The 288358-nt window shown below is 43.2% G+C and overlaps 1 protein-coding gene across 1 annotated transcript; it reads left to right on the top strand.

Moving 5' to 3' along the window:
* The first annotated feature begins 118590 nt into the window (after nt 1-118590).
* LOC124803193 (protein CBFA2T1-like) lies at nt 118591-264813 on the top strand. Its single transcript, XM_047264375.1, has 5 exons — nt 118591-118624; nt 123495-123622; nt 130743-130889; nt 255410-255552; nt 264636-264813. The coding sequence occupies exons 1-5, from the start codon at nt 118591-118593 to the stop codon at nt 264811-264813; spliced, it is 630 nt and encodes a 209-aa protein (XP_047120331.1).
* Nucleotides 264814-288358: the final 23545 nt, after the last annotated feature.

Below are 288358 nucleotides of genomic sequence, written 5' to 3'. Positions count from 1 at the left end.
CTACGCAGTACGCAGACAGCATTACAGAATTTAAAGCATTGCTCAGTCCAACTGACACAGGGTACACAGTGTTGCACGAAACATTGCCACAAGAAACTCGAACACTCGTAAAACGAATCACTGATGAAAAACTAGAACAAATCACCGGCGGACACACACACAAACCCGAAAGACGGTCGGTGACGAAACACACGTCGTCTGACCAAACGACCGACCAACAACCAACCAAGGTCGTTGGCACTCAAACCATGTGTGTCCACTGTCCGTCGGGAACTGGGTGACACGGCGATCCGGGCACACTGGCTCGGACCCAATCATACTGAGGTAACTCTTGCCTATTGGCCACGACGTCTCCGCACAAGAAGGAACCGAGCCACGTCCAGCAGGATGACCCAGTTGCGAGGCCCAGAATCGGTCAAAAGACCAAACACACGTCGTCCAAAGAGGCGACCAACTGAACGACCGACCAACGATAGATCCCGCTGCCATCTCCGTCCATTAGACAGTTCATCCTGTGTCGTGAGCGGTCGGCGAGTACTGGCTGTCCGCACCTCCCTAGACTCCGTCCCCGACTGCACTTCTGCCGCGTTCCAACTCCACGACTCCAGGTCCGATCTCCCACTCCACAACACACGACGACCGCGATGTAATAGTCGTTCACCAAAGATAATACGGCAGGGCTAATATCGATAAGCGCTGCTACTGCCACTCACAGGCAGGCGAGACAGCAGTTCAGTTACACCAGTAATTGAAATTAAAATGACGAGGCGGCTGTACGGTAAAAACAAGATGTTAAATAATAGATGGCACGAACATGAGCCACACATGGCTCAGTAATTATTAATTCATCCAGTGAGGTATATGGTCTGCTGAGTCTTGTGTTCACATATCCTACCCACATACTAACCCGGTGTGTTGCTTTCTTGATCAGTTGAGGATGTACATCTGACCACATGTGGTTGTTGTTACAATTTATCATACAGTCTCATCCTATATAAGTGTAGTGGATGGGTGACAGGAGGTGCCGTATTAAAACTCGGCCGAGCCTTTCAAATGATTTATTCGTTTCCACTACGGTGCTTCGTTGACCTCGGTCCGCATCACAGGCCCTGGAATGCTGAGGCGGCTGCCCCAGCGACCTGTGCAACGCAACGCTGTGTCGTGCCAGCCTTGTTCGACAGCTGTAGAGTTCCGATTACATCAGGCTGGCTGTGCCAGCAGCCGACTCAGCGGCCACCGTCCCCATTGACTCCGCGCTGCTCCGCCGCCTGGAGCCATAGGCCAGCCCCGCTGCTGCTTCTTCCCTGCTGGCGTAGCTGGGAACGCGGTAGCAACGACCGCCCGCGATCCGGCGTCGGAATCTGCGGCCCCACGCCACAAAAGTCTCCGGCGTGTGTCGGGAGCCGAGACGACTGCCTGTGGTAGCGAGCCGAGGAGTAGCCTGCCTTGGCTAGCTGCGGACCCCGCGTCGGCCTCAGGCGGTCGAACCAACGACCCACCGTGGGCTGGGACGCTGTCGCCCCATATGTCGTTGCGTGTAGCCCAGCAGAGTGACATGCCCCGCCGCCCAGGAGAGCTGCCACATTTGAATGAATCTCGTTAGAAAACAACACCTATTTATACTCAGCTGCACGTGTCTTTTTCGCTAACGCATCGCTCCGAGTCACGTACGCCCCACACTCTGGTTGCGCCAGTGGGCCCCTTCTGCCTATAGCTTGCGACATGTGAACCGCTGCGTTTACTCTTTTCAACGGTTCGACGGCCCTGTGGCCTCCATTCCGCTTGGCAACCGCTGGCCAGTGTAACTTGCTGCAATCCGGCTCACACCTGGCTGTAACTTGTGCTCAGAATATCGCACAAAACTGACTGTCCCTATACAAACGGTGGTGCCGCTACATAAGATTCAAGCTGCGATCTTCGGCGCCCCGTCTTGAAATCCTTTGGCCTGATATCTCATTGACTGGAATAGAATTTTCTTCAGCGATGGTTCCCACTTCCAATTGAGCCCCGATAATCAGTGAAGAGTTTCTAGAGATTCCACTGACAGGGGTGGGATACCAACGTCATTGTCGCCAGTCATACGGCCAGACAAGTAGGATGATGGTCTGGTGTTCCATTTCTTTTCATAGCGAGATCCGTTTGGTTATCATCTGAGGCATCCTTACAGCACAGCGGTACGTCGACGATATTCTACGCCCCGTTTCGTTGCCCTCCATGGCAAGCCGTCCTGGGATTACAGGTCAGCAAGATTACGCGTTCCCACCCACAATGAGACTTTGTACTGCTTGTTCAAATGGTTTAAATGGCTCTGAGCACTATGGGACTTATCATCTGAGGTAATCAGTCCCCTAGAACTTAGAACTACTTAAACCTAACTAAGCGGAGAACATCACACACATCCATCCCCGAGGCAGGATTCGAACCTGCGAACGTAGCGGTCACGCTGTTCCAGACTGAAGCGCCTAGAACCGCTCGGTCACCGCGGCCGGCTGTACAGCTTGTCTTCGTGCTTGCCAGATCCTACCTTGGCCACCAAGATCGCCAAATCTCTCCCTAATTTAGGACTTTTGGACCATTATGGACACAGCCCTTCAACCATCTCGAGATTTTAACAACCTAACGTTCCAGTCTGACAGAATTTGGCACAATATCCCTCAGCAGGAAGTCCAATAACTCTATTAACTCCAAGCCGAATAACTGCTTGTATAAGGGCCAGAGGTGGACCAACGCTGTTGTTGAACTGCTCAGTTTGTGAAGCTCTTTCTCTTGAATAAATCATCGAATTTTTCTACAATTATAATGGTTTGTTTGCCTGCACATGTACATAACATCAACTGATTTCCGTCAGATTTTAATCTCCATCTACATGGATACTCTGCAAATCACATTTAAGTGCCTGGCAAAGGGTTCATCGAACCACCTTCACAGTTCTCTGTTATTCCAGTCTCTTATAGCGAACGGAAAGAATGAACACCTATATCTTTCCGCACGAGCTCTGATTTCCTTTATTTTATCGTGGTGATCGTTCCGCACTATGTAGGTCGGTGTCAACAAAATATTTTCGCATTCGGAGGAGAAAGTTGGTGATTGGAATTTCGTGAGAAGATTCCGTCGCAACGAAAAACGCCTTTTTTTAAAATGATTACCAGCCCAAATCCTGTATCATTTCTGTGACACTCTCTCCCAAATTCCGCGATAATACAAAATATGCTGCTTTTTTTTTGAACTTTTTCGATGTACTTCGTCAGTCCTATCTGCTAAGGATCCCACACCGCGCAGTAGTATTCTAAAAGAGGACGGACAAGCGTAGTGTAGGGAGTCTCCTTAGTAGATCTGTTACATTTTCTAAGTGTTCTTCCAATAAAACGCAGCCTTTGGTTAGCCTTTCCCAAAACATTTTCTAGGTGTTCCTTCCAACTTAAGTTGTTCGTAATTGTAATACCTAGGTATTTAGTTGAATTTACGACTTTTAGATTAGACTGATTTATCGTGTAATCGAAGTTTGAGTTCCTTTTAATACTCATCTGGATGACCTCACCTCACACTTTTCGTTATTTAGGGTCAACTGCCACTTATCGCACCATTCAGATATTTTTTGCAAATCGTTTTGCAGTTTGTTTTGATCTTCTGATGACTTTATTAGTCGATAAACGACAGCGTCGTCTGCAAACAACCGATGACGGCTGCTCAGATTATCTCCCAAATCGTTTATATAGATAAGGAACAGCAAAGGGCCTATAACACTACCTCGGGAACGCCTGAAATCACTTCTGTTTTACTCGATGACATTCCATCAGTTACTACGAACTGTGACCTCTCTGACAGGAAATCGCAAATCCAGTCACATAACTGAGACGATATTCCATAAGCACGCAATTTTACTACGAGCCGCTTGTGTGGTACAGTGTCAAAAGCCTTCCGGAAAACCAGGAATACGGAATCGATCTGAAATACCTTGTCAGTAGCACTCAGCACTTCATGTCAATAAAGAGCTAGTTGTGTTTCAAAGGAACGATGTTTCCTAAACCCATGTTGACTATGTGTCAATAGACCGTTTCCTTCGAGGTAAACCATAATGTTCGAACACAATATATGTTCCAAAATCCTGCTGCATATCGACGTTAACGATATGGGCCTGTAATTTAGTGGATTATTCCTACTACCTTTCTTAATAATTCCTTCGTGGTGCGCGTCGGACTCTTTTTTTTCCAATTGTGTATAGTTACAAAATGTTAAGAATCTGCAGGATCGCTTTTCTCGATTCGTGACAATGTGAGGCATTACTAATGTCTATAACGTATAAAAAAACAGTTACTCGCATCATGGTGAACTGACTTGATTTTCGTGAAAGGGGAGCACTGTACCAGCTGTAAACGATCGCCGCCCCACTTTATCACCCACGGCCTTCTATGCATCCAGACCATCGTCTGCAGTACTTTCCTCAAAGTTTCGAAAGCTTCTCGCTAGACAGTTGCTCTAGACAGATATGGGGCATACGCTCCAACGCTCAAAACTGCGTACCAGTTTAACGGGAATTACGTGTTTCGCCGACACGCAGCGCGCGGAGAGGGCAGTCGGCTCGGCCTGGGACGCGCGCTAGCCGTGTTAATCGCCGCTCGCCCCTGCTGCAGCGCGTCCGCCAATGTCAGTGATGAATCGCCCTCCCCGGCCGTTGCCGCTTACGCCTCATTGCGCGCCGGACGCGTCTAGCGCCTTCCCGAACGCAGGCGAAAAACTCCGCCCCTTTGCACGTGATTGGCACTTCCGGGGCTGATAACCTTTTTCACAGTTTCCTATCCTCTCAGCAAGGTCATCGACCTTTTGTTTGATGTTAGTTAGGCACAAAAAAATCCCCAGGTGGCCACACGATGAGCTACGGAGATGTACCAAAGAGTTTTACCTTCGTGTAACATCTTCCCCAACTATCCGAATAGGCGCAGTGGTTAGACACTAGACTCGCATTCGGGAGGACGACGGTTCAATCCCGCGTCCGGCCATCCTGATTTAGGTTTTCCGTGATTTCCCTAAATCACTCCAGGCAAATGCCGGGATGGTTCCTCTGAAAGGGCACGGCCGACTTCCTTCCTTCCCCGTCCTTCCCGAATCCGATGAGACCGATGACCTCGCTGTCTGGTCTCCTTCCCCAAACAACCCAACCCAACCCAACTATCCGAATAACTTGACACGCGCAGCAGTGGTCACCACACTGTCGTATCTTCACCCACTTTTCCTGAATATGGGACTCAATGGCTAAGACGCTACACTGGCATCCTCTAATTGGTTTCAAGGAATCCAGTTTCTTCACAGGGCCGCAGGTTTCACAAACCCTGACTCACGTAGGAAAGCCCATGAACATACCGAGAAGCTAAAACAAACCTTTGATGCCCGTCACTCAATATTTGGCCTAGAGTGTGGCCCCAGCAGTCTCAAATCCAGACGCCGTTTCCTAAGTTGCGCCTTAGATGAGCCCCCCATCTACTGTCTACTAAGAGAGGACCCACCAAGCGGCGTTTCTGGTGATTGGAAAACCTGGAGAATTCTTAACCGCATCAGAACTGGGGTGGCTCCTGTGAAATCTAATCTGATGAAATGGGGTTTGTTGGACGAAAATGACGACAAATGCGACTGCGGTACTCGACAGGACATGGAACATCTTGTACAATGCCCTGCCTGCCCCCACAGATGCACCCTCGACGATCTATGGCTGGCTAAAGAAGAAGCATTGGACATGGCCCAACACTGGGCAAACAAATTGTAGTTTCCGGACACGAAAAAGTAAAGTAAGTTCAAGCGATCCGCCATAACTTCCTCTCCTGTGCCAAACTTTCGGGTTATGATTTCTTGAATATGTTCCAATATTCTAAAATCTTTCCCGAATCGTTTATACCCTCTGCGGCTCCCTCCAAATCACAAATGTTACACCCCACCTCTTAGCACGTGTCTCATTATCCTGTCCTTTCTTCCTCAACGATTCTGCCGACAAGCTCATCCCTTATATTATTAATCAATTTCCAGCATCCTACTATTGTACCACATAACAAACGATTCGATTCTACTCCTTTCTAGTATTCGCACAGTCTGTGACTCATTTCCATTCAATACTGTACTCAAGACGTACACTATTAGAAATTTCTTCCTCAAATTAATGCCTATATTCCATACTACTTAAACATTTTTTTGTGGAATGCCCTCTTTACCTGTGCTGGTGTGCTTCTTATATCCTCCTTGCTTCGTTATTTTGTTTCCAAGGTAGCAGAGCTCCTTAACTTCGTCTACTTCCTGATCTCCAATTCTGACGTTTCTCACTTTTCTCATTTCTACTACTTCTCTTTACTTTCGTCTTTCATCGATTTACTTTAAATCTATATTCTGTACTCATTGTATTGTTCATTCCATCCAAAAAGTCTCGTAATTATTTTTCACTCTGATTATAGCAATGTCATCACGGAATCTTATCACTGATAACCTTTCACACTCAGTTTTAATCCCACTCTTGAACATTTCCTTTACTTCTTTCATTACCTCTTGGATGGTTTGTGGGATTGAAGGGACGAGACTGCTAGGGCCATCGGTCCCTCATTGCTTCTTCACTGTACATATTGAACAATAGGGGCAGAAGACTGTACCCCTATCCTCTACCGTTTCTAGTTCGAGCTCTTCATCCTTGGTCTTCCGGTCTTATTGTGCTTTTTGTGTATTGTACATTTTGTATATTACCCGTCTTTCTCTATAGCTTACTCCTATTTTTTTCAGAATTTCGAACATCTTGCTACATTTTATATTGTCGAGAGCTATTTTTGAGGTCGAAAAATCCTATGAACGTGTCTTGATTTTTCCTTAGGCTTGGTTCCACTATCAGCCGCAACGTTGAAACTGCCTCTCTGGTGCCTTTACCTTTTCTAAAGCCAAACATACCGTCATCTAACAGATCCTCAACTTTCTTTTCCAGTCTTCTGTATATTATGTCAGTAACTTGACTTCATGATCACTTCAACAGACAGAGCGATAGTTTTCTCACTTATCAGCTTTTGCTATTTTCTGATTTGTGTGTTGATGTCTTTCTGAAAGTCCTTAGATTCTACACATCAGCACGAATTTCTTAAAGCTTATACCTATTTTTCTGAGATGTTTGTGCCATTTTATTATCTTCTAAGAAAGTGTCAATTTTTCTTAAATTTTGTTGGATAATCACAGTAAACGGCAAAACTCCCTCTCCGGTACCTCTATTTCTTTTAAAGCTAAACTAATTGTCATCTGATTTTCTTTTCTATCCTCTTGCATATTTGTATCAGTATCTTGAATGCGTGAGCTGTTAAGCTTATTGTGGAATACTTCTCTCTCTTATCTGCCTTTGCTGTTTCCGCGATTGTGTGCAAGATTTTTTGCGGAAGTTCGATGATATACCCCAAGTGTCATAATTCCACACTTTAACGTCAATAATACCCTGTTTCCCACTTACCCCAACGATTTTAGAAATTCTAAATGAATGTATTCTATGCTTCCTACCTTCCAAAGCCTATATTTACTCTAAAAATCATTTTGTTCTTCCCAGTTGCCTAATTCAAGTTTTTTCTCCGTCTGTAATGGCTTCATCGACAGGGACGTTCATTTTTTCTCGACCGGTCGTTGCCTACTAGTGTATTAGTATCTGCGTGTAGATCTTAAACTATCGAGCAACGTCTGATAAATTAGAGTGGAATATTTGCATTGTTATGATAAGACAATTCTTTTGTCTGAATGTGGTAGCTAATGATCTGTTTCATAGATTTTTGATAACAATTCAGATATCGGCAAAACTCTAGTTCCTACACTTCTCATTATGTGTCCCAGTCGGACCTCAGCGCCCAGGCACGGCAGTGACCATGTGTGTGTGTGTGTGTGTGTGTGTGTGTGTGTGTGTGTTGTGCATATATGAACGTGCGTGTGTTTCTGTGTCTCTCGAAAGACTTTGTCTGATAGATTATACAACAGTCTATTTCTAACTGTGCCTTACTGCTGCTCAACACCTCTTCTATGATTAAGTAGAAATCATTCCTAATTTATTATTATTGCTCCACGCCTCTGAATTGATTCGATATCTTCCTGTAATGTGACCTATTGGGGATCCCAACATTCGAGCAGTACTCAAGAATGGGCCGCACAAGTGTTCCATATCCGATCGATCTCCTACACAGATGAGTTCCACTCGCGTAGAATTCTCCAAATAAGCCGAAATCGTCCATTCATTTTCCTTACTACAGTCTTCACGTGCTCGTTCCATTCCATATAGCTTTGCAGTGTTACGCCTTGATCTTCATTAGACGTGACTGTGTGTCGAGCGTGTCAAGAGACACACCACTTATATCCAGACATCACAGAATTATTTTTCTACTTATTTACATTAATCTTTCTACATTTAGAGCAAGCTGCCATTCACACCAAATACACATTCTGTCTTAACCATCCACGTACACTACAGCGCCATCAGCAAAGTGTCGCAGATCGCCGCCCAACTGTATCTATCTGATAGTCTAGTTGATGGATACAGGAAACAAGAGCAGTTCTGCCACACTTCCACGGGGCACTCCCGACAACGCCGCCATCTTTGATGAACACTCGCCGTCCTGGCCAACGTACTGGACTCTGTTACTTAAGGAATCTTCCAGCCACTCACAAATCTGAGAACCTTCTCTGGAAGCTTGATCTTTCGTTAACAGCCTGCAGTGAGACACTTAGGTTAAACGCTTTCCGGAAACGTAGCAACATGGCACCTTCCCGTTCTCCTTCATCCATGGTTCGCAGGATGTCGTGTGACAAAATAGCAAGCTGAGTTTATTAAGAGCAATGCTTTCTAAACATGTGCTGTTGTCTCGCAGGGAAATCGTCCAGCAAGACATTTCGAAACCAACCATGAAATTTTTTATAAAAGAAGAATACAACAAAAGAAAAGCACGGTGACAATTTCAGCTGATAAGGGGCAATCCAAGAATTTTTAAAATTCTTGAACTACTCGTTTTTGTCGCTCATGACAGCGGACTATACAGCCCGTCCTGCCTAGTGTGCGATCGGACATAACAAGAGAACATAGCGACGAGTAGTACAAACATCCAGAGTGACAAAAGCGAATCTGAAGCACCTAAACCACACCAAAAAATGTCTCACATCATCAGTGTTTTGAATAAGAGGCAGTTCGTATCGATAGTTAAACTGTTACATATGTAATTCACATAAGCGTGACTAGCAGAGGAAAATAAATCAAGGCAGCATTTCATTTTACATTATAGACGACTTCCCTCAATAGTGACAACAGTGACTTCCATTTATGAAATAAAATACACTTATACAGGCATGCGTATTCAAATACAGAGATACGTACGTAAACAGACAGAATACGGCGCCACGGTCGGCAACGTCTATATAAGACAAGTGCCTGCGCAGTTGTTAGATCGGTTACTACTGCTGCAATGGCAGGTTATTAAAATCTAAGTGAGTTTCAACGTGGTGCTATAGTCGGCGCACGAGCGATGGGACACAACAAAATGGTTCAAATGGCTCTGAGCACTATGGGACGTAACTGCTGAGGTCATCAGTACCCTAGAACTTAGAACTACTTAAACCTAACTAACCTAAGGACATCACACACATCCATGCCCGAGGCAGGATTCGAACCTGCGACCGTAGCTGTCGCGCGGTTCCAGACTGTAGCGCCCAGAACTGCTCGGCCACTCCGGCCGGTGGGACACAGCATTTCCGAGGTAGCGAAGAAATACGGGTTTTGCCGTACGACAATTTCACGAGTGTACTTTGAATATCACTAATCCGCTAAAACATCAAGTCTCCGACTTCGCTACGGCGAGAAAAATATCCTGCAAGAACGGGTCCAACGACGACTGAAGAGAACCATTCAACGTGACAGACGTGCAACCGTTCCGCAAATTGCTACAGATTTCAATGCTGGGCCATGAACTAGTTTCAGCATGCAAACCATTCAACGAAACATCATCGATATGGGCCGATTGCTCACTCACGTATCATTGATGACAGTACGACACAAAGATTTACGCCTTGCCTGGGTCCGTCTACACCGACATTGGACTCTTGATGGCTGGAAACATGTTGCCTGGTCTCGTTTCAAATTATATCGAGCGGATGGACGTGTACGGGTATTGAGACAACCTCAAGAATATATGGATCCAGTATGTCAGGGTGGTGGAGGCTTTGTACTGGTGTGGAGAGTGTGTAACTGGACTGATGTGGAACCCCTGACACGTTTTGATACTACTCTGATAGTGTGACACGTACGGAAGCATCGTTTTTGTTCACCTGCATCTATTCGTGTACATTGACCTTCCGAGGGACCTGGGAAATTCCAGCAGGACAATGCGACACCCCATACATCTAGAATTGCTGCAGAGTGGCTCCACGAACACTCTCAGAGCTTAAAAACTTCCGCTGACTGCCAGACTCCCTAGACATGAACATTATAGAGCGTATCTGGGATGCCTTGCAACGTGCTGTTCAGAAGAAATCTCCCCCTCATACTCCTTCGGATTTATGAACAGCGCTGCAGGATTCATGATGTCAGTTCGCTCCAGCACTACTTCAGACATTAGTCGAGTCCAGGCCACGTCGTATTGCGGAACATCTGTGTGCTCGCTGGGGCCTACACGATATTAGCCACGTGTACCAATCTTTGGCTCTTCAGTGTATTTCATACACATAAATTATTTTCTGACAATTCCTGTAGCATAGTTTATGTGATAATTTTTGAATAATCTTTATTTCAGTAACAATGAAAAAGTTCCTGCTGCTGTGGCCGAGCGGTTCTAGGCGCTTTAGTTAGGAACCGCGCTGCTGCTACGGTCGCAGGTTCGAATCCTGCCTCGGGCATGCATGTGTATGTTGTCCTTAGGTTAGTTAGGTTTTAAGTAGTTCTAAGTTCTAGGGGACTGATGACCACAGATGTTAAGTCCCATAGCGCTCAGAGCCATTCGAACCATTTTTGACTTAACATCTGAGGTCATCAGTCCCCTAGAACTTTGAACTACTTAAACCTAACTAACCTAAGGACTTCACACACATCCATGCCCGAGGCAGGATTCGAACCTGCGACCGTAGCGGTTGCGCGCTTCCAGACTGAAGCGCCTAGAACCGCTCGGCCCCACTGTCCGGCCCATAATTACTGTTTATTTGCAGACAAAATTGCAGTGGAGTAAGAAACGGTCCTGGCTATTGCTCTGCTTATCGTGCCAAAGCTAAATGCTCTGATGCAGACTGATAATAGACAAATGACTGAAATACAAGAAACTGTTGGTTTACTCATACTGAGTAACCTGTGAATTTGGCGTTTGTATAACGGGTTGTAGCACCTTTTGTAATGTTTTACAGATCTGATGATGGTAACATAGTTTTGCCGAAACCGGTCAACCGCCTTACAGTGTTTTATTGCGATCTCGGCTAAGAAGTTGTTCTTCTCCTAAGTAAGAATACTGTTCTTCTGATACGAGGGTAATCCCAAAAGTAAGATCTCCTATTTTTTTATAAATACGTAGACCTGTTTATTTCTACAATGGTTTACATCGGTTTACAGCTTGAACATTTAGCTATTTTTCTACATAATCATCGTTTCTGTCGATGTATTTCTGTAGACACTATGGCAGTTTTTGTATGCCCATGTCATTCCAGCTCGCCGTCATGCTATTCTGAAAGTTCACCTCGTCGTCAGAGCTGAATCGCTTTCCGGCCAAATGTTCTTTTAACCTAGGGAACAGGTGATAGTCAATGGGCGCCAAGTCAGGACTATAGGGTGGGTGGGTGATTATGTTGCACTGAAACTGTTGCAGGAGAGCAACGGTTTGCTGAGCGATGTGTGGGCGATCAATGTCTTGGAGAATGTGTACGCCCTTGCTCAACATTCCTCTTCTCCGGTTCTGAATTGTCTGTTCGAGTTTTTTCCGAATCTGACGCGTTAATTGTGGTCCCAGCGATTCAGGTCCGACGACGAGGTGAAAAAAGAGGTTCATAACTTTCTAAACAGCATGGCGGCGAGCTGGTATGACATGGGCATACAAAAACTGCCACAGCGTCTACAAAAATGCATCGAGAGAAATGTTGATTAAGTCGAAAAAGAGCTAAATGTTCAAGCTGTAAACTGAAGTAAAGCGTCGGGCGGTTCTAGGCTCTTCAGTCTGGAACCACGAGACCGCTACGGTCGCAGGTTCGAATCCTGCCTCGGGCATGGATGTGTGTGATGTCCATAGGTTAGTAAGGTTTAAGTAGTTCTAAATTCTATGGAACTGATGACCACAGGTGTTAAGTCCCATAGTGCTCAGAGCCATTTGAACCATTTTTTTTATGTAAACCATTGTAGAAATAAACAGATCTATGTACTTATAAAAAAAACAGGAGAACTTACTTTTGGGATTACCCTCGTAAACCTCAAATGACATGGGGCTATTGTAAAATATATTATCCGACTATTTAATTAAAATATTTTTAACAGTCGAAAATATTGAGGGTCACATTGGTTGTTGCGGGTGGAACCTGAACTACATCAACAGTCTTTTCATAGTCCTCCTGAAAGACCGGTAAGCAACTAATTCGAATGAAATGTTAAAAATTATTCTGTCCTATTTTTGCAGTTTTTGATAGGTCAATTCTATGATTTATATCAGTAAAAAGTCTTTTTTATTTTCAGTGTTAATGTGCCGTCAGGTCCCGTAACACAGATCTAAAGCTGCACAAACAGGAATCCGCGCTTACTTATACCGTCATTGTTGCATCTACATGTGTCATGGCATTTATTGACTGCACAACAGACTGTCGTTTTTGCTTCGGAATGTTAAAGTGCTGTTTGCTCGCAATTCTTCCACAAAACCTGACTGATCAGCGCTAGACACAGCCGATGTGAGGATGACAGCAAACTTTGTCTTCATATCAGCTATGAATTAATGGCATCTCCTCTACAGTTTTACTTGTTTTGCAGCTTCCTATACTGTATGATTTCTTGCGTCTGTTTAACCAGCTCAAAGAAGACTTGAAATCGGCAGTGTTCATCGCAGTTGCATTCATAGGGCCCAGTCTCATAGATCACCGATAATGGCGCACTGCTTTTCACTGTTCGTGTCACAAGAGAACTCCTCTAAATGATTGTTTTTCATGTTATTTATCCAGGTTTTCTGGTTTATCTTGGTTATGAAAGGGAGGAGTCTTAGTGGCTACGCCGTACATTAAATCTTTCGGATGTTTTTCTTCCACAGTTCTGCAAGTTTCATTTTGGTGCATATTTATTAGTTTATGTAAGTGTTTCTCCCGTTTGAATAGTTCACGGTCATATTTTATGAGTAAAAGCGGGTTATCACACTGCTAAGCATTAAGAGTTAAAGACTATGAATATTAATTCAGTTTTATCTTCATTGTTAACATTTACATTATGGCAAAAGCAACTGGTAGTTGTTATACATGTTAAGTGAGCTGCAAATTTAAGTGAACAGAAATTGGGGACAATCCTTTCAGAGAAAGTATCGACGAAAACTGAAATTCACGTAACAAATTACGATCTCGCCAAGCCGTGTTATCTGTTTGCCGATGCGCCGTCAGTCAAGACTGCCTGCCTGCCGTGGTGCGCATGCGTAGGCCACTACAGCTTTAAGGCTGTACATGTCTCCAGCCGTCTGTGGAGCTAGGACTTTGGCAGTTTTCAACATTTTTTAAAATATAAGAACGTAGGCTTCCGCGGCCGGTGTCATAGTGATTAAAATTCTTCTGGGTATTATGCCGCGTCATTGCTAAAAACTAACAACAAAACTAAAATTTTGACAGGATCTTTCTTTCGGTTTATTCTTCGTCTATCAAAAATTTTGGGGTACGTTTACATGTCGGATTGGACCGTTCTCTTCTCACGACGGGAGGCGACGACGTTAGGATCACGGATTTACTTCAAACTTCGTACACCTTTAGCTGGACATTAAAACAACATAATGTGCAGTTAATGCACTACTCTGGCAATTCCGAGAAAATCGCAAGAAAAGTTTGACGTGTCTATTATGTAACTGATGTGCCTGTGACTAGGTGGCGGACGTTAGAGTTCAGGGTAGTCAAGGTCAGCGTTTGAGCCGAGCGGGGTGGCCGAGTGGTTCGAGGGGCCATGCACGGTTTGCATGGCCCCTCCTGCCGGAGATTCGAGTACTCCCTCGGGCATGGGTGCGTTTCTTGTTCTTAGCATCAGTTAGTTTAAGCAGTGTGTAAGTCTAGGGACCGATGACCTCAGCAGTTTGGTCCCTTAGGAATTCACACACATTTGAACATTTTTTGTTAGCGTTTGAGCTTCGTAGGAAGAACGTGTATGAGGCGACGGTTACATCCCCGTTCAAACTTTCAGGTTTGTAGTACAAGTTTAAATTCTGTGATATTCGTTCTTACTACATCAGCAACGTCTCAGCGCTACGCATGTTAATTGCCAAATGGGGCCTGCCTGTGTGTCTGTAGCTCGAAGCGTCGAGGTGTAAAGTAGTTCCGGGTGCCTTACCAGATAGAAGGGATTTCGCAAATCATGACAGTCATACGTTTTCTGGAAAACTTGGTTCAAATGGCTCTGAGCACTATGGGACTTAACATCTGAGGTCATCTGTCCCCTAGACTTAGAACTACTTAAACCTAACTAACCTAAGGACATCACACAGATCCATGCCCGAGGCAGGATTCGAACCTGCGACCGTAGCGGTCGCGCGCTTCCAGACTGAAGCGCCTAGAACCGCTTGGCCACACCGGCTGGCTCTGGAAAACTCTACGCGTTTCTTCATTTACTTTATGATAGTTATAAATATCCAAAGTTATTTATAATCCGTCTTGATTGCAAAAAACGTTTATTCACATGACCGGTTTCGGTTCCTTTAGAACCATCTTCAGACCTGTAACGATAATGATACTAACTTACTATTTCACAAATCCAAACCTTTTTCATTCTATCCAGTCAACATCAAATGTACCAGAACGTACTTGCAATTTCGGTTACAGGAGTAGCCCGTCCATACACAGCAACCTTCACATGCTGCGTCACATAAAATTGGTTGGCAGAATGCACGTTATTTATATTAATTATAAAACTATTACCGAGAGGTGCGTCTGGTACATTTGTTATATTACATATGCACATACTGTATTAAGTAGAGTTTTGTAATTTACTTTTATCTCTAAAAATACTTAATTAAAATCTGTAGATGTCAAGGTTAAAATCTGTGCTTCTCAATAGTAAAATTCACAGTACAATTATCATTTTTATACGATCTAAAAACAAAGGGCGATTTCTGTATCCATGGCGCTGGTGTACTGTTTTCCTCCGTGGTCTGCTTCCGCAGTTCCCACCTTACATATGTTTGTTCTAATAATCAGATTTAATTAAAAATAGTAAATTGACAAATAACATGAAATTCTCTAAAATTTCATACAAATACGCGTGGTTTTTTTAAATTATATTACCTCTCAATGTAATATAAATTAAACAATATGGCCAGTGATGAAAAAGTTATGGATTAGAAATAAAGTTCGAGCAGGACTAGAACCATCGCCTCATACACGTTCGTCTTACAAAATTCGAATGCTAACCACTTAACTACCAAGAACTCCAACATGCGGTACCTACTCGCATATACATCAGTTACATGATAGACGCGTAAAACTTCTTTTGCTATCGTCTCTGAATAGACAGTAAGTGCGGCCTTGAGCCTGCCCTGCCCCACAGCTACACCGCCGCCTCAGCCCCGTGCTCCTGCTGTGATGTATCGTCGCTGACACCTGTGCCTCTCACCCCACACACGCAGACCAGCTCTGCCGCCCTGCCGTGGCTCCCATCTGGCACCTTCCTTCCTTCCCTCCCTTATCCTACGCCATTCCTCACAACACCAGCCACGTTTTGCCACCGTCTGTTTCAATCGTTTACTTCAGCCTCAGGAGTGGACACTACAGTTTCAGTCAGCAGTCGCGGTTTTATTCTGTCAAATGACGGTTTTAGTTTTAGGGCTATTAGTTTTATGGCATCTATCAGCTCACTTTTTAGCACTATACTGAAAAACAAGTTGGAGAACGAGGCAGAGGCAAAGATGCAAAGCGAACAGGCAGATTTTACATTTGGCTGATCCTGTATGAACCATATTTGTAAGCTTAGACGTACTGATATTCCATGGCAAACAAATATCAAACATTTAGGTTTAAAAGTCAACAAAGTACTCCGTCGTCAGGCCGCGAGTAGCCTACCGGGACCATTCGACCACCGTTTCATCCTCGGTGGAGGATGCGGATAGGAGGAGCGTGGGGTCAGCACACCGCTCTCCCGGTCGTAAGATGGTATTCCTGACCGAAGCCGCTACTATTCGGTCGAGTAGTTCCTCAGTTGGCATCACGAGGCTGAGTGCACCCCGAAAAATGGCAACAGCGCATGCCGGCCCGGATGGTCACCCATCCAAGTGCCGGCCACGCCCGACTGCGCTTAACTTCGGTGATCTCACGGGAACCGGTGGAGCCACCGCGGCAAGGCCGTTTAAAAGTCAACAAGCGATTAAATTTTAAGAAGCATTTGGAAAACTTGTGCAATAGAAGGTATATAGAAAATGTACCCTTTCATTGGCAATGGCCTTCCGATCAAGATGAAGATGAGACTGTCCCACACGATCCCCCTACCAGTCACGACCTACGGATCCCAAATCTGAGCACTGGCAGAGGACACAAACATTAATAAGGTTCGGATGCTGCAGAATATATTCTTTCTCATAGCCAAATCATCAATGAACTTAATATTCCGAAAATACCAAAAATAACTCAACACAAAAAGTTTCGATCTAATACATCAGAACAAGTCAGGGGTCAGGGATTTTCTCTGCCTCGTGATGACTGGGTGTTGTGTGATGTCCTTAGGTTAGTTAGGTTTAAGTAGTTCTAAGTTCTAGGGGACTGATGACCATAGCTGTTAAGTCCCATAGTGCTCAGAGCCATTTGAACCATTTTACAATTTAAAAAACCACGCGTATTTGTATGAAATTTTAGAGAATTTCATTTTATTCCTCATTTATCAATTAAGTTGGGTGATGCTGAGGGAATTAGATTAGGAAATGAGACACTTGAAGTGGTAAAGGAGTTTTGCTATTTGGGGAGCAAAATAACTGATGATGGTCGAAGTAGAGAGGATATAAAATGTAGACTGGCAATGGCAAGGAAAGCATTTCTGAAGAAGAGAAATTTGTTAACATCGAGTATAGATTTAAGTGTCAGGAAGTCATTTCTGAAAGTATTTGTATGGAGTGTAGCCATGTATGGAAGTGAAACATGGACGATAAATAGTTTGGACAAGAAGAGAATAGAAGCTTTCGAAATGTGGCGCTACAGAAGAATGCTGAAGATTAGATGGGTAGATCACATAACTAATGAGGAAGTATTGAATAGGATTGGGGAGAAGAGAAGTTTGTGGCACAACTTGACCAGAAGAAGGGATCGGTTGGTAGGACATGTTCTGAAGCATCAAGGGATCTCCAGTTTAGTACTGGAGGGCAGCGTGGAGGGTAAAAATCGTAGAGGGAGACCAAGAGATGAATACACTAAGCAGATTCAGAAGGATGTTGGTTGCAGTAGGTACTGGGAGATGAAGAAGCTTGCACAGGATAGAGTAGCATGGAGAGCTGCATCAAACCAGTCTCAGGACTGAAGACCACAACAACAACAACATCAGAACAGCAACTGACTTGGTTGCTGTTGTGATGGCCATTTATAGCCCTTGCACGGTTTGTGTTTGGTCGGCGTACGTCATCATTACGTCATGCCCCAATATACTATGTCAACAGGTGCGCAGCTGGCGCCACCGCTCCCGTAGATGCGTAAACCATTCGTTGAATACCCATGTATCTTCTCGGCAATGAGAGCTCGCTTTCACACACCACTAAGAATTTTTTTGTATGTCCATCCTTTTGGCAGGACGTCTTTGGGACGACGACCGTTTACTATTGTGGCAAAATAAAACACCTACAGCCGTCCTTCTGATTTTTATTTTATTTTGTTGCAACCAGTTTCAACGCTGCACTGCGCTATCTTCAGGCTGTTGTTGATGCGGTACGGGTAGATATGATCCCTGTATATATATCACATCAGTTGCCAGCATAATTGGATACGCAGATAATGTATCTCCAATCATCAACTACCAGTTGGTGTGTCAGCATTCGATGATTCTTAGTGGTGCCAAAATAAAACACCTACAGCCATACTTATGAGTTTATTTTTGTTTTGTTTTGTTGCAACCAGTTTCAACGCTTCGATGCGCCATCTTCAGGCTGTTGTTGATGCGGTAGGGGTAGATGTTGCCAGCATAACTAGATACGCAGATAATTTGTCAGCACTCCAACCACCAAGTACCAATTGGAGTGTCAGCACTCCAACTATCAACTACCAATTGGAGTGCTGACATTATCTGCGTATCCAGTTATGCTGGTAACTGATGTTATATACATAGGGATCATATCTACCGTACCGCATCAACAACAGCCAGAAGATGGCGCATCGATGCGTTTAAACTGGTTGCAACGAAACAAAATGAAAATAAGATTATAAGGACGGCTGTAGGTCTTTTATTTTGCCACCACTAAAGATCATCCTGTGTCTCTTTCTAAGTGCTTCTCGCGCATTCCAATTTTTACAGCTTCTTTAATAGCAGAGTTCCAGAATATAAAAGTACTACGTCACACCTCCTCCTCTTATGACCAACTACTGAACTTTACACATCTTCTGTCCCATCAACTTAACAACGGAAAATCCGGTGTCTTCATGTCCCTTGACCTCGAAAAGGCTATGGCTGTGTATGGCTCCCCAGTCTCCTTCCATGTTCCAGACTTCAGCACTTCCAATCAAATACGCCTTTTTCAGTATTAACAATATCAATTGCTTTTTCTATCTGGCTGAAAGTGTTCCCCTGGGTTCTGACCTGTTTTCTCTCCTTTATATCCTGTACACTGATGGTGTGCTTGAACCACCCCCTCCAGTCCACCTCATGCAGTAAACTAAAGATGCTGCTTTCCTGGTCCTCTACCTAACACATAAATCATAGATCTTCCACCACCATGTCAACCAGTTATGCTCCTGGTGCAACCAGTGACGCATGAAGATCAAAACTCAGGCAATAATAACAGCACAAACCACCAGCAATTTCTATATCTGTGACTTTTTCGTAACCGTTTACAACCATCCTATCCAGTTAACTAATACTTTAAAATATCTTGGATTAACATTCGACCAGTAACTAAAATGGAAACTTCGGCTACTAACCATCCAACACAAGCCCACAATGCACTGAAGCTACTAACCGGCCAAACATGGGGATTCCATTATACTTCACACCTACGAAGCATTGATCTGTGCTATCCTCTCCCGCGACAATGCTACCTGAATATCCGCTCCACCAGTTTTCGACCACTCCATCGAAATCATTGACTGTAATTTACTCAGTCTTGCTTTACGCATCCGACCCCTCCTCACCCACACTATCCGCAAACCAGATCCAGCGACCCCACTGGTTACCCTTTGGCGTCCAATCCTAGAATGTTACAGTGCCAACACCAACATATCTCACTGTCTCTGCAGCTATCCCTATCCCAGCGTACGGCCGCGCGGGGTTGCCGCGCGGTCTAGGGTGCCTTGTCACACAGTCATGCCATGCGACTCGCGACTCCTCCCCCCCCCCCCAAACCCCCCGCCGTTGGAGGTTCGAGTCCTTCCTCGGGCTTGTAACTCAGCAGTTTGGTCCCCTAAGACTTTACTACAGATTTCCAATTTTTCCCAACGCAACGTTAACTGACTCCCCTTCCCAGACAACAAATTCCGCCCCTTTAGTCAACTATAAGTTGCTCAACCATTCTATCCAACATCATAGCCTCCTCCCTCCGTTGAGATTGTGCCCGGGCCTTTCCTTTTCACTTCACTGCCCGGCTCTCACTCCAATCTCATACTTATGTGCCTCGCAGCTTCTCTCACCTTTAAATTACTCCCCATCTAACACCTATTGTTTATACCCAGACCCTAAGATCCTAAAATCCCTTTGGCCATATATCTCCTAACACTATCCGTTCGAAACTTCTGTTTGGTGAATGAGCGGTACTTCTTAAAAAAAAAAAAAAAAAAAAAAAAAAAAAAAAAAAAAAAAAAAAAAAAAAAAAAACAATAAAATGGAAAGCGTCCACGTTACTAAGCCAAGGTTTTATATATAATACAGAGTGGTAAATAAACAAGGTGAATATTTTGAGAGGTGGTGGTAATCACCAGAAAAAGAAAAAAGTCCAATAAACATGAGCTAGAATGCATACCTTAAGAGCTATGAGCACCTGTTCGTCTGAAATATATCTTCTATTACAAGCTGTTTGCTTTCCGTATTTTGAGAGGAGGTAGTATGGACAAAAACAAGAAAAAAATTCAGTAAGCATAGGCTCTGAAACGCATACCTTAAAACCTAGGAGTACTTGTCCATCTTCGCTACTATGGAGCACATTTCTTCTATTGAACAAGTGCTCACACCTCTTAAGGTATGCGTCTTATAGCCGATGTTTATTAGAATTTTTTGATACTTTTTAACACCCTGTCTATACTGTGTGTGTTTGTGTGTGTGTGTGTGTGTGTGTGTGTGTGTGTTCGTATGTGTGCGTGTGTATTTCAATCGGTTTCAACAAGATTTACCATGAGCTGGTTTCGACACTGACTTCTTCAGAAGTAACCAGAAACAATTACCTATATAATGATAAAAAAATCATCAATATAGAGGTACTATTTGTCAGTGCAGGATTATTTGCGAAAAATATGGAAATAAATTTTGATGTCAACTATGGTTAATGTCGTATCAAAATCATTTAACTGAGGGGATTCGTTTTCGAGCTCACATGTGAAAATGATTTTTTTCGCGAGCTTCATTATAAATTTTTTTAAAGAGATGATTTGTTGGGTTATTAGGCTGTGTGAAAATAGCACCATCCCGTTCAACATACTCTCGTTCTTTATTCTTCCACTCACGGAGCTGTTTCCACCCCTTTATCTCATGGAAATCTCGATGCTAAAATTAATTTGATTACAGCTATGGCAGTCAATAATAGATATGAATTAATCACACTGCACAATATTTTCAATAATAAAACCGCCACTCTTGGCACGTCTCCTAATAACGAACGTAAGAAAAAGAAAAAAATTTTATACAGTTTTTAGGGCCGGTATCTTACAGGATTCAGCGTCTCCTCCAAAAAAAGTACTATTCTAGATTAGCATTTTCAACTAACAATATTTTGAAAAATAATCTTATTTATAATTTTAAACTACTGCATTCCCCCTTAAAAAACTCAGTTGTCTATGAAATTAGCAGTGACACATGTCCAGCCTATTGCAGAGCACAGACAGGACGAGCAATAGCTGTTAGATTTAAAGAACATCTCCTAGGAGGAAAAGGTACAAACGTGTATAATTCGTCCTTTGCTAATCATTTATTAATCGCAGCCCATAAGCCTAAAGAGGTTCATGACGTCGGTATCCTGCACACAGAAAAGAAAGGCTTCATACTTGATGTTCTTAAAGAATGAGACATTTTCAAAATGCCTATCTCCAAACAACGGTTTCAAGCTGAATGAACAACTGCAGCTACATAATAAAAATTTCTCTAATGGTGTAAAGCCCTTACTTAGAAACGCCTAGAATGGACTCCTCATATTTCTGAGAGTAGCCGCTAAAATATCGTCTTCTTCTCTCCTTTTCATTTATTACACTGTGATTCGCTTTCACACGAAATATATAGAACATGTGCTATAGCATTATCCTATATAGCTTTTTTGCGTAATACTGGCTGTTGACTTGTAAGATGAACACTTACATACTATTTCCAATATTTCTGTTCATGTAAGCAGCTGATTTCTTCGATTGTAAATAGGTGACGCGACTTTCTTCATGTCCACGTTGTGACAACTTCGTCGTGTCAGCCGCTTAGTCCAATATCAATTCCAGTGCCTGTTTCGTCGACAAACCTTAGCAGCGTACAGTGTGCTGCGTCATATAGCTATAATTTTTTCTGACAAGCACCATTGTTATGCAAGTTCCAGAATCTATTATTTTTATACTGTTTTAAATATAATTTTAAGAAGGTATTTTATATGACGAGAGCATTTTACTCGTAAATCAGTTTTCAGCTGACACTACGTTTGAGTAATAGTCACCTCATAAATTTGTTCAGTAAAATAACCACCTAATCTTAGATTTTCCTCTATACCATTTTTACGGCATGTATATTACAGGTTTCAGCGTTTCTACATTTTCTCATAAAGACACCCGTAGTCGGTGTCGAAACAAAGTCAAGTAAAATCTTGTTGCATCCGGTTGGCTATATTATACAAATCATATTCTTGTTCGGTTACCTGGTCACAGCCTTGTTTAAAATTGTTATATTCTTTCCTTTAATTAAATAAATAAAAATATGGCAAACTTTTAAACCCTTTCGCCATAAATAAAACACTTTTAATGTATCGAAATCAACATGTAATTCGTTCCTCTTTAAATTTTATTACACAGTTTTCGTGTATCTTAAAACACGCTTGGTTAAAGAGGTAAGTATTATTGATACCACAGCCTGCCCGCCAATTCTCCCCGCAAATAAAGGGCGACGGTGAAAACAGAACAATAAATAGGAGCATGGACAAGACTCTAGTTTCTCTAGGTGTCACCGGATTCCCCGTACGTCGCAAATCGCCCACGTGCCCGCCGTATGACAGTGTAGATTGGGGCCGCGACTGTACCCCGGGATCTGCTCGCCGCTGCGCTGGAGCCCTGAGCGATGGCCGGCCATTACTAGCTGGAACCTGGAGCCGCAGCAGCAGGCAGCGGGCTGCGCCTGTTAAGAGATGTGATTATGCAGCCCGCTCGGCACCTGCGCCTCGCGCCCTGAGCCGCGGCGCAAACAAATCTTTTTTCAAGTCGGCGCCGTTTGTCAGGCGTTCGCGCCGATAGCGCTGCGGCTGCCGGTCGTGGTCGTACGAGGGTGGTCGTGGCCGTGGGCCGCGCCGATGGGTCGTGCGGCGACACCGCCCCACCGTTCCTCACGCGCCAAATGGCCACCCGCCGAGGCCCCAGGCGCTGTGCCGTAACTCCCCCAGAACAATAGCCCTGCCGCCACTGTCGCGCTGCGCCGACAGAAGGATAAAGCCTTGAATGTAAATAAGGATGTCTACACGTCATAGGTTCTTCGTGACGGTCGTTGAAATCTGCAAGCGACTTCAGTCATGTGTAAGAGTACCACTCCACACAGATACGCTTTTTAAAATTTGTGCCTATTTTCTGCAAGCATTGTGTCACATCTCCAAACCACCAAAATCTACAACATTTTTTTTTTTTTTTAAATCAGTTCCGAGACTGAACTTTTCACGTGATACCAATGTCGCAATATTACACTGGTGCATTACAGTTTTTGTTTTGCATGTTGGGTTATTTATCGATTGCCAATTTTTATTTGTAGATTACTATAGCTATTTGAGTTTCCATATTTGGAGGTAGTGAGTAGAGATGGGCAAAGTCATTCATCCTTGGCAACTAGTTCACTGGTGATCGCTCTTTTTTGGGAACCGTTCATTTTTACTCGTTCACCTTTCATTGTGCTTGATACAAGGTTCTTTAAAAATTTGAAAATTAGTATCATAGGTGACTCAAGATGGAAGGCGACAAGAGAGGGCACTTATCTCACCCATGTAGTACAGAATTTTTATTCGTAACAGAATCCTCACACACTTGTAATTTTCGTGATTTTACAAAACATCTCATTTAGCCAACTGTAGCGTTATGTGACTGATCGCAGTTAAATAATATAAGGTGGCGCACGAAAAACCGACCCCGAGTACAGACTGATCGCCAGTTACGAACAAATTTTTGACCGCTACCAGCAGAATAGATAAAGATGTAAAATCGGGCAGTGAAGAAATAACAGATAAGCTAATGCAACAACTTCGAAACAACAGAAGACGACTGCTAAGCGACAATGAGCAGTCTAGTACTCGGGGCCGATTTTTCGTGCGCCACCCTGTACCACGGAAATAATATTGTAGGAGATATCATATTCTCTTTACAAAATGTGACACCATACACTCGATTACGAAGCGTGGGCTCATTCGGTTGTAAGTCGGTCTGCCCTCCATAACAATGAACATGCTCTTTTGCCCTGGATCAAAAAAAGATATAAAATGGCCACTCGTGTGTGCCGTGCCGACGTCCTCTGCGTGTGTGATAACAACACGTCTTGCCTTGTTACATGCATTTCTTCTGCTGTTTATCGAAAGAGTGAAGTAAGCTTATGCGCCGTTTTGTTATGAAAAGATGTATGTATTACATACCACTTAATTTTTATGTAATTTACGTAATTATAAAATATATTTTAATTACCGGTCTTGGACGTTCTACATCTACATCTACATACATACTCCGCAATCCACCATACAGTGCGTGGCGGAGGACACCTCATACCATAACTAGCATCTTCTCTCCCTGTTCCACTCCCAAACAGAACGAGGGAAAAATGACTGCCTATATGCCTCTGTACGAGCCCTAATCTCTCTTATGTTGGTGGTCTTTCCGTGAAATGTAAGTTGGCGGCAGTAAAATTGTACTGCAGTCAGCCTCAAATACTGGTTCTCTAAATTTCCTCAGTAGTGATTCACGAAAACAACGCCTCCTTTCCTCCAGAGACTCCCACCCGAGTTCCTGAAGCATTTCCGTAACACTCGCGTGATGATCAAACCTACCAGTAACAAATCTAGCAGTCCGCCTCTGAATTGCTTCTATGTCCTCCCTCAATCCGACCTGATAGAGATCCCAAACGCTCGAGCAGTACAAAGGAATAGGTCGTATTAGTGTTTCCTTTACAGATGAACCGCATCTTCCCAAAATTCTACCAATGAACCGAAGACGACTATCCGCCTTCCCCACAACTGCCATTACATGCTTGTCCCACTTCATATCGCTCTGAAATGTTACGCCCAAATATTTAATCGACGTGACTGTGTCAAGCGCTACACTACTAATGGAGTATTCAAACATTACAGGAGTCTTTTTCCTATTCATCTACATTAATTTACATTTATCTATATTTAGAGTTAGCTGCCATTCTTTACACCAATCAGAAATCCTGTCCAAGTCATCTTGTATCCTCCTACAGTCACTCAACGACGACACCTTCCCGTACACCACAGCATCATCAGCAAACAGTCGCACATATCTATCCACCCTATCCAAAAGATCATTTATGTAGATAGAAAACAACAGCGGACCTACCACACTTCCCTGGGGCACTCCAAATGATACCCTCGCCTCCGATGAACACTCACCATCGAGGACAACGTATTGGGTTCTATCACTTAAGAAGTCGTTGAATAGAATAGGAAAAGAATCAGAAGTTCAGAGTTCAAAAGAGGTTTGAAACAGATCTAGAATGGGCGTGCGAGGCGAAGGAAACGAACAACAACAAATCGATACTGAACTAATTATGAGCATTCGGCAGTGGAACTGCTACGAACTGTGACGAGTGGCCACGCTAAGAAGGACGAATCCGGCCGAGCGAGACCGAGACCGAGATAGACGGGAACGGGACCGAAGCTGGAACGAGACCGGCCGACGTGCCGTTCGGGAACGAGACCGACCGTTTCCCATTCCCGGTAACTCTAAGTAGAAAGCCGCGACCGAGGTGAACTATGAAAGACCGTTCCTTAGAATTCGTTTCTCACCCGTTCCGTTCACCTTCCTTTGGACCCGTTAGTTCGCGAACGACCATCTCTAGAAGTGACTGGAGCTCTGGACGCTAGAAAATGGAGTGCCAAGTGGAGAAATTGATATATTCTTCTGTCTGTGTCCAGGAGAGGGCTGACAGTAGTAGACGTAAGGTAGCCAGAAACATTTGCTTCATGTGTGGGGATAGTGCCATTGGACAGAGCACAGCATTTCTCGTTTTAAGGAGGATCGTTTTGACATACTAATTATCCACGTTCAGGAAGATCTTTGGGGTTCGATAATACCGTTTCAGGGCATTAATCCACAATTTATCCGCATCAGCACTCGAGAACTGCGATGAACTGTCATCATTCCAGCATCCTGCGACATTTGCATGCTATGGAGAAGGTTCAAAAATCGGTGTATGTCCTCTGCACGCTCTAAGCTAAAATCACAAGAATCAGGGGGTGGCTTTATGTGCATCTCTACTTACTCGTCATCAATTGGCTCGTGCACAATCCCATCCTCTGCCATTACCGGTGACGAGAAATGGTGTCTTTGTAGTGACGTAAGGAAAAGAAAGGGATGGTAGAGCCCAAACAAAGAAGCAACTCCCCGAGGTGAAACCATCACTGCTGACATTCATTTTGAACAACTGAGGACATTCATTTTGAACAACTGAGACGTCTTCGGATGCAGTCCAAACACGACGACCAGGAAGATAGCGTGAAGTGATGCTACTCCACCACAACACCCGCCCGTATTCTGCTAGAGCAACAAATAACACTATATTTGAGCCCTCAGATTTTCACCTTTCCCGCTCTTTATCGGACAACCTTCAAGGAAATTTGTGGAAAGTTCCTGTGTGATCAAGCTTCAGACGTCACCGGTCCCTAAGCTTACACGTTACATAATCTAACTCGAGCAAACTTACGCTAAGGACAAAACACACACACACACACATATACACACATGCCCGAGGGAGGACTCGAACCTCCGTCGGGGAGCGGGGGGGGGGGGGGGGGGGGGGGAGAGCGGCGCTAACCATACCACCTCAGATCACAAATCGCGGGGCTACCCCGCACGGCTAAGGAATGTCCTTTCTGGATGAAAATGCGCTCCGAAAATGGCTCGACGTGTTCTTCGCCTCGAAACCACATGATTTCTGCAGTCGGGAAATCGGTAAGTTACCCAAGACTTGGCAGAGTGATGTAAATAGTGAGGGAGACTATATTATTGATGACAAGAGTCTCTGTTACGTGTATCTGTTGTGTTTATTAAACTTAAGAAAAAAACGTGTCAATATATATATCTATATATATATATATATGTGTGTGTGTGTGTGTGTGTGTGTGTGTGTTCCTGAAAAAGGAATGTAAAGACCAAGAGCAAATATGGATATTGAAAAGTATGCCAACATACACTGCAGCGCCAAAGAAACTGGTGTAGGCGTGCGTATTCGAATATAGAGATATATAAACAGGCAGAACGGCGCTGCAGTCGGAAACGCCTGTATAAGACAACACGTGTCTGGCGCAATTGTTAGATCGGTTACTGCTGCTACAATGACAGGTTATCAAGATTTAAAGTGAGTTTGAACGTGGTGCTATAGTCGGCGCACGAGCGATTGGCCGCAGCATCTCCGAGGTAGCGATGAAGTGGGGATATTCCCGTACGACCATTTCACAAGTGTACCGTGAATGTCAGGAATCCGGTAAAACATCAAATCTCCGACGCCGCTGCGGCCGGGAAAAGATCCTGCAAGAACGGGACCAACGACGAGTGAAGAGAATCACCTCACACAACCAGAAATGCTGCAGGGTGGCTTCCGCTGGCCACCAAACTCCCCAGACATGAACATCATTGAGGATATCTGGGATGCGTTGCAACGTGCTGTTCAGAACAGATATCCGCCCCTTGCTACTCTTACTCATTTATGGACAGCGCTGCAGGATTCATGGTGTCAATTCCGTCCAGCACTACTTCAGACATTAGTCGAGTCCACGGCACCTGATGTTGCGGCATTTCTGCGCGCTTTCGGGCCCCTGCACGAACTAGGCAGGTGTAACACTTTTGAGAAAATGACTCATGCCTGCAGAGTGACCGATGGTCTGAAGCGGATTCAGTTGCCGGCCGCTGTGGAAGACCGGATCTAGGCGCTTCAGTCCAGAACCGCGCTGCTGCTACGGTCGCAGGTTCGAATCCTGCCTTGGGCATTTACGTGTGTGATGTCCTTAGGTTAGTTAGGTTTAAGTAGTTCTAAGTCTAGGGGACTGTTGACGTCAGATGTTAAGTCCCATAGTGCTTAGAGCCATTTTAACCATTCGGATTCAGTCGAGTATGTAGTTCTAAATTTCGTCCACCAGAGTACAGTAGCCGACAGAGACATACACGAAACAGGTCAAGAGAATAGTGATTAAAATTCTTCTGGGTATTATGCCGCGTCATTGCTAAAAACTAACAACAATAATAGACTAAAACCGACGTTCCGGCCGAATTGCAACGGCCTTCCTCAGGGCACGACTGGTTTTGCATGGGGATAGGTGCTTCTATTTATTACAGACTATCGATGTCTGACGTCACTGTTGTAAAACTTTTAATTGGCCCTCTAATATGACTGGCCAGTCATGACGTAAGGGAAGATGGAAAGAAAGAGGCTATTCGTGGATGTCCATGTCGTCAACGATTGGTAGCTGTCCGCCAATCAGCGTTCGGCTTCTGGTCGGCAAGTTTTACTTCTGGTGTGCACGGAAGTGGACTGACATGGAAGTATCTGCACAAACAGCTGTAGAGCAACTGTCGTTCACCTTTGGTGTTTCTGTAGGGGTCGCTAACCAGCGCTCGGTAGATGCAAATTGTTGTTATACCAGTTCTTCTGGCGGAAGGTGATGTCTTGTTCCAACAGACAGTGCTCGCCCTCACACTGCCCGTGAAACTCAACGTTCTCTGCAAGACGTGCAACAATTTCCCCGGCCAGCAAGATCTCCGAACTTGTCTCCAAAGAAGCACACGTGGGACGTTCGCTTTATTCAATGATTTTACTTTTCGTTTCTAAGGTCATTTTTTTCTCTCTTTATCTTCGGCTTTATCTTCGGGGACATTTCTACGAAGGTTATTAAAATGTGTACACAAAAGAAAACACTGTGTGAACACAATTTAGAAAACGTGTGCTCGCAAGCTGCACTAAGGTGGTAGCAGAAAGAGCGCTAAAACCAGACTGCAGTACGTACTAAAGACAATGTTCATGTGTCGCTGCCGACAGTGAAAGGTGTTCATATTGTCCAAAGGTTCCGCCGCCGCGCGCGAACAGCTGGTGACGTCACACTAAAACGTCGTCAATCGTATGCGAAACATTGACCGGAAAGCGAGTCATTTATTTTTCTTTGTTCTGCTAGTTGTGCGAATTACGCGTTATGGGAGGTACTCCTTAAGCGAGGTTCCACTCTATTCGTAGGCGCAAAGCGACGTTCCAGTGTAACAGTGGAAAACCAGAAACCCGCCCATACAGAGCCTCACACGAACAAGTCATTTCGTTTGATGTACCGACTCTGGCCGTAACTTGTTCGTTATTTCTCAGAACGGCGCTCGTTTTTCGCGGCGTGGTAGAGCATTGAAAAATCACCATAAACATCAAGTTTTCAGCTAACATTACAATAATCAATCTATACCAATTAATACAATCTCGTTGTTGATCGGACATAACAAGGTTTTCCGATAAGCGTGTAATAGGATTAATATTATGCTTCAGTTTTTAAGTACAGAGCAGCTGTGGATATTCGCAGATAACGCGCTGGTATCCACAACCCCTCACACTTTTACCACTTTTACCTTACACTAATGAGCCAAAACATAATGACCACTTGCTTAATAGTTCGTTTGTCCGTCTTCGGAACGAAATACATCACTGATTCTGCGTATCAGGGATCCGACTGTTTGTTCGTAGGTTCGTGGATGTATAGGGCATTAGATGTCCACGCACAGGCCATGTAATTCTCGTAAATAACGGGCCGCTCATCTGCGTAAGCAGTGATGGCGTCCGTTAGTGACGCAGATGGGTTCTACAGGATTTACAGTAGGCAAGCTCGGTCGCCAGACATCGTCAGTTCATTATAATGGTCCTCAAACCATTGTAGCATATTTTTGGCTCCGAGACACGGACAGTTATACCGCTGAAAGATGTCATCGGGAGAGAGGAAGACAAGCATGAAGGGATGCAGCTGTCACCATCTCTTCGACTACTACCACAGGTACCATGTAAGTGCAGCAGAATGTCTTCCATAGCATAACACTGCTCCCACCAGCTGCATCCGTGGCGCGTTGCACGTTTCGAGCCGCCGTTCACCTACATGACGGCGTTTCTGCTGGGGACACCATTGACCTAGTGTAGCAAAAATGTGATACACTCGAAGAACCGATACGTTTCCACTGAGTGACGTTCAAATTCCGAGGGTCTTGTGCCCACTGCAACCGTAAATGACGATGTCTTTGGGTCAACGTGCGAACACGTAAGAGTGGTGTGACGCAAATCTCCATGTTCAGCAATGTACGATGAACAGTGTGCTCCGAAACACTTGAGCGTGCACCAGCATTGTGCTATTTCCGTAGAAATGCCACAGATCACTATCTACCCTACTTTAAGGTGCAGACAAGCCTATAAACCCCACGTTCTGTGAATACTCGTAGACGTCCAACCATTTATCGATTAGTGGCAGTTTCACTGTCCTCCCACCTCTTTTCGTAGATGCTCACGAGAATAGCACGTGAACAATCGACCAACTACGCCGTTTTCGAGATACTCGTTCACAGACTCTGCTTGCCCTATGTCAAAGTTGCTTACTTTAATTGATTTCCTCATTTTCAGTCCATGTTCTCGCTAGGCTCATTCCCCATCGGTTTCTGCCCGCCTTACGTACTTTTGTTACCGCGTCACGTTCCCACAGTGCCACCAGGAGTCATCCAACGTCGCAGTGGGCAGTGGTCATAATGTTTTGGTTTATCAGCGTATGTATCGTGTTCTTCTTGTTCTTCTTGCTCTTTTCTTGTTCTTCCTATCCAGTATACGGACTAGTGAAACTTTACGGTTCATATAAAAAAAAATTTAAAGAATAAAAAATTAAAACGTTTAGAGAGAGGAGAGGAGAGGGGAGGAAAGGGGACGAGAGGGGAGGAGGGGAGGAAATGGAGAGTGAAAAGACAACAAAAAAATAGACAACATATGAGAGAAAGTAAATGAATGAAAAATCGAAGTAAATGGAGATTGATGAAAAATTAGGGCAAAAAAATTGACAACAAAAATGGGCAACTTATGTGAAAGAATGTAAATGAATGAAAAATCGAAGTAAATGGAGACTGTTGAAAAAACTAGGTAAAAAATAACTTACTAAAAATCTGTAGTAATAAATGGAAGAAGACAGAAACGGTAAAACAATAGATCCATTTTACAAGAATATAATGCATTACCAGGATACGAGAGAAAAATTAAATAGTTTATTAGACAAAGAATACCAAGTAGAATGTTTGGATTTCATTTTCCTTAAAGATGGTTGTGTAAAAATTACTCTTTATTTTAAAGAAAGATACATTTGTAGAATTAAGACTTATAAAAACGTAATTGAGAGAAATATATAAAAAAAGATTCTTAAGGCACTTAACAAATGCTATATAGATGTAATACAACCACCCATTGGGACCCTATATCCTATTCCAATCTGATCTCCACTCTCCTGAAGAGGTCATATACATAATATTAGTATCTTGTGCTAATCTAAAATGTTGCCTTGACATTGGTTACATTGTGTTTCACCGGCAAATGGAATGAAGGAAACATGATGGATTAAAAATCAGTGTACCATCGTAATTTACATGCAATACAACCTTCATTCACATGGTAGGAATGATTCCCATATTGTAATTATAGAGTAATTAACGATTACAGTTCCGATATTTCCGAGTCATAGACAGAATGCTATTTTTATGTTTTGAAGCCAGAAATTGTTTGAATCCATAATAAAAATATGACACGGTGATTTTTCAGTCAGATCAATCATGTTGTTGTGGTCTTCAGTCCTGAGACTGGTTTGATGCAGCTCTCCATGCTACTCTATCCTGTGCAAGCTTCTTCATCTCCCAGTACCTACTGCAACCTACATCCTTCTGAATCTGCTTAGTGTATTCATCTCTTGGTCTCCCTCTACGATTTTTACCCTCCATGCTGCCCTCCAATGCTAAATTTGTGAGCCCTTGATGCCTCAAAACATGTCCTACCAACCGATCCCTTCTTCTAGTCAAACTGTGCCACAAACTTCTCTTCTCCCCAATCCTATTCAATACCTCCTCATTAGTTACGTGATCTACCCACCTTATCTTCAGCATTCTTCTGTAGCACCACATTTCGAAAGCTTCTATTCTCTTCTTGTCCAAACTAGGTATCGTCCATGCTTCACTTCCATACATGGCTACACTCCATACAAATACTTTCAGAAACGACTTCCTGACACTTAAATCTATATTCGATGTTAACAAATTTCTCTTCTTCAGAAACGATTTCCTTGCCATTGCCAGTCTACATTTTATATCCTCTCTACTTCGACCATCATCAGTTATTTTACTCCCTAAATAGCAAAACTCCTTTACTACTTTAAGTGTCTCATTTCCTAATCTAATTCCCTCAGCATCACCCGATTTAATTTGACTACATTCCATTATCCTCGTTTTGCTTTTGTTGATGTTCATCTTATATCCTCCTTTCAAGACACTGTCCATTCCGTTCAACTGCTGTTCCAAGTCCTTTGCTGTCTCTGACAGAATTACAATGTCATCGGCGAACCTCAAAGTTTTTATTTCTTCTCCATGGATTTTAATACCTACTCCGAATTTTTCTTTTGTTTCCTTTACTGCTTGCTCAATATACAGATTGAATAACATTGGGGAGAGGCTACAACCCTGTCTCACTCCTTTCCCAACCACTGCTTCCCTTTCATGCCCCTCGACTCTTATAACTGCCATCTGATTTCTGTACAAATTGTAAATAGCCTTTCGCTTCCTGTATTTTATACCTGCCACCTTCAGAATTTGAAAGAGAGTATTCCAGTTAACATTGTCAAAAGCTTTCTCTAAGTCTACAAATGCTAGAAACGTAGGTTTGCCTTTTCTTAATCTTTCTTCTAAGATAAGTCGTAAGGTTAGTATTGCCTCACGTGTTCCAACATTTCTACGGAATCCAAACTGATCTTCCCAGAGGTCCATTTCTACCACTTTTTCCATTCGTCTGTAAAGAATTCGCGGTAGTATTTTGCATCTGTGACTTATTAAACTGATAGTTCAGTAATTTTCACATTTGTCAACACCTGCTTTCTTTGGGATTGGAATTATTAGATTCTTCTTGAAGTCTGAGGGTATTTCACCTGTCTCATACATCTTGCTCACCAGATGGTAGAGTTTTGTCATGACTGGCTCTCCCAAGGCCATCAGTAGTTCTAATGGAATGTTGTCTACACCCGGGGCCTTGTTTCGACTCAGGTCTTTCAGTGCTCTGTCAAACTCTTCACGCAGTATCTTATCTCCCATTTCACCTTCATCTACATCCTCTTCCATTTCCATAATATTGTCCTCAAGTACATCGCCCTTGTATAAACCCCCTATATACTCCTTCCACCTTTCTGCTTTCCCTTCTTTGCTTAGAACTGGGTTGCCATCTGAGCTCTTGATATTCATACAAGTGGTTCTCTTCTCTCCAAAGGTCTCTTTAATTTTCCTGTAGGCAGTATCTATCTTACCCCTAGTGAGACAAGCCTCTACATCCTTACATTTGTCCTCTAGCCATCCCTGCTTAGCCATTTTGCACTTCCTGTCGATCTCATTTTTGAGACGTTTGTATTCCTTTTTGCCTGCTTCATTTACTGCATTTTTATATTTTCTCCTTTCATCAATTAAATTCAATATTTCTTCTGTTACCCAAGGATTTCTATTCGCCCTCGCCTTTTTACCTACTTGATCGTCTGCTGCCTTCACTACTTCATCTCTCAGAGCTACCCATTCTTCTTCTACTGTGTTTATCAATCATATTCATCTTTTAATTGGTGTTAGTTAATTAGTAATAACTAGAAATGTAATTATGAGCATATAGAAATCTAAATTTTACTCTTACAAAAATTAATTAGCTGCATCTAGGCCTTTCATTCGATAAAACTAATCACCCTGTGGACCTGAAAATGTTATCATCAAGTTTCTTTGAGTCAATTAATTACTATATGCAAATACATTGTTGCAATGATAAAACATGTAATTTATAATCTTAATAGAAACAGATTCTTTCCTGTCTTTGTATGCAATTATTCACTTTTATTCTATGTAAATTTCTATGTAATTTGGGAAGATATATGTAAAAACTTTAATTGTTATTATGTAAAATTCAGTATGCAACAGTGATAGTAATTGTTTAAAACTATATAAATAGAGGCGATTTATACACCGCTACATTTAAGTCTTACGCCGAATTTTGTGTCAACAACATGTAGTCAGACTTTGTTTTGTCTCAGTGTAAGCTGTTTTGTAACTGGAAGAAGTAAATTCTACGATGTAAAACACGTTCGCCGCCGAACATCTAGCGTACGAAATAAAAACTTTTGTAAACATGAAAATATTCTACTAAAACGTATTTCGACCATTTCATAATATCCATGTGACGATGCAGTAACGTCAGAGTGAACCTACAGCAGCATCAAGAAGCAGTACCCCAGATTACACAAGATACGTGTAATTATTTGCAAAACTTATACCAGCCTAATCGAACTTTATTTAACTTCCGATATTTTGCCGTTAAATCGGTAAAAAAACAATATACAAACTGGCAATGTGTTGTAAAACGTACTGTGAAATAATGAAATAGTGACTGAACATTGTTTTTCTTGTATTAAACTACGATACACATCCCAAACTTCATATAAGTATTTTCGCCACGTTTTATTACATGGAAGAAACGATTCGGATTCTAGCGAAGAAAGTTAAACACACAAGAAGAAACAGTAAAAGACCAAAATGGCGGACGAATTAATAGAATAAAGATTTAATTTTTCTTTATTGCTACTTTGTAATTCTATCAATTTTTTTGTAGTGGTCAGAAAAATTGACCGCTAAAAAAAAACTCTAAATGAAGATAGACTGATGAAGGTTACATTTCCCTTGTTGGAATAGAGACGAAATTAATTAACTTTAAAAATGGAGATAAATGAATTAAACTCGAAACGGAGATACAATTAACAAATATTTTCCTTTTGAACGATGATCAATTGAATTCGGAACGATGATAAAACAATAAAACAACCAACCAAACATAAACGAACGTTAGACGTTAAATTTAAACATAAAAACGTTAACATCTAACGATGAATTTAATCGATATTCGTTCAACAGAAAAATATTTGGTAATAGTATCTCCGTTTCGAGTTTAATTAATTTATCTCCGTTTTCAAAGTTGATTAATTTCGTCTCTATTCCAGTAAGAGAAATTTAACATTCATTAGTCTATCTTCGTTTCGAGATTATTTTTTACAGGTAAATTTTTCTGACCACTAGAAACATTGAACGATTGTGGTTTTTTACAGTTCTTTCTTGTGGAAATGGGTATGGGTCTTTATAATATTTAGCACTATCTGTTTCACTTCCTCCGCTAGAATCCGAATCGTTTTCTTTCATATAACATTTGTTAATTGCCTGAAGTATCTTTTTCGTATATTTCTCTCTACTACGTTATTTTTAAGTCTTAATTCTACAAATGTATCTTTTTCTTTATCATAAACAGTAATTATATACAACCATCTTTAAGTAAAATAAAATCCAAACATTCTACTTGGTATTCTTCTTCTAATAAACTGTTTAATTTATCTCTCGTATCCTGGTAATGTGCATTTTATTCTTGTAAAATAGCTCTATAATTTTAGTGTTTCTCTCTTCTTCCATTTATAACTACAGATTTTTAGTAAGTAATTTTTTGTTTACCTCATTTTTCATTAATCTCCATTTACTTTGATTCTTCATCCATTACTTCCTGTCACATATGTTGTCCATTTTGTGTTGTCCTTCTCTCGTCTTTTCTCTCCTCTCTTCTCTCTCCTCTCTCTCTCTTCTCTTCTTCTCTCTTTTCTCTCTTCTCTTCTTCCTCTTCTTTTCTTCTCTCCTTTCTCTCTTTTCTTCCCTAAACGTTTTAATATTTTGTCCATTAAATTTTTTCTATATAAATAAAAATGAACGTAAGTAGTAGTATTGAAAATCTATTAACTGAACTTAACAATTATAGTAATGGTTGTTCAGAAATGTTAACAAAATTATAAGACCTTAAAAAACATAAATCTTACATAATTTCAGAAGCTGAAATTTTACGAATTAAATTTGGGGACAAAGTTTTATTATTTTTAGATGATTGAAACCTTCCCGTCTCGTCTATATCTCTTGATAACCTTCCCTTTTACAACAAACTATATAACCTTTTCTTAGGATTTCTATCTCTTGCTTAATAATAACAAATGAAATCTTCCCTTCGAAATTTATTCTCTTTCTCTATCTTCGCATACAAATTTAATTGCTGCTTATTAAAAGTGATTTTCTGATTATTTCGACGAAACATAGAATGTGTCGTCGTCGTGGCCCTCAGTCGTTATCTGCAATAACCCAAAACTGTTCCTTACCTTTTTTACTGTTACTGTATCGCCATCTAACTGCTACCCGTAAATCTGACGATATTCTTTAATTAATTTGACTGAAGTTACGTAATTCATAGTTAAACTTTTTCTTGACAACAATAAAATTTTGCAAAGTTTTACGTTGATGGTTTTAGGGATGGATTATAATTATAAATGCAACATTGCTGGCAAAAGTTAATTATATTCTGAATGAAATGATTTTACAAACGTTCAAATGGGACTTATTTTTTACAATAATCTTACAACTAGCAATGCGCAAACATACCTTCAGTAGTCTTGAGTTTCTCAGAAAAATTAATTCAATAATATTAGTTTCTCTTATTATAATAGTTAGCTGATGTCTCTGTACATCCGTTTATAATCTCTTGTAAATCATGCTAGTGGGTGGCAGGCACACCGCTCCTCTCAACCTCTCACTTCAGACCTGCTACCGACTCTCTTCACTTCTCGTTTACTACTGACTTCCTACGAACGCTAAAGTGCCGTCTCTCCTGCCAACAATGCTTTCTGGTGCAGACAATCCCTGCTACCATTACAAAATGTATCAATGCGCGGTCTTTCCCCCTCTTTTATTAAAATGTATCCATACGCGGTCTCTCCCGCCCTTTTTAAAATTATATCGATTTGCGGTCTCTCTTGTCAACGATACTTTGGTGCAGACATTCCCTGCTACCACAATTATTTCCAACATGACAAATATTAATTATTCCAACTTAATCCTATTAATAAAATATAATCATTTTTTCATAAATTGTGATTTGACAATAAACAATAGAAATATACACGTCTTACATGATAAATCTAAAAATACTTTTCCACATCGATGTCCTAAAGTCTTTACAAAGAGTGATGATAAATTAGATAAAATTGTAGGATTACAATTTATTTATTGAGTTGAAAAAAGTAAAGATCGTTCAATTCGTGTTATTAATTTTGAGTAAATTTTAAAAATCTTTGTATTTTTCTTTTCATTAAATTTAAATATCCTTTACTATAATTTTCTATGTTTTAAAACAACTCAACTTTGTAGATCATTTTCTTTTCGTTTATTTATGTAGAATTTGGTTGCTGAAAACTGCGAAATTAAATTCTGCGTTTTCGGTCTGAAAATTTTACCAGACAAATTCTCTTTGGTCCAGAATTGGCATGAACGTACTACTAATGTGAAATATAAAACCAAGTCGTACACAGTGGCATTGCATTGTCCTTTAAATGCAGAGTGTTGCTATTTTCCCCACCTCTTGCTCAGACAGCTGTGCATGGTGATGGGGGAAATCTGCCAGGCAGGCTGTGCGTTGCATGGCAATCGTGCCAGGGCACGGTCCATGAGCCGAATTCTTGGGCACCCATGCTACAGGGAAAGATAGACATTACCCAACATATGCAAAAACCAAAGGGGTACAAAAAAATGAAATGGTCGTATGTCATTGTTTCCCGGGAGGCTCCATCCGGGGAAGTCCGGCCGCCGAGTGTGAGTCTTATGCAGTCAACGCCACATTGGGCGAGTCGCGTGCCGGTGATAAGGATGAACACCCAGTCTATGAGGAGAGAAAGTCTCCAACCCCTCTGGGAATCGCACCCGGGCCCGCGGCATGGGACACAAGCACGTTACCATCCTACTAAACAGGCAGACAAAAGGGTACAGTAAGAATGGAAGACTAAGATGCACGTGTTCGGATTAAGAAGGGTGTAAGACAGGGATGCAGTCTTTCGCCCTGACTGTTCAATCCGTACAATGAAGAAGCGACAACGGATATAGAAAAATGATTCAGGATTGGCAGTATTATTCAGGGTGGAAAGATATCAGTGATAAGATTCGCTGATTTCATTGCTATCCTCAGTGTGAAAGTGAAGAAGAATCAGAGGATCTATTGAAAGGAATGGGCAGTCTAATTAGTACAGAATATGGGTTGAGAGTAAACTGGAAGACGACAAAAGTAATGAGAAGTAGCAGAAATGAGATTTGCGACAAACTCATCAAAACTGGTGATCACAAAGTAACGAATTTAAGGAATTCTACCTGGGAGCAAAATAACACATGTCGCACGAAGTGAGGAGGAGAAAAAAAAGGGAAGATCAGCACGGAGAAAGAGTGCGTTCTTAGAAAAGAGAAATCTACTCATATCAGACAAAGGCCTATATTTGAGGACTAAATTTCTGAGAATAAACCTTTGTAACACAGCACTGCATGGCTCTGAATCGTGGTCATTGGGAAAACCGGAACAGAAGAGAATAGAAACGTTTCAGATGTGGTGCTATAGAAGGCTGTGGAAAAATTTGATGGACTGATAAGAAATGAGGAAGTTGAAGTGAAACATGCACTGTATCGTTGGGACGTAGAGAGACGATCGAGTGTACATGGGAGTACCCCAGTTCACTGCTACTAGCGCACATCATGCCTGAGCGTAGCATGCAAAGTATTACACCATAATCTAAGACTTAAATTAAAAATTAAAATAAGTTTTCCACACTTTGTTAGGGTATGCTTCAGTATATTAATGATAAAACTGTTAAACCTCAGATTGTTCAAATGAGTAAGTTTTACTGAAATATATTATTTTAAGAAAAAAAAGTGGCACTAAATAATGAACCTAGAAAGAAAAAAAATGTTCAGAATGGGCAAACATATGTCGCAATCCTAAGTTACAAGTCTCAACTTGATCGGTGCAATATTTTGGTCAAAATCGTCGTTTTTGCGAAAATTTGAAGGTGTAAATGTTTGGCTCAGATTTGTAGCCTCCGTGTGATATAAAAACATTAACTATGTGACGCCATTAAGTTACCTCTATTAGTTTTCAATTTATTTACTAAAAACTAAATTTGGAACAAAAACGTCCTTGTTCGTAATATATTAAGTATCATTTGTGTTAATTATAGAAAATTCTAATTAAAGCACTTGATTACTTTCATTAAATAATGCAGTTGTACCAAGTTTCAAGCCTTTGATATAAATAACAATCAATACAAGGACACTGAAAGAAGTAGTTCAGGGGTCATCTTCCATTGTAGGTTCGGTTCTAAAAGTTCTAGACGGCAAAGTTTAAATGCAGTCGAGCTAAAACTCTTTTAGTGACTAAAGCAAACTTAACTTTAATTATGTAAGATTATGAAGACTGTAAATTATTACACAACAGAGGTATTAATTAATACGTGTACGAGATAGGGGCCATTTAGATGCTGCTACCTCGGCCTACACCATTTGATACCGGATCAGTTAGGCGCCGCTGCGCAAATAAATAAATGAGACTAGAGAGGCAGCGAGAGAGACACTTTGAACCGAGCTATCAATCTGTGCACGTCAGTCAAACGCCGCCATATGCTCTGCGTCGGATGACTAGGCACATACCAAATGCATATTTTCGGTAGAAGTACGAAGTGAACTCGCGAGGACAGTACACCGTCCTGAATCGTTTATTTCACAGAGAGACACTTCGCACCGAGCTACCAATCTGTACGCGCCACTCAAATGCCCGTATATGCTCTGGCTCGGATGACGTCAGAGTTACGCACCTATTAAAAGCGTTTTCGTTAAAAAAAGGAAGTCAACTCGAGAGGACTGTACACCGTCCTGGGTCGCGTAGATTTCACGGAACTGCTGAGATAATTTTCCATTTTCGTGGCGAGCAATTAACTTCGATGATCAGAAGTCAGGGTGATAGACCATTTTACTTGGAACCTACCGTAAAGGTCACCTCTGAACTACGAACGGTGCCGTTTCTGACAGGGATGTTATTATTAATATCAGGAATATTAATATGTTTGTGCGTGTGAACTTTTACTGGATATATTAATCTGCTGGAAATCAAAAGTTTTATTCATATTCATTGTTCCTGTTCCCGCTGAGTAAATTGCAAATAGGAACATTTTCTTTCGGTGAGCACAAGAATAATGTGGACTTACAGACTGGAAATTATGGTCAGTATGTTCTCCATCGTTTTCTGGCTGACCGCAAAAATAGTTTTCAGGCTTTTATAAACGACGGCGAATCTAATTGTAAATTTATCCGTGTTATATGGATGTTGTTTCAGGTCTGTGACTGTATTATAAGATTATGTGGAATAATTTATACTGCTGCAGTCACTTTTTACTAATATTTTATTAGCACAATGCATTTCGGCAGCATGCTGCCATCATCAGGTGCATTGTACAGTTACTTATACATCGCTGATAGGTTATGCACATTATCTGTGTGTGCATTGGGATTAAGAATCGAAAAATAAACCTGTGTGGAAGGATAAATCCCTTACATTGTGTACATTATGTGAATAGTATGATTAGATAATATACTAATACGTTTACTTACATTTCTGTTCGCGATTTCATTTTCTGGCACACAGAACTCAGTAAGAGGTAAATCACAACTTAGTATTTTCACGAAATTCTGTTTACATCCTTCCAAAGAATTTTAAAATCTAAGATATACTACTCACAATTTCAAAGACTGTTAACATCTTTCCAGAGAGTTATCAAATCTAAGCTAAACTACTTACAATTTCAAACACAGTTATATATATCTGTAGCGAAGATGAGGACTTGTATCTAGATATATTGGCAATATGGGCAATGTTACATGGATACTTAATGAAAACTATTCTGTCAATGAAATAAACATTTAATGTTGGAGACGTTTTTGAAGAACTTAACATTATTACTTTCATGCTTATCGTTTAATAATACATTTCCATGTGCTGCGCCATGAATGAAGATTTCCAGTTCTTCATGTAAGTCCATTTGGTGTCCCTTATTCTTTTTATATAATGTATGAAAATCATTCGCAATATCATGGAATGAGTGGCCTGTGTCTTTTATGTGGGTGGCTGTTGCTCATCTATTGTAATTGTTAATGTGGCAAGCATTTATGTGTTCATTATATCTTGTTTGAAAATCTCTTCCAGTTTGGCCTATGTAGAGGGATCTGCAGGTAGATGCCTGATTGTGAATGTATATCAGTCTGTGTGTGTTGAAGTTTGTTTTCCCCGCCACCCCACAAGGTTCTTCGCATAATCGGTGGGTCGGTAAAGAGAGGAATATCTGGAAAACTTTGACCTGAATAATGGAGAGGATGATAGGACACATGTTAAGGCAAGGAGGAATAACTTCAATGTTAAATGAGGGAGATGTAAAACGTAAAAATTGAAGGGGAAAGAGATTGGTCTATATCGAAGAAGTTATAATACCAGTCCGAAGACCGGAGAAGAAATAAAAACACGAACAGTGGAACCAACGCAACAACAAATTGAAACATCTCTCCTAGTTAAGCCTGACGCAGCAGTAGCGTGTGTTCTGCTCCCGTGTCAGGTGAATTTGTGCTAAAGAGAAGGGTCGTGTTTAAGAACGAATAGTCTAGATCTTCTTCAATCAATAGCTACCACACATAGCCCATCACGGCTTTTGTAGTTTAACGACGTAAGTTTTGTATAAATGATTTTCTTTTGACATATGACAATGTGCAGACTTCCTTACCTACGTCAGTTACAAAACACTTCAAAATTATTTAAATTCTTTTTAAAGTTGTCTCTGAATGGTTCTTGAACGAAACTGTAATTAAAACAAAATCATATGAGTCGTATGCGCAGAATTACGTCACTCAGTCCAATTGGTTTGCGCAACCTTTTTTCAATTTAGATGTCGTTTGTTTCTTCTCAGAAATTATATTAATGCAAGTTATCTGCTTTAATAAATATTAAAACCACATTGATTAAACTTTTAAGACTCAAACTCGCGATGAACGTTGTGAAAAATCAGTGTGCGATTTGCGCTTTTACCAGTGGGGGGGGATGTCTTAGGGGGTTAGTATAATTACATATGTTACTAGCTTGGACAGTGGCGTTACCCATGGTTAAACAGTTATTTATATATAGATGTTAATGCCGAAACTCACTATTCACGCGTATGCACTATCAGAAAAGCCATCCCTTGTTATATCTTTAAAAGTACATTATAGGTAAAGCTTATTTACAAAATCATCTACATACAGGTATACGACGGGAATTCAAAAGGTAAAGGCACATGTGTGAAAAGCTGTACTTATTCTGATGATGGAAAACTGAAACATGCGTTATTTTTCTACGTAACCTCCCTGCACTTCAATGCAGTTTTCCCGACGTTTTACGAGTTTTTTTAATTTCATCAAAAAATACGTTTTTCATTGGCATCTGTAACCAATTTTGCACCGCAGCAACGACGTCTTCATTACTTTCAAATCTTCTTCCCTGTAGTGCTTCCGTTAACGGTCCAAACATGTGAAAATCACTTGGAGCCAGGTCTGTACTGTATGGTGGATGTTCCAGCACCTCGAATCTCCTGTATTCCGTCGGCTGTCCGTGAACGTGAGCGACCGTTATCTTGCTGCAGGATGACACCTCTTCACAGTTTTCCACGACGTTTGGATCTGATTGCAGGTTTTAGTTTCGTACGCAACACATCACATCCAGCATACAATACAGACATGTCTCTAAAGCCTCGTTTACGCTGGGGCGACGTCTTGCAACATTGTGACATGTTACGGAAATGTGGCGTGCGTCGTCTTGTAGCATGGTACAACAGGCAACATCTTGCGGCGTATGTTTCATGCGGCAGGTTAATTTTTACCAAAGCAACAGAATTTGTGCCACACATGTGTCGGTCTTGTAGTATAAAGGATGATACAGTATCGCAGCGGCGGCCTGCTTGGTACTTGGACATGCAGCTAACAACGGAAATGAAAACCAAAGGAAAAGAAAACGTTGGTGGAGGAGAAGGGTATTTAAAGAAGGTCCACGAAATAGTATCCTAGGAACTAGAAGCAGACGATGGTGCGTTATTTAGTAATGTGTGCTTTCGTCCCAGGCGCGTTAGTCCGTGCCATACCGTTGCCAAAAGGTGCCTAACGGTAAATGTTCGCACAGATACCGGGCCGGTCACCACCCTGTGTCAGGGCCCGGGGTGGGAATTTCAGCCCCCAGCTCACCCAACTCTGCGGTACGACTGCTGCGGAAGGACTGCCACACTACTTCCCTCGCAAGCTCGCAAGTAAACGGATAACGCACCTTAGACGAAAGCAACAATTACAACATGAGAATGATGATTTAGTTCTAATTGTTTTGAAATGCTTAACTAATACATAACACTTTTTCAAAATTAATAAGCAAACATATTAATAGTATTAATAGTAAGACTTTTTAAAAACTTTCAGTGTTCGTCTCTACAAATTTAAATTATATGTAAAGTTTTACTCCAGTGCGTGGGAAATAAACATCCCAGGTTGGGATGCGTAAACTAAAGCCAGAGGAGGGGATGGTCTGATGCAGAGGGGGAAAATACCCCCCATCCCCCCCTGAAAATCGCACACTGTCAAAAATTAATAATCTTGTCAAATAAATCAGTAATACTTCTTCCTTAATACAATTCTTCATAAACAAATTCTCGGAAGACGTATTTAAACTTTCGTAGTATACACTAGTTTATTATCTTCATATATACTACATATAGACGTGAACATGACCTTGACAAGATAGGACTGAACATTTACAACATGATTAAACTTTCTATGATGTCATTGTTGCAGAAACATTACAAATTCTTATTTTTTTCAGTTTTTAGAAGCACGACGCAACAACTCGGTTTCAGGATCTTCTGTTGCTCTTTGGCGGTCGACCCGCGACGTATAGTGGCCAGCAATTTTCTCTCTGGTCCCGGCAGTGAAGATGCTGTCTCCGTTCGTTGCGCCGCCCTCTCCGTACATGAAACATAAAAAACAAACATACAAAACTTAAGATAATTCACAAACATTACAAATATTACAAAATACATAAACAAAACACTAAATTAAACTTATATTTACCTGCAAACTGGGCTGACGCTGGTGGATGGGTGACACTTCAATTTCGCGTCCCACTACACTTACCAACGGCAGCAGGGCCTTCCATAAAAACGGCGGTTTGGTTATTGGTGCGGTAAACTGCCGTACTAATGACGTAAATTAAAGAACACTGTATTTAGTCTTCGTAGCTTTCTGTGCGACTTTCCGTAAAGTTTCAAACAAATGAAATGAATGATCGTATGGCATTGTTGGCCGGGAGGCCCCATGCGGGGAAGTTCGGCCGCCGTGTTGCAAGTCCTTTTTAGTTGACGCCACTTCGGCGACTTGCGAGTCAATGATGATGAATTGATGATGATGATGATGAACATTTATTCCTTACAGTTTTCGGGCCAGGAAAGGATTCTCTGCCCCACACTAGTTGGACAATGTGTAAACACTGCGGGAAATGCATGCTTGAACGTAAACCTAGATGCCAGCCAAACCTGCAGGTTGTGCTATTGTATTTGGTCTAGAATGGCACCTGTACAACGTCCTCAATACGTTGCGAGTGTCAATCGTGGTCAGAGAAATGGTTCTGTGTAGTTGTCATGCATTACGTCGGAGTTAAGTGGCCGGCCGCTGTGGCCGAGCGGTTCTAGGCGCTTCAGTCTGGAACTGCGCTACCGCTACGGTCGCAGGTTCGAATCCTGCCTCGGGTATGAATGTGTATTATGTCCTTATGTTAGTTAGGTTTAAGTAGTTCTAAGTTATAGGGGACTGATGACCTCAGATGTTAAGTCCCATAGTGCTCAGAGCCACTTGAACCTTTTTTTTTTTTTTTTTGAGTTAAGTGATTTCGAAAGTGGGCAGACTGTTGGTGCTCTTATGGTGGGTGCTCCCGTAACCAAATTGGACATTTGAAGTGGCATCGTACCGAGGGTTAACGCAGCATTCAGAGAAAATGGCAAAGGACCATCCGCTACGTCACAACGCGGAGGAAAGTATGTGTTCATAGATCGTGACAGACGGTCATTGAATAGGATTTTGACGAAAAATAAGAAGATGGGAGCTAGGAAAGTAACGGTAGAACTGAATGTCGCATTCGCGAATCCTGTCAGCACCAAAACAATACGAAGGGATCTCCATAAGCTGGGAATTGCAGGGCGTGCTCCATTCATCAGCGTTGCAAATACGTGCGACAGGAAAACGTGGCGCCAAAACCATAAAATCTGGACTCTGGAGAAATGTAAAAAAAGTTATTTGGTCGGATAAGTCTTACTTCACACTGTTTGCAACTTCTGGTCGAGTTTACACTACAAGAGAGAAACATGGCGGGGGTTCGACGATGAATTGAACCCCATGGATCGTCTGTGGAGTCGCATTACTGGCAAGGATTATACGTCTATTTTGACTGATGTTCCATCCCATGGTACCATATTTGTTCCCCAGTGGGGATGCTGTGTTCCAAGACCACAGGGCCCCTTTTCAGACAGCTCGCAGCGTACAGGACTGTTTTTGGAAACAAAAGGATGAATTATCGCATCTTACCTAGCCACCAGTCAACAGACCTTAGTATTAATCAGGATGTGTGGTCTGCTCTAAAGAGAAGGGTGCCTGATCGCTATCCGTCCATCTCTGTTACCTGAACTTGCTACCATTTTGCAGAAATATGGAACGATACAAGATTCCGTTGAAAAACATTTTTATAGTACCTGTATTTATCCATTCTGGCACGCCTTGAAGCTGATTTGAATGCCAACGGTTTTCCGACGCCGTAATAGGCATGGTAGTTTGATGTGTTTCTGGTGATCCGATATTTTTGTCCACCGCCTGTTACTGGTGCCAAGCTGATTTATTGTAAAATATTGAATGCATCCCCTCACTTCCCATTAGCTTCACCCATGGCCGAATATGGGTAACCGATGTATCATTGTTTGTCAGAAACTTGCAGCAGGGCTTAAATAAAATTTTGTATATGTAAAAGTAAAGTCTTTGGCACAAGCCCCTGATCGGGCTGGCAAAGCTATTGTCCCGACCGCTCTTTGCACCCAGCAAAGATCCCGGAAGATCAGTGTGATAGCGGCGTGAGTGGAGTCGGTCCATCCTGGAGGGATTGGAATGAAGATAAATGCCCGCTTGTACCCGGGACTGAAGACGGGAGCTCCAGCCAAATCTAGTACTTTATGCGCTAGACCACCACGGCGACTTATTTTCGAATTTGTATTGTAACTGCAGTTCGTTTTGAGTCATCACTCTTCTGACTGGTTTGAGGCAACCCGCCATGAACAGCACAAGCAACTTACGTCCTCAATTATTTGCTTGATGTATTCCAATCTCTGTCTTCGTCTACAATTCTTTGCCCTCTATACCTCTCTCTAGTACTATGGAAGTTATTCCCTGGCATCTCACGATCTACCATCCTGTCCCTTGCTCTTGTCATTGTTTTCCATGAATTCAAAAATGTTCAAATATGTGTGAAATCTTAACTGGTAAGGTCATCAGTCCCTAAGCTTACACACTACTTAACCTAAATTATCCTAAGGACAAACACACACACCCATCCCCGAGGGAGGACTCGAACCTACGCCGGGACCAGCCGCACAGCCCAATACTGCAGCGCTTCAGACCGCGCGGCTAATCCCGCGCTGCTCCATGAATTCCTTTCCCCGCCGATTCTGCGGAAAACCTCCTCATTTCTAACCTCATCAGTCCACCTAATTTTCAACATTCTTCTGTAACACCATATCTCAAAAGGTCCGATTCTCTTCTGTTCCGGTTTTCTTCCAGTCCAAGTGTCTTTACCATACAATGCTGTGTTCCAGACGTACATTCTCAGAAATTTCTTCTTGAAAGTAAGGTCTTGTGTTTGATACTAGCTAGACTTCTCCTGGTCAGAAATACACTTTTTACCTGAGCTAGTCTGTTTTTGAGTCCTCCTTTCTTCGTTCATCATGAGTTATTTTACTTCCAATGTAGCAGAATTCCTTAACATCGACTATTTAGTGATGACCAATTACGATGTTAAGTTTCTCGCTGTTCTGATTTCTGCTGCTTCTCATTACTTTCGCCTTTCTTTGATTTACTCTTAAATCATATTCTCCACTCGTTAGACATCATTCCCTTCAATAGCTCCTGTGATTCTGCTTCACCTTCACTGAGGATAGTTGTCAGTGCCGAATTTTAACACCACAGTTGAACATTTCTTTTATTTCCGACATTGCTCCTTTGATGCATAGATTGAAATGTAGGGGCGAAGACTGCACCCCCGTCTGGCACTCTTTTTAATCCGAGCGTTTCGTTCTTGATCTTCCAGTCTTATTATTCCCTCTTGGTTCATGTACATATTGTACATTACCCATCTTTCCCTACAGCTTACCACCATTTTTCACAGACGTTTGTACATTTTGCACCATTTTTCATTGTCTAACGCTTTTTACAGGTCGAAAGATGCTATGAACGTTCCTTGCTTCCATTGTCAAGCACAACGTCCTAACTGCCCCTTAAGTGCCTTTACCCTTTCTAAAACCAAACTGATCATCAAACATACCCTCAATTTTCTTTTCCATTCTTTTGTATACTTTTCTTGTGAGCAACTTGGTTGCATGAGCTCTTGAGCTATTGTGCGATAATTCTCTCACTTGTCAGCTCTTGCAGTCTTCGTAATTGTGTGGATGATATTTTTCCGAAAGTCAAATGGTATGTCGCCAGACTCATACATTCTACACACCAACGTGAATAGTCGTTTTGTTGCCACTTCCTCGAATGACTTTGTAAATTCTGATGGAATGCTGCCTATGCCTTCTGTCTTATTTGATCTTAAGTCGTCCAAAGTTCTTTTAATATCTGATTCTAATACTGGGTCCCCAGTCTCCGTCCTGTTGATTCCTGTTTCCTCTTCTAATGCGTCATCACACAAGTTGTCCCCCGGTAAATCCTCTTGTTCGTTAATGTGATATTATATAAGTTGCTTTAAAATCAATGATAGTGTACAGAATTACACGTGGTATGTAGTTTTTATTTGTCCACTGCATACACCGCTTGCTATATTCGTAATTATAGCTTCAGATAAATATTTTTAAAAACATTATGTAATTCGGATTTTCAGTAATTCTGACTGGGACTAGTCCCATTTGATCTGATTGAATAAGGTTTCACTGTATTAATCTTCCATTGTCGGGTGCTAGGCCTCCTCTACCTTCAGCTTTCCGCATCCAAGTTTGTCGTCAATCCATCTCTGAGTAAGTCCTCCTATAAGGTTCTTATCGCAAGGAATTGGATACAGATACTCGTCAGTCCATCTCCCACAATTTTGTCTCACTACATCCCCCGCCCATCATCGTTACAATTTCGTAACAGTCATTATCACGCAGTAAACTCCTGCCTATTCTGTTATCCATTTGTTTCTTTTCTGTAGCCTATTGTTACGCTCAACATCCATTTTAAATGGGTAACACTCTATTTTTTTAATTGTTTGTGTATCTAAATTCCATATTTCACTTCCACAAATTAGTGGAAGGGGATGAAGGATATCAGATGGATGTCATATTCCTTGACTTCCAGAAAGCGTTTGACTCCGTGCCCCACTGCAGACTCCTAACTAAGGGGCGAGCATATGGGATTGGTTCCCAAGTATGTGAGTGGTTCTAAGGCTTCTTAAGTAATAGAACCCAGTACGTTGTCGTCGATGGTGAGTGTTCATCGGAGGTGAGCGTATCATCTGGAGTGCCCCAGGGAAGTGTGGTAGGTCCGCTGTTTTCTATCTACATAGATGATCTTTTGGATAGGGTGGATACCAATGTGCGGCTGTTTGATGATGATGCTGTGGTGTACGGGAAGGTGTCGTCGTTGAGTGACTATAGGAGGATACAAGATGACTTGGACAGGATTTGTGATTGGTGTAAAGAATGGCAGCTAACTCTAAATATAGATAAATGTAAATTAATGCAGATGAATAGGAAAAAGAATCCTGTAATTTTTGAACACTCCATTAGTAGTGAAGCGCTTGTCACAGTCACGTCGATTAAATATTTGGGCGTAACACTGCAGAGAAATATGAAGTGGGACAAGCATGTAATGGCAGTTGTGGGGAAGGCGGATAGTCGTCTTCGGTCCATTGGTAGACTTTTGGGAAGATGTGGTTCATCTGTAAAGGGGACAGCTTATAAAACACTAATACGACCTATTCTTGAGTACTGCTCGAGCGTTTGGGATCCCTATCAGGTCGGATTGAGGGAGGACATAGAAGCAATTCAGAGGCAGGCTGCTAGATTTGTTACTGGTAGGTTTGATCATCACGCGAGTGTTACGGAAATACTTCAGGAACTCGGGTGGGAGTCTCTGGAGGAAAGAAGGCGTTGTTTTCGTGAATCACTATTGAGGAAATTTAGAGAACCAGCATTTGAGGCTGACTGCAGTACAATTTTACTGCCGCCAACTTACATTTCACAGAAAGACCACCAAGATAAGATAAGAGAGATTAGGGCTCGTACAGAGGCATATAGGCGGTCATTTTTCCCTCGTTCTGTTTGGGAGTGGAACAGGGAGAGCAGATGCTAGTTATGGTACGAGGTACCCTCCGCCGCGCACCATATGGTGGATTGCGGAGTATGTATGCAGATGTAGATGTAGTACTGTTATTGTAAACGAATACCTTGGAGTTGTCCGCCCCCGGTAGCTGAGTGGTTTAGTGAATCTTACAAAAACACATGCAAATAAACAAATAACAACGCCTTCCACTACTGTTGATTCCTGTGTCTCCCATTTCCCTAAGCACCACAGGCTCGGTGGTGGTGAGGAGGACACTGTGGCCAGGCCTCGGGTTTCGACCCCTGCCCACTTTGTCCCCCGAGCCCCCACCGGTCCACTACATTAAAAAAAAGGAATAATAAAAAAAATGAAAAAATAGAAAATTTTTTAAAAAAATAAAAAATAAAGAAAAAACAGAAAAACAAAAAAGTGGTCAGCGCGACAGACTGTTAATCCAAAGGGCCTGGGTTCGATTCCCGGCTTGGTCGGAGATTTTCTCCGCTCAGGGACTGGGTGTTGTGTTGTCCTAATCATCATCATTTCATCCCCACCGACGGGCAAGTTGCCGAAGTGGCGTCAAATCGAAAGACTTGCACCAGGCGAACGGTCTACCCGACGGGAGGCCCTCGTCACACGACATTTCATTTTACCTTGGAGTTGCAACCTTAGACGCAAGTAGATATTTTGACAACCTGTGAGCGGCAAACATGTGTCTGTCTGATAATGTTTGCCGTTTTGCACTGTCCCCAAATATCAACAACGTCTTGCTAGTCAGATGGCATCAAATCCCAGCTGTGTGCAGCGAGGGTGAGATATGTGTGGGAACTTGGCAGGGGACGTGGCCGCGCGGCTGTGCAGTTCTCAGGGAACGGGCCCAGCTGCAGCGCGAGCCGCGGTAATCCCACACGAGCGGGCTGTGATTTATCTCTCCCGTCTCTGGCGCACTTTCATCTGCACAGCCAAAGTTACAGGCTGCGGGTGAGTATTTTAAATCAGGCTGAAATGCCGAATTTCCGGAGATAATGTATCTAAGTCGTTATCACTACCTTACTGACTTGATACTGCTTCACAAATATGTGCTTGTAGCCTTTTTTTATCAGTCTTCCAGCAATTAAAATTTTCTGGGCATTTAGCGGCATCTGTCACTAAATCTGTTTTAACTGAATATTTCAGTTTCTTCCTCTGCTCTCTTCTTCTGGAGCCGGGAGGACGACGGTTCAATCCCGTCTCCGGCCATCCTGATTTAGGTTTTCCGTGATTTCCCTAAATCGTTTCAGGCAAATGCCGGGATGGTTCCTTTGAAAGGGCACGGCCGATTTCCTTCCCAATCCTTCCCTAACCCGAGCTTGCACTCCGTCTCTAATGACCTCGCTGCCGACGGGACGTTAAACACTAACCACCACCACCTTCTTCTGGAGCGCTCTACAAACGTGTTAAACAGTGAAGATCTTTATAGTGGGACCGCACCGTTGCCGTGAAGAAAGAACATTCGAAGAATAATGCGACCTAACAGCTTTTAAATATTTTACATTCAATGATGTATACGACTCACAAAAACTCGCTACTGCATTTTAACCCGTACACTTTCAAATAAATTTGACGCGAAGTTTACAGTAATAAACCGAGTTGTATTCATTCCTGACGTCGCCAAAATGGGGACCATCTGTAGTAAAATGAACTTTGGAAAAATCAAAGTCTGTATTCAGCGGTGGTATGAGCATAAACACCGGCATTCGGCTCATTAATCTTATGTTTTGTATATGGGGAGTTAGGATATTCTGTTTACAAATTTCTGGAACATGTATATTTCTTTACCTATGTATTCGCAATATGTTACATTTATTTACGTTCAGCGTCAACTGCCAGAGCCTGCACCATTCATCAATTCTCTGTAGGTTATCCTGCAAATCGATACTGTCTTCTGGTGTTGCTACTTGGTTACACACAACCGCCCCATCTGCGAATAGTCTTAAAGAGCAGCCGAAGCTTTTTACTAGATCATTTATACCGGGTGTTAGGAAATGCTGATGTCAAACTTCCAGAAATAGTGCAGGGAAGTGAGCACATAACATTTTGAACAGGAACCCATGTCCGGAGACATACCTTTCCATTCTACGACGGTTTCAATTCAGATACGTAACTCATCCACTTCTGCTTGAAGAAATGAATCAGGCGTGACGCAGTACAACAATTTGGTAACTATTCGAAAGGAGACGTAATTAAACGTCCATTTATCACTTAAGTTCATTTGTTTGTGTTAACACTTAAACATTACGTGTTTACATTGTTTCAAAACAAAAAAGAACCCAGCATACTACGTACAGAACAGTACTGATGCATTAAAATAGGGGTTCGATGTGACGACCACCAATATTGTTACAGACATACTAATTACGAAGCGCATTCTGGTACACACTCTCCATCCCGCCTGAAGTCTCTTCAATCGATAGTGTAGCGGCCAGAACTCGTGCCTACAGATCTTCCTGTGTCTCTCCAGGAAACTCGTAAATTAAACTTTGCATAGATCCCCACTAGAAGTAGTCCGTAGGAGTTAATTCCGGCGACTGTGGCAAGCACCCATCTTGCACCATATCATCTGTTGAGATGTCTCCTAACCGCACGTGACAAGCGAGGTGTTTCACCATCATGCTGAAACCATATTTCCTGACGGAAATCCAGTGGCACAGCTTCCGAAAAGAGAACCAGTACGTTTTGTACGAAGATCAAGTATGCGGGACCAGTTTGAGTGGAAAGAGGTATGCCCCGATCGCACGACGGCCCAGCAGGAAGGCAGACGTTAAGTGACATCAGCTGACCGTCTGACGTAGTACACATCGTTATGCATAGCCTATTGCATACCAGGACAGGCAAATCAGAGACTTTTGTCTTTCCCTCAGCAGACATAGACGCGTTACACATCTGAATTGAGACCGTCGTAGAACGGAGACGATACGTTTCTGGGCATGGGTTCCTGTTCAGAATATTATGTAATCATTCCGCCCTAGACCTAGAATTTTGTAACGGAAACTTGCAAACACTCTGTATACTGTTACTTTAATTATGACATGCCGACATCAATTGTGTTCCACTACCAGTGCACTTACGTCTGTGACTTGACACAATACAAAGGGCAGATGGCGAAGATTGTATTAATTGTAAAGTTGAAGATCCGAAGATGGTATCGAGGTCTTTCCGAAACTCATCTAAATGACCACTCTACTAACGACCTTGGCTGTCTGGAGTTTTTCCGGAGTTTATAAAACAAGCGGTGCAGACATGTTCCCAGACTCAGCTGAACGCGAGACCTTCAGAGATCACTTGGCGATAGGTCTTGAAGCCAATAATTGTTGCTTTCTGCAATCTTTTATGATTACAGCGAACATAAAAATCTACCTTAAAATTTACGATTTTACTAAATGGGGACAAATTCCTGGAAACTATCCCTGAAAGGATAAGGAGCCAAAAATGTCATATGGACATATGGCCGGAAATGTTTTATGAGGGATGTACACCCACATGAAGGTGGAGACAAGACGCTGGGTCCGATTCAGCACCATGTGGGTGGCTTCAGCCACACGACCGCGTGGAACATTCTTCGCAACTGTCATTATATGCATTACTTAAGCGTGCTAGCCGTATTGTCTACAGACTTGCCTCTACGACGATGTTGCTGGGGTTTCTGTCATCCCTCCTTTTGACAGATTAAAAACCTCTACGAGCTGCGATGTCGTCAACTTTCACAACACCCTCGTGTTGGCTGCAGACAATTCCCATGCTATCAGTCATTCTTCGACATCTCAAAAGCGACGAATATCTGCAGTTGCTGCCTATATCCTGCCTGCCCTCCTGGAAAACGTTCCTTTGGTGTTACATCTACATCTACATCCATACTCCGCAAGCCACCTGACGGTGTGTGGCGGAGGGTACCTTGAGTTCCTCTATCGGTTCTCCCTTCTATTCCAGTCTCGTATTGTTCGTGGAAAGAAGGATTGTCATTATGCCTCTGTGTGGGCTCTAATCTCTCTGATTTTATCCTCATGGTCTCTTCGCGAGATATACGTAGGAGGGAGCAATATACTGCTTGACTCCTCGGTGAAGGTATGTTCTCGAAACTTCAACAAAAGCCCGTACCGAGCTACTGAGCGTCTCTCCTGCAGAGTCTTCCACTGGAGTTTATCTATCATTTCCGTAACGCTTTCGCGATTAGTAAATGATCCTGTAACGAAGCCCGCTGCTCTCCGTTGGATCTTCTCTATCTCTTCTATCAACCCTATCTGGTACGGATCCTACACTGCTGAGCAGTATTCAAGCAGTGGGCGAACAAGCGTACTGTAACCTACTTCCTTTGTTTTCGGATTGCATTTCCTTAGGATTCTTCCAATGAATCTCAGTCTGGCATCTGCTTTACCGACGATCAACTTTATATGATCTGTCCATTTTAAATCACTCCTAATGCGTATTCCCAGATAATTTATGGTATTAACTGCTTCCAGTTGCTGACTTGCTATATTGTAACTAAATGATAAGGGATTTTTCTTTCTATATATTCGCAGCACATTACACTTGTCTACATTGAGATTCAATTGCCATTCCCTGCAGCACGCGTCAATTCTCTGCAGATCCTCCTGCATTACAGTACAATTTTCCATTGTTATAACCTCTCGATATACCGCAGCATCATCCGCAAAAAGCCTCAGTGAACTTCCGATGTCATCCACAAGATCATTTATGTATGTTGTGAATAGCAACGGTCCTACGACACTCCCCTGTGGCACACCTGAAATCGCTCTTACTTCGGAAGACTTCTCTCTATTGAGAATGACATGCTGCGTTACGAAGGTTAATGCGGCTCAAGCTCCCTGCCCTATCGAGTGTGGAGCTAAAATCTAACACAGAACATTTCCGCTTGGATATGCTCCCGTGGCCAACGGCCTTCCCGCAGTGGCAACACAAGTGCCCGTCAGATCACGGAAGTCGGCCTTGGCTAGCGCTTGAATGGGTGACCGTCCGTATCTGCCGAGTGCTGTTGGCAAGTGGGGTGCACTCAGTCCTGGTGAGGCAAATTGAGGAGCTACTTGACTGAGGAGTAGTGGCACCGGTCGCGATAACTGATAACCGCTGGGAAAGCGGCGTGCTGACCACATGCCTCTCTGTATCCACATCTGGTGATGGATGACACGGCACCCGGTCGGTACCGTTTGGGTCTTCAAGGCCTGTTCGGACGATATTTATTTTGCGATTGCAGTCATTGAAATCTACACTATCAAATAGCTGTACAACAATACGAGAATTGAAAAACCAATGATTCACAGATGAAATTATATTAGATAAAGGAAGTAGACAAGCACATCTTTATAATGAACTCCATCATTGACTGCCTAAGAAAGAAACTGGGGTATAAAATGCGAAATAAAGTGGTAAGTATTATATGTTATGCTGATGATGCCGTACTGATAGCAAATAATGAGGATAATTTACAAAGATTACTCCACCAATTCGATAAAACAACTAAGCAACATAACATGGAAATGTCATCTACAAAATCTGAGAATATGGTAATATCAAAAGCACCTCTACGATGTAAATAAGAAGTAGGTGGTCTATCAACTGAACAAGTTGTGAGTTTTAATTATCTAGATATTGTTATCACCAGCTATAAACACGTAACCATGGAAGTGAAAAATCAAGTGACAAAGACAGTTAGGGTAGCTGGAGACCTGCAAAATGTTGTCTGGAGATACAAATTTTTGACAACTGAGAGGAAAATAAAAATACATACATATATAAATACATCAGTATAATACATAATGATGCGTCCTGTTTTGACATATGAAGCAGACGCTGGAGCAGAAACGAGAAAACGAAAATTAACGGCGGTGGAAATGAAGGTAGAAAGACAGATCCGAGGAATAGCCATTTGGGACAGAAGAACAAATGTGTCGATAAGGAAACAGTGTGGAATTCAACATATAAAAAATCGATGGAAGACAAGAAAAAGAAATTGGAAGGATCATGCGGAAAGGATGGACCCCAAATGACAAGCTAAAAATTTTAAACGTGGTCGACCGCAAGGGAAAAGACTAACCAGTCGACCACTGAAGAGATGAGAGAGCAATTATTCCAGTACATCCACTGAATGACGCAGACAAACAGGAGCTGCCCTAGTCAACAGCAGCAGAAGAAGAAGAATACTGTCATCAAAGATAATTTTTAACTCCACTTTCAAGTCCATATGTCCATTTGACTTTCTTTGCTCCTTATCTTCTCAAGGATGATTTCTTTGCAGTTTGTCTCTATTTAGCTAAATTATCTTCCAAGGAGAATAAGACTCACCCTATCATGCTTTCCTAGGAAACTCCTGACGGTAACCATGTCTCTGACGATCGCTGGCCATCCAGGTAAACGTACTGGGCTTTGTTGCTTAAAGAGTCTTTGAGCCGCTCTTATAATTGAGAAACTATTCTCAATGCTCCGACTTCCGTCAATAGTCTACAGCGCGGCTATTTATTAAACGCTTTCCTGAAATCTAGGAATATGGAATCAGCTGTTGCCTTTCATTCATGACTTTCTTCAACTATGAAGAGCAAAAGGAAAAGGTAAGTTTTGCACAAGCGATATTTACAAAATCCGTGTTGATTCGCGGGCAAAAACTTTTCTATCTCGAGGCAATTTATTATATTCTAACTTAAAAAACGACGTCAGTCTGACCATCATGATTCTTTCAGCGAGGAATATTACGTGACTGCCATACGCTGAGTCTGCTCCGTCGTCTCCTCACTGTTTTCAACCCTCACTACCATGCACAACGCCTCGATTACGTGCCATTTATCATTACGGCAACACGAGACATAACTCAGGAAATTTTCTGACTGAAGTGATAGCAAAAATGTTCAGAAACAGACTAGGCTGTAGGGGTGTGACTGCACGAAACAAAACGATGGAAGATGATATCAGCTCACTAGGAATGTACATTATGAAAGATGTCTTGCTTGTTATTGGAGTCACAATTAGCCTGCTACGAGCTCCAAGCACATCAGAGATGAGACGCGTTTTTATCTAAAGTGAAGGAACATTACAATAAACGGACGCCACTGGGATACAACCAAAATAGGAGGGGCGTTCAATAAGAAATGCAACATATCTTTTTCTCTCGGCGATTTCCGATTGAAAAAAGAGCGGAATTTGTTGTGGGACGTCGTAGAATATTCCCGCTTCAGCCTCTATAGTTTGATGAAGTTGCAATAGGTGGGCCGGCCGCTGGTGGCCGAGCGGTTCTGGCGCTACAGTCTGGAACCGCGCGACCGCTACGGTCGCAGGTTCGAATCCTGCCTCGGGCATGGATGTGTGTGTTGTCCTTAGGTTAGTTAGGTTCAAGTAGTTCTAAGTTCTAGGGGACTTATGACCTCAGCAGTTGAGTCCCATAGTGCTCAAAGCCATTTGAACCATTTTTTTTTTTTTTTTTTTTTTTTTGCAATAGGTGGCGGCGCTTTACGTAGCCTTCAGAACAGCTGAAACGTGGGACTTAGGGAAAGCAGGAAAAGGTGTGGACGGGGCCAAATCAGTTACCGTCGGTTGCACAGTAAACACATGCACTTTATTTAAGGGAATAATTTTTTAAAAACAATCATTTTAAAAAAATTGACTGTAACATAGGCTACACTGACGGCTGAAGGCCTTATTAAGAGAGAATTCAAAATTATTTGTCGGCTGAAGGCCTCAAGCAATAGGAATAATGTAAACAAATATTATTTTTAAACAATTGACACAACCAGACCAAATAAAAAAGGGAATGATCCACAGACAGTGGTCCAAGGATCGACCTGAGAAAAGTCCCTACAGCTGCGTAAGTGGTGAGACAGGCAGCCAAGAGTTATGCTCACCTAACAGGATGGCAACTCAAATTAGGGACAGTTTAATCGACGATCAATCCTCTTACTAACTCCACCTGACGTGCGATAATCAGTACAACGATGGAATAATTGAAGCAAGGGCGAAGTGACAGACAGCACTGCATCTTCAGGATCCGGTGTTTAAAACATCGAAAGGCAGAAGGAACCACTACAACCAAGGTAGACAAAAGAAACCACAATGCACACCGAAATCAAGGAGGCTGTCGACCTACACGTCATGCTGGACAGCATCGGCAAGATGAGGAAAAGTACACTGCCTCAAAAATATGCTAACCTCCAGGGCAGGTAAGTGGGGCGTAGCGGCCACTAGGCAGTAAAATACCGCTGGTTGCACTTCACCAAGTAATAACACAAAATTCAAAACTAATAACAGGCAGTAGAAGACAGTAATTGATTCCGCCAACTCGACACACTCCACTTGCTGCTGTTCGTCTCACGGTGACCCTCGAACAGCAATGCACGGACAACTGGCGTGATCCACAAAATAGTGGACGTTTCACTACTGGGTTAATGTTCACTGAATTCAACGTGCTGGGTCCATTGGACAACGAGGTTGTGGCCCTCGCAACTACAACACCTTGATCCGGCAGTGCCTGCGTGCCGCCAGCGGTCCCGGCATGCCCCCGTGCTGCTGGACCTTACTGCTGCTCCGTCCCAAAAGAACTACCAACACACACGACCCGGATAACACTTCACGTCCTTCCAAAGATAGTACGGGTACTAGATATCGATAAACTCTGCTGTTTCCACTCGCAGACAGACAACACTAGCAAACGTAGTGTCGCCAGTAAACAGAAGAAGAAAACGAGACGCCACTATCCCTACTACACGGTGCCAACCTACCAACGACACGAACGCGAGCCGCACACGGCTCAACAGCATCTATAAAGGACGTGCATTACATGCAGAGAGGTGTCATTGTGTTTATTTTGGCGGAAAACCAGAGCATCTCCCCATCATCCACGTACTGTTTACGACGGAGTGCATGCTTCATAGGGCCAAACAGATGAAAGTAGGAGGGTGCGAGATCCAGGCTCCATGGTGGATGAAAAAGAACAGTCGCCGGCCGCTGTGCGCGAGCGGTTCTAAGCGCTTCAGTCCGGAACCATTCTGCTGCAACTGTCGCAGGTTCGGATTCTGCCTCTGGCATGCATGTGTGTGATGTCCTTAGGTTAGTTAGGTTTAAGTATTTCTAAGTTCTAGGGGACTAATGACCTCAGAGCCATCTGAACCAATTTAAAGAACAGTCTAACAAAGTTTTGTGAGCACCTCCCGCGTGCGCAGACCAGTATGAGGCCTTGAGTAGTCACAGAGGAGGAGAAGTTCGGTTGCATTTTTGTGGCGACGAAAACGTTGAACTCGTTTCTTCAATTTCCTTGTGGCGTTCTGTTAGGTGGCGAGGAAACCAACGAGCACACACCCACCCCTCAGTACCCTAACTGGTGGACGAGTGTGTCAGTAGTACCAACAGAGATGTACAGTTTAGCAGCGAGTTGTTTAATTGTGATCCGTCAGTCACTTCGAATGAGAGTGTCCGCACGTTCGAACACTGCAGGATTCACAGCTGTGTGCAACCTGACGGCACGCGGGACATCGAACAGGTTTGAGGGACCTTTTTAAGGTACAGACGTTTCACCCAACGACTTATCGTGCTTTTGTTCATTGCCAGATGACATTCTGCAAGCGCATATGAATACCTTCGATGCTCTGGTTTTTCGCCAAAATAAACTCAGTGTAACGCACGTCCTTTATAGACGCTGTTTTGAAGGCTACGTAAAGCGGCGTCACTTATCATCAAACTTTAGAGGCAGGAGCGGGAATATTCTACGACGTCCCATAACGAATTCCGCTCTCTTTTCAATCTGAAATGACCGAGAAAATCGATATGTTGCATTTCTTATTGAACGCCCCTTCTATTTTGGTTGTACCCCTGTGGCGGCCGTATATTGTGATGTTCCTTCACTTTAGATAATGTAATTTGGTGTATTGGAATCCCGAATAAAACCAACCTCCTTTCAGAAAAATATGTGTTGCATTACTTACTGAACGGCCCTCGTAAGAAAATGGTCACATTCTAATTAGGAGCATGTATTTAAAACTCTACTTAAACCTGTACGGTACGAAACGTAATACCACGAGAATCCACAGTGCTGTTAACAGCAGTACAAAATACCATTTAAATTACATGTCATTCTGTGAGACCTCCTGAATTGCAAATGCTGTTAGGGGCAACACATTACTCACGAAACATTAACACAAACTTGTAAAAGTAACTACACAACAAAACTACCGCATTCTCGGATTTCACTGAAACATATGAAGCTCGGGGAACCAGTGAGTTCAAAAGTCTCTCCTCCTGGAAAGCGAAAATTGAGGTTAAAATTGAGCAATCTTTGGACTCTGTTCACAGTCGTCTCTTACACTTAAGAGGTATTTGGTAAACAAGCTGTAATTTAACGACGTTGTGACTGCCATTTTATATTGTTGATCGAGAGGTGCGTGAATATTATTTTCATACATCAGGAACCGAATTCATATATGTATTATTAATAGCATTTGAATGGTTGCAGTTTACTGCACAGATCCAGGTCGTGCATGACTGCTGTACTTGAACAAGGCAGCTTTGCGACAGACCACCCCGACGAAAAACGCACTCTTCTCACTTTTTTTGTTTTTTATAAGTTGATAGCTGTCTTTCAGTTCATTTTTTGCTACGTCCATTTCCCCTACCTTGTGTTACTCTTTTGATTCCTTCGTGATTACTACACCCCACATATTCGGTAATCTGTTTTGTACATTCAAAATGTTCAAATGTGTGTAAATCTTATGGGACTTAACTGCTAAGGTCATCAGTCCCTAAGCGTACACACACACACACCCATGCCCGAGGTAGGATTCGAACCTGCGACCGTAGCGGTCGCGCGGTTCCAGACTGTAGCGCCTAGAACCGCTCGGCCACCCCAACCGGCTCAATTTAATGGTCCACTTCAATGTTCCACTTCCGTAAAATGTTGTGCTCCGGACGTATACCTCGAGGAAGTTCGCTTTCCGTTCCACACCAATATCTGTTATCGGTAGAGCTATTTTATTCATGAAAGCCTTCCTTTACCTATGTCGATCTACTTTCTATAAACTTAAAAAAATGACATCAATTAAACCGTAACCTGCCGTTAAAAGCACTTTCTAATAAGCCACCGATTTCGGTAGATCATTTTCGAACACATTTTGGTTTAATAGCAAGAGCTACATTGGAATAAACTGATGTCGAAGAAAGGAGCACAACCTCAAAAAGTCGTCTGGAAACGGTGTAGTCGGTGTTTTACCATGTTGCTCGTTTTTTGACATTATTGTATTTCAATGTAGCTCGTCAAAAAGTAGACTGATCTCTGTAGTCCCCCTTTCGACATTGTGCTGCTTTTTGATGTCATTGTGTTTCACTGTAACTCTTGCTGTCAACTGAAGTTGTGCTGGAAATCTTCTTAAATCGAAGCTGGTCGCTTACTACAGATGTCAGTTTTTAAAGTTTATCAAAGCCGTGGAACATGAACAGTAGCAAATATTTTATTAATTTTGGTGTCTTCCTTGCTTCGAACATGCTGCGTTATTCAAACGTTATGAATCACCTCGAAGGGAACGATCTATTGATACGTAATCAGCATGGTTTCAGAAAACTTCGTTCTTGTGCAACTAGCTCTTTATTCGCATGAAGTAATGGCCGCTATCGACAGGGGATCTCAAGTTGATTCCGTATTTCTAGATTTCCGGAAAGCTTTTGACACCGTTCCTCACAAGTGACTTCTAATCAAGCTGCGGGCCTATGGGGTATCGTCTCAGTTGTGCGACTGGATTCGTTATTTCCTGTCAGGAAGGTCGCAGTTCGTAGTAATAGACGGAAAATCATCGAGTAAAACTGAAGTGATATCAGGTGTTCCCCAGGGAAGCGTCCTGGGACATCTGCTGTTCCTGATCTATATAAATGACCTGAGTGACAATCTGAGCAGTTCTCTTAGGTTGTTCGCAGATGATGCTGTAATTTACCGTCTAGTAAGGTCATCCGAAGACCAGTATCAGTTGCAAAGCGATTTAGAAAAGATTGCTGTATGGTGTGGCAGGTGGCAGTTGACGCTAAATACCGAAAAGTGTGAGGTGATCCATATGAGTTCCAAAAGAAATCCGTTTGAATTCGATTACTCGATAAATAGTACAATTCTCAAGGCTGTCAATTCAACTAAGTACCTGGGTGTTAAAATTACGAACAACTTCAGTTGGAAAGACCACATAGATAATATTGTGGGGAAGGCGAGCCAAAGGTTGCGTTTCATTGGCAGGACACTTAGAAGATGCAACAAGTCCACTAAAGAGACAGCTTACACTACAGTCGTTCGTCCTCTGTTAGAATATTGCTGCGCGGTGTGGGATCCTTACCAGGTGGAATTGAGGGAGGACATCGAAAGGGTGCAAAAAAGGACAGCTCGTTTTGTATTATCACGTAATAGGGGAGAGAGCGTGGCAGATATGATACGCGAGTTGGGATGGAAGTCATTAAAGCAAAGACGTATTTCGTCGCGGCGGGATCTATTTACGAAATTTCAGTCAGAAACTTTCTCTTCCGAATGCGAAAATATTTTGTTGAGCCCAACCTACATAGGTAGGAATGATCATCAAAATAAAATAAGAGAAATCAGAGCTCGAACAGAAAGGTTTAGGTGTTCGTTTTTCCCGCGCGCTGTTCGAGAGTGGAATGGTAGAGAGATAGTATGATTGTGGTTCGATGAACCCTCTGCCAAGCACTTAAATGTGAATTGCAGAGTAATCATGTAGATGTAGATGTAGATCTGGCCTCCTAGACAGAGTTATTTCACTTCTTACACCGTTGTTCTTGTTTTTTTCTTTTTAGTCAACTGTCTCCTCACTGTCTCGTTCGCAGTTTTGACGTTAAGCGCATACTATACACAAATAAATGCAAGGGTCATCAGGAGCCCTCATCTCGCGCTGAGGCACGCTGTGGTTCCTAGACCAAACTGATAGTTGAGTCAACGTTCCAGCACACTGTTACATGATTACACGTGACAACTGGTAAACACTGAAAGCACATAGGCAATTATAACACCCCTTTCCACACAACTCTATGTAAGTCCTGCGCAGTTTACTAAATTGTTACGTGGCTATGTTATTTATTGTTACTTTAGGGTCAAATGGTTCAAATGGCTCTAAGTATTATGGGACTTAACATCTGAGGTCATCAGTCCCCTAGACTTAGAACTACTTAAACCTAACTGAGGACATCACACACATAAATGCCCGAGGCAGGATTCGAACCTGCGACCGTAGCTGCAGCGCGGTCCCGGACTGAAGCTCCTACAACCGCTTGGCCACAGCGGCGGGCTTACTGTAGGCAAACTGCATGGACGGATTGCTTACTGTAAATGGAGAAAAAAAGGTCCTATGAACATGTGTTGGGAAATACATCGTTACCACGGTAGATGGTGCTCTGACCTCGTGCCGTGTGTCCCTTGTGTGTTGCAGGCTGTGTGATTGACGCAGCGCACTGCAAGCAGCAGAATGGTCCGGTGTCCATCTCGGGAACAAGTCGAGATGGTGTTTATGCACGGCCAAGGAGATGGAAACGATCGTGAGGCAGAACGGCTATACCCAAACAGGTACACTCCCAGTCGCCAACTACATCACACAACATTTTAAGCTCGTTTTGGCCGTTTGTTTGATCGTGGGTCCTTCTAGCCAGAAGAACGTGCAGGGAGGCGGCGGACTGTGCGTATACCAGATTTGGAGGACAGGATTCTACAGGATACTGAGACGAACCCTCGTACAAGCTCCAGGCAAGTGGCCCTCCAACATGGTGTAACTCATGGTAACAAAAAGCGTGTGGAATGTTGTGTGATGTGGTTGGTGTCTGCGAGAGTACTTGTTTTGGTATAGCCGTGCTGCCTCTTGACCGTTCCCATCTGCATGACCATACACGAAAGCCACTGCGGCTTGTTCCCAACATAACTACCAGACGATTCTGCTGTTTACAGTACGCTGCGTCAATGATGCAGTCTGCAACACCCAAGGAACACACGGCACCTGGTCAGTTGAACTGTCATTCGTCAGTGCCATTTACCGAGACAACGATTCGTTACCCGACAAGTTCGTAGGACCATTTTCCTCCATTTACAACCAGGAAACCGTCCCTGTAGTTTCTCGGTTTTATTAATGTTCACCCTGTATATTCTTCCGCGAAACTTGCCACAATCAGTACACAAAACAGTGCATGTTGTAAATCGTTTCTTTTAGGTCACACAAAACTGCGATTACAAGCTTTAGCAAGGTAATATTACGCTCGTCCCTCATTTATCGGACACACTTTTCAGGGAATAAGAAAACTGCACTTATTAAACCCAAAATTTCAGTTGCTAATTAATTGTTTTAATTAACTATTTCATAAGGAAGCTACTGAATTAACATTTCCCAGTAATACTGATAATGTACTTTACTCTGAGACACAAATTAACGAGAAAATCACACTCTCATATTACCACTTTCAAAAATGTTCTACGTGCTTTTAAGTAAAATAGCATCTAAAGTAACCAGGGAAGTTAATTTGCCGCACTATTTTCGTCACGTAGATATATCCCATTACCACAAATACTCGTAAATAAACATACATCTGCCGCACTTCGCAAAAAATGAAATGACAGCACATTGAAATCATCTATAGTGAATGTGTGTTAGATATTACCGTCAAAACAAACAAGGCCCAAGGGTACCGACCGGCCGCCGTGTCATCTTCAGTCCTTAGGCGTCACTGGATGCGGATACAGAAGGGCATGTGGCCAGCACACCGCCCTCCCGACCGTTGTTAGTTTTTGTGACCGGTCTTGTCACTTTTCAATTATCTCGTCAATTATCCTATACTATTTTTGCAGATTACATTAACTTTTTCCCTCAGATCCTCTGTTTTGTCCACCGTTGGGACACATGGTCCTCTTGTAATAGCACTTTCAGACCGTCTGTTGTTCAGCGGCACACCAGACTCAAACTATACAGCACACGGGACAAACCTACCCTCTTGTATGGCAGCGAAACTTGCAGATGACAAGCGGGGACTAATGAGCGCCGACGTACGGTTCATGAACACTGCTTGGCACACAGTATGGGACAGGAAAAGATCGGATAACATCTTTAAGAATCTCAAAGTAAAAGCAGTTCTAACACAGTGCAGAACTACAGAATATCACGGAAAGACTATGTACTACTAATGAAAACCTAATGGATCCCCCAAAAAATCGTAAAATACGATCCCAGAGGTAGAAGAGATGCAGGTGGACATACAGAGAGATGAACCGAGACCATAAGAGGCCATAAGGCCTAATAGTGTATTGGAAGAAGAATAAGAAGAAGTAAAAGAAGACATCACATATATGGATCTGGTGCACATTCGGTACAAAAATCTGAAATCAACATTTACACAAAATGCAGGCAAAATATTTATAAACAATTTGCTGTACCCTACATGCGTTGCAGTCCACTTTTCCTTTCTAAATACGATGGTCATTTCAAAAGTTCTGCATACTGTAATATATTAGGTCTACAACTTTGCTTCCGCCGTTTTGCAATACACGGAAGTAGCGGCAAGTGCGGTTCAGGTGGTTGGTCATATGTGTAATAGAATAAGCTTAGGCATCTGTAAATATAATTCCATAAAAATATTAGTCGATTTCTGATTGCATCACAAGGTTATTCTCGATTAAATACGTCAACTTACGTACCCATTTCTCGCCATTTGCGGGAAGTTTTAATTTTCTGCTTTAACACGAAGAAATTGTGGCTGTGGCTCTTAAAATGCTGGGTAAGGTCAATGGTGAGGGAACTATTAGTGGAAGAACGTGCAGAGAATGTTTTCAGCAACTTAAGAACGGTGATTTTGATGTCGAAGACCGGAATGGCGGGGGAAGACCGTTTTCGTAGCTACTGAAACAGATGGTCACAGGATATCATTATCGAAAGCAACTGATGCGTTCGAGCCCAGCACTGAAACACAGACAGGCACAATACAGCGGTAGACACGTTGGAAGCAAAGTTGTAGACCTAGTAGAACTGAAGAAAATACCTTTACAGGTTTTCAATACAATCTCCGTACTTCCCTATGACATTTTCCCAACGTTTTGGCGACTTCTTTTGTTCCGGATCATTGTTGAGCTCTCTGATTGCTCTGGTTATGCCACGGGAGTCCTGAAGAAAGACATTCGTGGTTGTCGATTTTCTTCGGACGAAGAGGTGTACGCCTGCATACAATAATGGTTCCGTAGCCAACACCATTTTTCCATGAAGGCATGGACAGTCTTGCTTCACAGTGGGATAAATCTATTAGCTGTTGTTGTATACTGTTCTCTAGACGGTGCGCAACGCAGCTATGTCTGTGCGTGAGAAACAGCGTGCTCTAATAGAGTTTCTAACCGCAGAAAACGTGAACCCGACATAAATCCATAGAAGAATGAAATATGTGTACGGTGATGATTGTATCGATATTAATAAAGTGCGACGTTCGGTCGTTCTTGCTGGTAATGAACGGTGGTGATAACATCCACGTGTGGCAATGGAATAGAAATCAGGTTCAAAACTTCAGGAACAGCTTCGAGGACTTCACTTTGACAGTGATGAAGCAATACAAGCTTGAGGCACCGTCAACAAAATCAAACATTGTACAGTGACGGTATCGACAAGGTGGTCTCTCCTTGGGAGAAATGTGCTCTACGGTGATTGACTGTAGAGAAATAAATCTAGACAGCAAGAATAAAGATGTACACTGCTAATAAAGTTTCCTTTATTTTAAAAAAGTATTTTTCACAAAAATTTCGGAAGCATTACTTTTCAGCATGGCCTCATATTACGAGAGCTTTCAACAAATAATGCAACACTTTCTTTTTTCTCGGCGAATTTCGGTTGAAAAAATTCGCAGTTTGTTGTGGGACATCAAGGAATATTTTTGCTTCAGCCCCGCTACTTTCATGAAGTTCCGATTAGAGGCGGCGCTCTACGTAGTTTTCAAAATGGCGTCTCTAACGGAGATGCGTTCCAAGAAGAGGGTGGCCATTGAATTTCTTTTGGCGAGAAACCAGAGCATCGCAGATATTCGAAGGTGCTTGCAGAAGTTTGACGGAGACATGACAGCGAACAAAAGCAAGGTAAGTCGTTGGGCGAGGCTTGTGTCATCATCGCAACAGGGTCGTGGAAAACTGTGAGATCTCCCACAAACCGGTCGGCCGCACACAGCTGTGACACCTGCAATGTTGGAATATGTGGACACTCTCATTCGAGGTGATCGACGGATCGCAGTCAGGCACTTCGCTGCTCAACTGGACTTCTCTGTTGTACTGTTCAGACATTTATCCTTCTCCATGACAACAAAAGGCTTCAGAGAAGTCTGGGCACCCGAGAGAAGCTCACAGCACTTCATTGGATTGTTCTTCGTCATCCACCCTTACAGCCCGGATCTCGAACCTTCCGAAGGATGCACTCTGCGGGAAGCAATACGTTAATAATGGGAAAGCTACTGGTGTAGGTAGACGTCTGCTCCGACGTCGACAAGTAGAGCGGTACCATGAGGGCAAACAGACCCTCCCAGTTAAGCAGGCGTAAGGCCGTCACATTGAACGGAGACTGTGTTGAAAAATAGGATTTTGTTGCGAAATGAATGGATATAATACACTACTGGCCATTAAAATTGCTACACCACGATGTCGTGCTACAGACGCGAAATTTAACCGTCAGGAAGAAGATGCTGTGATATGCAAATGATTAGCTTTTCAGAGCATTCACACAGGGCTGGCGCCGGCGGTGACACCTACAACGTGCTGACATGAGGAAAGTTTCCAACCGATTTCTCATACACAAACAGCAGTTAACCGGCGTTGTCTGGTGAAACGTTGTGATGCCTCGTGTAAGGAGGAGAAACGCGTACCATCATGTTTCCGACTTTGATAAAGGTCGGATTGTAGCCTATCGCGATTGCGGTTTATCGTATCACGACATCGCTGCTCGCGTTGGTCGAGATCCAATGACTGTTAGCAGAATATGGAATCGGTGGGTTCAGGAGGGTAATACGGAACGCCGTGCTGGATCCCAACGGCCTCGTATCACTAGCAGTCTAGATGACAGGCATCTTATCCGCATGGCTGTAACGGACCGTGCAGCCACGTCTCGATCCCTGGTTCAACAGATGGGGACGTTTGCAAGACAACAACCATTTGCACGAACAGTTCGACGACGTTTGCAGCAGCATGGAGCTCGGAGACCATGGCTGCGGTTACCCTTGACACTGCATCACAGACAGGAGCACCTGCGATGATGTACTCAACGACGAACCTGGGTGCACGAATGGCAAAACGTCATTTTTTCGGATGAATCCAGGTTCGGTTTACGGCATCATATTGTTCGCCTCCGCGTTTGGCGAGATCGCGGTGAACGCACATTGGAAGCGTGTATTGGTCACCGCCATTCTGGCGTATTACCCGGCGTGATGGTATGGGGTGCCATTGGTTACAAGTCTCGGTCACCTCTTGTTCGCATTGACGGCAATTTGAACAGTGGACGTTACATTTCAGATGCGTTACGACCCGTGGCTCTACCCTTCATTCGATCCCTGCGAAACCCTACATTTCAGGAGGATAATGCACGACCGCATGTTGCAGGTCGTGTACGGGCCTTTCTGGATACAGAAAATGTTCGACTGCTGCCCTGGCCAGCGCATTCTCCAGATCTCTCACCAACTGAAAACGTCTGGTCAATGGTGGCCGAGCACCTGGCTCGTCACAATACGCCACTCACTACACTTGATGAACTGTGGTATCGTGTTGAAGCTGCACGGGCAGCTGTACCTGTACACGGCATCCAAGCTCTGTTCGACTCAATGCCCAGGCGTATCAAGGCTGTTATTACGGCCAGAGGTGGTTGTTCTGGGTACTGATTTCTCAGGATCTGTGCACCCAAATTGCGTGAAAATGTGATCACGTGTCAGTTCTAGTATAATATATTTGTCCAATGAATAACTGTTTATCATTTGCATTTCTTCTTGGTGTAGAAATTTTAATGGCCGGTAGTGTAATATTGAGCAATAAATACTGAATAAAACCAACCTGCTTTCAGAAAAAAAATGTATTGCATCACGCACCGACCGCCCCATTTTTAATGACATGAAGTGTTGGTGTTACATAGTGAATATTCATGTTCAGTGTCTTTAGGATACAGAGTGACCTACTTGTCAGCTGATATAAGCACTGGATGAGTGGAGGGGACAGAGATGGAGGAGAGAGCGAGACGTAGTGAGGGCAGAGTGGGGAAGGACAGGAGAGGCGCCTGAGGAAGGCAGCGCCAGCCGCCTGTGTTCGAGGCCGGCATTGTGAGGGCGTCAGGCGCAGGCGCGGCGGCGGCGGCGGCGGCGGCGAGCGGGGGCGGCTCCTTGCGACGCGGCGAGTCTTTCAGCGCCGCTGTCAGCCGCACGCCCCCACACACTGACGCTGCGGCCGCGGCGCACTGGTCCTCCCTCCGCCGAGCCGCTCGCCACCTACGTCGATGAGCCCACCGTAATGACCACAGGCCGCAGCGAGACTGAACGCTGTTGCGGGCGCGGGACGCGTAAGCGGAGCAGAGGCGGAGGACGATTCGTGCGAGAGGCGATAAGGCCCGCAAGTGGCGGAATTCGCTGTCATAAGCGAGTAGGCAAAGGGCAAGTTGTCAAGGCCCTGTGCCTAGGAAAGGAGAAAAAAAGGGCACTGTGGCGACTACTGCCGTTATGAAACACAACGCAGTTGCGAATGTGGAGTGATGACAACGAAAATTCGTGCCGGACCGGGACCGAACCGCGATTTCCTACTTACCGCGAGCGGTCGCCTCACCATTGGCCTATCCGAGTCAGATCCAAACTTCCACTGATCGACCAGAACATTACGGCCACCGCCCTACTATCGATATAAAACCGTCCAGGCGATAGGAGCGTGATCTGGCAGAGAATGAGTGCTAGCCAGACACGCGCACGGTGCGTGCAGTATCAGTGAGCGTGCTGTACGTGTGTAGAATAGGGAAGGGGCGCGATCTATATGAGTTCGACCGACGGCAGTGTGTGATGGCCCGAAGGCTCGACACGAGATGTTCGGAAACCTCGCGACTCGTGGGGTCTTCGAGGAGTGCTAGAACCGCTCGGCCACAGCGGCCGGCAGGCCAAAGAGTATGGTACACTGGTTGCAGACCACGACGATCATGTTTCCTATCCACAATGGCATTTTTCAACAAGATAATGCAACATGACACAAGGCTAGGAGTGTGATGGAGTGGTCTGAGGAACACAGCGGCGAGTTCCAATAAATGTTATGGCGCCTCTACTCGCCAGATCTGAACCCGATTGAACACGACTGGGCTTTGATTAAATGTGGAGTCAGAGCACATCGCCTCCCTCGCCGGAATTTGAGGGAATTAGGTGACTTGTGTGTGTAGATGTGGTTCCAATTCCCTCCAGCGACATACCAAGGCCTTACTGCCTCCATGCCACGACGTGTCGCCGCTGTTATCCGTGTCAAAGGTGGACATACCGACTATCAGGTAGGTGATCATAATGTTCTTTCCGATCAGTGTATATTCCCGTACAGGGGACACACTTTACCTGGTAGTCGCTTGGCGGTGTCGACGGTTAAATACGTTATTGCAGCGCCTGTGTTATTGTGAATTGCGATGCAATGTTCCTTCGGACATGCATGCACTGCGGCGACCACAGCCGTCATGAAGCACATGAAACGTATTTGCAGTTGCGAGTATGGACAACCATCAGCTGTATAATGGAATGGCGCTTTTCCAAAGGAAAACAGCATCGTATTTCTGAACAACGCAGGTACTACAATATCGTGTCAATCCAGCGACACCGCGCAAGCGACTTTCAAGTAAAACATCTTCCCAGCACGGGAATATACATAATGGATATACACATGCAGGTTGTAGACGCTTGGCTCACGACGTATAGAAGTTTGGATATGGCTGTGAGTCGTGTTCGTCTAGCCAAGCGACAGTCTGCCCTCGTCCGCAGAGCGGTGAGGACAGGGCTATTTACGTTCTCTCTGCGGCGCGCTCTCTCGAGGTGTTTACGTGTTACAGTGGCTTTCGCGCGAGTGATTGTCTTTCGAAGTAACTGGCCAACTCATATCGGAAATCGACGCTACATTTCAGTTTCTAGGATGAATATGCACCTCCCAAGCCGATTGAAATAGAAATAATTTTTTTGAGATGATGTGAAGATTCCTTGTACCGACCTTGCTGGAATCCACCTCTCAGTTGTGAACAGCGTGGTTTACGTTAAATTAGTAACTCATGCTGCAAGTGACGCGATTTTAGAGAAGACGAGAGATGAGCTCAAGGTCCGACATCCGGAAGGCAAATATTGGTCCACTGACTGGATCATGCAGGTCTCGGACTCAGGACTATCCGCATTTTCAAACTCCCATTCGAAGTGCCAACAAATGGTGTGGTGGCTGCACTCAAACCATATGGAACGATTCACAGTCACGTGGCCTAGAGGTTGGCACAATTTGCCTCCTACTTTGTACTGAATTGAGTGTGATACATATCCATTAAACTCAGTAAGCGCTTTCCAACCTATCTCTACATTGGGGTATACAGAGTGATTTTCATATATGACGCACATGCAAAGACCTGGTCGGACTGCGGAAAAGAGGGGCACGTTCCCACAGTATCAGGACTGTTTAGCTCCGACGAACGAATCTGATGCCTTCCACCATCCTGACATCATTTACTGTGAAGTATGTAGGGGCACTCTGGACGGATGTCAGGTGCAGTGGCCCGACCACCCACAGAGTCTTTCGCAGCTGGCGATGCCAATACGTAAATATGAAGGGCAGACGACGGCTAAACAGTTCCAACTCACGCCCCATCGGCTCTAAGAAGAGTGGAAGAGAAGCCCCATGGTGGTTTGGAAGTTGATGCAATGGTTGTGCCCACGGCACCTTTGTGCCTGGACGTTGGAACTCAGTCCCAGCATCTGACACACTCTCTCAAACAGCGGTTCCCAAAGAGGCATAAGAAGTGAAAGACAACCACTGCCAGTGCACCCACGACACAGTTGCAAGACGATGCGATCTCTCACCACCAGTATGAACTCCCGATGGACGCCTCCATGCCGTATTCTGACGCGTGTCCTTCCTCTGGGCCGGCAGCGGATTCCCTCTTGTCAAACGTGCAGCCGTTGATTGCCAACAACGCTACGATCGACGCCCTGTGTCATATGAAGTATCCTGGCAGCCAGCACGTCCCATTGGCGAGGCCTCTGAAGACCTCACCACTCACCCAATGGCATGGACGGATGATACTGTCGCCGAATCTTCAGCCGAGCATGCACAGGTGACTGTTATCTCGGAGGCACAGGAGCGATAGAATTTGTTGTGCAGTGAAGGGGAGGCTCAGAATGGTTCATCTGCTGCCGCGGTTACGCCTCCTCCCCGTGTTGTTATGAACGTCCCACTGTCTGCAGACCAGATGCAAGCTTACAAAATAGCCTCCATCATCCTCAACATTATCGGCACAGATATCGAAGTTCAAGTGCTGCGCGATATGCTGAGGCCGGCAGACACGGATGTGGAGACCTTCCCAGACTTCTACGGATTTACTGCTTACATCGCTCCTGTTGCTATGGGAGGTAGTGGAACGGCTGTCCTCGTGCGAGATGGGATAGAGGTAACCAATGTGATGTATTTGCCATCTGCACAGGGACTGGTGCTCGACATGCAGGTGACTCGAGTTATCTGGGACAGATACAAGGCAAGGTCTCTCTTCTCGGGCCACTATAACCACATCACTATTGGCAGAACTTCAATAGTGTGCTCTTTCAGAAAGATCAACAACCAAACTACACTCTGTGCCCCAAATTGTGTTTCTTGGTACAATATCTGTGTCTTGCTGATACTTGAGAGGTGTTGCATGGACATCGCCCTGGCTTTACTTATGTCATCAGTCACTGCACCATCATACTCGGTGGCATCTACGTCTCCTTTGAGCTTGCCGTAGTGATTCTCTAGCAACAGAGCGCTGACCCCACTTTCTCAGACCAGAGTGCGTACATCTGCATGGTAAACCTCCGGCGGCAGACACTGTAGAGAAGTCGGGAGTCACGGAAACTGAATGTGGCCCTGCTACAGTATCAGGAATGTAGGCAAACCATAGAGAGTAAGTGGGCCTAATATGAACGTCGCTTGCTGTGGTATCCATCACGGCTTCAAAGGTGGCTCGAATGTGACAAACCTGTTTCTCGAGATGCGCTGGTTGATTACAGTAAAGTAAGTTTACTCTGGCACTTACAAACGACGGACTTCTATTATGTACTTCTCCGAGAACTTACGGCGCTCTCACCAACCCCCGATCGCCTGTCGGAGATCCACCGCACCAAAGTGAAGATTCTCACCCTTACCAGCCACAGGTGTTGTGGTACGAACAAGATGCCGGGACAGGATTGGCGAAGAACCTCCACCCATGCACCAGATTATCTCCAAACAACAACAGCGTCAACGAAAACTGGCACACGCTCTGAATCTCCCGGATGGTAGCAGGGTGGAAACCCAGGCAGACATCGGCTTGTGCATTCGTCGAAAACTATGACTATAAGCAGATGCCACACGATGATGTAGCTTTGGCAGAAGTCCCCCAGACCCTCGCTGGCACACTTTATGATACAGCATCAACATCCCTTTTGGAAAAGATCACGAATCATAATTTTGTGGACGCCCTTGCTGAGGAGGCAGTTAATAAGTCACCAGAATCAGACGGTTTTCCATTGGAGTTCTACCGGACCTATAAGCATCTGATGGCCCCGAGGTAGGTGATATACCAAGAACTGTTGTCATTAGCAGTCTCCATTCCGTCGGCTTTTATGGAACGTTTCGTTATTCTGATACCGAAACCAGCTGGAGGCACACACATTGAATAGACCGACTCACCCTCCTCAACTGTGATTTCAACATATTCACCAGAATTTTGGCGACGTCTCTTAAGCGCGTATTGCACCAAGTTATTCCACATGAAGAGACATTTTTGGAGGACCACAGTAATATCCAGACAGCCCTTAGCGACTACCGAGATGTGATCACACTTGTATTGGCTTGTAGTGTGAATGGTGCCCTGGTATCTGTGGACTTTGATCGCGCATTTGATGAAGTGAGCCATTCTGTCTTGGCTGCCGTTATAGATCGGATGGCCTTCCCAGCTGCCTTTACTCATGTAATCATGTGCATTCTCCTTGGTGCTTGGTCTAAGGCGATGATTAATTGTAGGGTGGAAATACAACCCCCCCCCCCCCCCCCATCTTGCGTTTGGTCTGACTGAGCTGTCTTCTGTCAATGATCCTCTATGCAATAGCGACAGAGGGGCTGACATAAAATCTTTCAGGGATCACGCTGAGAGGACACGCATTCCGGGGGACACGCTTCGGTGTTTGGATATTGTATTTATGAAAGATGTCCGCCGTACAACGCCGCTGAACTATCAACTTCTTTTGCAAGCTCTCCGCACGGACGTCCGAGGCCGTCTGCTTCCAACTATAGATATGGTCCAAAAGGTGGCCTTCATTAACATCCACATAGCGTCCCGGATATGCTATTTGGCGCAGATACTGTCGATGACTCCAGTGATGGCACAGTGGATCGAGGCGACCTTCGGCTACTTTGTTAGTAATGGGCTTCTCCTCAAGATATAATACGATGCCCTCATCTTCCCCCTTGAGACAGAGGACTGGGACTTATCAAAGTTCGAACACGTGCAATGGCCTTTTGCATCAACACCATGATCAAGATGCCGACCCATCGTCGACACAGTTTCACCGTTTTCCTAATTGATGAACTGGCGCCTCCTCAAGAATGGGATAAGTAACATTTTTCTTGGGGTTATTCCAATGAATCTCAACCTGTCATCTGTTTCACCTACAATTAGTTTCACGTAATCGTCGTGCTTTACTCCTAGGTATTTTACCGTTTTCGTTGTTTCGAGTGACTGACCACCATTGTGTAATCAAACGGTGAGGGGGCTCATATCACCAGTTTATGCATAATACATTAATTCCAATCCCTTCAAAAAGCGTCGATCCTGTATGGGCCTCCGTATATTCAATGACAATTTCCTGACTTTGCGACTTTTCTCTTTACCTTACAACAGCACATACGTAAATAACCTTATGAGGCTATTTACGTATGTGCTGTTGTAAGCTCACGACGTTATCCTACATACGCAAAATTCCCCACCATTGTTTCTGTCTGTAAGTTTGGCCCAATTTCAGAAACTACTATAGGGATTTTAATACAGTTTTCGCTAATAACCAGACTGATTCGCCAGGAAGATATGTGTATATATAAATATTTCGTGGGATATTTTCTGAACTATGATAAATTAAAGTACCCCGCCAATGCAGCCAGATGGCTGGCAAATAGCTGCAGCTGGCGCCAAACTACGTTGCGCCTGGGTGGACCGCAACACACTGGCGCTGCAGGTAGGCAGCTGGCGAGTGGTCCTAGCTCGTGCCGAACTGGTGCCGTTGTCGAGTGGACTGGGACTCGCTGTAGCTCGCAGCTTCCATCGCTGCCGCAAGATTTCACTCCATGCGCCAAAGAAATATGGAACATCACTTAACATTTCCGGGCTGAGATGCCTTGGTCCGTACATAAGCCTTTCCTCTGACGTTTCGCCTTCGACTGCGGAAGGCATCCTCCGAGGACAATCAGCGAACTGCAACGAGAGCACCGTATATATAGGCCATCCAGAGGGCGCTGCTGTCAATCACGTGACGTCGGCTGTGCTGTGATATCTGATATTGCCAACTTTCTCAATTGAAACCAACCGATTGTTACGCTGTTGCTGCAATGTTGACGTCCATGTCTTATCCACCTTAATGTCTTCATCTTTTCGATTAAAATTATTGCATTGTTTGGCAATCTCAATGGCCTCTCTGTACATTCGCGCACAATAATGCGACGTCTTTGCTATGACGGTCGTCTCACTAAACTTTATTTCATGATCATCTTCCTGAAACACATATTCCGCTACAGCCGATTTATCAATATGTCCGAGGCGGCAGTTCCTTTTTTGTTCACCCAGAAAGCCTTTATTCTATGATCAAGTATGGAACAGGTAACATTCGTACCTCCCGATAGCTTTCCTGGCGTGAGCTGCTTAAAAACGTTTAAGCTATATGTAAGTAAGTGATGATATTCATTTACCTAACGTTGAATTTTAATCGTTGCTCTACACAGTGGCCCCGTGAACAAAATTATTACTACGCCAGACAAGTCATCTCGCCTTAGACAGTACTACCCGTATGAAATTGGGGTCCGTCGCTAGTTCATGTAAAAGGTGTTTCAGAATTACACCGACAAACATCGAGGGGATGTAGAAGGTGTCTTGAGGATCAAAAATAAGAATAGGGACCCGTGCCTGGAAACGTCATCCAACGACGCTACAGAACGTCGAAGACTGTACAAGTTTGTGTGTGTGTGTGTGTGTGTGTGTGTGTGTATACCTGGTCATTCCGTGCTGATATTACAAACTTTCAGGGATGATGGAGAAGGATAAATGCATCAGTTTGAGGTAAGGGACCTGCTCCCGAAACTAACGAATCGAAAGTTATATGCAAAACCTTTCTGATACCTCTGACATTGGAATACATGTACCGGAACCGTTGTTGCTAAGATAATAGGGTAGTCGACTTTCAGAGGTGGTAGTGTGGACCAAAACAAGGAAAAAAGTCCAGTAAACATGGGATCTAAGACGTATACCTAGGAACTATGAGCACTTATCTTGGCTAACGTGAAACACATCTCCTCTACCGATCGACTGTTCATAGCCCTTAAGGCATAGGTTTCGGAGCCCACGTTCACTGAGAATTTTTTTCTTGTTTCGGTCAATACAAAAAAAAGAAAAACTTACTGTAGAATCGACATAAAGCCGCCGGCACCTATAATTTCGACGATGTGTACTGTCGTTGGTTGATGTTTCCGCACTCGGGTTCCTATCCTCATTTTGTTCCTCAAGAAACCTTCTACAGCCTCTCGCAGTTTGTCGGTGTAATTTCCAAACAACCTGTAATTGTGAAAGAAAACTGCCGTATAATAATTCTATAGCATACACCCAAAATAACTTTTAGAATCTGAAGATTTTGCCCCTTTGAAAAGCACGATGGGTCCTTCCCGGTAACTATGAGACCAACCCAGCATCGAAGTTGAACTGTGCGTTGTATGTGTTCCCGAGACACGTTAAAGAAACTCCCTCTCGTGGAATACTCGTGAAAGAAGCACACTAAATATGTAAGAATGGGCAAAACGTGTTCTAGATGTGTACTACAACATTCTTTCCCTTCTAGTTTTAGTTTTATACACTAAACATTATTTTATTTTATTTTATCTTTGTCTTAAAACAGTGACTTTAAATTTTGCTGTGCCACGTGCATGGAGCGTCAGCTCCTAACGTGTTTGCCCACACTCCTTCATCATTCTTGAATTGCTCTTATACATACGTTACTGACTAACAGAAGTTGTGCACATCGTATACGGCGTGTCCAAGGAGGAATGGTTATATTCAGGGATATGACAGAGGTAATTTTAAGGAAAAAACTTCGTATGGGCATCTGCCCTATTCCGAATGTTTTCCGAGATGGAACACATTTAATGTAGTGATTTATTTTCTGTAGAATTCAATACAGAAAAATGTTTTTAAAGCGGAATTTTACGTCCTCTTTCGGTAGAGTGGAACCATATTGACCTAGTGCGATATCTGTATTTTCGATACGAACTAGCAAGAACAGTAAAACACGAAGAATAACCAGCTGCTGCATGCAGTGCCTGTCGCTGCTGGAGTACTAATTATTCCTGATGTTTTACTGCCCTGCTATTTCGTATCGATGCTACAAACATCGCTTTAGATTAATTCGGGATTGCTGTATCGAATGGGAATGAAAAATTTCGGTTTAAAAATCTATTTTTGTATTGAGAAATACAGAAAATAAATAGCGGTCTACGTTAAATGTGTCTCTATCGCGGATACCATTCAGAATACGGCGTATGTCCGTATGAAGTGTTTTGCTTCAAATGATTATCCTGTCATATCTCTGAATACGGACCACACCTCCTGGGACAGCCTGTAGAACTGGTGGGCTAATGGCTCTGAGCACTATGGGACTTAACATCTGTGGTCATCAGTCCCCTATAACTTAGAACTACTTAAACCTAACTAACCTAAGGACATCACACACATCCATGCCCGAGGCAGGATTCGAACCTGCGACCGTAGCGGTCACGCGGTTCCAGACCGAAGCGCCTAGAACCGCACGGCCACACCGGCCTGGTGGGCTAGTCTAAAACTACAATTGGTATGGTATCCGCTTCTGTGTTCATGATAAGTGTGTTTCAGATTATGTTGGATCAAACTTAGCATGTCTTACAAGGAGACGGCACGTCCGTGGGGTCCGGGATTTGTCCGAAATTTTGTGTGGTGAAAGAGGACCCCTAACACCTCACGTGGTTAAAATATTAGGACGCACTACTCGGAAAATCGCGAGAAAAATCGATCCAAAGTTTCTTAGGTGCCTTATGAGTATAAAATGTTAGTCCATTGCCGAGTCGCTGTCTGGCCTACATGGTTAGCGGTCGGACCCTTACGCCACAGGTCTCGGGTTCGATTCCTCCTCTGGCATTTTTTTCTTCTGATGTTTGCAAAATTGCAGCGCATTTTACAGGAAAATCGTGAAATTAATTCCCGGGAAGACTGTATAAAAATTCATTCTATAATTCACCATCAGTAATCGTCACCAATATTCCGAGACACGATTCAATATGCCTGGTTTGCCTCAAAATTATCAGAAACTCAAAACATTTTCGTAAATGTTAATGGGGCATATTTTTGTATAGATTTATTGCAAACGCCCTGTGATTGTAAAAAATTCGCTTTTATATGTTGCGCAAGATGTCGCAAAAATTATTGCTTTGTTTGTTTTTACGATAATTACCACTGCGGTTCTTGTTTTTAGTTATTATATGTATAAAAATTGAATGTTTCCCAATCGAATTTGTTATTGTGATTGAAAACCCAATCACTCCCCTTATATACTTTACAATGAAAAATGGAAAACCCACCGCCATGAATTGTGTTGTTGGACAAAAGAAATTAATTTTTATTCAATAATGTAACTAATTTGTTAAAGGTAATGCAGGTTTGGGAAACTTTCTGAATAATTGGTGGAATAACAAAAGAAAATGAAACAGAAGAAAAAAAGTGCCAGAGGAGGAATATAACCCGAGACCTCTGGCGTAAGTGTCCAAGCCCTAAACATCTAGGCCGGACGGCGGCCCGGCAATGGACTAACATTTTATACTCATAAAGCACCTAAGAAACTTTGGATCGACTTTTCCCTGGATTTTCCGGGTAGTGCGTCCTAATATTTTAACCACGTCGGGTGTTAGGGTTCCTCTTTCACCACACAAAATTTCGGACAAATCCCCGACCCCACGCTCGTGCCGTCTCCTTGTTAACAGATCTGAAGATGTTCGAGATTTGAACGAAGTCAGTAATTATTATGAAGACAAATGCTGCAATAGACATCAATAAAAGTATAATAATAATAATAAATTGTCGTGGTTATATAAGAGGTATGGTCAAAAAGTAACGGGATTTTTTTAATTTCACAGGATTAATACAACAGTTTTTCAAATTTTTTTTATCTTTTTGGTACACATGGTCCTGACGTATCTTTGGACTTTCACCTGTTTTCAGCATTTAGTTTATTATTGACAACCAAAAACGTTATACGTGTTTTCGCCACTTTTGAAAAATGTGGATCAAAGAATTTGCATAAAAATTTTCTTTAAAATGGAATAAAGTGCAGCACCGCATTCGAAATGTTGACTGTGGCTTTTGGCGAATATGCTATGAGTAAGACAAGAGTTTACGAGTGGTGTAAAACTTTCAAAGAAGGTACAGAAGACGTTGAAGAAGACGACCATTCTGGTCGCCCTAGCACATTAATTACTGACGGCAATGTCAAAGAAGTAAAGAAAATGGTTCTGTAAAAACGCTGAATCACCATCAGTGAGGTTAATGTTGATGTCGTCGTATCCTCTGGCTCACGCCAAGCAATTTTTTCGAATGTTTTGGGCATGGAATGTGTAGGAGCAAAGTTTGCTCCAAAATTGTTGAATTTCGACCGTCCCGTAGACATCGCTCAGGAATTGTTGAATGGTGCAGACAACGATATAGAACTTCTAAAGAAGGTTATAACACGTGAACGAAACATAGGTATACGGTTATTACCTCTAAATCAAGGCCCAGTTGTTCCATATTTCGACCGTCCCGTAGACATCGCTCAGGAATTGTTGAATGGTGCAGACAACGATATAGAACTTCTAAAGAAGGTTGTAACACGTGAACGAAACATAGGTATACGGTTATTACCTCTAAATCAAGGCCCAGTTGTTCCAATGGAAACTGTCTGAAGAGACAAGACCGAGAAACGCTCGACAATTGCGATCACATGTGAAGGTTCTCCTCACTGTTTTCTTCGACTAAGTTCCTGCCTTATCGCCGTACGGTCAATAAGGAATACTAGCCTGGAAGTTATGCGCCTTTTGCGTTAAGCAATCCGAAGGGAACGTCCAGCAATGTGGCAAAACCACTCGTGGAAATTGTATCACGATAACACGCCCGCTCACATCTCAATGCCTGTTGGCGATTTTTTGGCAAAAACAAGATCGTTACGTTGCCTCAGCCACCGTATTCGCCGGAAATGGCGTCCTGCGACTTCTTTCTGTTCCCGACACTGAAGAGAACCGTGAAAGTACGTGGTTTTGCCACCACTGATGACATCAAAACAGAATTATTGTGAGAAAATGAAACGCCTACAGCCGTCCTTATAATTTTACTTATTTTGTTGCAACCAGTTTCGGCGTTTCACTGCACCATCTTCAGGGTGTAGTTGATGCGGAAGGGATTTACACGATCTCTATACTGTATATATCGCATCGGTGGCCAGCATAACTGGTTACGCAGATTGTCTGAGAACTTAGGTGTCAGCACTCTTGATGATTAGAACGCTAACACCTAATTTTTCAGATAATCTGCGTAACCAGCTATGCTGGCCACTGATGCGATACATATAGGGATCGCGTAAACCCCTTCCGCATTAACTACAGCCTGAAGATGGCTCATTGAAGCGCCGAAACTGGTTGCAACGAAATAAATCATAAGCGCAACTGTAGGCGTTTCATTTTCCAACAGTAGCAAACGGTCGTGGTGCCAAAGATCTCCTGTCAAAAGGATGGACATAAAAAACTGAAAACAGAATCGCTGAAGGAGCTGAATACCATAAATAAGTGAGTTCCAGAAGCACTTCCAAGACTGGAAAAAGCGCTGGCACAGTGCTGTATATTATATATGAAGTACAATACTTTTAAGGGGATAAAGTTTTTGTTGAATAAATGAAGATTCTTTCAGAAAAACAAAAATTCCCTTTACGTTTTGCTCACACTTCGTATCTCTACTCGATACAATGTCAAGCTTTCATAAAAAAGAATTGTTGCGCTCTGTCTGATATAAATTCCTAAATACAGTCACAAAGTTGCTGCAACGTTTCATAACTTAGTGTTTCATTCACTGTTCACCCTATAGCACTTACGTTTCTTGACAGACAACAATTATTTGCGTCGGTCTGTTGTTTCTCTGATTTTTGCTGGTGGGATCCTGAGAGCCAGATCATAACTCCACTACGAACTTATGGCAACACTCTGTCCCACTTTAAATCAATAGAGCAGGTAAATATCCATTTCAGAAGTGTCCCCAAATCGTCTGGCGTTTTATCAGTAACTGCAGAGTGACACGGTAAATAAGAACATCTCAAACCTTCTTCACACTAATCACATTTTATCTTACAATATTTTAACTGGTCTTGCGTTAGTGTATCTTTTGGCCCCAAAGTTACCGATACAGCCCACAGTGGTTCAAGTATTTATTCACAGGCAGACAGAGTATCTGCAGATGATATTCAGCGTGTGGGTGCCCGGCCTTTCAGAGCCGACCGTTCCACGGGGCATCACAGACCTGTTTGTCACGGCTAATCTGTGTCGTTCGTCAAAAATTATCCCATCGCTGCCGCTCGCTTTTGTGCTTTTGAAGGATGATAAGCGTGTAATACCCGCTTGGTTGCGTGCTCTCTCTCTCTCTCTCTCTCTCTCTCTACACGCATGTGTGTATGCGTGTATCTGCATGTGTGTGTGAGTATCGGCTGTATAAGTCCTGCAGTACTTGTGTGAATAAATTTTTTTCGCTGTTTGGGTCTGTTTGGAATTAAATTAGCGTGCACACTAAGACTGCCGATAAGGCATTCGTTTACATCTCATAATAATCTGAAACTTACGTTTTGACCCTTGATCAACGCACACGATGACTGCTATATTTTTCGCAGTTGTGCAGTTTCAGGTAAATGAGTAATAAGAGTAACGTGAAACACAGAATTATTTATGTACTGATTAGCTGTTACCCGCTGCTTCACTTGCATAGCAGTAATTTTGTGATGCTGGGTAAGTAAGCTAGTAATTTTACGAGATGTCTGCGTGTATAGTGGTGTAGAGAAGTACTCTAAAAATGTATCCAGTGCCGGCAAGTAGGTACATAATGAATGTGTTTGTATTATTTTGGTGTATGTCGAATCGGAAAGCAAGCATTTAATTTTCTAATTATATTTAAAAATGCCTCGATTCATTACATTCGCGCAGAAGTAGAGTTCTTAGGGGTTTCTCTGACTCACCTAGTACTGGATGTAAGATTTTGCGCCGCGCGGGATTAGCCGAGCGGTTTAAGGCGGTGCAGTCATGGACTGTGCGGCTGGTCCCGGCGGAGGTTCGAGTCCTCCCTCGGGCACGGGTGTGTGTGTTTGTCCTTAGGATAATTTAGGTTAAATATAGTGTAAGCTTAGGGGCTGATGACCTTAGCAGTTAAGCCCCATAAGATTTCACACACATTTGAACATTTTTTGAGATTTTGCCACCAGAGAAACACATGCCAACCGTTTCTCCTATCCATTTTTATCCGTTGTGGGGCCTACATTTTTGATCCAGCCCCCTATGATGGCTAATTTATGATTAACATAGTCTGTTTATAAATCATAACCAACTTCAGCCTCACCAAAAGCCTCCCACGTTCCACAAGTGAAAGTAAGACTCTCTTTTTGTCGTACAACTTTTAAATTATGCCTTCGTTGTGGGTCTTCAAGCGTCTTGGAAGCTGTAAGAGACTCGTGACGCTAGGGGTGTAAAATATGAATGGCTTGTCACTGTTCTAGTGTTTCTGTAGGTATTAGGGCCACCTGACATTCTGCATCCTTGTTCCGGCGGACGTGAGATTGCATTGATTTTTGTTGGATTCGAGTAACTTTCGCAGCTACAGCTCTCTTAGAATTATGCGCTAAATCAGATTTACGTTTGTGTGGTTTGTGATAACAGGTTCAAATATGGTTCTCGGGCTTGCAGTCCGATTTTACTATCTCATCTCCACCAAAACTCTACAGCTATACCAGTTGGTGTAGGAGCTCAATATCATAAACCACGAGCACAGTAACATGGGATTTGCAACATCGCGGAATAATCTATAGGCACTAAGAGTCGCCGACTGTCGCGCCACTCACGAATACCATATTTAAAAATGTTGATAATACTCAAAAAAACACTACTTTGTGAAGTATCCTATGGTCTCCCTCAGGGGTAGAGTCGTCAAAACTTAACAGAGTGAGTTACTTACGCAATTAATAATATTGGTATTAGTATGTAAATATGGATTAAACACGTTGAGAATTGAATAGCATTGTATTGATTACTTTGAATCATATTACGTAGATGATGATGATGTTTGGTTTGTGGGGCGCTCAACTGCGCGGTCATCAGCGCCCGTACAATGTCCCAATTGTTACACAGTCCAATTTTTTTTCTCTGTCCAGTCTAGCCACTATCACAAATGATGATGATGATGATGATGAAAACACAAACACCCAGTCCCCGGGCAGAGAAAATCCCCAACACGGACGGGAATCGAACCCAGGACCCCGTGATCGAGAGACAACAACGCTAGCCGCTAGACCACGAGCTGCGGACATATTACACAGAACATGTCAAACAAAGAAAGCATTTTTACAAATATGATAAAGTTCAAAAGTGAAAGAGTAAATAGCTTTTTCAAAGAATAAATATTTTTCCCTAATTTGCTTAATACTCTTCAAATCAGTAAATATATTGTGACATACTTTTTGAAAAAAAGGCTATCTTCTTCACCAGGGTTCAAGCTACCTCACACCAAATTTCATTGATATATGTTCAGCGGTGTAGTCGTGAAAACGTAAGAGACAGAGCTACTTTCGCATTTACAATATTAGTGTGGAAGTATGGATTGACATGGATTAAACACGTTGAGGATTGTATAAACACTGTATTCTAGCTGTTACCCAGTTGCCCTCGCGTATTGGTAAAATGAAATGAAATGTGCGTATGACTTTATTGGCCATGAGACCCCTTTTGGGATGTTCCAGAGCTTGGTGCAAGTCTTTTTATTTGACGCCACTTCGGTGGCTTGCAGACAACGCACAAATCCAGACAAAAACTGTTGCAGGCGAGAGTTGAACCCGGGAACCCATGATCGTGAACCAACAACGCTAACCGCATGACCACGAGTTGGTCACGTAAATTTGAACGTAACAAAAAGGTAATTTTACAGATCGTCTCTCTTCCACATCTTAGAAACAATAACAAACTAGCTGCTTTGTTTATGAGGAAGCAGTTCTTGCTTCAGTTGAAGACCTGGTAAAGGAAAGAAGACGGAAAAAAGAAACCAAAAGAGAATCTTTGGAGGGGAAAAAGGACCCCAAGTACAAATCTGGGGCCTTCTTCAGAGGTGACATATGAAAAAAGTTGAAGATTAAATTGCGTATCCTGAAAACTATTTTTTTTTAAATGTATAAACATTTTTCTCAGAATCTATGAAGGCTAGAATTATGAAATTTTTACACTTATTTCTATACAGCCAATAAATCTTGTCTCAAGAGTAAATTTTGAAATCTGAGTGTAAACTGAGATATGTGGAAAAGTTCTTCGAATTTTATATAAATTTTATATTATATTTACAGAAATATAATTGAAAAATTATTAAAATCCTCCTATTAGATATATTCAAAACGCATCAAGAGAGGAACTTACTATACGCAAAGGGATTAACGAGAGAAAATGTTGTAAAAGTCTATTCAATAGTTCTGAGAAAAATGAATATAAATTATTTTTTGAAAATAAAATTTTTGAATTCAATAAAAGAGTTAAATGTATATAATCCAAGGAATTTAACAATAAACATGTGAATTTCATGTAAAGCCTGGTGCAAAATTTTATTGCTGGATCTTCAAAATTGTGGATTTAGTGTCTCTTTTTAAAGTGTGTGGTTTTCATGAAAGTCCCCCACCTGTCTTCCCTCAAGGCAAATGTGGAAATGGTTCTTGTCAAAAGGTGTGGGTGACCAGTTGCCTTTCGCGTCCTTTCGAATCTCAGTAATGATCCGTCTGTAATGGCCTCGCCATAGATGGGACATTAAATTCTTAACTTCCTTCTTCTTAATGAAAAAAGATTACAGTGTACCATCAAGAACAGATAGTAAATACTTCTTTATTACGATGGGTTTCAGATCTCATACCGTCATCAGATATCTAAGATAAAACAGCTTTCATGGTGATATAAAACCTATTGCGTCAACAGTATAAAATTTGTCGTAAATCACTCCTGTCAAATAGTAAAATATATTACATTGTCAATAATAAAACGTATCCCCCCCGCCCCTTGAAAACTGGTGTACAGAGCTTTAATTCATTGCGGTATCCTCGAACGTTTCTAGAAGTGAGCGATAACCATCAATTCTCTGTGATATAATACATTTTCTGTATCACCTATAACATTTTGTTTTTTTAGCATAAAATGTCTTGAAAATGACCTACTCATCTATATAAAAAATAAGTTTTTTGTATTATCTATAATGTTTTGCCTTTTAAGTATAAAAAACTGACCAAATGATCTATATCAGAAATACAATTTTAGGATCTTGCCCTCTTGGATAAATTTCTGCAGACGCCTATGGATCATAGAATTCTATTGAACCCACCTGCCCTTTCCTTAAATTCAAAATCGATTGTGACCACTCGATCTTTTGTTTCAGATGAAATTCTTTTGTAAATTATAGCCTAAAAGTTGGTTCTGATGTAATGTAACGGAGACTTGTAGTTACAACATAAGATTATTTGAAATTGTATGTCTGTGTTTACACTGGCCATTTTATCTGTATTCACTGTATCTGCTCTCATTGTGTAATTCAGATTTTCGCTTTTCCTTTCTCCTTTAGTAATTACGCTTGGCTTTAGTAACATGTGTTAGAAGTCACAACTGACTCATTGACATTGACATAATGGGTTATGTTGGGGGGTGGGGGAGGGGGGGAGCTGCTTCCGTCATTTAAACCTATCAGACCTAATACGAGAGAAATGCTTATCTCAATTTTAACACTTACTTTTTAGAAAAGCGTTTTGAAACAATTAATGTATTTCAGTCGACGCATGATGTTGAAATACCTCTACTATAATAATTAGTTTTACTTAGAAGACTGTGTTTTAGTTACTATTAATTGATTAAAGCATCGATAAGGATACATCAATGGCTCTCTTAATAGTTTTGTGGACAAAATCCAATTTCACTTTCATAACCTTCTGATCAGACGAAATCGTTTGATACACATGAGAATTGATTTTTGTTCTGGCATTTTTCTAGCGACATTTATCATTGTATGTTTTTAGCCTATGTCCACTTTAAGTTCGGTTCAATTTAGATTTTACAAACACAGTTTGCATGCGAACATAATCGGCAGTGCCATTTAGATGCACTGAATTATCCTTGTAATGGCCATCAACATAACTTAAAACAATATGAAACTTAATTTGAAACAGAATACAAGCAGCAGTTTAGAAGTACAACTCAGTTGACGCCATTACAACGACGTGTCATGGCACCATGCTAACAGCATACCCCTCAGTTGTGGTGACACTAATGTCGACGGATACAGAAGGCAGTTCTTTGACAGCTGTTGGTGTACATATTTTCAGGATGTTGCTGTATTGGTTTTGCCTAGTGCGAAGCTGGCAACATTAATACAGCGAGATAATTCGGTACATCTCACTTGTTTATGGGTGGAACCCAAATAAACAAACATTCCGCGAAGTTTTTGTTCGGTAGTTATAAATTTAAAAAACATCTCAAACGTAAGATTAAGCCAAGGACTTTTAACACCAAAATAAAATACAATTACACAACAGCAGTTTATGTATAGAAGGTGTGGATGAGGGATTCAATATTGTCGGTGGGATCTCGTATAAATGCAATTTCAAACAATCGTTAAGTAGTTCTAAGGTTGTGGACTTCCGCCGCTCACTCGTCGGTAATTGGTTCCCTTTTTGTGCTCATGGCTCCACAACTCTGTGTTTCCGATTGGTCGTTTCCTGCACTGTCCTGAGCGTACCATCAGATTTGTTTCTGCGTCGTGTCTACTTGCACACATTATGATGATGACTGCGATGGTAGGATATTAGCGGTGCCATCGATCTCGTTGGAATCTAGACGTATCCCGCTTAGCCTCTGAGTAGCGAGCGTCCACTTACATGCATTCCAATAAATATAGTCGCAGTTGTTGCTGCACATTTGGACCTCAATTGCTGTCTTAATGGCAGAACATCAGCAGGGATAAACGCAAAATAATGTTCATTACATGGATAAAGAACCAGGTAATACCCCGTTACAAGGTTAATGATCAATATCTTCAACATAAAAATTTAAGTTACATGAAATGCTACGAATACGTAGCTATGTAAATCTTTCTCCATCTCCTTCTACATTCCAGCCGTAGAATCTGGAACAAACTACACAGTAACCTACCTCCGTCGAGAATCATTCGGCATTCAGGATGAGATTAACGCTTTACCTTTGTAGTTGGCGAAGTCTCTCTCTCTCTCGGGTCGTTCCAGCTCTCGTCCTTCCATTGATCACTTTTGGCGCTTTGTCAAAACTGTCTACGGTTTACTCATCCCCATCTATTTCTGTTTCTTCCCTCTTTCAGATCTTCTAACTTTATTCTGTTTTTTCTTGCTCTTTTCCGGAACAGTCAACGTTTTCTTTTGGACGTCCTTCCTTAGATTCGACAAAAACTTAATAAGGAAATTACTTAAAAGTGTTTAGATTGACAGTTCTAAAATGTGATAAATGCATTACCATATCAAATATGATGATAAACATTATTATTATTATGATGCAAAGCCAATGCCCCGGCCCTCCTAAATTTTACAATTCCTTCCAAATCCAAGAGCGCCACGCACTCCATCATGCCTTCGGTGTCCATCAAGTTTCCCCACACGTCGTCTTTAGCATGTAGTCAAATTCCCAAATTTCATTCAACACTTCGAAGACATTTACATTTAATGTACGCACATCAAAAAAAGTTTTGCATCACCTCAGTTCCGAGAGTTCTGGAACCTGTACAAAAAATTGGAATAGAGATCAACATAAATATCATTTCCGCCCTTTTTATTGCTCATGAGAACCACACATTGCATGTTGTACCACCGTACAGCGAGACCTTCAGGGGTGGTGGTCCAGATTACTCTACACACCGGTATCTCTAATACCCAGCAGCACGTCCTCTGCATTGATGCATGCCTGTATTCGACATGGCACACTATCTACAAGTGCATCAAGGCACTGTCGGTCCAGATTGTCCCACTCCTCAACGGCGATTCGGCGTAGATCCCTCAGTGTGGTTGGCGGGGCACGTCGCCCATAAACAGCCCTTTTCAATCTATCTCAGGCATGTTCGATAGGGTTCATATCTGGTGAACATGTTGGCTAATCTAGTAGAGCGATGTCGTTATCCTGAAGGAAGTCATTCACAAGATGTACACGATCGGGACGCGAATTAACAATAAACACGAATGCCTCGCCAATATGCTGCCGATATGGTTGCACTATCAATCGGAGGACGGGATTCACGTATCGTACAGGCGTTACGGCGCCTTCCATGACCACCAGCGGCTTACGTCGGCCCCACATAATACCACCCCAAAACATCAGGGACCCTCCACCTTGCTGCAATCGCTGGACAGTGTGTCTAAGGCGTAAGGTCTGACCGGATTGCCTCCAAACACGTCTCCGACGATTGTCTGGTTGAAGGCATGTGCAACACTCATCGGTGAAGAGAACGTGATGCCAATCCTGAGCGGTCCATTCGGCATGTCGTTGGGCCCATCTGCACCGCGCTGCATGGTGTCGTAGTTGTAAAGATGGACCTCGCCATGGACGTCGGGAGTGAAGCTGCGCATCATGCAGCCTATTGTACGCAGTTTGAGTCGTAACACTACGTGCTGTGGCTGGACGAAAAGCATTATTCAACATGGTGGCGTTGCTGTCACGGCTTATCCGAGCCATAATCCCTAGGCAGTGGTGATTCACTGCATTAGTAGCTCTTGAGTGGCCTGAGGCCTGAGCAAGGCATGTCATCGACAGTTCCTGTCTCTCTGTATCTCCTCCATATCCGAAGAAGATCGCTTTGGTTCACTCCGAGACGCCTGGACACTTCCCTGGTTGAGAGCCCTTCCTGGCATAAAGTAACAATGCGGACGCGGTCGAAACGCGGTATTGACCGTCTAAGCATACTTGAACTACAGACAACACGAGCCGTGTACCTCCTTCGTGGTGAAATGACTGGAACTGACCGGCTGTCGGACACCCTCCGTGTAATATACTCTGCTCATGCATGGTTGTTTACATCTTTCGGCGTGTTTAGTGACCTCTGTACAGTAAAATGGATTGTGTCTGTGATACAACATGCACAGTCAACGTCTATCTTCAGGAGTTCTTAGAACCAGGGTGATGCAGAACTTTTTTTTAATGTGTGTAGATAGTACCTCTACAGCCTGTGCAACGGATACAAAACGTCTAGGAATGAATGCTCAGTTGGAGAGTCCCATCACCAGAGTGTAACAGCCAATGACTTTTAGTTACATACTAGCAAACTCCACCTACTATTCTTAAAATAATCGCCTATGTATACGCCTACATGTATATGTATACTCCGCAAGCTACCTTGTGGTGTGTGGCGGAGGATACTTTGTTTTCACAGTGTCATTTCCCCCATTTCCTGTTCCAGTCGCGAATGTTTTGCGGGAAGAACGATTGTTGGTAAGCCTCTGTGTGGCCTCGAATCTCTGTGATTTTACCTTCATGATCCTTTCGCGAAATACATAAAATTCTTCCCAGTGCCATCGTTGACGGCCACACGATGTGAAGGTGTGATTTGAGTGCCATTTGTCACCGTTCTCACCTCCATCTCAGAGGCGACAAAAGAAGTAGCGCTTTTGCACTATTGCCGGCCGGGGTGGCCGAGCGCTACAGTCTGGAACCGCGCGACCGCTACGGTCGCAGGTTCGAATCCTGCCTCGGGCATGGATGTGTGTGATGTCCTTAGGTTCGTTAGGTTTAAGTAGTTCTAAGTTCTAGGGGACTGATGACCTCAGATGTTAAGTCCCATAGCGCTCAGAGCCATTTGAACCCACACTTAGCCTTGATGACAGCTTACACTCTCGCAGGCATACGTTCAAGCAAGTGCTGTAAATTTTCTTGGGGAATGGTAGCCCATTATTCAATGAGTGCTGGCTGCATTGAAAAGAGCTATCGATATGGGTCGGTGAAGCCTGGCACTAAGTCGGCGTTCCAAAACATCCCAAAGGTTCTATACGATACAGGTCAGGACACTGTGCAGACCACTGAGAAGAGCTATCGATATGGGTCGGTGAAGCCTGGCACTAAGTCGGCGTTCCAAAACATCCCAAAGGTTCTATACGATACAGGTCAGACACTGTGCAGACCACTCCGTTACAGGGATGTTATTGTCGTGTAACCACCCCGGCACAGGCCATGCATTATGAACAGGTGCTCAATCGTGTTGAAAGATGCAATCGCTATCCCCGAATTGTTCTTCAACAGTGGGAAGCAAGAAGGTGCTTAAAACACCGATGTAGGCCTGTGCTGTGATAGTTCCACGCAAAACAACAATGGGTGCAAGTCCCCTCCATGAAAAACATGACCACACCATGACACCACCGCCTCAGAATTTTACTGTTGGCACTACACATGCTGGCAGACGCCGTTCACCGGGTATTCGCCTTACCTACACGCTACCATCGGCTCTCCACATTGTGTACCGTGATTCGTCATTCCACACAACGTTTTTCCACTGTTCAATCGTCAATGTTTACGCTCCTTACACTAAGCGAGGCGTCGTTTGGCATTTACGGGCGTGATGTGTGGCTTATGAGCAACTGCTCGACTATGATATCCAAGTTTTCTCACCTTCCGTCTAACTTTCATAGTACTTGCAGAGGATCCCGATGCAGTTTGGAATCTCTGTGTGATTGGTATGGATAGATTTCTGTCTATTACACATTACGACCTTCTTCAGCTGTCTGCGGTCTCTGTAAGTCAACAGACGAGGTCGGCCTGTACGCTTTTGTGCTGTACGTGTCCCCTTACGTTTCCACTTCACTATCACATCGGAAACAGTGGACCAGAGGTGTTTAGGAGTTTGTTTTTTTTTTTGCCACTTGCCGTCCTGATTTTACGACCCACAACCTAATTGCTTAAGGTGGGTCTTTATTGACCACTTGGCTGCTGCGATCGGTATATGGGCGCTGATATGGCTGAACCTCCACACCAGTTCCCGCATCAGATCGCACCGTTGCCCGCGTCCCGCCACGTGGAGGCGGGTCATAGTTGATCGTGTTTTGTTTTTGTCTCTTTTATTTTGTTTTCTTTTACTTGGTTATCTTTGTTTGCTATTTATCTTTCTTTTCCTTTCTTTATGGCAGCTTTCCCAAACCGATTAACAAAAATTTACATGAAGTTTAAATTTTGAAAAAGAAATACAAAAATACAGTTTACAATGAAGAAGAGGATAGAAAATAGGAAAGTAAGATGTTTATAGTCCCTCTACCCTGGGGAACTGAGGATGAAAGCCTTGGAATTAGTCGTCAAGCAATTGATCCTCAGTCTCCAATCCTTTTCTTACCTTTAACTAAGAACATCTATGCTAATCTGTAAGTTCTATGCTAATTACTGAAGCTGTTACTAAGATAATTACACATTAACAGGTTTGAAGTGCCGTGTTTGCCTGTGGCAGTTGCGACGGTGCGCCGACACTGTTTACATCTATTCATGTTGAGCTTTATTTATGTGTAATCTATTGTGATATCTGTACATTATGATTAGACTAATGCATTTCTGTCGGTCTTCTTTCTGTCTCGGATTTCATCCTCCACACTATGGCGTCTATGTAGGTGCTGCATCTAGGTTTGTCGTCTGTACAGTCTCTCGCGCCTGTACTCTTTATGGCATTCATCTGAGATTTTTTCTGTCGGTACGTTTAGTTCGTCCCATAATTCTGGTGTTCTGATTGCATCGTATATGTGTCGTTCAGTTTGTAGGTGTTGTATTCCTGGTGTGTTCCTATGCTGTCTGTATTTCCCGCAGAATAGGATTGTGTGTTCGGGGGTTCCCATACCTCCGCATGTACATGTAGATGTGTCTCTTAGACTCACGCGGTTCAAGTGCATGGAATAAGGTCCGTGCCCAGTCAAGAAATGCACCATGCTGCGGCTAGGATCGCCATGTTTCATTCTTAACCTTCCCGTGACATCCGGAAAAAATGTATGTACTCTCCGTCCCTTATCACTTGTGCCCCATTCTTCTTGCCATGTATCGATTTTCCATTGTTTGAGGTCCCGCTTGTTGTTCAGCGGAGAAAAAAATGGTTCAAATAGCTCTGAGCTCTATGGGACTCAACTTCTCAGGTCATTAGTCCCCTAGAGCTTAGAACTACTTAAACCTAACTAACCTAAGGACATCACACACATCCATGCCCGAGGCAGGATGCGAACCTGCGATCGTAGCGGTCTCACGGTTCCAGACTGCAGGGCCTAGAGCCGCACGGCCACTTCAGCCAGCGTTCAGCGGAGAACCAGTTATTATATTAACCTGGTCTAGTCTGCCCATTTTTAACCAGTACCGTGCGGCCCGATGCCTAAATGTTATATCTATCGGGACGATTCCACGCACTACACACAACGCTTCTATCGATGTCGTGCCAAATGCTCCAGACAGTCGCACTAGGACGCTTCTCTGTCCTCACCTAACTGCTGATCTGTGTGTGAGGAGGTTGAGTCAGTGCGCCCATGTACTGGCCGCAAAACATAGCACTGATTCAAAGAGCGCGCAGTGTTAGGTTCGTGTGACTGACAAAAGAAGTCTGTATTGTCTTAAATTTATCCTTGCCAGTTTGTGCAGTATTTTTTCTGCCTTGTCTGTTGATATTCTAACGTGGTCATGGAAATTCACCTTTCATCTATGTGTAGCCCAAGTAGCGGGATACTTTCTCTCTTTTTATGTTGTTTCCCCTATTTTGACCGATGGGTTGAGTTTTAATTGACCTTGTTTGCGTTGCACCATTGTGTTATTGTTTGCAATGTACCACTCGCCTTCTCCTCTAGCTGGGCTCTTGTGTTTGCTGAGATGACCACAAGCAGGTCTATCTGTCCTATTGTCCCCATCCAGCTGTTGCAGGAGGGGTTCAAAGATTAAGTCCCAGACGATGGGCCCACAGATCGGACCCTGGGGACAACCTTTGGTAATTTTCCTTATTACTTTCTGGCTGCCCACACGACATTCCACTATTCCATCCCTACAGTAGTCTAATAGACTACTGTATAGGGCTGCGGGTACTTCCATCTGGTACCGAGCGAGGTGGCGCAGTGATTAGCACACTGGACTCGCATTCGGGAGGACGACGCTTCAATCCCGTCTCCGGCCATCCTGATTTAGGTTTTCCGTGATTTCCCTAAATCGTTTCAGGCAAATGCCGGGATGGTTCCGCTGAAAGGGCACGGCCGATTTCCTTCCCCATCCTTCCCTAACCCGAGCTTGCGCTCCGTCTCTAATGACCTCGTTGTCGACGGGACGTTAAACACCACTAACCTACCCTAACCTTCCATCTGGCGTAAGCTCAGAAACAAAGCTGGCCACCATAGGTTGTCAAAAGCCCCTGCGACGTCAATTATAATTGCCAATGAGTAATTTTTGTCTGTATTTTGTGTAATTTCGAGAGCTCTGTTAATTGAGTCATCAATGCTTTTGCCTTTTCTAAATCCAAACTGGTGTGGGTTTAGCCCAAGTAGGGCACTGTGAGCCTGCAAGCGATCACACAGTAGCCTCTCTTGGACTTTTGCCATGATATTTATTAGACATATTGGTCGGTATGATTTAGCATCTGATGGCTCTCTTTCTGCTGACTTACGTGTAATAACTGCGCTTGAGGTTTTCCAGATTGTCGGTATGCGGCTTAGCCGTAAGGCGTCATTTAATAGTTCTGTTAAGTGAGGGGTGATCTGTGGTGCTAGCCTCTAAAGCACCTTTGCATGGATCCGACCCGGTCCTGGTGCTTTCTTATTTTTTAGTTCTCTTATCGCTACGGCAACTACCTCGTGCGCAAAGGGACAGGTGACAGTAATTGTGTTATATGGTTCGTGTAGTTCGTTCCTTAGTGCAGCCTGTTCCTGTGTGTCTGTGTTGATGACGTCCTCCTGGAGGAGTTTGTTCAGCAGATATTGTGCTGTGTTTCTCCATCCCGTTGTCATCGTCCCGTCCTCCTGCCGTAGCGTGCCTAGTGCCAAAGGGGTCTTAATTTTGTCTGTCAATATTCTGTATTGTTCCCCCCAGATGTTTTGTTGTGTGTGTGTGGCCACGTAGCTTTCCCCGTGTTGTTGTCTGGTTTGTAACAAGGTTTTTTTTAAAAAAAAAAAAGTCGTTAGCTTCCCTATATGCAGCCAGTCTTATTGGTCTGTCTCTTTGTATCGAAGTTCTCTGATACAGTCTTCCCTTTCTTGTCATGTCCCTTTTTAGTCTGGTTAGTTCGTCTGACCATGGAGTTACCCATTCTTTGCTGGTTTTGATCTGAGGTAGGGCTGATTCTTGGGCTTTTTGTATTATTTCTGTTAGTTTATGTGCCCTAAAGTCCACGCTTCCTTGTATGTTCTGTATGTTTTCATGTTGAACCATTTGTTGTAGTCTAATCCAATTCGCCCTTTGTGCTGTGTTGTATTTAGCGTGGTTATTATTTGCTGTGAGTTTGATTTCCATTATGTTATGGTCGCTAGCAGTCAGAGAGCCGTGTGTGGTCCGTCTTTGTAACCGTCCTAGCGCTTTATCGTTCATTATGGTAATGTCGATTTTGCTACTGGATCCGTCTGCTCTTCTATAGGTAGGTGTGGGTCCGTCCTCGTTTATGATATGTAGAAGTGTGGAAATCTCGCGTACAGACGTATGACACAAGTGACACCCAATCACCTGACCGCATTCGAAGTCCGTGAGTTCCGCGGAGCGCCCCGTTCTGCTTTCTCACGATGTCTAATGACTACTGAGGTCGCTGATATGCAGTACCTGGCAGTAGGTGGCAGCACAATGCACTAATATGAAAAGCGTATGGTTTTGGGGGTGTCCGGGCACAATTGATCACATAGTGGAATTTTGTACGTGCTTCCAATGGTATATTTGGATACTGCCTGCAAAATTTGTTGCTAATAGAGTTGGTAGTAAAGAAGTAATAAATTAAAACGTCGTGCCGTGAAGTTTTACTGCATGAACAGCGAAAATGTACTAACTATAAATGTTTTCCTTTAATAATTTTGTGATGGCGTTAACAAAAAAATCTTTCTTGATGATTTGAAATGGTGTGTCAAGCTTATGAGAAAGCGCTGATTGCTTCCTCGATCGATATAGTATGGATAGAATGAAATTTTCACTCTGCGGCGGAGTGTGCGCTGACATGAAACTTCCTAGCAGATTAAAACTGCGCGTCGGACTTGAACACGGGATCTTTGCCTCCACTGGAGACGGCAAGGTAGCTCAGAGCGTTAGGTCAGGAGACAGGTTGCCCTATCTGATAAAAAAAGGTGAGTGAAGTATTTAACAGTGAACTTGAATCAGTGTCATGTTATGTCCACTAAGACCGAATGAGCGAGAACAAAAAAGTATTAAAAAAAAAAGCTCGTAGAACATTTGCCCGCGAGAATCAAAGGTCCCGAGTTCGTGTGTCACTCTGGCACACAGTTTTAATCTGCCAGGAAGTTTCATATCAGCGCTCACTCCGTTGCAGAGTGAAAACTTCATTGCAGCCAAACTATACAGAAAACACTTAGCGATTTCCAATAAACTTTACCCATACACTACCGGCCATTAAAATTGCTACACCAAGAAGAAATGCAGATGATAAACGGATATTCATTGGACAAATATATTATACTAGAACTAACATCTGATTACATTTTCACTCAATTTGGATGCATAGATCCTGAGAAATCAGTACACAGAACAACCACCTCTGGCCGTAATAACGGCCTTGGTACGCTTGGGCATTGAGGCAAACAGAGCTTGGATGGCGTGTACACGTACAGCTGCCCATGCAGCTTCAACACGATACCACAGTTCATCAAGAGTAGTGACTGGCGTATTGTGACGAGCCAGTTGCTCAGCCACCATTGACCAGACGTTCTCAATTGGTGAGAGATCTGGAGAATGTGCTGGCCAGAACAGCAGTCGAACATTTTCTATATCCAGAAAGGCCCGTACAGGACCTTCAACATGCGGTCGTGCATTATCCTGCTGAAATGTAGGGTTTCGCAGTGATCGAATGAAGGGTAGAGCCACGGGTCGTAACACTACTGAAATGTAACGTCCACTGTCCAAAATGCCGTCAATGCGAACAAGAGGTGACCGAGACGTGTAACCAATGGCACCCTATACCATCACGTCGAGTGATACGCCAGTATGGTGATGTCGAATACACGCTTCCAACGTGCGTTCACCGCGATGTCGCCAAACACGGATGCGACCATCATGATGCTGTAGACAGAACCTGAATTTATCCGAAAAAATGATGTTTTGCCATTCCTGCACCTAGGTTCGTCGTTGAGTACACCATCGCAGGCGCTCCTGTCTGTGATGCAGCGTCAAGGGTAACCGCGGTCATGGTCTCCGAGCTGATAGTCCATGCTGCTGCAAACGTCGTCGCACTGTTCGTGCAGACGGTTGTTGTCTTGCAAACGGCCCCATCTGTTGACTCAGGGATCGAGACGTGGCTGCACGATCCGTTACAGCCATGAGGATAAGATGCCTGTCATCTCGACTGCTAGTGATACGAGGCCGTTGGGATCGAGCACGGCGTTCCGTATTACCCTCCTGAACCCACCGATTCCATATTCTGCTAACAGTCATTGGATCTCGACCAACGCGAGCAGCGATGTCGTGATACGATAAACCGCAATCGCGATAGGCTACAATTCGACCTTTATCAAAGTCGGAAAAGTGATGGTACGCATTTCTCCTCCTTACACGAGGCATCACAACGTTTCACCAGGCAGCGTCGGTCAACTGCTGTTTGTGTATGAGAAATCGGTTGGAAACTTTCCTCGTGTCAGCACGTTGTAGGTGTCGCCACCGGTGCCAATCTTGTGTGAATGCTCTGAAATTCTAATCACTTGCTTATCACAGCATCTTCTTCATGTCGGTTATATTTCGCGTCTGTAGCACGTCATCTTCGTGGTGTAGCAATTTTAATGACCAGTAGTGTAATTTGAAACCATCACGAAACGTTTTTTCTTGGCACCAGCATAAAATGATGAAAGGTAATCGTTTATGCTTACTACATTTTCGCTGTTCATGCAGTAAAACTTAACGGCATGAAGTTTTAATTTATAATCATACCGCAAGAAATGTACTTTACTTGTGGTGTTAAACCTTTAAAGTAAGATGATATCCCTCAACGTGTAATTTACGACAGTATTTAAATTTTTTAAATTGTATCAAAAATTGTATGAAATATAGAAAATCAAATTTTTGTTGTGCCTGGAAGCTGTATAACGATACTTTGCGGGCAGGCGTGTCAATTGGCATCATATTAACTAAAATCGTGAGGAATTAAAAAGGGGAAAGTAATACGAAACTTATTAATCTGCACAGTATTACTAAGAAGCAATATAATGAAAAGTAATAAAAAGCAAAGACCAAGCGGAACAGAAAGATATAGGGGCGCGTTTGTTTTTTAATACGTAGAAAAGAACATGTAACACATTATTGAGCTCTCTACCTTCAGTTATCGCGATCGGGCTAGTCGATGAAAAAGTGGTACGCGACTGCGAAATTCGTTAAGGAGATTATTTAAAGACTCTTCAAGCACGTTTAAAATACATTTACGTGTGACGAAGTGGTCAGAGACGTTTATTGCCGGGTGAAGTGAAAATGAAACCGACAACATAGTTCGAACAATGTGTTAGCTGGGAAAAATACTCTTGGGAAACTATTATGGTTGTGGAACCCACGAAAGTTGTGCGCAACGGAAAGCTATAGGTTACGTAATTCTGCATTTTATAAAATGGTGAAACGCGTGTGCGCGGAACATTAATAGAATCTTATCCTTGGACGGTTGCGAGGGTAACTGACACAAACAACGCGCCAGCATTAAAAAATATTTCGCTTATTAACTACCATATATTAATTAACGGGGATCTAAAATACTAAAAAAGAAAGATAGGATCATCACCTCCAATCCCGATTCATATTTCATATTTAATTAGTGAAAAGAGAAGTGTTAATAAACAAACTAAATTTCAATTTTATCCACGATTTTGGCTTCATTACGTAGTCTTGACTACATGATAAACAATATCTGTGGAAATTGTATGCAACGTATCGTCATAATACACTCCTGGAAACTGAAATAAGAACACCGTGAATTCATTGTCCCAGGAAGGGGAAACTTTATTGACACATTCCTGGAGTCAGATACATCACATGATCACACTGACAGAACCACAGGCACATAGACACAGGCAACAGAGCATGCACAATGTCGGCACTAGTACAGTGTATATCCACCTTTCGCAGCAATGCAGGCTGCTATTCTCCCATGGAGACGATCGTAGAGATGCTGGATGTAGTCCTGTGGAACGGCTTGCCTTGCCATTTCCACCTGGCGCCTCAGTTGGACCAGCGTTCGTGCTGGACGTGCAGACCGCGTGAGACGACGCTTCATCCAGTCCCAAACATGCTCAATGGGGGACAGATCCGGAGATCTTGCTGGCCAGGGTAGTTGACTTACACCTTCTAGAGCACGTTGGGTGGCACGGGATACATGCGCACGTGCATTGTCCTGTTGGAACAGCAAGTTCCCTTGCCGGTCTAGGAATGGTAGAACGATGGGTTCGATGACGGTTTGGATGTACCGTGCACTATTCAGTGTCCCCTCGACGATCACCAGTGGTGTACGGCCAGTGTAGGAGATCGCTCCCCACACCATGATGCCGGGTGTTGGCCCTGTGTGCCTCGGTCGTATGCAGTCCTGATTGTGGCGCTCACCTGCACGGCGCCAAACACGCATACGACATCATTGGCACCAAGGCAGAAGCGACTCTCATCGCTGAATACGACACGTCTCCATTCGTCCCTCCATTCACGCCTGTCGCGACACCACTGGAGGCGGGCTGCACGATGTTGGGGCGTGAGCGGAAGACGGCCTAACGGTGTGCGGGACCGTAGCCCAGCTTCATGGAGACGGTTGCGAATGGTCTTGGCGTGCATCCGTGCGTCGCTGCGGTCCGGTCCCAGGTCGACGGGCACGTGCACCTTCCGCCGACCACTGGCGACAACATCGATGTACTGTGGAGACCTCACGCCCCACGTGTTGAGCAATTCGGCGGTACGTCCACCCGGCCTCCCGCATGCCCACTATACGCCCTCGCTCAAAGTCCGTCAACTGCACATACGGTTCACGTCCACGCTGTCGCGGCATGCTACCAGTGTTAAAGACTGCGATGGAGCTCCGTATGCCACGGCAAACTGGCTGACACTGACGGCGGCGGTGCACAAATGCTGCGCAGCTAGCGCCATTCGACGGCCAACACCGCGGTTCCTGGTGTGTCCGCTGTGCCGTGCGTGTGATCATTGCTTGTACAGCCCTCTCGCAGTGTCCGGAGCAAGTATGGTGGGTCTGACACACCGGTGTCAATGTGTTCTTTTTTCCATTTCCAGGAGTGTATTTAGCTAACCAATATTGTGGGACACCAAAAATGTAAACGCATGAACCTGTTCTTACAGCGGATGTATAATGTGTGAGTGCGACGAACTATATTGAGAAAGTGAACATCCATTACGTACTTGCATGTTTATCTGCGAAAATGGTCCTTGTCGGTACATCAGCATAGAGTTCGAATAGAATCACTGGAACACTGCAAACCATTAAGATTAATCGAACATTTAAATACGTATAATGCTGGTACCACCAGGATGTGTTCTTTCTCTTCACCTCCGTGGCAGTAATTGAATTAAGAGTCAGCCGGGAAATACATTTAAATCAATTGACGACCATTGAGCTAGCATCACGAATTTTCAAACGTCCTCTGCCATGTATGAAGGCGAGTGACACCACGAGTGCTAACGTCGATCGAGGGGTGTCGTCGTGATCGTATTGAATGACATTGAGCGGTTACAGCTGTAAGATAGGCAACCTGCAACTAGGACTGCCTCCCAGGTTAGCCGTTAGTAATACACATTGTGTTCATTCAGTTCTTAGCTATCGAGGTGGTGCAGTCTGTATGTTAGCTGCGAATGTTAGGTCAGACAGGTGCAGCAGAGTGTTCCTGTGTTGCCGGCAGGCGGCGTGGTGAAGGAGCGCGAACGTCGCACGCCGGACAGCCCGGAGGGCGCGCGCCTGCAGCCCGCCGCCTCCGCCTCCGGCAGCCCGGCCGGCTCGCCGCCCCCGCAGCCGCCGCCGCCCGCCCCCTCTTCTGCCACCGCCGCCCCCGGCCTGGGCCCCGCCCCCGCGCCCGCCCCCGCCGCGGCGCAGCACAACGGCCACCGCGCCGCCAGCCCCACTGCCACGCTACACATCAACGGAACCGCAGGTCAGTGGTCCGGCCACTTTTCTGCCTACGACTGGTAATCAACCATCTGCCTTAATTTAGAGCAGTAGTACAGTTGTTTATTGTGGAAGAGTAATACCACCTCCAAAGTTCTAGATGTACAGGGTGAGTATTTAATTCTTCCATGATTAAAAACGTTTATGTGGCTACACTTCTAAATGCCTGTGCTGTTTTTTTGTAAATGGTACTTTAATTCGTGTATTTATGGATACGATTCTACAACTTTACGTTGCATGTCAGATACAGGAATTTCAACCTTGGGTGGTGTTTCAACAAAATGGTGCACCGCCACGTGGCGGAAGGGGCGGGACGGGTGTTATTTCTCAACCGGTTCTTGAATGAAACCTTTCCGGAAAGATGGATGGTCAGAGACAGTCAAGCGTCATAGCCACCACGTTCACCAAGTATAAGCACTCTTCCTTTTTCTTTTGTCGGCTTACGCCGAACAAAGTGGTCTGTTCACCAGTCTTACGGCACGAATAAGAGATGCCGGAAAAGCCAGGGAGAGAAATAGATGGTATCTGTTCTTCCCGGCATGTCCGAAAGAACAAGATGGTTCAAATGGCTCTGACCCCTATGGGACTCAACTGCTGAGGTCATTAGTCCCCTAGAACTTAGAACTAGTTAAACCTACCTAACCTAAGGACATCACACACATCCATGCCCGAGGCAGGATTCGAACCTGCGACCGTAGCGGCCTCGCGGTTCCAGACTGCAGCGCCTAGAACCGCAAGGCCACTTCGGCCGGCCCGAAAGAACAGATACCATCTTAGCATATATATAGTTAACGCTCACCGGCCACTTGACCATCTTCTTCTTCTGTGCGAATGCACAAACAGTGCCCGAACTCTTACGGGAATCGGCAACGCGCCGCGAGTAATGAGTATAATGGGCGGGGGCACTACGAATGTAGTGCGGGACAATACGTTGAGAATGTGGGTTTCGCGGGAGGCGTGCCAGAGATAAATCCCTGCAGTCGCGCTATCCTCTGTGTCTTCGGTGGCTCAGATGGATAGAGCGTCTGCCATGTAAGCAGGAGATCCCGGGTTCGAGTCCTGGTCGGGGCACACATTTTCATCTGTTCCCGTTGACGTGTGTCAACGCCTGTTGGCAGCTAACGGTGTTTATTTCATTGTAAATTGAATGCTGCCTAGACGTTCTAACGGCAGGAAACAGAGCACACATGGAAGAGTATCCATAGTTAGTTAGTTGGTTGCGTGTTCCATTGATCAGTCCCACGGTAAGGTAGCCGTTATGATGTGGAACGTGTCAAGTGCACAAGAAATGCACATATGAAACAAAATTTTACAGAGTTAAAGACTAATATTTCTGTTATTTACCCCATTCCCTTAAATGGCACAAAATGCATATACTATATTCATAGATTTATTTATTCCTATTCAAGAATTCATATATGGTACAGATGGAGCTGTCAATGATATATGATTTCAATTTATTTTTGAAGCTATTACTGCTGTCTGTCAGACACCTTATATCACCTGGTAATTTGTCGAAAATTTTTATAGCAGCATATATTACCCCTTTCTGTGCCAACGATAGTTTTAGCGAAGGATAGTGTAAGTCTTTCTTTTTTCTGGTATTATAATCATGAACGTCACTGTTTTTAAACTGGTCCATGTTGTTGAGAACAAATTTCATTAGTGAGTAGATGTATTGTGAGGCTGTTGTAATAATTCCCAATCTTTTAAAAAGATGCCTACAAGATGTGAATTTCCTACAAGATATGACAAAGCTTTATACGAGTTACATAGTTAATTCTTTTCCTACATATCTGGAAGTTAGTATACATCATAATTCCCGCGCCACAGTGACGTAGCACTCCCTACGACCAAAACAAGGTGACGCAGACCGTTGATAGAGTCGAGTATCGTGCGGTAATCGTTTTCTGTATCTGAAGAGTAACGACGCTGCAACAATACATGTTCAGCTGGACGATGTGTACGACAACAGAGCACCGACATACAGTACAGAAGATGTGGTTGGTTGGTTGATTTGGGGGAGGGGGCCAAACAGCGAGGTCATCGGTGCCATCAGATAAGGAAAGGGTGGGGAAAGGTCGGCCGTGCCCTTTCAAAGGAATCACCCCAGAATTTGACTGATGCTATTTAGGGAACTCATGTGTTGTTGTTGTAGTCTTCAGTCCTGAGACTGGTTTGATGCAGCTTTCCATACTACCCTATCCTGTGCAAACTTCTTCATCTCCCAGTACTTACTGCAACCCACATCCTTCTGAATCTGCTTAGTGTATTCATCTCTTGGTCTCCCTCTACGATTTTTACCCTCCACGTTGCCCTCCAATGCTAAATTTGTGACCCCTTGATGCCTCAGAACATGTCCTACTAACCGGTCCCTTCTTTTTGTCAAGTTGTGCCACATACTCCTCTTCTCCCCAATTCTATTCAATACCTCCTCATTAGTTATGTGATCTACCCATCTAATATTCAGCATTCTTCTGTAGCACCACTGTTCGAAAGCTTCTATTCTCTTCTTGTCCAAACTATTTATAATCCATGTTTCATTTCCAAACATGGCTACACTCCATACATATACTTTCGGAAACGACTTCCTGACACTTAAATCTATACTCGATGTTAACAAATTTCTCTTCTTCAGAAACGCTTTCCTTCCCATTGCCAGTCTACATTTTATATCCTCTCTACTTCGATCATCATCAGTTATTTTGCTCCCGAAATAGCAAAACTCCTTTATTACTTTAAGTGTCTCATTTCCTAATCTAATTCCCTCAGCATCACCCGACTTAATTCGACCACATTCCATTATCCTCGTTTTGCTTTTGTTGACGTTCATCTTATATCCTCCTTTCAAGACACTAACCATTCCGTTCAACTGCTCTTCCAAGTCCTTTGCTGTCTCTGATAGAATCACAATGTCATCGGCGAACCTCAAAGTTTTAATTTCTTCTCCATGGATTTTAATACCTACTCCGAATTTTTTTTGTCTCCTTTACTGCTTGCTCAATATACTGATTGAATAACATCGGGGAGAGGCTACAACCCTGTCTCACTCCCTTCCCAACCACTACTTCCCTTTCATGCCCCTCGACTCTTATAACTGCCATCTGGTTTCTGTACAAATTGTAAATAGCCTTTCGTTCCCTGAATTTTACCCCTGCCACCTTTAGAATTTGAAAGAGAGTATTCCAGTCAATATTGTCAAAAGCTTTCTCTAAATCTACAAATGCTAGAAACGTAGGTTTGCCTTTCCTTAATCTTTCTTCTATGATAAGTCGTAAGGTCAGAATTGCCTCACGAGTTCCAACATTTCTACGGAATCCAAACTGATCTTCCCCGAGGTTGGCTTCTACCAGTTTTTCCATTCGTCTGTAAAGAATTCGCGTTAGTATTTTGCAGCTGTGACTTATTAAACTGGTAGTTCGGCAATTTTCACATTTGTCAACATCTGCTTTCTTAGGGATTGGAATTATTATATTCTTCTTGAAGTCTGAGGGTATTTCGCCTGTCTCATACATCTTGCTCACCAGATGGTAGAGTCTTGTCAGGACTGGCTCTCCCAAGGTCGTCAGTAGTTCCAATGGAATGTTGTCTACTCCTGGGGCCTTGTTTCGACACAGGTCTTTCAGTGCTCTGTCAAAATCTTCACGCAGTATCGTATTTCCCATTTCATCTTCATCTTCATTCTCTTCCATTTCTATAATATTGTCCTCACGTACATCACCCTTGTATAGACCCTCTACATACTCCTTCCACCTTTCTGCTTTCCCTTCTTTGCTTAGAACTGGGTTTCCATCTGAGCTCTTGATATTCATACAAGTGATTCTCTTTTCTCCAAAGGTCTCTTTAATTTTCCTGTAGGCAGTATCTATCTTACCCCTAGTGAGATAAGCCTCTACATCCTTACATTTGTCCTCTAGCCATCCCTGCTTAGCCATTTTGCACTTCCTGTCGATCTCATTTTTGAGACGTCTGTATTCCTTTTTGCCTGCTTCCTTTACTGCATTTTTATGTTTTCTCCTTTCATCAATTAACTTCAATATTTCTTCTGTTACCCAAGGAGTTGTACTAGCCTTCGTCTTTTTACCTACTTGATCCTCTGCTGCCTTCACTACTTCATCCCTCAGAGCTACCCATTCTTCTTCCACTGTACTTCTTTCCCCCATTGCTGTCAATTGTTCCCTTATGCTCTCCCTGAAACTCTACAACCTCTGGTTCTTTCAGTTTATCCAGGTCCCATCTCCTTAAATTCCCACCTTTTTGCAGTTTCTTCAGTTTTAATCTACAGTTCATAACCAATAGATTGTGGTCAGAGTCCACATCTGCCCCTGGAAATGTCTTACAACTTAAAACCTGGTTCCTAAATCTCTGTCTTACCATTACATAATCTATCTGATAACTTTTAATATCTCCGGGATTCTTCCATCTATACAACCTTCTTTCATGATTCTCGAACCAAGTGATAGCTATGATTAAGATATGCTCTGTGCAGAACTCTACCAGGCGGCTTCCTCTTTCATTTCTTAGCCCCAATCCGTATTCACCTATTATGTTTCCTTCTCTCCCATTTCCTACTCTCGAATTCCAGTCACCCATGACTATTAAATTTTCGTCTCCCTTCACTACCTGAATAATTTCTTTTATCTCATCATACATTTCTTCAATTTCTTCATCATCTGCATAGCTAGTTGGCATGTAAATTGTACTACTGTAGTAGGCGTGGGCTTCGTGTCTATCTTGGCCACAATAATACGTTCACTAAGCTGTTCATTGTTAAACAGACTCCTGCATTACCCCTATTTGATTTTGTATTTATAACTATGTATTCACCTGACCAAAAGTCTTGTTCCTCCTGCCAGCGAACTTCACTAATTCCTACTATATCTAACTTTAACCTATCAGTTTCCCTTTTTAAATTTTCTAACCCACCTGCCCGATTAAGGGATCTGACATTCCACGCTCCGATCCATAGAACGCCAGTTTTCTTTTTCCTGATAACGACGTCCTCTTGAGTAGTCCCCGCCCGGAGATCTGAATGGGGGACTATTTTACCTCCGGAATATTTTATCCAAGAGGACGCCATCATCATTTATCCATACAGTAAAGCTGCATGCCCTCGGGAAAAATTAAGGCCGTAGTTTCCCCTTGCTTTCAGCCGTTCGCAGTACCAGCACAGCAAGGCCGTTTTGGTTGACGTTACAAGGCCAGATCAGTCAATCATCCAGACTGTTGCCTCTGCAACTACTGAAAAGGCTGCTGCCCCTCTTCAGGAACCACTCGTTTGTCTGGCCACTCAGCAGATACCCCTCCGTTGTGGTTGCACCTACGGTACGGCCATCTGTGTTGCTGAGGCACGCAAGACTCCCCACCAACATCAAGGTCCATGGTTCATGGGGAACTCATAGAAAACCTAAATCAGGATGGCTGGACACGGGATTGAACCGTCTTTCTCCCGAATGTGATAAGGAAAGGGTGGGGAGGGGTCGGCCGTGCCCTTTCAAAGGAACCACCCCGGAATTTGCCTGATGCTATTTAGGGAACTCACAGAAAACCTACATCAGGGTGGCTGTACGCGGGATTGAACCGTCTTACTCCCGAATGTGAGTCCAGTATGCTAAACAGAGCGCCACTTCGCTTGATCAGAAGTTACGTGGCGCAGATGCTTTCACAGTGGTGAAACAAATCTGATGACCATCTCTGAAGAACCAGAAAATGACGCAGCTGTGTCATGGGAATCCAGATGAATTCTTTAGCTGGCTGACTACCGTTGATGTGCGCTGGGTGTATCAGTATGACCTCGAGTCAAAGGAACAAAGCAAGGAGTGGAAATATGCGGATCCGTAGGGCATGTTGATGCTGCCTTGGTATAAGAGGAAAACTGTGACAGGAGCGTATAATTAAAATCTCCTGCCGAGGTTACGGAACGTTGCAACACAAAACGTTGCAGGAAGCTGAGCTACAAGGCCTCGACTCATTCCGCACAGGACACATGCATACATGGTGCTTCCTTGGTCTGCCTATATTCTCCTGGCATGGCACGCGGCGACCGCTTCGGCTTCCTCAGTTCAAGAAAAAAATTGTGGACAGGTATTTCTAGGGTGAAGAGAGGTGAATTTTCATGTGCAACTTTTGCTGACCATCTAACAGGCAGCCTTCTACAAACAAGATCTTCATCAAGTAGTCTAACCTTGAGAAAAATGTGGCGTATTAGCACTTTCGCAGAACCAGAGGGAGGAGGGATATTTTATGCCCAACTTTTGGAAATATTGTGTTATAGCCAATTACTTAATATTTTAAAATCGTGGAAAAATTATTGTTTTTCATTAATTCATCCACCAGATACCACAAATGTTATAAATTTTTTCACTGAAACTTAACCCAACAATATAAGTGTTAGTAGCAAATTGCATTTAATATTTCCGGATTCCGAGCTTTTGTTACACATCAATATCTCTTTAAAAAAGTATGTTGTGAGTGAAAGTCAACAATAATTAATGAAATCTGAATTTTTAAAGTCTTTTGTCATGGTCACTAAGTACCCTCCAGCTTCGTAGTACACGTTATTAAAAACGCGTTGATATTGCTAATAGTGTGCTAAAAGGTATTTTCAGCTTCAAAAATGGCTCTGTGCCCTATGGGATTTAACTTCTGAGGTCATCAGTCCCGTAGAACTTAGAACTACTTAAACCTAACTAACCTAAGGACATCACACACATCCATGCCCGAGGCAGGATTCGAACCTGCGACCGTAGCGGTCGCGCGGTTCCAGACTGAAGTGCCTAGAACCGCTCGGCCACTCCGACCTGTTATTTCCAGGTTCTGGACCCAACTTACACATCAATATTCTTTAAAAACTATGCTGTTAACACATGTTTTTGTAACTTTTTATGGGTGAACACAAAGTACCTTCTTGGTAATTCGCATAATGGAAAATGCGTTGGTACCGCTAGGATTAATGGTGAATATATAGAGAGGCACTAACAAAATCTCCAAATTTGATGTTCGATCCTTGATTTTTTCGATGTTACAGATATAACTTAATGGATACCCCTCGTACATTAAGAGAAAACATTTTTCAGACGGTATCAGGTACACTACTTCTTCCTGACGATGCTATGGACTACAGGAAACCAGATTTCTTTAAATATGGATAAAAGTAAGATAACAAAGATAAGGACGCCGATACTATTTCATTACAAGGTTAATTATGCAAATCAAATCTTATAAGTATTTAATATTATGGAATGGAACCATCATTTAATATCAGCATTAATGTGAGCGAATTCTGCAAACAAGACTCTAGTGTGACCAGTTCTACAGCATTGTCCCAGCGTTTGAAGTTCTCCTGTAGATGTGACAATACTGAAAAAATTCAGAGATTCGCTGCTAGGATCGTAATACGTCTGCATAGCCCATACGAAAATGTAACATAAATGTTTGAAAACTTAAATAGGACTCCTTAGAAGAAAGACATTATACTTCTCGTGAAACGAGGTTGCGTAAATTTCGAGAACCTGTGCTACTGTTATGCGGTCAGCATCTTTTACTTCACGTATGGATAAAGAGAATAAGAGAGGTCGCACGGAGTGGCCGCGTGGTTAGAGACGTCATGTCACGGATTGCCCGGCCACTCCCGCCGGAGGTTCGAGTTCTCCCTCGGGCATGGGTGTGTGTGTTGTTCTTAGCATAAGTTAGTTTAAGTAGTGTGTAAGTCTAGGGACCGATGACCTCAGCAGTCTGGTCCCTCAGGAATTCACACACATTTGAATAAGAGATGCGTAGAGCATATATTCATTTTTCCTTCGTTTGATACCTGAATAAAATAGGACAGAAAATCTACTATACGAGTATATTAGCACGTTCAGATGCATATTACAACGGTGGAGCAAAAAATAAGGTAACAAGCCCTCTGCAAGAAAATGGTTTGTTCAAAGAGCTACACAAAGTTACCAATGCAACAGTACAAGATATCTGCTACACTGCCGATGTTGAGTTTGTGTGCAATCTGCAACGCATAGATGCAGCGGACGGCTTGACTCAAGTCACAGAGCTGCGCCGTTGTCGGGAAACATAACGCCTGTGGTATCCCTTTGCTTTCAGCCATTCGCAGTAGCAACACCATGTTGGTCGAGCTTACAAGACCACATCAGTCAATCTTCCAGACTGCTGTCCCTGCAATTACTGAAAAGGTTTCAGGAGCCAACTGCTGCTCTACCCTATGCACAGACATCCCTTTGTTGTGATCCCACCTACGATTAGGCTACCTGCATCGTTCAGGACACAAGCTGTCCCAACCCACCACGGCGACATATAGTTCATATGATAGTAAATATCTTTAGGTCCGTGGAATATACCTCTAAAGTTGCCGTAATGTCTACATTGTCCGTTTCCCTGCTGCAAGTGATGTTAGAAGGGGAAATAGTTGGAAATTATAGGTCACCAATTCTGCTGAACAAGGTGGATCGTAATTCATATCCCTCAGGTGTTCCGTAGAATGTCATCCAGAAAACTCTGAAGATACCAATAGCAGATAAATGTGACAAGTATCGATAGCCATTGTAACAGCTGATAGATTCAAGTGGCGCCCAGAACAATTATCAAGAGAATCAAACACCAAATTGAGGATTTGTCACATGACGATCAGTTTGGCTTTTAAAAAGGCAGAGGCACCAGAGAGGCAGTTCTGACACCACGCTTGCTCATGGAAGCAAGAGTTAAGGAATATCAAAGAAATCCCTTCGTCTCTGTCAACATATATAAAAGTGTTAGACCACGTAAAGTGGTGCAAAGTATTTGAAATTTTCAGAAACATAGGCTTAAGCTACCGAAAATGACGGTTTGTATAGCGGCCGTAAAACAAAATTTAACTATAGACTTCGAGAGGCTGTAGGTGGTGTGTTGAGGAGCCACTTGAGGATACAAACTCCGAAAACGTCATACCACATAGGGTCGAACTTAACAGGGTGAAAGTCTGCAGCTAGGCCATCGCGTTGGCCGCACCTCGTACAAAATAAAAGCTGCTGCGGCAGGCTCTGATCTCAGACGAAAACCGATAAAACAATGCACTTCATCTTAACTAGTCATTCATAATATGATAATACACAGCAGACAGCTCCATAATTTTTGTGAAGACCAGGGAATTTATCTTGCCACTGTGCTAACCTACAAAAAGGTGACAGATGTTATTATGTCTACGATAGTTTTTAACAGCGTGTCACTTCGTAGAATGTCTACGTTACAGATACACGATTCAGGAATGACATCAATTTTAACGCACACATTTGAAATACGGATTTCCACAGAAAAAGAAGAAAACAATTTAACTATATTTCATACCAAAATCTTAACAAAATTATTTGTACTCACAAGACACAGTAATACTAATGAATGGAGGTACGTACATAATAATGAGGTTCTTAATTTATAAAAACAACTAGATGTAGTAGAAAAAGTTAAAGACAAAAGATTTGCAATGGTAGGCGATGTCATTAGATCACCAACAAATAGGACCATTAAGAGAGCTACAGAACAGCTACCTTTTCCTTGACTCCTGGAATTCCCACGTATAAGATACCCTCATAATACGAGGGTTGTCCAGAAAGTAAGTTCCGATCGGTCGGACACCACAGTGAAAACCCGATGAAGCTTTGCACGGGTGTGTTGGGTAATGCCTCTAGTATGACCGTCGATCGCATCAAGACGCTCTTTTCGGTTGTGAGCGCAGTGTGAGCGAGTAAAGGTGCCTAGAACAACGATAACTCCCGCCAAGTAGGAGGGCCCGCTGAGAGGCTTCGCCTTAATGAATGCAGCCCACCTAACATAACTGCCACGCACTTCCTTCTTCATGGCAATTCTCAGCAGCACTCTGTAGGGGCAGTTAAGACGCTGCTGCAGCCTTTTCGATGGGAAGAGTTCGATCACCCACAACACAGCCCTAAGTGGCTCGTCCTGAGTATCATCTCTGTTCACATGAAACGCTGGATAGGAAGACGGCACTTGGGCGCAGGCTACGCGCTATAGACCAGCGTAGAGAATTATCGGAAAGCACGGGCGGCTGCCTTCTATGACGATGGTATTGGAAATTTGGTATAACGCTCCGACAAATGTCTAAGTCGAAGCGGCGACTATGTAGACAAGTATCTGGAAAGTGTAGCTAACTCTTGCAAATAAAATGTCTCTGAATTTCACTGTGGTTTCCATTCAGCGACCGATTTGAACTTACTTTTTGGATAACCCTCGTATTCAACGTTATTTGGCAAAAATGGAACCACAGACTGGGAAATTATTCTTAGGGCGGAGAAAGTAGTTCAGTATCATTCATTTTGTAGCGAAGAGCCTCCATGCCTTTTTCTTCATGTATAGGTCTACAGCCAAAATGCAACTTTAAAATGATGATATATATATATATATATACACTCCTGGAAATTGAAATAAGAACACCGTGAATTCATTGTCCCAGGAAGGGGAAACTTTATTGACACATTCCTGGGGTCAGATACATCACATGATCACACTGACAGAACCACAGGCACATAGACACAGGCAACAGAGCATGCACAATGTCGGCACTAGTACAGTGTATATCCACCTTTCGCAGCAATGCAGGCTGCTATTCTCCAATGGAGACGATCGTAGAGATGCTGGATGTAGTCCTGTGGAACGGCTTGCCATGCCATTTCCACCTGGCGCCTCAGTTGGACCAGCGTTCGTGCTGGACGTGCAGACCGCGTGAGACGACGCTTCGTCCAGTCCCAAACATGCTCAATGGGAGACAGATCCGGAGATCTTGCTGCCCAGGGTAGTTGACTTACACCTTCTAGAGCACGTTGGGTGGCACGGGATACATGCGGACGTACATTGTCCTGTTGGAACAGCAAGTTCCCTTGCCGGTCTAGGAATGGTAGAACGATGGGTTCGATGACGGTTTGGATGTACCGTGCACTATTCAGTGTCCCCTCGACGATCACCAGTGGTGTACGGCCAGTGTAGGAGATCGCTCCCCACACCATGATGCCGGGTGTTGGCCCTGTGTGCCTCGGTCGTATGCAGTCCTGATTGTGGCGCTCACCTGCACGGCGCCAAACACGCATACGACCATCATTGGCACCAAGGCAGAAGCGACTCTCATCGCTGAAGACGACACGTCTCCATTCGTCCCTCCATTCACGCCTGTCGCGACACCACTGGAGGCGGGCTGCACGATGTTGGGGCGTGAGCGGAAGACGGCCTAACGGTGTGCGGGACCGTAGCCCAGCTTCATGGAGACGGTTGCGAATGGTCCTCGCCGATACCCCAGGAGCAACAGTGTCCCTAATTTGCTGGGAAGTGGCGGTGCGGTCCCCTACGGCACTGCGTAGGATCCTACGGTCTTGGCGTGCATCCGTGCGTCGCTGCGGTCCGGTCCCAGGTCGACGGGCACGTGCACCTTCCGCCGACCACTGGCGACAACATCGATGTACTGTGGAGACCTCACGCCCCACGTGTTGAGCAATTCGGCGGTACGTCCACCCGGCCTCCCGCATGCCCACTATACGTCCTCGCTCAAAGTCCGTCAACTGCACATACGGTTCACGTCCACGCTGTCGCGGCATGCTACCAGTGTTGAAGACTGCGATGGAGCTCCGTATGCCACGGCAAACTGGCTGACACTGACGGCGGCGGTGCACAAATGCTGCGCAGCTAGCGCCATTCGACGGCCAACACCGCAGTTCCTGGTGTGTCCGCTGTGCCGTGCGTGTGATCATTGCTTGTACAGCCCTCTCGCAGTGTCCGGAGCAAGTATGGTGGGTCTGACACACCGGTGTCAATGTGTTCTTTTTTCCATTTCCAGGAGTGTATATATATATATATATATATATATATATATATATATATATATATATATCACATTACTGGCCAGTTTCGGCCGTTGGCCATTTCAGATGTGACCCACATCACCAACGCTATGCATTTGAAAATGGCCAAAGGCCGAAACTGGCCAGTAATGTGAAATATATACATGGTGAAATAAAAGCCCTTTGCCTAATAAAACTGCCAACGTATATTATTCTTCACGTCCAGTACAAATTAGTAATAATACCAAAACCAGTAATACATGAAATTATAAGATCAGTGTGGTTGAAGTTTCTCTTCCCCGCCTGGGAGGGCCTATGAAATATTCGGAAGTAAAGGAAGAGAATTGTCAGTGGCAGTGACAATCTGAATCGAACTGGAGGTATTCTCCGACGGCTTTCATGGGTCTACATGTTCGTGTATATTCCACAGTACCAATAAAACGGTCATCAAAATTGGGAACCACGAAGAGACGAAGTCAAGGAATTCTACTATCTTAGAAGCAAAATAACACATCATGGGCGAAGCAAAGTGGACAAGAGAAGCAGACTAGCATATGCAAAGAGGGCATTCCTGATCAAATGAAATCAATTTGTATCTACTGTCTGCCTTATTTTGGGAATATGTTTCTGAGAATGTACGTGTAAAACACACCATTGTATGGAAGTGAATCATGGACTTTGGGAAAAATGGAAAAGATGAAAAAAGAAGCGTTTGAGGTATTGGAAATTGTATGAATTGATAATATTATAAATCAAGAGGTTCTCCACAGAATGTATGGAGAACACTGACAGGAAACAGGGACAGGATGACGAGTGGTAAAGCACCAAGGAGTTGCATCCGTGCTAACTGATGGTGTGGTAGAGGGTAAAAACTGTAGAGAGAGACAGACTGGAATACATCCAGCTATTAATGGGGGGCAATGGTGCAAGTGCTACTCTGAGATGAAGAGGTTAGCGTAGGAAAAGCCCCTTCAAATCAAGCAGTAGAAGGATGGCAAACAAAACGTGCAAGCCACCAAACTGTGTGTGCCTGTGGGGCACAGTTAAAATGATTCTTCGCGATAATCAGAATATCAGTGATACTGTACAAATCACAACGTTCTTTGTCACACTTTTTTTAAGTACTGCAGTCTCTTAGTTAACATGTACCACTACGCGTTCCATTTTGTTGCTAAACATTTCCTAGCTTCACAGCTATGATTTATTTCGGGAAAATCAGAATCATGGCGAAGTTATTCAGCATATTGTCATAAGTCGCGGGGTGGAAAAAATTCTGATTTTTTCGTGATCTCAATGTCGATTTGCGAACTCGCTGGAACACCGTGCCACAGAACTGAAAAGTACTTTATGTGGATTACTGGCCACAAATCCATCCACCTGCTCACCGTACATTTCTACGTCTGTGACCATGGAATATGCGCGCTACGAAAACCGATTTTGGTGCACTTCAGCTGCGATCTTCAGAAACTCGATAATTAGCCATGGGATGTGGCACGATAAACGTTCAGATTATACACTGTAACTACTACACTGCACAACAGAATTAAATTATCACTGTTTCAAAATGCCTTAATTCCCAACCATTGCGATGCTTATATTTGAAATTTGGCTCAAAGTTGCATACAACCTCTCTCTGTAGTGGCTCCCTGCGATATCACGCTCTGCCTCCACGATGCTTGAAACACCAAGGTGTCGATACATGCAAAAAATGGCCAGCTCAGTGGTTCGTATGTCTTGGAAGATCGGTTAATGATGTCTCATTGGCACCAAATTTCACCACAATTTCGCCCAGTGCTGCCGTGAAAGGTCGTCACATTCCCTTTACTCACATGTCACCCCTCCTTTTGACGCCTCTGCAATGAAGGTCAGAAGCGCGCACCCACTGTAGAAATCACGCGGTTTTCTTGTAAGCAGCCGATGAAACCGTTCCAGACAACCGCCACTCAGTATCAGGACAAAAATGAAGCAGGCGGAGGGGGGCATAAAAGGCCACAATGAAATCACCTCTTTCTTTGGGGAGTTGATTCTGCCACATTTCGCGGTCGAAAACGACTATTCGCAGTGCGATAAGCAATAGGAAGACGTTCTTTACAATCTTTGACAATGCTGACACTGTCGGGCGTTTCAGCCTTACTATAAGGACATTGTGTGGCTGCAGCCCCACTAAACGTTATCGCACCCTTTTGGAGCGCAGCGCGACCGCAGTTTTTCATATTGCGTAAGGGGTGGAACCACAAGGTACCGTTCAAAACTATTCGACGAAATTTGAACGTGATCTAAAACATTTAAAGGTGCTCGTGCTTTTTCAGCGCTGCTATTTTGTGACCTCCTGTGGCATGATCACAGGGGGATGTGACATAAAATGGCAATAGGCCCCTCTAAGAACGACCAGTCTGGCGAATCCCAAGTGTCACCCACCCCCCTTTGCTGAGCACTTTAAAATTGTAGTTTTGCAGACAGAACCCATGTCGTCAGTACCAGGCGCCTGCAGGTAGGCAACATTGGTGCTCTGCCGCAGCGACAATCCTGCTCTTGCACCTGATGGCAGGCCATTCGGAATCGGAGGCTACCGAAGGGGTCACTGGTCTGCAAACACCAAGGCCTTCGCCACGGGTTTTCTCTGCTCAGGTACGTTTTTAAAATTCCCATCAAAGATGGGCAGGTGCCACTGAGGAGGGTTTTGCCGAACTGGCGGTCTTAGAGGTCGTCTCTTCGGTTGTATTCACGCATGGGTCTATGTCGCATCACTTTTGCTCACGCCAAGGACGGATACACAATAGGAGCACTAAAAAGTGTAAGGAGGGTTTTGCCGAACTGGCGGTCTTAGAGGGCGTCTCTTCGGTTTTATTCACGCATGGGTCTATGTCGCATCACTTTTGCTCACGGCAAGGACGGATACACAATAGGAGCACTAAAAAGTGTAAGCACCCTTATCTGCTTCCACTGACACTCAAATTTTGTCGAATGGATTTCATCGGTCCATAGCGGTTCCGTCCTATACATGAGAGCAAAAATTGCAATCACGCTTTCCTTCAAACGGGCGCGATCAGATTGAGTGTAGATGCAGCCCCATAATAACGTTAGAGAAGCGTTTAAAAGCCCGAAGGAAGATTTCAGCTGTATCAAAGGTTGGGAAGAACGTCCTCCTGTTGCTCTCGAACTGCAAACTGTGTGGGAACAACGCCCCAAAGAAAGGGATGGTTACATTGACACACTTTATGCTTCCCCCTGAGGCCTTTTCGTACCCATTCTGAGCGCGATGTCTCTGGAATGTTTTCCTTGCCCACTCATAAGAAAATCGCGTGTTTCAACGCTGGGCGTCGCGGTTATGACCTTCATCCCAGAGGCGTCAGAAGATGGGGTTAAATGTGGGTAAGAGGGGGAGTGACGACGTTCCAGTCGTGTGATTCGTCCACGGTAACGTTTGCCAGCATTGTGGTGAAATTTGGTGGCATTGTGACGTTATTAATCCTCCAGATGACCTTCTGAGCTGTGGCCTTGCTCTTCGAAGTGTCGCAGGGCGTCACACTTTTGCGCCTTTACAGAGAAAGGTTGTATGCACCGTTTAGCCAACTTTCAAACTTAAGCGTCGCAATGCGTGGAATTACGAGGTTTCGAAAAAGTGATCCTTTAATTCTGTTGTGCAATGATTATTTTCAGTCAAACGAATCTTCCGAGATTATAGCCCCTACACATGCGCAACCCGCCTTACCGCACAGCCTCGCAGTTCCAGCATGTGTGTGCTAAGCAAGCGTTCGATAGGAACGCGTGGAAGCTTTTCGATACATCAAAAAGAGACATTCAAACAGTTATGGGTTCATCAAAAACAATATTAAATCTGGTTAAATCAGGAGCAACAGAATTCTCCTTTAGCACAACACTGTGCTTGGAAGTCGACCTGGCAATCAGAGCACCTACTCGATATCTACCGACCCAACTTGTTACTGTCTTTCATCACCCATTTTTAACACGCTCTGCATAATTTTCCCAAAAACACTGTTATCCGTAAATTTGATAAATTTCTTTCCGAAATCGTTTTTTTGCATTCACAAATTTTCTCATTTGCTGGCTCAGAGTTAGAAAGCGCTCGCGTCTGTGAAGGCCGTGCTAACTCAGTATCGACTGAATAGCATACCACAATGAATTATTTAGCCATTGAAATAAAGTCACGTAAATTCACTAAAATTCTCAAAAATTCCGGAAACGTTGCTTACCCCAAATCTCGTCATTTTTCGAAAGACTCTCTTTCTCGGCGGAAGCAACGTACAACACTTTTACAAAAAAATGGCTCTGAGCACTATGGGACTTAACTTCTGAGGTTATCAGTCCCCTAGAACTTAGAACTACTTAAACCTAACTAACCTAAGGACGTCACACACATCCATGCCCGAGGCAGGATTCGAACCTGCGACCGTAACGGTCGCGCGGCTCCAGACTGTAGCGCCTAGAAACGCTCGGCTACCCTGGCCGGCAACACTTTTACAAAATTACTCGAACGTCTAACGTCATGTTCTCGTGTTACTACAGATAAATGACGCCTCTGCCAGACGAGGGCGCCTAAATCTTTGTCCCTTCCATAATGCGGTATCGTTCTCAGTTGTGACTGGCTGGAACATGCTCTAGCCAATCAGCTTCGTTGCTTTTTGCTGACAGCACGATAATTTTACTTCTTGACCAACACCCAGTCCCGAATTTACTTTTACCATTTTCCAAACTTAGTGCTTTCAGAAGGAAAAATAATCTTAATGTACTCACATTTTCACTAGTACTAAGAAAAGAGGACAACATTGGTTTCATACCGTGTGCGTGACACTCTGCTCGATTACACAATACGATTCACACGCTCAATCATCATTAACGTTCATTCGCTATTAACAAATCCCAAGAATATACTCCCTCACTCACTCTGACAGTACGACAAATGAAAATAATAACGACAAATAAATGAATATAGTAATTACTGTCTGAAAATTAAAAAAATACGTAACTTTTACTGTTACAAACACAATACTGTCTAATTAACTGTGTAGCATAGAAGTGCTACTTTAAGCCATACTCTGATGGATTTGCAAAAATATTTTAGTATATCAGGATGTAGCTTCTAATGGGAAGTTTTTCAGGTCGCTCTGAATATAACCGAAATTATTCCAAGTATGGTACTGAAACACGTACAGCAGTTAACTATTGGTATTATAAAAGGCTACACAAAATTTCATCTCGTTTGGTGTACGGTAAATGACTTTATTAATTCACAGGTCAGTGACAGGTTTAAATGTACTGTAAGTGTACATGCATGTGACTAAACCTGCAACCATCAAGCGAGCTCAGAGACGAGAGGTGGCAAACTTGCCAGAGTGGGGGCGTGTACAGTACACCAAGAGGCCACTGAACAGCAGCAAGAAGCATCTCACAGCTTCCTAACTTCTGAGGCATTATGCTACGCCACAGTATCAGATGTTAATATGAAAATGAGGAAAGAGTTCCCGAATGTGTACATCTGGAGAATATCGTTTTATTGCAGTGAGACGTAGAAATTGAGCGCCAGAAATATGGAAAAGGAGAAACTGGAATCAGTTAAAATATGGCGATAACGCAGAATGTTAAAAATTAAGCGGACAGACCAAGTATGAAACGGATACGTACTGATTTGTGAAGCAAAAGTTCTGGGTAGACTCTTACGGGAAGGAAGGACATATCACTGCAAGATCTGCTACAGCATCAATGAAGAGGTAATCTGATGCTGGAATGAGACGTAGAAGAAGGGGGTGGGGGAGGAGGCGGGGGACGATAATAGATACAGTCAGAGACTCGTATATGTAAAGCAGACTATAGAGACTTCATTTATTACTTTTCTCACATGTGCCGAAGCAGACTATTATCCTAATTCTTTACCTGAAAATAGTTAAACGACCAGACCTGAAATAACGGATTTTATCATAAATCCATTTTAACAGACAAAGGCAAAGAGGATGTTGGATGCAGAAGTTACATATAAATTAAGAGGTTAGCAGAAGATGGAGGCCACTATTGAACCAGTCAATAGGCTGTTGACTTCATAAAATAAAGTTAGAGGTTATTTTGTTCAGATATTTGAATCATTAAATCAATACTAATGCCGTTACCTGCCTACCTGCTCGAGTTAGGAGAAGAATGTAATTACCAAAGCAGTTTTATGAAGTTCTGATACTTCTGTGGAACCTGGCTGGAGGTTGTACTTCGCCTCTTATTTTACTATTTCGAAAATTCCAATTTAAAAACTTTATTTCTGGCTACGAAACCTCACAAGCATATTCTGTGAAATTTTTTGCATCATATTTCCTCAGTACCTTAAGAATAAATGAAAGGAAAAGATTAGACTGCCCATGAATTTCAACTGAAGTCATTAAAAACGAGCTTCCAGTTATATTTTCTTGATGTCCATTAGTACTTGTGGCGTTCGCTGTGTTATTCAGTGTTTTGGTATTTAACTAATTTGTAAATGAAAATGATAATGTTATTTCATTACAGTGAGTGATTACAAAATAATTTTTTCTCCCGGCTAAAGATTTGGTCAATTGCTAAAGAAGTCCAAGTTAACGTTGTGTTAAAGTGTTGTCTGTAAGTTGCGTAAGTGTCACTAAATCACAGTTCATACAACAGATAATATACAACTATTGATTATGATGGAAACAGTTATCTTCAGCAAAATGATCATTAAAACCACCGAATATCAACCGCGCACAACACTGAAGTATGTTACCTGAAACAATATTCTTCGCAACTCGTGCGTAATTAATTTCGGCTCCATACATCAGCAAGAAAAAGTTTCTTATGTGGGTCGTGCTATGAGTACTGTTTTTAAAGAACCAATCTGATTCGAATTATTTTCATTAAAATGAGTTTGCGACCACCGGTGCACATTTATTTTTACACATTTTTATTACCTTCGGCATTTATGTCTGCAGAGTTGCGTAATTTGAATTTGCCGCTGAGATAATTGTTAAGATGGCGGCAGGCAATTGACAGAGACTTTCTATTGTTAGATCAAATTTCCTTTCAACAGGATAAGTATCTGAACTAATGCCGATCAAACTTTACTCTTATATTGTGCACTATTTAGACTAATTTTCATCAAGCCAACATTTGATACTTTCGTAAGAAACACAGATAAAAATTCGATACAAGTCGCTATCATCAATGGCTGCGCTCCTTGCAGCGGAAAAAAATAATTAAAACAGATAATGCTTATTGAGAGAGGAATTAAAGTTACAAATAATTATTCACTCATATTTATAATAATAATGAACACTATTCTCAAGTAATAATTAACAAATATTACAATTTCTTAACAGACCTCAGTTTGATATGCGTCTTGCGTCCGCAACCTACAAAAGCCAACCAAAAAAAGGTAAAAACAAAAGACGACAAACGCAGATCATAAAAGGAATTTACAATTATCATTGTCTTTGTATGATATACGTCGATACATCCAATTACATCGTAAAATATTATATAAATAATTCATCGTTTTGTTTTATTTCAATGTTTCTCTGTATGTCGGAGAGATAATGTTTATAACTGTTAGAGGCATAATTTCCTCTCGTCGCACTGTAACTAAAATTTATCTCGTGGATATTACATACTCGGTCTCTTTGTTTTTCTAGTCGACATTTTGATGAACTATCACAGTCCCTTGCTTTCTGTCTTGTACAGTTTAATCAACATTTTGAATACATTTCTCCTTAAAACACATCCAATCGATACGAAGTCGAACTTAGACAACAACTTATCATAATTTCCCACCAAAGAACTTACGTGAAAATGTAGATAGTTCATATTACAGTCTGAAACGTTGTTGTGATGCCTCCTCTAAGGAGGAGAAATGCGTACCATCACGTTTCCGACTTTGATAAAGGTCGGATTGTAGCCTATGGATTGCGGTTTATCGTATCGCGACATTGCTGCTCGCGTTGGTCGAGATCCAATGACTGTTACCAGAATATGGAACGCCGTGCTGGATCTCAACGGCCTCGTATCACTAGCAGTCGAGATGACAGGCATCTTATCCGCATGGCTGTAACGGATCGTGCAGCCACGTCTCGATCCCTGAGTCAACAGGTGGGACGTTTGCAAGACAACAACCATCTGCACGAGCAGTTCGACGACGTTTGCACCAGCCTTTACTATCAACTCGGAGACCATGACTGCGGTTACCCTTGACGCTGCATCACAGACAGGAGCGCCTGCGATGGTGTACTCATCGAAGAACCTGGGTGCACGAATGGCAAAACGTCATTTTTTCGGATGAATCCAGTCTCCGTTTACAGCACCATGATGATTGCATCCGTGTTTGGCGACATCGCGGTGAACGCACATTGGAAGCGTGTATTCGTCGTCGCCATACTGGCATATCACCTGGCGTGATGGTATACGTCTCGGTCATCTCTTGTTCGCATTGATGGCACTTTGAACAGTGGACGTTACATATCATATGTATTACGACCCGTGGCTCTACCCTTCATTCGATCCCGGCGAAACCCTACATTTCAGCGGGATAATGCACGACCGCATATTGCAGGTCCTATACGGGCCTTTGTGGATACAGAAAATGTTCGACTGCTGCCCAGGCCAGCAAATTCTCCAGATTTCTCACCAAATGAAAACGCCTGGTCAATGGTGGCCGAGCAACTTGTAACGCTGGAAATGCATATCCTCCTATTTCCATCTATTGTACTATAAATTTTTTTCCTTATTTTGTTACCTGAAGATATGACATTTCTGTGTCTTTATGCATTGTAATTGTTTACTATTTGTATATATATATATATATATATATATATATATATATATATATATATATATATATATGCATTTATGTCGACGTATAATTGGTTTGTTTTGTAAATACTATTTCTATTTTTACGCTGGGTCATGCCTAGGGAAAACTATGCTATCGAACGATTACATCGATAGGTCGAGTCGAGAACCAAAGCGTTTACGATCTTTGGTGGTGTGAACTCTGCCGCATGGAGCGCGGGCACAGAGGGTCTGGCTGGAGTAGGGTGGTGGAGCAGACGTGTTGTGTGACGCTCCCGCGAGATGCCGCGCTTTCCGGGTTTGGCAGCATGTAATTGCGCTCGACTTGCTATGATAGTTTCTGACACGGTGTCGCGGATGGGAAGCATTAGCTGGCGCACATCAAGAGCCCGTTTCGCCTGGTGACCGTGTTGAGAAGAAGGCGCGCCATCATCCAGCTTCTGCAACAGTGACGGCCGACAATGAGTGACTGTCGCCACCTCCTCGATCGACGACTTCAAACCTTCAACCAGCCAGCAAGGAAGACTGGAAGCACTGTATGGCAGACCTCAGCTTTTAAAATTGTTCCATTTGCCTCTTTAAATTACAGCCACTTAGCATGAACCTTTGTTGTTCATTGTCCCAATTGCATTACCCTTCCTTTTCCGGAATGAACCCGAGTGTCATTGAAATTCAAACGCCAGCATTAAAGTAATATCATTCCATTTCACTGCTTTAATTTAAAAGTTCAGTTAAAGTATTCATAGCTGCCTACAATATTTAGATTACGCAAGCACAAATTAAGAGTGCGAGTTTTGTTACCATATTTTAGCTTACCTGTGACTGCAGCTCAGCTTGGTACGTACTAAATTTTACTATTGTTAACTGTTCAGAATCATTTAATTCAAGTTCAAAGTTAAATCTCTTATTTCTAAATTGCGTAGATTCAAGTAGCTTTTGAAATGATTGTTGAGGTAGCCCAAGACTAACTTTATTTTACTGAATTTTGTACTGCTCCAGACACAAAGTTCATTATTAATTTCAGTCACTAAATTAACTTTCAATTTTCCGGTTTTATTCATTCTTTTGCTAAATTAAGTCAGAATGTAGCGAAATTTATTATTTCTGACAAACATTCAGTTTTCACACAGCACATGTCAACATTCAGTTGCCACGCTTTTAGTGCTAATTATATGTGCATTAATCTTTCATTTTCAGTTATTATAGTAGTTGTCCATAGGACTGGCGACCGTAATTTTCCCCAAATCTCAGATATCTAATTAACACCAATTAATTGTTAAGGTAACGACTGCACATTTACTTTCTTTATTAATTTTACCCTGTTCTCAAAATTAATTTTCACCAATTTCATTTTCATTTTTCCTTTCATTTAGATATAACCCTTTCCTCCCTCTTTACCGTCAGATTAACTTCGGTGACGACTGCTTTTCACAATTTTCCATTAGGTACACGCGGTTTAATTTTTCACTGTCATTAAGGTCTATAAGTGAGGGGGAGGTTACAAACTGGCTCGTCACAATACGCCAGTCACTATTCTTGATGAACTGTGGTATCGTGTTGAAGCTGCATGGGCAGTTGTACCTGTACACGCCATCTAAGCTCTGTTTGACGCAATGCCCAGGCGTATCAAGGCCGTTATTACGGCCAGAGGTGGTTGTTCTGGGTACTGATTTCTCAGGATCTATGCACCAAAATTGAGTGAAAATATAATCACATGTCAGTTCTAGTATAATATATCTGTCCAACGAATACCCGTTTATCATCTGCATTTCTTTTTGGTGTAGCAATTTTAATGGCCAGTAGTGTAATTCAACTACGGTGATGAAACTTCACTGTTGCCCCTACATATACTTGAAAGAAGTGTTAAGTAACAGTGTGTAAGAATTCAAAGTTGTTTTGTCACAACAGTATTACACACCCTGATGTAGGCCACTTGCAGAAGTGGCCTAAACTTTGCTACATCTTACAACGCGACGCAGTCTTCAACCTAGAATAATTTCGTTGGGTTCATTTTGGTTTGAATGAGACTGATGCAAGTTCTGTTTCAGCGAGACAAGACCGGTGTGGTGTGTTGCAGGCTGCGAGGGCCGCAGCCCGCTGCTGCTGGGCAAGCTGAAGCGCTTCCTCAGCACGCTGGTGCAGTTCGGCTCCGACATCGGACCAGACACGGGGGACCGCGTGCGAGCGCTCGTCCTCTCCCTGGTGGTCAGTACTCAGCGCACGTTTACGTCTCACAGGTGTATTTGCCTTATACAGGGTGAGTCAGGAGGAAAGGTACATGCTTTCATCGGTGATAGTATTAGCGAGTCTGAACGAAAGACGTCAGAGGGCATATGCCCGAATGGTCTCCGAGACAGAACACATGGAATGTACATTGTTATTTATTGTCTGTATTACTCTGTGCTACAGAAGAATGCTGAAGATTAGATGGGCAGATCACATAACTAATAAGGAGGTACTGAATAGAATTGGGGAGAAGAGAAATTTGTGACACACCTTGACTAGAAGAAGGGATCTGTTGGTAGGACATGTTCTGAGGCAGCAAGGGATCACTAATTTAGTATTGGAGGGCAGCGTGGAGGGAGACCAACAGATGAATACACTGAACAGACAAAGAAGGATGTAGGTTGCAGAAGGTACTGGGAGATGAAGAAGCTTGCACAGGATAGAGTAGCATGGAGAGCTGCATCAGACCAGTCTCCGGACTGAAAATCATGAAATGCCCCTTTGAAAAGTTAATGAATTACTGTGCTGATAAACCTCTTACGTTATTTGATTTTCAAACAGCTGAGCAAAACTGGACGTACTCAGAGATTTCTCTCTTTACTTATTCTGATCATCACTAAACTGACACACAATATTTTAGCGCAACGCAATCTGACTTTCAATAATCCCTACAGAAGAATGGCCCTGACTAACAATAACCTACACCTTTCATGAATCACTTACGTCACAAAAATCTTCGTTACTCGAACTACTGCAATACAGCGAGCGCCAATACTGCCAGCTAAATAAAAGATTCTAACTACTGAAGGCACTAAATACTAATAGGCATAGTTAGCAAATGAAAGATTTTGATAGAGAACAAACAAGTTATTTACCTCAATAATCTTCAAAAGCCATCATATATACATCAGTTCATGATATCCAGTATTACAAATTTACTGTGTCTGATGGACACACGTCCAGATCGTCCGCTCTCAAAATTCTGCCAACTCTCTCCCCACATCCACCACTGCTGGCGGCTCACCTCCAACTGCGCAACGCTACGCGCTGTTCACATTTAACTGCCCAACATTACAATAGCGAATATTCCAACAATGCAAACCAACCACAGATTTCACACAGCACAGTCAGTGATTTTCATACAGAGCGCTCCGTGGCGTCACCAACATAAAAACCTAAACAGCCTACTTACCACCACAACAACAACATTACTCAAACATTATCATTGTTTACAACGTACTACAGTAGAGTAGAGGGAGTTGAGACGAATGGTTTGATATAGGACACTTATGGTCTATCAAGTCGGGAAACTACCTCAAACTGCCCTTCAAACACTACCTGAGATAAAGCGCATGCGCGTCGCGCGATATTTTCAGTATTCTTATGCTCTCTTCTCGAAAACTACAGGCCCTAGAGAGAATAGTGTCTAGGACCTTAATGTATTTTTATTTTGTACTTTGACATGTTTTCTATGGAGGGTGCCGTTTCGAGTTATTGAAGAAAAATGTACAAAAGTGATACTAAATTTGTTCTGTCTCGGAAATCATTCGAAATAGGGCCTAAGTCCATATGAAGTTTTTTTTTCAGTATCATTAATACTATCACCCTCAAAGCGTGTACTTTTCCTCCTGACTCACCCTGAATATATAAGAAAAATTCTGGCGCTCTTGTGATTGCTTGAATACTAACAGTCAAAAATGTCTGTTGCAAAATTTTGTCGCTTGCATGTTTTTGTCAGAAAACTGACACCAAAGAAATGCAGTTTGGCAGCACTATACTGACATGTACGACACGTCTTATAGGGAGCACACATTCTCTTCTCACGACCCCTCGGCAGTTTCCACTTCACAGCCTCAGGTTCGTTACATTACCTCCCCCCTGCAAGCAAAGAATTGCGTCTGGCGTCTGAGTACACGAATTTTGGTTCACACTGTAGCAATTTCAGTTAAGCTTGCTTCTTATGTGACTTACTATCTGCAAAATATACCCACTTCTCAGGCAAGACACAATTATGGGAAGGGTTGACACGTTAAAGTGACCGAAAACCACCGATATTGGTACCAAATCCGTAATTTCGAGGACCCTAGAAAAATTAGTTACGATTTCAGAGACATTCAATCACTAGGGGTGGGTGTGGAAAGATAACTCTGGGACACTTGGAGCTGTCTGGAAATAAAAATACTGTGTGTCTAGGACACATGTAGCACTCCTAGGGGTAGCAGTGTGAGTAGAATAGGAAACAGTAGCACCGATAGTGCTCCTAGGGACATGTTGGGGCTAGGAGAGGAAACAGCATCACAGAGTGGTGTAGGGTGCGTCATGCCTCTAGCACTCCTAGGGCGATAGCTTTCGCAGGGATGGTGGCAGGGGTAGGATAGGAAACAGTAGGATGGAGCAGGGACACCTTATCACTAGGGATGGTGGTGTGTGAGAGAGGAAAAAGTAGACTAGCACAAGCACTCTTGGGAATTGTTTTGGGGAATCGTAGAAAATAATAGGATGGAGTGGAGTATCGTATACAACCGCTTTATGCTCCAAGAGATTGATTTGGGGCTGTGGTAGGGAACAATAAGATGGAGCTTGGAAGGGTACGTGATTTCTCCAGTGCTGCTAGAGATAATGAAGTTAGTAGGGTAGGAAAAAGTAGGATGGGGCAGGGTAGGGCACATTTTGTCTTTAATTTTTATGTAGTATAAAATACAACATTTAGAAATTACAATAGGGCAGATAAAACATACAGTGTACATTCTTTCAAGATGTGTACAACAATAAGTACAAATTACGGGAAGGTTGGTTTCAACAATGAGCACTGGCAGCAATGTACTTGTGAGAAAGGGGTGAAAGAGGAAGAAAGGGATGAACGTGACTACGTGTGCACTACAGCGCTCAGCTCTTTTTGTGAAGCTTCCATTGCCCTGTCAACGTCTAGGGGTGGATATGGTGGTAGGAAAGAGATAACTCTGGAACCCTGGGTCTCTCTGGAAACAGTCTAGGGCACATGTAACCCACCTGGGGATGGCGGTGTGGGTAGAGTGGGAGACAGTAGGGCGGAGCAGGGTAGGATATGCGACACTGCTGAGTGCAGTGGTCGGTCGACGCATGCACAGGCTTGCTCTGTCATCTCGAGGGTTAGTGCCCATGTCTGTCTAGAGGCAAGTTTGGTGCCTCGGCGCTCTTAGGGAGACCACATCTTCACCTGCAGGCAATGGCATCATTATCCCCTCAGCAAATTCCGTTTTACAGCCTCCAGCTTGTTTTTTTTTTTTTTTCATTGGTCCATATTAGCAACAATCATGTAGTGTTGTCCGAATACGCGAATTTTGGTTCCCACTGTAGCAAGTTCAATTATGCTTGCTACTTTTGTAACTATCTGGGAAATATATCTACTTCTCCGGTAAGACACCCTTAGGGGTAGGGTGTTGCAACACGCAGGGGGCTACAAGTGGTGGGGGATTCTTAAACTGTTCTCACTTTGACCGTGTCCGCCACCGGTAGCTGAGTGGTCAGCGCGACAGAATGTCAATCCTAAGGACCCGGGTTCGATTCCCGGCTGGGTCGGAGATTTTTCTCCGCTCAGGAGGGACTGGGTGTTGTGTTGTCCTAATCACTATCATTTCATCACCATCGACGCACAAGTCGCCGAAGTGGCGTCAAATCGAAAGACTTGCACCAGGGGAACGGTCTACCCGATGGGAGGCCCTAGTCACACGACATTACATTTTTTCTTTGACCGTGCGTCGTGTCCATGCCACGTACCTGGTACTCCCGTGGCGGTCGTATTATTTCTACTCCACACTGCTGCTGGCTTGCCTGAAGTTATGTATATAGATATGCAAGCGGGTTTAGGGGAACCACTCAAACACAACATTGTCCTACATCTGGTATGAACAATTATATTCTGAGACGATAAGAAAATCGCAGGTTGCACTGTTTACACATTAAGTCGTAAGTCTTGATGCCAGTTAACGTTCTTGCTAATTCGATGTGAGGTCATAATTATCATTCCCTTATCATTGTACCGTACTCTTGACGATGTTAGTGTCTGTCACTATTGTACTTCACGCTGTCAAATGTATTTCACCGTCTTACTGTGGCCGGACCTTCGGTGACAGATACACAGACAATGATGATGATTATCTGTCCACAATTATCACTTGGACGAGCGTACGCGTAACCGACACGACGCTGGTGATCGTTGATGATGCGGAAGCCGAATGGTCGAACGAAAACTCTTACGCTCGTCACTTACACACAGACATCTGGTGCCGGCCCTTCTGGACACTTGTAATAATATAACTGTTTATGAAAGTTAACTTACAGTTTACACTTCTCACTTGTACGAGCGTGCGCGTAACCGGCGCAACGCGGCTGATTGTTGATGAGGCAGAACCGCGATGACAGAACGCACATTCTCACGCTCGCTACAAGACACTGGCACTTGATTGCTTTCCTTTGTGGTAAACTATTTTACTAATTCACATTAGTTTCATTCTGGGAGGCCGAACGCGACGCGGATGCTTGATATTGTACGGTACGACACGCAAACGGGCGGATACTCAAATACTTTATCGGTGGCACTGCTCATACTTAATTACTTCTTTACGCAATTTTCACTAAATCCACTTCCACATCTCATTATTTCACAATAATAGTACTTGCAGCCACACTTGAACTTCATAATAATGTCTTTTTCGTGCAGAGCTACCCACAACGCAACATAGCAGCTCCATGTCCCGTGCTCGACTCCGCAATGCAGCCGCTCGTAAAATACTCCGCAACCAAGCCAGCGACATGACAATACGCTTACAGTGTGGACAGGGTGACATGTTAAAAATACCGATGAAAAAATAGCGATATTAATACCAAATTCTCAATTTTCGAAGGCCCTAGATTAATTAGTGACAGTTCTAGTGACATTCTAGGGCCGCTGTGGGGTTAGGAAACGGATTACTCCGGAACACTTGGAGCCGTCTGGAAATAAAAATAACATGAAGCACTCCTAGGTATCGCAGTGTGGGTAGAATAGGAAACAGCAGGACGGAGCAGGATTGGCGACACGACACCTGTAGTGCTCCTAGGGATACTGGTGGGATCAGGAGATAGTAGCACAGACAGGAGAGGGCACATGACACCTATAGGGACAATGGTGGGGAAAGGAGGGGAAACAGTAGCACAGAGCTGGGTAGCGTGTACGACACCTCCAGAACTCCTAGAGACGGTGGCAGAGGTAGGGTAGTAAACAGTGGGATAAAACCGGGTAGGGTACGTGACATCTCTAGTTATCCTAGGAAAGGCCGGCCAGGGTAGCCGAGCGGTTCTAGGCGCTACAGTCTGGAACCGCGCTACCGCTACGGTCCCAGGTTCGAATCCTGCCTCGGGCATGGATGTGTGTGATGTCCTTAGGATAGTTAGGTTTAAGCAGTTCTGAGTTCTAAGGGACTGATGACCTCAGAAGTTAAGTCCCATAGTGCTCAGCGCCATTTTTTTCCCTAGGAATGATGGTGGGGAAAGGAGAGGAAACAGTAGCACAGAACAGGGTAAGGTGCGCGACAGCTTTAGCACTGCTAAGGACGGTCGTGAGGGTAGGGTAGGAAACAGTAAGACGGAGCAGAGTAGGGTACTCAACACCTCTAGCGCTCCTAGGAATGGAGGTGGGGTTAGCAGAGGAAACAGTAGCAGGCAGCGGGGTAGGGTTGTGACACCTGTAGCATTCTGAGGGACGTTGGTGGGGATAGAGTAGTATACAGTATGATGAAGCGGAGTATGGTATCTAACATCTCAAGCGCTCCAAGGGATAGTTTTGGAGCTAGGGTAAGGAACTACAGGATTCAGCCGATTAGGATAGACGATAGCTCCTGTATCGCTGGGGATGGTGGTGTGGGTAGGTTAGAAAATAGTAGGATGGAACAGGATAGGGTATGCAACACCTCTAGCGCTTCTGGGGTATGTTGTAAGCTCTGTGTAGTACAAAATACAACATTTAGAAATTACAATAGGGCAGATAAAAACGTACATTACAGGCTTTCGCCGGCCGGAGTGGACGAGCGGTTCTAGGCGCTACAGTCTGGAACCGCGCGACCGCTACAGTCGCATGTTCGAATCCTGCCTCGGGCATGGGTGTGTGTGTTGTCCTTAGCTTAGTTAGGTTTATGCAGTTCTAAGTTCTAGGGGACTGATGACCAAAGAAATTAAGTGCCATAGTGCTCAGAGCCATTTTTTTTACATGCTTTCAAGATGTGTCCAAGAATAAATAAGGACTACGGGAAGGTTGGTTTGAATAATGAACTTTAGCAGCATTGTGTAATGAGAGAGATGGGTAAAAGAGGGAGAAAAGGAGGAATGTGATAACCCACAATGAAGATCACGCAAAAACTTTTGGCGTGACTCAGAGAGAAAGGAATAGTGAAAGAAGCATAACTGGGAGAAGATAAGAGCATCGTCTTTACTGTGTGAGGGAAACTTGGTCATATATGTTTTATTTTTGGGGAAACATAATGAGCGTGACAGAAGAAAGCGCTTCAGCTTCTTAACCGCAACAGATCATTGAATTGTGTGCAGAGTTCAAAATGGATCTAATGGCTCTGAACACTATGGGACTTAACATCTGAGGTCATCAGTCCCCTAGACTTAGAACTACTTAAACCTAACTAACCTAAGGACATCATACACATTCATGTCCGAGGCAGGATTCGAACCTGCGACCGTAGCAGTCCCGCGGTTCCGGACTGAAGCGCCTAGAACCGCACGGCCACCGCGGCCGGCTGTGCGGAGTGCACGGCAGTTTGTTCCAGAGGCAGACAGCCACAAAAGTCAGAGGAGTTTTCGCATGTTTTTGTTTTATGAATGGACATTACTTGACAATAATATGTATTGCATCTGCAAAAAGACGTTAAGAATACATAGCAAGAGCAGCAGTTGGTCCGCAGTTGAGTCCTGTGGAAAGCTACTGTAATTTCTCCGTCCCAAAATCAGACAGATAATACAGACCAGACACATACGTACAGACGCACCTGTAAATGATTGCTGCTGTTGTAGTCACTGGGCCCTGACCACCGTATTGTGGCGTCACAAGTAAGCTGAGCTGCTTTCTTATTTGCAGACCGGCGCTCTCACCGTGGAGGAGTTCCACTCGTCCCTACAGGAGGCTACCAACTTCCCGCTGCGGCCCTTCGTGGTGCCCTTCCTGAGGGCGCACCTTCCGCTGCTGCAGGCGCAGTTGGCAGCACTGGCCAGGACCGCTAAACAGGTGAGAAACCGCTTACAGCGTTCCTAGGACGATTCTGCGGCGTTAGACCGGGTCCAGCCAGTGGATTCGTTTTTTTACCACAATTTAAAAGCAGTTCCACACAAACTGTACAGTGGATCATGAAAATACTGTTGTATAGGTGCTATGTAGCAGACAGAACCCATGTTCTCTCAAATTAAAGCTTAATTTTACAACTCGGCGGACATGATAATAATATATCCCGGTAACACTCGTAGTTGGGCATTTAAAGAAGACGTGTTTCTTTATTCGGCTTCAACAGTGACATCGTAATTTTTTTCACCGATTAAGGGAAAAGAAAGGAAGAAATTAATATATGTATAAAATGCCGCCTCCAAAAAAATCGTAATTGAAAGGCATTTACGACGGTATTTTGAGCTCTGTAATGTGAAGCTAGGTTCTTGCAACAAGGTATATACGACCACTTTGCAGCTATTATTGAGACTTCTAGATTTTTAAAAATCATTGTTGCATAGTATAATGCAAAAACGAAAAGTTTGGCAAATGTTTTTGATACGGTAGGGCTAGATTGGTGAGTGGTATGGTTGCTGGCTCAAATAAATTGATACAATTTCAATTAGTTTATTTGACAATAAATTAAAGCATCAAAAACAACAAGAAGTACTAGCTCTCTTAATGTTCCAGGCGGTCACTTTAGAAAAACAGTATACACCATATTAACTTTTCTGCTCTGGTGAACACTCAGAATAATGTGAGTACGCAATAAAATATGAAGAACAACTGCAACTATTAGCCTTCTTTGAAGACCATAGAATAGGAAATAGAGTAATTAACTAAGCCCTTTCAAGGTAATCAGTGTGTTTAAATACAATTTTTAAACAGCTCCGGTCAGTAGTTCTCCTTATTCCGCAACCAAGATGAGCTTAATTTTAACAAAAAATTGCATTTGTTAACTAGCACTGACAAAGTTCAGATTAAATTACCACAACGAAGAACACCAGAATTTAACAATCTGCCTCAGGTGGCCAACTACGTTTTAAAAGAGTTACCAAAACGTATCAATCGGCGGTATATTGATATACACTCCTGGAAATGGAAAAAAGAACACATTGACACTGGTGTGTCAGACCCACCATACTTGCTCCGGACACTGCGAGAGGGCTGTACAAGCAATGATCACACGCACGGCACAGCGGACACACCAGGAACCGCGGTGTTGGCCGTCGAATGGCGCTAGCTGCGCAGCATTTGTGCACCGCCGCCGTCAGTGTCAGCCAGTTTGCCGTGGCATACGGAGCTCCATCGCAGTCTTTAACACTGGTAGCATGCCGCGACAGCGTGGACGTGAACCGTATGTGCAGTTGACGGACTTTGAGCGAGGGCGTATAGTGGGCATGCGGGAGGCCGGGTGGACGTACCGCCGAATTGCTCAACACGTGGGGCGTGAGGTCTCCACAGTACATCGATGTTGTCGCCAGTGGTCGGCGGAAGGTGCACGTGCCCGTCGACCTGGGACCGGACCGCAGCGACGCACGGATGCACGCCAAGACCGCAGGATCCTACGCAGTGCCGTAGGGGACCGCACCACCACTTCCCAGCAAATTAGGGACACTGTTGCTCCTGGGGTATCGGCGAGGACCATTCGCAGCCGCCTCCATGAAGCTGGGCTACGGTCCCGCACACCGTTAGGCCGTCTTCCGCTCACGCCCCAACATCGTGCAGCCCGCCTCCAGTGGTGTCGCGACAGGCGTGAATGGACGGACGAATGGAGACGTGTCGTCTTCAGCGATGAGAGTCGCTTCTGCCTTGGTGCCAATGATGGTCGTATGCGTGTTTGGCGCCGTGCAGGTGAGCGCCACAATCAGGACTGCATACGACCGAGGCACACAGGGCCAACACCCGGCATCATGGTGTGGGGAGCGATCTCCTACACTGGCCGTACACCACTGGTGATCGTCGAGGGGACACTGAATAGTGCACGGTACATCCAAACCGTCATCGAACCCATCGTTCTACCATTCCTAGACCGGCAAGGGAACTTGCTGTTCCAACAGGACAATGCACGTCCGCATGTATCCCGTGCCACCCAACGTGCTCTAGAAGGTGTAAGTCAACTACCCTGGCCAGCAAGATCTCCGGATCTGTCCCCCATTGAGCATGTTTGGGACTGGATGAAGCGTCGTCTCACGCGGTCTGCACGTCCAGCACGAACGCTGGTCCAACTGAGGCGCCAGGTGGAAATGGCATGGCAAGCCGTTCCACAGGACTACATCCAGCATCTCTACGATCGTCTCCATGGCAGAATAGCAGCCTGCATTGCTGCGAAAGGTGGATATACACTGTACTAGTGCCGACATTGTGCATGCTCTGTTGCCTGTGTCTATGTGCCTGTGGTTCTGTCAGTGTGATCATGTGATGTATCTGACCCCAGGAATGTGCCAATAAAGTTTCCCCTTCCTGGGACAATGAATTCACGGTGTTCTTATTTCAATTTCCAGGAGTGTATTTTGAAATTAGTCTCATGAAAATTTTTTACCAGTTTAAAAAGCATAGCATATACTATAGGAATCACAAAGGTAAATCTTTACACGGCAGGTCACAAGGACTTTGCGGCGCCTCCGTTTAGTCCACGTGAGGTCGTCAACCTGATGTCTAGTTTTAAATTTACTGGTGCTACATATGTTGCACTTTTACCTTTAATTCATCTACCAACCAATCTGGGAGCGTTCAGTTTTATAAATGACAAGCCATGTGGAGTTTTTCAGTGTACTTACAATTTGTTCTCAAAACGTCGACGACACATGTATGTGAACATATACGCAAAGGTATGTAAAAGTATTTGTAAGAAAATTGGGTCATCCCAAAAAATGGTTGTATCTTGCGTAGATTACCGATTACCTATTTTCTTTTCACACCGTTTAATACCAATCTGGAGATAACAGCACGATTCTGTCAAAACTAGTTATTGGAATAAGGTTCTTACAATGAACCGATCTTGACTTTCGCAAAAAATATATCTAAACAGAGATCACCCCAACAACATGTGTGAGTTAAAACGTAGAAAGTAAAACTTGAACAAAATCCTTTAGGAAACAAACCCCTCCACTGGGCTGTCTTTTAAGATTTTAATTTCCTTATCGACAGCAAGTGCAAAATGGCTGAGCAGGGATGGCTAGAGGACAAATGTAAGGATGTAGAGGCTTATCTCACTAGCGGTAAGATAGATACTGCCTACAGGAAAATTAAAGAGACCTTTGGAGAAAAGAGAGCCACTTGTATGAATATCAAGAGCTCAGATGGAAACCCAGTTCTAAACAAAGAAGGGAAAGCAGAAAGGTGGAAGGAGTATATAGAGGGTCTATACAAGGGGGATGTACTTGAGGACAATATTATGGAAATGGAAGAGGAAGTAGATGAAGATGAAATGGGAGATACGATACTGCGTGAAGAGTTTGATAGATCACTGAAAGGCCTGAGGCGAAACAAGGCCCCGGGAGTAGACAACATTCCATTAGAACTACTGACGGCCTTGGGAGAGCCAGTCCTGACAAAACTCTACCATCTGGTGAGCAAGATGTATGAGATAGGTGAAATACCCTCAGGCTTCAAGAATAATATAATAATTCAAATCACAAAGAAAGCAGGTGTTGACAGATGTGGAAATTACCGAAATATCAGTTTAATAAGTCATACCTGCAAAATACTGACGCGAATTCTTTACAGACGAATGGAAAAACTGGTAGAACCCGACCTCGGGGAAGATCAGTTTGGATTCCGTAGAAATGTTGGAACACGTGAGGCAATTCCGACCTTACGACTTACCTTAGAAGAAAGATTAAGGAAAGGCAAACCTACGTTTCTAGCATTTGTAGACTTAGAGAAAGCTTTTGACAATGTTGACTGGAATACTCTCTTTCAAATTCTGAAGGTGGCAGGGGTAAAATACAGGGAGCGAAAGACTATTTACAATCCATACAGAAACCCGATGGCAGTTATAAGAGTCGAGGGGCATTAAGGGGAAGCAGTGGTTGGGAAGGGAGTGAGACAGGGTTGTAGCCTCTCCCCGATGTTATTCAATCTGTATATTGAGCAAGCTGTAAAGGAAACAAAAGTAAAATTCGGAGCAGGTATTAAAATCCATGGAGAAGAAATAAAAACTTTGAGGTTCGCCGATGACATTGTAATTCTATCAGAGACAGCAAAGGACCTGGAAGAGCAGTTGAACGGGATGGGCAGTGTCTTGAAAGGAGGATATAAGATGAACATCAACAAAAGCAAAACGAGGATAATGGAATGCAGTCGAATTAAGTCGGATGATGCTGAGGGAATTAGATTAGGAAATGAGAGGCTTAAAGTAGTAAAGGAGTTTTGCTATTTGGGGAGCAAAATAACTGATGATGGTCGAAGTAGAGAGGATATAAAATGTAGACTGGCAATGGCAAGGAAAGCGTTTCTGAAGAAGAAAAATTTGTTAACATCGAGTATAGATTTATATGTCAGGAAGTCATTTCTGAAAGTATTTGTATGGAGTGTAGCCATGTATGGAATTGAAACATGGGCGATAAATAGTTTGGACAAGAAGAGAATATAAGCTTTCGAAATGTGGTGCTACAGAAGAGTGCTGAAGATTAGAGGGGTAGATCACAGAGCCAATGAGGAGGTATTGAATAGAATTGGGGAGAAGAGGAGTTTGTGGCACAACTTGACAATAAGAAGGGACCGGTTGGTAGGACATGTTCTGAGGAATCAAGGGATCACAAATTTAGCATTGGTGGGCAGCGTGGAGGGTAAAAATCGTAGAGGGAGACCAAGAGATGAATACACTAAGAAGATTCAGAAGGATGTAGGTTGCAGTAAGTACTGGGAGATGAAGAAGCTTGCACAGGATAGAGTAGCATGGAGAGCTGCATCAAACCAGTCCCAGGACTGAAGACCACAACAACAACATAATGTCAGCGGCTGCCTGAAACACTTCAAAAATCTTTGATCTTTTAAATACTACTCCGATAAGCACACAGAATGAAACCTGAAGTTAGGATACAGAAAGCAGATCAAATATTTAATCTTGAGACAGTAAAAAAAATAGAAGTTACACCAAAAGCAATCACCAAACGGCCATCAGCGTGAGCGGCCACAGGAAACAGTATGCAAGGTGCGTTCAATAATAATGCAACACATTTTTTTCTCTGCCAATTTCTGTTGAAAAATTGCGGAATTTGTTTGGGACACCGTGGTATATCCCGCTTCAGCCCCTATAGTTTAGTGTAGTTCCGATAGGTGGCAGAGCTATACGTAGTCTTTAAAATGACATCTGAAACGGAGATGCGTTGCAAGCAGAGAGCTGTCATTGAGATTCTTTCGGAGGAAACATGAGCATCGCTGATATTCATAGGCGCTTACAGAATGACGATAGAGGCTTGGCAGCGAACAAAACCACGGTGAGTCGTTGGGCGAGTCATCCGTCACCCATCACGGAGCATTGAAGTATATTATACTAACCTTAGGGAACTGAAGAAACGACTTCCGCGTGCTCGTCGTCATAAAAATGCAAACTAACTTCTGCTTCACACAAGTCTGCGCACCCGAGAAGAGCTCAAAAAACTTCATTAGACTGTTCTTCCTCATCCACCACACAGCCTCCATCTCACCCCTCCCCACCTCCATCTGTTTGGCCCAATGAAAGATGCACTATACGGGAAGCACTATGAGAAGGATGGGGAGGTTATTGATGCAGCAAGACGTTGGATTTGACGCCGACCAGTAGAGTGGTACCATGCGAGCACACAGGCCCTCTAAGTAAGGTAGCGCAAGGCCCTCGCACTAAACAGAAATTATGTTCAAAAATAGGATTTTGAAGCCAAAATATGGTGTGTTGGAGTACTGAATAAAACCAACATGGTTTCGGAAAAAATTTTTGCATTAATTATTAAACACCCCTCGTTTAAATACTAGTTGACGCCGAAGTGGCACAGAACAAATCAAAAGCCAAATGCCGGCCGGTGCGACCGAGCGGTTCTAGGCTCTACAGTCTGGAACCGTGCGACCGCTACGGTCGTATGTTCGAATCCTGCTTCGGGCATGGATGTGTGTGATGTCCTTAGGTTAGTTAGGTTTAAGTAGTTCTGAGTTCTAGGGGACTGATGACCTCAGAAGTTAAGTCCCATAGTGCTCAGAACCATTTGAACTGTTTGAAAAGCCAAATAATAATAACAAACGTGATAACATGATCAAAAAATGGTTCAAATGGCTCTGAGCACTATGGGACTTAACTGCTAAGGGTCATCAGTCCCCTAGAACTTAGAACTACTTAAACCTAACTAACCTAAGGACATCACACACATCCATGCCCGAGGCAGGATTCGAACCTTCAACCATAGCGGTCGCGCGGTTCCAGACTGTAGCGCCTAGAACCGCTCAGCCACTCCAGCCGGCTAACATGATCAGTACCTCTGTCAATGCCACCGGCTTCAGCAGTTTTATACACGATGCAAACACAAATAAAATAGATTACATAAGGACATTGTCGGCACACCAGCCTATTGCATGTATACTAACAAGGCAATTCTCTGCCAACTGCGAGGCAGAATTTTATAAAAATTTAGTAAGAAGTAACACATTTGCTTCTTAAAAGAACATAGCATAACCAGTGCCACAGAGGTCGGGATCGCACAGTATTACAGCGCAGTATGTGTCGATAACCGGGAAGGCGGGAGTTTTCGAGCAGAACACTGTGACTTTCCAAAATTCTGCTCCCCGTCACATAATGGCTGTAAAGCAGATGCTCACCGTAGATCCCACGCTGTTCCTGGATAAAATTAAAACCTCCACAAGTCCCCTGTCCATCAGGCAAGACAACGAATTCAGGAACTCGGACTCCATCCGCGATTCGCCGCTGCTCAATCAGGAAGCAAACAGCTACCTAAAACCTCGTGACCGCCCCGTTAACGGTCAACACGTCCGCTTCGATACTCGCACGCCGAAGCCAGGCGACAGCAAAATGTCGCCTGCAAATCGCAGTATTGCAGTGGACGCTCAGCCACATCTCTTGTCGTAGCCGTACGGTCTAGGGCGGCTTGCCCCGGTTCACGCAGCTCCCGCCGTCGGAGCTTCGAGTCCACCCTCGGGCATGGGTGTGTGTGTTGTCCTGTAAGCCTAGGGACCGATGACTTCAGCAGTTTGGTCCCATACGACCTTCCCCTCCCTCTCTTGTAGCTCATGGGCGAACCTTTATCGTCCCGAAGGACTACAAGGGGGTACACAAAAAACACCAGAATAACATTGCAGTGGGCGGAGCTTGTGTAGTACGCATTTCTGCCGCTAGGCGTGTATAGATGAACACATTGCCAGTTCAGTGCCGCTTGTGTTGTCGACCTGCCAGTGATTGTTTTTGCCAGCGCTGTTTTGTTCTTGTTTCGTTTTTGTGATGGAAAGTTTAAGTGAACAACGTTGAGCTGTGAAATTTGTGTTCTATTCGGTAAAAAATGCCGCTGAAACTGTTTTAATGACGAAAACAGCTTACCAAGTTGGCACTATGGGAAAATCTCAAGTGTACGAGTGGTTTGCTCGTTTTAAAAATGGCGACATGTCGATTGATGACAAACCTCGACCTGGACGTCCACCAATTGCTCGAATTGACGAAAATAATGAAAAAATTCGAGTGCTTGTGCTCACAGACCGTCGATGGACAATTTATCAATTGTCAGAGATTAGTGAGTTACCTTGGAGCTCGGTTCTGCGAATTTTAACAGCAGATTTGTGAATGAAAAGGATAGGTGCCAAGTTTGTTCCTCGGGTTCTGAGTGACAAAAGGAATGTGGAGTTGAAACATGTCTTGCTTTGGAACAACAGCTTCAAACATCCAGATTTTCTGTCAAAGTTGCTATAGTTACAACCCAGAAACAACGCAACAGTCACGCCAATTGAAGACGTCATCATCACCACCTCCAAGAAAACAATGCTAATTTACATTTTTGATGCCAATGGCGTAGTTCATTCAGACTTTGTTCCCCCATGACACTCTGTCCATCAACCTTTTTATTTGGAGGTTTTAAGAAAATTGCTCAACAGTGTTTGTCAAAAAAGACCCGATTTGTGGCAGACAGGAGACAGGTTCTTCCACCATGACAATGCACCTACACACACGGTCATCTCTGTTAGACAGCTTTTGGCTAAAAAATGACATGCTTCCGTTGCCCGATGCACCTTATTCGCCTGATCTGGCTCCGTGCGACTTTTTCTTATTTCCACGCATGAAAAGGGGCATGAAAGGACACAGATTTCACAACACTGAAGAAGTCAAGAAAAAAATGAGGGAGGAGCTGTCAGCCGTTTCCAAAAATGACTGAAAAAATTTTTCGAACAATGGAAGCACCGATGGGACAAATGCATTAGTTGTCATGGAGAGTATTTTGAAGGGAACAAGGTTCTTTTGTAAACAATTTGAAAATATATAGCTTTTAGAAAAAGTTCCAGCTTATTTATTTATTTACGAGTATATAGTCTCTTCGTATGTGCCTGCTCCTAACAGGACCACGAATCACAGTTATCAGGCTACAGCAGAAGCACAGTTATCGCTGAAGGCTCTTGCATGGCTCAGTTCTTAAACCAGCAACAAGGAGCATTCATTGATTGTAATAGTGATAGTAATAATAATTATATTATAAAACAGAAACAAAAGAACATAATTGTGTCAAAAATAAAAATAGCAGTTGCATCAATAACGATTATGACAGCAAAGGCTTCATACATGGACTTTCTGAGACTCAATTGTATTATAGATTATATGCCAATGTATTTCATTGTAGGTTCAGACAGTAATGCCTACTGATAAATATTCTTGCACTGAAGTGATTTCATTGATCCTGACCGTTGTGCATTTCTATCCACAGTGAAAAAATTTCCTACAATCAAGATTATGCATGTTATGAAACTTTGCTACAGGTGAAGAACACAAACCTTCCTCCTGAATCACTCTATTAGTGAAAACCGTATAAAAATGAGTAAGGTAGGTCCTATTTGTGAGATTAGGCCAAACATACAGACGGAAATCGCTAGGACGTCCAGAGACTTTAATGTACACACTGAAGCGCCAAAGAAACAGGTATGGGCATGCGTACTCAAATACAGAGATATGTAAACAGGCGCCCATATAAGACAAAAAGTGTTCAAAAATGGCTCTGAGCACTATGGGACTTAACTTCTGAGGTCATCGGTCCCCTAGAACTTAGAACTACTAAAACCTAACTAACGTAAGGACATCACACACATCCATGCCCGAGGCAGGATTCGAACCTGCGACCAGACAGAAGCGCCCAGAACCGCTCGGCCATATCGGCCGGCACAAAAAGTGTATGGCGCAGTTGTTAGATTGGATGCTGCTGCTGCAATGGCAGGCTAGCAAGATATAAGTGAATTTCAACGTGGTGTTATAGTCGGCCCACGAGCGACAAGACACAGCATCTCCGAGGTAGCGATAAAGTGGGGATTTTCCCGTTCCACCATTTGACAAGTGTACAGTGAATATCAGGAATCCGGTAAAATATCAAATCTCCGCATCGCTGTGGCCGGAAAAAGATCCTGCAAGAGCGGGACCAATGACGATTGAAGAGAATCGTTGAACGTGACAGATGAAAATATTCATTTGCGACCATTGATTCCTCATCTCGAAATATTCTGCTTTTTATCACCTAACATCCCATAAATTTGACGTTTCAGGTTTGAGACACCCGGTATTTTTCCTCAAACTTTTACCTTTCAGGAAATTAACAGCGACTTTAGGCAAGTGTAGTTCACGTGCGTTTTTAATTGTCGCATTCATAAACTTTTAGACCAAAATAAGACGTGGTTTATGTTTTATACTTCACCGAATAAGCAACATGTTGTTCCAACATGACTGATCAGTCATTATAGATACTAGTGCACAGAAATGTCTGAACCAGTTAGGTATCGAGTACCATGATACGGGAAATATAGATGCCATAGTGATGAGATGAATTCTTGTACCGTCCTGAACGCAAGACGATTGTTTGTGTCACAGAAAGAGGCAGACAAGCTGTCTGCTGCTGGCACTTTACGCTATACCAATTACTTTTAAAGTGAGGTATCGACCGTTTCGATAACAGTAATCGCCTCACTGCTGCGTGACGGGTAACTACCCCAGTTATGTAAACTGCCCATAGCTACGTAGTGGTTATGTGCACGTATACCACAGTGCGCCCATTTATAAACAAAATGGTGCTGCATTCTTAACACTGGAATGCTACACAGGGTGAAATCTACCATGTTTATTTCAAAAAGCATTAATACGAGCCGCAGTAATAATGCAAAAACCCAAATCCACAACTACAGCGGATAAATGTATGTTGGGTGGTTGCAGTTTCCTCCATGATAGCAGCTCCACGGTTTCGTTTAATGTTTAGTTCTTTTTATTTAGTGCATAAACAACAAGTGCTATGCAGTGAAACATTTCGCTGCATTAGTTTTCTCATCTGTACGCTATACAAACATAATACAGCGCCATCTTGAGAATACGTACATCGACAGCCGTCATAGCGTCTGCATTCTGCACTCATGCAAATTGTGCCAAGACTGTCACCCCCAGCTCAGGGATCTGCTTTTAACATGGTGACTTGTGACGTCAATATTATGGCGTCAAGTAAGTTATACATCCAAATTACGGTGTGTCTTTTGGTTCAAGTTAAGCTTCATATAATTTTAAGTTACGTTTATGGCCAACTCCTATTAGGAATTCCTCACATATTGCCGAGTATGTTAGCAAGCAAATCGTGTGTTATAATTTATTGATTTAACCGAGTTGAAAAGGCGTGGAACGGCTAAAAACGTACAAAAAATTACTAGAAAAATTACAAAATCAGAATCAAACAGAATTATATTGTTATGTATATGAAACTATTCCGGTTGATCGTAGCACTGCGAAATTCATATTGGATTTTGTCTATGCAATATATTACGACAGGTATCGATGTTTTAAGCAACTGACAGTAACTAAAACAAAACTAGTGATCAGAAATGAATTTTGACCTCATGTTTCCACTGAAATACGTGCGTCAACAGACTTTCCTACAAGGGTGTCAAAATTAAGATTAGCATCTTGGTGAGGCTAATTCATAGAAGATATCCCCACAAAACATAGCATGTCACTGTGAACAACAGGTGGTACTGATTTACAAAAAATGTTCGCAGTATTCGGCATAATTTCTAAAAAGGAAACCGAAAGCGAAATTCTGAATCACGCAACCACGGTTGATGAAGGAAATGTAAATAAATTCGCTAGCATGAGTACAAACGTAGAAGTTCACACAGTCATGTTGAAAACAAAAGATCTAGTAGACATTTCACAATTGCTGCAGCACTTTAAATGAGTTTACGCTGGCTGTCGCTAAGTACAATCGACCAAGCTCTAAACTTCTTTCACTTGATATTTGCACTCTACACTCTGCAAGGGCACACTGTTTAACACATTAAAGGAACTTTACAAATAAAAACAGCACAAACAGATTAAGTCTACTCACAAGCACACGCACGCACGCATGTACACACACACACACACACACACACACACACACACACACGAAAAATAAATACACTAAAATCTGCAAAGACGCACAATTTGCACACAAATAGGAATACCATATAAAAGACAACACACACAGCTAAGAAACACACAGAAAACATACACACACACACACACACACACACACACACACACACACACTCACAAACATAGAATGCAAATAAAATTGAAACTTGGCGCCGAACTCTCTGGTGAACAAATGAACACGCGAAAAACTAAATTATACCCTCAGTAAAAAAAAAAAAAAAAAAAAAAAAAAAAAAAAGCCTTTCTCATCAACATCGTTTGGTTGCAAATGACAAGCTACCTGTAATAATTAACGCAAAAGTGGTCCAGAAAATGCTCACCAAATGTAAAGGGATTTACAAAAAGAAACGATCTGTTGTTTGAACTAAAAATGCACATTATTTTATAATCATGTAACAAAAATGTTCACATTGCAGTATAAATAAAAACGAAAACCCACTGATGATGGCACAGTGGTACCGAAACATGTTTGGGTACTGAGAAAAACGGTGTTTTGCGTAACTGGGCGGACCTCAAATCCCAATAATTTTAACTGCAAACACGGCCAATACAAGGAGCTGCAAATCAAAAGATGGATATTTGTAGGTTCCTCTTCGTATTAGTTCCTATGAATGAAAACGAAAGTAGAAGAAAAATATTTCAATAGTTGACAACACCGGTATTTGAGCGCTCTTTACCATCACGAATGTGTAATATATTTCCGTTACTTTCGACGCCGAGATTGTATCTGGGGTACGTCGGAAGAAGTGCCGGCTGTGACCATTTGGTTCTAGTTCCCACCGCTGCGCGGCGCGCGTCTCCGAAACGGAACTCGCCCTCCATCTAACGGTCAATGACTGCACTACGTAGGCGCACCACGGTAGCGGCCGGTGCAGCGAGAGCGGGAGGGCGCGACGGAAAAGACAGAAAGAGAGAGAGAGACGGAGAGAGAGGAACTTGGCCAATATCCGTGATAAGTCTCCGCTCGACGTCGTCATAATTTTCATTTCTTCGCCGGGCCCCGGCTGCGAAGGGAGTAAAAAGAGTACGTGACAGGGAACGGTACGGTGCGAGCGGAACTCGGCGCCACCTTGTTTGGCGAAGGCGGGTGGGCGGGGTAGAGGGAGTTGGGTAGCGGGCAGCTGACGATAAAAATTATCGCCGGGCACGCGAGGTGGCGGAGGGGTGGGATCGGCAAGGGGTACGGTGCGGTGGGGTGGGAGAGAGATAGGGTGGGCCGTAACTTCTGCACGGCGGAGGGAGGGGGAAGCGCCTGGCGCAGAATGCAGATCAGGGCGTGGCTGGCAGCGGCGCTAACGAGGGATCCCGGCGTGGGAATCGACACGCCACGCCGACATGCCGCTCCCAGCACTCTGCCGCTTTCTCGGGGCGATTAAAAAAATTTTTGAAAAAAAGAACCGCGAAGCAGCGCCGCACTGCGTACCACCGCAGGCCGCTGGTATTTATGAGTCGAAACACGTGTCAAAATACACGGAACACAAAAACTTTGCGAATGTTAACCTTTTTTTGGGGTAAAATAAAATTTACGAACACGACTTGTCATATTAAATTTTTCATTTTAGCTGGAGGTGAGGTCGTGCTTGTGAAATATTAGTAAAATATAAAACTTGGCTCAACCAAATAAAATTCTTCATTTGTAAAAGATTCATTTGTTCAGTCACGACCGGTAGTGACTGCACAAATAAATATTGACAACTGATGCAGTTTAATATCTGATTCCACAATGTTCCTTTACAGACGTCCTGTCAACCAAATCTTGTGAAATAAAATTCGTGGTAAGATGACAACTCAGATGACGTTTTCGAGAGTGGACTTCCGTCTTTAGTTAAAATATACAGAGGTGCACCGCTGACTCGAGCCACGAGTGTGCCAGGACTGCGATCAACGTTTCGCAGTAAAAAAAACTGCAAAAGAACACTCGATACGAGGTGGTTGCGTCAGCCGGTCGAGGGAGACGTTCGGAAAGAACAGCTGTGAGAGTCAAAGGAGTCAGCAGAATAGGAAGATGACTGAACGTAAAGTAACGCGGAGTCTGTTTAGTCCGATGGTTTTGCTTATTTTTACGATCTCAAAGTGTTGATTAGAGAGAGTTACGGATGGTAAAAACTGTGAGGGATAATAACTAACAGACGACGTTTGGCGCAAGTGCCACTCCGAGATGCAGAGGTAGAGGAAATCGTGGAGGGCCGTATCAAACCAGTCACAAAACTTGAACCAAAAAGAAGCGTAAAATATTTTTAAAGATCCTTGTGAATGTTACCTGAAAATGAGAGCGTCATGTCGAAACGCATCCTGTCATTGTGATTATATCTCGAATTTTATGTGGCTGACCCAAATTTTATATTATTGGTCACACCAATATTCAAGAAAGGCAGTAGGAGTAATCCACTAAATTACAGACCCATCTCGTTAACGTCGATACGCAGCAGGATTTCAGAACATATATTGTGTTCGAACATAATGAATTACCTCGAAGAAAACGGTCTATTGACACACAGTCAACATGAGTTTAGAAAACATTGTTCCTATGAAACACAACTAGCTCTTTATTCACATGAAGTGCTGAGTGCTATTGACAAGGGATTTCAGATCGATTCCGTATTTCTGGATTTCCAGAAGGCTTTTGACACTGTACTGCACAAGGGGTCGTAGTGAAATTGCGTGCTTATGGAATATCGTCTCAGCTATGTGACTGGATTCGCGATTTCCTGTCAGAGAAGTCACAGTAATTGACGGAAAGTCATCGAATAAAACAGAAGTGATTTCTGGCGTTCCCCAAGGTAGTGTTATAGGCCCTTTGCTGTTCCTTATCTATATAAACGATTTGGGAGACAATCTCAGCGGCCGTCTTCGGTTGTTTGCAGATGACGCTGTCGTTTATCGACTAATAAAGTCATCAGAAGATCAAAACAAACTGCAAATCGATTTAGATGAAATATCGGAATGGTGCAAAAAGTGCGTCAGTTGACCTTAAATAACGAAAAGTGTGAGATCATCCACATGAGTGCTAAAAGGAACGCGTTAAACTTCGGTTACACGATAAATCAGTCTAATCTAAAAGCCGTTAATTCAACTAATTACCTAGGTATTACAATTACGAACAATTTAAATTGAAAGAACACATAGGAAATGTTGTTTGGAAAGCTAAATAAAGACTGCGTTTTATTGGCAGGACACTTAGAAAATGTAACAGACCTACTAAGGAGACTGCCTACACTACGCTTGTCCATCCTCTTTTAGAATACTGTCGCGCGGTGTGGGATCGTTACCAGATAGGACTGACGGAGTGCATCGAAAAAGTTCAAAGAAAGGCAGCACGTTTTGTATTATCGCGAATTATGGGAGAGTGTCACAAAAATGATACAGGATTTGGGCTGGACATCATTAAAAGAAAGTCGTTTTACGTTGCGACGGAATCTTCTCACGAAATTCCAATCACCAACTTTCTCCTCCGAATGCGAAAATATTTTGTTGACAACGACTTACATAGGGAGGAACGATCACCAAGATAAAATAATGGAAATCAGAGCTCGTACGGAAAGATATAGGTGTTCATTCTTTCCGCGCGCTATACGAGATTGGAATAATAGAGAATTGTAAAGGTGGTTCGGTGAACCCTCTGCTAGGCACCTATATGTGATTTACAGAGTATCGATGTAGATGTAGATGTACCTCACATCAACATCGGTGGTGGACGAACGTAAGAAACCGCATACGTTACTGAATTAGTATGCAACCTTTTTAGCTTCACCTGAAGTAATTGTGTAGCACTGTTTGTTAATTTCAACACAATCTCACAAAACTAGAATGCTAAAACAATTCATTTTCAGATTATACGACTACTGAAATGTTAAAACACCAATTTTTACAGAGAAGGTAAAATAGCAGCGTTCTATAAGGTACGGCTCTAGCTGGAGATAATATGGACTTCACTTCCTGCAGTCTTTCAACTGACTTACCCAGCGCGTCACAGGTAGACCTACTGTTTAAAGAGGACTCCCAAACACCGTTAAACCTAGCGTTTTTCACAAAACCAAAACTTTGCCATAGATGAAAAAAGCTTTACGTGTTAGAAAAAATACTTGCACAAACTATGGATGGAGCCCCAAGACCTAAACTTTGTATACAGGATGACTTTCCACTCTGCATGGGTGCTGCATGATTTGAAACTTGGCATATTAAAACCACGTGCCGGACCAGAAGCTGGGAGCTTTCCGTTTATAAGGCAAGTGCTCTGCAGACTGAACTATGGTAATCTTCTTTGAGCTGGTTCTTTTCGACAAATGTAGGGAAAAGTTTACAACATAGCATCTAAAGTGATTTTTGAGGGAGGCAGATTTCATCAAAAGTTCTGTATTTCAATCGGACGCCGCTTGTAATAAAGAAGAAAATTTGGCATATAGGGAAACGTTCACAAGATTCAGTACTACTAGAATTGTTGAACAAGCGTAGCCTACCGTAGATTATGTTAAGTAAGCATAGACTAAGGTGGTTTTCGCCTCATTTCGATCGCGATAACGTTTTTGAATTTCTCATTATTTTTCTTAATTCATCGTGTTTTGTCTCAGAATAAAAGCAGTCTTGGTTGCAAAGTTATTTAATATCGATAACATCTTTCTGCCGTTTGGGGCATCATCAGATTGTGTAAAAGTAGTTAGATGTGTAACCCACCCATCATAAAGTAGTATAAAATGTAAAATGGACCGAAAGTAACTGGATACGTAACACACTCGTCATAAAAACGTATAAAATTGGAAGTGGTCCTTAACCCAGATAGTCCTGAATTATTTGTTTTTCAAAATTGATTTATATCTTATCTACATTCATTCACAACGTTGTAAGGAAGAAAGTAAAAACAATTTTGAGTATTTATTTTTATTTAGTATTTCCAAAAATGAGCGTCCTTCCAGAAGGACGTCAGGACAATAAGGGAACATGTTTTTAAAGTATATGACATTGCACAGTTAACTTGTTTTGGTTTTTATACTTCCAAATAAACATAAATAAATTTGAATTATGGGCTAAAACAGCAAATAAATACAAAAAACAAAGAAAATAACCTATACACACGTTTTATGCAATAGTATGATAAGACAAAAAGCAACAAACATGAAGTGGTTCGACACATTTTACGCACATAGTAGTAGTTTTTTTGTGGCAACTTCGACATTTCAGCTGCTTCTTTTTTTTTTTTTTTTTTTTTTTTTTTTTTTTTTTTTTTTTTTTTTTTTTTTTTTTTTTTTTTTTTTGTTATCTCGTCCGTTGGTAATTCAGCAACATAATGTTCTCTTCCATCAAATCTAGAATCTAGTTTTGCCCTCTTACTACGACGTCCTCTGCTGGTAGTGACTCTTTTGTTACTTTCCAGAATTGCAGTGAAAATTCGACGACGAAATGTCAGATGATCTATGGGTTCTTCGTTGTGCTTGTTAAGATCCCAGGCATTTTGCTTTGCAATGTCTATAAAATGTGCAATGATCGGGAAATACTACTTTTTCTCTCTTGTAGAGCATCTATATAGGGATACATTTTGGTCAGCGCGAGCTATGCCTCCCATATGAGTATTGTAGGAGTGTAATAAGTTAGGTTGAGGCACGCTAATCCTTTTCTTTTGTTCTCTGGAAAATCGTGCTACAGAGCGTAGTCGTTGCGCTCTGTCAACGTTGGTGGCTACAGTAACAACATTGTTGTCATTCCAACGTACAAGGGAATCCAGGATGCTGAGTCAGAACAAAATTCATGTGATTCTCTATTTTCTTTTATCAAATGGTTCAAATGGCTCTGAGCACTATGGGACTTAACATCTATGGTCATCAGTCCCCTAGAACTTAGAACTACTTAAACCTAACTAACCTAAGAACAGCACACAACACCCAGCCATCACGAGGCGGAGAAAATCCCTAACCCCGCCGGGAATCGAACCCGGGAACCCGGGTGTGGGAAGCGAGAACGCTACCGCGCGACCACGAGATGCGGGCTTTCTTTTATCATTTTATCTACAGATTATAGAGTACAATTCTTAAATCTGTTTCCTCTTATTGTTCCTGTTGCTTCCACACCCCTCTCTTTTAGGTCATGTAGTAGTTCAACGCTGGTAAAGGGGTTATCAAAGTATATTCGATATGGAACATGTGTAAGTAACTGGTCAAGAAAAGTCATTACCACACCGTACCCCATACCTTTCGTTTCATAATCCTTACTACACGTGCCAGCTCCTTTGTAGGGTTCGAGCCAAATAATATATCCACCACTTGTGCCTCCACACCAAAATTTGAATCCGTATCGGATTGGTTTCCTTTTTATGAATTGTTTGCACCCGTGACTTCCGAAGTATGGGACCATCGATTCATCGACAGAATGATGCCGCACGTGAGGCGCAAATTGTTTGAATCTATCATTCAGCATACACAGTAATGGGCGGATTTTCCCAAAACTGTCTGATTTATCTAAATTGTCATTGTTGCATACATGCAAATTGGAAAAGATAAAGTCAGATCGATCTCTGGACATGGCATTTGTTACGAGGTCGTTGTGACTGTCTTTATCTGATTGCCAGTACACGTTTCTGCGTGATACTGTTACATATCCACTTAGCAGAAGTATTGCAATAAACACCAACGTCTCATCTTCTGAACAATCACCTGGTCTATTTCTCTTGGCTGCGTACTGATTTGTGTAAGTGACCATCATTTGAAGCACTTCGTTATCAAAAAACTGTTGGAAATATTCAAGCGATGTTCGCCCTTTCTTCATTGCAACTGTGAACATTAGAGGTCACACAGGTATTAGATTAACTATTGCACCACTTTTCCAGTTACATTTCTTGAGTTTTAGAACTTTATTCTTCGATAGCCTTGCTGGTTTGTTTGTGGTTGTTGTTGTTATTGTTCCTGTTTTTGTACTGCTGAAGGTTCCTGGAACAACATCAGAGGTAAAGGATTGTTTCCTTGTTGCATTCACAGCATTACCATTGGTAAAAATGGCCAAATCAAAAAGCGTAGTAGCATTGAATTAACTTGGATTTTCTTCAGCACCCGAATCTTCATCTGTTACGTCATCAGTTGAATTTAGAGGCGGGTGTAATGTTACAGTCACACCAGTATTAGGTATTTCCTCATCTTTCGATTCTAACATGTCCAAAAGTTCCATCAGTGTACATCGTTTTCTGTGAATACAAAATGACAACATATTACCCTGACGTCCTTCTGGAAGGACGGTTGAAAACATTATTGAATTACAACTGACGAAAACTTTCAATCGTAATATGAACCCATAAATAATGTAGGTTAATTCTTTAAGATATTATATGACAACTTTCAGAATTATTGACGCAATGTGAAAGAATATATATATATATATATATATATATATATATATATATATATATATATATATATATATACCCATCGATGACAAGGTCAGTCAGTTCGTCCATGGTAAAATCGGCCCTATTTTCAAGACACAGTTTCTCACTCACTATGAACGACAGCGTCAAACTGACTGTCGCAGCGCGCAACTGACTCTGCCTACTTCATATAACAATGCGTCACAGTCCGTTGCAACAATGCATTATTCGCAAAAATAAATAATTTCAACAGTGAGTGACGTCGTCCTTCCAGAAGGACGTCAGGGTTATCTGGGTGCACACCTGCAGTTTCCGCCATAGCGGCACAGAATAGGACCACGCTTTTAAAACAAAAAACGGCTCTGAGCACTATAGGACTTAACATCTGAGGTCATCAGTCCCCTAGAACTTACAACTACGTAAACCTAACTAACCTAAGGACATCACACACACCCATGCCCGAGGCAGGATTCGAACCTGCGACCGTAGCGGTCGCGCGGTTCCAGACTGAAGCGCCTAGAACCGCTCGGCCACACCGCCCAGTGCTTTTAAAACAAACGCAGTTTGGTCCACGAACAGCACGAATATTGCTAAGAATATTAAACTACTGGCGTATGACTGAAAGTAAACAACGTTTCATTGCGTTATGTTAACAGTAAATAAAGTAAAATTCAGGAGGGTTTTCAGTCCTTAGTCGCATTTCCTTTACTTTGTATCAGGAAATATTTATCCATATTAGCTATGTCTTTCAATATCACCAAACCGCAACACATGAAAAATTGTTACATTTTTCTTCTACATAGCCTCCTGTCTGTTCCTTAAAATCAACAATATTTACAGTAAATTTTAAATTGTCAATATTTAATTCAAGCTTTATGCGAAAATTATTGATCTGTAACGCGAAACAACAAAGGAATCTCGTAGCAAAGATAGAAACAATACAAATTTATCATATAGCGCTAAAAAGCGCAATTTCCCCAAAAAAGGTAAAATTAAAAATACTCAAAACAAAAAAAAATCAAATATCGCTTCAATACTTCGTCAACCTCACATTTACATTAGTAGCAGGGAACTCTTGCTTTTGATCATGACGAATAACGTTTGATTGAGTACAAAACAACAAACAATAATTACATAATCTTTTATGTTTGTGCGTGTGAACTCTGTTGTCATCAAAAGTAATTGGTTTGCTACATAAAAGCGACCACGTTACACGATCAGCTTATTGTTATTACTAAAAAGTGCAATGCATATTCTGTAAGGATATAAAATACACAGGGGACTAATACTGAAAGATGTGCAGTTCTAATTAACTGCAAAACAAACAAGGAGAAGTCTTCGGCTCCAGTTTCTCTCTTACACATTCACCTCCGTTTCTTTACCTACAAATGCTACGAATACTACAGGTAGTCCCCCTATTTACTGCCTCATTTATGTACTGTACCAAAATTACTAAACTCTAAGTACCACAGAACAAGACCTTATCCTTTCATGCACTGAAAGAGGGTGCGCCCCTGAAAGTGCCAGAATTTTGTAGCTGTGAATTTGAGTCAAGTTTACTCTACATACTAGAAAGTGGCAAGAAAAGAACAACAAAAAATCGTCGGCATAGAAAGAAATAATCGTCAGCGTTACGCGAAAATCACGTTTTTATGGGGAAAGCGAATAGGTACTTGCCTGAGAGTTAGGCAGACCACATTGCTGTCATGCATGCCTGGTGGACTGAACGGATTTTATTCGTCGCCTGAAGACACTGAAACTGCAACCATCGTACCTCTTACGTTCAGCATCATGTGTCATCCGAGTCTTCCGCAGTAGCATGCCTGAATAAAATCTCCGTGGCTTGCAAGCCACGTCATTTCGTATAAAAACAAAGGTTTTTGACAATAACCGCCTACACTCTGACTTCGGTAGCACTTAAACGCATGTTCAGAGAGAATTATTACAGCTAGGGAAACATTCGGAACGTGTTCAGCTGATACCGACGAAGGGCGATAGAGGCCACTCCGGCTGCACTCTTCCTGTACCGTGGGGCAACGAGCAGCAAAATATTATACCGGCTACAGAGGCCCCGTAGAAGACAACATAGCTCTTCGTGTCCCTGGTCTGTGTGTGTGTGTGTGTGTGTGTGTGTGTGTGTGTGTGTGTGCGTGTAGTGTTCCCTAAAAATGCAGCGGCATCTATATAGGTCAGACTATTCACAGTGTTGCTAAGTGTTGCTTTCAGAGATACACAAAAGGGAGCTTGAGAAGACAACTGTAGCTGAACGTTGCCTAGAAAATGTACATAGAATACAATCTGAAAAGACGAGAGTCTTGCTAAACGTCTCTAACGGAAACGTTTCACCTGCTTGGTAGAAAACATTCTACAGCGAATAGTTTGATCCATATAGACCCTGCCGCATTCGCAAGGGACACCATACACACCAGGCACACGAAAAAATAGGTTGTCTTTTACGGATCATAACATATCTCGTATCTCGGATGTGGGCTGCAGCACTGATTTAATCTAGTCTTCCTCGTATTTAATATCATTTCCACTTGATACTGCCACCTCGACTACTCGATTTCTTTCTTGGCCCAATCCGCAACTGAACATTGTGACATTATTATCTCACAATAAATTAACAGAACGGTGCAAATTGTGTTCTGCGTCTCTCTAACGTATTTTTATATGCATATTTACGTTCTATGTAAGCCCTCAATGCTATTTATATGATTTATATTTTGTGCTTCCAAATCTCATTTCATTTCTTACCCTCTGTGTGAAAGAATGAGTGAATGTGTGTATATATTTAGTATTTGAATCAAAGAGGTAGAGTACCATAGAGAGGCAAGACCGCGATCAGAGTGAAGCAAACGGAACAACACTCCTCCATGTTTTTGGAAGTCAGAACACAAGGGCATGATACATGACAGAGCGTAAGGAAATTACGAAACCTAGCCTACAATAATAAATTCACATATTCAAATAAGGCTAAACACACGAATGTCCTTTCTGCGCTGGTGTATAACACAAATGGACAAAACCACCAAGACATAATAATTACCGAGCGAGGTGGCGCAGTGGTTAGCACACTGGACTCGCATTCGGGAGGACGACGGTTCAATCCCGTCTCCAGCCATCCTGATTTAGGTTTTCCGTGATTTCCCTAAATCGTTTCAGGCAAATGCCGGGATGGTTCCTTTGATAGGGCACGGCCGGTTTCCTTCCCAATCCTTCCCTAACCCGAGCTTACGCTCCGTCTCTAATGACCTCGTTGTCGACGGGACGTTAAACACTAACCACCACCACCACCACATAATAATTTTAAACAGTACCCTCACGAAATGAAATATATTCTTAGTTACAGCGCTTTTTTGCGAGCGGTTGTACACTGCGCAAATTTTAAGCGTGATTTCGAAAAGAAATTCGTTAACTGCATATCTTTCAAGTTTGCACATGTACTATCTCACTTTTAAAACAACCAAAGAACGACGAGTGACTAAAATGAGAAAGCCACAACGCTTTCGACCGGCGTTCGTCAGAAATCGGAATTCACCCCGTGATGTCCCACGCTCATTAGTTTTGAGAGGATTCACCGAGTTTCGTTGTTTCCGTATTATAATCTGCGGGTTATGACAGTACGCTGTTTCAGGACAACTGGGGATTGAAGATTCATCAAAAACATGTCACTCTAGATACGTTTTTTTTTATAAATAAATGTTGATTAAGGACACATCAACTGTAAAATTACCCATGAGATTCTAATAATACGAACGTTAATAATTTTCGAAATTATAACTGATCACTGTGGTCATGCAGGTAGAGACGTGCAATAGGGGAGTTAGAGGAAGTATGTTCACATCCTGGTACTTTTTTTTCATCTTTGCGTTTGAAACACACTCTTCGACTTTCTTCGTGTAACAGAATCGTATTCTGCAACGTTCGATGTTATCTGCATATAAGATCGTGTTCCATCAGGGATGAGTTTTTTCGTTTTCGTGGTTTCATTCGGATTATAAAAACGAAGTATGACGCTGCTGCATAGATCCTGAGAAATCAGTACCCAGAACAACCACCTCTGGCCGTAATAACGGCCTTGATGCGCCTGGGCATTGAGTCAAACAGAGCTTGGATGGCGTGTACAGGTAGAGCTGCCCATGCAGCTTCAACACGATACCACTGTTCATCAAGAGTAGTGACTGGCCTATTGTGACGAGGCAGTTCCTCGGCCACCATTGACTAGACGTTTTCAATTGGTGAGAGATCGGGAGAATGTGCTGGCCAGGGCAGCAGTAGAACATTTTCTGTATCCAGAACGGCCTGTACAGGACCTGCAACATGCGACGTGCAATATCCTGCTGAAATGTAGGGTTTCGCAGGGATCGAGTGAAGGGTAGAGCCACGGACGTGTAACCAATGGCACTCCATACCATCACGCCGGGTGATACGCCAGAATGGCGATGACGAATACACGCTTCCCATGTGCGTTCACCGCGATGTCGCCATACACGGATGCGAACATCATGATGCTGTAAACAGAACCTGGATTCGTCCGAAAAAATGACGTTTTGCTATTCGTGCACCCAGGTTCGTCTTTGAGTACAGCATCGCAGGCGCTCATGTGTGTGATGCAGCGTCAAGGGTAACCGCAGCCACGATCTCCGAGCTGACAGTCCATGCTGCTGCAAACATCGTCGAACTGTTCGTGCAGATGGTTGTTGTCTTGCAAACGTCCCCATTTGTGGACTCAGGGATCGAGACGTGGCTGCACGATCCGTTACAGCCATGCGGATAAGATGCCTGTCATCTCGATTGCTAGTGATACGAGGTCGTTGGGATCCAGCACGGTGTTCCGTATAACCATCCTGAACCCACGGATTCTGCTAACAGTCATTGGATCTCGACCAACGCGAGCAGCATTGTCGCGATACACCGCAATTGCGATAGGCTACAATCCGACCTTTATCAAAGTCGGAAACGTGATAGTACGCATTTCTCCTCCTTACACGAGGCATCACAACAACGTTTCACCAGGCAACGCCGGTCAACTACTGTTTGTGTATGAGAAATCGGTTGGAAACTTTCCTCATGTCAGCGCGTTGTAGGTGTCGCCACCGGCGCTACCTTGTGTGAATGCTGTGAAAAGCTTATCATTTGCATATCACAGCATCTTCTTCCTGTCGGTTAAATTTCGCGTCTGTTGTACGTCATCTTCGTGGTGTAGCAATTTTAATGGCCAGTAGTATAGTTCTAAGTTCTAGGGGACTGATGACCTCAGAAGTTAAGTCCCATAGTGCTCAGAGCCATTTGACCATTTTTGACATTCATATTCTTGTATTTCACAAATACTTGGCTATTTATTTCCGAATGTGTTGCGATTTCCGTTAGTGTGAATAGGAAGGAACCTAAGAGCACAGCTTGAATTTCCGCGTTTGAAAACGAGCAGCAATCATATCTATAATCTTGTTTGTCACAAATATTTAGCTGCCGTTGAATCGTTCACTAGACTTTCGTGACTTTGGCGGTCAAGACAAAGATCGCAATACACAGTAAGCAACTGTCGCCACGTCACCGATTTCCGAAAGCCAGTTGCAAGTGGCAGTACTTCCTCATTTTAGTCACTCGAACACAAGTACTTGCGAAAGTACGGCGGATAATACCACAGCGTGACACCGCAGGGAGCGCTGGACGTGTCACAGCCTCTCCATGTATACTCTATCTCTTCGATTTCGATAGTAGTAACGCTGCATTTTTGTGTCTGCTGCAGGCACAGGGTAGCACACTTGGTGGATTCAGGTAAAGCAAATAGATTTGTGCTTTCTAAGTGGTTTTCCGACTATCGTTAGTTTGATGGCGGAAAGGACCCCCCCGGTCAGTTAAGCTTAATCTGGTGTTCGCTAATTCGTGGAGCGTGCTACAGCGCTTGGGGCTGGGCGTCTGGTGACTCCCCTTAAGGGGAGGTTTACTATCTTTGGCCCGAAAAATGCATGTTCTTTGATAATTTTTTTCTCGAAGTGTGTTATAGATATCAATGTCAAATTTACTAAAATGTTTATTGATATTTCCTCTACAGACTGGAATTTTTTCGATCGGAAATGTCGAAGAGCAAAGGCGGAAGTGCCGTCGGAACGAAACAAAATCACACAGGTCAGCCGGCTCGCCTGAAATCAAAATTGAGTTAGCGAAGTATATAAGACTCTTTAGGAGTTGTACCTCGCTTATTTGGACCATAGGAAACAAAATGGCGGCCATTTGAAAAAAATAGTTTTTTTATCGATTTTTCGACTTCGTCGGCCAAGTAAAAATACTTACAGTTGATGGATCGGAATAAAAGTCGTACATCTCCTAGAGAATTTAGTTAGCTTCTTCGGAAACAAAGAATCATGCCAATCGGTTCAGTAGATTTGAAGTTACCATACCGCGATAAAAAATAGTCATTTCGAGAAAAACGCGTTTGAAGTTTTGACTACATATAAATTCAATATTATGGAACTTACGTTCAATCTGCTGTTCCGGGTCCATAAACTAGGCCTTCCTCTTCCTCAAAGAGGGCGTTCTGCTCGATCTGGGCCAACCTGCGCTGCTCCAGAGCCGCTCGTACGGCCGGCGACAAGCGGTTTTCGGCCGCGAGAATTCGGTGGTCGTCCCGATGCTTGGCGAACTGCGTCGAATACAATCCTAGGGTGGCGTCCATCGTTGTCATGACCTTCAGAATTGCTGAATACCCTTCGTTGAAGCTGCTCACTGCCAGGAAAGTCACAGTCTCCACAGTCTTCGCACCAGAATACAAATACTTGGGGGCTAACATCCAAACACACGCGTTCAAACTTTCATTTGAATTTTATGTGTTTCCTCCCAAGCACCGGTACAATAACTCGTCCTCCGACAGACAAAAACTGGTGCTTGGAAAAGTCCGGTTTCAGGCAAGTGCATTATTTTGTTCAACCACGAAAAACAAACAATTACGCTCCTTATTCGGAAAAACCGTTTCAGGGGTGGATTCTAAACACTTTTATGGATCCAAAATGCAATTAAAAACAACTGTTTTTTGAACCAAAAGACAGTAAACCTCCCCTTAAGAGCGAGACTAGGGACTTCGTCTCAGAATGTGAATTGTGTAACTCTTCAGGCCTATCTGAAGTATTCTAATTCAACTTATTTCACAGCGATAGCCTGAGAATGATACTTCAAAGCTTTTTTTTTTCAGAATAGGAAACGGCGCATTTTCAAGTTTTTTTTACGTTTTTCGTTTCTCTTACCATAACTTGTGGTGTGGAAATACATTCTACCACAATATGCTGAGACTTTGAGAAAATGATTTCTATTAAGTGAGAATGTGCGTATGCATGTACTCTCGTGTGATGTAATTTCAGTTGTTGTCTTAAATTCATTTCCGTTTCAGTTTTATAACTTAGCTTCTTCTGTATGGCACCACACGTGGTCATAAAGTTTTTCTGAGTACTCACAGCAAAGTCCAATTTTATTTTCTGTGGTGAGCTAATGCGATAGTAAATATTCGGTGAAATTAAATGCGTTCGTGTAATTCTATTGTGTTAACTCTGATCTTCGAGTACTTGCTTTGTTCATAAAAGGCAGTTTGCGCGGATGATTCTATTGAGCCCTCAGCTCCTCACATTTATCGTTTGTTAGTTTTATTTGTAATTCACTTGAGATGTATTATTGTAGCACGTGTTTATCAGTTTAATTTATCTCATAAATATTCAGAAAATCTGGAAACGTTCCATTTTGTTAGGCCCTGCATCCACTTGGTTCTTTCGTGCTTTGTGTGTGAATGTATAGTGCCATTTCATTTTTCCTGCAACCTTAATATACTGAAAGACACTGCTGACGATTTATAGCAGTATTAAAATGTGAAATGTATTCGCATATTGAGAATACGGTATCACCACAGTTACGCAATTTACTGACGACAAATGAAAATTTGTCCCAAATCGGGACTCGAACCCGTTTTTCCCGCTTTACACAAGCGGTTATGTGGTGAAGAGCTGACTCCCTTCAATCTCTATTTTTTAGAGTGAATTTAGTATGCGCGGAATTTATCCTATCATTCCCTTATTTTGTCTGACTTATATTCATGGAGGGCCTCATTATCCAACACTCTGTTCGTTGGAATGATATCAGTACGTAAATGCAGGCAACAGCAAAGTTAGTCTAACTTAATTTCTTATGTAGTGTTTGTTTGTTTCTGCGAAAATAAATCGTTAGAAGTCGATGACTGGTTGTCAAGCAACCCGTGACTTGCTAGAATAAGCGTAGTATCTCCAACCTGGCATTGTCCTAACCACAACCGTTCTTGAAGGCTAATTCTTTTCAAGTTCAGCAGTGAGAATTTATATATTGTGTTCAGACAACCTACTATTGCCTTTCACCAGGAAAGTATATTCTCCGTGAGTAATTTAACTAAATGTATTAAATGATCAACTGGTGAAAGCAAACGATATATAATTAATGATGGTTGTATACATGGACGAATCCTGGAGATACTAGAAGGTATCAGATAGATTATATAAAGGTAAGACAGATATTTAGGAACCAGGTTTTAAATTCAAAGACATTTCCAGGCACAGATGTGGATCTGACCACAATCTATTGGTTATGAACTGTAGATTAAAACTGAAGAAACTGCAAAAACATGGGAATTTAAGGAGATGGGACCTGGATAAACTGAAAGAACCAGAAGTTGTACAGAGTTTCAGGGAGAGAATAAGGGAACAATTGACAGGAATGGGGGAGAGAAATACAGTAGAAGAAGAATGGGTGGCTTTGAGGGATGAAGTAGTGAAGGCAGCAGAAGATCAAGTAGGTAAAAAGACGAGGGCTAGTAGAAATCCTTGGGTAACAGAAGAAACATCGAATTTAGTTGATGAAAGGAGAAAATATAAAAATGCAGTAAATGAAGCAGGCAAAAAGGAATACAAACGTCTCAAAAATGAGATCGACAGGAAGTGCAAAATGGCTAAGCAGGGATGGCTAGAGGACAAATGTAAGGATGTAGAGGCTTATCTTACTAGGGGTAAGATAGATACTGCCTACAGGAAAATTAAAGAGATCTTTGGAGAAAAGAGAATCACTTGTATGAATATCAAGAGCTCAGATGGAAACCCAGTTCTAAGCAAAGAAGGGAAAGCAGAAAGGTGGAAGGAGCATATAGAGGGTCTATACAAGGGCGATGTACTTGAGGACAATATTATGGAAGTGTAAGAGGATGTAGATGAAGATGAAAAGGGAGATACGATACTGCGTGAAGAATTTGACATAGCACTGAAAGACCTGAGTCGAAACAAGGCCCCGGGAGTATACAACATTCCATTAGAACTACTGACGGCCTTGGGAGAGCCAGTCCTGAAAAAACTCTACCATCTGGTGAGCAAGATGTATGAAACAGGCGAAATACCCTCAGACTTCAAGAAGAATATAATAATTACAATCCCAAAGAAAGCAGGTGTTGACAGATGTGAAAATTACCGAACTATCAGTTTAATAAGTCACAGCTGCAAAATACTAACGCGAATTCTTTACAGACGAATGGAAAAACTGGTAGAAGCCGACATCGGGGAAGATCAGTTTGGATTCCGTAGAAATGTTGGAACACGTGAGGCAATACTGCCCTTACGACTTATCTTAGAAGAAAGATTACGGAAAGGCAAACCTACGTTTCTAGCATTTCTAGACTTAAAGAAAGATTTTGACAATAATGACTGGAATACTCTCTTTCAAATTCTAAAGGTGGCAAGTGTAAAATACAGGGAGCAAAAGGCTAAAGGAAACGAAAGAAAAATTCGGAATAGGTATTAAAATCCATTGAGAAGAAATAAAAACTTTGAGGTTCGCCGATGACATTGTAATTCTGTCAGAGACAGCAAAGGACTTGGAAGAGCAGTTGAACGGACTGGATAGTGTCTTGAAAGGAGTATATAAGATGAACATCAACAAAAGCAAAACAAGAATGATGGAATATAGTCGAATTAAGTCGGGTGATGCTGAGGGAATTAGATTAGGAAATGAGACACTTAAAGTAGTAAAGGAGTTTTGCTATTTGGGGAGCAAAATAACTGATGATGGTCAAAGTAGAGAAGATATAAAATATAGACCGGCAATGGCAAGGAAAGCGTTTCTGAAGAAAACAAATTTGTTAACGTCGAGTATACATTTAAGTGTCAGGAAGTCGTTTCTCAAAGTATTTGTATGGAGTGTAGCCATATATGGAAGTGAAACATGGACAATAAATAGTTTGGACAAGAAGAGAATAGATGCTTTTGAAATGTGGTGCTACAGAAGAATGTTGACGATTAGGTGGGTAGATCAAGTAACTAATGAGGAGGTATTGAATAGAATTGGGGAGGAGAGGAGTTTATGGCACATATTGACAAGAAGATGGGACCGGTTGGTAGGACATGTTCTGAGGCATCAAGGGATCACAAATTTAGCGTTGGGTGGCAGTGTGGAGGGTAAAAATCATAGAGGGAGACCAAGAGATGAATACACTAAGCAGATTCAGAAGGTGTAGGATGCAGTAATTACTGGGATATGAAGAAGCTTGCACAGGATAGAGTAGCATGGAGAGCTCCATCAAACCAGTCTCAGGACTGAAGACCACAACAACAACCACAATTAATGTTGATCAAAGACGTGATTAATTGTCTTTCTTATAGCTGAATTTTCCTAGCTAAGTTAAGTGGTGACCCTAAATAATTAATTAACGCGGAACGAGCTGAGCTGACCTCAGAGTTGCCTGTGTACATTTCCATCCCCAGTATATTCCTGGTTATACACAGATACCATTAATTGCCTCACACATCAATTGAGATTCCATTATTAAGGAAGCGGGCGAGATTAGAATAAAAGATACCTGGGGTGTACAATTAGTAGGACATGGGGACTGGCTTTGGATATCGAGGGAATGCAAAGACGATAACTTGACGCTTGGAGGGAGCCGTGAGCGGCAGTTTCAAACGTGGCGCCGGTCCCTAGCGCAACCTGACGTCACTGGATCCCAAGGCGGGGCCAGCGAGATATGTGGGCACTGCAACGAACTGGTGACGTCACACTAGTAGGCTTGTGCGCCTCACTTAGCGAACGCTCGGTTCTGTGCAGAGCCCACAGGAAATCAATATTTAATTGAAAGGGTACCCCACCATAGACCTTAAATTTGTCTTTTGCTATCGAGAACTTACATGCATTTAAACGCACAGTTAATAATTATCAAACTCGTCTGAAATAAGTAACTCGCTCCCTATCGGAGACGTCTGCTGGCACTCGTAAGACCTGCAGGTCACATGCTGTGACGTACGCGCCACGACCTCTCTTTCTCGTGGGTCGTCTCGCGTTATCTTCGGCGACAGTCTTCATCACGACGATTTCTAGGGGTGTATAAGAAAACCTTCGCAGGATCCCGTGGCGCGCCGGAGCTGCTATAAACTGCCCAACTCGAATCCCGCGCATGCATACTCCGGCCCTCTCTGGAAGGCTCCAATCGCTACTATCACGCCTATACAAGCGGAACATTCTGCTATCTGTGGCCGTCATTGTTTTTTTTTTTTTTATTCTTGATGACGATGGCGGAGATAGATGTCGAAAGCTCGAGTGTTTTACTCGAAGTGACACAGCTTCTAAACCGAGAAGATTTTATTCAGGTTCAACACTATCTGTCTACTATTTTCCTTCAGGTATCTGCCACAGTTGTAAAAAGTTTCTGAAATAATAAGATGTCCACCTTCATCTGAAATTATTGTTTATTTTCCACTAGTGGCCAATTTCGGCTATTTCACCATCTCATGTGCACACGAGGAGAAGCCGCCAAGATCTCCAGCCAGAAGCATGTTCTCAGCAAATAGGAAACTTATAAGCTGGTCATGAAATGCAAAACTGCGAATGTGGTACCACTACAACTATACACTTGAGTGGAAACAAATGAAAATCTGTGTCAGACTGAGACTCGAACCCAGGGTTTCCCGCTTTATGCGACTGGTCGCCTTAACCGCTTTGGCTAGTACCACGTTTCAGGAGGGACCCACACATCCATATGTCCCAGTGTCTGCTTCCAATAGTATGTGACTCCTCCACAGGGAGGGACTTATTTAGTTTTCTGTTAGTCCACCTTTGTACAAGATAATTGGTAAATGGTATTGCGAAGGAATGAAGAGAGAGGCTTGAAGCCCTCTGAGGCTATAGATACTGCATTAATGCACAGCTCAGAAGGCATTTCAGTTGAAGAGGAATGCACATCTCTAAAAAGGGCACTCACAAAAGTTGGAAAGAAAAACGTAGGTACAGGGATTGTAACTACGAAGAAACCATGGGTAAGAGAAGAAATACTTCAGTTGATCGACGAAAGAAGGAAGTAGAAAATGATCAGGGAAGTTCAGGAATACAGAAATACAAGTCACTTACGAATGAGAGAAGTAAGAAGTGCAGGGGAACTAAGTCCAAATTGATGCACGAAAAACGTGAAGAAATCTCAAAAGAAATGATTGTCAGAAGGACTGACTCAGCACATACCAATTAAAAGCAAGGGAGGTAACATTAAGAGTGCAGTGGGAAATGCAGAGAAGAGCGCAGACAGGTGGAAAGAGTACACTGAAGACTCTGTAATTCCATCTTGTGTAAATAGAATGAGTCTGCGGCTGGTCGAAGACTTGGTAGCTAAATAGAATTATGAAATGAAATTAAGGCTGTTGGCATCTATTTTCTTCAACTAAACTGAACGCTTCTATGATGGGGAGGACTTACCTGATGACATGATAGAAGAAGAAACAGGAGCCGACAGGGAAGAGATAGGGTATCCAATATTAGAATCGGAATCTAAAAGAGGTCAATGGCATTCGGCGCAAGGAGCTCCGTGAACTTAGCTCCCTTTCTGCGAGCCGCCTATTAATCGTCCTTGTCGTCGCTGAAGCACCAGTTGCACGTCAGATCGTTAATAATGACGAATCCAGGGTTCTGAGTGCCTCTCTGACAATTGCTCGGTCCTCGCGTTCTGTCGTCTCTCTAGGTCGACTGCTTCCTCCTTGACGACCTGTTCAGACATGGTTCGCTCACCCTCGCCAGCATCGTCGAATAGTGGCATTGCTCCTATTCAAACGTCGAGTGATTCGGCAATTACTCCAACCGTCTTTTCTGAGCCGAACTAAGTGTCCTCTCTCAAATGCTGACATCTGCGTGTATTGGTCACGCGCCAGTCTGTCAGACACAGTTACTGTCCAGCTGAGTACACAGCGGAATGGAATTCGCAAAGACTTCATGCCCTTATATCGACATGTCCCCTATTTACTATCCTTGCCAGCTTCGCAGTGAAATTGCGCTGCAGCCTCACACACTCATCCATCGGCCGCCAAAGTTCACATTTTCCGTCGACGCCTGTGTGAACGTCAGTTTGTGACTAATTTACATAATGCCTTCATTGTGCGTCTTTTCTTTTTTAGAGTGTACTTTATCAGTAGTAACTGGTGGCGTTCGAAACAGTTTAACTGAAACCACTGAATGCTATCGTTTATTTGTGAGATGCAACATTCAAAATAATGCGGCCTTCACAGTTCGGTAGCACATCGTTCACCATAGCAGCGAAGTAGAATGCGAAAAGAGTGGAAATGTAATAAATCCCTGCTAGACGCCACTTGTAACAGCACTTGTAAGACTCTTGGCATGTTGTACGTTGAAGGACATTGATAAAAGTGCTGTAATACTCTTGGTTTATATCGATATCATCTTTTTACTCGACAGGTGAAGGATCTATTGTATTTCAGTGGTGTCGTGAGACAATTTGAAATTCTTGTTGATAATACTACTAATCCAAGTTGCATAGCAGATGAATACAGTGGAATATCAAATTCGCATATCTACAAGATATGTGGTCCCGAAGAAAATCGTTGGGTAGGCCCGCGGATCGACCAGTGCCCCAAACTCCAAGTCAGTGCACCCAGTATGGACAGTATGGTAATATCAATGTCGGCTTTCGGAACTGGGCCAGCTACTTCAGCGGTTTACGAAAAGCAGGAAGATACCTAATCTATTCGTAATAATATTCTTAATAGTGATACCTATTGTAATTGCTAGATGTGTATTTGGTAACTAATTTGTACCACTAATAATCGGGGTACTAGGTATAGCATTGCCCGAATTACAGTTTCCAACGACTATGTCACCTTTCTCGGTCGAAATCAAAGCGGCTTATCAGCTCAGACTTGTCGAGTTAACACTGATCGAGATAGCGCAGTGGTTAGCAGACTGGACTCGCATTCGGGAGGACGACGGTTCAAACCCGCGTCCAGATGTTGTGATTTAGGTTTTCCGTGATTTGCCTAAATCTCTTAAGACAAATGCCGCGATGGTTCCTTTCAAGGGGTATTTGTGCTCCGTCTTAATGACCTCGTTGTTGGCGCGACGTTAAACACTAATCTCTTCCTCCTCCCTTGTCGAGGTAACAATATCGTAGTAGAAAATATGTATGAGAGCGTGTTCTTACAAAGGCAGTGAACTAAAAAGTTAACTAACTTTTCGTATCAAACGAAGGACAGAAGGTCCGGGTTTAGGGTCACGCCCATGACGAGGTCGCTCGAGACAGAATTCAGACTCAGTGTGTACAGAGGAATAATAGGAGAAAATAGACAAAGTACCTTTGAAAAGAATCATTTTCGAATTTGGGTTCAATTGTCTAGCTAATCTGCAGGTAACTTGGATGTTTGGAAGATCCCCACTGGGTAAACCTTCTCGTATCAGTGGATGAGTTAATCGAACAGCTGCAACATAGAAGATCGTGATTTGCCCGAGGTGCAGTTGTTATGTGGACTAAAAGCAACACACATGATACCGTGCTCTCTCTTTCAGGAAAAACGCTGTATGGGTACCAGCTCTCTAGATGTGCTGCGACCGTTTTTTAGTCACAAATTGAAGAATTCTCTTACGATCTGCGAAGTATCCTGACTTGGAATACTTAGGCAAGAAACACACGAGCTTGAAGTTCATCCTCTATATTTCAGAGCACAGTGAATTCAACACGAATGGTCTTCATTGACAGTTACAAACAAGTAACAATCTTTGTAACAGGAAAATAAGATAAGAACAAAATGCAATTACTTCGAGTACAAGTCTTGGATGAGGGAACAACACAAGGGAGCTTCCACAGTCAGAGTTTGTTCTCCACTAGTTTCACTAGCAAATGTTTAAATCCTCGCTCTCCTTGAGCAGAGCACACTGGAACAGACTAACACGTAAGTTACGGTCTATACGAATTCACAGTGTCTACAGTCTTGCCAAATGAGTCTGACAGAATATGAACAGGCCCGTAAGCACATTGCTGAGGTACCTTGGCTGCGAAGGCGGCGTGCAGTCGAGACGGCGCTGGATCTGGATTAGACTTCTTCTTATGGCTGGCTGCTTCGTAACTGCTGTGATGTTTTTTGTTCCTTTATTGTGATTTCATTCCCCTGCCCCATATGGGTATGGGAGGGCTGTCAGCGGCACAATCCGCCGCTCTTCAGCCGAGTGATATGACAAATAAAACAAGAATAAAATGTCACATATAAGGCGATAAAAAAGGGGGACATAAAACAGAGTAAAGGGAGATATGGGAGGTAAAAAGACACTGACATGGACACGTTCATGGGGTTACAATTAAAAGAAGTCGACATGAAGTTAAAAAACACAGTTGGCGATACTAAGAACACAAAAAAGACACTGAAGTCACATGCACAGATTAAAAGTTGGCCACAGTATTAAAAACACTCCAGAACAAAACACTTTAAACCCACTTGGAGCACACACAATGAAGAATAAAACTGCCAGGCAGGACCTGCCGAGGGAGAAGTCTGAGAGGATGGAAAAGGAGGGGTGAGCAAGGTGCAGCAGGGGAGGGGGTGGGATGAAAAGAGTATGGGGTGTCAGTGCGTGCACGAAGAGGGAGGAGACAGGTGGGGCAGGAGAGGAAGAGGGAAGACAAGGCAGGAGATAGTGCAGAGACACTGAAAGGAGGCACAAGAGATGGAGGGGGAATAGGAGGGGGAAGCCACTCAGGAGGAGGGAGGGGGAGGACAGGGAGCCCAGAGGAGGAAGATGGGGTTAAATTTGGTAGGAAGAGTAGATGTCAGGGCGAAGCTCGTCATCCGGGAGAGGTAGATGGTGGAAGTTGCTTTGGCAAAGGAGGTGGGGGGGTGTGGAGATGGAGAGAGGGTGGGATACAACGGTAAAGGTATGGCAGTGGGCTGGGGGTGGAGGAAGGGACACGCCATGGGGTGAGGACGATCAAGGTGGTGGACAATATATAGTCTGCGGAAGTGTTCAAGGAAAAGGTGGGGGAAGGGGATGAGGTCTTAGAGGATGCGCGTGGGGGACAGAAGGCGGATGTAGAAGGCAGCTGTGAGGGAGCGGGCGCGATCCTAAATACCCATATGGTGGAGGTACACTTCCTTCTGATTGGCTGCGTGTGACATGAGTCCGAAAGGTTCGTGGCAGGAGCGATCTCTCTTGTTGATTTACACGCCCTCTGTGCTTGGATCCCGTGTACGCGAAGGCCCTCTGCAGGTCGCACTGTGAATTACAGAATCGGAATGTCGTGTAGTCTCAGAGGCTGAGCTGGCAACCAACCCAACGATAGTGTCTTGCAGTATGGTGTCGGCGCCTGACGGCTTTTGCTACATGCCAAACCGAGTGGGAGTCGTGTTGTTATCAGGAGGTTGAGTGAAGAGCGGCCGTGAGTGATCCTGTGGAGCGCCGGGACGCTAATGAAACATCATTCAATTAGCAATCATTCATTGGCTATAGTTTTACAATCACTCCGCCTTCTTCCTGGCGTTGCCTAGCAGCGACCACGTTGAGTGCGCGCCGCTTGAAAGCGCGAGGTGGCGTATCGCTGCTGGCGAGGAACTCGTTGAGCGCAAGCCCTGGCGTTGCCTGTTGTCAGTGCCACTGCCCTTAATCCGTTGGCACACGGACCGTGCATCCGAACGCTGAGCGTTGAGCGTGCCGAGTTTCTGACGTCATAGCGTGGAATAGCACGTTCGGGAGTATATATATATATATATATATATATATATATATATATATATATATATATATATATATATAGTGTGTGTGTGTGTGTGTGTGCCGTTTCTGAGCGCCAGCAAATTGAGAATCACTGGAAAACCCGTGTTAACTGTGTGATTCGTTCCAATAAAATAATGAGAAACATCATATTCGTGGCAAAAGATTATTGTAACTTGGGTATTATAAGTGTGGGCTACTTGAAGGCAGCGATACCCTGAAGATCCACCAAAACGCATTGTTCTTGGTACAATTTTTTATAATTAAATTTCAATTAGTAACATATCTACGATGAAGGTTTTCAGCACAGTGTAACATAATATGAATAGATGTAAGGGGTGTGTTGTTGGTTTAACGTAAGCTGGCACAGTAGCTCAGCGTGTTCAGAGGGTTTAGCTACCCTCTGTAATAAAAAACTGAGTAAATGAATCAACGAACAACCTGAACGAGTGTCATCGGACGTTCGCCACGAACAAATTCAACGAACAATATAGAACAAAATGTGATTAAAAAAAGCGTAATGAGTAGCGTCAATGTCTTGTCTTGTAATGTTCGTCGGGGCGATGGTTCGCGTCTTGACACTTCCAATTTTTTTTTCTTATCATTCGCGTTTTTATTAGGTTCTGATACTTTATTATTAGTTTAATATAAATATATACTATAATATTTGATATTATGTAAATACAAGGTAACCTTTTTTGAGGTGTGACTTCGATTGGCTTAAACTACAGGACAGCTTGCGCTACTTCTATAAAGATATTTTGCTCCTTTTTCTTTTACGCTTCGTAGTTCACATATTGCAAAGATTCTGCTACTGGGTAAGAACAGTGATCAATTAAGACTGACCTTGGGGTTTTACTAAAATGTGGGAATGATGAAATAACGTTTATCTCAGGCGGAGAAGTATTCCAAATTTGTACCGCACTGTTTGTAATGGACGTAGTACTTCCCTTTTCGTGGACGATGGAGGAAATGTACGTTTTAATAGAGCTAACGTGGGAATTTTACGCGCGCCCGTTGAGTAAACAGTGTGATTTACGAACTAGAAACATCCCTCAACTGCCGCTGGAGTGCGTTGCGATCGCGTCTGTGGGGCCCACGTACCGTATGCACAAGTCGCATCGTTCCCGAGCGTTCAGCAGCACGTTCAACTTGGCAAGCTCAACGTTAACGTTCGACAGCACGGTCCGTGCGCCGACGGCCTTAGAAGGGCGCAGCAGACGTGCGTCTCCGCTGTGTGGCTGTGGACTATGTCGGAGTCCTCAGCGCTTTCGATGAACGAAGCTGCTCCTAACCTCATTCCCCGAATATTACACACCCCTGTAGTCGGTTGCCGAGATGGGTGAAGGAGGAAGCCCCAGCACCAAGACGAGGGACAACCCGAGTGGCGGTCCCAGCACACAGCAGGCAAGGCGGTACTTGTTCTGGCACGGCAGTGGCGACACAGGCGCCCGGCACACAGACTGAACGGCTTTCAGATGGGCAGATCAGTTCTTCATCCACAGAACATCAGCCTGGTTCCCATTCTCAGTCAGTCACTATTCTGACCAGCAGGACTGCGACTTGCAGATCAGAAGTCCCCTCTACGGCTCGTCTGCTGTGAACCTTTGGCTGTGGATTTCAGTTTGGCTACAGATTGTAACCACTCACAGAATTCACCAGGACAACCTGCAACTTCTATGGGTTTCCATGATGCAGATGGAATGGCGTTCTCTGAGAATGAGCTTGAGGAGGGCGGAGGTTTTATTGCAGGCAATAGCACTATCCCTATCATACACACTCGTGACCGAATCTGTTCTCGTTTTCCGAGCCCGTCAGTGTTCTTGACTGCTCTATTGTACTTCAGGGTTTGAGAGCGTTCCTTTATACGAAGTTTGCATCCTGAAATATGGTCATGTTACATGTTTAGGTAAAATTACTACATTTAGCATCGTTACAGTAGAGCGTTCTGTCAGCTTTTGTCAAAGTGCTGAATCAGTTGTTCTTTGCTTTCCCCTCGCATAATCTGATGAAACGAGTTCCCAACTTGTTTGTACTTCGGGCCTCCCATGTCCACATTTGGTTAGGAATCCCGTGGTGTAGCTGGCGACCCACTAAGCGACGTTTCTGGCAGTTTCTAACAAAGTTTTATTCCTGCACTTACCTACTATTCTACTGTGCAGCAATACGATCTTATTTTCCAGCACATTATGGATTACAGCATCTTACTGTGTAAGTCAAAAATGTTTCTCCAACTGTGAATTATCATCGCGTAACCACACTAAAGACCTAACACGCGTTTAGTGGTTTAAATCTAGTGCACGAAAGGATATTGACAGCACTATAGTAACGATGGAAATGATTCGACGAATGTGGTGTGAAACAGAATACAAGTTAGATTTCGCACCAACGGTACTCGAAGTTTATTTTTGGGCACCAATGTAATTTTTTGTACGTGTGTTGACAAACATTCTCGCCATTTACAATAACAAACTTTAACTGTCCAAAATATTTTCATTTTTCCGCCTTAAACACTGCACATCTGCAACGACTGACTTCTCTAGGTACACAAGTAGACCTTCTCACTACGAATCTTCGTGTTTTCACACCCTCCTGCTTTTTCTGTAAACTTACGGGAATGTATCCGTATCCAGTCAGTCTCCTTTGGTGATATACGATGTTAATTCAAATAGATCCAGCCGGGAGCTGCAAAATGAAATCTGCTGAAGTGACAGTAATGCCATTGTCTACGGAAGAAGTCTCTGAAAGAGCGGTGAGGCTACAAAGTCGCCCCTCCAGGGACACGGGCGCACACCCACGTCACGACGACGCGCGTCGACCGTCAACTACGTTCAGCAGCGATGAAAACGGGAGTTGAAAGATTCAAAAGAAGAGCAAAGGGGCTTAGTGCGTTTCCTAATAGCGGAAGGAGTGCGGGGGACGGTAATTCATCGAAAAAAATGGTTCAAATGGCTCTGAGCACTATGCGACTTAACTTCTGAGGTCATCAGTCGCCTAGAACTTAGAACTAATTAAACCTAACTAACCTAAGGACATCACACACATCCATGCCCGAGGCAGGATTCGAACCTGCGACCGTAGCGGTCACGCGGTTCCAGACTGAAGCGCCTTTAACCGCACGGCCACACCGGCCGGCGTAATTCATCGAAGAATGGCACAATTGTACAGAGAGCACTACACGTCCATTGCAATTCCAACGCTCAGTCGGACCTCTGGAGCAATGGCTGCGACCGTAACTTGCCGGTTTTCAGTAATTAATGAGGGCATCCACCTGCTGGACAGTGGTATCGGTGATGCAGATTGTGCGTCATCGGACAACGGCACCTATCCTCCCTCGACTCGCTTGTGCCACACCTTGACCCTTGCAACGGACACGCAGTGCACTCGCGCCGTTCTTTGATGAATTTCCGTTCCCTGCATTCCATCCTCCGTTAGGAAACGCGCTATGCACGTTTGCTCTTCTTTTCAAGCCTTCATTTCGCTGTTTTCAGACCTGGTGTTGTCGACGGAGGGCGCGCGAGAGTGGTCGCTCTCTTGTCACGTCGGTGGGTGTGCGTCCATGCCCCTGTAGGGCCGAGTTTGGGGGGGGCGGGGGGGTTCAGCGATATTATAGAAACCACACCTTCTTCCGCCAACAATGGCATTATGACACTGCAACGATTTTCCATTTAAGAGCCCCGGCTTGTTTCTTTTTGAATGTACCCTAACTTCGGATGAGAAGCGTCCAGCCACCTCTGAGCCATACTACGAAGATTGAGACGTCCCCTTAGAAAAATTATACATGACGGTGCTTAAACTGACACACAATATTTTTAGCGCAACGCAATCTGACTTTCAATAATCCCTACAAAAGAATGGCCCTGACTAACATTAACCTACACCTTTCACAAATCACTTACCTCACAAAAATCTTCGTTACTCGAACTATTGCAATACAGCGAGTGCCACTACTGCCAGCTAAATAAAAGATTCAAACTACTGAAGGCACTAACTACTGATAGGCATAGTTAGCAAATGAAAGATTTTAATAGAGAACAAACAATGTATTTACCTTAATAGTCATAATATATATAGCAGTTCATGACATCCCGTCTTACAAATTTCAAAACTCCGCCATTTCTCTCCCCACATCCACCACTGCTGGCGGCTCACCTCCAACTGCGCCGCGCTACGCGCTGTTCACATCCAGCTGCCCAACACTACAGTGGCAGACAACAATGCAAACTAGCCACAGACTGCACACAGCACAGCCAGTGATTTTCATACAGAGCGCTACGTGGCGTTACCAATAAAAAAACCTAAACAGGCTACTTACATAGCCCCCATGCTCCCCACAAAAAAATTTTCAATTTTTTTTTTGGCGCTGGCCAATACATATTTGTTAAAATTTTTTCACAATTACAATAACAAAGAAATCAAATGCACACACTTATTGATACAATGTTGGTCAAAAGCTAAAATTTCCTCACAGTCCATAAAGACAGTCCTGATCATTCGTCACAGTAAAATAGCAGTGTTTTTTTTTCTCAAAGTCTGAGCAGTAAAAGAAAATGCTCACGGAAGTAGTGGATTTCCATCCAGTCTTGGAGAAGTAGTGTTGTCCTTCTAACGGAAAGACAGTGCTGACTCTTGACATGCAGACAGGTAATGGGCCACAACAGAGCAAACCCACAGCAGAGTCATTCGAAGTTCTGAAGAATATTGGTAGGTAGGTTATCACAGAGCAGACCCACTGTAGTCCTGGTAGAGATTATGGTATTGGTGGGCTACCAGAGGCGCAGACCCACTGCAGTCCTTGTAGAGACGGCCAGCAGCCATTTGTTGCGACTGTGCAGGTGCACAATCACCATCGAAGAGTCTTGCGGACAATATAGCAAGTCCATGAACCACCACTTGTGCACTCACAAAGTTTTTGGATTTGTCCTTAGAACCAGCAATGCTGTCAACCAGTCCCTTGCTGAATTATCAACGTACAAATGCTAACAATCCCCTATTTTTCTCGCATATTCTGCGTGTACTATGACCAACAAAAACGTGTGCAATGAAATGAAACTTAATTTGAATAACTGGAGTCTATACAATTATAAATTTACAACAGAAGAATAAAACTACAAAGGTACAAAATACATCATTAAAAACATAATAATACAGATAACATTTGTAGTAATACAGGCTTTACAAAAGAATAGAAATAAACATATACATCAGTGTTACAGGAATTATGACATAAGTAAATATATAAAATAATGAGAATTGTTTTTGAAACATTAATTTCACACATGAGCATTGAAACAGAACAGAATTAATAATGTGTAAACATCTTTACAAAGAAAATGACATATTATAAATGCAAATTATATTTGAGGATAACAGTATTCCTCATCATACTGAATGTAGCTTAGTACTAGAAAAATTCTACAACATAAATCTTATTAACTAAACACATAAAGACAGGAAAAAGACAAATACACAAGGATACATAAACACATAGCGGAATAATACAAAAGGGTAAGACAGGGTTCGTTTTCAGGGTAACATTTGGTACTGCAGTCCAACCCAAAACTTCATTCCATAGATATTTCGTCTTATTTCAACATTTGTTTCCACCAAAAAATCCAATCCAAGCTTGCTTTCTGTATTCATATGTTCACATATTTCTTACCTCATTATTTATTTTCCATGAAAATCCTACCTAAACCTGTTGTCCCTAAATCCTGCTTTTTTGTTCATATCCTCGTTCAGAATCCTTTTTTGGACAAACCATTTTCTTATAGCTTCTCAATGCATTTCTTTCCATTCATCACAGCTCGTTCTCTTATATACCCTACCCCATCTTAAGCTAACTTAAATCTACTGAGCTCAGATGCTGAACTAAGGGACGAGGCAATGCGGCAGTGCAAAACAATTAACACAAACAGCAATGATAAAAAATGCAAATTGGCAAAGCAAGCAGCAATATTACAACTAATGTAAGGCAATGAGCAGCAAACAAGAAAAATAAATCAGTAGTAAAACTGGCTTAACTGGCTTAACAGAGTAATACAAAGTGAAATTTAGTAGCACTATGCCTGGCAAACAGCAGCAGCAAATGCAATAACTTATATCTAAACATGACAAAGCTCAAGCAGAAAAAATATTACAGTAATAATGGCCATGTTTAATACCCATGTCACATCTTAACACTAGAGTGATGCATCACAAAAACTTACTCTGCAAGAAAGTTACCAAGTCATTAAAAAATTATTTATGCAACTCCTGTGAAGGAAAATGTCTATTTGTGCTCTCTTTTCTAAGAAAGTATATCATAAACGTATTCTTTACTGGGTCTGTAGACAGAAAATAGTGATATTAGTACATCTATTAAATTTTATAATAACCAATGCTGCAGTGCAGCTAAAAACTAGATATTAAAGAAAATGAGCTAATATGTACAAAGGAAGGCATAAAACATCATTCATTAGCCATATTGCATTTCATGAGGTAGTAAAAAAAAATCTGTCAACTAGAAAGACAATAGTCATAATCAGGTGTATAGATATAAAAATATTTCTCGTCATTTCATTAGGCATTTCAGTAAATATCATAAATTAAGAGCTCCACAGTGTTATCATATGTTTTCAAGTTTGAGCGTGTCGTATTTGCGATGCTTTCTACAAAGGAATGTCAATAGCGAGGATAATGGCCCCCTTTTTTTTCTCCACCTGTGCCTCTGAAAGGCACACATTAATGGCTTTTTTCCAGGCGACTGTAGCGCAGTTAGGTGCCCATGACTCATTACGTGAAGGTGGTCATTTAACTTTCTTACTGAAATATTTACGACACCAGTTTGAATTACAGTGACAGTCTCATATAAAAAATTTCACAGGTCGAGAATTTGCGATGCAAATGTGTAGAAACAAAATCCTATGAATATAACAGTGTTCAAAAAGTTTTCGTCGGCATTGTGATACATTCGCGCATTTACACACATTTCATAACTCTTAAAGTACGATTCTTGGTTTCCAACATCCTAACCACTACTCATTATTCATATACGTATTCGTCGACACTTCTTCAATATTTCATCAAAATAAATACGTAGCATAATCAAATTCCTCATTTACGGTAGCATCATCTTATTGTCATAAACATACCTCAACAGCATAATACACATTGTCATCATAATAATAACATCATAAAACTCAGCCAAATCTCAAAAACGTTGTAGCTTTCAGCTATAATGTCAAAACCTAAAAAAATTCTCTGCTCATTTCAATAGTGACATCTACCTCACTCGTACTTTAAAAGTCGTGATCCCATACCAAATATATCATTCAAAGCTCTCATAATATCACAATGGTTCCGAAAAAATATGAACAGTTCACAAAGTACAGACAAAATACAATTTCGTAAGTGTGAAGTTACCCAACTGTGTAATTGCATAAACATGTGTCACTGATGTAGTAAAAAAAATGTTTATCTCTCAGTTAAATGATCAGATAGCTGTGTAATTTGTGTGTTAGAGAAAGTAAGCGTGTACCCCCCTGAGGATAAATGTAATTATACCCTCAGGTGTTACAGATTACAGGAATGGAATGAAATGTATCACGGAAAACCTTTGTATCATTGTACTTCAAATATCTTTAAAAATAAATGATTTAAGTGCAAAATTAATCACTCAAATACGTGTCCTGTAGTGCTAAATGTGCGTCATCCTGTAAGATAATCTCTGTGGAAGTGTCGTAGTTATTGTCCTCCGAAAGCTAAGTTCTGCAGAAGCCAATGTACTTACCTCATGATAAACAAAAGTGAAATGCTTTGCGTATAGATATCTTAGTTATTACGCTTATTGCCATGATGAAGAAAGTACTGTGCTGTAACGTATTGTTGTGCTACAGAAAAGGCTGTCTCATTGTAGCTATACCACAAAAGTTACTACTAAAACATGTTTTACTTTCCAGAATAATACAGAAAAACTGTGCAGATATAAAACAGAAACACTGCAAAAGCAACATTGTAAATTGTCACTCATTAGTAGCATCGTGATAAAATCGTGTAGCTGTCACATAAACTAACCACTGTCTCATCTGGTATCTCACAGAAAGTACTTTAAATCCAGAATGTATTTTCAAGTAAACCAAAATGTTGCATTAAAATCTCATTAGCAGTACCAGTATATGTTCTAAGTATGTAAGCCTTATAGTCGTTATGTAATCGTGCAACTAACAAGCAAGAATGTACACACACAATAACACTGTGTCCTCTGTTCACTATCACAATGCAGTGGTAATTACCGTCTAAATATGTTCCCTAGGTTCTAGACTGGATAGTTAACTTCAAAACATTATTGCATGATAACAGTTTCAAAGTGTGACAAATTGTACTAGTAGCATGAAGTGAAAAATTTTATAGGAAAGACTAAGTTAAAAGGCAGATTATCTCTCAATAAATGGTTTTACATGTGAAATGTGGTGCAATCCTTTACTCTTCCTAGTGGACAGAGTTTAAACTTCAAAGCAATTATCATGTTGTATACGTCGGTAAGGAATACTGGAATTTTTCTCAATGTTATTGTCTATGTTATTTTTCTCTGAGCCAGCCGGCGCACGTGGCTGCCTGCGGTGCGAGTCATTGTCTGCCTCTTTGTTGACGCGCGTCGTTATTGGGATTACGAGACCTAACTTCTACAAATTCACCTTGACGAGAAGGTCCTGCCCTTTTGAAGCTCGTCAGTTCTGATGGAATTCAGGTCTGTCGTTTTGTCGGTAGTTTACATAGTTTCTTGTTTGTCGATCATGTGGTGGAGAATTTCTCCCGGAATCGTAATTGCGTGGTGGACCATTGCATCTGAAGTTATTCTGTCTCCCTTGATAATAATTATTTTGGTTCCCATATTGTCTGTTTCTATGGTTGTCTCTGTCACATTCATTACTATGGAAAAGCGATCTTTCTCTGTAACTATTATTCTGCCAACGGTTGTCATACGGGTGGTGTCTGTTTTGGTCATGATTTACGTTGTAAGAATAGCCTTGTCGTGTCCAGTTATTATTTCTTTCATCGCGGAATTGCGACGGATGTGACCTGTAATTGTTGTGTTCCTGTTTTCGCGATTGTCAGTGTCGATTTCCAATTCTTGTAAGAGTCCCTGAAAAACTTCAATGTCGTCTTTGCAACGTCCTGCCAAAATAATATGTCGTAAATGTTCAGGTAATTTGATTAAGCAAATGCGGATGAGTTCTGAGGGGCTGTATGCGTTTGACAGGTACTGATTCGTGTGGAACATGTCTTCAAAATATTTCACAAGACTGGAGAATTCAGATTGTTCGAAATGTTTCATCATTATGATGCTATTTTTTACTCGGTCTTGTGTGGCTTGAGAGCAATATGCTGAGAGGAAGGCATGGTAAAATTCTCCTTCACTGCAGCAATCGTGAATGACCGATCGCATTCTTAGAGCTGGTTCATTCTCTAAGTAGCCACACATAAACTCTAATCTGTGCTCTAATGACCAGTTGGGAGGAAAACAATGAGAGAATTGATGGAGCCACGCTTGTGGATGAATGTCGTTGCCAGAATTCTTAAATGTTTTAAATTTACGTGTAGTAATGAACAGCTTATAGTCAAAATCATCATGTCGGCGAGTCACATATCGGTCATTGTTACGTCGTTTCGGCGGTTCCATTTCAAAATTCGGTGCACCTTGCCAATTTCTTTCATAATTTCCGAAATGTCCTGTGTTATTATTTTGTGGTTGTTCCGTATTTCTATGTCCCTCTTCCCGTACTGGAGCGCGAGTGTCCTCCGAAATATGTAATTCTTGTATTACTTCTGCCAACTGTTCTTGTACTTCCCGGATTTCTCTCTTGTACTGTGTATTGATTTGATTTTGATTTTGTTTGAATTTTCTAATTTGTTCATACTCTTCAGTGTCCGTGAAGGCTACAGGTCTTGTGTCATTCAGATCATCAACCTTTGTAGATAAGTTAGTGAACTGATCTGAAAGTTCGGCTACTTTATCCGATAGTGAAATTATTTCCTCTGTGTGTTTTTCTGAACCAAGTTTCAGAGTGTCCATTTGTGTTGAAATCGTATCTACTGTGTCCTTTAAGTTTTTCTGAGTTTTTGCAAGTTGCGTAACCGAATCGGTAGATGCAACTGAGTCAATTTTAGCTTGCAAGGTCTCATGATTTTCATGAACAATAGTTTGTAGTTCTTTTATGGCTGCTTCGTGATTCTGTAATTCATTTTCATGACGCGAAAAAATAGGTTGAAAATGCTCACAAATTTGTGTTTTTACGTCATTACAGACTTTTTGACATTTCGATTCAATGTTATGTAACTCAGTAGTTAAATCTTCACGTGTTTGTTCAAGTATGGTGTCTAACTTCCGAAGATTTTGTTCCATTGTGTCTAACTGTTGCTGTGTTTCTCTCTAGTGTTGTTCCATTGTGTCTAACTTTTGAAGATTTTGTTCCATTGTTTCTAACTTTTGAAGCTTTTGCTGTGTTTGTCTTTGATTTTGTTCCATTATGTCTAACTTTCGAAGATTTTGTTCCATTGTGTCTAACTTTTGAAGCTTTTGCTGTGTTTGTCCCATTTGTTGTATTAGTTGTAATAACAATGCACTGGTGTTTGAAACATGTTCCTCAGTGCTTTTCGGCAGTGAATTTGCACCGGCAACATTCACATTTTGACAAGCAGAAAATGTGTCTTGACTTATTTGAGAAAACGGTGAGGACCCAAAACCCGAATCTACAGTATTTGCGAGATTGTGTCTTGTCATTTCGGATTCCTGAGGCGAGCTATTGCCGACCGATCGATCGATAATGCTTCCCTGTTCACTAATTGTTTCACTGTCTACGCCATTATTTGCCGCCCGCTCCATTTCCCTATGCACAATTACCAAATCACTAGTTTGAACATTAGTTAATTCATTACACGGTGGCGCTAACACACTGCTTTCGTCTTCACTGTCATTTCTCAGTTTACTTTGGAGCCTAGTATTACGTTTTTCACACGCCATAATTGTCACAATATTTCACATGATAACACAGAAAAGCACAATTTGAAGAGCAAAAATAAGAAAACACATTAACATAGCACTGAAAATAATATCTAGTTAATCGCAAGCGCAGCTGCGAAATACTTGGTGCAAATCTACATGCATGCCACAACTGTTTTACTGTACAACAATGAAAGACTGCAACTACAAAGGAGATTCTCTCTACAATTACGTGATTACACTAATTACACAAACTACAAGAAAAAATCAGAAGATTCCAGTGAGGTATCCTCAGCTAAGGGTCGACATATGAAACGTCCCCTTAGAAAAATTATACATGACGGTGCTTAAACTGACACACAATATTTTTAGCGCAACGCAATCTGACTTTCAATAATCCCTACAAAAGAATGGCCCTGACTAACATTAACCTATACCTTTCACAAATCACTTACCTCACCAAAAATCTTCGTTACTCGAACTACTGCAATACAGCGAGCGCCACTACTGCCAGCTAAATAAAAGATTCAAACTACTGAAGCACTAACTACTGACAGGCATAGTTAGCAAATGAAAGATTTTAATAGAGAACAAACAATGTATTTACCTTAATAGTCATAATATATATAGCAGTTCATGACATCCAGTCTTACAAATTTCAAAACTCCGCCATTTCTCTCCCCACATCCACCACTGCTGGCGGCTCTCCTCCAACTGCGCCACGCTACGCGCTGTTCACATCCAGCTGCCCAACACTACAATGGCAGACAACAATGCAAACTAGCCACAGACTGCACACAGCACAGCCAGTGATTTTCATACAGAGCGCTACGTGGCGTTACCAATAAAAAAAACCTAAACAGCCTACTTACAAGATCCATTTCCTCCGCCCGCCTTGATAAGCACGCAAAAATATGGAAACACCAAAAACAGGGTAGGCAACAATCTGCAGTTGTTTGCTGATGATGCCGTGCGGTACGGTAACGTGTCGAATTTCAGTGACGGTAGGAAGATACAAGACGAGTTAGACAAAATTTCCAGTTGGTGCGATGAATGGGAGCTAGTGCTGAATGTGGAAAAATGCAAGTTAATGCGGATGGATAGGAAGAAAAAACCTGTAATGTTCGGACACACCATTACTAGAGTTCTGCTTGACACAGTCATGTCGTTTAAATATCCGGGCATAACGTTGCAGAACGGTATGAGGTGGAAGGAGCATGTGAGAACTGTGATAGGAAAGGCGAATGGTCGACTTTGGTTTATTGGAAAATTTTTAGGAAAGAATGGTTAACTTGTAAAGGAGACCGCAATAAGACGCTGGTGCAACCTTTTCTTGAGTAATGCTCGAGTGTTTGGGATATGTACGAGGTCAGGTTGAAGGAAGACATCGAAGCAATTCAGAGGCGGGCTGCTAGACTTCTTACCAGTAGATGTGAACAACACGTGACACGGAGATGCTTCAGGACCTGAAGTGGAAATCCCAGGAGGGATGGCGACGTTCTGTTCGAGAAACAATGTTGAGAAAATTTAGAGAACCTGCATTTGGAGCTGACTGCCAAACGATTCTACTGCCACCAACATACATTACGCGTAAGGACCACGAAGGTAAGATACGAAAAATTAGGACTCATATGGAGGCATACAGGCAGTCGTTGTTTCCTCGCTCTATTTGCGAGTGGAACAGGAAAGGAAATGATTAGTAGTGGTACAGGTTACCCTCGACCACGCACCGTGCAGTAGCTCGCGGAGTATCTGTGTAGCTGTATATGTAGATTAAGTGCGTGATTCGGCTTAGGGAACCATTTGGCAATTCAAATCAGCTTTCAGTTATCCCGGAATGTATAAATACAGATCCTATATGGTTTTCAAGGGGCTCTTACACCATTCTTCCTGCAAAATAGCGGCAGCTTCAGGTAAAGATGATAGAGGTGGGTAGCAATTACTCACCCTTTTCTCCAAAGTTGACAACAAAGGCTAAATAATATTGAGATCTGTCATATTTTGTAAACAGTATACATGTGATGTGTTACGACAGGGAAAGGAACCTGTGACCACTGGAGACAGTAACACAGGTTCATCCAAAGAATCTTAGCGCAACACACACAAATGTCATAATAACAAACGTAAATCCACCTGATGATTGAAGTTTAAACCTTTCAAACGCGTCTTGGAGATAAATAAAGAGTAACTGGTAACAGTAAACTTGTTGTTTCATTTAATGTCAATAACAGTTACGGTAAAGGCTAACCTAAAATGTTCGCATTTAAAGTGCATAGGTTACTTCATGAAAAAAAAAAGAAGAACACGGGAACACAGCAGTGACTTCTCTTTCTTATCGCACGAAACACACATCAACAAATATGAGGGTAGTACTTGACTGGAGCAGTGTTTCCTCGCGTGATCACTCTGTGCCCATTCGATTGGCTGACCAAAATTCTGGGTAGAAAGTAACCATCTTTTTCATGCTGGCTGGGCAGTGCCATAGCATCTCGACCTTTGACGTTTGTGCAGCAAAGGCAAGAATGGCATACTCAGTCATTCTCTGGGGACGACAGTGGTAGCTTTATGTTCCATGCCCTCAGATTTGCCAGGTACCGGCTCCTCCCACAAAAGCTGGAAGCAGGCCATAGCGTCCCTTCCACGAAATCTGCCCGTTTACCTAAGGATGCTTGCCTCTCCTAATGGGATTCGCTGACTGCCTTCTACTACCAACAGGACTATGAGATTGCGCCAAGAGTGCATCTTCCCAGCACGAAAAATAAAAAGCCTTTCTCCCAAGCCAACATGTATAGGGCTCGCAATAAAATAAACACCAGATAGTGTTAGAAAGAGAAACAACTTCACTTAGTGACAAGTGACAGTAATGTCACATCTCAGTCAATAGAGAAATAAAAATAAAACATTTCATTCAGTATTTTTCTTCCTGAACCAGTGAAGGAAATCAGCGCTCCAGGAATGTGGTCAGTGTCCATCGAATTCCGCCTTAGATTTCTCGATAATACAAACAAATTAAACGTTTTTGCAACAGTTCAACTTATTTTATGTAGCATTTTTGTTGCATGATACAGTGTTGCCGCTGCTGGTAGGTTTCAATGTCTGGAGTGGGTGTGGCGTAGTTATCGACTTGATCCGCATACGAAATATACGAGATGCGACAGTTCATCCTCGTGCTCACAAAACCAGTCCTTGGCGATGCGAGTGTGTGAACAGGAGTCCTGTCGCCTTGGAACACAGCATCACCAATGGGAAACAAACATTGTACCATGGGATGGACCTGATCACCCCAGATGCTCATATCATTCTTGGCAGTAATCTGAGCCCACAGAGTGCCCGAGTGGTCCTTGGAATACCACGATATGACTGCTCAAATCATCACCGACCCTCCGCCATGTTCCACTCTTGGGACGTAAACTCGACCAGAAGTTGGAAAAAGTGTGAAACAAGACTCATCCGACTAAATGACTTTCTTAGATAGCTCTATAATCCCGCTTTATGGTTTCGACACCATGTTTTCATGTTCAGGCCCTTGCATAACTAATGAATGGTTTTGGAATTGCAGCTCGGCCTGCAGTTCCGTGCTTAAGGTGCGCCCTTCGTGTGGTTTTGGCGCTGACAGTGTTCGCACTGCAACATTCAGTCTGCAGTGACTTTTGCAGCTGTCGTTCTACTATTTGTCATAATCCTCCTCAATGACCGTCCGTGACAACCACTCAATACAGACTTTCACCTGCGTTATTACTTAGCGGATGATGCTTTTCCGGAAAGTTTGGAGATTTGTGGTAAGTTCTACGAGACCAAACTGCTGAGGTTATCGGTCCCTAGGCTTACACCTAAACTAACTTAGGACTAAGGACCACACACACACTCATGCGCGAGGGAGGACTCGAACCTCCGATTAGGCACTGGACTCGCATTCGGGAGGACGACGGTTCAATCCCGCGACCGGCCATCCTGATTTAGGTTTTCCGTGATTTCCCTAAATCGCTCCAGGCAAATGCCGTGATGGTTCCTTTCAAAGGGCACGGCCGACTTCCTTTCCTGTCCTTCCCTAATCCGATGCGACCGATGACCTCGCTGTCTGGTCTCGTTCCCCAAACAACCCAACCCAACTCGAACCTCCGACGGGGGGAGATGCTTTTCCGCTTGCTCTGTAAGCAGTATAAATCTTCGATACGGTGCTTCTTGAAATACCGAACACTTGGGCTACTCTGGTTACGTAAGTATCCACCAAGCGAGCGTCATCAAATTTCGCACGTGCATATTTATTTAGCTCCGACATAATGCACTCACACCTACACAGAACTCTCTTCTAACCACGACTGACACTTGCAACGTATTGAGGTGCCGTTCGTGCTCGAATATAGCAGCGCAACATGCAGACTTCGCTAACATGTCCGTTTATGTTCAAGCACACATTTCTCGAGATGTGTCCGTATGTTTGTCCAATCCCTACATGCTATTCGCGAGGAAAAGATGTATATTACTGACACGTTCCCTGTACCAGACACCGTATCACATGTTCCAGTTTCTGAAAAGCTTGGCATTAACCGAACCTTTCTTTAAAGTATTTACTGGTCATCATACATTAATACAACTTAAAGCGCCGGATCCTTGCATGTAAAAACATATTTACAAGAAAATAAACGAGGTAGAAGCAACTAACACTTGAAGTTACAGAACTTCCGCGTCTATCATAGGATGCAACCAAGTGACACTCGATAATAACGGGAGCAAGTTCAAAGTGTTTCACACGTCCATCGCTTCGTAGTACAGATACACTAGTGACCAAAATTATCCGGACACCCCCAAAAACATAGGTTTCTCATATTAGGTGCATCGTGATGCCACCTACTGCCAGGTACTCCATATCAGCGACCTCAGTAGTCATTAGACATCGTGAGAGAGCAGAAGGGGGCGCACCGCGAAACTCACGGACTTCGGACGTGGTCAGGTGACTGGGTGTCACTTGTGTCATGCGTCTGCATGCGAGATTTCCACACTCCTAAACGTCCCTAGATCCACTCTTTCCGATGTGATAGTGAAGTGGAAACATGAAGGAACACCTACAGCTCAAAAGCGTACAGGCCGACCTCGTCTGTCGACTGACAGAGACCGCCGGCAGTTGAACAGGGTCGTAATGTGTAATAGGTAGACATCTATCCAGATCATAACACAGGAATCCCAACCTGTGTCAGGATCCACTGCAAGTACTATGACAGTTAGGCGGGAAGTGAGAAAACTTGGCTGCTCATAGGCCACACATCACGCCGGTAAATGCCAAACAACGCCTCGTTTGGTGTAAGGAGCGAAAACACTGGACGATTGAACAGTGGAAAAACGTAGAGTGGAGTGACGAATCACGGTACACAATGTGGCGATCCGATGGCAGGGTGTAGGTGTGGCGAATGCCAGCGTGTGTAGTGCTAACAGTAAAATTCGGAGGCGGTGGTGTTATGGTGTGGTCGTGTTTTTCATGGAGGGGGCTTAACCCCTTGTTGTTTTGCGTGGTAGTATCACAGCAGAAGCCTACATTGATGTTTTAAGCACCATCTTGCTTCCCACTGTTGAACATCAATTCGGGAATGGCGATTGCATCTTTCAACACGATCGAGCACCTGTTCATAATGTAAAGCCTGTGACAGTGTGGTGACACGACAACAACATCCCTGTAATGGACTGGCCTGCACAGAGTCCTGACCTGAGTCCTATAGAACACCTTTGGGATGTTTTGGAACGCCGACTTCGTGCTAGCCTCACCGACCGATATCGATACCTCTCCTCAGTGCAACACCCCGTGAAGAATGGGCTGCCATTCCCCAAGAAACCTTCCAGCACCTGATTGAACGTATGCTTGCGAGAGTGGAAGCTTTCATAAAGGCTAAGGGTAGGCTAACACCATATTGAATTCCAGCATGACCGATGGAGGACGCCACAAACTTGTAAATCATTTTCAGGCAGGTGTTCTGATACTTTTGATCGCATAGTGTACCCAAAGGAAATGTTTCAGAGTATATCATGTACAGACGAGATCTTCTAACAAAATACCATAGCAGTAAAGTAGGGCGAGAGGACAGGTACGGCAGAGTGTAGCGGAACGGTAGTGTTGCTGAGTAGTGACTTAGCGTAGCTGGCGACGTCCTGCTTGAGGCTGCTGCCGGTAGAGAAAGTTGATTTCCACCTGCTCTGCGGCAGGTCATATCGCCATCTCCGTAGTTTCCCAGCCAGCCGATTGTTACGTGCACAGTTACCGTTTCTTGTGGCGGAGCCGCTAGACCTATAATGTCCATGGTGTCTGCCATCAATGCTCATTCTTCAGTGGCACAGATGGACGAAGACTCATCTATAACAGACAGCACGGATATCTGTGGCATAGATATAAGAGTTGTCTTTGAGGGCGGACTGTTTCAAGTACCAGCTTCCATTTTGAGTCATTGCTGACTTCGTGGTCTCCAGTCCGAAGACTGTTTGGTGCAGCTCACCACGCTAGTCCATTCTGTGCAAGCCTCTTCGTCTCTGAGTAACTACTACTGCGCATGTCCTTGTGAACCTGATTACTATGTTCAGTTATAGGTCTCCCTCTAAAATCTTTACCCCTTTCCCCCGTCCCTCCACACATACACTTTGCTTTGTTACCAAACGTATTAGTCCTTGATGCCTTAGGACATGTCCTATCAACGAATCCCTTCTTTTAGTTTAGTCGTGGCATAAATTTCTTTTTTCTTCAAATTAGTACCTCGTCATTAGAGTACAGTCCACATCTGGTGTGAAGGTGACCTGCATCAAGAATGAGATGGGGGGCCCCGGGAGGAGATCAGTCTGAAATGAAAAAATGAAAGAAAGAATTAGAATAAACTTTTGATTATATATGGACGTGAGGGCTCTTCCAGACTGGACTTTAAGGGGGGTACATCAGTTTGAAATAAACTTTTGACTGTATTCTAAGTACGGTGTACATGACGGCTCGTCCAGGCTGGACTGTAAGGCCGTACGTCAGTTTGAGTGTTCGCGGAATACTGTAATAGGAAAGAGAGAGAAAGGTGGTTCACTTTCGAACCAGCCTGTGGCCGGTCGGAGAGAGAAGGGGTGGAGGCAGATGGCACGAGGCCGTCTGCACCATCTGAGAGCTAAAAACCGAGAGCGTCTGCTCTGTACGATGATTGGATCACAAGAGCGCGACTTCACTGTCATCTGATCCCCAGGCGACGGCCACTAGCACCCATGTGACTCTACACTCACGCTTCCCAGTTCGGTTGCTGGTGGCGTGGGTACTTGAGTGCATTCAGCAGAGGGCTGAAAGTGCACCCTGTCAGCGATTTTTATTGGACAGAATTGCTTCTGCTCTGAAGGGACATGCCATTTGGTCACGTGGGCACTGCAAGAACTCTTGCTGGGGATCTGAGCCTGTAGTCTGGTTCTCAAGATTTCAGATTCCCAGTAATCAGTGAATTACTCAGATAAACCAAACTGGCTAGGCGCCCTGACAGATATGACCCTCTCATCCGAAATATTCTTCTGTAGCATCACATTTCAAGAGCTACTACTCTCTTCTTGTCTGAAATGTTTACTGCCAACGGTTCACTAACAAAACTTATTGACTTCTTTTAGTGTCTCCCTTATTAAACTAATTCCAGCTGCAGCCCCTGCTTTAATTCGACAACATTCAGTTACACTTGTTTTACTTTGATTCATGTTCGTCTTTTCAAGGCGTCCTCCATTACATTCAACTGCTCTTCCAAATCTTTTGGCATCTCTGAAAGAACAGCGTGTCATTGGCAAAGAGTTTTTGTGTCCTAAGTAAATCGTTCGCCAGGCGGATTAGGATGACTTCCTCAACCATTGAGTCCCATAAAGACGATGTAGTAGTAGTAGTAGTAGTAGTAGTAATACTAGTAGCTTTATTGATCCTTAGATCTCTTTTTGCAAGGATATAGGACATGTCAAAGTATTTACAAGTTTAGACCAATTTAAAATAAGCTAATTCGTATACACATTCATTTACAGACTTTTAGTCAGAGAAAATCATTACATTTATTCCTCGTATACAATACTTTTTTTACAAATAACTTATTAAATAATGTAATGCCACACTCTTCACTCATATCTCACTATCAGTCACTGCAAACACTATGCACACATTGTTTCATAACACTTCACTCACTACACACACAAACACACACACACACACACACACACACACACACACACACACTGGTGATCTCGGGGCCATTTTCTGTACCGCAACTTCCCATTTGGTATCCTGCAAAACTGAGTCAGCATTCCTCTATAATGAGTGAGACGTTGAGCTCAGAAAGAGGAAGAGGTGTTAGTATTGTGCTATGCAGTTAAGTTTTTCTAGAAAAGGAAAAAGAAGGAAAAAACATAGTGTGGAGGTGTTAAGTCGAATGTTGTATATTTTATAATAATTATTATTATTTATTTGTATAACATTTTTTTTACCAAACCCCTACTCTGTTTTCTCTAAGTAATCTTTCAATGTATAAAATGTATTGCATAACAGGTACTTTTAACTGCCTTTTTTTAAATAAGTGTATTTTTGCAATCTCTTTCATATCTTTTGGTAATTTATTTTTTATTTTTTATTTTATTTATTTATTGTTCCGTGGGACCACATTTAGGAGAAGTCTCCATGGTCATGGAACGAGTCAATACATGAAATTATAACACGATTGTAGAAACAGATAAAATGAAATATAAGAAACATATTCAGGCGACAAGTCGTTGGTTTAAATAAAGAAAATCAAGAATGTAACACTGGAATTTGCTTAATTTTTTATCTCTTCCAGGAGCTCCTCGACAGAATAGAAGGAGTGAGCCATGAGGAAACTCTTCAGTTTAGACTTAAAAGTGTTTGGGCTACTGCTAAGATTTTTGAGTTCTTGTGGTAGCTTATTGAAAATGGATGCAGCAGAATACTGCACTCCTTTCTGCACAAGAGTCAAGGAAGTGCATTCCACATGCAGATTTGATTTCTGCCTAGTATTAACTGAGTGAAAGCTGCTAACTCTTGGGAATAAGCTAATATTGCTAACAACAAACGACATTAAAGAAAATACATACTGTGAGGGCAATGTCAAAATTCCCAGACTATTGAAAAGGGGTCGACAAGAGGTTTTCGAACTTACTCCATACATAGCTCGAACAGCCCGTTTTTGAGCCAAAAATACCCTTTTTGAATCAGAAGAATTACCCCAAAAAATAATACCATATGACATAATCGTATGAAAATATGCGAAGTATACTACTTCTCGTGTTGAAATGTCACTTATTTCAGATACTGTTCTAATGGTAAATAAAGCGGCATTTAGTTTCTGAACAAGATCCTGAACATGGGCTTTCCACAACAGCTTACTATCTATCCGTACGCCTAGGAACTTGAACTGTTCCGTCTCGCTTATAACATGCCCATTCTGTCTGATTAAAATGTCAGTTCTTGTTGAATTGTGGGTTAGAAACTGTAAAAACTGAGTCTTACTGTGATTTAGCATCAAATTATTTTCCACAAGCCACGAACTTATATCATGAACTACATTATTTGATAATGTTTCAATATTACCAAAAGATCCTTCACTACCAAGGTGGTGTCATCAGCAAACAGAAATATTTTTGAATCACCTGTAATACTAGAAGGCATATCATTTACATAAATAAGGAACAGCAGTGGCCCCAGCACCGACCCTTGGGGAACGCCCCATTTAACAGTGCCCCATTGGGACTGAACATCATTACCACTCTCAATATTGCGGAGGATTACCTTCTGCTTTCTGTTCTTAAAGTAGGAGGCGAACCAATTGTAAGCTACTCCCCTTACTCCATAATGTTCCAACTTCTGCAGTAATATTTTGTGGTCAACACAGTCAAAAGCCTTCGTTAAATCAAAGAAAACACCTAACGTTCGCAACCTTTTATTTAATCCGTCCAAAACCTCACAGAGAAAAGAGACTATAGCATTTTCAGTTGTTAAGCCATTTCTAAAACCAAACTGTACATTTGACAGCAAATTATGTGAATTTAAATGCTGCAGTAACCTTGTATATACAACCCTCTCGATAACTTTAGCAAACACCGATGGCATAGAAATAGGTCTATAATTGTCAACATTATCCCTGTCTCCCTTTTTATAAAGTGGCTTCACTACCGAGTACTTCAATCGGTCAGGAAACCGACCACTCCTAAAGGAAAAGTTACAGATATGGCTAAGTACTGAGCTAACATACGTGAAACAATACTTCAGTATTCTGCTAGATACCCCGTCATATCCATGAGAGTTCTTGGTCTTTAGTGATTTAATTATTAACTCAATCTCCCTCTTGTCAGTATCATGGAGGAGCATTTCAGGTAACAGTCTTGGAACACTTTTTTCTAAGAGCGCTATATGATTCCCTGTTGGGACTAGGTTTCTATTTAGTTCACCTGCTATATTCAGAAAGTGGTTATTAAGTACTGTACATATATGCGACTTATCAGTAACACGGACATCCCCACTACGCACTGATTCTATATTCTCGACCTGTCTCTGCAGACCAGCCACTTCCTTTACGACTGACCATATGGTTTTAATTTTATCCTGAGACTTAGCTATTCTATCTGCATACCACATACTTTTTGCCTTCCTAATAACTTTTTTAAGCACCTTACAATACTGTTTGTAATGGGCTGCTGCATTTAGATTTTGACTGTTTCTAACGTTTTGATATAATTGCCACTTTGTTCTACAAGATATTCTTATCCCTTTAGTCAGCCACCCAGGCTGCCAGTTTGTGCTAGTACCCTGTTTTGAACGTTCTAACGGAAAGCAACTTTCAAAGAGCACGAGAAAAGTCTTGAGGAAAGCATTATATTTATTGTCTACTGTATCTGCACTATAAACATCTTGCCACTCTTGTTCCTTGATAAGGTTTACAAAAGTCTGTACAGCAACTGGATCAGCTTTCCTAAAAAGTTGGTAACTATATTTAACATGTGTTGCAGCACAAAAATCTTTTAGACTTAAAATTTGTGCATCATGATCTGAAAGGCCATTCACCTTTTTGCTAACAGAATGCCCTTCTAATAATGACGAATGAACAAAAATATTGTCTATGGTTGTTCTACTGTTCCCTTGCACTCTCGTTGGAAAGAATACGGTTTGCATAAGATTATATGAATTAAGGAGGTCTACCAGCATCCTTTTCCTTGCACAATCACTTATACAATTAATATTGAAGTCACCACATATAACTAACTTTTTGTATTTCCTATAAAGAGAACCAAGAACCTCCTCTAGCTTTAGCAAAAATGTTGTGAAATCGGAGTCTGGGGATCTATAAATAACAACAGTAAGAAGTTTAGCTCCACTAAATTTAACCACACCTGCACAACATTCAAACACCTTCTCAGTGCAGTACTTTGAAACATCAATTGACTCAAATGGGATACCGTTTTTCACATACATGGCTACTCCCCCACACCGCAAAGAGCTCCTAGAAAAGCTGCCAGTCAACCTGTATCCTGGTAAAGGAAGCCTCTGAATTATCTCCTTATTTAAGAAGTGTTCAGATATACCAATAATTTCAGAGTCAACATCTATAAGCAGTTCACTAACTTTATCTCTAATACCTTGTATATTTTGATGAAATATACTAATTCCCTCATTAATCGGATACCCAAGCTTTGTAGAAAGTGGTTTCTTTGTTAGAGAGACTTCCCTTAAGCAGGAATACCTATCAGCTGATTTCAATCTAAAAAAGGTACAGCTCTAACACCCACAACTACCGGAATTTTCCCATGAGTGATCCCACCACCCCCACCTATGCTGTCACCTGTAAGTTTTGCCAACCTCCCCTTCCCATACCTGTTGAGGTGCAGGCCATGTCTAGCGAAACCCGTCCTACTGATAGACTCCACCGACACCACTGAAATGTGACTCATGCCTTCCGTCAACAGCGCACCCCCAAGTCTCATGTTATTACGCCTAACGGCTGTATTAAGATGAGGCCGATCGTGACGCTGAAACAGTTCCACGAAATGCACAGTCGTGTTGCCAGTCTGAGTGGCTATCTTTTCCAGGTCACCATCTATGTCATACTCCCCATCCCTATCAATACTATTACCAGCCCCACCCACAATCACTACCTGGTCCTCTTTAGTAAAATCCCTACATAACCCCCCTATGTTAAAAGTCACCTGAGCCAATCCTGCATTAGGCTTCACAATGCTGGTCGCCTGGTACTCACTCCCCAAAACTTCCTGCAACTGCTGGCCTACACCTCTACCATGAGAACTACCTAACAGCAGAACCTTCTTCTTTCTCTTAGACTTTGCAACTGTCCTAGCCACCGTAACTGCTGAGGTCTGCTGCATATTTCCTACATCTACAGCTACTAGAGATTCCTCTCCACTAGACTCTGACAGTTGGTCATATCTATTACAAACACCAATAGTAAAACTATCTGAAAATCTTCTTCTCCTAGCAGATCTCTTGCCAACAGCCAGCTCCCATTCCCCAACCCCCTTCTCCCTCCTCATCCTATCTAGCTCCTCCTGTGCGTTTTTCAACTGCACCTGAAGGGCACAGATCTTACGCTCCTGCTCCTCTATCAACTTACTCTTGCTACATAACCTGCAGTTCCAGGAGAGGATCTCACCAGAATGCCCACTGGCTTTCCCACTGCATTCCCCCCAGTGAAAATACTTCGAACAAGTCTCACACCGCAATCCACTACTCACGAACCTACGGCAAAGCCCACACTTCTCACTCATGGTAAAATTTTACAATTATTGAAACAAGAAAACAACTTTATCTAAGTTTCGCTACTACAATAAGAAGATGTTAAAAACTGACTACAATTATCACAAACTTGCTCTACAAGGGAAGTAACTACTATTATAGACAGTATTAATCAACAACAAATGAGAATATAACAAAATACTAACACAGAAAGAAAATCAAACGTCTAATGACAGTAACGAAACTGAAAGCAGTTCGCAAAAATTTCTTCTGAAGTTATTTCACCGGAAAACACCAAGAACACCGGTTGAAGACTACTAAAGTTCCTAAATAAACTACTATACACAAGCAATTAATTAGTACTTAGCTTTCGATGCGCCGCTACAGCTGCAACTGGTCAGCGCGGAATGTAAACACGGGTAAGAGGTTAAGTTGCTCGATACGAAACACTCACAAATATCAGGCCACAACACAAGAAATGCAGAGGTGAATGAAGAAACCACTAATAAGTCACTTATATAGTAAATATTATCACAAAAACAGTTAAAATATATATCTGAAACCTAAAAATAGATGAAAACTTTAGAGAGCGATCTCACACGCAGTCACGCGCTTATGACGTCACACCAAAGTCTACAGTTTTATTCCTTGGTAGAAATTGCTGTTTTGAATTTTATGTTTATTTTTCTTGGTAAATGTAAGTTGAGTCTAGCTCTTGTTCCATGGTCGTGGACAGAGCTGTTTGTGCAGTAATTACCAACGTTATTTTTGATGTGTGCAACTGACTGGTAAATGTATTCACACGGAGCAATTAAAATCTCCAGCGTTTTGAACAGATATTTAGAGTGAGCTCAACTACTATTTTTGGTTATTATTCTTATGGCTCTTTCTAGAATTCGAAAATTGTGTTCACATTTTGTGCATTTGTTCCCCAAAAAAGAATGCCATAGCTAAGAATGAGTGTACAGGCGATATAATGTTGACGTTTTCATAGTCTTGTGTGAACGCAGTGCTCAGTGATTTCTTTTGTTAGCCAGGCGGTAGGGCTGCTTCATCATACTGCCCGAAAGGTGGCTGGTTATCCCTCAGCCGACATATGTGCAGGGTAGACTAACTGGTTACAGCTGCACTCCTGTAATTTCACAGAACAGACCCGCCTGCTGTTTACCGTCCCGTCTTGTGTGTAACATGTCACGGTCTGCTGCTACCTGATAAGGAGCTACTTGCGGAATATGCTGCCACGTAAGACTATTCCAGGAATCAGGCAGCGTCTCTGTGAAATCGTAGTGGTTCTTCGTCAGCCTCACACCAGCCGTTGCTGCGATACCAGTAAAGAGATGATTGTTCCTGCAGAACCTGGCTTATCCTACTCAATATCCCAGTTACGCAGCAATTAGCGTCTAGTGTCGCTCAGAGCGGGCTTTACTGCGGCGAAGGCATCGCGTCATTTCCCTCTGAGACTCCTACATTGGTTGGATTCGGAAGGAAACGCGAGAAGTTCAAGTATGAGCAGGTTTTCATACATGTGGATGCAGTAATCTTCAGAAATTAACTTATTTGTCTGTGCTTCAGAGAAGGAGGAGATTACCTAAAATCTACTGCTATCTTTTGAATGCGTGCAACTACAGCGTCCAAAGTGACAACAGCGACCATTGGATAGAATCGGGGATTGTTTTTCGTAAGATGTAGGCTCAAAATGGTTCAAATGGCTCTGAGCACTCTGGAACTTAACATCTGAGGTCATCAGTCCCCAAGACTCAGAACTACTTAAACGTAACTAACATGAGGACATCGCACACATCCATGCCCGAGGCAGGATTCGAACCTGCGACCATAGCACCAGCGCGGTTCCAGACTGAAGCGCCGAGAACCGCTCGGCCACAGCGGCCGGCAAGACGCAGGCATATTTTATTTTCTAAGAGCATGGAACTGTTAGAAGGCTATGGAAAGATTTGAAGATCGTGAGCGATTTTTAAGTAACGGAAATGTTGTTACTTTTTATGTGGAAAGCGGGAAAAATAAGTTAAGAACAATAAAATACTTACTGTTCTATACACAAGATAAAATGTTATTTATCTTGGTCCATTACATTAATAGAAATCATTTAACTGATGCAAACTTGTAATGGCTCTCAAATAAACGCCATTTTCAAAAAGGGAAGTAAGAATTTGATTCTTCGCTTTTTAACACAACTTCCACACATCTGATTTTGCAATTATATTAAAAGAAAACATTTAATTGTTGTTAACTTGTAACGACTCCTAAATAAACATCATTTGGAAAAGGGAAAAAAAATTGATTCTTCACTTTTTAACACAAGTTCTATACATCTGATTTTCGTTTTTACATAAAAAAGTAAATCTGTCCTTATCCTGACGTTTACTTTCAATACCAATGGGCTTAACCATGAGGTCGTCGTTTCACTAACGGACATAGAGATAGCCCAGTCACAAAGTTGCTAATGCACCTGTCTCCGTTAACTGCAGGAGGACTTTTTTAAATTTATGGGATTTAGTTCCATGGCCATGCGGCCAACCAAAATTTATGCATATCAGTAACAACTGTCAGATTTGACTGTTATCTTTGGACAACAAAAAACGTATGAGTTTTGTGGTGTCACCGCCAGACACCACACTTGCTAGGTGGTAGCCTTTAAATCGGCCGCGGTCCGTTAGTATACGTGGGACCCGCGTGTCGCCACTATCAGTGATTGCAGACCGAGCGCCGCCACACGGCAGGTCTAGAGAGACTTCCTAGCACTCGCCCCAGTTGTACAGCCGACTTTGCTAGCGATGGTTCACTGACAAAATACGCTCTCATTTGCCGAGACGATAGTGAGCATAGCCTTCAGCTACGTCATTTGCTACCACCTAGCAAGGCGCCATTATCAGTTGCTATTGATCTTGTTTATCATGTACCGTCAGACAGACGTTCACCATTAATGGATTAAAGTTAAGTATTCCACCAGTATTCCGTTTTACTAAAGTCTAATTTCCTTGTCCTGTTCCAGACCTCACGTCAGCCTGCGTGAGCTAAAACGCGTGCCTTTCGGCTTCCTCCAAACTCCGTGGGTTGGCTCCTGCCAATTCACAACAAAGTGGTACATATATGTACAAAATTTACGTTAAATTCCGTTTCAGTGAAAGAAGTGTTATTTTCAGCTGAAAGAACTTTTACAGTTTGTCCGATTTGTCTTCTGACTTGATGAGCAATTGGGTTTCGTCCTCCAGGCTACGCGATTCCTCGTTCCGGCTCTTGCATGTGGTCCCGTGTTGCCGATCTCCTACGGAAAAAAAAAATCGTAGTCTCAGGATCCAGATTCTGTCGTCGTGATTATAGGGACACTCCTAACGCCTATTGCCCCCAAAATAGCAATAACGAGATGAAGGCCTTTGTACCTTATATACCCAATAGCACTCAACTGATAACCAACCTGTCCTGTCTTTTCGGGACATCTTCCATAAAAAACGTAAAACTGTCCTTATCCTGAACTCTGGTTTTAATATCGCCCTGCTGAGCTAGCTTCATGGCTTCTTCTCCACAAGTACAAAGGAGGTTTCAGACGACGTAAGTGTTTAAAAAAAAAAAAAAAAAAAAAAAGACAGTGACTGAATTTCATTCGTGCAAAGGTTGCATAATATCCTCTTGACACCGTTTGCTTCGCTCACAAATGATCCGTTGGGATTGTAGCGTGTATCGCTCTATAATATTTCTCCTTGCCGTTGGTTCTTCCTCTCCATTCCTGGTCCCACCTCAGCGTTTGTATGAAGTCTGTGTAGGGAAAGTTAGGATGACATGGCGTCCTGAAGCTGCGCCTTGTTTAGCCAGTTGGTCAGCTTATTTGCTACCGTGGATGCATCTGTAGCCTTTGATCCACTTTAATGTGACTTCTTTTTGCTGATATAGTAGCCTACTGACTCGCTGAATAATTTCATAAACGACTAGCTAAGTGCAAGACTAAGAGTATTTAGGCGTAACAGTAAGAAACTACGTGGAAAGGGATTATCTTCACTGAAAATGCAGTGCATTTGTAAATAAAATCACATGCAAGAAGATAGTGCGACCAGTTCTATTGTTCCTGTGTCTGGAGTTTCCAAGTACGCCTGACGACGGGCATATAACGAATTCAGAAACGTGCGGCTAAAATTGAAACAGGTCTGTGTAACCCACACGGAAGTGTAACAGAAGTACTCGGGAAACGCATACGGGAATCCTTGGAAGAAAAACGTCGGAGTTCTCTGTTTGGCATATTTAGAGAACCTGTCTTCATCGAAAACTGTCCGAAGACGGCGTGACCACTATCTTGCCGTTATCGTATATCACCCGGGATCATGAGAATAAGGCAAGAGAGAATAAGGAACGCAAGACAGTCATTCTTACATTGCTCAGTTGCGCGAATGGCATAGGAAAGAAAATCGATAATATTGGTCAGATGTACCCTACAGCATTTTCTGTACTGTGGCTTGCGGAGAATATGAGTAGATGTACATGTAGAAGAGCCCTGGAGATAGTCGCATTAAACATTTCAATCCACACATCGCACGTGCACAATGATCGTCTCGTCACGGTGTTGACATCAGAGAACTTCTTTAAAAGAAATGGCAAAAAGTTCCTTAGGCGCAGCTTTGTGAAACCAGTTTCTGATGCTTTAAGCTCTAGAAGTCTTCTGCCCTCGGGCGTGGCTTGCGAGCTGCAACCTGCTGCATACCTCCGCCGCCGTTGCGGTAGTCCCGAGTGACACACACGCCATTGACGTCACGGCTGACGCAACGCTGTGACTAAGCTGTTGTCACGCCACTGATGTGAATGGGCGGCAGGGCGAGAGGACGTCACTCTTCCAAACAAGAAAGCCCGAGCGCGACAAAGAAAGACGAATTCGTTCACTTCGTCACTGAATTCACCAAAATATTAATTCTCTCTTACATGCAGCTGCTCATTATCAACAGTAAATAAGTAGATGATTTTTCTACAACGTGTACTGGAAATATTTAGATTTCAGATTCCTCATCCCTGTTGCAGAAGAAAACAATCAACACAAGTCAGTTTATGCTTTATATCCAAGATGTGAAACTGTCATGCGTAGCATAACAGATCAACATGTTCATCCCCATCTATACTCTGCGACCTGCGTAACGGTGTGTGGCGGAGGATACTTCTTCCCTTCCTTATTAGTCTCGAATGGTGAGCGGGAGGAACGATGGTTGGTAATCCTCCGTGTGGGCACAAATTCCTCTAATTTTACTTTCATCGTCTTTCCAAGATATTATAGAAGGTGCCAACCTTTCAGGAAACATTTCTCACACACAAAGAAAGAAAATATGTTATGTGGACATGTGTCCGGAAACGCTTACTTTCCATGTTAGAGCTCATTTTATTACTTCTCTTCAAATCACAGTAATCATGGAATGGAAACATACAGCAACAGAACGTACATGCGTGACTTCAAACACTTTGTTACAGGAAATGTTCAAAATGTCCTCCGTTAGCGAGGATACATGCATCCACCCTCCGTCGCATGGAATCCCTGATGCGCTGATGCAGCCCTGGAGAATGGCGTATTGTATCACAGCCGTCCACAATACGAGCACGAAGAGTCTCTACATTTGGCACCGGGGTTGCGTAGACAAGAGCTTTCAAATACCCCCATAAATGAAAGTCAAGAGGGTTGAGGTCAGGAGAGCGTGGAGGCCACGGAATTGGTCCGCCTCTACCAATCCGTCGGTCACCGAATCTGTTGTTGAGAAGCGTACGAACACTTCGACTGAAATGTGCAGGAGCTCCATCGGGCATGAACCACATGTTGTGTCGTACTTGTAAAGGCACATCTTCTAGCAGCACAGGTAGACTATCCCGTATGAAATCGTGATAACGTGCTCCATTGAGCGCAGGTGGAAGAACATGGGGTCCAATCAAGACATCACCAACAATGCCTGCCCAAACGTTCACAGAAAATCTGTGTTGATAACGTGATTGCACAATTACGTGCGGATTCTCGTCAGCCCACACATGTTGATTGTGAAAATTTACAATTTGATCACGTTGAAATGAAGCCTCATCCGTAAAGAGAACATTTGCACTGAAATGAGGATTGACGCATTGTTGGATGAACCATTCGCAGCAGTGTACCCGTGGAGGCCAATCAGCTGCTGATAGTGCCTGCACACGCTGTACATGGAACGGAAACAACTGGTTCTCCCGTAACACTCTCCATACAGTGACGTGGTCAACACTACCTTGTACAGCAGCAACTTCTCTGACGCTGACATTAGGGTTATTGTCAACTGCACGAAGATTGCCTCGTCCATTGCAGGTGTCCTCGTCGGTCTAGGTCTTCCCCAGTCGCGAGTCATAGGCTGGAATGTTCCGTGCTCCCTAAGACGCCGATCAATTGCTTCGAACGTCTACCTGTCGGGACACCTTCGTTCTGGAAATCAGTCTCGATACAAATGTACCGCTCCACGGCTATTGCCCCGTTCCAATCCATACATCAAATGGGCATCTGCCAACTCCGCATTTGTAAACATTGCACTGACTGCAAAACCACGTTCGTGATGAACACTAACCTGTTGATGCTACGTACTGATGTGATTGATGCTAGTACTGTAGAGCAATGAGTCGCATGTCAACACAAGCACCGAAGTCAACATTACCTTCCTTCAGTTGGGCCAACTGGCGGTGAATCGAGGAAGTACAGCACATACTGACGAAACTAAAATGAGCTCTAACATGGAAATTAAGCGTTTCCGGACACATGTCCACATAACATCTTTTCTTTATTTGTGTGTGAGGGATGTTTCCTGAAAGTTTGGCCGTACCTTTTTGTAACACCCTGTATAGGAGGAAGCAGTATATGTGTTGACTGTTCCAGGAACGTACATTCACGGAATTTTTATGGTAAATTACGCTATCTTGCACAACGCTCCCTTGCCGCGTCTTCCAATGGATTTGGCTCAGCATCTACGTGACGTTCCTGTGCTTGTTAAACGAACCTGTGACGAAACCCGTTCTTCTCCTTTGGACCTCCTCTGTTACCTCTATCAGCACTATCTATAAGGAGGGCAGTTAAATGAAAACGAGACAGATGGAGAAAAGTAAATATTTAGTACTTCAAAAGTAATCCCATAACTGTTACTACATTTATTCCACTATGGGACAAGACGGCCAACGCCTTCATGGAAAGTGTTTGCGGTTTTCCTATGGTTTATGGTCGTACCCAGGCTTTGTTCAAAGCAAATAGACGGCCACGAATGTATTTCTTCAGGGCTCCAAAAATATGGAAATCGCATGCCAAGAGATCGGGACTGTATGGAGTACGTTTCCCAGTGAAACTTCTGCAGCGTCCTCCACACAACCTGCCAATAAAATTTCCGCCCACATGTTGCCAAAGTTGTTTCCACTGTGTTGCAGAAGTTCTGCTGTAAAGCCTTTCACGTTCTCTATACAGTCCCGATCTCTCCACAGGCGAATTCCATGATTTTGGAGCCCTGAAGAAGAACATTCGTGTCCATCGATTTGCTTCGAATATGTTCATGGCTGGATACAATCAAACCGCAAACACTTTTCCATTAATGCACTGACCGTGTTGTCTCACTCTGGGATAAATGTGTCAACAGTTATGGAGATTACTTTTGAAATTACGAGGCTTCGTCAGAAGGTAATGCATCACATTTTATTCTCAGCCGAACGCAATGCTACGAATGCTAAACGTTACGTATGTATTATTTGAAGTTTTTTGAGTGAGCACGCCACGTTTCCGTCACTTCCGACAGATAGCCTAGCTGCAGTATAGTTTCAAAATGGCGACTATAGGTGACGTACGTTACAAGTAACGTGCTGTCATTGAATTTCTCACTGCAGAGAAAGAAACTATGGGGAATATTCACAAACGGTTGTGAATATTCACAAACGCTTGTGCAAAATCTACGGAGCAGTTGCTGTCGACAGAAGTACAGTTAGTCGCTGGACACAGAGGGTGAGGTCATCAGAATGTGGTTCGTTGGAGCTCCACGGTTTGCAGTAGTTGCGGAGACCTTTCACGGCTGTCACACCTGACACAACTGATCTAGCCCCGTCGGACTTCCATTTTTTTGGTCCATTAAAGGATGACATTCGTGGAAGACATTTTGAGGAGGATGAGGAGGTGATTCACACAGTGAAGCACTGGCTCCGCCACCAGGACAAGGATTGGTACCGACAGGGCACGCACGCCCTTGTCTCGAGCTGTAGGAAGACCACAGAACGAGATGGGTATTACATGGAAAAATAGCGTGTGTAGATAAAACACCATTCTTTCGTGTGTGTAATTCTCGTATATTAACGGGGGACCTAGAAACGACGGAGAGACTCCGTCCCCGCCGCAGCCGCAGTGGTCCACAACCCCACGACGACTACCGCAGTCCACTTCACCCCTCCGCCGCCCCACACCGAACCCAGGGTTATTGTGCGGTTCGGCCCCCGGTGGACCCCCCAGGGAACGTCTCACACCAGACGAGTGTAACCCCTATGTTTGCGTGGTAGAGTAATGGTGGTGTACGCGTACGAGGAGAACTTGTTTGCGCAGCAATCGCCGACACAGAGGCGGAATAAGGGGAACCAGCCCGCATTCCCCGAGGCAGATGGAAAACCGTCTAAAAAGCATCCACAGACTGGCCGGTTCACCGGACCTCGACAGAAATCCGCAAGGCGGATTCGTACCGTGGACCAGGCACTCCGTCCCGCCAAGAAAGCCGTGCGTTAGACCGCACGGCCAACCGGGCGGGCTAATTCTCATTATGTTCAGTAAAGAACTGTGGAAGAAAAAAATGCGATGCATTACTCTCTGGGCAACACTCATATAAACAACATAATATCTTTTCTCGTTTATGTATCGTTTTAATTTGACTCCCCCTTATAGTATGCAGGCAACGGCCTTGCCACAGTGGATACACCGGTTCCTGTGAGATCACCGAAGTTAAGCGCTGTCGGGCGTGGCCGGCACTTGGATGGGTGACGATCCAGCCGCCATGCGCTGTTGCCATTTTTCGGGGTGCACTCAGCCTCGTGATGCCAATTGAGGAGCTACTCGACCGAATAGTAGCGGCTCCGGTCAAAGAAAACCATGATAACGACCGGGAGAGCGGTGTGCTGACCACACGCCCCTCCTATCCGCATCCTCGCCCTGAGGATGATACGGCGGTCGGATGGTCCCGATGGGCCGCTTGCGGCCTGAAGACGGAGTGCTACAGTATGCACCTTAGTCTGGCGAGCGGTACGCAAGTATCGATCGAACGATGGTTTTGTGAGCTGCCTCCTTCGTGGGTGAAACACACTTCGTGAGAATTCCTCCCGCAAAACCCTGTCTGGCATCTGCCTTACCCCTGAAATTAGTCTTATGTGGTACTCCTAGACATTTAATGGAAGTGACTGCATTCAGTGATTGTTCTGAAGTCGTTTACACATACAGTAATGGAACTTCCCGACTATTTATGTTCATTATGTTACATTTGTTTATTATCAGAGCCCACTGTCAATCCGTGTACCAGGCGTCTATCTGTGCAAGTCTGCCTGCATTTCGCTGAAACATTTCATATCGTTGCGACTCCTCTGTATACAACACTATCATCTGTGAACAGCCTCATGGAGCTTCCGACGTTATCCTGAAGGTCATTCATGTATATCGTGAACAGTAATAGTTCACTAATACCTCCTACGGGTGCGCTTGAAGTTACTTTTACGTCTGAAGATTTATCTCCCTGGTAAGAATTATATGTAGTGTTGCGTTTGCTAATTAGTGTTCAGATCAGTCGCAAAACTAGTTTGATTTTCCGCACGGTAGTATTTAGTGTATTGGGAGACAGGGCGGAAGTGTATAGCACGCCTTGCAGACGACCTGGGCACCTATCAACTTCTTCTGACCTCTTGGACGAATAGTGCGTGCTATGTCTCATCAGTTGAATCTGTTGTTCATCACCCTTTCTATATACTGCATGTTTAACACCACCTCATAAAAAAGTTTACGAAAGCGGACACCTCTCACCCGATCTCGCCGCCGCGGTATACTGTATATACAAGGTTGCCCAGAAAGCAATGCACCGCATTTTTTCTTCAACAAATCTTTATTCAACATAATGAGGATTATGTATTAAGATGGTATCTGTTCTTTCGGACATGTCCGAAGTCGCAACGATATGAAATGTTTCAGCGAAATGCAGGCAGACTTGCACAGATAGACGCCTGGTACACGGATTGACAGTGGGCTCTGATAATAAACAAATGTAACAAAAAATGGTTCAAATGGCTCTGAGCACTATGGGGCTCAACTTCTGAGGTCATTAGTCCCCTAGAACTTAGAACTAGTTAAACCTAACTAACCTAAGGACATCACACACATCCATGCCCGAGGCAGGATTCGAACCAGCGACCGTAGCAGTCTCGCGGTTCCAGACTGCAGCGCCTAGAACCGCACGGCCACTGCGGCCGGCCAAATGTAACATAATGCACATAAATAGTCGGGGCACAAATTTTCATCTGTCCCCGTTGACGTATGTCAACGCCTGCGAGCAGCTAAGGGTGTTCATTTCATTGTAATAATGAGAATTACGCACACGAAATAATGGTGTTTTATCCACACACCTCATTTTTCCACTTAATCTCCTTCCCGTTCTGTGGCCTTCCTCCAGCGCGAGACAAGGGCGTGTATGCCCTGTCGGTACCAATCCTTGTTCTCGTGGCGCAGGCAGTTTCACTGTGTGAATCACCTCCTCGTCGTCCTCAAAATTTCTTCCACGAATGGCATCCCTTAAGGTCCTAAACAATGGAAGTACGAGGGGGCTATGTGAGGTGTGACAGCCGTGGATGGTCTGCACGACCGCTGCAAATCGTGGAGCTCCGCCGAACCGCCCTCTGACTTCCTCACGCTCCGTCCCCAGCGACTAACAATACTTCTGCGGACAGCAGATGCTCCATAGACTTCGCACAAGCGTTTGTAAATATTCCCCACAGTGTCTCTCTCTGCAATGAGAAATTCAATGACGGCACGTTGCTTGGAGCGTACCTCACCTACAGACTTCATTTTGAAACTGTCCTGCAGCTACGCTATCTGTTGGAAGTGACGGAAACTTGGCGCGCTCACTCAGGAGACTTCAGATAATACATTCGTAACGTGTCGCTTACGTAGCATTGTTTCCGGCTGAGAAAAAATGTTTTGCATTATTTTTTGGACAACCCTCATATATACACACTGAAGAGCCAAAAAAACTAGTATACCTCTCTAATTTAGTGTAGAGCCCCCGCGGACACGCATATGGTGCCGCTGCATGATGTGGCGTAGATCGGCTAATGTCTGAAGTAGCGCTCGGGGGAATAAAGATCATGAACGCTGCAGGGCTGTCCATAAGTCCGTAAGAGTACGAGGGAGCGGAGATCTCTTCTAAACACCATGTTACAAGACATCCCAGATATGCTCAATAATGTTCATGTCTGGGGGACTGGTGGCCAGCGGAAGTGTTTTAAACTCAGAAGAGTGTTCCTGGAGTCACTCTGCTGTAATTCTGGACGTGTGGGGTTTCGCATTGTCCTACTGGAATTGCCCAAGTCCGTCGCAATGCACAATGCCGGGTGCAGGTGATCAGAAAAGATGCTTACGTACATGTTACCTGTCAATTCGTATCTAGACGTATCAAGGGTCACATACCAATCCAACTGCACACCACCCCACACCATTACAAACCCTCCACCAGTTTGAACAGTTGAACAGTCCCCTGCTGACATGGAGGTTCCGTGCATTCATGAGGTTGTCTCCATACCGTACATGTCCATACTCTCTATACAATTTGAAATAAGACTCGTCCGTCCAGCAACATGTTTCCAGTCATCAACAGTCCAATGTCGGTGGTAAGACTCGTCCGTCTAGCAACATGTTTCCAGTCATCAACAGTCCAATGTCGGTGTTGACGGGCACAGCCGAGGTGTAAAGCTTTGTGTGTGCAGTCGTCAAGGGTACACGAGTGGGCCTTCGAATCCGAAAGCCCATATCGATAATGTTTCGTTGAATGGTTCGCACGCTGACACTTGTTGATGGTCCAGCACTGAAATCTGCAGCAATTTGCGGAAGGGTTGCTCTTCCGTCATGTTGGACGATTCTCTTCAGTCGTCGTTGGTCACGCTCTTGCAGGATCTTTTTCCAGCCGCAGCGATGTCAGAGATTTGATATTTTACCGGATTCCTGATATTCACCGTACACCAGTCAAATGGTCGTACGCAGCGATGTCAGAGATTTGATATTTTACCGGATTCATGATATTCACCGTACACCAGTCAAATGGTCGTACGGGAAATCCCCACTTCATCGCTACCTCGGAGATGCTGTGTCCCATCGGATTCCTGATATTCACCGTACACTCGTCAAATGGTCGTACAGGAAAATCCCCACTTCATCGCTACCTCGGAGATGCTGTGTCCCATCGGATTCCTGATACTCACTGTACACTCGTCAAATGGTCGCTCGGGAAATCCCCACTTCATCGCTACCTCGGAGATGCTGTGTCCCATCGGATTCCTGATATTCACCATACACTCGTCAAATGGTCGTATGGGAAAATCCCCACTTCATCGCTACCTCGGAGATGCTGTGTCCCATCGGATTCCTGATATTCACCGTACACTCGTCAAATGGTCGTACGGGAAAATCCCCACTTCATCGCTACCTCGGAGATGCTGTGTCCCATCGCTCGTACGCCGACTGTAACGCCACGTTTATACTCACTTAAATCTTGATAACCTGCCATTGTAGCACCAGCAACTGAGCCGACTGCCACTGATACTTGTTGTCTTATATAGGCGTTACCGAACGCAGCGCCGTATTTTTCCTGTTTACATACCTCTGTATTTGATTACTCATGCCTATACCAGTTTCTTTGGCGCTTCAGTATATATATGACACACTGCCTACTGTCTCATACTCTGCCATGGATGGTCTTCCGAAATCACTCACTGCAGAAGATCGTAATGGTATATCATCGCACGAAAGCCGAGACTGCAGATATGTATTAGATATCTGTTAGCAGAATTAAAAACCAACCAAAATTGTTCATCAGAGGAAAGGCATTTGCACCTGATGAAGTATCTGTGTGATTATGTACAGATATATGAAACAATCTGCTCCCCTTCCAACAGCAGTTTATCGTAATTCACTGGAACAAAGACAGGTTTCAATATTATCGGAATCAGACACGTAGGTTACAAGTGCTACGCTGAGATGAAGAGGTCGGCTCAGGAGAGGAGTTCGTGACGGGCCATATCAAACCAATCAGATGACTGATGACGCAAAACAAAGAAGACGCACAAATTATTGTAGTTTTGCAGAAAGTCCGTTGGACCGATAAGCATAATTTTACTCATATAGTCTATTATTGAGGTCAAACTGTTGTACAGTTATGGAACACATTTTTTGCAATTTCAGCAGAGCCTCGTGTTCCAGTATTTTCATCCCAAAAGTACTTCGAAGTTGTTTTGTCCATTTTGGATACCAAAACAGAGGCGTTCCTTGGAAAAACCACTTAACGTCCATTAAGTCGTTTTTTTTTTTTTTTCTCGCAGTAATTCCATCTGTACGAACCAGTCTGTGTGCTCACAAATGATTATTTCTCTCCGATTATCGCAACGCCATCTAGAAACATTTGACGGCCGTGCTGATCCAAATCGTCGACCAACCGACCGCCGTAGCCAGTACGCAACTTCCACGCAGCTCGTACCAGTGCTACGAGTGCACTGTGCTAAGGCATATTTGTCAGTTATGGGATATCGTGAATTAACGTTTGCCAACATCACACAGGAAATAAATAGTGACTGTAAACAAAATGTGAGAAGTGACTGTGTTGGTATATCCAGTACGGAGTCTGATTATGAGAACCACCTAATAGGAAGGAAGCGTAAAAATCAGAAAGGGACGTAGAAGAAAGAGGTAGCGAAGAAGAAAAATTGAGAACAGTGTTACGAGTCGCAGAAAACCGGTAAGGAAGTCTGTTCTAAGAAATCTGGAACCAGAAAGAAATATAGAACAAAAGAGTGCTATTTAAAAATATACCCAAGAGAAAGACAGTATTTGAACTGCAAAAACATGTCATTTTGTATTTCAACGGAAACAGATTTTCCGTCTCGTCTACTTATGCAGGAACATTCAGTCCTTAGCAAGTAAAGGAACGTGGACGTACATTGCCAGTGTGGAAGACGGACATGGCGGAGACGTCTCGTCCTGGGATTACGGACGTAAAGAAGAAACATATTCTCGCACTACTAAAGTTTCTTCGAGACAACAATGCAGAAATGCAGGATACTGTCGACGGTTACGCATCTGCGACAGACGAGGACTACTCAGGATGCGAAACAGACACATGACTCGTAATAACCACGCATAGATTGTTGCAGATCATTGCTGAGGAAGGTGTTGTGTCCTATGCATGTCTGCATTCGGGAGGACGACGGTTCAATCCCGCGTCCGGCCATCCTGATTTAGGTTTTCCGTGATTTCCCTAAATCACTCCAGGAAAATGCCGGGATGCTTCCTTTGAAAGGGTACGGCCGACTTCCTTCCCCATCCTTCCCTAATCCGATGAGACCGATGACCTCGCTGTCTGGTCTCCTTCCCCAAACAATCCAACCCAACCCTACGCATGTCTGCAGTTGAATAAATGCATTTCTTTCGCTTTGTGGATGATTATGTCAATACTAAGTTTTTAAAGAGGATTATTATGTATTGTGTTCGTTTGTATATGTAATGCCTTCAGGAGTACCTTTATACAATGAACTGTTGCTTTGAAAACTATTTATGTTTGTCGAATAACAACATATTTTGTTGATTTACGTGCTGGATACTCTACTTATAGATTTAATTACTGTTTAATAGTACATGTAGAAAATGTCTTTTTCTTGTACGTGTTATACAGTGATCTATGGAAAAACAACTTCATTGTGGTACTGTGTTATCAGTTCAAAGCAGTAGGTAAATCGTACATAGCACACTATTGCATCATTTATTCTGGAACAACTTTACGTCGTTTGTATTTGACTGAAATTTCGGCCGTGTATGAGGGACTGAAATGGATGAAAACAAGACGTTAAATCTTTGACGCTCTGTATCTCGATTTCCATATATTACAGTTAAGTCGTTGTTCCAGAGAACGCCTCAGTTATAAGTCCATAATTTCCTCTTGTAAATTTGGATACCAGAATTTATTATGGATGTCGGAAGTGCCTGTTGCCTGTATATGGCAAAAGTAGCAACTGTTTTATCCTTGTTATCAGCTATTTGTTTTAACAGCGTTTCTGCTATCATAGCGTTCAAGCAAACTCGTTTCCTGTTATAATTCTGTTATTTGTTCTGAATCGATGTCCCATTTTCATGAATCACTATATAATCTACTGTGCGCGTTTTACGAGACGGCCTGTCTTTTACACTCAATCCATTTACATTCAAGCTTGTCATTAGTTTATTTAAATAACTGTTCTGTAGATTGTAGCCCCCTATGACTCAAAATGTTTGAAATATTTCATCCACTTTATCTTGACCCAGTTTCTCAAAACAACAGCCGGCCGCTGTGGCCGAGCGGTTCTAGGTGCTTCAGTCCGGAACCGCGCGACTGCTACGGTCACATGTTCGAATCCTGCCTCGGGCGTGGATGTGTGTGTAATGTCCTTAGGTTAGTTAGGTTTAAGTAGTTCTAAGTTCTAGGGGACTGATGACCTCAGATGTTGAGTCCCATAATGCTCAGAGCCATCTGAACCATTGAAAACAACAACAACAAGCAGGCCTTTACAACATCGTTTGTTTTCACACTTAGTATTCTTCACCTGTATTTGCCTTCTAGGCTACGTTAATTTTTCATTGGTGTTGCTGCACTCAGCGTTTTCTAGGATGACTTACGTGATGAGACGTAAGGTCGTGGCCTGTAACACTCATTGCGCTTAATAAATCTACATCATCACGCAAAATGCAGTAAATGGTTAGCTGAATGGTATCATCATTACACGACACTACTTTCAATACACAGCACTACATGCACTCAATAAACCTTAGTCCGAGAGCTACAAGCCACCAGATTGCATGGTACAACTTTCTTCGCAAGCAGCAGACTCAACTCGAGAGAAACCCAGCCCCTGTCGGCAGGTTGGCTCACACGCCTGTGCTGTTCTCGCTATTCAACTGCAGTCCGGCCGGTCAGGCTGGTTCGTTCATATCCAAGGCGTGTCGTCCATTCACACTTAGCAAGCACGAAATAGTACGCTTCATATAACATGCTGCAAGCAAAAACCGAAAAGCATATTTGGTACATATGCCTCTGCTATTTCAAGGGCCTCAAATGATGGAAGTAAAAGAAAGATTCAAGTGCGTGATTAAAATTCAGGTTGAAAGGATATCAAAAAGATTCTTTGTTGACATTGCTATCCTCAGAGACGGTAAAGAAGAATTACAGGACTTGTTGAATGAAATGAACAGTCTAATGAATATAGAATATGGGCTGAGGGTAAATCGAAGAAAGACTAAAGTAATGAGAAGTAGCGGAAATGAGAAAAGCGAGAAATTTCACATCATAAATGGGGATTGCGAAGTATACGAAGTTAAGGAATTCTGCTGCCTGGGCAGAAAAATAGCCCCTGATGGACAGAGCAAGGAGGATATATAAAGCTGACTAGTACTGGGAAAAAGTGCATTCCTGTCCGAGAGAAGTCTACTAGTCTCAAACACAGGCCTTAATTTGAGGAAGAAATTTGGAACATAGCATTGTATGCGGAACGTGGACTGTGGGACAGCGTTAACAAAAGAGAATTGAAGCATTTGAGAGGTGGTGCTACAGAAGAATGTTGAAAATTAGGTGGACTGATAAAGCAAAGAATGAGGAGGTTCTCTGCAGAATCAGCGACGAAAGGAAAATGGAAAACGCTGACAAGAAGAAAAGACAGGATGGTTGGACATATATTAAGACATCATGGAATAACTTCCATGACATTAGAGGGAGTTGTAGAGGGTAAAAACTGTAGAAGAAGACAGGGACTGTAATGCATCCAGCAAACAATCGAAGACGTAGGTTGCAATTGCTACTCTGAGATCAAATGGTTGGTGCAGGATAGGAATTCTCGGCGGTCCGCATCAAACCAATCAGCAGACTGATGACTGAAAAAAAAAGAGGTGCTCTTTCCACATACCATTCTGGACTAGTGCGGAAAAGGAGTGGGAATGATAGTGTGATACCAGACACGTTCTCCGCCAAACATCTGTAAATGGACTGCTAAGTAGAGATGTAGCTGCGGATGTATTAGTACTAGATGATACATAGTCGGCAGGTGTTATGCAATCCTTCGCTTCATAATAAGACACACACACACACACACACTTAAAGATGTTCGTTATGTTTAAGACACACGAGCGCGTAAGCCAAGAAAGGTCATCCAGTTCTCTACTGGTCAGATTAATGTGCAGTAAAGAGTGCTCGATTGCACACAATAAAATGTGAAGGAGCGCTGTCGTACTTGATCTCAAGGTAATACCAGAAGGACTTCGCGGAAACAATGCCACACCTAATACAGCAGTTCATTAAATTCCAAGAAACAACTGGAAAACATAAGCAAAAAAGCAGCTGTAGTTGTTGTCTCTTACCTCGAAGGCCTTGGTGATACATCTTTTCTTGTTATTTTCACGCTAGAAATCCGACTTCTAAGTATTGCTCTTTGTTATCGAAACAGGTGCATTTGCGGTACACATTTCATATTACATTTCCGTTTCGTGGAGCAATCTGAGGTAAGAAAAGAAGAAGAAACTATGTTTATAGAAGCTATGTTTTTATTTAATTTTCTAACTTAGGTGTATGTCACGTCAGTGGTACTTCTGATGATTGAAACACATTGTATAAGAACGTATACAGCACATAATAGCTGATAATAGATAATAATATCACTTAATGGTATTTAGTACAAAACAATTCTTTGAGATTATTTTGGAAGATATAACTCGTTGACTGCCACGCGGACGCCGGCAGCCGTAGCAAAGCCTCATTCCTGACACCATGGGCTGGCCTGGTGGCGAAACATCACCATTATGTGTGTGGCAGTGGACGTGTTAATAATAGTACGGATACACTAAATTTATTGTGAAGTGGTTATGCAACAATGTACGATGGTTTCAGCAAGGTAAATGATTTTTCTACCTGGCGTATAAGTGACGACAGGGCAGTAACTACGGTGGCAATTTTAACTAAATAACTGTAAACAACAAATTTGTATTCTACCACTCAGCTGTAAGCAGGCAGTGTTAAGCAGTGGACGTGTGTCAACGTCTTTGTCTCGCAATGGAGCAACAATTCTTAAATCAAATGTTCATTCTCCAAAAGGGTTTGATGAAGAGGTAAGTGAGTAAAATGCTTGTGTCACCCACCCTTGATTAGAAAATACGACCCATGGACACCAGCTGCGACGTGATTGATGTGCAAAACGCGGACAAATCTTTTCTGCAAAAAGTCTTCACCGGTGACGACACTTTGTGTTATAATACTAACCTGCGACAAAATAACAGAGTATTGAAATTCAATCGAAAGGGCAACGTTTTGTCGACATAATGTGCGAGTGAGTTAAACAGAATCCCAAGGAACTTTTCTGATAGACCGTCTTAACATTTCTGTATTATTTATTAACGCGGCCTCGAAATTTTCTGCATACTAGTTCATCATCAGAATAAACTTTATATAACTAACACAAAGGCGGTGATTGGTCAGAGGCTGTAGCACATGTACACTGGTGTTGTTACGCTCTTGGAAGTAGGTCCTACTCATGTATTAGATATCTTATTACTAAGTTACGTTAAACGAACCTTTAAGATATTCAGATTTGTTAACAGCCATCAACGTTTTTCTTAATCACACTTTAGCTACACTATGTGATCAAAAGTATCCGGAGCCGAGCGGGGTAGACGCGGAGCTTCGAGTCCTCCCTCAGGAATGGATGTGTATGACGTCCTTAGCGTGTTGTTGTTCTTGTTGTGGTCTTCAGTCCTGAGACTGGTTTGATGCAGCTCTCCATGCTACTCTATCCTGTGCAAGCTTCTTCATCTCCCAGTACCTACTGCAACCGGCATCCTTCTGAATCTGTTTAGTGTATTCATCTCTTGGCCTCCCTCCACGCTGCCCTCCAATACTAAATTGGTGATCCCTTGATGCCTCGGAACATGTCCTACCAACCGATCCCTTCTTCTAGCCAAGTTGTGCCACAAACTCCTCTTCTCCCCAATTCTATTCAATACCTCCTCATTATTTATGTGATTAACCCATCTAATCTTCAGCATTCTTCTGTAGCACCACATTTCGAAAGCTTCTATTCTCTTCTTGTCCCAGCTATTTATCGTCCACGTTTCACTTCCATACATGGCTACACTCCACACAAATACTTTGAGAAACGACTTTCTGACACTTAAATCAATACTCGATGTTAACAAATTTTTCTTCTTCAGAAACGCTTTCCTTGCCATTGCCAGTCTACATTTTATATCCTCTCTACTTCGACCATCATCAGTTATTTTGCTCCCCAAATAGCAAAACTCCTTTACTACTTCAAGTGTGTCATTTCCTAATCTAATTCCCTCAGCATCACCCGACTTAATTCGACTACATTCCATTATCCTCGTTTTGCTTTTGTTGATGTTCATCTTATACCCTCCTTTCAAGACACTGTCCATTCCGTTCAACTGCTCTTCCAAGTCCTTTGCTGTCTCTGACAGAATTACAATGTCATCGGCGAACCTCAAAGTTTTTATTTCTTCTCCATGGATTTTAATAGCTACTCCGAACTTTTCTTTTGTTTCCTTTATTGCTTGTTCAATATACAGATTGAATAAAATGAGGGATAGGCAACAACCCTGTCTGACTCCCTTCCCAACCACTGCTTCCCTTTCAGACCCCTCGACTCTAATAACTGCCATCTGCTTTCTGTACAAATTGTAAATAGCCTTTCGCTCCCTGTATTTTATCCCTGCCACCTTCAGAATTTGAAAGAGAGTATTCCAATCAACATTATCAAAAACTTTCTCTAAGTCTACAAATGCTAGAAACGTAGGTTTGCCATTCCTTAATCTTTCTTCTATGATAAGTCGTAGGGTCAGTATTGCCTCACGTGTTCCAACATTTCTACGGAATCCAAACTGATCTACCCCAAGGTCGGCTTCTATCAGTTTTTACATTCGTCTGTAAAGAATTCGCGTTAGTATGTTGCAGCTGTGACTTATTAAACTGATAGTTCGGTAATTTTCACATCTGTCAACACCTGCTTTCTTTGGGATTGTGATTATCATATTCTTCCTAAAGTCTGAGGGTATTTCGCCTGTCTCATACATCTTGCTCACCAGATGGTAGAGTTTTGTCATGACTGGCTCTCCCAAGGCCGTCAGTAGTTCTAATGGAATGTTGTCTACTCCAGGGGCCTTGTTTCGTCTCATATCTTTCAGTGCTATGTCAAACTCTTCACACAATATCATGTCTCCCACTTCATCTTCATCTACATCCCCTTCCATTTCCATAATATTGTCCTCAAGTACATCGCCCTTGTGTAGACCCTCTACATACTCCTTCCACCTTTCTGCTTTCCCTTCTTTGCTTAGAACTGGGTTTCCATCTGAGCCCTTGATATTCATACAAGTGGTTCTCTTTTCTCCAAAGGTCTCTTTAATTTCCTGTAGGCAGTATCTATCTTACCCCTAGTGAGATAAGCCTCTAATCCTTACATTTGTCCTCTAGCCATCCCTGCTTAGCCATTTTGCACTTCCTGTCAATATCATTTTTGAGACGTTTGTATTTCTTTTTGCCTGCTTCATTTTTATATTTTATCCTTTCATCAATTAAATTCAATATTTCTTCTGTTACCCAACGGTTTCTACTAGCCCTCGTCTTTTTATTTATTTGATCCTCTGCTGCCTTCACTATTTCATCCCTCAAAGGTACCCATTCTTCTTCTATTGTATTTCTTTCCCCCATTCCTGTCATTTGTACCCTTATGCTCTCCCTGAAACTCTGTACAATCTCTGGTTCTTTCAGTTTATCCAGGTCCCATCTCCTTAAATTCCCACCTTTTTGCAGTTTCTTCAGTTTTAATCTACAGCTCATAACCAATAGATTGTTGTCAGAGTCCACATCTGCCCCTGGAAATGTCTTACAATTTAAAACCTGGTTCCTAAATCTCTGTCTTACCATTATATAATCTATCTGATACCTTTTAGTATCTCCAGGGTTCTTCCATGTATACAACTTCTTTGATGATTCTTAAACCAAGTATTAGCTATGATTAAGTTATGCTCTGTGCAAAATTCTATCAGGCGGCTTCCTCTTTCATTTCTTACCCCCAATCCATATTCACCTACTATGTTTCTTTTTCTCCCTTTTCGTACTGTTGAATTCCAGTCACCCATGACTATTAAATTTTCGTCTTCCTTCACTACCTGAGTAATTTCTTTTATTTCATCATACATTTCATCAATTTCTTCGTCATCTGCAGAGCTATTTGGCATATAAACTTGTACTACTGTAGTAGGCGTGGGCTTCGTGTCTATCTTGGCCACAATAATGCGTTCAATATGCTGTTTGTAGTAGCTTAACCGTACACCTATTTTCCTATTCATTATTAAACCTACTCCTGCATTACCCCTATTTGATTTTGTATTTATAACCCTGCATTCACTTGACCAAAAGTCTTGTTCCTCTTCCCACCGAACTTCACTAATTCCCACTATATCTAACTTTAACCTATCCATTTCCCTTTTTAAATTTTCTAACCTACCTGACCGGTTAAGGGATCTGACATTCCACGCTCCGATCCGTAGAACGCCAGTTTTCTTTTTCCTGATAACGACGTCCTCTTGAGTAGTCCCCGCCCGGAGATCCGAATGGGGGACTATTTTACCTCCGGAATATTTTACTCAAGAGGACGCCATCATCATTTATCCATACAGTAAAGCTGCATGCCCTCAGGAAAAATTACGGCTGTAGTTTCCCCTTGCTTTCAGCCGTTCGCAGTACCAGAACAGCAAGGCGATTTTGGTTAGTGTTACAAGGCTAGATTAGTCAATCATCCAGACTGTTGCCCCTGAAACTACTGAAAAGGTTGCTGCCCCTCTTCAGGAACCACACGTTTGTCTGGCCTCTCAACAGATACCGCTCCGTTGTGGTTGCACCTACGGTACGGCGATCTGTATCGTTGAGGCACGCAAGCCTCCCCACCAACGGCAAGGTACATGGTTCGTGGGGGGGGGGGAGGGGGGGGGGGTCCTTAGCGTAAGTTAGATTAAATAATGTCTAAGCTTAGGGACCGATGACCTCAGCAGTTAGGCCCCAAAAGACGTTGCCACAAATTTTCAGCCGGCCGGTGTGGCCGAGCAGTTCTAGGCACTTCAGTCTGGTACTGCGCGACCGCTACGGTCGCAGGTTCGAATCCTGCCTCGGGCACGGACGTGTGTGATGTCCTTAGGTTCCTTAGGTTAGTTAGGTTTAAGTAGTTCTAAGTTCTAGGGGACTGATGACCTCAGATGTTAAGTCCCATAGTGCTCAGAGCCATTTGAACCATTTTGAACAAATTTCCAATTTCCATAACACCACTGCCTCCGAATTTTACTGTTGGCACTACACACGCTGGCTGATGACGTTCACCAGGTATTCGCCATACCCACACCCTGCCATCGGATCGCCACATTGTGCCGTGATTCGTCACTCCTCACAACGTTTTTCCACTGTTCAATCGTCCAATGTTTACGCTCCATACACCAAGCGAGGCGTTGTTTGGCATTTACCGGCGTGTTGCGTGGCTTATGAGCAACCGCTTGACCATAAAATCCAAGTTTTCTCACCTTACGCCTAACTGTCATAGTACTTGCAGAGGATCCTGATGCAGTTTGGAATCCCTGTGCGATTGGCCTGGATAGATGTCTGCCTATTACACATTTCGACCCTCTTCAACTGTCGGCGGTCTCTGTCAGTCAACAGACGAGGTCGGCCTGTACGCTTTTGTGCTGTACGTGTCCGTTCACGTTTCCACTTAACTATCACATCGGAAAGAGTGGACCTAGGGATGTTTGGCAGCGTGGAAATCTTGCGTACAGACGTATGTCACAAGTGACACCCAATCACCTGACCATATTCGAAGACCGTGAGTTACGCGGAGCCCCCTATTCTGCCCTCTCACGATGTCTAATGACTACTGAGGTCGCTGATATGGAGTACCTGGCGGTAGGTGGCAGCGCAATGCACCTAATATGAAAAACGTATGTGTTTGGGTGTCTGGGTACTTTTGATCACATAGTGTTTGCTGTTTTTATTTCAAAAAGCGTGTACAGTCATAGCCTTTGCTCTGTTGTGATATGATTGTCGCGCTGTTAATACGCAGCATGAAAATGGCTAAGACTGCTTCCAGTTTCGTAGTGAAACATGCTTGTGGAACGCGGTTGAAAAGTATCGAGAAATAGGTTGTTCTTAATGTTTTTCAAAAATTTACTGAGATAATCGGATTTGAAGTTTTTCGAGGGACGGTATTAGCTATAATTGAGGCACAAATACGCGTTGGATGAATAGTGGACTCGGTAACGCAGTGGATTGATAACTTACTGCAAGTCATGTTGGGTCATTTTTTTCGTTCAGCCTGGAATACCTACATCTCGTATTTGTAAAATTTATCATCATTTTTTATGAATAAAGCAAGTCCTCTTGTTTCTAATTACATATTGCACGCGAAATTCCTGTTTTTATTTCAAATATAAATTCTTAACTATCGATATTTTATGAAAGACTGTTAATAAAGTCTGCATAAACTAAGAAAACATAAGAATTTAATTTCTTAAGGCAAAAATGAAACATCAGATGCTCCTTATATGGACTATGCCCATTGTTTTATACCACAGATGTAGATAAGTGTCGTAGTAACATGAAAAACATACATTTTCACAGCATCGAGCACATCATACAAATGGTGCATTTTTACTTTTGGCTCCGTACCATTACAACCTGAACCCAACAGAACTGATCTGGAGCCAAGTTAAGTGATTTGTCGCGAGAAATAACAAGACTTTTAAGCTGCCAGACGTACTGAAACTAAGGTACGCAGTTTTTTGACATGGCACTGCCGAACGCTGGCGATATATGGAACGGCACATCATAAAAGGAGAAAATGCGGCGCCTGGTTGGCTTCGTGGATTCAGTTGTTGATCGACTCGTTATCAGCGTAATAGATGACAGTTCCAGAACTGAAATGTATATCTCGGATTCAGATACGGAACGAGCTAAGAGACTGCCACACGGCTGACAGTTTCAGTGGCTTCAGTATTCAACAGTACGGTGAAACCCCTGCAGTATGCTTTTGCATCAACACATAACTCCGTCAGAAAAATCACCCGGTGTTTAGGTTAGGAATTTTCATCAGTCTTGCATCTAATTAGAATACTATGTCAGGTGAAAATGAGAGCATTTTCTGCTTTCCGTCTGGGCGCCGAAGAAGCGCGCGGTAGTGCTTGGGTTTTGCCGAATATTACTTTATTATCTTTAAAAGTTAAATAACTTTCAAAAGAAGCTGGAATTTGTGTTCTTTTAGGACAATTATCCAAGGATTTCCACCCAGTAATATCCAAACATTTATTAAATTGCAAATACTATACTCTTTTAAGTAACAACAATTCATATATCTTACAGAACGTAACAAATGGTTAAAGGAATGAGCTTTAAAAACAATAACGGCGGCTTGCCACCATAAAATCAAAGAACCTTTTACAATAGTGCTTTTAGAGTTTACCCAAGAGACAAAATCCAATAATAAGTTAACTTGGCATTGCAATTTAAAATCATTTATATAAACAAAAGCTTTGAGAAATATAATGGCACTTAGCACCATAAAATCATAGAAGCGCAACCCACAACCAATAAATATAATAATAAAATAATAATTTGCTACAACCAAATGGCAAGGGCAACTCCCAACGCAATCACAGACGAGCGAGCTCTCAACACTTCGGAGCCTTCCACCAGAAACGGTCCCCGAAATAAACCGCTGAGAGCTCCCCGACATGCCTCCCACACCTGCCCATCACTTACACCCCTTGGTTATGTTCTGTAACACACGACAGATCATATCAACACAAGATAAAATTCAAAAATCAAGTAACAATATAACGTCCCGACAGCACATGATAACCACGACGCCGTTAACTCGGGCGCTCTTAACAAGTGCCGGAAGCCAACACACACAAAACGTAATAAACAGTTCTCGCTTCTTAAAACAAAACAATAAAAGCCAAGCGCACATGAATAGTCAAACCACAGTCTTAGAAGTGTCTCAACGACACCGAACGCAACTATTCCGCCAAGTTAATAATAACACAGTGAGATAAAAATACAGAACGTACCACTAAATGCTGTGACACAAACCAAATTGATGAGATCGTGTTGTTCAGTTCCCAGAAGAACACATATACCAAGCAGCAGTAATTCACTATCCCTACACTGTCCAAAACCGCCTTTCTTAGTCAGCCTTTACCTAACACATCAAATGCCAAATATATCATACATGAACGCAACTCCGGGCAAGTAACAGGAACCACCTACGTGAATTCCTTCAAAAAGGAACAAACAGGCACTACCAAAGGTAACGCTGAGCAGACCGGGTGGGCAATGACTCACTCAGTGGGATAACCAAAAGATTCTTCAGTTGAGCAAATAAATTAGTACCAGCACACACACAGACACACACACACACACACACACACACACACACACACACACACACAGCAAAAACTTCCAAGAACGCAGTCCCACATCAGAATGAGGTTCAAAAACCGCTGCTGGAGCTTCCAGCGGAAAATCTGACAAGCCAACCGAGCCCACACCCTAACCTGGCAGCCGACTCCAAAATCAAAATTCAACAACTAGTTGTCTCCGGGTCAGAGTATCACAGGACACCCCCCCCCCACCCACCCACCCACCCACCCACCCCGGACCACCACATCACTCAGGCAGGCAGAACAAGTACGCCGACTCCAATTAATCACCACCGCATGGCCAGCACAACGGCGAGTCGCCTCCGCCAAAGACCACTCTGCTCATATTGCGAGGTACAACAACCTTAGCGCTAGTCACCAGCAGGTCAGGCAGAGCGAACTCACGTTCCGTGCAATACCCGGAACACCGACTACTCTCTCGCTTTCCGCCGGCTATCGCAATCACGCGCCAGCGACGTAATAGCAAATCATCACCGGAGCGCCACCCGCACCAGAACAGCGAACAATAATCGATTATAGCGCGCGCTCTAAACAAGATACGAGGACAGCGGCGCGCGCCATATCAGAAGCAATATTGTTTCTTTGCATGTCTCGTTTTACATCTGAACTGCAACTGCTCACGTGTTTGCAGGTTAAGTGGACCGCTGGCTGGCTAGTGCAGTCCAAGTTTACTGCGCCGATGAAGCTGTTGTCCCGCATTATCGCTTAGTCTATGTGCGTGTTACGCGACATAAAACGTATCCTTATGACCGTACTTGACTGTACTGGTCACACCTTGGATACCGCCCCACGTGAATCGAAATCCAACGAGGTTCAAGCAAACGCGGAAGAATAAATGTCAATGTCCTCTGGTAGCCGATCCCACATAACGGATCCCGTAGGTCTCAATGGTACAGCGTGCTTCATATAGACGGTACAAATGTTTTGTACGCTATCTCGTCAGTCACTAACCGAAGTGGCGCGGTGGGCTTGTACTCGGGGGTGGGCGGTTCAAATCCTACTTCGGCCATCTTCATTTAGATCTATCGTGATTTCCCTAAAGTGCTTAAGATAAATGACAGGACCGTTGCTTTGAGATGGCATGCCGGCGGGAGTGGCCGAGCGGTTCTAGGCGCTACAGTCTGGAACCGCCCGACCGCTACTGTCGCAGGTTCGAATTCTGCCTCGGGCATGGATGTGTGTGATGTCCTTAGGTTAGTTAGGTTTAAGTAGTTCTAAGTTCTAGGCGACTGATGACCTCAGAAGTTAAGTACCATAGTATTTTTTTTTTTTTTTTTTTTTTTTTTTTTTTTTTTTTTTTTTTTTAGATGGCATGGGCGATTTCCTTCCCCAGTTCCAGCCCTAAATACCTAGCCGTCGACGGGAAGTTAAATCTCGGTCTTGCTTCTTTCTTTCTTAGTCCAATTGCGATTCCCTAGTATCCCACTAATAAAACGCTTGTTCATTTGATTTGCAACTGACCTCAAGTTGTCTTTACATTTCTTATCTCCACACGTTGTATTCTGTGACTGACTGGAACTGAAGTGTGTAGTCAAACCCTAATGAGAGCAAAATACTGAGGCGGATATGCAAAGTCGTCAGAATATACAAGGATTCCCAATGAAAAAGTGCGAGAGTCATTTTAAGTTACCGACGAGTCCAACATTGTCGAGGACAGAAGATCGCTACTAAGCTTTGGATATGTAATGTAAGAATGTATCTAATATAATGTAAGATCTTGAGACTGCAGCAATAAATTTGATGGAAATGACAGTAGTGAAAGAGGAAACCAACAGAAGGAATGGGTGAACTATGACAGAAACGGATAGAGAAATATCTGACGGAAGGTGACACACAGCATGGAGGAAACTTGCCAAAAATTTCGACAGGAAAAGAGGCAATAAAGACTGTCAGTCTTTTCATCAGTCTGATATTTTTTTCAAGACGTGAATGAATATTATTGCGTAAATAGGTAAAACTTATTCATAGACGATAGCATCATTTTTGTGAGTCCGATGAATACCGTTCTCCATCAAGGGGACCTCATCTACTGGGCATCACCTGTTTCGTCCAAATTTGTGGTATGTGCAGAGCTTCACCAGAAATCCAAGTGATGCGAGTGGGAGCGACACATGGCCAAGGGTTTAAAAAAAGAGTAGTGTTATTGGCGTGAGTCGGGGGGGGGGGGGGGTGCAAGAGCCATTTATCTTAAGCGTAGTTTCCAGGTGGCGGAAGGAGTACAGAACGGAAATCGGAAATTCGAGGGACGTGGGGTGGAATCCCTATGTGGCATCTACACAGCATATAAACCCAAACAGTACTCACAAGAGAAATTCCCAATTGCACTCCCCCCCACACACACATATACACTCCTGGAAATTGAAATAAGAACACCGTGAATTCATTGTCCCAGGAAGGGGAAACTTTATTGACACATTCCTGGGGTCAGATACATCACATGATCACACTGACAGAACCACAGGCACATAGACACAGGCAACAGAGCATGCACAATGTCGGCACTAGTACAGTGTATATCCACCTTTCGCAGCAATGCAGGCTGCTATTCTCCCATGGAGACGATCGTAGAGATGCTGGATGTAGTCCTGTGGAACGGCTTGCCATGCCATTTCCACCTGGCGCCTCAGTTGGACCAGCGTTCGTGCTGGACGTGCAGACCGCGTGAGACGACGCTTCATCCAGTCCCAAACATGCTCAATGGGGGACAGATCCGGAGATCTTGCTGGCCAGGGTAGTTGACTTACACCTTCTAGAGCACGTTGGGTGGCACGGGATACATGCGCACGTGCATTGTCCTGTTGGAACAGCAAGTTCCCTTGCCGGTCTAGGAATGGTAGAACGATGGGTTCGATGACGGTTTGGATGTACCGTGCACTATTCAGTGTCCCCTCGACGATCACCAGTGGTGTATGGCCAGTGTAGGAGATCGCTCCCCACACCATGATGCCGGGTGTTGGCCCTGTGTGCCTCGGTCGTATGCAGTCCTGATTGTGGCGCTCACCTGCACGGCGCCAAACACGCATACAACCATCATTGGCACCAAAGCAGAAGCGACTCTCATCGCTGAAGACGACACGTCTCCATTCGTCCCTCCATTCACGCCTGTCGCGACACCACTGGAGGCGGGCTGCACGATGTTGGGGCGTGAGCGGAAGACGGCCTAACGGTGTGCGGGACCGTAGCCCAGCTTCATGGAGACGGTTGCGAATGGTCCTCGCCGATACCCCAGGAGCAACAGTGTCCATAATTTGCTGGGAAGTGGCGGTGCGGTCCCCTACGGCACTGCGTAGGATCCTACGGTCTTGGCGTGCATCCGTGCGTCGCTGTGGTCCGGTCCCAGGTCGACGGGCACGTGCACCTTCCGCCGACCACTGGCGACAACATCGATGTACTGTGGAGACCTCACGCCCCACGTGTTGAGCAATTCGGCGGTACGTCCACCCGGCCTCCCGCATGCCCACTATACGCCCTCGCTCAAAGTCCGTCAACTGCACATACGGTTCACGTCCACGCTGTCGCGGCATGCTACCAGTGTTAAAGACTGCGATGGAGCTCCGTATGCCACCGCAAACTGGCTGACACTGACGGCGGCGGTGCACAAATGCTGCGCAGCTAGCGCCATTCGACGGCCAACACCGCGGTTCCTGGTGTGTCCGCTGTGCCGTGCGTGTGATCATTGCTTGTACAGCCCTCTCGCAGTGTCCGGAGCAAGTATGGTGGGTCTGACACACCGGTGTCAATGTGTTCTTTTTTCCATTTCCAGGAGTGTAGATTTAGTGGTAAGATGACCCAGTGGATAGTCCGTCAAAATCTGAACACACATCAAGCATTAAAACAGGAAGAACGTTTATTGAACTGTGAAAAAAGAAGCAACACGGAACGGCCCAAGCTCAAGTTATCCAACATCGAGGGAGTAGCAAGAACTACGGCGTCGTGGTTATGTGGTCACGGTGGTGGACTGCAACAAAGAGGGAGATCCATGTTCAAATGGTGTGATAGTGTCTATCATGGAGCCCTTGTTGTTTTGCGTCGCACAATCACAGCAGAGGCCTACATTGATGTTTTAAACGCTTTCTTGCTTCTCACTGTTGAAGACCAGTTCGGGGATGCCGATTGCATCTTTCAACACGATCGAGCACCTGTTCATAATGCACGGCCTGTGGCAGAGTGGTTACACGATAATTAACATCCCTGTAATGGACTAACCTGCACAGAGTCCTGGCCTGAATCTTATAGAGCACCTTTGGGATGTTTTGGAACGCCGACTTCGTGCCAAGCCTCACCGACCGACATCGATACCTCTCCTCAGTGCAGCACTCCGTGAAGAATGGGCTGCCATTCCCCAAGAAACCTTCCAGCACCTGATTGAACGTATGCTCTCGAGAGTGGAAGCTGTCATCAAGGCTAAGGGTAGGACAACGCCATATTGGATTCCGGCATTACCGATGGAGGGCGCCAGGAACTTGTATGTAATTTTCAGCCACGTGTCTGGATACTTTTGATCATATAGTGTATATGATGTATATTACTCGTCAAGTCCAGAGATGACGGGACAAGCCACAGACCTGTCTGGTTTGACGGGACGTCACTCCTGCCTGGATAGCTCAGTCGATAAGAGCAGTGCCGCGGAAGGCAAGGTTCCAGGTTCGACTCGCGAACAAGCAGAGAGTTGTAACTTATCACGAAGTTTCAAAACAGCGTACATACTGATACTTATAGATTCAGTCTGGAATAATTGTGAAAAAAATGTCGTAGTATACAGTTACATTTCAACAAAATATCAGACCGTTGCAAAGACTGGCACCATACTCTTAATATAAAGAAATGCGAAACTTAAAAGTGTGGTATCTTTCGAGCGTAGGCTAAATTAGTAGCAGCTAGTCTCAGTCACGTCAATGAAAATGTTGGAGAGTAAGAGTGCTTAGAAATACGACCACATAGGCTCAACTGTAGGTAAAGTAAACGGAAGGCTACAATTCATTGGTAGAAACCAAGGAAACTACAGTTTGTCTACAGACGTAAGATTCTGCATGTAAAATGCTTGTAGCATCCATGTTTGGATGCAGTTCAAACCTGTAGGGCCGTATCATGGGGGACTAGCAGTGCACTTGGCCGTGGACAAAGAAGAGCTGTGCAAATGATCACGTGCTTGTTTCACTTTAGGGAGTCTGTAACAGAAATGATAAAAAAAATCTTGACTGGCAGACACTCAAGAAAAACGCCTTGTCTTTTTAAGAACTGACAGACTGTCAAATGCAATCTTTATTCAAGCGACTTATTCCTTATTATTATTATTATTATTATTATTGTACAACCATATTATAAACATTTATACAATAATATATTATGTCTGGATCTTCACACATTACTACAAACATTCGCGTTATCGCTTTTGGGATCATTCATTCATTACCGTGTCTGGTCAGCATTTCCACAACTCAGTATGTTCGTCTTGCAACGTGGAACGCCCACCTTAAGCTAAGTTAGTGGTATACAGGGTGAGTCACCGCTGGATATATTTCGTAAACCACATCAAATACTGACGAACCGATTCCACAGACCGAACATGAGGAGAGGGGCTAGTGTGTTTAATACAAACCATACAAAAATGCACGGAAGTGTGTTTTTTAACACAAACCTACGTTTTTTTAAATGGAACTGCGTTAGTTTTGTTAGCACATCTGAACATATAAACAAATACGTAATCAGTGCCGTTTGTTGCATTGTAAAATGTTAATTACATCAGGAGATATTGTAACCTAAAGTTGACGCTTGAAACCTCCGACGTTCAGTTGCGTGTTGTAACAAACACGGGCCACGGTCGGCGAGCAGCATCTGCAGGGATATGTTTACGATGACGACCGTGTTTACGAGTGTGGCTGTAGTGCACTGTTGTGGTTTGGTCTAGCTGTCGCAGTGTCCGCATGTAGCGCTTGCTGCTATTGTTATTCTGCAATCGTCTCCGCACGCAGACCAACTGTAGTACACCGTGTTACCAGACGTCTGTGATAGTGTAGTGTTGTAGGAACTGTGACCATGGTGTATTCGAACTCTGAAAAGGCGGAGATGATACTCATCTATGGCGAGTGTCGACGAAATGCAGCTGAAGCCTGCAAGGTGTATGCACAACGGTACCCGGACAGAGAGCATCCAACGTGCCGCACATTGCAAAATATCTACCGCCAACTGTATGCAACAGGTATGGTCGTAGCATGCAAACGGGTCCGTAACAGGCCCGTCACAGGAGAAGCGGGTGCAGTTGGTGTGTTAGCTGCTGTTGCCATGAACCCACACATGAGTACATGGGACATTGTGAGAGCCGGTGGACTGAGTCAAAGTAGTGTCATGCGCATACTGCATCGTCACCGCTTTCACCCGTTTCATGTGTCGCTACATCAGCAATTACATGGTGATGACTTTAATCATCGAGTGCAATTCTGTCAATGGGCATTAACAGAGAATGCGTTGCAGTTCTACCTGTTTACCGGTGAAGCGGGTTTCACAAACCACGGGGCAGTGAATCTACGGAACATGCATTACTGGTCCGTGGACAATCCTCGCTGGCTCAGACAGGTAGAGCGACAGCGACCGTGGACTGTAAATGTATGGTGCGGAATCATTGGCGACCACTTCATTGGTCCTCACTTCATCGCAGGGGCCCAAACAGCTGCAACATACATCGCGTTTCTACGGAATGATCTGCCAACGTTGCTCGAAAATGTCCCACTGGAAACGCGTCGACGTATGTGGTATTAGCATGATGGTGCACCTGCACATTCCGCATTTAACACTAGGCTGACCCTTGACAGGTTGTTCGACGGGCGTTTCATAGGACGTGGAGGACGCATAAATTGGCCAGCCCGTTCTCCTGATCTTACACCTCTGGACTTCTTTCTGCGGGGTACGTGAAAGGAGAATGGTATACCGTGATGTGCCTACAACCCCAGAGGATATGAAACAACGTATTGTGGCAGCCTGCGGTGACATTACACCAGATGTACTGCGGCGTTTACGACATTCATTACGCCAGAGATTGCAATTGTGTGCAGCAAATGATGGCCACCACAGTGAACATCTATTGGCCTTACAAGTCGGGACACACTCTATTCCACTCCGTAATTGAAAACGGAAACCACGTGTGTACGTGTACCTCACCCCTCATGGTAATGTACATGTGCGTCAGTGAAAAAGACCAATAAAAAGGTGTTAGCATGTGGACGTAATGTGCTGTTCCAGTCTCTTCTGTATCTAAGGTCCATCACCGTTCCCTTTGGATCCCTACGTAATTCGGTGCTCTCCTATACACAGGATCGAACAGCGGAGGAGTAGTACTCAAGCGTCAACTTTAGGTTACAATATCTCCGGATGTAATTAACATTTTACAATGCAACAAACGGCACTGATTACGTATTTGTTTATATGTTCAGATGTGCTAACAAAACTAACGGGGTTCCATTTAAAAAAACGTAGGTTTGTGTTAAATACATACTTCCGTGCATTTTTGTATGGTTTGTATTAACCAATTGCACTAGCCCCTCTCCTCACGTTTGGTCTGTGGAATCGATTCGTCAGTATTTGATGTGGTTTACGAAATATATTCAGCGGTAATGTTAGGTGACTCACCGTGTATATGAAAGTAGTATCTGTTCCCGAAAGAACAGATACCATTGATGACCGTGCAGCTTCTCTACAATGAAATGATAATTAAATCGAGAACCTAGCTGCAAACAGACGTTGATATACATCATTGGGGACATGTTGAAAATGTGTGCCCCGACCGGGACTCGAACCCGGAATCTCCTGCTTACATGACAAACGGTCTATCCATTTTTTTTTTTTTTTTTTTTTTCCATTGCGTTTGGTCTGGGCGGACGTCACAAGACATCCGTTCAAGTTGATCATTGATTCCTAGACTCAGTTCATTTATTACAGAGAGCAAGCAGCCCTCTGAGCGAACACGCTGATCTACCGTGCCGGCTGCATCCATTTGAGCAACCGAGGGCACAGAGGATGATGCGCCCGCAGGGACTTATCCCTTGCACCCCCCCTGTGAGACCCACATTCCCAACATGTCCACACCACTACATTCGTAGTGCGCCAAATAGATGTTTGCCCATCACACTCATTACTCGTAGCAGATTAATCTACCAAGTCCTGTACGAGTTTTGTGGGGCATAGCGTGTGCGTTCGCACAAGAAGGTCAGTGGCCGGGCAGACATATTTTAACTATATATGAAGGTAAAGAACAGATACCGCTGATCACCGTGCAGCTTCTCTAGAATGAAATGATAATTAAATGGTTCAAATGACTCTGAGCACTATGGGACTTAACTTCTGAGGTCATCAGTCCCCTAGAGCTTAGAACTCTTTAAACCTAACTAACCTAAGGACATCACACACATCCATGCCCGAGGCAGGATTCGAACCTGCGACCGTAGCGGTCGCGCGGTTCCAGACTGTAGTGCCTAGAACCGCTCGGCCACTTCGGCCGGCTAATGATAATTAAATCGACACCCTAGCTGCAAACAGGCGATGTGATGGGCAAACATCTATTAGGCGCACTACGAATGTAGTGGTGTGGACATGTTGGGAATGTGGGTCTCACGGGAAGCGTGCAACGGATAAGTCCCTGCAGGCGTACTCTCCTCTGTGCCCCCGGTGGCTCACATGGATAGAGCGTCTGCCATGCAAGCCGGAGGTCCTGGGTTCGTGTCCCGGTCGGGGCACTCATTTTCAACAAGTCCCCAATGACGTATATCAACGCCTGTTTGCAGCTAGGGTGTCGATTTATTTATTATTTCATGACTGAGTAGTATCCCACGGAAAGGGCAGATCGATCCCTGGTGCTTCCTTTGCAAGAATATCCGGCGGCAGCTTACTTTTCCATCTGATGATGCCGTTCCGTCCAGTGGTTGAGTCCTATCGATGAAGCTCTTTCAAGATTCCAATCGACAGGCCACAGCTTGATGAAAATAGTGCATAACGGGGATCGGTGATCTGCCTCTCGCTCTTCAAACGTTTATAGACTGTGACGATGCTATTCGTTAATTATTATCACATCTGAAGATGGCAGTTAATATGTTGAAACCGAAATGTGAATGTTTATGGTAACTGGCAACATTTGTATGGTAATAAATTAATGTGGATACTGCGCATATCTCATGTTTGGAAAATTTCAAGAACGTCTTTCACGCCAGAAACTTAATATTTTTCAATATCTTTCATAACCACATCATGGAGATTGCGCATCTAAAAGTAGGCAAATAATAGTTCACACAGAGGCGTACAAGTAGTCTGCACGCTCCATATGTGAATGTAATGGAGTGAAACCTTCATGTATGATACAAAAAACTACACTCTGCCACACATTTTATAGTGCTGTAGATGTAGATGTAAATAGCTCGTTAGAGAGTGGAGTTTCGAAAACGTGGATAATCGGTCGTTGGTAGGCGTCTCACCAGGAACTCCACATTATATCAGTGTGTATTCCCAGCACAATGACTGGCGGCTGCATGAAGCATAGACCTGATTTCCAAGGCCGGCCACTGTTCACACAGTACACGTCATACTAGAATGCAGTGGGCGCTGTTGGTCGTGTGGGAGACGCTAAAGGAGAATGGAGGCGCGAAGTCGTCTGCGGAGTGACCAGGCAGCGCACTGATGGAATCATCAGGATTTAGACAATGTCTGGCCAACACCACCCGCAGAGCTGTCACGTACAAATATAGAAGATGCACTCTGACCTTGCCATCACACTTTTATCGTACTGCCTTGCATTGTCTCGGTTCAATGACAAAAGCCAAGAGTGCAAGTGCTTTCTCGAAATTAAGTCATAAAAATCTCCCCCATAATCAGAATTCATTTTGGTTGCACGTGGGTCTTTGGCCACTAAGAAATTTGTAGTACAATCTTTCTCCACAGCTTGCTGAATTATTTCTCGTAGTTGCTCAGTTTCAGACACGCAACTTTTTTCAGATATCGTAATTTAGGATGGAACTTGTTCACATGATATGACCGGAATAATGATGTTCAAAATTGCCTTCATGGCCGAATTTTCACAGTTTCGAGGAATAAAGGGACGCTGCAAATAGAGTTAATGGTGGAACATTGTTGTCCTACATAAGTTTTTACGCTTTTTGCAAATTTAGATATTACATTCAGCATATTTACAACTATTCATTAAACAGTTTGATGTAATACAGTAGTTACCAGTTTCACCCGTTAGGAGCGGTCTTCATGTCTTTTCAGTTTGTTAGGGTGGCAATGTGGCTCAATCTGGCAGCAAGACGAAAAACCTTCGTGAGTTTCGCAGAAAGATTAGCAGGAATCATCAATATTGTGCAACCAGACTGGAAGAATTTTAATAGAACTCAAGATACTGTATGTGGACACTTCACGTACTACACTGTGAAGGTCAACAACCAACGAAGTCTACTTAATGTTAAAAAGACAAATGGGAGACAAAGAAACAAATTCCAGATTTATGTACACACTGATTCTGAAACAGAATAAAGGCGTTAATGCTGATTAAGTTTCGAGAAGACCACAGTTTAAAGATGAGTTTCAGTTCAAAAGACGATATTTATCTTCTAAGAAAATTTTAGATCTGTAATATTTTATTTTAATTTGGACTTCCAGGAAGATTTCAGGTTCGTAAGAGAAGTTTTAACTCTCAAGAAGATTCTCTAAGATTTATTAAAAAATAGTTTATTTATATTTTTAAGTTATTACGAAAAGTAACTTTCTCTTCTGGCTATGACTTTTTAATGTGAAAAATCCCATGTTGCACTGTGGCTCGCTGTCCGTAAAATAGGCTAAGACTATCATTTAAAAGACCAGATTAAGGCAAATGAATATTAACTCCAGTAAGACCATACCTGGTTAAGCACTCTGGTGCTCAAACCAACCTTCGGGCTGATGACAGTTTTACACAGAGTGTAACACCGTCAACATCGTCACCGTGTATGCTTGAGTTAACATTAAAATTAAAATAAAAACTCTTAATCCAGCAGTGACGAATCCGTTGTGTTTAACTGTAGCGAAGTTGACATATTTCCTTATATTGGCCATATTATTGACTGACAATATCAATGAGGATATTACTTTTCACTATGAAGTTTATTTCAGTCAGTACTCACAAAATTGTTGATTTCGGCTGTGTAGTCGTTATAAACAGGCCATAAATATTGCATAGCCGATTGCTGCGCGACTCATGCTGAAAGTCAACATTTGATTGAGCCTGTTAATATAATCCTCTAATTAGTCTAATAGGAGCCTCAATGAAATGTTGACTCTTGGCATATTTCAGTGCAGCCATCGGACAAGAATATTTAAGGGGTATTTATAGTGACTCTACTCTCGAAACCAAAATTGTTAGCATTGACAAGTTCTGAAGATAGCTCATCTTGGCTGAAATTTGATTTTCAACCTATTATGAGCTAGTATGACTGTAACAAATAATCGGCAGCTGTAGTTCTCAACAGCCAGTCTGCATTTATTTTTTGCTATCATCTATTAGGGTAATATTACCCGCAAATCTTATTCAGTGAATAGGAATTCTATATACCTTACATCCAGACATGTTAGAACTGAGTATTTTTCAGTAAAGAGAACAATAACTAAGGCATACATTCAGCCGTTCACGTCAATGAAGGAGCGCAGTGACTGAAGAATGGCACTGTAGCGAGATACTGAGAAATAAATTGTTGTCTGTGAACTGTAGCGCGTCAGCTGATAGCGTGCGACACCGTGTAACATTGTTTACATCCCTGCACGCTTTCGCGGAACAACGAGAGCGGAAGCTGTGTGCCAGGCTGCGCTAAGTAACTGTAAGCCGAGACGCGCGGGTGACGTAACCGGTTGCCAGGCGCCCACTGCCGTCAAACGGGGCTCATAAAGAGCCGGCAGCCTGCCACCGCAGGCAGTCAAGTGGCACACGGGCCACGCAGAGCAGCACACACACTAGCAGGTGTCCGTGACGTCATGCCGCTCAAGGAGAAGGCGAAGCGGCTGTGTGCGCGGCTGGCGTGTTGCGCGGGACAGCGTCCGCGGCCGCGCAAGAAGAAGGAGGCTGGCGCCTCGCTGGTCGACATGGCGCGGCCGGAAGCAGAGCTGTACGACGCGCTGTGGTCGCCGCACCTGGACAGTCACTGCAAGACGTGCCTCGCCTGCTACGCGGCGCGCTGCCTGGGGCAGACGTCCAGGGAGTGCCGGGCGCCGCCGCTGCCGAGCCACTTCACGCTGTGACCGGACGTAGCCGGCCGTCTGGCTGGCCGGAGAGACCACTATCCGCCTCGCATCCTGGAACTCACCAGCAGTGACAGGCAGCCCGTGACGATACCAGGCGTGCTGTCAGCTGGCGTTACATACGAGACTACCTCGGCGGCGAGCCTCTGTATTGACTGAAGTGATGCCAGTCACGCATCGTCATTGTTAACAGCATACAGGTGCAAGTAAGTTGCCATGTTGGAGGGCAGCAAAGCAGGGAATGACTCGTGAATGGTGCATTGCAGATATGTAGAAGATGACTTGCCTGTAGCGAGACAACGACGCGGATGTGTTGGTGCTGCATCGAACGAGATAGCGGAGGACGTCCTAGACGGAAAGAAGGTGATACGCCGCACGTAGAAGTTGCCAGCCAGCTAACCACTGGTGCCTGAAGTGAAGCAGGTAACGTAGCGAGACAACGACGACGAGGAATTTGGTGTTCTATCTTACGAGAAAGTGATGAACCCTACGTGGAAAGAAGGTGACACGTCGGCCGTAGAACGAAAGTCACCATTCAGCAACTCTGTAGTAGCACAGAAAACCAATACGTCTTTGTATGTGGAGAGAGAACGGAAAGTGACTTTTGCAGTACGGATGCAGAAACAGAAGACCCCCACTGGCAGGCCTCCAATCACGCCGATCATCGGCAATGAGACTGAAAGGAGGACTATCGCCCATCCGATGTGGAACATGGAGTGAACGATCGGCAACTTGCAGCTGAAGCAGTTATAATGTGAATACTCCTCAGTTTGAAGACTTTGGCAGCTGTAAGACGTATCATCAACATGTCTCAATAACGGAGTCTTGGGGAATATATTTTTCTGAGTTATTGTGTTTTCCGGGATTCTAACAAAACTTGCCCTTATTCTTGCAGTGTGTATGTATGATACTAATAGAGGAAGAAAGTAAATATATCGTCTATGTATGCCTCTGTACTTTTGTCGTACTTAAATGTGTGATCTTAATTATATCTTGCCTTTCAAGTGTATATTTGTAGTTACTAATTAAAGCCATAAACTCATATGACAGCACAAAAAGAGAACATAGCCTTTTTTAAAAAAAAATATTTTATATTAAATAACAAATAAAGAAATCACAAGTTACATTTTTACTCTATCTCGTCAGAATATCATTTCAGACTGTTCAAAACGTTAACTAAGCATTTGTAACGCATATCAAGTGTAACAGTTATTCAGAGATTAAGATAAAGAAATGGTGAACACTGTCACATCAACCGAAAAATCGATATGTTTCCAAAAAGTAGCACGTATAGTCTTCCTTTCTCCTATAAATGACAGTAGCATAAATTAGAGAAAAATGCTTCGTAGAACAATGCTATAACAGCCCAGTTGCAAAAATTTAATTGGAAGTAAAATGAAATGAGAATAAGCAAAATTCACTTTACCTCCGCTATATAGTGAAGGACATTGTAGTTGCGAATGTGTTGTAGCGCATCACGTTCCACATACAGGTATTGTCATTCAGCCTTCAGACGAAACACTGTCAGTACAAACAGATAAGCACAGTTCTAGGTATTTTTATTCTTGTTATTTTATAAGTAAATTATCAAAAAATAAAATGGTTGTTATCGAGCACACCGACCAGTTAAATCGGCGAGAGCCTTTATCACGTGTTTTCTGGCATTTTCTGCACATAATATACGAATTAACATTAGTGTCAGTTTATTGTGGGACTTGCAGAAGTTTGCAGGTACAAGATCTCTTCGTGAGTCAGGAATTTCCTACAGCGATAGGATGACGTCACTATAAGGGTGACGTAGCTATCCGCTAGGGAGGCAGGAGGGAATGAGTGTACAGAAGTAAGTTTGCAGTTACAACGTGCGAAGCAACGCTTTGTGTTTGAAGTATTGTAATACCCTCTTCATAAGCGTGTAAGTATCTCGAATTAGCGGTACTGAACATTACTGTGACACAAGTCCGGTCTGGGTGAAGCAACAGGGAGCAAAATCACAAAGAAAAGTTTGAGCTGAGGAGGTAAACGGCCTCAAGCGCAAATCATCTCGGAAAGCAGGGTCCGGCAGCCAATGGTAGCATCTATGTTCTGCACGTAACTGGTTGCCGGAACTAGAAACAAGATTCAGAAAGGCTGAATATCTACGTATTTAGTCCTACCAGGTGCGAGACGGATATTGGCGTATTATTTCATTTTCTGTTCATGCAATGCGCGTAATACATAACAGAAGACTCAGAGACTGTGAACAGGGAAAGAATGATAAAGTAAAGTATCACTTCCATACTGTATTCACGTAGATTACGTGATAATAATAAAATATTGTTATTCTCCTTTCGTAACCAGATTCATATTATTATGCGATGTACAAGGTAGAAGACTTTGCACAGAGATTACTTAATTTTGAATTAATGTGTGTGTGTGTGTGTGTGTGTGTGTGTGTGTGTGTGTGTGTTTTAGCTTCTTCAGAAATTTCTACGGATTAGTTGTTATGTTCCAAATTACATAAGTTTCTTCGGTAAATAAGAATACACAGTTGTGAAGTACCTTTTTCAATTTCTTGTCAGTAATCATTGTTTATTCATTATCTCGTTTCAATATAATAAAGTTCAGGGAGAAGAAACTAAAAATTTTATGCTTACCGAGGACAATTTAAGGACCTAGAAGATCAGTTGAAAGCAGTGAATAGTGCTTAGAAAAGAGGTTAGATGATGAATATCACAAAATCAAACAAGGGTGATAGTTGTTGTTGTTGTGGTCTTCAGTCCTGAGACTGGTTTGATGCAGCTCTCCATGCTACTCTATTCTGTGCAAGCTTCTTCATCTCCCAGTACCTACTGCAACCTACATCCTTCTGAATCTGCTTAGTGTATTCATCTCTTGGTCTCCCTCTACGATTTTTACCCTCCACGCTGCCCTCCAATGCTAAATTTGTGATCCCTTGATGTCTCAAAACATGTCCTACCAACCGATCCCTTCTTCTAGTCAAGTTGTGCCACAAACTTCTCTTCTCCCCAATCCTATTCAATACCTCCTCATTAGTTACGTGATCTACCCACCTCATCTTCAGCATTCTTCTGTAGCACCACATTTCGAAAGCTTCTATTCTCTTCTTGTCCAAACTAGTTATCGTCCATGTTTCACTTCCATACATGGCTACACTCCATACAAATACTTTCAAAAACGACTTCCTGACACTTAAATCTATACTCGACGTTAACAAATTTCTCTTCTTCAGAAACGATTTCCTTGCCATTGCCAGTCTACATTTTATATCCTCTCTACTTCGACCATCATCAGTTATTTTACTCCCTAAATAAGAAACTCCTTTACTACTTTAAGTGTCTCATTTCCTAATCTAATTCCCTCAGCATCACCCGATTTAATTTGACTACATTCCATTATCCTCGTTTTGCTTTTGTTGATGTTCATCTTATATCCTCCTTTCAAGACACTGTCCATTCCGTTCAACTGCTCTTCCAAGTCCTTTGCTGTCTCTGACAGAATTACAATGTCATCGGCGAACTTCAAAGTTTTTACTCCTTCTCCATGAATTTTAATACCTACTCCGAATTTTTCTTTTGTTTCCTTTACTGCTTGCTCAATATACAGATTGAATAACATCGGGGAGAGGCTACAACCCTGTCTCACTCCTTTCCCAACCACTGCTTCCCTTTCATGCCCCTCGACTCTTATAACTGCCATCTGGTTTCTGTACAAATTGTAAATAGCCTTTCGCTCCCTGCATTTTACCCCCGCTACCTTCAGAATTTGAAAGAGAGTATTCCAGTTAACATTGTCAAAAGCTTTCTCTAAGTCTACAAATGCTAGAAACGTAGGTTTGCCTTTTCTTAATCTTTCTTCTAAGATAAGTCGTAAGATTAGTATTGCCTCACGTGTTCCAACCTTTCTACGGAATCCAAACTGATCTTCCCCGAGGTCCGCTTCTACCAGTTTTTCCATTCGTCTGTAAAGAATTCGCGTTAGTATTTTGCAGCTGTGACTTATTAAACGGATAGTTCGGTAATGTTCACATCTGTCAACACCTGCTTTCTTTGGGATTGTGATTATTATATTCTTCTTGAAGTCTGAGGGTATTTCGCCTGTCTCATACATCTTGCTCACCAGATGGTAGAGTTTTGTTATGACTGGCTCTCCCAAGGCCATCAATAGATCTAATGGAATTTTGTCTACTCCCGGGGCCTTGTTTCGACTCAGGTCTTTCAGTGCTCTGTCAAACTCTTCACGCAGTATCTTATCTCCCATTTCGTTTTCATCTACATCCTCTTCCATTTCCATAATATTGTCCTCAAGCACATCGCCCTTGTATAATCCCTCTATATACTCCTTCCACCTTTCTGCCTTCCCTTCTTTGCTTAGAACTGGATTGCCATCTGAGTTCTTGATATTCATACAAGTGGTTCTCTTCTCTCCAAAGGTCTCTTTAATTTTCCTGTAGGCAGTATCTATCTTACCCCTAGTGAGACAAGCCTCCACATCCTTACATTTGTCCTCTAGCCACCCCTGCTTAGCCATTTTGCACTTCCTGTCGATCTCATTTTTGAGACGTTTGTATTCCTTTTTGCCTGCTTCATTTACTGCATTTTTATATTTTCTCCTTTCATCAATTAAATTCAATATTTCTTCTGTTACCCAAGGATTTCTATTAGCCCTCGTCTTTTTACCTACTTGATCGTCTGCTGCCTTCACTACTTCATCCCTCAGAGCTACCCATTCTTCTTCTACTGTATTTCTTTCGCCCATTCCTGTCAATTATTCCCTTATGCTCTCCCTGAAACTCTCTACAACCTCTGGTTCTTTCAGTTTATGCAGGTCCCATCTCCTTAAATTCCCACCTTTTTGCAGTTTCTTCAGTTTCAATCTGCAGTTCATAACCAATAGATTGTGGTCAGAATCCACATCTGCCCCTGGAAATGTCTTACAATTTAAAACCTGGTTCCTAAATCTCTGTCTTACCATTATATAATCTATCTGATACCTCTTAGTATCTCCAGGATTCTTCCAGGTATACAACCTTCTTTTATGATTCTTGAACCAAGTGTTAGCTATGATTAAGCCATGCTCTGTGCAAAATTCTACAAGGCGGCTTCCTCTTTCATTCCTTCCCCCCAATCCATATTCACCTACTACGTTTCCTTCTCTCCCTTTTCCTACTGACGAATTCCAGTCACCCATGACTATTAAATTTTCGTCTCCCTTCACTACCTGAATAATTTCTTTTATCTCGTCATACATTTCATCTATTTATTCATCATCTGCAGAGCTAGTTGGCATATAAACTTGTACTACTGTAGTAGGCATGGGCTTTGTGTCTATCTTGGCCACAATAATGCGTTCACTATGCTGTTTGTAGTAGCTAACGCGCACTCCTATTTTCTTATTCATTATTAAACCTACTCCTGCATTACCCCTATTTGATTTTGTATTTATAACCCTGTAATCACCTGACCAAAAGTCTTGTTCCTCCTGCCACCGAACTTCACTAATTCCCACAATATCTAACTTTAACCTATCCATTTCCCTTTTTAAATTTTCTTACCTACCTGCCCGATTAAGGGATCTGACATTCCGCGCTCCGATCCGTAGAACGCCAGTTTTCTTTCTCCTGATAACGACGTCCTCTTGAGTAGTCCCCGCCCGGAGATCCGAATGGGGGACTATTTTACCTCCGGAATATTTTACCCAAGAGGACGCCATTATCATTTAATCATACAGTAAAGCTGCATGTCCTCGGGAAAAATTACGGTTGTAGTTTCCCCTTGCTTTCAGCCGTTCGCAGTACCAGCACAGCAAGGCCGTTTTGGTTATTGTTACAAGGCCAGATCAGTCAATCATCCAGACTGTTGGCCCTGCAACTACTGAAAAGGCAGCTGCCCCTTTTCAGGAACCAAATGTTTGTCTGGCCTCTTAACAGATACCCCTCCGTTGTGGTTGCACCTACGGTACGGCCATCTGTATCGCTGAGGCACGCAAGCCTCCCCACCAATGGCAAGGTCCATGGTTCAAGGGGGAAGGGTGATAGAGTCAAATTATATCAGGTTATGGTGTGGCAATCAGATTCGGGAATAAGACACTAAAGGTTGTAGATGAGTTTGCTACTTGAAAACAAAATAACTGACGATAGGCAAAGTAGAAAGAATACAAAATGCCGACCTCCAGCAGGAAGAAAAGCATTTATCAAGGTTGAGCGCAAGCTAATGAAGTACTGCATCGATTTGGGGAAACATGCATCGCACAACTTCACTAAATGGGATCGGCTGACAGGGCACACACCGAGACATCAAGGAATAGTCAGCATCTTAACACTGGAAACTCAGGGGGAAGAGGAAAAACTGTAGAAGGAGATCACGATTTGTCTATAGTTGGCAGATCCTAGTAGGAGATTGCAGTAGTTACACAGGGATGATAATGCTAGTGTGGAAGCCACACCAAATCAGTATTTGGGCTAAATACAAGAAGCGTATTTTACAGTACTATAAAAATCTAATAAACTGAAAATCGTATAGGATATCTTATACTGCACACTGAAAATAAGAAGTGGAAATTCTTTCGGTGAGCATTTGCTTTGAATTGATATGTATGTATCGATATTGTGATCTGGTGTCTTTTGCTAACTTGCGGATACTCAAAAAAATTAAAAACGTCATCCAATGAAGCATTGTATTGAGAAGCTCGAGGACAAATGACTACATGAGTGTGATGAGTAGACCACGGATTTTTAGGTCGTAAAAAGGTGTGTTTTAGGCAGCTAAAATAGGCTCCTTCAGTAGTTCATTTTGGCTATATAAAACCTAAAATAGGCTCTAATAAAAATGATGCAGAGAAAATAAAAATAAATTAAAATACACAGTGTTGACAGTATGAACATCTTATTAATGGTCGCCTCTTCTGAATAAGCGAATGGAATCGACCGGTGCTTCAGATGAAAACATCTCACTACTGGCAAATTATTTTTCGACCCAGAAAGTTCACGTATAATACCTTTTACGAAACAGAGTAGTTTGATAGGACTGCCTGTAGACAGCAGCGAGAAAATGCGCGAAGGGCAATAATTTAGCTATAGAGGGCGTCTACGATTAACATTGTGATTTTTTAATCCGTGCTCAGCTTAAGGCCTATGAAACCGTTTCTTTGCGAAAATACACAGCTGGCCAGAATCATACGAAAGAAATATTTTCAAATATAACATTTTGTTCTCCCACGTTCGATTCTAATGTGTAACTCAAATCTTTGACCGGTTCCCATTCGCTCACCGAAGTTAAGCACTGTCGCGCTCGGCGCGTACTTGGATGGATGACCATTCAACCGTGCCGATTCCTAGTAAGGCAAGCAAAGGAATTGTAAACAGTTTCTAACGACCTTCGCCTTCGACGAGACGTAAAGCCCTGAGTTTACTTCCTTTTTCTAATCTTTGAAAACGCAAGAACTCTATGTGAGATTAACGAAATATGTACTTTTTAGGATTTTGATGCCGAAATAGGCAAAATTATGCGTCAACGTCGAAATACGCAATTTTAGGTCCTGTAGAACGGACGGTATTCAGTTTAGTTAGTCATGAAACGCGTAAATACCAACTTATATGCAAATTGGAGCTTAGGAAAAAAATAGATTTTAACCTAAAGATCCATGATCTATTTTTTACATATGAATAATAAAACACATATAAAGAGTATTTGGTATTAACAGGGATAGCGATATAAAAAAATAAACAAAGAGCGAAAGACGAAGCTTGAGCGCATATCAACTAGCCACCTTGCTGCACGCTGGGCAAAAAATATTTTTTTCCATCTGTCGTATAGTGTGGAAAAACTTGGAACCCCTGTCTTATATGATGAAATAGACACTTTTTAGGATATTAAAGCCGAAATAGGCAAAAATAGACACTAACGTCGAAATAGGCTTTTTTAGGTCCTATAGAATTAACGCTATTAAGTGTATATAGTCACGAAACGCATAAGTACAACTTTTTGTGCAAATAGGAACTCAGGAACAAAATAGGTTTTTACCTAAAATCCGCGGTCTAGTGATGAGTATTAAATAAATAACATAAACCTTGCTGAATTTTGTTAGTCAGTTCAAGGATGCATATTTAATTAATTTTCTAAATAGAAACACTTCTTTACTCAGAAGTGGTACTCCGCCAAAATCAGTTTGCACATACCGGTTCTTTTTGAAGGAATTATGCATATTACCTACATTTTTACAGTAGACAAGTCCTCAAATAATCTTTGCTAAGGCAACCCACCGCAGGCCTGAATGAATAATGTTAATAATCGCAAAATAATTACAAAAAATTATCTGTTAACACTTCGCTTGAATAATTTCAGCTCAAAAATATAATGACAAACAATTCCAAGCAAGTTGTGAGGTTAACTTGAACAGCTAACAGAAGCTTTTTGTCTTGACAACTTCTTCTGTCCCATATTTTCTTCAGAAAATTCTAGTATATAACAACTGCTGTTATACATTTGAGGTTGTTCTCATACTGAGATTATCAATTTAAAAAGTGGGAAAGAGTGAATATAACCATTAATGAAAAATGAGAAACCAGTCAACTGGCAGGAGTCTATTCTATTACAATACTCCGAGCGCGGTGTCGAAATGGCTAACACATCGGTATTATATTCAAGAGGACGGCGATTGACTTTACTTTAGACCATCAAGACTTAAGCATTTCGTGAATTCGCAATGACACACTGTACAAATTACCTTTTTTGAACCATCAGTCTTTTTTTTTTAATGCGAACACACCACGATTTTCTTGCTTAGCCTACGCCAATCTCTTTATGTCAGATTAGCACTTAGCAATCATTCTTAATTATTTGTTCTTTGCTTTCCAACGTTGTCTTCAAATTGCAGTCTTTGCCCTCCGTGGTCTAATATGGTAGACCATGGGGGTTATTTCCAGATGTCTTACAGCATGTCCTATCATCCTGTCCCTGATTCTACTTAGCGTCTTTTAAATATTCCTTTCGTCACCGATTCTGAGCAGAACTTCCTCATTTTTCATTTTGTTTGTCCACTTTACAATTCCAGTGTCTTCCTTCAACAGCACATCTCAAACGCTCCGATTCTCTTCATTTCTGGTTTTCCCACACTCCATGATTCTCTTCCAAACAGTGCTCAGTTCCAATTCGGAGAAAGTTTAAAACTATGGCCTATTACAATAATTTCGTGTGGCCCAATGGATGGCTGCAAGATTTTCAAGTGGGCGACACTTCAGCGACTTGTGAGTCTCTGAGCTATCAATGTTATCCAACTGGGGAAAGAGGATCTGTAGTTTAACATGCAATATGAACCACGTCTCGTTACTGGTGACTCCTCACATCGTTGTGGGCTGAAGTCTAGATTATAGGCAGACAAAATATCCTTGATCCTACTGGCATTCGATCCCGCGACCTCTCGGTTTGCAGGAACCCGCTGTACCATTAGACCACACGCCCCGAAGGCGTATATTTGATACAACTAAACTTTGTTTGGTGAATAATGCTCTCTTTGCCTATACTTGCCTTTGTCGTCCTTGATTTCTCCGTCGTGCTTTATTTTTCTTCACTTCATGCACTATGTGATCACCCATTTTGATTAGTTTTTCCGATAATCTTATTTTTTCTGCTCCTCAAATTGGTTTACTTTGTACATAAACTGTGCTCAAAATAGACCAATCCATTCATCAGGTCCTGCAAGTTTTCCCCACTTCCAAAGACGATAGCAATGTCATCAATCAGTTAGTAACACCATTTATATCTTTCACCATAAATTTTAATCCCACTCCTGAACTTTTCTTTTATTTCCTTCATTGCTTCTTTGATATATAGGACGAACAGAACGGGAGAAAGACTGCATCCCTGCTGAAATGTGGTAATGGTAGTGACACACCAAAATCACAACAGTAATCCGTTGTAGTTGCTACATATTTTATTACAATGAAAAGCATTATATAATCACAATCACAATGATACAGGAGACTGCCATACAAGGCCAGATCACTTGGACAAATGACAAATAAATTTCTTTAACCGGAACAAGACCCATAAAACTTGAAATTTGAATATGACTAGCTAAATATACTCAGGTAAAGCTTTACTTAAATAGTACAAATGTCCATACAATTCCCATCAGAACTCTCATTACTTCCAATCAGCTGAAGAACAGATTAAGAGTAAGAACACAGATCTTTTAAGGTTTGGCTAGCCAACTTTCCTAAACAAAGCTATATACAAATGACTAAAACAATTAAGGAGGTGCTTCAAGTTTACTTACTCAGTTCATTAATCAGCAATATTCTTAGAATGATTACAACTAGAACATGTCCATATGACATTCCCCCTGAAATGAGGTTGCTTCAATATTACGTGTGAATTAGCGATAGACGCGAGCAGACCAAGGATTCAGATCAATACGAGAGATCCACGAGACAGGAAATGACATATAATTGCACTCAACTTTGCACTGCAACTGAACTTCAGCTGCTATAATTCTCCACCGGAAAGATGGAATCACGCGAAAGTGACAACATAACCCAATATGTAAAGGAGAGGACAGGGCCTTAAATATCTCTCTGCCCCAGTGATGCTCTGCTCCCAGTATGCTGGCGTCGACCGCTCCCAATTATCTGTAACACAACACACATCAGCGGCAGACAATATTCTGAGACATAAACTACACAATCTTATCTAATGAACAGGTGATCAATACAACTGAATAGAAACAAATTAGCCTCCGTGAGTTACTTGGCCAGTGCCAGCGCTTAAACTTTGGTTAATAAGTTCGCTAAAAATCGTGCCCTAAAGTTAAGATGACCATAATTATCTCGATGCACATTTACACGCCAAACTACCAAATTAACTACAAGATAGAATAGAGGACGTATCTGGGCGTGTCTTGAAACGCCAGAGCCGTACTTACACACTACTCGTTGAACTTCTAGCTAAGTCTTTAACCACGCGTCATATCGGTTAGTTGGGCGTAGCCACACTTCCTCAACTGCCGTCAAGATAGGTAGTCGCGACACCGAGGTAAGTGATCAACAACTAAAACAATTAAAAAGATTTTTAGTACACTTGCATATTCACTTAAACCGCACGCAACCCACCGAAGCAACTCGGCGACTCCAATTCAATCGGCCGGCGTAGCTTATAACAGACTCGAAGGAGCTTGTCCTTCCGACCTATAGGACAACCAAATCACCATGGGCGGTGGATCTGCACTCACGACTCAACACGCCATAGCCGCTGGCCCCGCTCCTTCGTTGTCCGACTCGTCCGCTTGCCGTCCTACCTACGTACACAGTCCCACGTGACTCTCGCTCACCGCCGATGCCGACAGACCACCCCAGCAGAGCGCACGCGCTGCCGTTAAATCCGCGCCGCCAAAGATGAGCAGAAGACAAGCAAGCATCGAAGTCGACGCAGAGACCAAAATGACGATCGATAGAAACTGACGCCAGAAACGCACCAGCTCACCTGCCTTGGCTCAAATGGCTCTGCGCACTATGGGACTTAACTTCTCAGGTCATCAGTCCCCTAGAACTTAGAACTACTTAAACCTAACTAACCTAAGGACATCACACACATTCATGTCCGAAGCAGGATTCGAACCAGGGACGTAGCGGTCGCGCGGTTCCAAACTGTAGCGCCCAGAACCGCTCGGCCACTCCGGCCGGCTCTCCTGCCTTATAACATTTCACTGTAGAACTTCATTTCTGGTCTACCATCCTTACTGTCCTCTCATGGTTGCTGTATATGTTGTGTATTACCCACCATCCATTACAGTGTATTTCTTTTCTAGGTTTCCAAACATCTTGCATCACTTTGTATTGTCCAACTAAAGTGCCTTGATTTTCCCGAAGTATTGCTTCTATTTTCATGTGTAATAACAGTACTGCACGTATGGTCCCTTTATGTTTTCTAAAACCATGTTAATCGTCAGCTAACAGAGCCTCAGTTTTCTCACTCATTCATTTGTATATCCTTTTGGTCAGCATTTTGGGTCAAACTGGTTGTGCTATACTACACTTAAAGTCTGTGAATGCCTGGAAAATACTATTTTCATAAAATGTGCACGCCTGTAACTAAAAAGCGTGAACTCTTAGTAGGCTGAAAATTGTAGGATAATACACTCCTGGAAATGGAAAAAAGAACACATTGACATCGGTGTGTCAGACCCACCGTACTTGCTCCGGACACTGCGAGAGGGCTGTACAAGCAATGATCACACGCACGGCACAGCGGACACACCAGGAACCGCGGTGTTGGCCGTCGAATGGCGCTAGCTGCGCAGCATTTGTGCACCGCCGCCGTCAGTGTCAGCCAGTTTGCCGTGGCATACGGAGCTCCATCGCAGTCTTTAACACTGGTAGCATGCCGCGACAGCGTGGACGTGAACCGTATGTGCAGTTGACGGACTTTGAGCGAGGGCGTATAGTGGGCATGCGGGAGGCCGGGTGGACGTACCGCCGAATTGCTCAACACGTGGGGCGTGAGGTCTCCACAGTACATCGATGTTGTCGCCAGTGGTCGGCGGAAGGTGCACGTGCCCGTCGACCTGGGACCGGACCGCAGCGACGCGCGGATGCACGCCAAGACCGTAGGATCCTACGCAGTGCCGTAGGGGACCGCACCACCACTTCCCAGCAAATTAGGGACACTGTTGCTCCTGGGGTATCGGCGAGAACCATTCGCAACCGTTTCCATGAAGCTGGGCTACGGTCCCGCACACCGTTAGGCCGTCTTCCGCTCACGCCCCAACATCGTACAGCCCGCCTCCAGTGGTGTCGAGACAGGCGTGAATGGAGGGACGAATGGAGACGTGTCGTCTTCAGCGATGAGAGTCGCTTCTGCCTTGGTGCCAATGATGGTCGTATGCGTGTTTGGCGCCGTGCAGGTGAGCGCCACAATTAGGACTGCATACGACCGAGGCACACAGGGCCAACACCCGGCATCATGGTGTGGGGAGCGATCTCCTACACTGGCCGTACACCACTGGTGATCGTCGAGGGGACACTGAATAGTGCACGGTACATCCAAACCGTCATCGAACCCATCGTTCTACCATTCCTAGACCGGCAAGGGAACTTGCTGTTCCAACAGGACAATGCACGTGCGCATGTATCCCGTGCCACCCAACGTGCTCTAGAAGGTGTAAGTCAACTACCCTGGCCAGCAAGATCTCCGGATCTGTCCCCCATTGAGCATGTTTGGGACTGGATGAAGCGTCGTCTCACGCGGTCTGCACGTCCAGCACGAACGCTGGTCCAACTGAGGCGCCAGGTGGAAATGGCATGGCAAGCCGTTCCACAGGACTACATCCAGCATCTCTACGATCGTCTCCATGGGAGAATAGCAGCCTGCATTGCTGCGAAAGGTGGATATACACTGTACTAGTGCCGACATTGTGCATGCTCTGTTGCCTGTGTCTATGTGCCTGTGGTTCTGTCAGTGTGATCATGTGATGTATCTGACCCCAGGAATGTGTCAATAAAGTTTCCCCTTCCTGGGACAATGAATTCACGGTGTTCTTATTTCAATTTCCAGGAGTGTAGGTGCGTTTCTTGTTAAGCATTTTGATACACAATTAATCGCACTGACTTTATTACAATTTTTTTCTGATGATCAGTGAATTATGTGGTTGTATGCCGGTTCATACTTGTAATCTATGCGTTGACTAAGTATTGTACATGTTCAGGGAAAAGAAAGAAGGCTGTTGCAGTCGGCTTACGACGACAATGTGCAGGAGATCGAGCGGTCAGGACTTGTGAGTGGATATCCAGGGCCGCCGTTAAATGACAGAACAGAAAATTAAGTCAAATAAAGAGGATATATTTCGGTGTACGGAATACAAAGAGCGCGCCTAGGGAGCAAGCTACCAGGTTTGGGTCAGTCTAGGTGGACGAACAACTAAATAAGCGGGCAGCGGAAGGGAAGGCAGTTCATGTTCAGTTATGTTGGTGACCGGCAATGGGGTTCAGAGCCAGAGGCTCTGCCTCCCCGGGAAGACGTCTGTTCTCATCGAGGTCTAGCTCACAAGAGAGAGAAGCGACTGAATACTGCAGTGAGCTGTATCCTACGCACGCTCTTGGCTAAAACCAATGGCGTGAATTCGCTAGCAGTTTCAGCAGCGGGGTCAAGCCGTCTCTCGTCAGCAGTTTTAACTGGACAGAATTGTCTCTGCTCTGAAAGCCAGCCAACCAACGTGTACAGCATCTTACTCAGATGTTTGAAACTTTAACTACGTGTCTATCTAAAACGTAGATTACAATCATGTCATTTCAGCCAAAAATTTTTTTCTAGAAACATTTAACTCTAATAATCTAAATTAAGGTAACTTTTTTATTAATCAGCATGTATTTTTCTTCCTGTTGATAACACATTAGTGTCTGTAGTCAACTTTCGTCCAAATAGTGCCCCGAAACTTCCGAAAAATTTCTTCTTCTGGCTCAAATAGTTTTTTGTGCACAAAATAAACATGTCAATAAGTTTAATTCTCGTGTATTCAGTTCAAAATTTGTTTAGCTATGACTCGCCTCTGTTATTCCTAATACATTCCATTTGCACAATATACTTGGTTTACATGTTCCTCACCTTCTCTTTTCCTTTCTTTATTTCTCTTTGTTATTCTGGCGTCTTCAGTTGCCTCAAGGACCTACTTAGCAGCTTCGACCACTCTCATGGAATCAATTGCCAACAGTTATCGTCTTATATTAAACCCGGAATATATTTCTAGCAGCCGGCCGCGGTGGTCTCGCGGTTCTAGGCGCGCAGTCCGGAACCGTGCGACTGCTACGGTCGCAGGTTCGAATCCTGCCTCGGGCATGGATGTGTGTGATGTCCTTAGGTTAGTTAGGTTTAAGTAGTTCTAAGTTCTAGGGGACTGATGACCACAGTAGTTGAGTCCCATAGTGCTCAGAGCCATTTGAACCAAGCCATTTCTAGCAACTCTAGAACTTCACTCTTGTTCACTACCCGACATTTAAAAAATTACAGGCATAATAATTTTTCGAGAACGACAAAATAGCAGCAAGTAAAACCACAGAAAATTTATAAGGAAAACAACGCTCAATAACCGAAGACATACAGCGGCAACATAAGAGCATCGCAACACGTATCTTGTAAAAGGTCTGCCAAATTGTAAAACAGTTGTACAGTATATGTTTCTTGGAGTCTAATGACAACAATAACGTGTGAAAACAGCGAAAACACAAGCGTGGATCTACACTGAGAGATTACTAAATTGATTTTTACACAAGTTCCATATGTCCAATTCAATTCTTTTAAGCACAATTTTGTTCTAAAGATTCTAAAAATCGATTCCAGATGAAAAACAAACTTTTTTGAGGCGGATTCATAGCCAAGTTACCTTACCTGCCGTTTTATTTTAGTGATTCTGTGAATGATATTTTGCCGAACGTCGGATACGACGTGAGTAAGTAGCTAATTTCAAGCTGCTATTGTGTATATGAATTCTACTGATAATATTATTACCGCATTTCACTTTATATATGCAGTTTCCTATCTTCTCTATGAGTTCAGTCAACCTGAAATTATTTTATCTATGCTTTTGCGGCTAATTCTTTGCGTTATTTTTAGTCCTTGTTCCTCCTTTCGTTAAAGCAATCTTTTGTTACTTGCTCTCCTGTTCTGAAGGTCTTTCCTATTAATCCCCAGCGTCATCTACGTTTCGTTGCTTCAGAACTACTTGCTTATGTCAGTCTGAACTTGGAATGTATTCCACTTCGGTTTCTCGACGGCTCTGTTATCATATTTTTCACGTTCTAGAGTCGTGCGTGGCGGAACACTTGACACCTGCAACTTTATTTTGGTAACAGTTAGCAGTGTACTGTATTGCTGACATTTCAAGCAGAGCAGGGGTGTGAACAATCTCTGCGTGACCAGACGTTTATCGCTAAATACTGGAGCTTTTGAAGTCCCAAGATTCCATTACTTTTGTCTGCAAAAGCCTTTGTTTTTTTCTGTCTTTGATTATTCGAGAGAAATGGATCAGGTCTTCTCAGATTCTGGTAAGATCATTTTTCTAATGGGATACACTGTTTCAGAAAATCACTTTATCGCTTTTTAATTTGTGGAAATTGGAGTAGTGCTTTGCCCCATGAGGCTGACCTTGTTGTGAGTGGAATATTGAACCTCGTCTAAAACTTCTAAAACGTGAACGTGAACGTGAACTGATATGACGAGCTACCGTAGAGGCAAACGAATAAACTACTTGTACACTATCCATAAAACCATCTTTTTCTTCTTTTTCCTCTTCTCCTCCTCCACCTCCTCCTCCTACTGTTAGGACGATCCCCTCTCTGTTACTTCTAAAAGTCAGTAGTTATTATTCATGTGCACTTTTTCAGAACAGTAACAGTAAGTCAGTGCAGCGATTTTAAATGAGGAGGAGGATCGAAATAATTATTAAAATAAAATCTACCCATGTGGTCCTTGAACCTCCTTGTTAATAATCTGGCTCGTTGATAATTAAGGCCCACTGAAAACAACGCATTTGCCAAGGCGGTATGTTTATGTCGTTTTTAGTTTGACAATTTGGCCACTGCATGATTAACTTTCTCCGTTGTTCCTTTTATTTTCTTCATGCCGTACTATAATATAATTTCGCGAATCAGTCTCCTTTCTGGTACAATTCATTTATTTGAACATAACAACGTCATATCAGTTTCTCCCTACCTACTTCTCGTGTCAATTTCGTAACAACCACTTCATCACAGCTACTTAACAGCTACTGATTTGAGATAGTACAAAGTTATGGGAAGTCGCAGTATAGCACTGATAAACAATATCAATTTGCATCCAGACATATTATACGCAGTTAATTCTTTTACAAATATCTTCAAAATACATTATAAAAATAGAAATAGTCACAATAATTACAATTTCAAGTTAAACTATAAATATGAAAAGGTGTTTTTTTTTTCAATTAAATCTTACATTAATTTCATGTGTCATTTCTGTTTCTAAAAAATATACAACAGATTTATAGTAAATACAAAGTTACGACTTTGATTCTGTTGGATTGTATCATGAACTAACATGTACCTGATTCTATAATACGTGACGAAAAAATCCAAGCTTCGCTGCCACACAATAGGATAGGTTTTATAACTGTACAGGCTGTACAGTATGTTGTATAGTTAGAGTCTGGTTTGCCACTGATCAAGAGATGGTGTGAAGGTGCTTTTTATTAGTCCTGCGACTTTTGGTAAGATCATGATTTTGTTTAGCATATATTGAATGTAGCCCAGGATGTGCCCTACGTATCTAAATGTTGATATTTGCTCGAGGGTTTTGTTGCCTATTGAAATTTCGGTTGTCTTGTGGTCTTTCCCGATGAAGGACATAACTCTTGTTTTTATTGAGGGAGACCTCCACGTTGTACATTTTTGCTGTTCCTTCGGATTCTGCAAACAGAGGTACTTGGTCATCAAATAGTAGTGTGGCTAGGTCAGTTGGTCTACTTTTATTCTGCCATGGAGATTTTGTCTCCATTCAGTAACAGAGTGTTAAAAAGAAGTATTCCATATTTTGAGAGATGGTAATATGAACCAGAATATGAGAAAATGGCCAGTAAACATGGGCTGTAATGCTCATTACGAAATGGCTCCATTTTTAATAAATCAGTTTTATGACATTTTAATGAAAGACAGACAGACTGAATTTAGCATAGATGTTTACTTGCAGTCGAGTCACAACTCACATACCGATATGATGCCGCAATGCCAAAGACCTCCACAACATCGTTGACTTTGAAACCATTGTGGTAGTACCACACTGACTATACATCGTCTGTACAGTTATTTTAAGGCTTTTAATTAATATTTTATACAACATTTAAGTAATTCCATGGTTGTAAAGAGATATTGCACATAACTATTTTTATGTTATTATTGTATTTTGGTTTTTTACGTTTTGACGATTATGTGAACCCTTTTTTATACCGATTGGTTGATGTGAGGTGGAGGGAGCAGAGATAGGCGGAGCATCTTCGTACTTAAGCGTATGCTCGTCACTTTCTGGCATCACTTGACATCACAGCAGCTGAGAAGAGTGCTCCACCTACCATCTTCGAAGGATGCCATGGGTGTAACACGTCTTACTGTATTTTATCCGTATAAGCATTTTGTCTTATTTTATTGTAAATCTAGTAAGGTTTCTGTTACTTTCTAAATTAAATTGCAGGTCTGATGATGGTCATGTGATATGACCGAAGCCGGTCACCTATGTTCTTGTAACATACGTGGTGTGATTAAGACTGAATTTTAAAGAACAAAAAATTTTAAAAATGTTTTAATCACTGTTCCAAAAATGTTTATTAAAATTGTCCATCTCTCTGCTGATACACGTCTGTAGAGCGGCAAGTTAAGTGTTTACCTTTTTCTGTGTTTTCCACGTAGTATATGTACTAAATTCCATGCGTGTTTCTCTGTTTAAGGGGTTTAATACTGCGTTTTTGTAAGTGTAAATTCGTTCAGTCTGCAGCGCAATAGCTGATCACTGAATAGCCAGCTACGTTGCTCATTAACGCATCAGCCACCATTGGTGACACAGCAGGAGGGTAGCAAGTTGCATATCTAGGATTGTTGTAGGATGGCTAGAATGTGTGCATGCTGTGTGCGGACGTAGGAGCAGCTGGCCGCAATTGGCAAGCAGCTTAATGTGCTTATGGGTACGGTCAGTCACATTCAGGCTGCTGCCTCGGGGTGTAGCGGTGGTCGGAGAATCTGGTACGTCGCATGGTACGCCTCAGGTGTCACTTGATTTTCCCACAGGCTCTGCTACTGAGGCACCTCCTAGTGCACCCCAAGCGGTGGATCCGCCCTCACAGCAGGGAGAATTGCGGGTGATAACGCGTTCGCGTCGCTCGAGGCTGAAGGCTAATGTGGAGACTGGCCCCACCCTTCCACCCAATGAGTGGACAGGTGGCCGCTCCTTCACCAGAGTCCGAGCAGACGCACAGGCTGAGGGGTTTACTAGTTATTGTGAGCTTCAATGTTAAGAGCGGTGTGAAATCCCTTAGGTAGATAGCATTCAGGGCTGGAAAGAAACCCAATTCGTTATGTCTGCCAGGGGTTTCATCCGAGATGTGGAGACGGCCTTTCCTGTGGCTATCGAGCGTGCAGGTTACGGTTGTCTGCATGTTGTGGCTCACGTCGGCACCAACGACGCCTGTCGCATGGCTTCCGAGGCGATCCTCAGTTCGTACAGGCGGCTGGAGGAGGTGGTGAAGACTGCTGACCTCGCGCGCGGGAGGCAAGCAGAACTCGCAATTTGTAGCATCGTTCCCAGGATTGATCGGTGTCCTTTGGTTAGGAGCCGAGTGTAGGGTCTCAACCAAAGGCTTCGACGACTTTGTGACGGTCTTGGCTGCAGATTTCTAGACCTGCGTTATCGTGTGGGGATTTGTAGGACTCCCCTTGATAGGTCAGGGGTCCACCACACGAAGGAAGCAGCTACTCGGGTAGCAGAGTACTTGTGGAGTGCACGTGAGGGTTTTTTAGGCTAGGCAGTCAGTAGTTTGACGTGCTCTGATGAACACTCGCCAATCGATATGTAACAAGGGAAGTCAAAAGGCGTTCGGAATAAAGGCAATTCGACTGTCACAATTTTATCAGTAAACTGTGGAAGTATTCGTACTAAGGTTCCAGAATTTACTGCCCTACAGGTAAGTTCCCGCGCTCAAATTGTTTTTGAAACCGAGAGCTGGCTGAAACCCGGGGTGGAAAGCTCTGAGATATTTAGCGAGTCGTGGAAAGTATGTCGGAAAAACAGATTAGTGGCCCAGGAGGGGACGATGAGTAGGAATATTGCGGTTGACGAAAATATTGTCTCTATTGAGGTCAAAGTTGAATATGACTGTGAAGTCATCTGGTCGCGTATGTCAAGTGTAGGTGAAACCAAGTTAATTGTTGGATGTTTTTACTGGCCACCTGATTCTGCTGCGACAGTTGTAGAGTCATTCAAAGAAAGTCTACGGTCAATAGCGCGTAAATACCCAGATTATGCAATACTGGTGGGAGGAGACTTTAACCTACCGAGTATAGACTAGGGGTTACAGGCAGACACACAGTCATGCGAAATACTTTTGAACACGTTTTCTGAAAATTGTTTTGAGCAGCTAGCTCTGCAACCCAAACGAAATGGAAATATCTTAGATCTTGTGGCTACAAATACGCCGGACCTTATCGAAAATGTCAGTATAGAAATGAGGATTATCGATCATGATGTCATTATAGAAACTGTGATTACGAAAGTTAATAAATCAGTCAAGTAGGCCAGGAGAGTGATTCTGCTAGATAGAGCTGATAAACAGTTATTAACATCTCTCGTTCCAGTACGGTGGATGAGGGGAATTATAGGCAAAGTTTAAGTAGATTGTAACTCCTGATCTGGAGGGTTATGTCCTAGTAAGTGGATAAAGGAAGGAAAAGGCCGACCATGGTTTAATAATGAAATTCGGCGGATGCTGAGAAAGTAGCGGCTGTTGCACTCTCAGTTCCAAAGGACACGCATAAATGACGACAATCGAAGGTTGGTAGAGATCCGTGTATTTGTGAAAAGATTTATGCGCGAAGCATACAACTACCACTGTCACAGCTTAGAAAAAGATCTGGCAGAGAACTCGAGAAAATTCTGGTCGTATGTAAAATCGCTAAGTGGGTCTAAGGCTTCCATTCAGTCCCTTGTTGGACAGTCTGGCGCGGCAGTTGAAGATAGCAAAACGAAAGCTGAAGTTTTAAATTTCACGTTGAAGAAATCGTTCACACAGGAGAATCGTACAAGCATACCGTCATTTGACCATCGAACAGACTCCCGTACGGATGACATAGTAATAAGCATACCTGGCGTAGAGAAACAACTGAAGGATTTGGAAGCAAATAAATCACCAAGTCCGGATGGAATCTCAGTACGATTTTACAAAGAGTACCTAACTTGCATTTATCGTGAATCTCTCGTCCGGCTCCATCGACTGGAAAAAAGCGCAGGCCCGCAAAATTAAAGACCATTATCACTAAATTCTGTTTGCTGCAGAATCATTGAATATATTCTCAGTTCAAATGTAATAAACTTTCTTGAGACTGAGAAGCTTATGTACACGAATCAGCATGGTTTTAGAAAACATCGCTCGTGCGAAACTCGCCTGCCCTTTTCTCACATGACAAACATTGAACTATGGATGAAAAGCAACAGGCAGACTCCATATTTCTAGATTTCCGGAAAGCATTTGACAAGGTGCCCCGTTGCAGGCTGTTAACGAAGGTACGAGCATATGGAATAAGTCCACAGATATGTGAGTGGCTCTAAGACTTCTGAAATAATAGAACTGATTATATTGTCCTCGATGGCGAGTGTTCATTAGAGACAAAGTCCCAGGGAAGTGTCATAGGACCCCTGCTGTTCTCCGTATACATAAATGATTTGTAAATAATTACTATTAAAAACAGTCTTGATCACAATTTATTTTATAAGGTGACCGGTTTCGACCACTGCTGTGGTCATCTTCAGACCATTGAGTGGAAACCCCTTTCTGTTGGATTCTCCAACAGAAAGGGGTTTCCACTCAATGGTCTGAAGATGACCACAGCAGTGGTCGAAACCGGTCACCTTATAAAATAAATTGTGATCAAGACTGTTTTTAATAGTAATTATTTACAATTTTATTGATCACTGCTGTTCCCATAATGCATTCAAAAGTAATAAATGATTTGGCTGGCAGTGTGAGCCGCAAACTGCGGTTGTTTGCTGATGATGCTGTGGTGTACGGTAAAGTGTCGAAGTTGAATGACTGTAGGAAGATACAAGACGACTTACACAAAATTTCCAGTTGGTGTGATGAATGGCACCTAGTCTTAAATGTGGAAAAATGTAAGTTACTGCTGATGAGTAGGAATATCAAACTTGTAACGTTCCGATACATATTACTAGAGCCCTGCTTGACACAGTGAAGTAGTTTAAATAACTGGACTTAAATAACTGGACTTAATGTTGTAAAACGATATGAGGTGGAAAGAGCATGTGAGAACTGTGATAGGAAAGGCGAATAGTCGAATTTGATTTTTTGGAAGAATTTTAGTAAAGAGTGGTTCACCTGTAAAGGAGACCGCATATAGGACGCTGGTGCGACCTGTTATTGAGTACTACTGCAAGAAAAAGGAATAAAAGTGAGATAGTATTAATGCTTTCATCCTTCTTTACCTCATCTGCATTACTGCAAATGACGTGTCACTGAGCACATTTGTACTGTACATGCAGTACACGTGGGGTGCCTAGTTGTTTCCACTGCCCTGTGTGGAATACATAAGTTCTTGTACACTTCACTAACCTGCTGTCTTCATGATGATGATGTCCCCAGCGCAGAAAACAACACGCAGGTCGTGGATTCTTTTTCTTGAAGCTGAAATTAACTTAGCAAGGAACTGCTGCTACGAATAAACTATAACTCATTTGGGATGCCACTATTCTTGATAGCAACGTATTGAACATATCTTGCCACAGTCATTATATCTGGCTAAAATAACATGAAATACATCCTGCCACAGACAACATGTCTGTCTACTGGAACCGTCAGAACTGGAGAATAAAATTACATGAATCAAATACTACTGTTACAGACAACATGTCTGTACCTAGCGACGGTCGGAACTGTAGTAAATAAAATTGCATGAAGCAAATACTGCTATAACAGACAACATGTCTGTCTACTGGAACGGTCAGAACTGGAGAACCGGACTGCCCGAGACACATCGCGCGCCAAGCCAGCAAGGCGTGACCCGAACGCCTCCGAAGTGCATCGGCAGTAATATCGTCAGTCTTTTGTTTTAGTAATACTTTGATTATAATAATTTTGAAATGACTGATTGATAGCTGGCTGTTGAGAGATGTTTATTTAAAAAAATGAAGTAATTTGGATGACAGGTTTAATCAATAATAGCAACTAAAGTTTAACGTTTTGGCGCCCTACCGCCGAACACAGCAGCCAATCACAGAACAGCAGCATCATGCAGGCGGTCTTTCTCACGGGAATGGTACCGAATCTAACATCTGTCACCGGTACCTCATCCCACATTGCGTCATCTCTATGCTTCTTGCATCTCCACTGCCCTGGGAATAGCTTCCTGGAGCCTAATATGATGGCTGAATAAGCCAGAAATATTACAGTACTGCTCGAGTGTTTGGGGTCTGTATCAGGTCGGACTGGAGGAAGACATCGAAGCAATTCAGAGGTGGGCTGCTAGATTTGTTACCGCTACGTTCGATTAAAACGTTAGTGTTGTGGAGGCGCTTCGGGAACTCAAATGGGAATCCCTGGGGGGAAGGCGACGTTCTTTTCGAGAAAAACTATTGAGAAACTTCCTGGCAGATTAAAACTGTGTGCCTGACCGCGGCTCGAATTCTAAGTCGTGCTTGGGTAGCTCAGATGGTACAGCACTTGCCCGCGAAAGGCAAAGGTCCCGAGTTCGAGTCTCGGTTCGGCACACAGTTTTAATCTGACAGGAAGTTTCATATCAGCGCACACTCCGCTGCAGAGTGAAAATCTCATTCTGCAAACATCCCCCAGGTTGTAACTAAGCCATGTCTCTGCAATATCCTTTCTTCCAGGAGGGCTAGTTCTGCTAGGTTCGCAGAATAACTTCTGTGAATTTTGGAGGTTATGAGACGAGATACTGGCATAAGTGAAGCTGTGAGGACGGGGCGTTAGTCGTGCTTCGGTAGCTCAGATGGTAGAGCACTTGCCCGCGAAAAGCAAAGGTCCCGAGTTCGAGTCTCGGTTCGGCACACAGTTTTAATCTGCTAGGAAGTTTCATATCAGCGCACACTCCGCTGCAGAGTGAAACTCTCATTCTGGAAACATTCCCCAGGCTGTAACTAAGCCATGTCTCTGCAATATCCTTTCTTCCAGGAGGGCTAGTTCTGCTAGGTTCGCAGGATAACTTCTCTGAATTTTGGAGGTTAGGAGACGAGATACTGGCATAAGTGAAGCTGTGAGGACGGGGCGTGAGTTGTGCTTGGATAGCTGAGATGGTAGAGCTCCTGCCGGCGAAAGGCAAAGGTCCCGAGTTCGAGTCTCGGTCCTGCACACAGTTTTAATCTGCCAGGAAGTTTCTCAGTAAGTGTTTCTCGAAAAGAACATCGCCTTCCCTCCACGGATTCCCATTTGAGATCCCGAAGCGTCTCCATAACACTAACGTTTTATTTCAAATGGCTCTGAGCACTATGGGACTTAACTTCTGAGGTCATCAGTCCCCTAGAACTTAGAACTGTTTCAATAGTCATGACAGCCTACACAAAACATGGAAACGCATCATCGTGTGAAGGTAATAACGGGCGCAAATCAAAACTAAATGACAGAGATCGTCGTACGCTAACACGAATTGGGTCAAAGAAACACAAAACTACGGCGGCTAAAGTTACTGCAGAGCCGAGAACTCCATAAAGCGAATATTCATGGACGAGCTGCTGTACGGAAACCGTTAGTGACGAGAACCAACGCAAAGAAGCGGTAAACATGGTGTCAGGAGCCTAAATCACGTCATATGGTCCGATGAGTCAACGTCTTCGTTATTTCGAACATCGGGTAGGGTTTATGTCTGAAAAACGCTAAAAGAAGCCTACAGTCCTGATTGCTTGGTTCAAACCGTTAAGCATGGAGCGGAAGTGTGATTGTGTGGACAGCCATTTCATGGTATTCTACTGGCCCCATCATTACTCTCAAAAGCCGTGTTACAGCCAACGATTATGTGAACATTTTAGGTGACCAAGTGCACCCCTTCATTCAAATGTTGTTCCCCAACAATGATGCCACATTTCAGGACGATAATGCACCCATTCACACAGTACAATCATGGTATGAGGAGAATGCAGTTGAAGTGCAGTCTTCCCTCACCATCACAGTCCTCTGACTCGAACATTATCGAACCCTTTTGGCGGTATTGGAGCGCAGACTCCGCAGCATTCCACCTCTCTCGTCACTACAGAGGAGGTTCTGATCGAAGAGTGGCAAAACATTCCACTCGAGACTATACAATCATTACATGCTAGTATTCCAAGAAGAATCGCAGGTGTATAACGGGCAAATGGGGGTCCAACCCCTTATTAACAATTCTTTCCCAAGTAACTACAGGTGTTTACATTATTATGCCTATCCCCTGTACATATGGATGTCCGAATACATCTACATCTACCTTTATACTCAACAAACCACCCACGGTGTGTGGCGGAGGGCACCTAAGGTGCCACTGTCATTACCTCCCTTCCAGTCGCGTATGGTTCGAGGGAAGGACTGCCGGAAAGCCTCCGTGCGCGCTCGAATCTCTCTCATTTTACATTCGTGATCTCCTCGGGAGGTATAAATAGGGGGAAGCAATTTATTCGATACCTCATCCAGAAATGCACCCTCTCGAAACCTCGACAGGAAGATCACCGCGATGCAGAGCCTATCACGCTTACCAAATAACCTTGTGACGAAACGCGCCGCTCTTCTTTGGATCTTCTCCACCTCCTCCGTCAACCCGACCTGGTGCGGATCCCACACTGATGAGCAATACTCAAGTATAGGTCGAACGAGTGTTTTGTAAGCCACCTCTTTTGTTGATGGACTACATTTTCTAAGGACTCTCCCAATGAACCTCAACCTGGTACCCGCCTTACCAACAATTAATTTTATATGATCTTTCCACTTCAAATCGTTCCGCACGCATACTCCCAGATATTTTACAGAAGTAACTGCTACCATTGTTTGTTCCGCTATCATATAATTATACAACAGAGGATCCTCCTTTCTATGTATTCGCAATACATTACATTTGTCTATGTTAAGGGTCAGTTGCCACTCCCTGCACCAAGTGCCTATCCGCTGCTGATCTTCCTGCATTTCGCTACAATTTTCTAATGCTGCAACTTCTCTGTATACTATAGCATCATCCGCGAAAAGCCGCATGGAACTTCCGACACTATCTACTAGGTCATTTATATATACTGTGAAATGCAATGGTCCCATAACACTCCCCTGTGGCACGCCAGAGATTACTTTAACGTCTGTAGACGTCTCTCCATTGATAACAACATGCTGTGTTCTGTTTGCTAAAAACCCTTCAATCCAGCCACATAGCTGGTCTGATATTCCGTAGGCTCTTACTTTGTTTATCATGCGACAGTGGGGAACTGTATCGAACGCCTTCCGGAAGTCAAGGAAAATGGCATCTACGTGGGAGCCTGTATCTAATATTTTCTGGGTCTCAAGAACAAATAAAGCGAGTTGGGTCTCACACGATCGCTGTTTCCGGAATCCATGTTGATTCCTACAGAGTAGATCCTGGGTTTCCAGAAACGACATGATACGCGAGCAAAAAACATATTCTAAAATTCTACAATAGATCGACGTCAGAGATATAGGTTACAGTTTTGCGCATCTGCTCGACGACCCTTCTTGAAGACTGGGATTACCTGTGCTCTTTTCCAATCATTTTGAACCTTCCGTTCCTCTAGAGACTTGCGGTACACGGCTGTTAGAAGGGGGGCAAGTTCTTTCGCGTACTCTGTGTAAAATCGAATTGGTATCCCGTCATGTCCAGTGGACTTTCCTCTGTTGAGTGATTCCAGTTGCTTTTCTATTCCTTGGACACTAATGTCGATGTCAGCCATTTTTTCGTTTGTGCGAGGATTTAGAGAAGGAACTGCAGTGTGGTCTTCCTCTGTGAAACAGCTTTGGGAAAAGGTGTTTAGTATGTGATAGGGTAGTGTGTAGGACTGGCTGTGAGTGCGACGTGCCGCTTCCTCGGTAGTCTGAGTGACGGGTGTGTGGTTTTTTGTGTGGCAGGCGCCCCTGCAGTACCTGCGCCAGCACGAGCACGTGGTGCTGGACCCCGCCTTCTCGCCCTCCGAGCCCTCCGAGATCTTCCACTCTGAGGACCACGCCCAGCAGCAGCAGCCACACCCCATGAAGAGGCGGCCGTCTGACAGGTAAGGCTCCACACACTTTCCTAAACCAGCTCCACCTTCCGCCCTTTATTCCAATAAACCAAAATTTACTTGCAACTGTATTTTCATTTTATTTTGATATTTGTCTCACGCATGTACAATCCAATATTGTTTCATCTTCACGTATTAGTCGACCACAGTATTATTGCACCTGGGAGTGAAGGCACTTTAATTGGCTTATCGTGAAATTTTATCGTGATATTTCACGAGAACACGCTTATTGACTTCATAGTACACTCACAGCTGTCTTGAATTCATTCACAGTATGATGCACATCCCTCAGTCACCACTGCACTCTATGACGTCACCGTGTGTTTCCAAGAACGGCCAAAGCCAGCCAAGTGCAATAATACTGTATTGTAGTTGGGTAGTATCTGGTGGCTACATTCAAGTGCAGCTGTTCAACGGAGGTCCAGTGTGGGCTGTAATTATCGTACGGCAGCGAACTCAACAGATACGCTAATGCATTAATGCGGAACCGATTTAAGCTGGAAAAAAAAAATCATAGTTCCAATTTCGACCACTAGGGAAAATCAGGCACTGTACAGCATCTCATTGACATGTCCTCTGCTCATACTGAACAAGTTGTGTGTGTGTGTGTGTGTGTGTGTGTGTGTGTGTGTGTGTGTGTGTGTGGTTAATAATAAAATCAACATTATACCTTTCTCTCTTGTTTGACCCCGTCTGCCCGCGTCCTTTTCTTAACCCGTTACACATGGAAAGATTTCTGTGTATGTTTCTTGCATTCACAGCTGCACATTTCTACCTGGTGGCCAAAATTGGAACCATGGATCTATCGGTGAGCGAGCGGTTGTATACGATTGCTAAGTAGGGAGCTATTGTATCAGCGTAATCTGAAAGGAACCTAATCGGTATACAATCTGGACCTGAAAACTTACCCGTATCAAGCGATTTGAGTTGCTTCGCAACCCCTAAGGTATCTACTTCTAAGAAACTCATGCTAGCAGCTGTTCGTGTTTCAAATTCTGGAATATTCCATTCGTCTTCCCTGGTAAAGGAATTTCGGAAAACTGCGTTCAATAACTCCGCTTTAGCGGCACAGTCGTCGGTAACAGTACCATCGGCACTGCGCAGCGAAGGTATTGACTGCGTCTTGCCGCTTGTGTACTTTACATACGACCAGAATTTCTTCGGATTTTCTACCAAATTTCGAGACAATGTTTCGTTGTGGAACATATTAAAGGCATCTCGCATTGAAGTCCGTGCCAAATTTCGCACGTCTGTAAATTTTAGCCAATCTTCGGGATTTCTCGTTCATCTGAACTTCGCATGCCTTTTCCGTTGCCTCTGCAACAGCGTTCGGACCTGTTTTGTGTACCATGGGGGATAAGTTCCATCTCTTACCAATATATGAGGTATGAATCTCTCAATTGCTGTTGCTACTATATCTTTGAATTTGAGCCACATCTCGTCTACATTTGCATAGTTAGTTCGGAAGGAATGGAGATTGTCTCTTAGGAAGGCTTCTAGTGACACTTTATCCGCTTTTTTAAATAAAATTATTTTGCCTTTGTTTCTGGTGGATTTGGAAGAAACGGTATTTAGCCTAGTTACAACGACCTTGTGATCACTAATCCCTGTATCAGTCATGATGCTCTCTATTAGCTCTGGATTGTTTGTGGCTAAGAGCTGCCTACATCGAGCGAGCGGCTCCCTCATAACATGCCGTATCTTTCAGTCGAACAGTAGACCCCGTACTGCATTCCAGGATGTCGTTCCGAGGGTCACAGGCTCATGGTGTAGGCTGTGATCCTGAGACGAGAATGATTTAGCACCTGAATGGCTTTGTGCTTATACACTCCAGATTATGCTCGTTTAGGGCAAAAGGCACATACTCCAAACAGTTCCAAGGCTCCGTCGTTCCGCTAGCTAATTGCTGCATCAGCAGTTGGTGTACCGCGCCCAGCTGACTGCGCATTGCATCACCAGTCGGCCATGGTTTGCTTTGCAACACGTAACTTGTCACCCAGCTGGGGCTGGCTCTGTTGCAACTCACTTCTGCTCTGACGTATTTTTTGACTGAATACAGTCGTTACGCTACACGTGTAATGTTTGAATGTAGTATTAGCGGTGTGTTACTTGACACAGTCACGACGATGTGAGAGTAACGTTGCAGGGCGATATGAAATGGAATGATTACATAAGGACAGGGCTAGGAAAGGCAAAAGGTTGACCTTGGTTTGGGAAAGTTTTAAGAAAGTGTAGCTGACATACAAAGGAAACTGCCTGTAGGACAGTTGAGTGACACATTCTTGAGTACTGCTCGAATGTTTGAAATGTGCACTAGGTCGGATTAAAAGAGGATATCGAACCAGTTTACAGGCAGGCTGTTAGATTTCTTACCGGTAGGTTCGAACAAAACACAAGTGTTCGGAGATACTTCGAGAATTCGAATGAGAATCCGTGAAGTGAATGTGACTTTCTTTTCGAGAAACATTACTGAGGAAATTTAGAGAACCTGGTTTTAAAGCTGACTGCAGAACGATTCTACTGTCACCAACTTACATTTCACGTAAAGATCACGAAGATAAGACACGAGAAAAAACGGCTCATAGGACTATGGGACTTAACATCTGAGGCCATCAGTCCCCGAGAACTTAGAACTAATTAAACCTAACTAACCTAAGGACATCACACACATCCATCCCCGAGGCAGGATTCGAAACTGCGACCGTAGAGGTCTCGCGGTGCCAAACTGAAGCGCCTAGAACCGCTAGGCCACATCGGCCGGCTAAGATACGAGAAATTAGGGCTGATACGTAGGCATACAGACAGTCTTTTTTCCCTCGCTCTGTTTGGGAATGGAGAAGGAAATGAATAGTAATGATATAGGGTACCATCCGCCACGGTGGCTTGCAGAGTAAGAATATAGAAGTAGATGAAGAAAAGAGGAAATTTGGGGAAGTATCGTGTAAAGAGAAACTGCCAACATGGGAAGTCCAAAACCTTGTAATCCATCCTATAACGTGTTTTCTAGACATATCCACTTTTTTCAGTTACTCTTCCAAGTCCTTCCTCGTCTGGCAGAATTATTGAATCATAGGTAAAGTCATTTTCCTGGATGATCTCTTTTCATTTTTGAAATAATCAGTTTACTTCGTAGTTTAGCTATTACCCTTCAGAATGTTCAAAAAATGTGTTCCAGTAAAATTGCTGTTTTAAGCTCTTATACTAAACATTGTTTTTTTTTACATAAACGATAAAAAAGTCTATGTGTGGTTTCTTCACAATTTTATTTTTCTTGCCACCGGTACTAAATATCAAAACTGCTACACCACATTACATCATTTATTTTCTGACGTATCTTTACGACGGGCAGTTCTTTCGTCAGGGAAAGATAAAGCTACGTAATTTATTTTTAATTTGTTCGCAGGTACGTATGTGCAGTCCTGGTACCCACAAAAATCCTCGTGTCACAGCACCGTAATACGCTGTCAGAGGAGACAAAATTAAATGGCGCAACCCTTTAATGAAATGGAATAATGTGCGATAACTCATCTCCTGTATTTAAAAAGAAACAATGCTGCAACAACCCACGCAAGGTTGAAGATGAGATACTGGCGGCAGTAAAGCTGTGAGCATGGCTCGTTGTTCGTGCGAAGGGTAGCTCGGTTGGTAGAGCACTTGCCTGCGAAAAGCAAAGGCCCTGGTTTCGAGCCCCAGTCCGGTACACAGTTTTAATTTTCCAGGAAGTTTCATATCAGCACGTGTTCCGCTGAAAAGCGAAAAATTCATTCCTAATCCATACTAAGTTGAAGAAAGCGTACAAAAATCAAGCACCATAACATGACATAGCGGTTAGGTGGCGCAGACGCTTCCGTTGCTGTCAAGCAGTCCGAATGACGAAGAACGGGAATGGCAGGCCGTCTCTCCGTGCAGATCCGGGATTCGAAAGATATGTGATGACCCTGGTGCTCGAAGACCGGCGTGTCACAATCGGCAACCCTCCGTGACACTTTGAACGTGAGAGACGTCGCCGGCCATTGAGTTCCGCGATTGCTCATACGCACTCAAAAAGCCCACCGAACTGAGGTAGCAGCGTAAATGTTGCCGTCGTGTTACGCCATCCAGATCACATATTTATCCTCCTAACCACCATGGATGTTGCTCGGCGAATATCTGTGACTCTGACGTGAAAGAGCAAAGCAAGGAGTGGAAACATAAAGATTTACTAGCGTCGAAAAATGCGAGGATCCAGTTGTCATGGAGCAAGCTCATGCTATTTTTAGGGACTGATATGACGTGGTGTTAACAGCGTGAGGACAAATCGCCACAGTAACATCTTCTGACGATGTTACGGGCGGCTGTGAAGTTCAAGCGTCGTGAGAAGCTACGCAAAAAGCAGTCTTTCCTTCCCACCTTATCCTTCACAGGATCCAGCTACAAATCACAATCGATTCCATAGGTGTGACTGCGCCCCACGACCACGATCTAATCCGGGACAGAAAGGAGGTCAACATTTATATGAATACGAACACGGACACGGCCGAAAGAAGAGACACCACGAAGAATCTGCAGCTGTGAAACGTTATTTATGATTTGAAGGGGAATCACTGCTTCAGCTGCAGCGGAACATTAAGCAGACTCAGCGTCGACGAACGAAAATATTTACCGGACCGGGATTCGAACCCGGGATCTCATGTAAGCAGGTGATCCCTGGATCGAACCTATCCGGTACATATTTTCGCTCGTCTCCGCTAATTCCGCGTAATGTCCCCGCTGCAGCTGACAGAAATGATCTGCCTTCAGTTTACATATGAGGTCAGCATTGCATGAGTTAGATTTGAATATGTGTCGTTATAATTACGTCCAATCTATCTGACTACTTATAGTGCACTGATGATAGCTGCACTGTCAGTTGAAAGCTAGATCTGCAACTGAAGAAATGAAATGAGCGTATGGCATCGTTGGCCGGGAGGCCCCATCCGGATAAGTTCGGCCGCCAAGTGCAAGTCTTGTTTCAGTCGACGCTACATTGGGCGACTTGCGCGCAGGTGATGAGGATGAAATGATGACGAGGACAACACAACACCCAGTCCACGAGCGGAGAAAATCTCCAACCCGGCTGGGAATCGAATCCGGGCCTTCATGGGAGGCGAGCACGTTACCACCCAGCTAAGCCGGCGGACTGCAACTGAAGAAAAAGGATGACATTACAACCTATGCTGACCTTCCTTCTGTCCTGGACCACAGTTACAAATGCTACTTCCTTGGGATGTAAAATTCTGACTCACCCATTCCCCCTTTTCCCCGTATTCTCCTCACGGGGCACCCAGTAACTTCGTCTTCTTTCCTTCTTTTGAAATGCATTACACGCACATATCTCTATGTCTTGTATTATATTCAAGCTATGATACTTCCTAACGAAAGTTGCTCATTCCTAAGGTACTTCGCTACCGCCAATGAAGCACTTCATGTAGAAGAAAAAGATAGCTTGCTGTCTAATATGAAACAAATAGAAATATTTTGCGGTCTCAGATATGAACAAGTTGTATAAACGAAAATACAGGGGGCCCAGTGAGAATTTCTGGGCCCAATTTAGCCGTGCCCTGCGGACAAAAAAAGACTTTACATCTAATGTTCTTTAGTACTAAAAAAAGGTTTTGTTTCTAGTTTGCAATTTATAACGTACGTGAGCACATTCTCGAACGTGATTAAGCATTTGCCATGAGGATTCGACTGATTGACAAGAATATGCGTATGCGGGATAATATAAGATTGTTTTTGAAAAAAAAAGTGTGAAATCTAATGGGACTTAACTGCTAAGGCCATCAGTCCCGAAGCTTACACACTACTTTACCTAAATTATCCTAAGGACAAACGCACACACCCATGCCCGAGAGAGGACTCGAACCTCCGCCGTGACCAGCCGCACAGTCCATGAGTGCAGCGCCCTAGACCGCTCGGCTAATCCCACGCGGCGATTGTTTTTTAGTTTTGCTATGGAATATAGAGACAAAGGTCATTGAGTCACAGCTTTAGTGTTAGTTGGCACTGACGTATACGTAAAAAATATTAAAATACAATGTTTGGTAGGCAATTGGCTTTCGTTAGTCAGTAAACAGAGTTTTGTGAGAGAGTTTATCGCCACCAGCAGTTACGAACCTCAGGCCATGATAAGTATAATAGAGAGTCCTGTATGTTTGACAGAGCATGTTTGATGCCTAATATTCTTGACTGTACCTAATGGTTTAATGGCGTAATACTACATGGGTAATATGGAGAGATTTCTACTATACGTGTGTTACTATACGGATTATTGCCAAATATTTGTTTTTTCTTCGTTAAAAAAACCTGATAATACGAACATGTCTTCCTAAAAAAATATTGGGTTTTTAAATTAAATAAATCACACGTCTGGACCACTGATAGTAATTTTCGTACTGATATCGCGATGTAGTCATAGTATGGCTTCACAACATATAATTAAATTGGGATCTTTGGGAAAAAGGTGACATTGTCGTAAAAACGTTGCCGATTAAATTTAGAGAGCCAGTATTCTTTAGTTAGTTAATAAGTTACATGACCCATAGGACATTTGAACGATTCTTTTATCGAAATGACGTGGAACTATTCAATTTACATATATATAGTTATTGTTAACATTAATCAATATAACATTTTTTAATACTATTCATACTACAGGTTACCAGTTTTAAATAAAAAATTCGTCCATGCAATACGAAGAGCCGTCCAGGACAAATGAGTGTGCGACAATATAGGTAATCATTTACCCCAGGCTCATCATGTGAGTGAAATAGTACAGAAAGTCGCTAATGTTCATAAAAAGTGCCCTCGGCCTCGCACTGTGCACTAGCCTGCGGTGTATGTAGGATGTAACAAAAAGGTCTGGCCAACCTTTCAGGAAACATTCCTCACACATAAAGGAATAAAACGTGTTGCATGGACATTATATAGACATGGATCCGGAAACGCTTTATTCCCATATTAGGACTCATTCCCTACTTCTCTTCGTAATCATTTTACCCATGAGAAACAAAAAACAGAACGTACCAGCATTATATGAAACGGTTTCCTAGAAGAAATGTTGGAAATACACTCTTAGTTACGTTTGGTTAGGATGTACAGTGGGTTATAACTCTTTGGTTCACCGCCATTGTTTGTTGTTTCAATAAAATTGTCGTGTGACTAGGGCCTCCCGTCGGGTAGACCGTTCGCCGGGTGCAAGTCTTTCGATTTTACGCCACGTCGATGACTTGCTCGTCAAAATGTAAATGTCGTGTGACTAGGGCCTCCCGTCGGGTAGACCGTTCGCCGGGTGCAAGTCTTTCAAGTTGACGCCACTTCGGCGACTTGCGCGTCGATGGGGATGAAATGATGATGATTAGGACAACACCCAGTACTTCAGCGGAGAAAATCGCCGACCCAGCTTGGAATCGGACCCGGGCCCATATGATTGACTTTCTTTCGCGCTGACCACTCAGCTACCGGGGGCGGACTGTTGTTTCAATGGAACGAAGGTTATCTTGAGATGTGACTCACTTCATTGCTTATGTTGACATGCGACTAACTTCATTGCTCTATGAGCATCAAGCACTTAGCGTCAGCCGTTTAGTGTTCATCGTAGGCTGAGTAAGCACGTAGCATCAACAGTTTAAGTGTTCACCACAGAGTATGTTTCCGGCACGGTACGGTGGGAATGTACTGAAACGCCTAGTTGGCAATTTCCCAGCAGATGGCAATGGCTGTGGCGCTCCTAAATTGTGTCGGGAGAGGTTTTCAAAACGACGGTACCCACAACAGGAATAAGTTTGAAGCAACTGGTGGTCGTTTTGTGAAGCATGGTCGCTTATAAGCCTACTACTCGCTACTGGGTGAGGGTTAGAAGGACGAGGCACCTCAACTGGTGGAACATGTCCCTTTTCGAGTGCGACAGAACGTGTACTTCATGCGCGATGGAGCCCTCCTCATTTCAGTGTTACTGTTCGTAGGCTTCTAAATAACAGATTCCGTGACAGACGGATAGGAGAGGTGGTACAGTTCCTTGGCCTCTACGCTCTCGGGTCCTAAATCCACTAGAGATTTATCTGTGGGAGAATGCGAAAGCTCATGTGTATGGAACCCCGGTACAAGACGTATGGAGACTTTGCGGCCTTATTGCGGAACGCTGCGAAACAATACGCAATATTTCAAGGCTACATTAGCACATCAGGGATCAATGCGAAGACGGGATGATGCATGTGTCCTTGCTAATGGAGGGCATTTTGGACATTTCATTTAGGAAAGAGTTTCATACTACGCTGGTACGTTCTTTTTCTGTGCGTTTGCAACGATTAATGCGTTGAAGAATTGTATAAAATAGCTCTAATATGGTAATTATGCGTGTCCGGACACATGTCCATACAACATTTTTTTTTCTTCCTTTACGTGTGAGGAATGTTTCCTGAAAGTTTGGCCATACCTTTTTTTTGTTACATAATGTGTATGTAGTTTTACGTATTCACTGTAGGACCGGATTGATGACGTCACTGTTGAACAATCAGAAAAGTATCGGACCTAAAATCGAGCCCTGGGGGAGGAGAACAGATACTACATGTCTCCATCACTACATTGTAGTTCCAGACATGATGCACAATTGTCGTCGTACGGAAACATTGTACTGCAATCGGAGAAATATTTAGCTTGCTAATTTTGGCAAGTAAAATGTCGAGGTCAATAGTACGAAAGTCTTTGCGTCATCTTGCTCACTTTTTTTTCCACTAGTGGACAACAGAGGCGGAAGAAATTTGACATTTCATTTCATATACGGTGTCCATTAGTGTTACCAGTCCTGCATCAACAGCTTTCGCCGTAATCAAAATTCTTCGACCGGAAAAAAAAACAGAATGTGCCAGCGAATGGCCGCCTCGGTGAGTGACGCCATACAATGAGAAAATAAATATGTGCGGTCAAAAGAAACGTACTTGGAACACCGAGCGATCAAAACGCTGTCCGTCCCGCGTTTTTGCAGCGCGGCGAGACAGTTTTTGATAAACAGCGCGGAGTAAATGGCAGACAGCGCGTTTGGACGTTGCTCGTGACAGGCGCCCGGGGTCCGATCAGCGCAGCAGCCCGGCAGCGGCGCCTGTCACTGGCTGCCCGCGCTACGTCAGCAGTCAGCAGTCAGCGCTGCAGCCCGCAGCGGGCCTGTGTCAGCACCGCTCGCCCGCTGCCTGCGTCTGTCAGTGCTACCTGCGGGAGGTGTGCGCCGCGCGCCGCTGACGCGCATTTTAATTTACAATTTTCATTATAAAACTTCGCAGCGGCAGCGCGTACAGGCGTAATTAAAATGTTTTTAATGTTGTGTCAATTACGCGGAGCACAAAGGCGCTGCGGTGCGTCGCTCTGGACGGAGCAAAGTAACGTCCAGATGTTATGAAGTTGCCACTGCGTTGGCGCGTGACATTTCGGTGTATCTACTGCTGTCGGGAGAAACAGACGGAATGTTTGCTGACGAGATTTAATTCAAAGAGATGCTGTAAAGTAGCGCGATAGTGAAGTTGTCAACTGTGCTATTCTTCTCTTTCAGAAATTAGTGATGGGGGACCGTGTAACATATCATTTCCTAGCTGCCCATGAATGTCCCCGATTCGGTATTGTTATCACCCGGGCCAGTAGCCAACTACAGAGTGGCGCATTAAATGTGTTACCAATTGTTTCTTTCACAATTTACGAAACACATTAGATATCATGTTGGAATCTCTACAGCAGTACCAGCAGAGCTTGGAAAAACAAATGAGTTACGAAATGACGTGTAATTCACGATACTGGCGCTAGGAGACTAGTAAGCAGCAACAGCTGACAATGGAAGACTGACGACACGGCAACGTTCGGCAATTGTATTACTTTTTCATGAAACGAAAATCCTTGTTGTGACTCAGAGGCGTTTTCGACAGAAGTTTAACACACAATGGGTCCCTTGCAAGAAAACCATCCACAGGTTGTACGATAAATTTGTACAGGAAGGAACAGTATTGGAAGCGAAGCGACCTCGGCCTAAGCCTGTTTGTTCGCCGGCGAATATTGAAGCGGTACGAGTTGCTGTACAGAGAAGTCCCGGGAAATCGTGTAGAAAGGCAGCAGCGCAACAGGGAATATCCAGACGCTCCGTTCAACGCATTCTTAAGTGACCTCCATATGTACCCGTACAAGATGCACAGAAGCTCACTGAAGAACACAAACATCAGAGACTACAGTTTGCTCAGTAGGCGGAAGATAAGGAAGAAACTCTCAACAGCGTTTGGTTTTCAGACGAGGCGCATTTTCATTTAGACGGTGTCGTTAACAAACAAAACGCAGCCAAAACCTCTCAGACAAACAGAAGCTAAACGATGTCAAAGTTAGCGTAAAGAGGGCTATGCGTGAAGCGTTCAGTGAATTCGAAAGTAAAATTCTATGTACCGACTTGACAGAAAATCGTAGGAAGTTCTGGTCTTACGTTAAATCAGTAAGTGGCTCGAAACAGCATATCCAGACACTCCGGGATGATGATGGCATTGAAACGGAGGATGACACACGTAAAGCTGAAACATTAAACGCCTTTTTTCAAATCTGTTTCACAGAGGAAGACCGCACTGCTGATCCTTCTATAAATCCTCGCACAAACGAAAAAAGGCTGACATCGAAATAAGTGTCCAAGGAATAGAAAAGTAACTGGAATCACTCAACAGAGAAATGTCCACTGGACCTGACGGGATACCAATTCCATTTTACACAGACTACGCGAAATAACTTGCCCCCCTTCTAACAGCCGTGTACCGCAAGTCTCTAGAGGAACGGAAGGTTCCAAATGATTGGAAAAGAGCACAGGTAGTCCCAGTCTTCAAGAAGGGTCGTCGAGCAGATGCGCAAAACTGTAGACCTATATCTCTGACGTCGATCTATTGTAGAATTTTAGAACATGTTTTTTGCTCGCGTATCATGTCGTTTCTGGAAACCCAGGATCTACTCTGTAGGAATCAACATGGATTCCGGAAACAGCGATCGTGTGGGACCCAACTCGCTTTATTTGTTCATGAGACCCAGAAAATATTAGACACGGGCTCCCAGGTACATGCTATTTTCCTTGACTTCCGGAACGTGTTCGATACAGTTCCCCACTGTCGCCTGATAAACAAAGTAAGAGCCTACGGAATATCAGACCAGCTGTGTGGCTGGATTGAAGGGTTTTTAGCAAATAGAACACAGCATGTTGTTATCAATGGAGAGACGTCTACAGACGTTAAAGTAATCTCTGGCGTGCCACAGGGGAGTGTTATGGGACCATTGCTTTTCACAGTATATATAAATGACCTAGTAGATAGTGTCGGAAGTTCCATGCGGCTTTTCGCGGATGATGCTATAGTATACAGAGAAGTTGCAGCATTAGGAAATTGTAGCGAAATGCAGGAAGATCTGCAACGGATAGGCACTTGGTGCAGGGAGTGGCAACTGACCCTTAACATAGACAAATGTAATGTATTGCGAATACATAGAAAGAAGGATCCTTTATTGTATGATTATATGATAGCGGAACAAACATTGGTAGCAGTTACTTCTGTAAAATATCTGGGAGTATGCGTGCGGAACGATTTCAAGTGGAATGATCATATAAAATTAATTGTTGGTAAGGCGGGTACCAGGTTGAGATTCATTGGGAGAGTCCTTAGAAAATGTAGTCCATCAACAATGGAGGTGGCTTACAAAACACTCGTTCGACCTATACTTGAGTATTGCTCATCAGTGTGGGATCCGTACCAGATCGGGTTGGCGGAGGAGATAGAGAAGATCCAAAGAAGAGCGACGCGTTTCGTCACAAGGTTATTTGGTAATCTTGATAGCGTTACGGAGATGTTTAGCAAACTCAAGTGGCAGACTCTGCAAGACAGGCGCTCTGCATCGCGGTGTAGCTTGCTCGCTAGGTTTCGAGAGGGTGCGTTTCTCGATGAGACATCGAATATATTGCTTCCTCCTATTTATACCTCCCGAGGAGATCACGAATGTAAAATTAGAGAGATTCGAGCGCGCACGGAGGCTTTCAGACAGTCGTTCTTCCCGCGAACCATACGCGACTGGAACAGAAAAGGGGGGTAATGACAGTGGCACGTAAAGTGCCCTCCGCCACACACCGGTGGGTGGCTTGCGGAGTATAAATATAGATGTAGATGTACGTTTTTGGGCCACTGAAAACCCACAAGTGCTTCATGAACGACAACATTATGCTCCGAGGATTACAGCGTGGGCAGCAATTTCTTTGAAGAAACTGTGCACAGCGAGCGTTATTTGAGCATGCTTCGCAATAGCTTCACGTGATTTAATGGAGCTCAGAAGACATACTCTTCAAGCTTGCAGTGAAATTAAAGAAGACATGTGCCGTAGAGTAATCACTAACTTCAGAATTCGTTTGAAGGAAGTTAGGAAACTAAATGGTTGACATATTGAGCATGAACTGAGTTAGAATAAATCTCCTTGGACGGCTCTTTATTGTAGTATATGTTCCTTTCAGACTGTATTGACAATAAAATTTATATTCAAAAACAAAATTGTAACACATTTCGTGCACCACCCTGTACACCGAAGGGTGGAGGGGGGAGGGGAAAGAGTCATGTGAATGTTGTAACGCAGTGACTTATTCAAGCGCTTGGCAAGGCCATAGAATCTCTCCAGACCAGTCCTCGCCAAAAAGGAAGAGAGAGAAATAAAATTATTTCTTTAATCTGATTACAGATTCGAACTCCATATAAACACATCAAAAAAAGAGTTGCATCATCCCGGTTACCGGAACATCTGAAGACAAACGTTGACTGTGGATGTTTATCACAGACACAGTCCCTTTGACTCTTCAGAGATGTCACTAAACACGTCCAAAGATGTGAACAACTATGCATGAGCAGCGCCTATTAGACGGAGGGGTCCGACAGCCCATCAGTTCCAGTCATTCCACCAGTAAGGAAGTACACGCCAAGTGTTGTCTGTAGTTCAACCTTGCTTAGACGGTCAGTACCGCGGTTCGATCGCGTCCGCATGGTCACTTTGTGCCAGGAAGGGCTTTCAACAAGGGAAGTATCGAGGCGTCTTGGAGTGAACCAAAACGATGTTGTTCGGACATGGAGGAGGTACAGGGAGACAGGAATTGTCGATGACATACCTCGCTCAGGCCGCCCAAGGGCTACTACTGCACTGGATGACCGCTACTTATGTCTTATGGCTCAGAGGAACCCTGACAGCAACGCCACCATGTTGAATAATGCTTTTCGTGCAGCCATAGGACGACGTGTTAGGACTCAAACTGTGCGAAATAGGCTGCACGATGTGGAACTTCAGTCACGACGTACATAGTGAGGTCCATCTTTGAAACCACGAACTATGCAGTGCGGTATAGATGGGCCCGGATCGACCGTTGAGGATTGGCATCACGTTCTCTTCACCGAAGAGTATCGCAGTTGCCTTCAACCTGACAATCCTCCGACCGATAGTGTCATATCGGCAGTATTTTGGCGAGGCATTCGTCTTCATGGACGACAATTCGCGCCCCCATCGTGCACGTCTTGTGAATGACTTCCTTCAGGATAACGATATCGCTCGACTAGAGTAGCCAGCATGTTCACCAGATATGAACCCTATCGAACATCCCTGGGATGGATTGAAAAGGTTTATGCACGACGTGACCCACCAACCACCCTGAGGGATCTACGCCGAATCGCCGTTGAGGAGCAACAGTACCTTGATGAACTTGTGGATAGTATGCCACGATGAATACAGGCATGCGTCAATGCAAGATGACGTGCTACTGGGTATTAAAGGTACCGGTGTGTACAGCAGTCTGGACTACCACCTCTGAAGGTCTTGCTGTATGGTGGTACAACATGCAGTGTGTGGTATTCATGAGCAATAAAAAAGGCTGAAATGATGTTTATGTTGATCTCTATTCTAATTTTCTGTATAGGTTCCGGAATTTTCGGAAACGAGGTGATGCAAAACTTTTTTTGATGTGCGTAAAATTCCGAGTAAACTGATACCTAACTCCGACGAGTCGAATAATTAATTAACAAATCGTCAGTCTTGATTATTGAATTAACACCACTAAATTAATTTTCCCAAGTCCACTGACACAACCAAGGTATTGTCTACGTAGAGGAACATCGGTTAGAGGCGGCAGTGTAATTTTAACAAACCCCGTTTAATTAATATAGAAAACTCCCAAGATGGCGAAATCTAGCTTGCTGTTCTGGCCGTCATTTCAAAATGTCGTTGAAGCCACGCGGTGGCGGAGACACTTAGGCTCTCTCGCCTCCTGAGAATTCTCGCCAGTTCAGAGCACCCAACGTCAGGAGTGAAACTCTACCGCGGCCAGAACAGCAGGAACGGTTCCACCTCTCACCCATGTTGGGTTGGCCACGAGGACCTTTTTGCGTAACGCGGAGGTGCACCGTAGCTCATCGCCCGAGCCTTTAAATAACCTGGAGGGCAGTTCTCCAGCCCATTCGGTTGCAGTTTCTAGAGAAGTCAACATCCCGAAGTTCTGTGTACGGCAGTTATCGCCATTTAATGGCTAGTGGTTCCCATTGCCCTGAGAACCGCATAGGTTTAGTCATCCGGGAACCACTCGTGATGTTTCTGAAGCACTCCGCAATTATGATGGTTGCGACTGCGGTAGTGCTACGTCTGCACATAGCAAGATACTATCGCTGCAGACCGGCACATAGCGTAGTAAGCTGTTACCGCCGATCCCTGTTGCTGTTTGTGTGACCCATGTCTTGTTTCTCTGGTTATAGCGATACCCGCCATTTCATTTCGGTGTTCTCTATGGGGACTGCTATTCATACTGAAGACGTGTTTTTGAGTGATCGTGTGTATTTACAACTTATCCCACAACAAGTACGCTTGCCCAGCGGCGACATTCCGTCTATAACAAGTTAAGAATGCTTGTGACACGGGTACCTCTGAATCTGCCGGTTCATTTCTGAATATATGTGTCGCCAGATTACCCCGACTTTCAGTGTTTGTGGCTTCCCTACTGTCCCTAGGCTACGAAACACCTGCAGAGGAGACGAATTCCAACGCCTGGGACAGAGGATCCCCAGCTGAGTGATATGGTAGGGAAATCTGTCAGTCGCAGCTCCGTTGCCAGTCTGCTAGTTACCTCCACCAAAAACCCAGACGCTACATTAAGTTGGCACCCGACTTCCAAGAAATATATATTTTTTCACAGTCCTTGATAGATATATGTAGTTCTAGAGCTCTCCGAACAAAATTTAAATAGTTCTGCAGAATTTCGCAAAGAAAGCAACAGTACCCGGGAAAATTTTAATTGTTGTTGTTGTGGTCTTCAGTCCTGAGACTGGTTTGATGCAGCTCTCCATGCTACTCTATCCTGTGCAAGCTTTTTCATCTCCCAGTACCTACTGCAACCTACATCCCTCTGAATCTGCTTAGTGTATTCATCTCTTGGTCTCCCTCTACGATTTTTACCCTCCACGCTGCCCTCCAATACTAAATTGGTGATCCCTTGATGCCTCAGAACATGTCCTACCAACCGATCCCTTCTTCTGGTCAAGTTGTGCCACAAACTTCTCTCCTCCCCAATCCTATTCAATACCTCCTCATTAGTTATGTGATCTACCCATCTAATCTTCAGCATTCTTCTGTAGCACCACATTTCGAAAGCTTCTATTCTCTTCTTGTCCAAACTATTTATCGTCCACGTTTCACTTCCATACATGGCTACACTCCAGACGAATACTTTCAGAAATGACTTCATGACACTTAAATCAATACTGGATGTTAACAAATTTCTCTTCTTCAGAAACGCTTTCCTTGCCATTGCCAGCCTACATTTTATATCCTCTCTACTTCGACCATCATCAGTTATTTTGCTCCCCAAATAGCAAAACTCCTTTACTACTTTAAGTGCCTCATTTCCTAATCTAATTCCCTCAGCATCACCCGACTTAATTAGGCTACATTCCATTATCCTTGTTTTGCTTTTGTTGATGTTCATCTTATATCCTCCTTTCAAGACACTGTCCATTCCATTCAACTGCTCTTCCAAGTCCTTTGCTGTCTCTGACAGAATTACAATGTCATCGGCGAACCTCAAAGTTTTTATTTCTTCTCCATGAATTTTAATACCTACCCCGAATTTTTCTTTTGTTTCCTTTACTGCTTGCTCAATATACAGATTGAACAACATCGGGGAGAGGCTACAACCCTGTCTTACTCCCTTCCCAACCACTGCTTCCCTTTCATGTCCCTCGACTCTTATAACTGCCATCTGGTTTCTGTACAAATTGTAAATAGCCTTTCGCTCCCTGTATTTTACCCCTGCCACCTTTAGAATTTGAAAGAGAGTATTCCAGTCAACATTGTCAAAAGCTTTCTCTAGGTCTACAAATGCTAGAAACGTAGGTTTGCCTTTCCTTAATCTTTCTTCTAAGATAAGTCGTAAGGCCAGTATTGCCTCACGTGTTCCAGTGTGTCTACGGAATCCAAACTGATCTTCCCCGAGGTTGGCTTCTACTAGTTTTTCCATTCGTCTGTAAAGAATTCGTGTTAGTATTTTGCAGCTGTGACTTATTAAGCTGATAGTTCGGTAATTTTCACATCTGTCAACACCTGCTTTCTTTGGGATTGGAATTATTATATTCTTGTTGAAGTCTGAGGGTATTTCGCCTGTTTCATACATCTTGCTCACCAGATGGTAGAGTTTTGTCATGACTGGCTCTCCCACGGCCGTCAGTAGTTCCAATGGAATATTGTCTACTCCGGGGGCCTTGTTTCGACTCAGGTCTTTCAGTGCTCTGTCAAACTCTTCACACAGTATCGTATCTCCCATTTCATCTTCATCTACATCCTCTTCCATTTCCATAATATTGTCCTCAAGTACATCGCCCTTGTATAGACCCTCTATATACTCCTTCCACCTTTCTGCTTTCCCTTCTTTGCTTAGAACTGGGTTTCCATCTGAGCTCTTGATATTCATACAAGTCGTTCTCTTATCTCCAAAGGTCTCTTTAATTTTCCTGTAGGCGGTATCTATCTTACCCCTAGTGAGATAGGCCTCTAGCCATCCCTGCTTAGCCATTTTGCACTTCCTGTCGATCTCATTTTTGAGACGTTTGTATTCCTTTTTGCCTGTTTCACTTACTGCATTTTTATATTTTCTCCTTTCATCAATTAAATTCAATATTTCTTCTGTTACCCAAGGATTTCTACTAGCCCTCGTCTTTTTACCTACTTGATCCTCTGCTGCCTTCACTACTTCATCCCTCAAAGCTACCCATTCTTCTTCTACTGTATTTATTTCCCCCATTCCTGTCAATTGCTCCCTTATGCTCTCCCTGAATCTCTGTACAACCTCCGGTTCTTTTAGTTTATCCAGGTCCCATCTCCTTAAATTCCCACCTTTTTGCAGTTTCTTCAGTTTTAATCTACAGGTCATAACCAATAGATTGTGGTCAGAGTCCACATCTGCCCCTGGAAATGTCTTACAATTTAAAACCTTGTTCCTAAATCTCTGTCTTACCATTATATAATCTATCTGATACCTTTTAGTATCTCCAGGGTTCTTCCATGTATACAACCTTCTTTCATGATTCTTAAACCAAGTGTTAGTTATGATTATGTTGTGCTCTGTGCAAAATTCTACCAGGCGGCTTCCTCTTTCATTTCTGTCCCCCAATCCATATTCACCTACTATGTTCCCCTCTCTCCCTTTTCCTACACTCGAATTCCAGTCACCCATGACTATTAAATTTCCGTCTCCCTTCACAATCTGAATAATATCTTTTATTTCATCATACATTTCTTCAATTTCTTCGTCATCTGCAGAGCTAGTTGGCATATAAACTTGTACTACTGTAGTAGGTGTGGGCTTCGTATCTATCTTGGCCACAATAATGCGTTCACTATGCTGTTTGTAGTAGCTTACCCGAATTCCTATTTTCCTATTCATTATTAAACCTACTCCTGCATTACCCCTATTTGACTTTGTGTTTATAACCCTGTAGTCACCTGACCAGAAATCTTGTTCCTCCTGCCACCGAACTTCACTAATTCCCACAACATCTAACTTTAACCTATCCATTTCCCTTTTTAAATTTTCTAACCTACCTGCCCGATTAAGGGATCTGACATTCCACGCTCCGATCCGTAGAACGCCAGTTTTCTTTCTCCTGATAACATCCTCTTGAGTAGTCCCCGCCCGGAGATCCGAATGGGGGACTATTTTACCTCCGGAATATTTTACCCAAGAGGACGCCATCATCATGTAATCATACAGTAAAGCTGCATGCCCTCGGGAAAAATTACGGCTGTAGTTTCCCCTTGCTTTCAGCCGTTCGCAGTACCAGCACAGCAAGGCCGTTTTGGTTATTGTTACAAGGCCAGATCAGTCAATCATCCAGACTGTCGCCCTTGCAACTACTGAAAAGGCTGCTGCCCCTCTTCATTAACCACACGTTTGTCTGGCCTCTCAACAGATACCCCTCCGTTGTGGTTGCACCTACGGTACGGCTATCTGTATCGCTGAGGCACGCAAGCCTCCCCACCAACGGCAAGGTCCATGGTTCATGGGGGGGAAAATTTTAATATTGAAAAAAAAGTATTTGCCAATTTGCGGAAAAAATTATGATCGAAATTCTGAATATTTCCTGCAGCGTTCCACGGAAAATGCTAATGACATTTCTGCGCAGATGAGATAGCTGAAGTAATGATGGACCCATTATCACTACTGGTGAAGTTGGCAGCCGACTTTCGAGAAATGTACATTTTTTTAGAGTTCTTGATGGATATACTACAGTTCGAGAGTTCTGTGTGGCCGGCCGGTGCGGCCGAGCGGTTCTAGGCGCTTCAGTCTGGAACCGCACGACCGCTACGGTCGCAGGTTCGAATCCTGCCTCGGGCATGGATGTGTGTGATGTCCTTAGGTTAGTTAGGTTTAAGTAGTTCTAAGTTCTAGGGGACTGATGACCTCGGATGTTAAGTCCCATAGAGCTCAGAGACATTTGAACCAAGTTCTGTGTGCAAAGATTAAATATTTCTGAAAAATTACGTAAAAAGAATAGTGATCACTGTTTGAATAACTCTCCACGAGTTCTACAGAAAACACTAACGACATTTTTGTGCAGATAATAGTGGTAAATTGTACATTTTATGGGTGTTGTAATTCATAAATATCCGTTACATTAGCTGGAGCGGCGACTACACAATAACACCGAATGAACGGGCATAACCATACTGTTAAAACGAGAGTGAGTAGTATTGTTGCGTATACCCCTCACATCCTTCGTAGTTAACGTGTTCTTTGTCAAAAATGGCTCTGAGCACTATGGGACTTAACATCTGTGGTCATCAGTCCCCTAGAACTTAAAACTACTTAAACCTAACTAACATAAGGACATCACACACATCCATGCCCGAGGCAGGATTCGAACCTGCGACCGTAGCAGTTGCGCGGCTCCGGACTGAGCGCCTAGAACCGCGAGACCACCGCGGCCGGCTGTTCTTTGTCGTCTAAATGTTTATCTATGAATAAGCTTCGCCTTTTAACACAGTTCCATGACATTTTCTGTTTAATAAATATTCTGGAGCTGTTGTGTTTTCACGATCGCCTTCCAAACGTAAAAATAAAGTTTCGCTGCTTCCAGTAAATAAATTAAAAGAGCATCGCGAATTCTTATCACAGCTTCTCCATAGTTCTTCAGATTCCAGAACGCTTCGCATTGCACATTATCCATAACGCTGCTAGATTTTACTTTACATGCCTAACTTAAACTAGACATCGAAATACTATGTAATGGTGCGCAGATGGCCAACGATTTTGGGATCGTATCCTACTGATATCTGAGGACAAAATTCACCTAGTTCGGGTCAAGGTTTAATTGATCATTTTTGATAAAGCTCTTGAGGTGCTATCCAGAACTATGATCAGAATTGTTGTATGAATTTGTTTCTTAAGAGAAATACATAGACCTGTTTATTTGTACAATGGTTTACACCAGTTTACAGCTTGAACATTTATCTATTTTTCGACGTAGTCACCATTTCTGTCGATGCATTTTTGTAGCCGCTGTGGCAGTTTTTGTATGCCCATGTCATACCAGCTCGCCGCCATGCTGTTCAGAAAGTTATGAACCTCTTCTTTCACCTCGTCGTCGGAGCTGAATCGCTTTCCGGCCAAATGTTCTTTTAACCTAGGGAACAGGTGATAGTCACCGGGCGCCAAGTCAGGACTACAGGGTGGGTGGGTGATTATGTTGCACTGAAACTGTTGCAGGAGAGCAACCGTTTGCCGAGCGAGGTGTGGACGAGCGTTGTCATGGAGAATGTGTACGCCCTTGCTCAACATTCCTCTTCTCCGGTCCGGAATTGAACGTTTGAGTTTTTTCAGAGTCTCACAGTACCTGTCAGCGTTAATTGTGGTCCCAGAGATTAGCTCCGACGACGAGGTGAAAGAAGAGGTTCATAACTTTCTGAACAGCATGGCGGCGAGCTGATATGACATGGGCATACAAAAACTGCCACAGCGTCTACAAAAATGCATCGACAGAAATGGTGATTATGTCGAAAAATAGATAAATGTTCAAGCTGTAAACTGATGTAAGCCATTGTAGAAATAAACAGGCCTATGTACTAATAAAAAAGAATTGGAGACCTTACTTTTGGGATTACCCTCGTATGTACTGAAAGTCGGTCCATCATTATTGCAATTATCTCTTAAACTATCATCTGCTAAAAACAATGTAATTGGGGTTTTCGATAGAACTCATGGGATGCTAACCAGAACTGTCACCAGAAGTCTAGTGCGGTTTTGTACATTTCATGTAATGAAAATGGGTCCCATGTCATTGCAGTTATCTCATAAACTATTACCTGAGCAAAAAATTTCATTAGGGTCTTCTTTGGAACTCTTGAGAAGCTATTCAAATTGTGATCATAATTTTTTTCGCAAATGGGCAAATATGCTTTTTTTTGCGAGTTAAAATTTTTCTGAGTACTATCGTTTTCTTCGCGGATTAAAATCTTATACAGAGCTCTCTTAAAGTATAACATATCTATCAAGAACTCTGACAAATATGTATATTCGTCGAAAGGCGGGAGCCAACTTCTCCAGACTAGGGGAAAATGGGATCTCTTCAGCCTGGAACTGACCGATCTTCTGTAGTTCTCCTAAAAGAGTTGTGTTTAGAGCCTACGTGGGGGCTTTCCGGGAGAACATTTTCCCCATGACAGTCGGTGTTTCCAACATCAGTTGTAGAAAAATTTCTTAATGTTATTCTAGGAGCGAGCGATATATGTCATGTCGCCCCGCCTTTTTGGGAGAATGTGTCTGTTACAGGAGAATCAGCGTGCTGCCACTCTAGGAAATGGTTATACATGTGAACGTAAAGTTCGTTTTACAATATCAGCGTTGCGGCGATCGTCTTAACAAAAAAAAAAAGGCCCTATGATTCCAAACGATGATACGCCTCACCACACTACCACCTTCTGTCTGTGAAGCGCCCTTTTTGAAGCATTTCTGGATTTTCACAGGACAGACATCTAAAGCTTTGCTTGTTCAGAAAGCCTGACACATATAAATCGGTCTCATCGCTCATGATCATATTGTTGCACATACCTGATTTGTCGTTCATGAGTTACAATATATCGCGTCAAAAGCGTACTCTCTTTGAGAGGTCATCCACATTCAGTTTTTGCACTATCTGAATTCTGATGGGTGATATTGCTGTTCTTTGTGCAATATTCGCTGTACATTCCGATCCGATATGTCAAGCTCCAGCGCATGCTAGCGAGCCGAACGCCTGGAACATCGGCTGAAGGATTCTTCCACTCTTGCAACATTCTCTTCTATGCACAGGCGTTTTGCACGTCCACTTCCACCCCTCTGTCGCCCCGTACCACCCGATACCTCAAAGTTGTGTACCCGCACTTCGATAACATGTGCCGACGAGACTGAAGCGCCGGCCGGTGTGCCGAGCGGTTCTAGGCGCTACAGTCTGGAACCGCGCTGCTGCTACGGTCGCAGGTTAGAATCCTGCCTCGGGCATGGATGTGTGTGATGTCCTTAGGTTAGTTAGATTTAAGTAGTTCTAAGTTCTAGGGGATTGATGACCTAAGATGTTAAGTCCCATACTGCTCAGAGCCATTTGAACCATTTTTGAGACTGGTTGGATGGACGCGGTCAGCCATGAAATCCTCACCGGTGCCAACTTTTTTATCTCGGAGCAGCACTTGTATCCCACACCCTCAATTATTTGCTGTATGTATTCCAAGGGTGGTAACATTAACAGTGAAACGGGAATCCCACTGTTGAATGCAAAGGAGAGAGTAGATAGGTGGAAAGAGTACTCTTTTTTTTTTAATTTGTGGTAAGGTCTTATGGGACCAAACTGCTGAGGTCATCGGTCCCTAAGCTTACATACTACTTAATCGAACTTAAACTAATTTAGACTAAGGACGACACCCACATACATTCCCGGGGGAGGACTTGAACCTCCGACGTGGGGGAGCCACGCGAACCGTGACAAGACGCCTGAGACCGCGCGACTACCCCGCGCGGCAAAAAAGTTCTTGAGGGCCTCTATCGGGGGAGGGGGGGGGGGGGGGGATTTGACTGATGTGGTAGAAGAAGAAATAGGAGTCGATTTAGAAGAGAGAGGGTATCCAGTATTAGAATCAGAATTTAAAAGAGCTTTGGAAGACTTCGAGTAAGACAGAAGAGATAGACAACATTCCACCAAAATTTATAAAATCATTGGTGGCAGTGGCAGCAAAACCACTATTCAAATTGGTGTGTAGAATGCATGAGTTTGGTGACATAACGTCTGACTTTCGGAAAAATATCATCCACACAATTCTGAAGACTGCAAGAGCTGACAAGTGTAGCACAATCAGCTTAACAGATCATGCATCCAAGTTGCTGACGAGAATGATGTACAGCAGAATGGAAAAGAAAATTGAGGCTTTGTTAGATGACGACCAGTTTGCCTTTAGGAAAGGTAAAGGCACCATAGCGGCAATTCTGAATTGTGGTTGATAATGGAACACTAAAGAAAAGTCAAGACACGTTCATAGGATTTATCGACCCGGGAAAAGCGTTCGACAATGTAAAAAGGTGCAAGTTGTTCTAAATTCTCAGAAACTATGGATAAGCTATAGGGAGAGACGAGTGATATACATTAGATACACTATGTGATCAAAAGTATCCGGACACCTTGCGGAAAATGACGTACAACTTCGTGGTGCCCTCCATCGGTAATGCTGGAATCCAATAAGGTGTTGGCCCACCCTTAGCCTTGATAACAGCTTCCACTCTCGCAGGCATACGTTCAATCAGATGCTGGAAGGTTTCTTGGGGAGTGGCGGCCCATTCTTCACGGAGTGCTGCACAAAGGAGAGGCATCGATGTCGGTCGGTGAGGCCTGGCACGAAGTCGGCGTTCCAAAACATCCCAAAGGTGTAGCATTCAGGTCCGGACTCTGTGCAGGCCAGTCCATTACAGGGATGTTATTGTTGTGTAACCACTACGCCACTGGCCGTGCGTTATGAACAGGTGCTCGATCGTGTTGAAAGATGCAGTCGCCATCCCCGAATTGCTCTTCAACAGTGGGGAGCAAGAAGGTGCTTAAAACCTCAATGTAGACCTGTGCTTTGATTGTGCAAAACAACCAGGGGTGCAAGCCCCCTCCATGAAAATCACGACCACACCATAACACCACCCCCTCCGAATTTTACTGTTGGCACTACGCATGCTGGCAGATGACGTTCACCAGGCATTTGCCATACCCACACCCTGCCATCAGATCGCCAGATTGTGTACCGTGATTCGTCACTCCACACAACGTTTTCCCACTGTGCAATCATCCAATGTTTATGGTCCTTACTCCAAGCGAGGCGTCGTTTGGCATTTACCGGCTTGATGTGTGGCTTATGAGCAGCCGCTCGACCATTAAATCCAAGTTTTCTCACCTCCTGCCTAACTGCGATAGTACTTGCAGTGGATCCTGATGCATTTTGGAATTCCTGTATGTTGGTCTGGATAGATGTCTGCCTCTTACACATTACGACCCTCTTTTTAACTGTCGGCGGTCTCTGTCAGTCAACAGACGAGGTCGGCCTGTTCGGTTTTGTGCTGTAAGTGTCCCTTCACGTTTCCTCTTCACTATCGTATCGGAAACAGTGGACTTAGGGACGTTTGGGAGTGTGAAAATCTCGCGTACAGACGCGTGACACAAGTGACGCCCAAACACCTGACCATATTCGAAGACCGTGAGTTACGCGGAGCCCCCTATTCTGCTCTCTCACGATGTCTAATGACTACTGAGGTCGCTGATATGGAGTACCTGGCAGTAGGTGGCAGCACAATGCACCTAATATGAGAGACGTATGCTTTTAGGAGTGTCCGGATACTTTTAATCACATAGTGTATTTATACGTTGCCCTTACACTTGTTTCCGTCGATGGTCAGTTCCCACTCCCTCTACTAAGAATCGATTCTCTGCAGGTGATTTGGTGAATGGGCAAATATACAAGTTACATTTTTAACAATATTGGGAGCGATGAACATATCGAATACAAGATGTATATGGAAAATGAATTCGAGAAAACACTTAAGTATCAGAATCACAATAAGAAATATGGTAACATGCTCCGAATTGTCTTCAACAGAATGGGTATGGGTTAGGAACTGGATTCCTCGTGGAGAGGGGATGGATTGGGTCACATTCCCGACCCTGAAAGTCACACATGAAAAATAAATCAGTAGTACAGCAGATACAAGAATATGACGGCAAAAATCTGGTGTCTGTTATAAAGGAAGATCTTGAACTCCCTAAGGATGCGTTTAGAAGGCTGGAACTGACAAAAATAACAAGGCAGTGAATGATTTTGCGACGTCGCTGTTCGGGACTGCTCTTCCGCCCACGTAATTTACCCTGGAAGGAACACACATCAAGGATTTACTGAATGATTAATTTGGGTCTGAGAAATGACGATGAGGAACCTGAGGTTGCAGAAGAAGAAAATGTGCATGCTGAACTGCGACTAGTTAAAGGAGACAGTGAAGGTGCTAAATGTGTGCTACTGCTAAAGACTGAGTATCATTCCTCATTCTTTGAATGCTGTAATTTCTTACTGCAATTATCTATCACCTTATTTATATCATTTCATTGTAAGCCAGCCATTTTTGTTGCTGTTTTCGTGGAATAAAAAAATATGAAAAACGTATGTTTTTGGGGGTGTCGGGATCATTTTGATCACATAGTCTGCAAGAACCAAGAGGGCTTAATAACAGTGGATGACCAAGAATCAAGTGCTCGGATGAAAAGGGGTGTAAGACAGGGACGTAGCCTTTCGCCCCTGCTGTTCAATCTGTACATCGAAGAAGCATGATGGAAGTAAAAGAAAGGTTCAAGAGTGTAATTAACATTCAAGGTGAAAGGATATCAATGATATGATTCGCTGATGGAATTGAAAGTGAAGAAGAATTAAATGAACGGGCGAATGGAATGAACAGTCTATTGAGTAGAGAATATGCACTGAGACTAAATCGAAGACAGACGAATGTAATGAGAAGTAGCAGAAATGAGAACAGCGAGAAACTTAAAATCATGATTGATGATCACGAAATAGATGAAGTTAAGGAATTCTCCTACCTAGGCAGCAAAATAACCTATGAGGGAGGTAGCAAGGAGGATATTAAAAGCAGACTAGCAATGGCAAAACGGGCATTCCTGGCCAAAGACGTCTACAGTATGCCTTAATTTGAGGAAGAAATTTCTGAGAATGTCGTTTGGAGCATACCTTTGCATGGTAGTGAAACATTGGCTGTGGGGAAAACCGGAACAGAAGAGAATCGAAGCATTTGAGATGTGGTGCTACAGACGAAAATTAGAGAAATCAGAGCTCTAACAGAAAGGTTTAGGTGTTCGTTTTTCCCGCGCGCTGTTCGGGAGTGGAATGGTAGAGATATAGTATGATTGTGGTTCGATGAACCCTCTGCCAAGCACTTAAATGTGAATTGCAGAGTAGTCATGTAGATGTAGATAAGGTGAGGTACGAGGAGGTTCTGCGCAGAATCGGTGAGGAAAGGAATATCTGGAACACACTGACAAGGAGAAGAGGCAAGATGATAGGACATCTGTTACGACATCACGGAATGACTTCCGTGGTACTAGAGGGAGCTGTAGAGGGCAAAAAATAATTGAGGACGTAGGCTGCAAGTGCTACTCTGAGATGAAGAGGTTGGCGAAGGAGAGGAATTCGTGGCGGGCCACATGAAACGAGCCAGAAGACTGATGACTCAAAAAAAATTCCAATCTCTGTTTTCCTCTACGCTTTTTACCCTCTACAGCTCCCTCTAGTACCATGGAAGTTCTTCCTTGACGTCTTAACAGACATCCTGTGATCCTGCCTCTTCTTATTGTCAGTGTTTTCCACATGTTCCTTTCCTCGCCCATACTGCCAAGAACCTCTTAATTCTTTGTCTTATCAGTCAACCTAATTTTCAACATTTTTCTGTAGCACCACATCTCAAACGCTTCGGTTCTCTTCTGTTCCGATTTTCCCACAGTCCATGTTTTGATACCATACAATTGTGTGCTCCAGACGTACATATCAGACATTTTTCCTTAAACGAAGGCCTGTGTTTGATGCTAGTATACTTCTGTTGGCCATGAACGCCCTTATTGCCATTGATAGTCAGCTTTTTATGTCCTCCTTGCTCCGTCCGTCCTGGGTTATGCTGTTGTTTAGGTATCAGAAGTCCATAACTTCGTCTCCTTTGTGATGGCCAATTCTGATGTCAAGTTTCTCACTGTACTCATTTCTGAAGCTTTTCATTGCTTTAGGTTTTTCTTCCATTTGCTCTCAGCCCATATTTTGTGCTCGTTAGATTGTTTATTTCATTCAACAGTTAGTGTAATTCTTCTTCACTTTTTCTGAGGACAGCAATGTCACAGTGAATGTTATCATTGATATCCTTTCACCCTAAATTTTAATTCCACTCTTGAAATTTTCTTTTATTTCCGTCATTGCTTCTTCGATGTACAGATTGAACAATTGGGGAGGTAGACTACACCCCTTTTAATCAGAGAACTTCGTTCTTGTTCCTTCTTACCCCTTTTTTCCTCAGGATTTCGAACATCTTGCAGCATTTTACATTGTGGAACGCTTTTTTCAGGTCGACAAATCCTACAAATGTGTCTTGATTTTTCCTCAGCCTTATTTCCACTACTACCACACCTACTGCCAAACTGATCATCTAACAGCTCCTTCATTTTCTTTCCCATTCTTCTGTTTGTTATTCTTGTCAGCAACTTGGATGCACGAGCTGTTAAGCTGATCTAGCGATAACTGTCACTTTTGTCTGCCCTTGCAGTCTTCGGAATCGTGAGGATGATTTTTCTATGAATCTTTGATGGTATATCGCCTGTCTCATACATTCAACACACCAATGAGGAGAATCGTTCCGTTGCCATTTTCTCCAATGATTTTAGAAATTCCGGTGGAATGTTTATTTTTATTTATTTTATTTATTTAATTATTGTTCCGTGGGACCAAATTAAGGAGAAGTCTCCATGGTCATGGAACGAGTCAATACATGAAATTATAACACGTTATTAGAAACAGATGAAATATAAAAAAACATATTCAGGTGACAAGTCGTAAGTTTAGATGAAGAAAATCAACAATGTAACACTGGAATTTGCTTAATTTTTTAGCTCTTCCAGGAGCTCCTCGACAGAATAGAAGGAGTGAGCCATGAGGAAACTCTTCAGTTTGGACTTAAAAGAGTTTGGGCTACTGCTAAGATTTTTGAGTTCTTGTGGTAGCTTATTGAAAATAGATGCAGCAGAAAACTGCACTCCTTTCTGCACAAGAGTCAAGGAAGTGCATTACACGTGCAGATTGGATTTCTGCCTAGTATTAACTGAGTGAAAGCTGCTAACTCTTGGGAATAGGCTAATATTGCTAACAACAAGCAACATTAAAGAAAATATTACTGTGAGGGCAATGTCAGAATTCCCAGACTATTGAATAGGGGTCGACAAGAGGTTCTCGAACTTACACCACATATAGCTCGAACAGCCCGTTTTTGAGCCAAAAATACCCTTTTTGAATCAGAAGAATTACCCAAAAAAATAATACCATACGACATAAGCGTATGAAAACATGCGACGTACACTACTTTTCGTGTTGAAGTGTCACTTATTTCAGATACTGTTCTAATGGTAAATAAAGCAGCATTTAGTTTCTGAACAAGATCCTGGACATGGGCTTTCCACAACAGCTTACTATCTATCCGAACGCCTAGGAAATTGAACTGTTCCGTCTCGCTTATAATATGCCCATTCTGTCTGATAAAAATATCGGTTCTTGTTGAATTGTGAGTTAGAAACTGTAAAAACTGAGTCCTACTGTGATTTAGCGTCAAATTGTTTTCCACAAGCCACGAACTTATTTCATGAACTACATTATTTGATACTGTTTCAATATTACACACAAGATCCTTCACTTCCAAGCTGGTGTCATCAGCAAACAGAAATATTTTTGAATCACCTGTAATACTAGAAGGCATATCATTTATATAAATAAGAAACAGCAGTGGCCCCAGCACCGACACTTGGGGAACGCCCCACTTAACAGTGCCCCATTGGGACTGAACATCACTACCACTCTCAATATTGCGGAGAATTACCTTCTGCTTTTTGTTCTTAAAGTAAGAATCAGTTATCAGTAAAGTTATCAATCCTATCTGCCTTACTTGATCTCTAGGCTTCCAAAGCTCTTTTACACTCTGATTCTATTACTGGATCCCCTGTCTCTTCCCTACCGACTAGCCCGCCGCTGTGACCCAACGGTCCTAGGCGCTTCAGTCCGGAACCGCGCAGTTGCTACGGTCGCAGGTTCGAGTCCTGCCTCGGGCATATATGTGTGTGATGTCCTTAGGTTAGTTAGGTTTAAGTAGTGCTAAGTCTAGGGGACTGATGACCTCAGATGTTAAGTCCCATAGTGCCTTGAGCCATTTTTGAACCCAACCGACTCCTGTTTCTTCTTTCATCACGACCTCATAGAGGCTTTCAGTGCACTCTCTCCAACGACCCGCTTTCTCCCCTTCATGTAACAGTGGAATTCCCATTGCAATGTTAATGTTATCGCCCTTGCTTTCAGCCTCACCGAAGGTAGTTTTGACTTTTCCATATGCTGACTCAGATGTTCTAATAATCATTTCTTTTTCGATTCCTTCACATTTTTCATGCATCTATTTCGTCTTAGCTTCCCTGCACTTCCTATTTATTTCATTCCAAAGTAACTTCCATTTCTGATTGTAATGAGCACGAAATACATGCTGCTCGCCCATGTAATTGCCGTTATTTTTGTAAAACGCTTTCACCGCAACTGCGCGTTGTTCGCCGGTTCACAACACCATCTCGTCTGAGATCAGGGTGAATGGCAAAGGTTTTTTGTCCAGGTACCATCACTCTTGTTTTCTGACCCCTAACGTAACGTGCTATTTCCATGGCTGCCAAATCGTCCGTTTCAATACCGCACCTGTTATTTCTGACCTCACGAGTAAGAGTTGTTTCGTGATCAGTCGAGTTACTGGATGGAGTAAGGAAGGCTGTGGACATTCCAAGTGCGTTGCTGGGCACGGAGGTGGTATTCTCCTCAGGAAGCTTGCTGTTTCTCTCGGCGAGTGTTTCAGACTTGTGAATGGTAAAAGAGACCTCAGAGTAGAGCGAGGATCCATTAGCTAGCTGGAGATGTCGTCGAACGGAACTGCTGGATTTGGCGAAGGTTAACTGATACAGAATAAATTCTGTTTGTTTCCGTGCAAACTGGACAGCTATGTTCTTTTGTGACTCTTCCCTATTGAAATTGAAGTACAGGGTGTATCAAGAAGAATTATCCGATTTTTAAAAAGTCATAACTACTACGTTATTTGGGATATGTGAGTGAACAACGTACTGTTGAAAATAGCAAACTCTCGAGTTTTAGATGGTTTCCTCTAAGTAGCGGGCCCACTTCAGTTCTAGTAAAAATGGTGTCTGACAACAGATAACGTTTTGTGTTCTACGTTCTGCGTACCAATAGTGAACAACTGTGGCCCTGTGATGTAGCCCACTGTCATCCATGAAAACACCCACTATTGTTTGGAAACGTGAAGTCCAAGAATGCCTGTAAATGCTCTCGAAGTAGCCGAAAACAACCATTTCCAGTCAGTCACCGGTTCATTTGGACCAAAGGACACATTCCATTCACTGTAACCACAGCGCACACCCTTATGAAGCCACTACCAGCTTGCACAGTGCCTTGCGTCCATGGCTTCATGGGTCTGCACCATACTCTAACCCTACCATCAGCTCACATCAAGTGAAATCGTGACTCATCAGTCCAGGCCATGGTTTTCCAGTCGTCTAGCGTCCAACCGATATGGTCACGAGCCCAGGAGAGGAGACGCAGACGATGTTGTGCTGTTAGTAAAAGCACCAACGTCAGTCGTCTGCTTCTGTAGCCCATTAACGACAAATTTGGCTGCACTGTCCTAACTGATACATTCGTCATGCGTGCCACATTGTTTTCTATGGTTATATCACGCAGTATTGCTTGTCTGTTAGCACTGGTAACTACGCAAACGTCACTGCTCTGGATCGTTAAGTGAAGACCTTCGGCCACTGCGTTGAGCGTGGTGAGAGGTAATGCCTGAAATTTTGTATCTTCGGTACATTTTTGACTCTGTGGACCTCGAAATATTGAATCCCCAAACGATTTCCGAAGAGGAATGTCCCATGCGTCTAGCTCCAACTGCCATTCCGCGTTTAAAGTCTGTTAATTCCCGCAATACAGCCATAATCACGTCGGAAATCTTTTCACGTGAATCACCCGAGTGAAAACATTGCCAGCAATGCCCCTCTGTATTTTGTGTACGCCATACTACCGCCTTTCGTATACGTGCATACTGCTATTCCATGACTTTGTCACCTCATTGTAGATGTCCAATAAACTATGGTAACTTTCTTCTGTATAGTTCATAAGTGCAGCGCTTGCGCTAGTATTTGGCTGCTGAATTGCGTGTTTATTCGTGTAACAATTTAGAGAGCCATACACACTGATTTAGCTGTGATACATCACTGTCTCGTATCACAAATGCTAATTTCTCACATGCGTTTTAATGAGTTCCATAACCTTAACCAAATACCTTAAGCAATACATCGCGTCTTCTCGGATTTCCTCGCACTCAGGTCAGTGAAGAACCATCTGACATCTCTTACCTCAGAATACATATAATGAACCAGAACACAGACTATTCTGGTATCGCGTAGGCATGATCAGCTGGTTCTTCAAAGTAATTAAAGCTGCCATCTATTACAGAACTGCGGAACCTAAAAACTATCACAGAAACCTTAGGAGACATTTGTGAAAGCAAGTTTTTTTTTAATGACAAGAATGAGAAAGAAAGGTGCAACAATGAAATATTGCAGTTTAGGATTTTTCCGTTTACGAAAGACTCATCACTACGGTTACCGTACTTCAATGTTCTAAAACTGGGGGAATGCAGATAATGTAATTTAGTTCACATATTTTTCATGTCCTTGGACGTTTTTAGGCAATAGGTTTTGCAGATGTTTCTGTCGTAGTACTCAACATATAGGTATTATGTTCTTGATGTTGTACAGTACAATCAGACAGCTTTACGTTTTCAACAGCTGATTCCGCTCCTCCGTCCACTGAGCAATTAGCAGAGAAAACATTGTCGCCACAGCTGCATTATGTGCAGGTATGGCAAAATAGCACTGTACCACTTTCAACAATTCAGTGCAATTAACACTAGTAATCATGTATCGGTACCATTTCTCAGCAATACTTTTCTGTACCAAAGTTGCGAAGTTCTCATGACATATGTTCTTAAAGTACTACTGTGAAGTTTGTCTTGTTTACCGAGTCTTCATAAAAGCGAAGAGGAAACAAAGAGTAAAGAGACGCGGTGTTGTGAACTTTAAGCAGAGTTCAGCAAAGATCCGCTAGAGAGCAAACAAAACACAGCAAAATACATTTGCAAAACAGGTTGCCAGAAGTGCGATAAATTTCCTGAATGGCTGTTACCTGAGCCAGGATTCAGTATAATCAGGATTCAGTATAATTTGAAGTGTTAAATAAGTATGCTTTTACTGTATGCTGGAAAACGGGTGGTTTTGCAAAAAGAAATAAAAAAACAATCCACAACTGAACAGGGGGTCGGGTAACGGTCTCAGAAGCGGACGGACCCCAGTAAAAATGGTTAATATGGTAACCCTACTCATCAGTTATATAAAGACCATATTTCATAAAGCTGCAGTATTCCAAGCAATGTCCTAATTTTAAGCTGTCGCATCGACGCGCTCGAACCCGGTGAGGAATTACCCACAGGTGTCTACAGCGTTAAACACAGCACAATGATAGTTACGTTTGATGCCATCAAGTAGATACGTCAAAATAATAATTGTTTACCTCAGTAAACGCAAGAACTTCCATGTAGTTTTACTATTATCAAAAAAATTAGCTTTAATTTCTTTTTTCGTAAGTGAGGATATCCATAACTAGCTTATGTTTTTGTGTTAACCAGAATTTCAAATGAGAATTAAATAAATAGCCATTCTCACGGGAACGTGCGGTATTGCATACATTTCTCACCGAAAAGAATCGAGCAGGGAAACTGGCAAGAGTCATTAGAATTCTACTCACTACGGGCAAAGTTTCTGAAAATCAGACCATCGCATGCGAAAGGCGACGCCGGCAACAAAAATCGGAA

Source organism: Schistocerca piceifrons, chromosome 6, assembly GCF_021461385.2.
Source record: "Schistocerca piceifrons isolate TAMUIC-IGC-003096 chromosome 6, iqSchPice1.1, whole genome shotgun sequence".
NCBI lineage: Eukaryota > Metazoa > Arthropoda > Insecta > Orthoptera > Acrididae > Schistocerca > Schistocerca piceifrons.
This window is presented reverse-complemented; position numbering and strand designations above follow the sequence as displayed.

Coding starts and splice junctions, on each gene's coding strand:
- LOC124803193 (XM_047264375.1), top strand. CDS start 118,591: ATGTTGGATGCAGAAGTTACATATAAATTAAGAG. Junction 118,625..123,494: donor AGTTACATATAAATTAAGAG/GTTAGCAGAAGA, acceptor GGTGTGTTGCAG/GCTGCGAGGGCCGCAGCCCG. Junction 123,623..130,742: donor CGCTCGTCCTCTCCCTGGTG/GTCAGTACTCAG, acceptor TCTTATTTGCAG/ACCGGCGCTCTCACCGTGGA.